Source organism: Neoarius graeffei, chromosome 7 (assembly GCF_027579695.1).
Source record: "Neoarius graeffei isolate fNeoGra1 chromosome 7, fNeoGra1.pri, whole genome shotgun sequence".
NCBI classification, from domain to species: Eukaryota; Metazoa; Chordata; class Actinopteri; order Siluriformes; family Ariidae; genus Neoarius; species Neoarius graeffei.
Genome location: NC_083575.1, coordinates 83,548,838 through 83,825,409, shown reverse-complemented (window position 1 = coordinate 83,825,409; position 276,572 = coordinate 83,548,838). Strand labels below are relative to the sequence as shown.

Genomic DNA, 276,572 nt, shown 5'->3' with positions numbered 1-276,572 from the left:
AGTAACGCGAGTAATGTAATTCGTTACTTTCCACCTCTGGCGTAGAGTACCGCACTTTTCCACCCCAAGTCAATCTTTGTACATACGAATGTTTGCGCAGAAAGTGACGTACGTAGCTTTTTTGTGCGTATGCAAGCTTTGTACATGAGGCCCCAGGTCCTGTGTGTCTTCTAAGTTTGTAAACATCGATGACTGATGATGACTACCATCCTGTGAGATTCATATCTTGGAATGTTAAGGGGCTTAATGGTCCTGTTAAAAGGCCCAAAGTTTTTTCTCATTTAAAGCAGTTCAAACCTGACATATTATTTTTATAAGAAACGGATCTCAGAATGGGGGACCATAACAGACTCTGTAGGAATTGGATTAGCCAGATCTTTCACTCTACATTCACAAATAGGTCCAGAGGTGTGGCTATATTAGTTGCAAAAAGCACTCAGTTCACTTCCTCTAGTGTAATCAGTGACCCCAATGGCCGTTTTCTCATAGTTTGTGGTTCCCTTTATCAGAAACCTGTTATACTGGTAAATGTATACGCCCCCAATTGGGACGATGTCGACTTTGCAAACAAGGTATTGTCCTTAATACCCAATTTAAATACTCACCAACTAATTTTTTCAGGAGACTTGAATTGTGTTATTGACCCATTATTAGACAGGTCCAATCCCAAACAACTATCCTTGGGTATGGCCAAATCCTTTTCACTTTTCATGCAGCAAAATGGTTTTGTGGATCCCTGGAGGGTTGTGAACCCACACAGTAAACAATTTTCTTTTTTTTCCCATGTCCATCGTTCCTTTTCCAGAATAGACTATTTCTTTATTGATAGTTCTTTTATTCCTATGATTAGACGGATTGAATATGCTGCTATCATTATATCTGATCACTCACCGGTAATAGTAGACCTGGGCTTCCCTCTAAATATTAGAGAAGGACCCCCATGGAGGCTTGACCCACTTCTACTCTCAAGTGAGGAATTCTGTAGATTAGATCTAATATAGATTTATTTTTGGCGATGAATGAAACTGAGTCTATGTCATATTCTGTGCTGTGGGAGACCTTAGAAGCATATTTGAGAGGCATGATAATATCATATAGTTCATTTGTTCGTAAGGAATGCAAGAAAGAAACACAAGCACAGTCTATTTCAGTACTAGATAAAAAATACTCAGAGAAGCCTTCTGCTGAACTATATAAGGAACGGGTTAATTTACAAGCAAAATTTAATTATCTCACTACCAAACAATCAGAACAACTCATTCTTAAGACACGTGGTCTCTACTATGAATATGGTGACAAATCAAGTCGCTTGATGGCCCACCAATTGAGGCGTCAAGCTGCATCCAGGCATATTCCCCTGATAAAGGATACTAATCAATGCTCCACAAATAAGCCAAGAGAAATTAATAGTATTTTTAAAGAGTTTTACTCCTCTCTTTATACCTCTGAATTCCCCTCTGATACCACAGATATGGAATACTTTTTGGATAGTTTAGAAATACCTAGTCTTAGTTCTGAGGAATCAAAAAAATTAGACCAAAATTTCACAACAGAGGAGTTAACCAATGCCATCATCACAATGCAGAGTAATAAATCCCCAGGCCTGGACGGATACCCAGTAGAATTCTATAAGAAATTTAAGAAAGAGCTCACTCCAGTTCTTATGAAAACGTTTCAGGAATCCTTGGAATGTGGCTGTCTACCTCCCACCCTCTCACAGGCTTCCATATCTCTTCTTCTTAAAAAAGACAAAGATCCTACTCAGTGTGGTTCTTACCGCCCTGTTTCACTTTTGAATGTGGATGCCAAAATTCTGGCTAAAATATTAGCTCGTCGGCTGGAAAATCTCCTTCCTCAAATAATATCAGACGACCAAACAGGTTTTATTAAAAATCGCCATTCTTTCTCTAATATTCGACGACTGACAGCTATAGTTTATTCACCTAGTGCCTCTCCGTCTCCTGAGGTAGTTGTATCCCTGGACGTGGAGAAGGCGTTTGATCGTGTGGAATGGCCTTACCTATTTGAAGTTTTGAAGAGATTTGGATTTGGGAGTACATTTGTGAAATGGGTATAGCTATTATATAATTGACCTGTAGCATACATACAAACAAACTACTATAGGTCTGATTACTTTCCATTAAAACGTGGCACCCGTCAGGGTTGCCCTCTGTCTCCCCTCCTTTTCGCCATTGCAATTGAGCCACTGTCTGTTGCACTTAAATCATTGCCTGTATTTCAGGGTGTTGAAAGGGGGGGCATGGAGCATCGAGTGTCTTTATATGCAGATGACCTTCTGCTCTATATCAATGATCCTATGAGTAGTGTTCCCAGAATTGTGTCACTTTTAAAAAGGTTTGGGACTTTCTCTGGGTATAAATTAAATTTTCAAAAAAGTTCATGCTTTCCCATCAATAATCTAGCTCTACACATTCAGTCTGGATCATTTCCCTTTCCCGTATCTCCAGATGGCTTCAAGTATCTAGGTATACATATTACTCATTCCTTCTCCTCTTTGTTTCAAGCTAATTATGGCCCTCAGGTCAAACAAATGAAGGCTGATTTTGAAAGATGGCACAGTTTACCACTTACTATGATAGGGAAAGTATGTTCAGTGAAGATGACAATACTTCCCAGATTTCTCTACTTATTTCAATGTCTACCAGTTTTTATACCCAAGTCTTTTTTTAAGACAATAGATCAATCTATAACTTCATTCATCTGGGGGAATAGGGTCCCAAGGGTTAATAAGAACACTCTCCAAAAACATCACAAGGATGGCGGATTGGGTCTTCCAAGCTTTATCCACTACTACTGGGCTTCAAACATTCAAAAGATATTATTCTGGCTCCATCAACCAGATATAAGCTGGTGTCTATTTGAAGCGCCGTTCTGCCGTTCCACATCGTTTCAAGCCTTAGTATATTCCTCCTTACCAGTACAGCTCTCTATATATCTAATCCAGTAGTACTATCCACTCTCCAAATTTTCAATCAATTTCGGCGTCACTATAAGCTGACATCAGCATCAGTTAATGGTCCTATTTATAAGAACCACCTTTTCCCTCCCTCCATAGTCAACTCAGCATTTAGACAATGGACTTTGAAGGGTCTCATATACATAAAGGATTTATATACAGATGACATATTTGATAGTTTTGACAATCTGTGTGGTCGACATGACCTCCCCCGCCGTTGTTTTTTTGAATATCTACAGATTCGCCACTTTGTTAAGAGTAAATTTCCTTTCCCTGACCTCCCAGCTGACACAGTATTGGAGAAACTCATGCAAAACTTTGTGAATAAAGGACTCATCTCATTGTTATATTCCCAACTGATGTCTCTTCAAAATCAAAGTCCAAATAAATCTAAAAGCAGGTGGGAGGATGAACTGGGTATAGACCTACCTGAGGAATATTGGGAAAAGGCACTGATGAGAGTCAATTTCTCATCTTCATGTGCTAGATTGGGACTTATACAATTCAAAGTTCTACATAGAGTTCACTTAAGCAAGGCGAGACTTGCAAACATATACCCTGGGACAGACGATAGTTGTAATAAGTGCTCTCTCTCTCCAGCCAACTTAACACATTCTTACTGGTCCTGTCCGCAACTTTCGCACTACTGGGGAATCGTTTTCAAAACACTTAGTGAGGTGCTTGGACTGAGGTTGGAACCCTCTGCTCTTGTAGCAATATTTGGTGAGGCAGATAAGGCTTTGAGTTTAAATACAAACCAGTCTGACATCATAGCTTTCACATCCCTTCTGGCCCGTAGGAGAATTTTGTTAGGTTGGAAATCCCCCTTTCCCCGTCAGCTTCTGCTTGGCTAGAAGATGTAATGTATTTCTTAAAGCTGGAAAAGATTAAATTTACATTGAGAGGGTCTGTGGAAAAGTTCTATTCCAAATGGGAACCATTTTTGTCATATTTTGACAATCTGAAAGAATTGCCCATGGACTGAGTATCCCTCATACCTGTTTATCTTTTCTTTACTCTTCTCTTTAAAACCCTTTGGTGACTGACCCCTTGAAAATGGTTCCTCCAGGAACTATGACTTTTCACTTGTCAAGACAACAGAAGAACTAAAATACAAAAACAGAAAGATACGTCACAATGCTCTTGTGCACAAAACAAAATGCTCTTGTATTTTAGTTTTTCCGTTGTCTTGACGACTGAAACGTCATCGTTCCTGGAGGAACCATGTTCAAGGGGTCAGTCACCAAAGGGTTAATGTTTATTCTCATCTGGTTTTCTAATTCCTCAGTACATATGTATGTATGTGTAGATATACTATCTATATATCTTTGAATGCCTCATGGGATGGCAATGACTGTCATTATACTACCTAGTTGGTTATGGACAAATATGGACCCATGCTTAAAATGAATATTGACACACGACTGTGAAAAAAATATATCTACATTTGGGAGATAGAACTGTACACAGTAATGTATACTGTACATTGTTTTACTTTTTTATTTAATTTTTTTTTTGTATATATGTTGTATTTATTTTTGCTTCTATTACTATATTTGCTGCAAAAGGTGAATGGGGAGGGTGGGTGAGGGTTGTGTTCGTGTTTTGTCTGTTGTTTTAAAAGAAAAACCTGGAGGAAAAATATTTTCTGATATTACCTGTATTGTTTAAATCCTTCAATAAAAAATATAAATTAAAAAAAAGAATAGTGAAAAACAAGTTCCGCTGGGAATGGTTGGAGAAAGAGGTTGCTACAGACATAGGCGGTCTTTCCATTGGGCAAAGTCGGGCAATTGCCCTGAGCCTCGTCCAATCAGGGGCCTCGTCGTCGTGTTACGGTATTCCTGTTTTCCTGCATGCTATACATCATTTACTATGTAATAATTCAGTGTGATTATACATATTTTCCACTCGACATGAACCACATTGCTACGAAAATAATAAAAGCAATAAAGCATGATTCACGTGTAATCCTACAGCTAGATTCACAAGCAAAACCACCAGTATGTGACGTGATGCACTCTAAAAAATAATGGGGCCAGTACCAGTTCTTCAGGGCGATGCCATAGAAGAACCTTTTTCAGGGCTTCAAAGAACCATTCATGCAACAGTTCTTTAAAGAACCATTTAAACCATTTGTTTGAGCAGTGAAGACAGATTTGTGTAAACATAGCCTATGTGCATTGACCAGCAAATGGTAAGAGAATGCCAGGCTCTGAAGAACCATTTCCAATGTGAAGAACCTTTCGCATAATGTAATGGTTCATCACAGAGTTTTGACTCTCCATGGAACCATCCAGAGATTTGAAGAACCACTGAAGCACCTTTATTTTTTAGAGTGTGTCACGCACAGCTATCTGGCTTCGCTCTTTCTCAGAGCCGTAGTGTCTGAAGTAGCCTAGGCAACGATGCGAGCGGGCTGAATACATGCACCAGCACCATCTAGCTCTAGCTGCAGAGCCCTCGTAAAATGTTTTGTTAAAGTAAAATCAGAATGAAACGATTTCTAAGTGGCAGTGAGAAAAGGAAGAGGAAAAAGGATAGCGAACAGTTTGTTGAAAAGCTACCGAAATTAACAACCTTCTTCCACACAAGATAACGGCTGCAGTTAAAGGCTTCCCTGATTGCATTTCCTCTCCAACAGACATGCTTAACTATATATTCAGAGAAAACCTGCTGGACTGTTACCCAAATCTATTCTAAGTATTGCACTTGGAGTACTCCTCACACTTCCTGTCACAGTGGCTTCTGGGGAAAGGAGTTTTTCTGCCTTGAAATTAATCAAGACATATCTCAGGTCCACCATGTGTCAGGAGAGACTGTCAGATCTGGCGGTAATATCCATTGAGCAAGCCGTGAGAAGGAAACTGGACATGGAAGATGTCATCACTGCATTTGCCAATGCTAAAGCAAGAAAAATCAAGTTTTAAAGGTCAACTAAGTTAAAAAAATTAACTTTCATAATATGTTTATTCTTACCTAAAAACACAAAACCCGACTTGGAAGTAAAGCAAGAAAGTTGTTCTTCTCAAAATCGTATATTTTTAGTGAAGTTACAAAATATCCCTTTCTGATTGGACAACAGGTGATGACGTATGTTTCAGAATACAATGCAGAAAGTACCAGTCCCTGCAGTTTTTGTGGAAATGATCGATAAGGATCGAAATAAAAGGGACACATTGTGTTGTGCATTGTTTTCCATTGTGTCTCGAAAGGTGTAGGCTTGTGTAGCAAATAAGATGTTATTTCAACGCCCTGATTTGTAGGTTGACTATTTTCATTCTGTGACACAGGTGCAATGCCGACTGCCATCGAATCAGTGTGCTGCAGAGAGATCCCCGAAGTGGCTGCAAAAATACAAGCCTACAATGAGCAACAGAATGCACAACTAGAGTGCATCACGTCTCACCCAGGCTTTCAAACAGTCTGCCTGGATAGATGGGTACTGGAGACAGCACACTACCAGTATGTGCAGCGTTCGAACTATGCCGATATTTTCGGGGGGTCCCTTTTTTTCCCTTGGGGGAGGGTGCGCTTGCGCTTGTCTCAGAGCGCGGATCTCCAAACGCATGAGAAGCCTATCTTACGCACATATCACGCGGACTCCACACCTCCACACACGCATCGCGTCTGAAGTCATAACTCATCAGGGGAAATCGTGTCCGCATTGGCATGTTCAAAAAACAACCTCGCGTCAACAATGATACCACACGCAAGAAAAAAAAACAGTCAGGCTACTCAACACATCTGATCCACAGCAGCACCAAAGCATCACTGGAAATCATGTCAACAACCAATCTTCCACAACACTTCGGATATGCAAATGCTTCCCGTTACACACGATTGCTATGTCAATAAACATCATTTTGCCAATATTTTAGAGACCCCCCAACATTTCCCAAATCATGTTTTCAAGGGATCTCATGTCTGTTTCAGGGGATCTCGGATCCCCCGAGTACCCCCGTAGTTTGAACGGTGATGGTGGGCATGCAAGGCAGGATCCATCTGAAAATGAGTGAGTTGTCCCCCTAGAATTCTGATTGGTAACAAAAGTGCCGAGATTTCATGTATTGCTGCAGCTAAAGTCATCACTACTGTAGTAAAATAATAATAATAAAACCACACACAAAGTAAATTCACAAAGTACATTGCATTTACAGGAAATTCAGACATACTGCATATCGGCAGCTGGCCAGATGGTGCTGGGAGTACCTAGGCCGTCATGTTCGCGTTCCACTGCCATCCTGTGCAGTCACAAAAATCCGGGAGACATTCCCATCCACTGAATATACAGGTTTCCAGGATGTGGTGTAATGTGGCAAATAAAGACGTTTGAATGTATACTTGAATCAGATTTATTTGTTCTAATGCATTTGTTAACCCTACAACAAAGACAAACCAGAGGTCCAAAGACCTGGGAAAAGGATTCACACAGCAATCCTTCCCAATCCAGTGTGGATACATTATATGTCCATAATCAACACTAACACTTGCCTGAAATAACCTCAGCAATGATAACAAAAAATAATAATAATAATAATAATAAATATGTATGGTGTTGAAATAGAACTGAAAAAGTTTTCAAAAGACCCAAAAAGGCACAAGATCATACATGACACACATTTGCCCATCAAAAGTTTCTCTGATGTGTACATACAGCACAATACAATCATTTTTTGGAAAATCGGCTGTGATGGCATCGGATTATCTCCTCTTTGGGGGGGTACACATGGCCGCTGCTCAAAGGTGGTGGTGATGGCTGCCTCTCTGGTGGTGAAGTGTCAAAGTCTTGCTCCGATACATCAGCCATGAGTTCCTCAGCATAGGCTACACACATTAAAAAAACGTGTCAAACATTCAAAAGAAGATTTCTGCTTTTAGTTTTGGTGGGCTGTCTGTTTTGTAACACTAGGTAAAGCGTTTTACAAATCAGTGCAAAGCCAATATGTGACAGATGTATGGGGGAAATCACAACCTACATAACGTGACATTTTCCACCTTTGACTTACAGTAGTTGCATGGTTCTTTGACTGGCTTAGCTGAAGCACTTCCTGGCTTGTACTTTGGTTTTCGAATACTATAGCGTAGGTCCCCTTTACTTGTCATTGCCTGCTCTCTGTCACTGTTTGCGTTGTAGTGTAGTGCTGCCAAATGAATCCTGAGATAGAAATGATAGGAAAGAAACAATGATTTTGTTGATGCTGTTAATATTGATACTGAATGTGATGTTATCTATTATCAGCATGAAAACAGCAACATTCTGAGTTATCAAGATTAGCGAGAGGTATGAACTTACCTGCTGAGGATGCCATGACATCTGTACGACTTCATTTTTGGCGCAAATTTTTTGATGGTCTCATCATTGGGGAAGCGATGAAAGCTTACCTCGTCTTTATATGTATTGCCACAACCTGCGATTATACACCGAGTAGGCATGGCTGGGGACTGTAGGCGAAAACTCTGGACTCAGTCTTTGTAAGTAACTAAATCAACTCAAATTACTTTCCGCACTTCAGTCCAGGTGCAACGACTATGCCACCGTGTTATTCTGAAACATACGTCACGAGGTCGCGTGACCTATCTCATGCTCGTAAGTTTATTTTTTGAAGGGTGGAGCTTTGGGTCCTGAAAAACAGATGAAATACCGCTTTCCAGCAATTAGTGCACATTCACAAAATCACGCTCAGAAATATAAGGTATCTCTCTGGATAGTACATGAAAACACATTTGGATCACCGTGGAATTTTGTTTTTTTTTTTTTTTAACTTAGTTGACCTTTAAGCACACAGTAAGTAAAATTATAATAATTAATAACTAATAATTTCATTTATTTAAATCTTACACTGTATATTAATCCACGTTTGGTTTTTCTCTCTCCCTGTCTTTCTGTGCAGGTCTCATCCACTGTAGCCACCACCACCCATGAGACTGATAGATGGGCACACCGACAGCAGCGCACATAGACAGACACACACTCTCCTCTACTGACACACACACACACACACACACACACACACAGCTTATATTCAGATATTCAGTGATCTTTATTGGGTTTTTTTCAATCATTTCCACGTGTTCACAATAAATATTGTTCGTCAGTACGTATGATTCATCATCTCATTATTATTACAGATGTATGGGTTGGGGTTGAGGGGGGCCTCCAAATTGTCCTTTGCCCAGAGCCTCAGATTTCCTAAAACCGCCCCGGCTACAGACGTTGGACATAAGACTGTGAGACATTTGTTCAGTGATTTCGTTCTTTGGGGGGAGGGCAGAGGTCTCTGGCTGTCAAGTTTGGGGATGTTGGGACCTCCCCTGCCCGAGCTACGAGCGTGCAAAGTCGGGCTGGAGCCCGGGATAGAAACGAAACCTATGCGGAGCGCCGTGGCTCGCCTCGGGGCGAATTACGTCCCGAGGCGCGGGGCTAGCGCGCCCAGCCCACACTGGTTCTTTCGGGGGAGGGCAGAGGACTCTGGCTGTCAAGTTTGGGGATGCTGGGACCTCCCCTGCCCGAGCTACGGGCGTCCAAAGTCGTGCTGGAGCCACCGATGGGAAAGCGAAACTGAAGCCGAGCAACATGGCTCTTCGCCCCGAGGCGCGGGGCTGGCGCGCCCTGCCCATGCTGGTTCTTTGGGGAGAGGGCAGAGGACCCTGGCTGTCAAGTTTGGGCAGGCTGGGACCTCCCCTGCCCGAGCTACGAGCGTGCAAAGTCGGGCTGGAGCCCGGGATAGAAACGAAACCTAAGTGAGTGAACACAGTAGTTTTGAATATCCTTAAGTGAGTGAACACTGGGGTTCTGAATATCCTTAGTGAACACTGTGGAGTTATGATTATCCTTTGGTGAGTGAACACTATAGAGTTATGTATATGAAGTTGACATTGCTAGAGTAGAAGCTGCAGAAAAAAAGTGACTGATATGCTGGAACTGGACATGGATGCTAGCATCTTTTTTCTTTGAGAGTTCCTGAAGACTTGTGGATGAATTCTTATGTTGCATCATGTTTGTTTGAAAAGGCACATTTAGGTATGTTCAACTTCGACAGTAATTGAAAGTATAAATTTTGGTTTTCCTTATACAATTTTCTATTTATTCTAATGCAGATGATTTAATTTAGAATGACATTTTTAGGTTTCATGTTTTGGCTTTTTGTCAGTTAAGAATCATTGAATTTACTATAGGGGCTCAGAGTTGCATGTTGACCATTAAATTGGCTTGAATTTGTTAATCATGACAAGTTTTTTCTTGTGTGTTTGCTTGCCATTTTAGTACAATTTTTAAGTCAGAAAACCCCAGACCCCCGGCTAAAATTTTCAGATAATTTCACCAGCGCCAAATCACACCCCTGAACATTGTCTTGCAAAAGTATTCATCCCCCTTAGTGTTTGTCCTGTTTTGTCGCATTACAAGCTGGAATTAAAATGGATTTTTGGGGGGTTAGCACCATTTGATTTACACAACATGCCTACCACTTTAAAGGTGAAAATTGTTGTTTTATTGTGACAATAATTAAGATGAAAAAAACAGAAACCTGGAGTGTTTATAGGTATTCCCCCAAAGTCAATATTTTGTAGAGCCACCTTTTTCTGCAATTACAGCTGCAAGTCTCTTGGGGTATGTCTCTATTAGCTTAGCCTAATCATCTAGCCACTGGGATTTTTGCCCATTCCTCAAGGCAAAACTGCTCCAACTCCTTCAAGTTAGATGGGTTGCTTTGATGTACAGCAATCTTCAAGTTATGCCACAGATTCTCAATTGGATTGAGGTCTGGGCTTTGATTAGGCCACGCCAAGACATTTAAATGTTTCCCTTTAAACCACTCCACTGTAGCTTTAGCAGCACATCTAGGGTCATTGTCCTGCTGCAATGTGAACCTTTGTCCCAACTCAAAGCTCTGGCCAAATCAAACAGGCTTTCCTCCAGAATTGCTCTGTATTTACTGCCATCCATCTTTCCTTCAATCCTGACTAGCTTTCCTGTCTCTGCAGATGAAAAATATCCCCACAGCATGATGCTGCCACCACCATGCTTCACTGTAGGAATGGTGCTCTCAGGGTGATGGGAAGTAGGGCTGCACGATTATGGAAAAAATGATAATCACGATTATCTTGATCAAAATTGTAATCGCGATTATTAATCACGATTATTCTTGATGTTAGGGAAATCACTTAAATTTTATTTCACTATATTCAAACTAGGGGTGTGCGATCTGACGATATAAAATCGTTAAGAATAAGAACGAGTAGAAGAAGATCGCAGACGATCTGCCAAAGTGGAGAAATCGTATAGATCGCCTTGGCCAATGAGCGCAATAACTTTTTTTTTTCCCTTTGGGTACAATAACTTGACGTTCTATGCTGGTTCCCGCCGACGCAGCAGATGTAAGACGTCCTTAACCTGTAGAGGGACTGAAAATCCGCGATCGCGGAAAACGGGCGGAAATTGCGGAATTATGCATCTGAAACGGAATTTGTCAGAAATGGAATCTACACATTCTAAGCTTGGGGAGGCTGGAGCCGCCGATGGGAAAACGAAACTAAAGCCGAGCACCATGGCTCTTCGTCGGGCTGGAGCCCGGGATAGAAACGAAACCTAAGCGGAGCCCCACGGCGCGCCTCCGCGCCGCGGGGCTCCGCTTAGGTTTCGTTTCTATCCCAAGGTGGTGCGCCGTGCCCGCGCTGGTTCTTTGGGCAGAGTTTGGGGAAGGCTTCTTTAAATATAAACTACATTTCGAGCACAAGAGGCTGGTGCTAGCAACATTCAAACAGCCACAATAAAGCTATGCAGAAGCCTCCCCACCACCAGTCTGGACCATTTTCAAAAAGCTATTTGGTGTTTTGATACTTAAATCATTTCAAAATAACCGAAGACTGTGTGTTATTCAACATTTCATATTTTACTTTCTTTTTTATATTCTAAGAATGCACTTTATCAGAGTGATGTTTACTTTATCAGAGTGATGTTTACTTAGTGTTGTTGTCTTCACAACCAATTGTGCACTTTATCAGTGTTATCAGTGTGTTTACAATGTTTGCACATGCAAAATTGCTACTATTAATTAAAATCTGTTCAGAAAGGTTTGTAGCCCCAAAATGCCTGTTTTTTTTTTTGGTTTTTTTCGATGGAAGATCGTGATAAAAAATTGAAATCGAGATTTTATGTTAAAAAATCGTGATATGACATTTTTGCCATATCGCCCACCCCTAATTCAAACAAACGATATGAACAGCTTTCAGTGCAGAATGAAATTTAAAAGAGAAATTCTGATTTCCAAATGACAAATAAATGAAATTTATCCAAGAAATTACCAAAGGATGAAGGAACTGAAAACTCAGTTGCAACAATTACATAGCATTATACTGAGGCCTACAAGTTTTTAGCTAGAAAGAGCAGCCTATCAACATGCTCTGGCTTTAAACATGAGTGAAGGCAGGTCACAGCATTGCCTCCAGTGCTAAATAGTCTGTTGTTCCGGCATAGCTTTTCTCTCTCACCTCAATCTGTTACCTACTCTCACGCCATTAGGGGGCGAACCGACACATGTAAGGTTTCATTACTCCGCCTAAGGCTTGCTTGCTTATTAAGGCGGAGTAATGAAATCTTACATGCGTCGGTTTGCTCCCTAATGGTTTGGTGGAGTGCTGGTCAAAAAGTGCTTGATCAGATATGCAGCAGAGCTCGGATTTTAAATGGAAATAAATCGCGATTTTCATTTAATTTAATTGTGGCAGCCAAAATCGCGATTTTCGATTAAATTCGATTAATTGTGCAGCCCTAATGGGAAGTGTTGGGTTTGCACCATACATAGCATTTCCCATGATGCCCAAAAAGTTCAATTTTCATCTCATCTGACCAGAGAATCTTCTTCCATGTTTTTGGGAAGTCTGCCACATGCTGTTGGCAAACTCCAAACGTGTTTTCTTTTTCTTTTCCTTTAAGCAATGGCTTTTTTCTGGCCACTCTTCCATAAAGCCCTGCTCTGTGGAGTGTACGGCTTAAAGTGATCCTTTGGACAGATACTCCCCATCTCTGCTGTGGATCTTTGCAGCTCCTTCAGTGTTATCTTTGGTGTCTTTGTTATATCTCTGATTAATGCCCTCCTTGCCCGGTCTGAGAGTTTTGGTGGGCGGCCTTCTCTTGTCAGGTTTGTAGTGGTGCCATAATGGATTTAATGGTGCTCCCTGGGATATTCAAAGTTTGGGATATTTATCATCACCCAACTGTGATCTACACTTCTTCACAACTTTGTCTCTGACCTGTTTGGAGGCTCCTTGATTTTCATGTTGCTTGCTTATTCATGTTGCAGAGTCAGGGTCCTTCCAGAACAGGTTCATTTATACAGACATCATGTGACAGATCATTTGACACTTTGATTGCACACAGGTGGCTCTTAATCAACTAATTATGTGACTTATGAAGTGAATTGGTTGGACCAGCTCTTATTTAGAGGTTTCATACGAAAGGGGGTAAATACCTATGCACACTCCGGATTTCTGTTTTTCATCTTATTGTTTGCGCCACAATAACACAATAATTTGCACCTTTAAAGTGGGAGACGTGTAAATCAAATGGTGCTAACCCTCCAAAAATCCATTTTAATTCCAGCTTGTAATGCGACAAAACAGACAAACACCAAGGGGTTGAATACTTTTGCAAGACACTGTATAGTTTATTTAACTTTAAATTAGTTCATGAATTTATTTATTTATTTATTTATTTAAACTATTTCTTAATTAAATCATATACAGTTGTGATAGGAAGTTTTCATTTATGCATCATTGATATGAATGTCATGGCAATATTGTGCTTTCATCAATTCATTTGAACTGTTCTTTTTCTGGGGGTGGAGGACATACAGGCGGCACGGTGGTGTAGTGGTTAGCGCTGTCGCCTCACAGCAAGAAGGTCCGGGTTCGAGCCCCGTGGCCGGCGAGGGCCTTTCTGTGCGGAGTTTGCATGTTCTCCCCGTGTCCGCGTGGGTTTCCTCCGGGTGCTCCGGTTTCCCCCACAGTCCAAAGACTTGCAGGTTAGGTTAACTGGTGACTCTAAATTGACCGTAGGTGTGAATGTGAGTGTGAATGGTTGTCTGTGTCTATGTGTCAGCCCTGTGATGACCTGGCGACTTGTCCAGGGTGTACCCCGCCTTTCGCCCGTAGTCAGCTGGGATAGGCTCCAGCTTGCCTGCGACCCTGTAGAACAGGATAAAGCGGCTAGAGATAATGAGATGAGATGAGGACATCTTTCAGAGAAAAAAAAAAGAACGTTCTACAGGTAAACAGGTAATTGGAGAGGCTCAGTCATTCACAAGCAAGGAAGGGGTAAGGTTCAGTGTTTTGTGGAAAAACTGCATGGACAAATAGTCCAGCAGTTTAAGAATATGACTCAACATACAACTGCAAGGCATTTATAGGTGCATCTCAAAAAATTAGAATATTGTGAAAAAGTTCAATATTTTCCATCAGTTATTTAAGAAAGTTAAAATTTAATATATTCTAGACTCATTACACGTAAACTAAAATGTTTCAAGCATTTTTCTATTTTAATTTTGATGGTTATGGCCTACAGCGCAAACATTTTTTAAAAATCTCAAAATATTTCATTTTGAGTAAATTACTATTCAAAGAGTAGAAGTACACAGTGCATCTCTCTGTCTAGTTCAGTACACACAACCACAATCATGGGGAAGACTTCTGACATGACAGTTGTCCAGAAGACAATCATCAACACCCTCCACAAGGACGATAAGCCACAGAAGATCATTGCTTAAAAGGCTGGCTGGAAAAGGTGCACAAGCAACAGGGATGACCTCAGCCTTGAGAGAACTGTCAAGAAAAATCGATTCAAGAATTTGGGAGAGCTTCACAAGGAGTGGACTGAGGCTTTTGTCAGCACATCAAGAGCCACCATGCACAGATGCCTTCAGGAAAGGGGCTACAAATGTCACATTCCTAATATTAAGCCACTACTGAACCAGAGACATCATCAGAAGCATCTTACCTGGGTTAAGGAGAGAAAGAACTGGATTACTGCCCAGTGGTCCAAAGTCCTCTTTTGAGATGAAAGTACATTTTGCATTTTATTTAGAAATCAATGTCCGAAAGTCTGGAGGAAGAGTGGAGAGGCATAGAATCCAAGGTGTTTGAAGTCCAATGTGAAGTTTCCGCAGTCTGTGATGATTTGGGGAGCCGTGTCATCTGCTGAAGTTGGTCCACTGTTGATCCATCAAGTCCAAAGTCAACGCAGCCATCTACCAGGAGATTTTAGAGCACTTCATGCTTCCATCTGCTAACAAGCTTTATGAAGATGCTGATTTCCTTTCCCAGCAGGATTTAGCACCTGCCCACAGTGTCAAAACTACGACCAAATGATTTGTTGACTGATATTACTGTGCTTGATTGGCCAGCCAACTCGCCTGACCTGAACCCCATAGAGAATCGATGGGGTACTGTCAAGATGAAGATGACAAACACCTGACCCAAAAGTACAGACAAGCTGAAGGCTGCTATCAAATCAACCTGGGCTTCAATAACACCTCAGCAGTGCCACAGGCTGATCGCCTTCATGCCACGCCATACTTATGCAGTAATTCATGGTAAAGGTACCCCAACCAAGTATTGAGTGTATAAATAAACGTATTTTTCAGAAGTTGGACATTTCTGTATTTTTAATTCCTTTTTTGATTGATCTTATGAAATATTCTAATAATTTGAGATACTGGATTTCTGATTTTCATGAGCTATAAATCCATACCCATCAAAATTAAAATAAAAAAGGCTTGAAATATTTCACTTTATGTGTCATGAATATGGAAGATATGAAAAGTTTACCTTTTTGAATTAAATTATGAAAAAACTTTCATGATATTACCTGTATAGTTTTGTAGCGCACACACATACCCAGAGCAGTGGGCAGCTCTGCTACAGTGCCTGGAGAGCAGTTGGGGGTTAGGTGCCTTGCTCAAGGGCACCTCAGCCTAAGTTTGCCCCATGTTAACCTAACTGCGTGTCTTTGGACTGTGGGGGAAACCCACACAGACATGGGGAGAACATGCAAACTCCGCACACAAAGGCCCCGTCGGCTGCTGGGCTCAAACCCCAAACCTTCTTGCTGTGAGGCAACAGTGCTAACCACGACACATATCAAGCAAGAATGTGAAATAATTTCACTTTCAAAACTTCAACATTTAGTGTCCTCAGTTCCCAAATGAGTGTTAAAAATTTTTAAATTAATTAATTAAATAAATAAAGGAAGGCAATGTAACACGGTGGTAAACATGCCTCCAACTCCCCCAATTTTAGAATGAGTGTATATTTACAAAAACAATCAAGTTCATCAGTTTGAACATTAAATATCTTGTTTTTGTGTTGTATTCAATTGAATTTAGGTTGATAAGTATTTGCAAATCATTGCATTCTGTTTTTACTTATTGTGGTGGTGGGGGCGTGGCCAAGCAGCAGTTTGTGAATGGAGAGTGGGGTCAGGGAAGGTGAGTGGCCAAGTCGTTACACCTGTTGTCAACGTGGGAGTGTGTGTTTGTTGCAGTGATGGGGGAAGCTTAAAAGGAGTAGGAGAGCAGAGAAGAGTGCCTGGGATCAGCAGCTCATCGCGCAACTTCCAGGAGGAACGGCCAGTGGGTCCAGTGTCATCACCCAGCGTCGCTGGAATAAGCCATTGAACTGGCGGAGGACCACCTGGCAGCAGTTCCAATGGCAGGCAGACATGTCACCTCTTCTTTTTTCTCTCCTTCCCCCTCCCACTATCCTTCCCTTCACCACCCTGTTCCCCCACCGCGGAGACATGCCGGGGTGTCCTCCTGTTTTTCCCTTCCGTGTCTGTCTCGTCTCCCCCTCAGGTGAGTAACACCCATAACACCAGTGCAGAGGGAAGGCCTGGGCTGGTGTGCTGGCGCTGCGGGGAGCCGGGGCATCTTCAGAGTCAGTGCTCCGTGATGGAGGTGGGAGCGGTGGTCCAGATCCCTGATGCGCCAGAGACCGCACTCAATCAAGCCAAAGTGTATTGTATACCTGTAAGTGTACAAGGGGATACGTATCACGCATTGGTGGATTCCGGCTGTAATCAGACCTCAATCCACCAAAGCCTGGTGTAAGGTGAGGCAGTGGGGAGAGCACAAGTGGTGAAGGTCCTGTGTGTGCATGGGGATGTTCACAACTACCCATTAGTATCTGTCCACATACTATTTCGGGGGGGGGAAGCATAGAATAAAGGCGGCAGTTAATTCTCGTCTCACCACTTGCTGATTTTGGGGACTGATTGGCCAGGGTTTAAAGAACTCATGGAACACATAGTAAGAGGTGGGTCTTGCATTAGTATGTCACGGGAAGATCCCGGTGTGGCATTGACTGGGGAAGTTGTCACAGGGCCATCTACGTCAGCACCGCGTCAGGGCGATACAAGGAGTGAAGAGCGGCTCGCCCCTCCTCCCTCTCTCGGGGATTCCCTTGAGGATTTCCCATTAAAGCAGTCACAAGTAGGCCTGTAATGATAATCAATAAATCAATTAATCGCACGATAACTTTTAATGAGCTCGAGAACTTTTCCGGCCGCGATAATTTCTATTTGCATGCTTGTTTGTTTTCCTCCTCTCTCTCTCTCTCTCTCTCTCTCTCCCCCAAAGAGACTGAATGTCAAAAGGCTTCTATTGGTCTCTACTGACTCCTCTCGTTTCCAGGTCTCCAACCTTTTTTCCTCTGAGAGCTACTTTTACAAAATAAAAATGGCCGAGAGCTACTCATGTTTTGTAACATTTATTCTCATCGCTCATTTCGAACAAACAAACTCAATAAGCTTTCTTTTCCTGAACATTTACAATATGTTACTGTCCACATCTCACATTCTGTATTAAAACATCACAAAAATATTATCGTTGTTATTAATATTACTACAAATACAGATGTTGTTACTTATTCACTTATCATTGTTGTATATGTCCATGTATCACACTTCACAAAACTATTTACATGCACCAAGACATCTGAAAATGAAATGTTATCATGGATCACTTACAATTTCTACAAACCAAGAATCAAAAACTTTACCCAACAAAAAACTTTGGAAAGTCCGGGTCCGCTTTGCAGTGTGCAATAAATCCGGAGTGACGACCTGTCATTGCAGGTGCTCCGTCAGTTGTAACAGACACCGGCTTTTCAATAGGAATCTTTTTTCCACAAAGTAATCCTTTACTGCGTTATAAATATCAACTCCCCTGGTTGTAGTTTTCAATGGGAGTAAGGTCAAAAACTCCTCTTTGGAGGAAAAGTCATCAAACACCATCCGAATGAAAACAGCCAGCTGGGCTGTATCACTGCGGTCCACAGACTCATCGCACTGAATAGAGAACCATTTGCACCTGTTCATGTCCGATTCCAGCTGTTTTACCACATCCGCAGACAGCACAGACACTCTCCTTGCCATGGTATTGGCACCAAGCTGTACATCGGCAATAGCAGACAAAATTTCCTCCTTATTTTTATGGTCCCTGAACAACGTTTCAGCCACCGTGGTCATGGCCTCCTTTACGATCCCGCCATCGGTGAACAGCTTTTTCCGCTTCGTTAAAACGTGCGCCACTTTAAACAAAGCCTCAGTTGCTGAATTGGCCTTCTTCGCCGGTTTGGTGAACAGAGACTGTTGCCATTGAAGCGTTGTCTTCAGCTCCGTTATCTTGTCTTTTCGTAGACTGCTACCCGCAGGACTGTCCCGCGAAAAGTTGCCGTGGACTTTGGTGAAATGGCGCTCCACATTACATCTTTTACTGACGGACACGCTGGCACCGCAGATCAGACACACACACTTGTCGTTAACATTTGTAAAACAAAATTCTGTCTCCCATTCTTGGTGAAAATGGTACATTTTAATCCGCTTGTTGGTTTGGACACTTGTCACCATCATAAACTCCTGCTCATCTCACATCACCACTGACTCATCAAGGTTGACAGCACCGCAACGTTTTGATTGACAGCTAATTGGCTAATAATCATTTTGTGTTGGAAGGGGGCGGGACAACTGTGAATTTTGATTGGACATAAATTTAAGTAGATTTGCCAAGGGACCAATTAAGTTTTCAGATTTATGTATGATTCATTGGCCCTTTGCCGAGCTACTTGGAAAGGGGCGGTACGAGCGACACGTTGGAGATGCTTGAACGAACGTGTCAATTAGGCTACTTGCCAGTCGCATGGTCTCGTACCACCACTGAGTAGAGAGCACCGCAAGGAGTAGAAAGTCACAAAACGCTAGTTGAGATTTGAAAACAGAAATGGAATTGGTTTCAAAGCCGAACATGAAAGCTGCAGTGTGGGAACACTTTGGCTTCAAACCGAATGATCGTGGTGAACCACTTAACCTGTGTGAGCCGGTATGTCGCATTTGTGGTAAAACGGTATCATCTAAACATGGCAATACAACGAACATGCAACTGCACTTAAAACAATCACCCACTGCAGTTTTCCCAGCTGGGGAAAAAAAACTACAACAGATGGGCCGTCACCTTCTGCCCGACAGTCCACAATCATTGGGGCGTTTAATCGACAAACCAAATACAAACAGGGCAGTGCAAAATGGTGCGAACTTACAGACAGTGTAGTTCGCTTACTCACTAAAGAGATGCTGCCGTTCAATCTTGTTGAAAAGCCAGCCTTTCGAAAAATGCTGCAAACATTTGACAGCCAGTATGAATTGCCCTTGAGAACATACGTGTCACAAACGGCAATTCCACAACTGTACAACAGCATAAAAGACGACATACTTAAGGAGATTAAAGACATCGCATTTTACTCTTCAACTACGGATATGTGGTCAGGTTCAAACATGACACCTTATATGAGCTTGACCATACAGTACATATAACTGCTGACTGGACCCTGCATTCCAAGTGTTTAGAGACCAGATATGTCCCAGAAAACCATACTGCTGACACCCTTGGAGAAAACCTGAAGTCTGCTTTAGCAGACTGGGGACTGGATGAGCACAAACTAGGCTGCATCACTACAGACAATGGTGCTATTCATTGTTGCTGCAATAAGGAATCTTGGCTGGCAATGGCTCAATTGCTTTGGCCACAACTTCCATCTTGCTGTGTCCCATGGTCTGGACAGCGACAAAGAACAGACAGCGCGTGCCATAGGACTCTGTAAAAGTTTGGTCAGGGTATTTAACCTGAGCTGGCTTAAGAGGAGAGACCTGAGGACGGCACAGAGTGAGGCTAATCTCCCCCAACACAGTCTAATACTGGTGAGTGATGTTTAATTAATTTAATAAGCTTTAATTTGCAATGCAAAATATTTAAAGATGTTTAAAGTTTTTATTTCAAAGTAGCCTGCAGACCCATAGAATAACATGTAGAATCTAATTGAAACTGTAGTCTCTTTGTATGCACTGGCCTATAAAAGTAACATACAAACATACAAATTAATAATGATAAATAATAGAAATGTAAAGTAGTATTTGTTTAAGAATGTTGATATAGACTAACTATTGAACAAGAACAATATTAGCTTTCCCACAGGATGTTGTCACACGATGGGGCAGTAAGCAGAAGATGGTAGAGAGGGTGCTGGAGCAACTCCCAGCCATAAGACGTGTCCTGGTTGAAGACAGAAAACATGGCCACCTCAACCCAACCTGGCAGGATGTTTCTGTGTTGGAGTCCATCAACGCAGCAATGAAACCACTGGTTGACTTTACAGACATCCTCTCAGGGGAAAAATGTGTCACAGTGTCGTCAGTTAAGCCTGTGCTGGAACTGATTAAAGGCGATCTTCTCTCTCCAGGCCCCAGTGACACTGCACTGACAGCCAGTATTAAACGACACATGTGCAGGGTACTGACTGAAAAATACAGCTCACCTGCAATCCAAGACCTCCTGAGAAAGGCCACCATCTTGGATCCAAGGTATCGTGGCAGCATGGAGGAGGCAGAGGCATTGGATGATGTCAAACATCAGCTTGTGCAAGAGCTACTGGACTTAAAAGGGCCAGAAGGAAGTGGAGAAGGTGCTAGTGGTGAGTGCTGCAGCAATACTGATGGAGGAAACGAGGATGAACCTACTGCTGCTGCACCCACCAAGAAGAAGAGGCTGAGTGACCTTCTTCAAAACAGAAGAGCTCATCTCACAGGTCAGGCCCAGGCTGCATTATCAAAAAGAGTACAGGCTGATGCAGAGCTGACCAAGTTCCTCCAAGAAGATGCACTTGATGCATCTTGTGATCCCTTGATGTGGTGGCGTGACAATCAAAAAAGATATCCTTTGTTGGCCAACTTGGCTCAAAAATACATGTGCATTTGTGCAACAAGCTCCAGCTCAGAGAGAATGTTTAGCACAGCTGGCAACATTGCTATACCTGAGAGATCCTGCCTTAAGCCACACAAAGTCAACATGTTGGTATTTCTTGCTCGGAATCTGCCAGACTAAAGTAGCTACGGATTTACATATGACCTGATGAGGCATCTGCTTTTATTAATGTGGAGTGTTTTTGTTGTTAGTTTGCACTTTTTGTTTACAAAGGTCCTAACTGGCAGTTTGTTTTCCCTGTCTAAGCCTAATGTTTAATATCTTTTAAGGGCAATTTTGTTACAGAGACTTAATAATCCATTTTATTTATTGTTTTGGTTGTGTTTGATTTTTATTCAAGTGCAGTTTTTTGTTAAGTCCTTGCCGTAAGCCAGACTACATTAGGCTATTCTTATGTTAACAAGTCCATTTTATTTAGGCCTATTGTTTTTGGTTGTCTTGCAGTTCCTGTGTTAAATGTTCTTTAGAAAGTAAAGTTTATTGATCTTTGAAAGGGTGTATTTGCATTATTATTCCATTATCATTATATTAGTTGAAAATGGTCTTAAAATGTCAATATTATCGTTTATCGCAATAATTTCTTGGTCAATTAATCGTCCAGCAAAATCTGTTATCATTACAGGCCTAGTCACAAGATGAGACTCTGCGTCATGTGTTTGACCAAGTGAGAGTAATTGATGGTCAAACTCGTCAGCCAAGTGCAACACCAGCCTTCCCATATTTCACCATTATTAAGGACAGGTTGTACAGAGTGACGCAGGACACTCAAACTGGAGAACAAATAACCCAGTTGTTAATCCCAAAGAGCCGTAGGGAACTCGTATTCCATGCGGCTCACTTTAATCCCATGGCCAGACACTTAGGGCAGGAAAAAATACTACCCCGTATAATGGCCTGGTTATATTGGCCAGGGGATGTCCGTCGGTGGTGTGCGGTGTGCCGCGAATGCTAATTAGTAAATCCCGCAGCCACTCCAAAAGTGCCTTTGCGCCCTCTCCCTCTAATCAAGACTGCTTTTGAGAGAATTGGTATGGATCTCATCAGGTCATTAGATCGATCAGCACAGGAATATTGCTTTATTTTAGTTCTGGTGGACTATGCAACACAGTATCCAGAAGCAGTGCCTCTCCACAATATCTCAGCATGCAGTATTGTGGAAGCGCTCTTCCACATTATCTCCCAGGTCGGGATTCTGAAAGAAATCCTGACAGACCAAGGCACTACATTTATGTCATGCACACTACGCGAACTGTATGGGTTATTGGGAATTAAGTCTATCCGCACCAGTGTCCATCACCCACAAACGGATGGCTGAGTGGAACGGTTTAATCAAACACTCAAACTTAATTGGGAAATTTGTAAGTGAGGATGCATGTAATTTGGATAAATGGCTCGAGCTCCTGTTAGTTGCAGTATGAGAGATCCCGCAAGCCTCCACAGGTTTTTCACCGTTTGTTATTATATGGGCATAAGCCACGTGGCATTTTGAACGTGCTATGAGAAAATTGGGAGGAGGGACCTTTTCCTAGCAAGAACGAAATTCAATACGTTCTTGAACCTGCATGCAAAACTCCACACCCTCCCCCAATTAACCCAGGAGAATTTATGGCAGGCACAAGAATGTCAAGTCTGGGTGTACAACAGGGGCATGCCCCTGAGAGAATTCACACTGGGAGACAAAGTGCTCGTATTATTGCCCATGTCGAGCTCCAAATTAATTGCCAAGTGGCAAGGACCCTTCGAGGTCACACGGTGAGTTGGGGACGTCGGCTATGAGGTGAGGCAAATAGATAGGGACAGGGCATTGCAAATTTACCACCTCAACCTGTTAAAGCATTGGAATGAGGAGGTCCCCATGATGTTGGCATCAGTAGTTCCAGAGAAGGCAGAGCCAGAGGTTTAAAAAAAAATTTTAAAAAAACCTCAAGCCACTCCGGTCCCTTGTGGAGACCACCTCTCACCAGCCCAACTCACGGAGGTGGCCAAGCTGCAGAAGGAATTTTCCGAAATGTCACCCCTGCACCCACCTCATAGAACACCACACTGAAACACCCCTGGGGGTGGTAGTGTGTAGCTGCCCTCACCGCTTGCCTGAACACACACACACAAAAAAAGGTGGTTTGGGATGAACTCAAGGCCATGCTCAAAATGGGCATAATCGAGGAGTCCCACAGTGACTGGAGCAGCCCGGTGGTCTTGGTTCCCAAGACCGATGGGTCAGTTCTGTGTGGACTACAGAAAGGTCAATGTGGTGTCTAAATTTGATGCATACCCAATGCCTCGCATTGATGAGTTGCTTGATCAGTTAGGCACTGCTCACTTTTATTTGACACGGGATCTAACGAAGATCCCCTTGACTCCTCTATCCTGAGAAAAAAATGGCCTTTTCCACACCATTTGGGTTACACCAATTTGTCATGCTTCCTTTTGGGTTATTTGGGGCTCCCGCGACATTCCAGCAGCTCATGGACAAACTCCTCTGCCCTCACACCACCTACGCGGCAGCGTACCTCAATAATATTATTTATAGCAACGATTGGTCATGACACCTGGAACACCTTAAGGCCATCCTAAAGTCGCTGAGGCATTCGGGTCTCACACCTAACCCAAAAAAGTGTGCAATTGGGTGGGTGGAAGTACGGTATCTAGGTTTCCACTTGGGGCATAGGCAGGTGCATCCCCAAATTAACAAGACTGCTGCAATTGCAGCCTGCCCGAGGCCCAAGACCAAAAAGGGGGTGAGACAGTTCCTAGGGCTGCCTGGCTCCTATCGTAGGTTCATGCCTAATTATTCAGACATCACCAGCCCACTGACTGATCTCACTAAAAAGGGAGCCCCAGATCTGGCCCAGTGGACGGAGCAGTGCCAACAGGCTTTCACTAAAGTAAAGGCTGCACTGTGTAGATGGCCACTTTTACGATCCCCTGACTTCTCTCTCCCCTTTGTTTTACAGATAGACGCATCAGACGAGGGGCTGGGGACCGTTCTGTCCCAGAAGGTGGAGGGCGAGGAATGTCCCATGCTGTACATCAGCCACAAGCTCTCAATGCGTGAAAGCAAGTACAGCACGATCGAAAAGGAGTGTCTGGCCATCAAGTGGGCGGTCCTGACCCTCCGATACTACCTGTTGGGATGCCCTTTTACCCTCTGTTTGGACCACGTGCCCCTCCAGTGGCTCCACCGCACGAAGGATGTTAACACGTGGATCACCCGTTGGTATCTTGCCCTCCAGCCATTTAAATTTGAGGTGGTCCACAGGCCAGGGGCAAAGATGGTGGTGGCGGACTTCCTGTCCCATTGGGGGGTGGAAGTCCACTGCAGGCCAGACGGCTCCTTGGCCTGATTCGGGCAGTGTGGGTATGTGGCAGCAGGGGTGTAGGCAGGGTCGGGGAAGATGAGTGGCCAAGTCATTATACCTGTTGTCAATTAATATTGTATTTATTATACACACACACACACACACAGTGTGTATAATATATATATATATATATATATATATATATATATATATATATATATATATATATATATATATTTATTTATTGTGTGTGGGGGGGGGGTATATGCGCGCATGTGTGCACGTGTTTGTTGCAATATAAAACTCACTTGACTATAAACAGTGACACTGGCATTCCAGCAGCTGTAAGCAACTGGCATTCATGTAAGGCCTGTGTCTTGGTGGTTCCTGGGTTGTTCCTGACTATCTGAACCAATTTCCTCTTTGCTGAAGGTGATAGTTTGGATCTTCTTCCAGACCTCGGCAAAGTGACTATACTTCCCAATAATTTGTACTTGTCAAATAAACCATTTTTATTTTGGCACAGAGAAGCTACCAGCTGTAGACAATCTTGACCATGAAAAGAAAGTTAAGAGACTTTTGCAAGTTAAAAACCATTTTGGAACTTTCACTATCACTAAATTAAAGTGGGTATGTGTGCAGTGTTTGACGCTGTATTTGTAATTTTGGGCCTGTGTTGATTTCAGCAAATCCAAAATGAATTAAAACTGTGCTGCAATTCTGTTCTGCATGTGAAAGTTTCTTGGAGAAGAACACTACCAGGTGGAATTTGGGCCTCTCTCCGAAGCATTGTGACAATAGAGCTCCCACACCTGACTCTGTAGTGTCAACCTCAATTATGAAGGACTTGGATGGGTCCGAGTGCTTGAGAATGGGAGATGTGGTGAACGCTGTCTTGAGCTTGGTGAAGGCATTATTGGCTGCTCAGTTCCAAAATGGTCATTTGGGGACCCTTTTTAGGAGGGTTGTGAGAGGGGCAGCAATGGAGCTGAATCCACAAATAAACCTCCTGTAAAAGTTAGTGAAGCTGAGGAAGCGCTGAAGTTCCTTAAATGTTCTTGGAGTTTGCCATTCAGTTATGGCAGCAACCTTGGCCTCATCCATAGCTACACGCTCCTGACTAATGATATAACCCAGAAATGAGACAGAAGAAACATGAAACTCACACTTCTCACCTGTCACAAAAAGTTGGTTTTCAAGGAGTCAGGACAAATCTTGTCTGACATGAGTAACATGGCTGTCAAGGTAACGTGAGGAGATCAGGATATCAGCAATATAGGCAATGATGAATTTGTCGGACATCTTCAGCAAATCATTAATGAGACACTGAAATTCCGAGGAGGTGCAAGAGAGCCTTCATGGCATGATGCAGTACTCTTGGTGGCCAGAGGTGGTACTAATGAGCCTTCTTCCACTCATTTGCCCTGCCTGATGCGTATGAAATTGGAGGCACTGCATAGGTCTAGGTGTGTGATTACTTTGGGTGAGTGGAGCAGTTCCAGTGCTGAGGGAATCACTGGGAGATGTTAAGGATACTTTGTTGTGATTTGGTTAAATTCTCCATAGTTTATGTAGGGGCAGACCCCTCCTCCTTTTTTCTCCACACAAAAAGAAGCCTGCTGAAGCAGGAGAGGTTGATGGGCAGATATACCCCTGCTGGAGTGCTTCCCAGACATAGTCTTCCATGGCTTGTTTTTTTTTTTATTGAAGGACAGTGGATAAATCTGATTGCATGGGGTGTTGTACCAGGATGAAGGTTGACAGTGCACTCATAGGAGCTGTGGGGTGATGGTCCTCTGGCCTTGGTTTTGCTGAAAACCTCCAGAAGATCATGATACACTTTGGAGATCTGGGTCACAAAAGCAACATTGGGGATCTTTATGGTAGTGGATGTAACAACAATTTGTGGGAGGTGGAGACAGTGGTGAAAACATAATTTGGACAATTTTGTGATTTCCTTGCTTTGCCAACACATTTCAGGATCATGGAGATGTCTCTAGGGGAGTCCAAGTATTACTGGGTGCTTACTGGTGACTGTGACAAGTCAGGAGATGGATTTCTGGTGTAGGGCACTGACATGGAGCAGGAGAGGTATGGGTCAGAGAATAATGTTGCCATTTCCGATCAGTCTTAAGTTAATGGCATTGATTCTGAAAGAGTGCGGTAGTGGTGTTGTGGGGAGGTGGAGCTTCATGACAATGTCATAGTCAGTCAACGGAGTTTCCAGCTGCTTCGGAGTCAGGCGAGAGAACAGAAATATTTCCTGAGTGCTTAAAGCACAACTTTATTCATTGCACACTTGTGAAATTTCCTCTCTGTATTTAACCCAGCTGAAGCAGTGAACACACATATACCCAGAGCAGTGGGCAGCCATGCTAACAGCGCCTGGGGAGCAGTTGGGAATTAGATGCCTCGTTCAAGGGCACCTCAGCCCAAGGCTGTCCCATATTAACCTAACTGCATGTCTTTGAACTGTGGGGGAAACTGGAGCACCCGGAGGAAACCCACACAGACACGGGGAGAACATGCAAACTCCGCACAGAAAGGCCTCAGCTGGCTGCTGGGCTCGAACCCAGAACCTTCTTGCTGTGAGGCGACCGTGCTAACCACTTACACCACCGTGCCGCCCACGGTGGTGTAAGTGGTTAGCACGGTTTATCTGACCTTTCACAGTGAAAATGCCTGGTGAGATAAAAACTGAGACCAATTCAAACAAGGAAATGGAAATCGAATTCAACAACAACAGGAACTATTCGAACATCAATAATACTTTATTGAGGTCTTCCCAGAAATTTCTGATTTCTCAGCCATTTCTAGTTCAATATAGATTCCAAATTTCAGTGGTAATATTGCAGTCCAAAGTTCATACGCAAATAAGATTCTCAAAACAGTCCAAGATCATACACAAAAAGCATGAAAAAAATCAAAAAGTCAATAAAAAAATATCTCCAACCTACATCACACAAAATCTCCAGTCTCACACCATCTACATAGCCCCTAACTGGTTTTCATTTCTACCCCTAGGTTATGAAACTTAACCTTACACTAATGCATGAAATTCTGGGAAATATGGGAAATTCTGGGAACCCAAACTAAGGTTCACTTCAAAAGGACAAATCTATTACAATATCCGATACAGCATTGAGCATTTGAAAAAAAAAATTGGGGGGATTGTGAACATTTTGCTTAGGGTTTGCAACCTGGCAGTCAGATCCAACAGAGTCAGCACAGCTACATCTTTCAATACAAGCTTTGTAAATCTAAGCTTTTCAAACACTGTTACCACCCCTTCTCTTTCTGGATTCAGATGTTTGCTGTGGTGCATAGAATGAGTTTGTAGATGAACAACTGAGTCCGGTTTATCCTCGGTTAGCCAGGTTTCTGTAAAATTTAAGGAACAGCAGTCTTTATATTCCCTTTGAGTGGCAATGTTGGTCTGTAGCTCATCCATTTTGTTTATGATCAAATTTACATTAACCAGCAACAAGCTGGGCAGAGGCGGTCTGGTAGCCCAAGCCTTTAGAGCTTTGGATGCAGGCTTCACCTCTGGGGCAGGATGACATTATTGGTGACATAACCTCCAACAAAATGAAATCGGAAGCATTTGAGATTTTAACACCAAACACAGTCTACCTGTTTTGATTAGTTTTCGAGATATTGTATCTTTGAGTCTTGTGTACGAGATGGGAAAGGTGCAAAACACAAGATTTCAAGTTTAGGGTTCAGCAAATCACGAACAAGGCCAAGTTTTTGTAGTAATTATATTGTATTTCTGACCTTTAGATTGCAGTAATTATCCTGTAATTATTCTGACCTTTAAGATATTTACAGGTCATAGTAAGGGAATTGAACTGGAAATAGATCATTTTATTCCAACTTGATTAAACTAGACATCCAACTTAACATAGCAAGTACAACCCCAATTCCAAAAAAGTTGGGACAAAGTACAAATTGTAAATAAAAACAGAATGCAATCATGTGGAAGTTTCAAAATTCCATACTTTATTCAGAATAGAACATAGATGACATATCAAATGTTTAAACTGAGAAAATGTATCATTTAAAGAGAAAAATTAGGTGATTTTAAATTTCATGACAGCAACACATCTCAAAAAAGTTGGGAAAAGGCCATGTTTACCACTGTGAGACATCCCCTTTTCTCTTTACAACAGTCTGTAAACGTCTGGGGACTGAGGAGACAAGTTGCTCAAGTTTAGGGATAGGAATGTTAACCCATTCTTGTCTAATGTAGGATTCTAGTTGCTCAACTGTCTTAGGTCTTTTTTTGTCGTATCTTCCGTTTTATGATGCGCCAAAGGTTTTCTATGGGTGAAAGATCTGGACTGCAGGCTGGCCAGTTCAGTACCCGGACCCTTCTTCTACGCAGCCATGATGCTGTAATTGATGCAATATGTGGTTTGGCATTGTCATATTGGAAAATGCAAGGTCTTCCCTGAAAGAGACATCGTCTGGATAGGAGCATATGTCACTCTAGAACCTGGATATACCTTTCAGCATTGATGGTGTCTTTCCAGATGTGTAAGCTGCCCATGCCTTCAAATTTTGATTCGTCTGACCACAGAACAGTTTTCCACTTTGCCAGAGTCCATTTTAAATGAGCCTTGGCCCAGAGAAGACGTCTGCGCTTCTGGATCATGTTTAGATACGGCTTCTTCTTTGAACTATAGAGTTTTAGCTGGCAATGGTGGATGGCACGGTGAATTGTGTTCACAGATAATGTTCTCTGGAAATATTCCTGAGCCCATTTTGTGATTTCCAATACAGAAGCATGCCTGTATGTGATGCAGTGCCGTCTAAGGGCCCGAAGATCATGGGCGCTCAGTATGGTTTTCCGGCCTTGACCCTTACGCACAGAGATTCTTCCAGATTCTCTGAATCTTTTGATGATATTATGCACTGTAGATGATGATATGTTCAAACTCTTTGCAATTTTACACTGTCGAACTCCTTTCTGATATTGCTCCACTATTTGTCGGCACAGAATTTGGGGGATTGGTGATCCTCTTCCCATCTTTACTTCTGAGAGCCGCTGCCACTCCAAGATGCTCTTTTTATACCCAGTCATGTTAATGACCTATTGCCAATTGACCTAATGAGTTGCAATTTGGTCCTCCAGCTGTTCTTTTTTTGTACCTTTAACTTTTCCAGCCTCTTATTGCCCCTGTCCCAACTTTGAGATGTGTTGCTGTCATGAAATTTCAAATGAGCCAATATTTGGCATGAAATTTCAAAATGTCTCACTTTCGACATTTGATATGTTGTCTATGTTCTATTGTGAATACAATATCACTTTTTGAGATTTGTAAATTATTGCATTCCGTTTTTATTTACAATTTGTACTTTGTCCCAACTTTTTTGGAATCGGGGTTGTAAATTACCTGGGTGTGGGTATGTGGGTGTTTTTCTGCTGGTGTGTTTACCTGCATGTCCTGTTCTCTAAGTACAGATGTACATTCAGATATTGCATTGTAAATTACACACATGGAAAGACTAAGATATTCACAGTGTCACTAATGCCATTTATGTACTAATGCCAAATGTAGTGGTATTTGCTTTCTCAACAAATGCGATGATTTTTCACACAGTGAATGTCAAGTTTTGATCAACTTGTTGGATAGCGACGCATCATAGCAAAACAGCCTCGACACAAGCCTAATCTATTTAGATCTGGCATATCAAATGTCTGCCAAGTTCATGTCCTGTCATGTCATTACACCAGATAAGAGAAGAGCACTTACACACTTTGTAAAGACAACTATCCATCCATCCATTATCCGCAACCACTTATCCTGTGCAGGGTTGTGGGCAAGCCACTGGTCCTGGGTCCCTGTCAGCCACTGGGCTCGAACCCAGAACCTTCTTGCTGTGAGGCAACAGTGAGTGAATATGTCAGTAATTATTTCTCCACAGATGTCAGTGTGAACAGATATCACTGGAATAAAGAGATCATAATGAGGTTCATGTTAAATGACAGTGACACTTAGCAGAGATAATGAAACTGTGTGGTGGTGAACCCCTCCTCATCTTTACTTCTGAGATACTCCACCTCTCTGAGATGCTCTTTTAATACCCAGTCATGTTACTGACTTGTTACCAATTAACCCAATACATATTTTTTAACTTGTAGCAAATTTTCCCAGTCTGTTGTTGCCCGTCTCAACTTTCTTGAAACGTGTTGCTGGCATCAAATTCAAAATGAACATATTTTTTTTTCCAAAAAGCAATAACATTTCTCAGTTTCAACATTTGATATGGTGTCTTTGTACCATTTTTAATAAAATATAGGGTTTCCAAGATTTGCAATTCATTGTATTGTGTTTTTATTTGTTTTCCCCAGCATCCCAACTTCTTTTGGAATCGGGGGTGTAGGTTTTATTATTAACAGGTCCTTATTATAATTGTAATGTAGTATTCCTTGCACATTAAAATGAATTGCAAATTAAATTGATACATTTTAGTTGCTTCAATTTGTACCTTTTTGTTTTGGGGTAAAATAGAAGATTTTAAAATGCTATGTTCAAGCCCCAGTATCTATGATGAGCCCTTAACCTACTCTGCTCCAGGGGTGTCATACCATAGCTGACCCTGCACTCCAACTCCATCCGTTTTCTACCACTTATCCGGGTCCAGGTCGCAGGGGTAGCGGCCTAAGCAGAGCTGCCTAGACCCCCCTCTCCCCGGCCACCTCCACCAACTCTCCCGGGGGAATACCAAGGCATTCACAGGTTAGCCAAGAGATGTAATCTCTCCAGCATGTCCTGAGTCTGCCCTGGGGTCTCCTCCCAGTGGGGCATGCCCAGAGAGCCTCCCTTGGGAGACATCCAGGGAGCATCCTAACAAGGTGCCCGAACCACCTGAACTGACTCCTTTCAACGTGGAGGAGCAGCAGTTCTACTCTGAGCCTCTCCTGAATGCCCAAGCTTCTCACCCTATCTCTCAGGGAGAGCCCAGCCACCCTGTATAGGACTCTAACTCCAAATTTATAAAAGACTGGAATATGTGAAAAGAACTTCACTATGCTCTAATTAATAAATATATATATGACAAATAAAGCCTTATTATTACTATTACTAATACAAAATGGGTACAAGAAACTAAGTCCAGTGATGTATGAGTTGGAGACAGTGGCATGGACAAAAAGACAGGAGCCTGAACTGGAGGTAGCAGAGCTGAAGATGTGGAGATTCTCACTGGGAATGACCAAGTTGGACAGGATTAGAAATGAGAATATTAGAGGGACAAGACATATTGGATGGCTCGGAGACAAAGTGAGAGAGGCGAGACACGCACAGAGGAGAGATTCAGGGTATGCTGGGAAAAGAATGCTGGAGATGGAGTTGCCAGGTAGAAGGAAACAAACAAGGTAGACAAAAGATGATATTCTTTTGCAGAGAAAGTAAGTCCACCCTTGGCTTCAGAAGCTAGTATTTCCCCCTTAAACAGAAAAGCATCTTGCATAATTGTCCACCAGTCTCCGACATCAGCTTGCTGAAAGTTTTGTCCATACTTCTCTGTAAAAATTCTTTCAGGTGCAAGATGTCTGAAGGTTTTCTTGCATGTACTGCCATTTTCAAATCTCCCCACAACATTTCAATGGGGCTCAAATCTGGACTTTGACTAGGCCATTCCATAACCCTCCATTTCTTCTTTTCAAGCCATTCATTGGAGTATTTGCTAGCATCATTGTTGTTGTTGAAAGGTCTACCTCCGGTTCACCTTCAACTTTTGAACAGATGGCCTCGCATTATCTTCAAACACTCTTTGATATGATTCAAAATTCATAGTTGAATCAATGAACGCAAACCTACCAGTCCCTGAGACAGCAAAGCAACCCTAAACCATAACATTTCTACCACTATGCTTCACAGTTGGTATGAGGTTCTTCTCCAGAAAAGCCATCTTTGGTCTGCATTACACATGTCCTCTTACTGTAGCCAAGCAACTCTACATTTGATTCATCTGTCCAGAGCACATTATTCCAAAAGGCCTGGGCTTTGTCTAGATGTTCACTGGCCAACTGTACACCACTTGTAGATGATTTATTTCTAATAATTTAGAGATATTTTAAAATCCTTTGCCAGTTTCATCGGCATCCACCACCTTTTTTTTCCTGAGCACCTTAGAGAGCTCTTTAGATCTTGGCATGTTGGCCAGGGCCGTAGCCAGCATTTTAAAATCACCGAGGTCCGTGATGTTCGACATATTTAAATGAGAGGGGTGAATTACACGTCACACAAGTGATCTATTCCTGAAATTATTTTTAATGGTGTTTGAACTGAATATCATCAGTTTTGAAAAAAAAAAATCATGTATGTGGCAAGAGAGAGAATAATTTAAGCTTGTTTAATGGTTTGATCTGGCCCAAGCAATGAGGACAAAAGATACCCTAACCATGTAGCCTATGGAACTAAGATACATTCACAATCTGGCATCCGTTACACCTACACAAAAAAAAAAAAAATTCTGGGAAAAAAAAAAATCAGCATACACCACCATGTTTGAATAAAGAGCAGGGGTAACTTTAAACTTGAACAGTTTGCCTTATCGTGTGTGTGTGTGTGTGTGTGTGTGTGTGTCAGATTCCCAGTTTCTTCAGCTCAGCATACTGAAATTACAAAATAAAAAGAATATTTAGGCAGAAACAAGTGATTATTAGTGCAAATGGCACCACAGAAAATTGGTTTACAAATCTCAACAACAATCTCTTTCATCAAAGGCTAGCTGAATCCTCCTGTGACCAGAGGCATCCCACTGTCTAAGGACTTTCTCCTAGTCCACTTCCACTTTCTGATGCACATGCATCATTGCTAGGCCTGTCAATCTGTCATTGGACATGGTGGACCTAAGCCATGTCTTTAGCCTTTGCATGGCTGAGAACGATCTTTCACAGGCACAAGTTGTCACTGGCAAAGTCAGGAAAATCTTCAACATGCATTGTATGTTTGGGAAGAAAGGCATGTTCTGCATTTGAAGAGCTTCCAGTGCAGAAGTAGGAAAGGGCCCATCTTCAGCACCTTGAAATCTGTCTCCACCATTCTATTCCCTGCCCAGCACTCTCTGGGTCAGGGAGGTCTTCGTGGTACCATTGAATCAGCCCATCCTCTCTTTCCGGTGTGAGTTTTTTCAAGGAGGATGGCACCAAGAAAGATGCAAACATAGGGGGCTCATTACTTTTGGAAAATCTCTCATCCAACCGAGTCGTGATGTAATCTACAAAGGGGTAGAAGAGATTTATCCTATAATGGTCCTCAACTGATTGGGTGGTTATGTTTGATCTGTAGGTTTGTTTCACAGCTATTCTGCACTTAGATGAGACAACACCTATTGACTCAGCCAGTGCGGTGGCTTTGTCAAAGCACAGCCTGAAGCCTTCATCACATCTTTGGTTGGCTATGACCTGCCGCAGATTTCTTGCTTCCTCATATGCTGTGAGGATATCCACATTGGTAGCCTGCAGCTGTTTGGTAAGAGGATGTATGTAACCAAGGATTCTATTTACCATCACAGCTGTAATAATGGTCTCAAATGATTCCATACTATGCCGGAGAGTGCTGGCCTTTCCAGATGTGGAAGATATTTCTGTCTCCATGGTTTCTAACACAGAATGTACTGCAGCGAACTTATCCACAAATGTGCTCAGTGTGGTTGACCTACTATTCCATCTAGTATCACTCATGAGTGGGATCCCTGATGTTCTTGCTTGTCCTTCTGTCCTGGTTTGTGCCTCCAAAGCATCTTTTCTGACACTTGAACCTGAAAAGAACACTGCAATTTCCTCAAAGATAGACATTGTGTTCCTCACTATTGGTAGATCTGAACAGCCATGCACTACCACTAAATTAAGTGCATGGCTCCTACAGTGGGTGTACATTGCCCTGGGATGAACATCGCAGACTCTCTTTTGGACTCCACTCACATGGCCACTCATGGTAGAAGCACCATCATAGCCTTGTCCCCTTAAAAATTTGGTGTGAAGGCCCCACTCTGCCAGCTGCTGAAGAATGACAGAAGCTATTGTTTTTGCATCTTGACGGGGAAAAGGGCAGAATCCAAGGAAATCCTCTCTTATTTCAGAACTCTCTCCCTCCTCACTCAAATATCGGACGCAAAGTGACATCTGCTCTGTCCCACTGATATCCATGGACTCCTCAGCTAACATGGTGAAGAATTGTGCTGTTTTGATTTTATTAATGAGGGTCCCTCTAATATCCTCTTCACAACATGCTATGAGCTCATTTTGAATTTGAGGGGACAGGTATTTTGCATGTTTGGCAGCAGTCTCCAGATGTTGCTTGAGTGTACTTTCAGACCATGCTTTCCAGTTAATAAAATGGTTAAAATCTCCATTTTCACTGACTCCCTCCCAGTTCCTCTGAAAGGGCACATTTCTTTGACCAAGACACACAATAACATCTATGATGGACAGCAGAGCATTGCAGTTAGCCATGACCTTCTCATTGTACTGCTCGTCAATAACAGAGCCAATATCTTTTTTTTGGCCTTGTACAATTGATATGAAATGTTCTGCCAATTCTGTGGCCCTCTTGGAAGACGCTCTGGACTCTTACAGTAATGCTTTTATGACTGAGGACTACAGCTGACTTGCTAACTTCAGGACTGCAGTTGTCATGAACAGTTTTGCACTCAAGTTCCCATCAATAAAGAGTTTATAACATCAACAAAACTGACTTCTTGTTAAAACTTAATATTATAGTCATGCTGTCTGTTGTTGCCCAAATGAGGATGGGTTCCCTTTTGAGTCTGGTTCCTCTCGAGGTTTCTTCCTCATGTCGTCTGAGGGAGTTTTTCCTTGCTACCGTCACCACAGGCTTGCTCATTGGGGATAGATTAGGGATAAAATTAGCTCATGTTCTAAGTCGTTCAAATTGTGTAAAGTTGTTTTGCGACAATGTTTATTGTTAAAAGTGCTATACAGATAAACTTGACTTGGCTATATCTTTATTAATAACCAATCGAAATTCTCCTTTGAAATGTTTGGACACTATTTTTAATGACCATATAATAATCTTTAATTCAGTCAGTGCTGTCTGACATTGTGTAGGCTAGCTTTGTAAAACACGAGTTATCCAAATCGAGGCCTATAGCCTATTTAAATAAAAACCTCAACCTTTACTACAAGGCCAGAGCCATGTCCAGATCATTTCTACATGTCACTGTCAGCCTTTTATCTTTACACCACAGCAAAATCAAGTCAGAACCCTTCTTACAAAATTGCTTTGACTTACCGAATGATTTATTAAAGTTCACAAACAAAGCTGTATTGCTTTGAAAACCTGTAATTTTTAACAGCTTTATGGAAGTGCGCTGATGGTTACCATGCACATGCTCTAGAATGAGCGCTCACAGTGTCTAGAACTGCATTCTTTTGGGGGTCACACTTGCACCAGTGTTGGGAGTAATGCATTAAAAAAGTAACAAATTACTGTAATGCATTGCTTTTTGCAGTAACGCGGTAATGTAAGGCATTACAGAAAAAAATTTGGTAATATTTTACTTGGTACAAATGTCAGTAATGTGCGTTACAATGCATTTTTAACCTGGAATGAAGTGGTGGGCTTTAATTTCCTTCGTACAAATTCGCCAAAATCACGCGAGATCAGCAGAGGTGAAACGTCCGTGCAAAATGTTTCACTTCCTTTTCCTTTAGGCTAGTCAGACAGGAGAGAGAGAGATGAGTGAACCTGCAGCTGAGCTAACGTCGGATAGCACATTCTCCAGATGGGCACACGCCCATTACTTTAAGTTTGTGAAAAATAAGGATGTGAAGAACATCGTAGTCAAATGCAGTTTGTGTGTTAAACCTAAAGAACTGTCCACTCCCCGAAATAGCACCAGTAATTTAACTAAACATTTCCAGAGGTGCCATAGTAACATGAAGTTAGCAAGGAAGCAAGCGGAGGATGAGAGTGGCGATAAAATCACAAAGCAGCCAAAATTAACGTTCTGCCGCTCTGAGATGCTGCTTCAGCCTCAAGAGGTTAGGAGACTTGTGGCAGAGTATGTTGTTGAAGATATGCTGACAGTTTGTTTACATTTTTGTCCTGTATAACTGAGTTTTTTTTCTGGTCGGAAGTCAGACTAAAGTGATTGAGCTGCCTTTCCTTCGAGGGCTAATATGCCTAAGCACTTCAGTATCATTAAAAGCACTTTGATTTTATTTCTAATTCTGTTTTTCGAAATGTGACTGGGTAGCCTCATCTCATCTCATTATCTCTAGCCGCTTTATCCTGTTCTACAGGGTCGCAGGCAAGCTGGAGCCTATCCCAGCTGACTACGGGCGAAAGGCGGGGTACACCCTGGACAAGTCGCCAGGTCATCACAGGGCTGACACATAGACACAGACAACCATTCACACTCACATTCACACCTACGGTCAATTTAGAGTCACCAGTTAACCTAACCTGCATGTCTTTGGACTGTGGGGGAAACCGGAGCACCCGGAGGAAACCCACGCGGACACGGGGAGAACATGCAAACTCCACACAGAAAGGCCCTCGTCGGCCACGGGGCTCGAACCCGGACCTTCTTGCTGTGAGGCGACAGCGCTAACCACTATACCACCGTGCTGCCCACTGGGTAGCCTTATATAGCTAATGGTCATTGTCTAGCTGTGATTTAAAAGGCTTGTGTTTTTTTTTTCAGGCCAGTTTTATTGTAGGTTACGATTTGCCATAATATGTTCATTTTTGTTAAATTTCTGAAATGGAGTCATATCCCTTAGGGCTAATCTTTTTTTTTTTATGAAGCATAAACTATGCTTAATGCTGTAAACTTGAAAACAATAAAGGCATAGAAATGCTAATTTTGTATCCTGTCATATATTTAGACATTACAATACAATACAGTTCAATTAATGTTAATATGAATAGGCCTAAAGTTACAGTATTTCTATCACAATTTGCCAGACTTTCACCTTTTGTCTGTTCTTGCGATGATTGTTCCTTGTATTGTGCCATGAGCCATCACTGTGACTATTATATTCTACTGTTTTTAACCATAAGCCTAGCTCAGTCAGATACCACAGCACCTTCCACTGGTTGTGTGATGAGCTCATTGAGCATCTTGAGCTACATTTAGATTGCCAAATCCATACTTCCAGTTATTTTGGTGAGAGTAACTTAAAAGTAATGCAATAGTAATGCCTTACATTTTAAATACAGTAATATTGTAATGTAACTCATTACTTTAAAATGACAGTAACAAGTAATAAATAATGCAAAACAGTTTTGAAGTAACTTGCCCAACACTGACTCGCACACACACAGCCTGCCACATCTCGTTTTTTTTTTTCTGTTCTTGCTCTCCCACGCACGCAAGATACAGACACAGAGGACCCAATCCCACCAAGATCCTCTTACTCTCTCCAATATCACAAGGCAAATAGAAGTTGAAACTTTCCACTCTATTGCTTTGGCTTATCAAATGATTTATTTTTAAAAATCACAAAACAAGGTAGGCTACAACTGCACTGCTTCGAAAATGTAAATTTAACAGCTTCATGAAAATGCGCTGATGGTTACCACGAAAAAAAAACGTGTCTACTACACTGCGTTCCTCCCCCGAGTCGCGCACTCATTCATTTTTGTGTTCTTGGTCTCAGAGCCGTACGCACACAACAGACACAGAAGACAGAATCAACGTTTAACATAATTAATAATGCACTTTTTACAGAGACGCTTTAACGTTATTCTTTATTTTTTTTATCCAGTTGAATATTTAGCGTACAAATGTATTTTCAGCTCTTAAAAATGACCGAGGTCCGGACCTCGGTGGCCTCATAGCTGGCTACAGCCATGATGTTGGCACCACACACTTCAACAGCAGAGAGAACACCAGACCGGAGAGGTCAGGTTTAAATGAGACGGGTTCCACCTACAGGAGATTCTATTCAATGACACCTCATCTGGAACACCGGATTCTAATTTTATGGACTAAAAAGTGTGATAAATGTCAGGGTCACCTTAGTTTTATGGACTTTTTAAAAATATAAATTATGAAAATGATTACACACTCAATTTTGTATGGTCATTTGTTGGAGTACATCACCTTTGTCTGGAGGCATTGTATCAAGGACAGTGAAATGTTTGCTTGTTTAAATATGTTGAGAAACATCTACAATTTCAATGGGATGTACCATTTTTCCACATGACAATATCTGTAAAATGGCAACTTTTTAAAAATTATTAGCATTCCAAAACTAGAACTGTGAGTAAACTCACTATAGAATACCCCCCTACACACACACGTGCAACAAAATTTGTCAACTGGAACTGTGTGAGAACTTAAAAAACAATACCCCCTGCAACACCATGATTCAAATTCCTATTAGTCATTCATCTCAATAATATATAGGGTCTGAATCAATTTGGTACAATTTCATGGAGTGGAACAGCAAAGTCCAGAAAGGACACATTAAGAAACAGCACAAACACAGGCATTTCAAATTGATTTATAAATCCTGTGCTCTATCATCTCCCTTTTTGAAACCAAAATTAGTTGATTAAAGATTTTTGAAAACACAAATATTCTTAATTTTTTGAAAACCATTCAATAAGAAATGCTCACATATGTGTATTTTATAGATAATCTATAAATCAACTGATGTGGCCAAGAATATTTGTAATATTACTTATATACACTCACCATTTTAAAAACTCAACATAATTTACTGCAAAAAAACTTGAATGGTATGGCTGCAGACAACAGTTGGTGATCACTGTAGTACATGGGTATTGTTGACAGAATGACATCTTTGAATCTTCTGGTGGCACAGTGGTGTAGTGGTTAGCACTGTCGCCTCACAGCAAGAAGGCTCTGGGTTCGATCCCAGTGGCTGACGGGGGTCCTTTCTGTTTGGAGTTTGTGTGTCTATGTGGGTTTCCCCCACAGTCCAAAGACATGTTAGGTTAACAGCCTTGGACTGAAGTGCCCTTGAGCAAGGTATCTAACCCCCAACTGCTCCCCGGATGCTGTAATATGGCTGCCCACTGCTCTGGGTGTCAGGTCAGTCAAGTTTATTTGTATAGCGCTTTTAACAATAAACATTGTCGCAAAGCAGCTTTACAGAATTTGAACAACTTAAAATATTAGCTAATTGTATCCCTAATCTATCCCCAATGAGCAAGCCTGTGGCAAGGAAAAACTCCCTCAGACAACATGAGAGAGAAACCTCGAGAGGAACCAGACTCAAAAGGGAACCCATCCCCATCCGGGCAACAACAGACATGACTATAACATTAACAGTCCTAACAAAGTCAGCTTCGTTGACGCTATAAACCCCCCACCAACGGAAACCCGAGCGCAAAACCGTTCATGACAACCGCAGTCCCAAAGTCAGCAAGTCAACTGCAGTCCCCAGCCACAAAAGCACCACTGCAAGAGTCCAGAGCGTCCTCCAGGCGCGACCCCGAACTGTCCACATGGGGCCGCCCTCCACAGGAGCGATGCGATGAGACTCCAACCAGACACAAGGCACCAGGATGGATCAGGCAGGTCCGAGGAACAGAAGAGATCAGCACCTCCATCTCAGGACCGACATGTAACTGAGAGGGACAGATTTTTTTTTTTTTGGGGGGGGGGGGGGGGGGGGGGGGGGTTTCACTGCTTCAGATAAGTTAAATGCAGAGGATGAATTTCACTGTGTGCATGTGACAAAGACTTCTTGTTGTTCTTCTGGTCTTCAAAATGAATGAATGTATAGAAGTGGTCCATAAGGCCTCCTCTTCTATGTGTGGGAAACTTACACAACTGGCGAAATCCATAATAATATTTGCACAGATCCAAGAGTTTCTTTGCATTACTGTTTTTAATGAAAATGTCTACGTTCAAGTCTCCCATAACTACAGCTTTAACACTATCTGGAATCTGGGATAAAAATCTCTCCATTCCATGAAGAAAATTCTGAATGCTGGTTTTTGGATTGTATAGTGTGAGAACCACAAAACACACTGCTCTATCCTCAGCTGGTAACACAATAATCATCTCATAAATCAATCGGCACATCTCTCACATTCACTTGCTTCACGAAATATATGTCCTGATGAATATATAGAAGCAATCCACCATTTCTTCGGCAACTCACGTGATCAAGACACAAGCTCTTAAAGTTTTGTATTTCCGGATGGATGTCAGAATGAATTAGCCAGGTCTCTGCTAAACTGGTGATATGGCTCTGACGGACAATTTCATCTTTCATCAGAGAACAAAAATGAGGAATAAGTGAACTGATCTTCAAGAAATTCACTTTCAAATATCCGGTAGCTGACTTGTCTAATGACGGTGGAACAGATGGTGAGACTTGAGCATCTTTTTTCATCCTTTGTATTTGACAGGGAGTTTTGATTTCTCAATATCTTCTAAGATGAAGAGCTCTTTGAGTGTTTTTGTTCTACTGATGGCTGTGTCAAACTGTCCAGCACAGAAACTGCCTTTCATTGACAACACTGGTGTTTCTTCAGTTTTGCCTCGCTCTTTGTGGATTGTCAAGGCCCAGGATAGAGTGAGTGGATACTGTGTTCTCTTTCCAGTCATTTCTGATGATTTTCCTAGAGCAACAAGTACTTCAAGCTGGACCTTGAAGACAGACCTTGGTTCGGGATTGCATTTCTTCATGCACATTTTCAGGTGCAACTGTGTAAAGTTATCAAAATTTATCAAACCGTTTAGAAGGAATTGCGCTTACAAAACATCTGGACAGATAGACGGGGTGATTCCTATATACCCCCCAAACCTTTCTTTGCAGGGGTTATAATAAGCAAGTATTTCATCAGAATGTAAAATGTATGAAGTTGTGCAAAATTGAACATGCAGGATCAGCAACATGCCCTTTGTTAGCTCCATGTTAAATTTAGAAGATAAGTGTTGCCAGGCAAAACAAACCTCGCCTGGCAGCACTTATTTTATACCTAGATACTGATATTTCTCAAATCAGCTGTCAGGTTATAGTCCGATGAAAATCCATGACCCCGAGTTTGACATCGAGTCATTCAAGGTCATGCTGCCACATGAAAGCCCATAAGGCACTTCCTGTAAGTTGACAGTGGTAAATATCTGTCTACCATCAACCATTTTCAAGTTACAGCCCTCCGAAAATCCCTGACCTTGACCTTTCAAGGTCACTGCAGGTCAAAGATCGTGGTGCCAAATGAAAGGCCATATGGGGGTTACTATATGCTCATAATAGTAAACATTTGTCTATCAGCAACCGTTTTTGAGTTAGAATGGAAACTGTTTTGACCAAAAGGTTGACCTTTCCCAGTGACCGTGACCCAATTACCCCCAAAATTTAATCATGTAATCTACGAACCATTGCCTGCCTACTCTGAAAATTTGAAGTCAGTCAATCGGTGCAACCGTCTAGACGCTGATTGTAAACAGACACACAAACAAACAAGGTCAAAAATCATGGTGCCAAATGAAAGCCCATAGATGACTTCCTATATATTGATAAACATATCTGATTTCAAGTTATAATGGAAAATATGCAAATTTTCACAATGACCTTGACCCCCCCTGACATTTGACCCCCAACCACTAAGAAAACTATGGGAAACACCCCATCATGTAGCACATCAATGGCAGCAGAAATGAAAGATGAACATTTTGGAATTGGTTTGAAGTAAATATGAAGGAAGATATTGTGGAAAAAACAAAACAAAACTATTTTGACCTTTTTGGTGACCTTGACCAGATGACCCTCAAAATTGTTGGTGTTTCTATTTGAGACCAATGCCCATCCATCCTGAAAGTCTTATGAATATTGGTCCAGCCATTTTCCTGTAATGTTGCTAACAAAACAAACCAACCCACCCTCCCAGAAGCAATACCTCGCCCCCTGGTGGACTCAGTCCCGGGCGAGGTAAAAATAATAAATGGAAGAAAACCATAATAAACGTGTGACTAAATTCTGAGTCAGTGCTGTTATAATGAATGTCTGTTTTTAATGGTGTTTATTTTAAAATGTACATTTCTTTCTGATTCTTTTTAAAAAAAAAAAAAAAAAGATATAAAGCATGAAGAAAATGAGGTTTATCTGGCCACATAATGCACCTTAAAAACAAGGCTGAACAGAAAGCAGACAGTAAAGATGGAGAGTTGAATTAAAAAAGGAAGTTTGTGCACGTATATACAGCAAAAGCCACTGACGGTGTCTATGTCCATGTCTCCTTGGCCTAAGAAATTGGGAGTTAGTAAAAGTATTTGTTACACGCATGATAAAAGTTTATATAGTCTAACTTTGATACTGAAATTACACATCCGGTCATATGTACAACATTCACACAGTAAAGTCTGTAATAAGGCAGTTAGTCTCCGGAAATCCATCTGAAATAAATTATCAAAGTGGCAATAAAATATATCAAAGGACCAGTCACAAAAGGAATGCAGGATCAATATACAACTTCGGAAACATCCTGACTGGCTTTTCTTTCCCCATACAAGGCATCATATACAGCAAAAAAAGCTGATCAGAACATTGATCACAGGTTGCTCAAATTGCAGTACGATAATGAGTGAACTGCAAGACCAAACTCATCATGTGTAAGTAAAGAAAAAATATATATATAGAAATAATTTAGGAAGGAACTGCTGTGTTAATCATTTTGGTGAGTACCTGACTTCTGCTCTTTAGTTTTGTTACCTTGCACTGAAACAAAAACCATGAACACAGATCCTGCTTTCGGAGGGTGCAGACTTCTATCCGGCAGAGGCCACACCAAAGCCTTTACATCCCACACATTCAATGCAAAGGACACTTTTAATTAATATACACAACGATTTACATGGTCAGTTTAGCAGTTCAAATTGACACTCTGATGCTTTTCTTCTTTGTTTTTTTTTTTTAATTCCCCTCTCTTCTGTGCCACTCAATACCTTGTAAATAATCTAGTGGATAACACCCTACCCACCCCAAAAAATAAAAAAATTAAGAGAAATGGGGAGTGGGGACCAGGAGGTACCAAAGCTTTAGATCATCATGGAACTGGATAAATGTGAATGCGTCCTGCAAAACAAAAAGCTTTCCTGTAACCCGACAATGGCGGTTGTGTGAACCGGAAAAGCAGAGTTGTTTGGTGGTGAACTCAGAAATGTTGACCAAACTCAAAGAGAACATTCCACTCCAGAAACGTGAACGAACACACAGATGGAATTAAAACCCAGGCTGAGAATCTATCCCCCCCCCAAAAAAAAAAAAACCCAAAGTGAAGCAGCAAGTGTCCACTTGATACAAATGAAAGTCTATTTGCTGCTGTTAGCATCGTATTCATAGGGCACTAAATCAGTGATGGTTAGCAGTTCCTTCAGCCCCAACACACAGTAGAGTAGAAATCGTCTCTCAGCTTATAGACGGCGCTCTGGAAGCCCAGCTCTCCTCCACATAGTTGCCTTTCCCTCAGCCAGGTGGCAGTGTAAACCAGCTGATGTGGGAACTGAACGGGCTTCTCTCTCACAGTATAATCTAGATTTATAGTCAGGGCAGATGGAGGCGCGTCATCTACTCCTGCACCGCACCCTGTCTCCAGCCCAGAAGAGGGATCAGAGGGAAGGGCAGAGTGCTCACTTTGGCCCTTTGGAGGGGGTGTCGTTTTCGGTGGACTGCCGGCCATCGCTCCAGGCCTCCCGGGTGCTTTTTAGGGCCCGAGTGCGCTCCTGGTCCACCACCACGTAATCAACCCGCTCGTCTGACACTGCCACGCCTGCCCCGTTGCTCTGCAAAGCAAGGAGGAGGACACATGCTTCATATAATCATTACTATTCATCACAGAATCCACAGTTTAATAAGAAAATCACTCACTGACCACGAGTGATTAAAGGAATTATCCCAAATGTCTATAATGCTAACACACTCTAAACAGATCCATCAGCTACAGCAATGACGCCACAGATACGTACAGAGTTTAAAAAAAAAAAAAAAAGTGAGCACAAACCTGAACGCTTACTTCGTTCTAACAGGTTTCTGAATTGACTTTTTTTTTTTTTTTTTAAATATTCCATCCATATTTCACTGGATATGAGCAATCATGTGCTCTGATTGGCTACTTTCCGACCAGCATATCAGCTCATATACCGTGAGTAGAGAAAAACAAAATGGCAGAGCGTGTTGCTGAACCAACCGAGGACGAAATAAAAACTCTACTCGAAAACAAAACCTCAGAAGGGGCAACAAAATATGGAGTGAAAGTATTGGTCAGAATGTACATTTTTATTTTCCAGTAATTATAGTATTTCACACAAATTGCTCCTGTCATTTCGCCAGTTTGTTTACATTCTTCATCTTTAAAGGAACAGTCCACCGTATTTCCATAATGAAATATGCTCTTATCTGAATTGAGACGAGCTGCTCCGTACCTCTCCGAGCTTTGCGCGACCTCCCAGTCAGTCAGACGCAGTCCGACGCGCTGTCACTCCTGTTAGCAATGTAGCTAGGCTCAGTATGGCCAATGGTATTTTTTGGGGCTGTAGTTAGATGCAACCAAACTCTTCCGCGTTTTTCCTGTTTACATAGGTTTATATGGCCAGTGATATGAAACAAGTTCAGTTGCACAAATTGAAACGTAGCGATTTTCTATGCTATGGAAAGTGCGCACTATAATGACAGGCGTACTAACACCTTCTGCGCGCTTCGGCAGCGCATTGATATCTGAGCTCCGTATCAATGCGCTGCCGAAGCGCGCAGAAGGTGTTAGTACGCCTGTCATTATAGTGCGCACTTTCCATAGCATAGAAAATCGCTACGTTTCAATTTGTGTAACTGAACTTGTTTCATATCACTGGTCATATAAACCTATGTAAACAGGAAAAACGCGGAAGAGTTTAGTCGCATCTAACTACAGCCCCAAAAAATACCATTGGCCATACTGAGCCTAGCTACATTGCTAACAGGAGTGACAGCGCGTCTGACTGCGTCTGACTGACTGGGAGGTCGCGCAAAGCTCGGATAGGTACGGAGCAGCTCGTCTCAATTCAGATAAGAGCATATTTCATTATGGAAATATGGTGGACTGTTCCTTTAAGCATTAAAATTTATTGAATTTTTGTTTTAGACTGGTTCAAAAGCTCAAAGAAGTTTGAAAAGTACAGAACTGAAATGTCCAAGGGAGAATTAAATAAACGTCTAAAGCTGGTCTCTACCTCGGCACGACAGCAAGACCGAGCTTTCTACAAAAAAAAAAAAAACCTCAAGTCAATTCATGCAGCCACTGAGGTTTTGAAGAAGTCAGCCAAAATGGAAATGGTTTTGTCAGACGTTTTGTACAAAGTTTTTATTTACTGAATTTGCAAAAAAATAAAAATGCTCTGTTTTTCAATCCAGTGAATGTGGATAGAATAAAATCGTTATTCCACTCAATCTCATCGCACATGGCTTCGAGCCGACTTGGTGCTACACGCCTCATCAGCTATCAACTCATGTACGACTCGATTTCGTGGAATAACAAATACACGTTCTGTAAAGCTGCTTTGTGATTATGTCTATTGTTAAAAGTGCTGCACATAAAACTGAATTGAACTTATACTCGCACCTTTCGAGGGGATTTGCCAGAGTCCAGATCCAAGTCCAGATACTCGACCTTGGCATTCATGGGTTGTCCTAACTTCTGAAATGTCCCAAAAGATGTCGGTTAGTGAACACTCAACAGCTAAAGGCCATTTTATATAGTCAGTGGAACTGGATCTCAAAGCTCCAATCGAAAGAGCAACTAAAGCAGCAGGATTAAGTCAGAGGGGCCGCTTGCTGCAGAAATTTCAAACTGGGGCTTTAAGGAATACTCCAGTTTGTACACGTGTAATTATCACAAACAATTTCAACATGCTTTTTATTGTACTGAGGAAAGAAGGACGTAATTTTTTTTATTTCAAACTCACTCACTGTATAATGGATGTCTGAAGCCTTAAGGTGAAATTTAGCTTTGTACGATAATCAGGAATTAAGCTCCAATGACATGAGTTATTCTTGTTCAAGTTAAACTTTTAGAGATATTTCTTGTTGAGCAAGTCTGCATGAATACCAAAAAACCTTCACCGCTCTCAGGTTCCAAGGTTGAACTTTCAGATATCCATTTTATCCTAAAAAAACCCTTACAGACAGTTTGGAGTTCATAGTTTGGTATCACATAAGTAGGTAGGTAGGTAGGTTTATTGCCATTTGAGCAGCTAAGGCTACGTCATGGCCAGAAGATGTCTTGGAAATGATACCAACGAAGGATGAGAGAATAAATAAATAAAATTGTGGGGGTAAGCAGATTGATCGATAAGACTTGGTGGTTCTACTTGTGGTTGGGTAATACCAACGACCATCAAAAATGGTATCTACTGCCATCTGGCAAGGCACCACAATGCAGATGTGAGCAGGGAGCCAAGCTCTCATGGTTACCAGAGGACCAATCCCCCCCACCCCACCGTAACCTGAGCTATGCAATAGGCGAAAGGCCGAGGGCTATCGAAACGGACATCAGCGCCACCTGATGTGCCTTCAGGGTCTTGTTAGTACTGGGACGCGACACTGCCTGGAAATACCAGGTCCTGGCAAGGGAGGGACTTTGACTATGATGTATAAAGGGTCGAAATACTGTAGATATTATTCCTTTGATAAATAAATGGCTCAATGAAGTGCTTCCGATGCATATGGAAAACAAAACATAACGATGGTTATAAAGGAAGACATGGCAGCGGGTTGAAGTTACACACGGTTGATTTAAATAAATAAAATGGGTAGATGACGCTACAAGATGTTTCAAGTACACGTACAATACAAATTGTAGAACGTTTGGTGGCGGCACCTTGTTGAAGACGTTGCTCGACGTGCTTAGGGAGTAGAGTTGTTGCCTTGTAGCATTAAAAGCAGGGCAGAGGAGTAAATGGGTTTGATTGACAAAGGAGCTTTTCACAGCTGGCAGGTTGGTGGGTTTATATCTTCTAGAAAGAGCCCACGGGTGAGTAAGGAATAAAAAACACTTGAGACTTGCATGAAAATCCATGACAAGGTTGTGTGATGTGCTCAGACGGTGTCTTTCGATAAACGTTAAACCTCTGATTGCAGAAACCTTTGCTAAATAAGTGCTCAGACATTTGCGAAATAAAGTTGTTTTTTTTTTCCCCCCCCATTCATTTCATTTATTCATCTTCAATAACTGAGAGGCAGGATTATATGCTGGATGGGACACAGGTCCATCACAGTAACATTTTTTAAATCCTTCTCTTATTGGCCTTGAATTATACAGAGCATCCACCATACAGTGTTATAGCTGGCACGATATTCAGAGCTGCCATGAGGTGGTACATTTTTGTATTAAAAATATTTACACACAATTCAACAGCATCCCTTAGCGTTCTATTATAAGCAACTTTGAAACATTGCTTTCAGTTCTTTTCTCAGTACAGAACAAATGACATTTCTGTTTGTGGTAATGACATGTACTGTACAGATGAAGTGGATTAAAATTAAGTTTAAAAAAAAAAAACACTGGAGAATTCCTTTTAAACTGACATCAAAATGACAAAAATACGACGATGATGAATATGGACTAAACACTAGAAGACAGTGAACATTTAGGTGAGGATTCATCTATAAAATGAACCTTAAAAAAAAAACACACATAAAATGACCTCTTCATTAAAAGGTTGTGTGACGACATTCACGAGGCCTTGAATGAACTTTTAGCTACAGTGTTAATGTGGGAGGAAAAAAATAAAATAAATAATCAAACCAAATGGGTCCAAGTTCAGACGACTTACACATAAGAGCTAACCACCCTGCTCACCTCCTCAAGGTGCTCTAGACCCATCACCTCCCTCTTAACCGGGGTGATGGGCACGGTGCAGTAGAAGGACTCCTCTCTACAGAGTGGAGGAAGAGGAGACGGGAACAGCAAAAAGATGGAAAGGACAGGGAGGGGGGGGGACAATGACAACAAAGAAAAGTTGAGAGAAACTGAAGAAAGGCTAATATCATGAACAGCAGTAAAGGAGGACAGAAATTAGAAAAGATGTCAAAATGATGAGCTGGCAAGCAAAGAATCAAATAAATGAAAATACAGTGAACTTGTTGAGCCACACGAAGACGATATGAAGCAGGGTTCGAACTAGACCAAAATATCAGCGTAGTGGCACCAGTCATAATAGCCGGAGGTTCGGGGGCCACCTTAGGCAGCTGGGCCATAGAAGGTTCACGCTGCACGCTACACGTTCACGTGAAGAACCGGACCCTGGGCCATTAAACTTCAACTTTTCTCGGTAGTCGTCCATTTTATCTCCCTAGACCCGTTCTGATTGGCTGGCGCGGCGGTGACCTTGGGGTCGTGCATGCATTGACTGGAATTTCCATCTTCACGCCTAGAAAAAAGTGTGCATGTTCATTTCTCGCTTCACGCGTTAAGTGTGCAGTGTGCAGCGTGAACGCCGTTCTATGGCCCAGAGCAAGTCATGCTACGTTTGTCCACTTTTCTTTACACGCGTGTAGCGTGCAGCATGCAGCGTGAACCTTCTATGGCCCAGCTGCCTTAGGTTCCTGAAAGCTCATGGGTTCTACGTGCTCGGCTCAGAGATGCATTCCAGTGCGTTTCCAGGCACTTGCAGGCCTCCCTGAAAGTCACTCTTTTTTGGTAATATTAAATGTTTTTTTTTTGCCAAAAGTTGCTGATTGTTTTTGACTGATGACTTGTAATCGTTAATATTCAACTATATTAGTGACATTTATGGAATAAGAATAAAACGACCAGTTGATGTTCAAGCGGCAGCTTTATTTTCAGCTTCAGCCATTCAATTACAATACATGACTATCCATCCATCCATCCATCTTCTGCCGCTTATCTGGGTCCAAGTTGAGGGGGTAGCAGCCTAAGCAGAGCAGCCCAGACTTCCCTACAGGATGATCCAGATCTAACTCATATCATACCTTCCTCGACTGACCATTACTCTGACGATTTCAATGCACCGTATTGCATCATAAAAAACAAGATCAACTGTGGGTCGTTTACGCATCTCCCCGCTCTCGCTTATATCAGAACGCAAGCAATCGGCGGAATCTCATCTCATTATCTCTAGCCGCTTTATCCTTCTACAGGGTCGCAGGCAAGCTGGAGCCTATCCCAGCTGACTACGGGCGAAAGGCGGGGTACACCCTGGACAAGTCGCCAGGTCATCACAGGGCTGACACATAGAAACAGACAACCATTCACACTCACATTCACACCTATGGTCAATTTAGAGTCACCAGTTAACCTAACCTGCATGTCTTTGGACTGTGGGGGAAACCGGAGCACCCGGAGGAAACCCACGCGGACACGGGGAGAACATGCAAACTCCGCACAGAAAGACCCTTGCCGGCCCCGGGGCTCGAACCCAGGACCTTCTTGCTGTGAGGCGACAGCGCTAACCACTACACCACCGTGCCGCCCAATCGGCAGAATAGGACACTTATTATGAATGTTGACTTCAACAAATAATAAACCCTGAAACAAGGAAGTAAAAAGCAGTGTCTCTCCCCAGGGATTTCACATAGCATCCTGGTAAACTCATTTTGAAATAGCATTTTGCTTCTTGAAATAGCGTCAAAATCCACCCTGTGCGTTTCGTAAATACATTCAGTCAGTAAACAGGAAGACGATGTGTGACAGACCTGAAAACAGTATACACGGTATAGAACCCCAAGCTGAAGCTCGGTGCCAAATATCAAGCAGTTGTGATTTGTAGTTGCTGAGAAGTATTATGAAAAGTTTGTAAATCCACCCTGCGTGTTTCATAAATACATTGTCGGTAAACAGGAAGTCGATGTGCGACAGACCTGAAAACAGTATACATGGTACAGAACCCCAAGCTGAAGTTTGGTACCAAGCGGCTATGATGTGTGGTTGCTGAGAAAAAGGGTGTTTCGGATGGACAAAGGTAAAAAACCAGTATACGCCCCCCCGCTTTGGAACGGGCGTATAAAAATTGGAGTACATGTATTATTTACATGGCGCATAAGCACCTCTTAACACGGATGGCACTTTACTGTGAACACAGCAAAAGGAAGAAAGTAACGCGGACTCACACGATCAGTGACGATCTCCACATGGAACTACTTGGGCAGCTACGCACTGGGCGCTTACATGGCCTGGGAGTGGAGCATGTCCGAATGTGGAACATTCGCACGGCGGCGCACCGTCGTGTCGGGATAACGAGAAAATTAAACCCAAGACCATGTTTTCAAGATTGACAAGTCTTTCTATTAGTGAAGCAGCAACTTTTACAGCCGTCTGAGCAATATCACGGGCGTAGCAGTAAGGAAACATTGCGTATCGGCTAGATATGCTGAAAAGGCCGAGTTAGAACCCTGATGAAGTAGTTCCGATCTAATCCCTAAAAATATGTAATGACATCCCAATCATCAATTACACTAACAAGCTGTTATAAAATATTTTGATGAGGTGCATATATTTTGAGAAAGAACATTAACGCTTCCTATGACCTCAAAAAAAAAACCAAAACACACCCAGGTCCAAGGAAACAAATTAGATTCAGCGCAAAAAAAACAAACCAAAAAAAACAACATGCAACAGCAACCGTTATGAAAAGCAAAAGCCTGTGGTGGAGCAGGAGTGTGAAGATGGAAACTGTTCAGTATGAAAAGAGCTGAAAGAATGAAGGGATGATGAGAAAAGATAAGAGGAGTCCTTCTGCCCTGAACACTGACTCCCTGAGTAGAGAATTAATTAAATCGGAGGTTGTCGCAGTATAAAAGTGATCAATTCCATCATCTGTATAATAATCCATCAATTTAAATAGTGTATTTTAAATCAAGGAGGTAAAGGACACCCGAGGGAAAGATTTTACAATTTCGAAAATCTCACCTTAAAGGAACAGTCCACCGTACTTCCATAATGAAATATGCTCTTATCTGAATTGAGACGAGCTGCTCCGTACCTCTCCGAGCTTTGCGCGACCTCCCAGTCAGTCAGACGCGCTGTCACGCCTGTTAGCAATGTAGCTAGGCTCAGCATGGCCAATGGTATTTTTTGGGGCTGTAGTTAGATGCGACCAAACTCTTCCACGTTTTTCCTGTTTACATAGGTTTATATGACCAGTGATATGAAACAAGTTCAGCTACACAAATTGAAATGTAGCGATTTTCTATGCTATGGAAAGTCCGCACTATAATGACAGGCGTACTAACACCTTCTGCGCGCTTCGGCAACGCATTGATATCTGAGCTCCGTATCAATGCGCTGCCGAAGCGCGCAGAAGGTGTTACTACGCCTGTCATTATAGTGCGGACTTTCCATAGCATAGAAAATCGCCACGTTTCAATTTGTGTAACTGAACTTGTTTCATATCACTGGTCATATAAACCTATGTAAACAGGAAAAACGCGGAAGAGTTTGGTTGCATCTAACTACAGCCCCAAAAAATACCGTTGGCCATACTGAGCCTAGCTACATTGCTAACAGGAGTGACAGCGCGTCTGACTGACTGGGAGGTCACGCAAAGCTCGGAGAGGTACGGAGCAGCTCGTCTCAATTCAGATAAGAGCATATTTCATTATGGAAGTACGGTGGACTGTTCCTTTAAACTGTGCTACAGCACCAGTGAATAATCTTGACTTTAAAATGGTTTGGTATTGGATGGAAAATTCTTAGAAATATTTGAAGGTGAAAAGGTGGTTATTATTTTTTTTTATAAGAAGGATGGAGAAACGCTGTGGTTACATACTGGTTCATCAGCAGCCATATTAGAATACTGCATGGGGACATAATGCTCATCACCCTCCTCGGAGTCGGTGCTGGAGGCGGTGCTATGCACCGAAGGTGGCCTGGGAACCGTATGGAACCTGGAGGGACTGAGGACCACAACAACCTTTACACTGCTGCTTTCATTTGGTACACACAAACAGGTGTAGCCATGAACACACTTTCTCTCTCTCTCTCACACACACACACACACACACACACACAGATGTAAAATCCATTCACATTCCAAGGACATATTAATCTGTCTGGGTGACCATCTTCTGTTAAACCGCAGCAGTTTTAAATCAAAGCAGACAGAGAGACAGAAAAAGAAACCATTTACCATAAATCACCTACTCGTTTGAAGCTCTATTGAGAGTTAGGACAGCACTACCATACTGGATGAGTGGTTAGTTCTTGGGCCATGCAGAACCCTGCTGTGTGCCATTCAGCAGCAGCCAGTTCAGTGACCATCCACACGTCACCAGTATTAACTCGCTGGCTGATGCTGAAACGGGACGGCAGACTTTCTAACCAGAACAGCATGAACGAGTGTCACTTACTCCCGAGTGAAGGACTTTGTGATGGGCGAGCGCACCGGTGTAATGAATTCCTCACACTCAGGGACTGGTTTGATGTCCAAAGGGGCGGGCTTGGCTGGAACACAGGCACCAAAACAATGTTACATTGAAAAATGAATACAAAAACAATTAAAAAGTTTATACACTGGTTCAGATATTTCTCTTTGTTCACCCATGAATTAGGTTTAAATCGTTTTAGAAGCAGGTACCCCAGAGATTCATCATGTTTGTGGTAAACTTAACAGAAGTTCGCCAGACCAAAAAAAAAAAGTCGCATTTTTCATTTATTTCCTAATACGTGACGTGAAGGCTCCCTTTGCTGTAATTACTGCACAAATACAAGTAGTTCCTGTCAATATTAGTCCACTCTTCCACTGACTGGATGCTAGAGTTGAGTGATATGACAAAAATATCATCACGATACCAAGAGGAAATTTCTGCGATCCACAATATGCATCGTGTTATATAGGTTTGTTCACAAACTTTATAAAGCTGTTATGAATGAATATGATGATTCTATTCACATTCACTGGATATGAGCAATCGCACATGCCGATTGGCTACTCCACTACTAGGCTATCAGCTCGTATACCGTGAGTAGAGAAAAACAAGATGGCGGAGAGTGTTGCTGAACCAACCGAGGATGAAATAAAAATTCTACTCGAAAACAAAACCCTTAAAATCAATTAGGTAAAAGAAACCGAAACGGCTAAAAGAATATAGCGCCCCCCCCCCCCCCCCCCCCCAACCAATATCTCCTGTTCCACACTCCAGCCCAATCGGTGGCGGTAACACACCTTTAGGTTGGTTTGCCAACCACCAAAAAACCCTAAAAAAAAGAAGAAAACCCCCAAAAAATACCAAAAAAAAGCAATAAAATATGGAACAAAAGTATTTGATGGTAATAACTTTTTTTCACGAATTATCGCATTTCTCACAAATTGCTACAGTCACTTCGCTGGTTTGTTTACATTCTAAGTGGAAATGATTGTCAGATGTTTTGTATAAAGATTTTATTTTTCAAATTTGCAAATAAATAAATAAAATAAACTCTCAAAATCCAGTGAATGTGGATAGAATAAAACAGTTATTCCACTCAATCTCGTTGTAAATGAGTTATAGCTGACTCAGTGCTATGCTCCTCGTCATACATCAGCTCATGTACGACTCGATTTCGTGGAATAACTTGGCTAAAAGTTTTTGATTTGATTTTATCATCTTGAAATTAGTTTTAAATGTTTTTGTATTAGTGGCGGCACGGTGGTGTAGTGGTTAGCGCTGTCGCCTCACAGCAAGAAGGTCCTGGGTTCGAGCCCCGTGGCCGGCGAGGGCCTTTCTGTGCGGAGTTTGCATGTTCTCCCCGTGTCCGCGTGGGTTTCCTCCGGGTGCTCCGGTTTCCCCCACAGTCCAAAGACATGCAGGTTAGGTTAACTGGTGACTCTAAATTGACCGTAGGTGTGAATGTGAGTGTGAATGGTTGTCTGTGTCTATGTGTCAGCCCTGTGATGACCTGGCGACTTGTCCAGGGTGTACCCCGCCTTTCACCCGTAGTCAGCTGGGATAGGCTCCAGCTCGCCTGCGACCCTGTAGAACAGGATAAAGCGGCTAGAGATAACGAGATGAGATGTTTTTGTATTATATGTCATTGATATGTTCAAAAATATTTAACACTTGAAGAAACATCTGTTACAAGAAATTGCATTTTTTCCTCAATCTGAGTATTGTGTACTTCCATGTATTATTCATCTACTATAATGTCCAATTTGTATTGCTTTATTGATATTACATTACCACACTAAACTCAATCACATCATCTGCTTTCAGTTAGTAATTTTCAAAAAATTTAATGGTCACAAATCGCACAGTGTGTCACGTTCATCTCATCTCATTATCTCTAGCCGCTTTATCCTGTTCTACAGGGTTGCAGGCATGCTGGAGCCTATCCCAGCTGACTACGGGCGAAAGGCGGGGTACACCCTGGACAAGTCGCCAGGTCATCACAGGGCTGACACATAGACACAGACAACCATTCACACTCACATTCACACCTACGGTCAATTTAGAGTCACCAGTTAACCTAACCTGCATGTCTTTGGACTGTGGGGGAAACCGGAGCACCCGGAGGAAACCCACGCAGACACGGGGAGAACATGCAAACTCCACACAGAAAGGCCCTCGCCGGCCACGGGGTTCGACCCCGGACCTTCTTGCTGTGAGGCGACAGCGCTAACCACTACACTACCGTGCCGCCCATGTGTCACGTTCATAATATAGATATTATCTCGTCATATCACCCAGCCCTAGTGGATACAGTTAAGCCTGATTTTGCTGTTCCAAATAATCCCACAGGCTTTCTAAGGAACTGTGGTTTGTTGATTTTGCAAGGCAAACACCACAGTCGTCATGCTGTAACGTGGGAGTGTCACTGTTGTGTTCTGCTTGGACATTATGTTTTTATAAAAAAAAAAAACCTCTGGGTCTGCCCAAGCACGTGCTTTTATGATTAATTACATTCATGGTGCACAAATTACTGTGAAAGAAAGAAGGTAAAACGTGACTAATAATTTTGTCAGGGGAGCTCAGTGAATAGTACGTTACATAGAGCACATTCACTTCTGGGATTTCTCAGTTCCATGACACTCCATGTTCAAGTGTTTCACCAATCTAAACAGATTCAAACACAAAGGAAGTGCAGTAGGAAATGTGAGAAGTACTGCACTTCGAAACAGTGTGATGTGACTTGTTTTTGCCTGTAGAGGGAGCTGTTGGCTGAAGAACAAGCTTGAATCAGGCTGACTTGGTACAATATAATACATGTAGCAATTTACAAAAATTCATTATCCATATTCATCTGAGCTGACCGTATTTTAATAGCGTTTTAAGATTAAAAAAAAAAACCCTACAGTGATGACCAGTGAAACCAGCACAAATTCTCAGTCACTGGAAACACAGAAAACCAAACAGTCTTCATCGCACACTTTCAAATCATGAAAAATACACGATACAGCAATATCATCCTCCTGAAAAGTTTAATTCCCAAATCTGATTTCAGCGGTGAAAGAAATCGTATCCACAATTAAATCCACAGCATTCACGCTCTCTCTCTCTCACAACTGGTTCTCCTAAGCTGAGAATCAAACAATCTGGCAACCGTAGTGGAGCCCACAATTCCCACGGCTAAGCAGCATCGTCTGGAAGCTACACCATCTGGTGCCAACGTGCGAAGATACGGATAGCACACACTACTTATCAGCATTTCAAAGCTCTTAGCTGAGCTCATTAGGAACTTAACACCTTAACTTTTCACACGCAGTCACACTAACGTCAACAATCTCACAGAGACACTCGGAGACGCTGTTAGAACTGCTGAGCGGCTGATCCTAGAGTTAAAATGGATGGCGTTTGCATGGTAGTTTGTCAGTGATTACACAATGACCATGTATACAGTGGCTTGCACATGTATTGACCCCCTTGAACTCATCACATTTTGGAACTGAATGAAAATGACTGGGTTCTCTGACTGACCCCCTCTCTTTACCTCGACATGGATAATATTGGATTTAATAGATTGGGATGATTTTTCTTACCAAACTGGCCCGAGTTTCCCAAAAGCATCGCAAAATGGTAGCGCGAGCAGCACAATGAACACACTCGTTAAGATGCTCTTGACGTTAAGAGGCTTTGGGAAACCCACCAGTGGTCAATACTTTCCAAGAACTTTCTCCTGGACATGTTTTGATAGCACCGTGGTCTTCATGGTGCTGTTATGTTTAGGTATGTTCCCCAACAAGCTCTGGAGTCTTCCAAGAACAGGTCTATTTCTAACTACTCTATCCACATTCACTGGACATGAACAATTGTGCGCTCTGATTGGTGACTCTACTACTAGTCTATCAGCTCGTATACCACGAGTAGAGAAAAACAAAAATGGTGGCGCGTGTTGCTGACGCAACCGAGGACGAAATAAAAACTACTCGAAAACAACCCCCCGCCCCCCAAAAATAAAAAAGCAACAAAACATGGAATAAAAGTATGATAGAGGGGCGGCACGGTGGTGTAGTGGTTAGCGCTGTCGCCTCACAGCAAGAAAGTCCGGGTTCGAGCCCTGTGGCCGGCGAGGGCCTTTCTATGCGGAGTTTGCATGTTCTCCCCGTGTCCGCGTGGGTTTCCTCCGGGTGCTCCGGTTTCCCCCACAGTCCAAAGACATGCAGGTTAGGTTAACTGGTGACTCTAAATTGACCGTAGGTGTGAATGTGAGTGTGAATGGTTGTCTATGTGTCAGCCCTGTGATGACCTGGCGACTTGTCCAGGGTGTACCCCGCCTTTCGCCCGTAGTCAGCTGGGATAGGCTCCAGCTTGCCTGCGACCCTGTAGAACAGGATAAAGCGGCTACAGATAATGAGATGACAAGTATGATAGAAATTTTTCTTCAAGAATTACTAGAGCATTTCACAAATTTGTTTACATTCTAAGTTTGTTTACATTCTAAGCGGAAATTATTTTGTCGGGCGTTTCGTATAAAGATCTTATTTATTGAATTTGCCAAAAATAACACTAAAAATACTGCGCTTCTCAAAATCCAGTGAATGTGGATAGAATAAAAGTTATTCCAACTCAATCAGTAACGGTTAATGAGATCACGTCACAAACCGTACATGGGTTCACTCCATTCAGCTTGTTGCACATCACAGCAATGGGGGTGAATACTTGTGAAATCACAACTTTGACCTTTATTACGGTTAAAATTTTGCAACTTCAATATTAATTGGTTTTTTTTTTTTCTTTGTCAGTTCGGGATTGGAACACGAATGTGAGAACGCTCCAAGGGGGTGAATACTTATGCAAGACAGTGTATGGTTGCTGTGTTAGTATTTGTGAGCGTTTTTGTAATTTATTAGTATTATCCTTCACTTCACCCAAACCAACTTTAAATCCTGCTGATTTATTTTTGCGTTTTATTTATAATAACTTGCAGAAAAAAAACTCCATTCATTAGGTATAAAAGTAACAACATTCCCTCTTCTGATGCTTCTTAACCTGAAACCCTCGACTAGGTTAAGTGTTGAGAAAAGTTCAGATGACAGACAGACAAGACAGAACAAGAATGTAAAACAGTGGCGGTCTGTGCAGGTACCTACCCTTACGACGTCTTGAGAAATCACCTATGGTTTGAGAGTCGGTTCGCTCAAGACCGACAGGCCGATTAGCTCTGATTATTTTAGGACTCTGACCTGATTGGTGAAAGAAAACTTGTTTGTTACATGCCTCTCTTGCAAAAAAAAAAAAAAAAAAAACCCTCACCCCCATGCAGCATAGCAAAAGCATGGCTGCCACCTCCTCCTCCCCTCAACACTTTCTTAAACTTTCACCGCACAGATATGTATCACACTGCTGCCATGGCAACAACTCATCATGCATTGAAGTCATGCAACAGGCAGGGCTTCCCCTGAAGTTTGGGGCACAACACAGCATGCACAGAGTTAAACACACTTTGGAAGTACAAAACGCACAACGACGGCGCGCGGCGACGTGGACTCCGACGCAGAGCAGCGTTTCAAGATGTTCAACGCCCACTCGTGGTCATGCCCCAATACAGAACAGCAACACTGAACGCTACAGCAATTGATACAGCAAGAGCAGGTGGAAAAAGACACACAAATCTACCACAACCTGTGAGGAACTACACACCGACCCGAAGACAGACAGACAGAACTTCAGATACACGCTGGACGTCTCGTCCAAGACAGTAAGAAAGACGTGTCACAGAGACAGGTGTGAGATGGAAGACTACAAAGTTGGATGAAGAAAAAAAAAAAGTGCTAAAAGATACTCCAAAATCCTTGGCATACACTGTACGGCCCTTTTTCCCCCAAAAAAAACAAACAAGCAATCAAATAAATAAATCAACTAAATCAACCAAATCGATTTGAAACGCAGTATTAGGGGTGCTGTACAATCAATGGCCCAATTAATCTCCAACTGAACTGTCAGATGATTGAATTTTTATCCTGCAACCTGAGCAGGTTCACTCATCAATTTCTCAAGATTTTTTTTTTTTTTTTTTTTTAAAGTTCATGCATTGCGGCTGGTAAAAGCAACATCGGCCGTGTCCGAAATCGCTCCCTACTCACTACATAGTGGACTATATAGTGAGTTCACTATTTTGTCGTGCTGTCTGAATGTATCGTGAGAATTATTATACTCTATATACATAATGCACTCAAAGTATCCCACAATGCATCACGAAAAGCAGTGTACAACCGATCATAGATGTACATAGAAGACTAGATGCCTCACCGCGTATTCCAGAACGTCCGCACAGGGCGGCCATCTTACCACAGGCAAGCTTTTCCACAGAATCTGCGGTACACTGAGGTAAGACCATTGAGATGCTTAAATGTTTATACTCTTATCTCGCTGAAATTTTGATGTATATACAAATTAGGGCTGTAACGATACACCCAACTCATGATTCGATTCGTATCGCGATTTTTGACCCACGATTCGATACGCCCGCGATTTTTTTTAAAATGTTTTTTTAAAGTAGTAAATTTGACTTATTAACATTTACTTACTTACATTAACTATTTAATAACAAATAATTCAGACCACTGCAGAGAATGAGTAATATGTATGCAAAAATGAACAAATGTATATCCAAAGATTGTTTTATTTCTCAAAATAATACTGTTGAGCCGGAAGCTCTGTTTTTTTCGGTTCTGAAAAAGTCATTTTTCCAAATCGTGTAAATCCGTTAAGATTTTTTTTGGGGGTGGGGGTGGGGGGGGGGGTGGCTCTCTCACTGTCTCACTCTCATAGGGCCAATGATTTTCTGTGATCGCGGAAAACAGATGGAAATTACGGAATTTTTATGGTGAAACATTGCTCGCGTGTCAAAATGTAACTGCCGCAGAAGGCTTCCGCCCAAGCAGACATGCCTTCAGTGTTGCCAGATATTGCTAACGTTTTCCACCCCAAAATATGTTCAAAACCAGCCAAAAAGCACCTAAACCCGCCCAATCTGGCAACACTGCATGCCTTTCCGGTCAAGTGATTGTGATTGGCTTGTGGCACACCTAGCCAGCCAATGAGCTGCTTGTTTACAGATTCGCTCCCCGCGTCGCAACCAGAATGGCGACCGCTTAAAAGAAATGAATGCTCTGCCAGTGGCGAGTGTGGACGTTGCGTGACTCGCAGAAGATTGTCGCAGGTCGGCGAAAAAACGACTTACTAATAGATATAAAAAAATAAAAGTAATTTAAGCAAGTTTAAAATGTAATTTAAATAAAAAGTAAAGTATTCATAAATTGAAGCGCCTCTGTTTTTGGGCTGAGGAGAAGTTTGAAAGGGTGTACCGCGATTCTGCCTTCTTGTATCGCGACACAGATTGTGGCTCTGCGTATCGCGATTTTGATTTGCATATCGTTACAGCCCTAATACAAATGGTTTGATTTCTTAAAACATTATTAATGTGGTTGTAATTCTGGGTGCTTGAACATGCTAAAATCGTACCTTTTCTCTTCAAAAACGACTTACTGCAGCTTTGTCAAAGTTGTGTTTCATGCTAGGCTAGCTCGTAGCACCAAGTAATTTTACATGGAAGGTCATGAGATAATATTTTCAATAACTGAAGTTGCACTTGCACATGGTTTTCATTTTCAGGTTGGTTAATTTAAAACAACTTACATTATGATTTCAAGAGGAAATTAAATTACTGACTGTGACGAGATGCCAGACTTCTGCGCGGCTTTCGGTTGCTTGAACCGGCGATGTCTGGAAAGTAGGGCACGCGGGATCACCTTTCACCAGTAAGATAATACATCATTTTTTTAAGGATAATCGGTAGCGTTATTTACTTAGTGAAATGTCCAATACAGTTCCTGATACGAGCAGCCGGGCTAGGACAACAGTATCATACTGTATTGTTACATTTGGGTGTGAGGTTGTGAGTAAGCTGTTTATTTAACTTTAGCTTCCCCTACGGCCCTATCACATGTAAAAACATTTTCACTAAAAATTGGAAATAAATTGTATGATTATTTGTCCTAAGGCTGCAGTTATCCATAAGTATGCAGTGTTAGGCTTCTGACAGCATAGGAATTTCAGCATGTATTTTTTTTTAAACATAAAATGATTATTCATCATTAATATCATAAATACATACTTCCGCTTGTTTTTTTTATATAACAAACCAAACCGTTTGAATATCGATTGAAATTTGAGGAAGTTACGGTCATCTGAAAAGTACATATCGCTACCAACACAATGTACTGGGTAAGCCAGCTGTCTGAGGTAAGATGGCCGCCATGTGCGGACGTTCGACTTCATTGACGGGCAACGGGGACGAGGCATCTAGTCTTCTATGTATATCTATGCAACCGATAGTCACTAACCAAGCAATATATCCCATCATGCATTGCAGTCGCGCTGAAAGAAATCAAATCAAAAGCCTCAAATTTGATTTAATAAAAGGCAGCGGCAAAGAAGAAAGTATTCAGCCTTGATTTAAAAGAACTGAAGAGATGCAGCAGACACAAAGTACTTTGTATTTATTAACGTGGGAAATACAGCGCACTCGGTATAATATGGATTTATCACAAATGCATGCATGCATTTTATTTTGAAAACCCACCAGCCGACTGATCTGGCACGTTTTAATTGTGCAACAGTAATGATGTAAATAACGGCACGACGGAGCAGTGTCCGAAAGTAGTGTGTGTTTTTTTTCCTCCATTTCATCAATGAGCTCCTCGATATAGTAATCCCCTAGATAGTGAGTGGTGAACAAGTGAGTGATTTCCAACACAGGGCAGGAGCGTGGTATAAAAACCCTTCCATGTATGCGTTTTGATTGGCTGGCAAATTCTTTATATAATCAGAACACCTCTAAAGTTACAAGGCCTTTGTTTTCATTATAAATGAGCACCATGTTATTTGGAATGGGACGCTGGTAAAAATAAAAATATGCTAATTTATCTCACCATCAATCATCAACTATGAAAAGCTAAATTCACTTTCGGTAGTTACCTAGCACAAGTGCCCTGGTTATATTTTGTATCACCCGATTATTATGGGAACATTTATCTGCAACTGACCAATGACTTATTCATACAGAAACGAATTTTGTTTACAACAGACATCATTTCCGGTAGCGATCCGCCTTATTACGTATTCAGATTTCCAGCTGACGGGCAGGCATCGTATTTGTTTCCAGTCGCTTTGTAGTAGTTTTGCCTCCAAATACGCCAGATTGTTGCTCTGTATTTGGATGTTCGAACCGATCAAATTGAGAAAAAGGCAAAAGGTATTCCAGGATACCAAAAGTTGTCGTGCACAAGGGTAACAGAACGAAAAATCTCAAAAAGACGCCGTGAAAAACAGCTCGCAAACCTTTCACTGTGTGTTTGAAAGGAATTGAGAGTCCACATGCTCATGTTTGCAGCGATCATTTTGTTAAAGTGCCATTCCACCATTGGATGTATTCTTTGGCATAAAATACAATATATTTTATGACATGACTAGATAGAGAAATCTTTTAGCTTCAAAATGATGTATCAAACATAATTTTTTGACGACGACAAGTATATTAATTTTGCGACCAAAGTCACCTACCCTTTTAATTTCCGCGCGGTAGTGAAACGTGATGTCATCGGCAGGTTCCCCTTCTTGTGTACCACGTGTCGGTCTATTTTTAGACCAGGAAACCCCCAAAGTGAGAGAGTCATTTCTCCTCGTATATGGGGGCCAAAAAAATTGCGAAAAATTTTGAGTTAATCTTTCAGTTAGCTAGATTTATTGGTATTAGCTAGATTTATTGGTATTATTTTTATCGCGTTCTATCCGCCATTGCTGATAATATGTGCCACATCACACGTCACGTGGTACACAAGAAGGGGAACCTGCCGATGACATCACACGTGGAAATTAAAAGGGTAGGTGACTTTGGTCGCAAAATTAATATACTTGTCGTTGTCAAAAAATTATGTTTGATATATCATTTTGAAGCTAAAAGATTTCTCTATCTAGTGATACCATTTATACATGTTGTCAAAATATACTGTATTTTATGCCAAAGAACACATCCAATGGTGGAATGGCACTTTAAAGGCACGTACAGCAACTTTATGGATCTAAAATCAAAACTTGAGTTTTCCTACATTTTGGATGTCGGAAAACAAACCATTGATGAAACTAGTTGGTAAGTCGAGATTGAAACTCGACTGTTTACGTTTCATTTTTTTCAGGTTGTCCAATGATGTCAATTCATAAATCTGAGCTACGTTTGAAATGTCATGAAATATAAAATTTAAGTTATCGTTGGAGAAATGCTGACAGCAGCTCTGAATTGAATCACATCCGACACTTCGGCTTACGTTACATTACTCACCCTCGCAAAAATAAGACCATTATTGCACTTTACAAGTCTTATTCCAACTTCATGAACCCAGCCACAAATGAAAAGCTTACAGGTTTCAAGACTTTCGAAAGATTCTTTGTGTAAAACGATGGTTGGATGACCAGATAATTGGAAATGTCCAGAAACAGTGTGTTTGGGAAATTGTTAAAATTGCTTGAAAAGTCTGTCTTTAAGCCGTAGGGGTCCAAATCCATCGCACAAATATCTATTTTCTTGATATCTTGATTTTGCTTTTGGTTCTAGTCCATTAATATGCTCAGATGGACTGGAGAATGTTTTCCACAAGAGGACCTATGGACGCGAACTTGGCTTGGACGCCATCTTTGATTGGTGCCCGTTGCTTGGAAACCGGAAGAGAACCAAGAGGCAAAAAGTCACATGACTGCAAACATGGAATATACATGTTATAGGCTACAGTGTGTTGGGGTAACCATAGCAACCTTCGTATGTAGTGATTGAGGATTAGAAAGTTAGCGACCTAAAAACAATGCTTTTGAGAGGCTGGAACCCACTCAGACATGAGGAGAAACGAAATTGGACATTTTTGAACATGGTTAGTCTCCATGGTAGAAGTAAACTAACTAACAATGTCTTGTTATAACAACAACAAAAAAAAATTAAAGACACCAGTTTGTCTCACGGTGTATATGTTGACCTTGAATGTTATTTGGTTTGTGTGAGAATGTACTTTGCTCTCATCACGGCCAACAGGAAGAGGAGAACCTTCACACACAAACACGTTCATGTACAGTCTTGAGCAGATACATCGTAGGCTTTGATGGTTTACGACGAGCGTTTCGGACAAACGTGCATTGTGACGCGCCAAAGAGCAAAATTCCTCAACTCGACAGTGTATGCCTGATTTAAGGAAATGAAAACGAACACCCAGACATGAACAAATAGGTGGTGTGAAAGAAAAAGAGAAACGGCAAATGAGACACACAAAAACCTGTGATGATCCGGTGAAAATGCTACATCTCTCCTAGCACAGCTCACCCAAGCTACTGCATATGCACCAAAAATATCAGCGACACCCTTCAGTGAATTAGTAAGCAATGTGGCAAAGCAACAGAAAGAGATTTGTAATGAGAATATCGCTGTGCCTGGCCCATGATTACACCAATAAATATCACATTTCATCAGCATCTCGGCAGAGTATACATCGAAATGTGACTGCATGAAAAAAGGGCAGAATTTATCATTTTTGCAGCAGATTTTTGTTTTTTTTTAAATAAAAAACACATCCTATTGATTGATAGTAGGCTCTTCCTATTCTGGCCATGAAAGAAAGCTTTGAGAAAGAGACAATGGGGACAGAGGTGACCGCTCCAGGCTAACAGCACGGTCAGGCTGCCTCATACTCAGATCTAAGACACAGCACAATAGCCCTCTTTCATGAGTCAGGTCAGATGCTAAGAGCTAACAAAGGCAAGAGCCACTGCAATATGAGCAGGATGGGAATGCTGCACTGGCTGAAAGCTTTCTTTCTCTTGTGCAGGTGTCCTAGGTTAAACTGTCGAGAGACGCTGGAAGTAGTATTACTGATAAACTCCTGCGAGAGAGGAGAGGACAGGTTTATAAACATGGGCCAGCACATGTTAGTAGGAAACGTGTGGAAAAACAATGGAGCATGAGAGTTATAAGAGCGGTGAAGATGAACAGATGCAAGGAGTTTAACTACTTTTGATTTGAACACAAAAACCAGCCAATTTCACAGCATAGCTACACACACACCGAGAGCCACCCCCTCACACAAACTGCTTACCTTTGCGGTCAGGTTTGAGGTTTCGGTCAACAGGTGGCGGCTGGCAGTCAGTGATGAGCATTGGTCTTCGTGGAGGTGTTTTGGGACTGGACCTGAAACCCATATGGGCTGGAGGAGGCACCTGCTTCCCCAAGGAAGGAAACTCCACTGTGCCCGGGGTCATAGGCACATAGTTGGGCTCCTGGATAAGCTCGGACAGGCTCCCTGAATGCTGATGCGATGGCGAATTTGCACTCATAGGCACGTAGTTTTCGTCCATCTCCTCAGTCGAAGTGCTCGCTACAGGCAGCATGCCTTTATTTTTCTGCAGAAGACAGACACTTTCATGCTCTCCAGCTGGAGACAGGAAGATTGTATAGGATAGTACTTACAATTCTTGGGTTTCAGTCACGTGACTTTTCGGAGCGATTTCACTTCCGGTCGAGCAAACAGAATCGGCTGCCGTCGTGCAAACAACTAGCGATAAATTCGAGTACGCTCGTAATCTAGAAACCACTGCTGGCTTTAGATATATTCAGAAGATTGCTATGTGCAATGGAATTGACCCCTACAGTCTGGGAAAGAAGGATTTGTCATACGATCTCGAAAACTACCCTTCAGTCGAGTTCCCCGACATCTCGAACTATCTGGTGTTGCAGACGTCCTTCTACACCGCAAAACAGATGAAAGCGTGGAAGAGTATGGAGGCTTACAACTGTTTTGTATGTGGCTGGGTAAAGGACCTCGGGATCAAGTCACTGCTGAACGAATTCTGGATTGTTTTTGCCCGTGTAAGTATGTTTTTAAGCTTTTTGTTCACGTCTTTACAACGAAGCACTGCAAGTTGAAGCGTAAACAAACAGTTGGCTTGATTCTCACTCGTGTTGGCTCTTATCTCTCAGCTAAATCATTCACAAAGATCATCAGAAACCCCTTTAAAGACGTGGACCTTAGTTAAACAAGACGGAGAAGTGATCATGGCGCATTGTAACTGTACGGCTGGGGAAGAATTTTGTCGTGACCTTCATGCATATGGACTTCGTGAGGAGTAAACAAAGAAACAGCTGGGGACTTTAGCGCTTTGTGACTTAAAAAAAAAAGTACCGTAAAATAACGACACATAGCAAGAAAAGTACTTGGAAAACACTAAGGCCGTAGCTGAGAGGGAAATACAAACCTTTCACCAAGTGATCACTGCAAACTCGAGCGTGCTTCGATTCGGCTCCCTTCGATTTCAGTGAGAGGTTCGAAAGCCACCTTTCTCGATGTCTTTTTTTGAAATCCTGTGTTTATTCACCCTTTTTTATTCGTTCACGGGGAACCCTGAAGAAACTTTTATCAGTTTCATGGTTTGACCGATTCGAACAACCTAAAACAACGCAAGCGTACGGCATTTTTCATGCGAGCAATGCACCTTCTCCATACAAACGCTTTGTCAACTGAGCTTTGGTAGAGCACCAGCTAAAGTTTTGAATAACTAAATGAGGCGGATGTGACGTCACGTGAAACCCAAGAACATCAAAAGCAATCATGAATTATACAATACAATTATTTTAGGTATCGTTTGCATAAACACTTCTATCCACATTCACTGGATATGAGCAATCATGCGCTCTGATTGGCTACTCTACTACTAGGATATCAGCTCATATACCATGAGTAGAGAAAAACTAAATGACTGTGTTGCTGAACCAACCGAGGATGAAATAACTCGAAAACAAAACCCCAAAAAACAGGGGGGGCGGGGCAAAAAAAAAAAAAGTATTTGATGGTAAGAACTCCCCCCAAGAATAATTATCGCGTTTTTCACAAACTGAGACTGGCATTTTGCCAGTTTGTTTACCTTCTAAGCAGAAATGATTTTGTTAGACGTTTTGCATAAAGTTCTTATTTATAGAATTTGTTAAAAATAAAAATGCTCCATTTTTCAAAGTCCAGTGAATGTGGATAGAAAAGAGTTATTCCACTCAGTCTTGTACATGGCTTACAGCCGACTCTCAGCTCATGTACGACTCGATTTCATGGAATGACTCAACTATTCTTCATGCAAGTCCATCCATTGATTACAAGTCACAGACTTCATTCTTACCAAATAGTTGCTGAAAGGTTCGTTGAACTCGAATGAACAGTTTCTGTCGGAAGGGAAAGATCTGGGTATATCATAACAGTCTTGCGATCCATAATCTGCAAAAATGAGGAAAACCCATGAAATAAATAAGAAAACTTTGACACCAGCACACACTCGCAGAACACTCACTGCATGTGTCCATCCAAACACCTTAGTGGGGATCAGGAAATTATACGCATCTATCTATAGCTATGGAAAGCACAGAAATGAACTTTCAACTGTTTTGTTCCATTTATGCTGTGTTTTTTTTCCCCCCCCACTTATCTTTCTTCTATATATCTATGAAAATAAAAATGAGTCATCAGGAGATGACATATCCCCCTGGCTCCCACTCCAACTTTTTCCGAAGTTGAATTGGTTGCCATGGAAATACGGAAAAAAAAATATGTATACATATATAAAAATGACAGAAATCCCAAAATGTCAAAAGGAACAACTCCTCTAGTCACTTAACTGTCAGGTTTTGTGAAAAAAAAAAAAAATCGGAATAGTTTGAGTTATGCTCCGGAAACTAAAATGTTTACAGACGGACAGACAGACAAAGCAATAGCTATATATATTTTTTAAATTAAAAATAAAAAGGTAAACAAAGCTTAATATTCAAAGTATGGCGAGAATCACTTTCACTAAATCATCGGATTGACAATTGCAGTACTGCGAACAAGAGTGCTCTGAGAGCACAATATCCCCCGCTGGCAACTCTGCCATAACTCTGGTAAAATGCAACTGAATCGAACGAATTTGCAAGCTGTGTATTACCGTCATATAACAAAGAATCCTGTCAAGTTTCATGAAATTCCTCTGAAAATTGTGAGAGGAGCTGATTTCAGAAGGTGTCCCCCCCCCCCTCCTGGGACGGACGAACAGACATCGCCGCGACATAATCCCCCTTCGGGCCTTTCGGTCAGCGGGGAATAATAAAAATTGCGAGGGAAGTTGATTTCAGAAAGCAAGCACAGCTTGGTGAAATCACCAAAGTACAAGTTTGTTAATAATCGAGGCCATAACTCTGGGGAAAATCTGCCCAAATTAAACGAAATTTCAATCTGCGTATATCTGTCATATAACAAAGCCTTTTGCCAAGTTTGGTGAAATTCCTCCCCAAATTGTGAGAGGAGTTGATTTCAGAAGAACGTCCACCCTCGTGAAATTGTCAAAGTTATTTAATCAAGGGTCAAAACTCTGGGAAAATTTCCCCAAATGAAATTAAAATCGCGATACGCGTATTACCGTCATAAAACAAGGCCTTTTGCCAAGCTTCAAGAAATTCGTCCAAAAATTGTGAGATAAGTTGATGTCAGAAGGAGCACACACCTTCATGAAATTGTTAAAGTACAAAAGTACAAGTTTGTTAATCAAGGGCTGTAACACTGGTAAAATACGACTGAATTGAACGAAATACAATATGCGTACTACCGATATGTAACAATGTCTTTTGCCAAGTTTGGTGAAATTCCTCCAAAAATTGTGAGAGGAGTTGGTTTCAGAAGGCGAGTACCCTTCCCGGGACGGATGGATGGATGGATGGACATCGCCATGACACAATCCCTCTTCAGGCCTTTTGGCCAGCAGGGGATACAAATGGATTGTGTTTGTGATAGCTGATCTATGATTACATGAACTGACCTGTACGGGCGTATATAAGGGTAGTTCTTCGGTAACAATTACATTCACAGCAAAACAGAACTTTTTTTGTTGCCGTACTTAAGATAATTAGCCTGGTAAACTAGACCCACCCGCCTAGCGGCCAAAAATATTTTTGCCTAGCGAGTGGGTCTAGCCTCGCACCATATAAACAAAAACACCCCGGGCATCAAATCGTGCCCGCCAATCACAACGCAAGGTTTTTGTTTGGATTCTTTGGGCGGGCTTTTGCAGGAGTGACGACAAAGCTGCACGACGCTGGAGAAAGCACAGCAGGAAAGATGGCTACGGCTATTGAACAGCGCACGTTTGACTCTGCTTTGGAATCAGTTTTAGAAGAATTCAACTTGGAGTTTTCGTTGAAACATGAGCAGGAAGAGGCTCTCCGCTCATTCCTTTTCAAGAAGGACGTTTTCGCTGTTTTGCCGACCGGCTATGGCAAAAGTCTGATCCACCAGCTGGCTCCGCTCGTAGCCAAAAGGATGGGACTAGTTTGTGCAGTACGAAGAATTAATAAACAGCTTTGAAACATTACTTTTTGATTGTTTCTTATTTTCCCGTTATTTTAAATTTAAGGGAAATTATTTCACCAAACACCACTAAATAAAAACTCTCAAAAACAGTTTAAGCAAACCCTTGAAAAACACTTGGAAAAAAAATGTGTATGTGGTACAGACTCCAAACTTGTGGTCATTATCTCCAAACTTCTTAATATCTAGAACCTGTTTATTAATTAATATGCATTTTGAAAAATTATTTATTTCAAGGCCTCCCCCACTGCTTTCTGTCGCTCTGACTACGTCACAGTTGCGCTGATTGGTCAGAGCGTTGGCCTGTACGCACAGAGACAGTTTGAAAGACAGCGGTTTGTTCCTCCCACCCCCCTTCGGAAATGTCTACGGATCGAGGCCAGACTAAATATTCACATTTAGTCTGGCTTGCCAGGCTATAAGATAATGGTCTTCGCTATGTTTCACTCCGAACACAAGGTCTTTAATGAGGAAAGAAAAGTCAGTAACAGAATGATGTCAGAAAAAACAACTTTCATTTCTTAAAATTCAAACCAGAGGTCTGCGCGGGACAGAATTTTCAGTCCCGCTCCCACCTGCTCCCGCATTGTGCAGTCCCGCTCCCGCAAAGAATTATGATTTTCAGTCCCGCTCCCGCCTGCCATACGGTATTTTGTCCCGCTCCCGCCCGCAAATCCCGCATGATGCAGATGTTTGCGTTATTTCTCACGAAAGTTCTTGTCATTGGCTTGGGGAATTAAACATGCTGAGCTTAGCTGAGCTCTCCACTGACCGATCCTTCACCTAGCGCACGTAGCGAGGGTGCGCGTTGCCAGGCGGCATACGCAGCTGAGGCTTTACAGAGATTCCCAACACGCCTACCAAAATCTACAGTGGATATTAAGAATATTGTACATTGCACATAGCTTGTGTCACTCCTCACATTTACATTCTAGGAAATACAAGTAGGCCTATAAGAAGTTAATATAATGTAAAGACACAGCGTGATGGTGCCCCGCCCCCTACTTTGAGTGGATTTGAGCATAAATATCTACAGCTCACGTTCAGTGCAGTAATTTATAATTTTTATTTTAAACACGTTTCTAGTTAGCGGGACTGCAGCTTATCACCTCTCTCGCCCGCTCCCGCATTGCGCACTCCCGCCCACGCCCGCAATGAGCTTTCAAAATTTGTCCCGCGCTGCACTGCTTTGCGTCGGGTCCCGCGGGACCCCCGCGGGAGTGCAGGGCTCTAATTCAAACCGAGATTTCTCTGAAGCGATACTGCTATAGTCGGGGTGATTTTTAAATATGGTTTTCAGTACATTTTGCCTTGGATTCCATATCACGGAGCTGACAAGTTAAGGCAATCTTACTAATTTCATAGTTTTGGCACCTCTGCTGAAGAATTGCCCATAAGTGACCAACTGTTTTGTTCCATTATGCTATGGTCCCCCCACCATCTTGTTCTATGTATCTATGAAAATAAAAACTAAGTTAAGGGGGGGGATAAATAAATGTTATTTACTTTTCAATCTCGTCTGTCTTCCTGCAAAGATCACGTTGTGGAAGTAGTCAGTCTGTCTAAAGACATCTCAAACCTTGGTAGTGAAATGTCATGTCCTTATAGTGGGAATGATTTTTTTTTTTTTAAGTTGTTGGATAGCTTTGTGCTGTAGAGAAATGGACAAACCCAATAAGTGCAGTTTATCGGATACGAACTGCCAGGCTTGTAGTACTCGAGTCCAACTCGTGCCCAAATTTTAATGGCTCGTGACTGGACTCAGACTCGTGCATTAACTGCATTCGGACTCGTAAATTGAAGACGAGGACTCAGATTTTTTTTTTCTTTATTTTTTGTAACATGACATCATAATTTGGCCTAAGACATTTATATCTACATTAATTTTTGTACTAATTTCATGCAAGTGTGCCACACCTGTGCGCCTTGGCGCATGCATCAGATAGACTCTCAGGCGCGCGTGCGTCCGCCGTAAACAACTTGAACCTGCATAGGATTAACGCGCAATCAGTGCACCTATATAAAAACTGTGAAAAACACACTTACTTTGCGAAATATTCAGTTGTGTTGCTGACACATTACCGAGCCTTATTTCCTTGTTTGGTTTCCTGTTTCTCATCTTTGATTCTGAAGAGTTCACGATAGCCTGTTTGTGCCTCGCTCGACCCATCGCCTGTTTCACGATTCTGCCTGTCATTCAGGATTGTTTACCTGTCTTCACTCGTATAAACAAACACACCTTACATCCGTCTCCCAACCATCTCTGACAGAATACTTCACACTTCCTGATAAAGAGAAGCACATTCACCTGTTCATACGTCATGTTCAGGAACAAACTAATGTTAATGGCGCTGAAACAGCCACCGTCAAATGGCGCGGTTGGAGTCTTGTCCTTGGACTTCACTCGGACCAGTCGTGGACTTGGCTTGAATTTTTTTTTAAGGACGTGGAATAAAAAATAAATAAATTAACAATTCTCCCGGGGGCGGCACGGTGGTGTAGTGGTTAGCGCTGTCGCCTCACAGCAAGAAGGTCCGGGTTCGAGCCCCGTGGCCGGCGAGGGCCTTTCTGTGCGGAGTTTGCATGTTCTCCCCGTGTCCGCGTGGGTTTCCTCCGGGTGCTCCGGTTTCCCCCACAGTCCAAAGACATGCAGGTTAGGTTAACTGGTGACTCTAAATTGACCGTAGGTGTGAATGTGAGTGTGAATGGTTGTCTGTGTCTATGTGTCGGCCCTGTGATGACCTGGCGACTTGTCCAGGGTGTACCCCGCCTTTCGCCCGTAGTCAGCTGGGATAGGCTCCAGCTTGCCTGCGACCCTGTAGAACAGGACAAAGCGGCTAGAGATAATGAGAATAAGCAATTCTCCCCTTTTTCACTTTGAACCAGATTTTAAAAAAGGTTAGAACTTTACTTCTGGGACATGCAAAACAGAACCATATTTCAACTTTGACCTCTCTTCCTCTGAGAGTGTTTTTAAATCATTACCTTTGCGCAGGCGTGAGGAATCGACAGGGCCAATGGTGTTGCTCCGTAGAGTTTTGCCTCCTCCCGGCCCTGAAGGCACACAGTAGTTCGAGTCCGTTTCTGACACTGACCTAGGTACGACGTAAGTGTCCGTGGGCGAGCGATCAGCTGCTGGCCCCGTTAAGGGCTTGGGCGGCCGAGGCGGCGGCACTACGTCTGACGCCGAGGCCTCCGCGCCGCCGGCCGTACGGGGCACCTGATAGGTGCAGTTGCTGCCAGGCGTGGGCGGGATGTCGTAGCTGACAGACATGTTCCTGAGCTGAGCCTCAAACGAAGGCTTTCGCGCGGGCGTGTTGAAGACGTAGACGTCGGCAGCGTCCGAGTCGGTGCCTGACAAGGATGCGCTTTTGGGAAGCAGCACCGTGTCCTGAGACCGGCTGCGGGGAAGCTGGTACAGAGCCTGTGCCTCGACTGACACACTGGCCCCACGCGCTGGAGGCGAGTCATACAGCGGGGCATGTTGGGAAGAGAAGAAGCCGTTGACCGATGCATGCTTGGCTGTGGAGGTCGAGGACGTGGGTGTGCGGTGAGACGGGAGGTTATCGTTGCAGTCTGGCTCCGAGGAGGTAGACTTGGAGCAGTCGTGTCTGAGGAAAGAACGGGACTGGGTGTTACTCCAGCTGTCTGTCAAAGACTTTTCAGATCCAGTATTAACACAACACAGGAAGGGTAAAAATTAACATCGAGGTTAGAATCACACCAATATTTTATGAACGGTTTTCAAAATCAACACTACGCACACAGTGACACCAAATGTTCTTATTTTTGTTATGCACTAATGTTTTAGTCTAGGATTCCTCATTGGCCAGGACTGGCAGAGTTAGTAATTAACCATGCAGACAGGTGCCTCATTGCATCTCTCAAGTTTACTACATTCGTACATCTGGAAAGTTATTCCATGGGCCAAGAGGCCCAAAACAGGCATTGTTGTACCATGGACCCCCCCCATTACAATAGTTCAAGTTTATTTTAAAGGTAGGATAGCAAACCTCTATAAGTAGCTTTTGTGTTGTAATCATGTGATCAAATGACATCATTACGACCAGTTCAAGCCATGAAACTTAAAGTTGTAATTATTATAGCTAAATACCTTATTTAACCTCCTAAGGCCCAAGCTGTTTTTTTTTTACATGCATTTTTTATTTCTCTTTGCTATTTGGGCTTATTAGAACCTGATTAGAATAAAAACTAAGCATCATCTTTTGATAAAATGTACTTTTAGAGAAAAAGTATGTCCACATATGTGGATTCTTGTTCCGAATTTCCATAAAATGCTGTCCACGCATGTGACCGCTAGGCCCTAGGAAGTTAAAAAAAAAATTTATTCACACAATCCATGGAAACCGTCAACGGGTCCAAATGCGCAATAATGAAAACGTTGAAAATGTTTTTTCTTGTTACTATGGCAACAGAAATGCCCCATAAGTCCGCTTCCGCAGACCGTTAACGAATTATCAAGCTGAGTTCTATAAAGGGGTCGTTTGAATCATGTGACAAACGATCACGCTCGTCACCCTCCTGTAACCAGTACTGTTTTGATCAGTACCAGGTCACACTGGAAACTTGTTCTTGACACAGCAATCCAACTTACTCAACTATCATTTTCACTCAAATGGAAATTCAAGATACAGGGCACATTTTAGACAAAAATATCATTTGACTTGCACTTAAAATATTTCCAACTGAGTCTTTTTAATAACTTTTAACGAGGAGCCTCAATTTTATACAGAAGTGAATTTTGGCGATGCTATAGTCTAAAAAAAAAACAAAAAAGTACAAGAAAGCTACTCTTTCGGGATTGCTCTCATAACTTGTTTTTTTTTTCCAAACATCCCAGGCAAATCAAATCTGCATCATGGTCAGCTGGTCCCTCTGAGTGGGACATCTCGGCAGGTCTGGCCCATGGACAAAGCGTGTATGTGCAGGTATGAGAAGGAAACAAGATCAACTGTAAGCTACTGCTCACTTACGTATCCCCCCCACTCGCGTCAGAATGCAAGCAATTGAAGGAATAGGACACTTATTATGAACGCTGACTTCAACAAATAATTAACCCTGAAACAAATAAAGAGCAGCGTTCTCCCCAGGTATTTCACATAGCATCCTGGTAAACGGTTAGTCTAGTTAACACCAGACCATATCACAAGTGAAATATGGTCTGGAATCCGCCTATTGAATTTCTCGTAGGGGAGGTGTGGTTTACGATTGTCAATGGCCGTTTATTGGACGTTGCGAATGTCTATCATTTGGCGTATACGTAGCCCATGGCCAATCATGGCAGTTGTACCCGGTGAAGTAGTTAGAGCAACGAAGAAGAGAAGGAAAGAGAAGGCAAAACAAAAATAGGAAAACAATGGCACCGAACGATTACTGCCGTTTGTGCAAGACAAAGCTTGATCGAAAGTTTGGTTCGTATCGCTTGCCGCCATGTTAAATGTGATCCGTAAACAGTCCCAAATAAACTACAAGCTTCCGTTTGTCGAGTAGTACGCGTCACCGTCTTTCCACCCCTCCCCACTCTCTGATTGGCTCCCTAACTCAGGCGAGCCTTTAGACCATAGTTTCCATGCTGTCTTTTCAGATCGGAACGATTGTGCAAAGCAGCATGGGATTTCCCAGGCTAGTAAACGGTCATTTTTTAAATAGCTTTTTGCTTCTTGAAAATCCACGCTATATGTTTCATAAATACATTGTCGGTAAACAGAAAGTCGATGTGCGACAGACCTGAAAATGGTATACACGGTATAGAACCCCAAGCTGAAGCTCGGTACCAAATATCAAGCTGTTGTGATTTATAGTTGCTGAGAAAAGTGTTACGAAAATTTTGTAAATCCACCAAAATGGTATACACTGTGTCAGGGGTGGGCAATTATTTTTCCCATGGGGCCACATGAGAGAAAGAAAATTTTGTGGAGGGCCGGATCAAAAGGCTGAACTAAATTCTGCATAATATTAATTGTATTTCTTTATATAAAGCAGTAAATAACATTGTTTTTACAAACTGGTAAAAGTATGGGAAAAACGAGGTTGCCTTACAAAAAATGTCATTTATTCAATCAAATTTCCCAAAACAATGGTTAACAAAACATGAACGTTTGTACCTTTTTTTTTTTCAGGTCACATTCACCCCAAAACACAATAAAGACATCACAATATTGTCTTTCTACTCCAAATATCAAGCAAGATACATCATATTATAATAATGATGCCCACATTTGTCATCTAATCACCTCATTTGGTGTTTTTCAGTTTTTTATTTGTTCAGTGAGAGAACTCTAGTCTCTGTTGGTCTTTAACGAGTGCATCAGATTCAGGTTGAATGTCTAAGATGGAGATGCGAAGCACAGCTGACAGATGATTATCGGTGAGAGAGGATCTATAGACCCTTTTCAGTCACGTGACCTTCGTAAACGCGACCACCATTTTGGACATGTAGCGGACTTCGGCTCGAATTGGTTTGAATGCGAGGAAGGCGACAAACGGAGAACATGCAAGAAAAAGGAGCGAGATACAGAAACACCTTCGCTATCCAGCGACGTAGGGCATTTACAGGGCGAGCAGAGGGAGAAATAACAGTAACGACACATTAGCAACGCCGTACAGAAATAACGGTTTATGGCACAGACCCTTTCGGTTCTCGCTCATCTAGCTGCTACAATGACTGCTTAGACTGCAACAATAATACCTAACACACATTTAAGTATCCGTCGTAAAGACGTGAAACTCATCGAGTGACGAGTGTGTTAATTGATAAGCTAACACAATCTAAAAGTAGACATACCATCACACTGCCCTGGCGCTGTGTACAGTTTACCTTCTATGGTTTGTGCACTCACTATTTGCCATTACTTTCTCCAACCGTTGTTACAGATTACAGGGAACGGCCTGGATTTAAGAGACAAATACATGTTCCTCTTGTTTTGAACATTTATTTGTAGGCAGTGCTTAATTTGTAAAGTGGGAGGTCCCGGAGCGCAGAGGATGAGCGGCTCCGGTGCGGGAAAAAAGAGGAGAGGAGAGGGGAGGGGGGCGCTGCATGTTGCATGTTTTGTAATAACACTGCAAATTAAGTTCATCTGCAGATATTTTGTGGATGTCGTTTCATGAGAGAAATCACCAACAAGACAGATATCAAAATCAGACATTAACACTAAATAAACTTGCATTTTTTTTATTTAATTATTATTATTATTTTTTTTTTTGTTACATAGTCAAGAGAGGTGTCGGATCACCGGATCCAGTGTAAATAGCTGCCGGAGCCAACGCCCGAGGTTCCGGAGCGCGCTCCGGCTTGCTCCCCCTCAAATTAAGCGCTGTTTGTAGGACACTGCCTCTGATCTGTCCTACAGTCTACCAACAGCAAAGGAACACAACGCTAACTAATAGCTACTACAGAAGAACAGAGGTTACAATGGGTTATTTTAGCCTATTTGGTTACACACTCGCCGCCACAGAATGTTAACAGCAATGTAATGCCTTTTCTGGCTAACTATTCGTCTTACCTCCAACAAAGTGGTCACTACACAAGCACTGGTATGCCGCTATCCATCTTCTCCGTCGGTCAGCATCTACCGGGATCCGATAAAATGATAACCCTTGCCTTGTTTGTTGATGGTTACTACATCCAGGTGCACAACAATATAGTGGCATGATGGAAGTCTTGCTGAAAATAAACACTTTCTTTGCTGCCGTTCCTCAATGTTGGCTGTGGTAAACTACTGGTAGTACACGTCCAAAATGGCGGCTGCGTTTGTCGTGACGTCACGTGAAAAGGGTCCATACCTGGATTTGTTAAACTTCATCACTGAAAACGTCGATTCGGTGTAGGTATCAGATCTACAGATCGGCTCGGGCTCCGGCGCCTGCTGGTGACGTCACACTATGTGATTGGCTGGATCGTTTGAAGGATGACGTACAAGTTTGTGGTTGGTCTGGACAAATTACGGAAGTAGTCATCGCGGGATTAGGTTTCGTGGAATTTCATGTCGCGCGCATTGCGTTTTTGTTGAACACAACTTCAAAATAAAAGCAATGCACATTCAGTCCATGCATGAGGTAAAATTAGAAAATGCGTTTATTTTGTAATTTCTAATTAACCTTACGCGGGCCGGTCAGAATGAACCCAAGGGCCGGATGCGGCCCACGGGCTGTAAAACGCCCAGGTCTGCACTGTGTGGAACCCCAAGCTGAAGTTAGGTACCAAGTGGCTATGATTTGTGGTTGCGAAGAAAAAAGGTGTTTCGGACAGACGGAGATACGGACGGAGGTAAACCCAATATACCCCCCCTCCTTCGGAACAGGGGTATAACAACAAGCCAACAGGAAACATGAGAAAGGTATTTTGAAAGACTATATGTGCCTGAGAATATCAACGACCTTGTTTTTTGTAACAGAGATGAAAGCCATGATACGACAATCCACATCGTAGATGCTTTATTTTCAGTCTGCCATTTCTGACTCAACTTCGTGGCTGTTCCAAAGCTGTGACCGTCTATGGATGATCGAATTTCAACATGGAGGTTTTCTTGTTTTACTAAACGTGGCATGGCATTGCACCCTGGAACAGCAACAGAAAGTGGCGTACCGTGAACAAAAATTTGACCCGAGTGTAGAAACGTGCTTGGTGTCCTTGGTTAAAGGTTAATCAATCAATCAATCCATGCAGAGAAATGGGTCTACGTCTCCAACACAACACACCACACCACACACACTGATGCTGTGCACTCACAGACTGTCAGGAGGAGCAGTCTTGCTCTCGCACTCCTCCAAGAGCAGGTACTCCTGCTCCAGCCCGCTTTGAGACACAGCCACATTAACACTATTGCACACATACACAGCAGTGGACAGACAGGTCATGGATGAACGCACGTACCGTCACATTAGTTTAAAAACAGCCGATATGCTTATCTGACACGACAGCACTAACACTGTAGTGGAAACACTAACACGAGGACACAAGAAGGTGAGGTTACTCATTACTGACCAATTTAATCATTACATCTGAAGGCCTGAGTGCACTTTATCATTCATCTGACTTGGTGTTTAATGTTTGGATCCGACTGGCGTTATTACTTGGACATGATTACGGAGCGTTTTATTGGTCTGTTATAGCGGACCATCTCAAAATACAGCCTGAAATGTATTTACTAGGGCTGTAACGATACACCCAACTCACGATTCGATTCGCGATTTTTGACCCACGATTCGATACGTCCACGATTTTTTTTTTTAAATGTTTTTTTAAAGTAGTAAATTTGACTTATTAACATTTATTTACTTACATTAACTATTTAATAACAAATAATTCAGACCACTGCAGAGAATGAGTAATATGTATGCAAAAATGAACAAATGTATATCCAAAGATTGTTTTATTTCTCAAAATAATACTGTTGAGCCGGAAGCTCTGTTTTTTTCGATTCTGAAAAAGTCATTTTTCCAAATCGTGTAAATCCGTTAAGATTTTTTTTTGGGGGGGTGGCTCTCTCACTGTCTCACTCTCATAGGGCCAATGATTTTCTGTGATCGCGGAAAACAGATGGAAATTACGGAATTTTTATGGTGAAACATTGCTCGCATGTCAAAATGTAACTGCCGCAGAAGGCTTCCGCCCAAGCAGACATGCCTTCAGTGTTGCCAGATATTGCTAACGTTTTCCACCCCAAAATATGTTCAAAACCAGCCAAAAAGCACCTAAACCCGCCCAATCTGGCAACACTGCATGCCTTTCCGGTCAAGTGATTGTGATTGGCTTGTGGCACACCTAGCCAGCCAATGAGCTGCTTGTTTACAGATTCGCTCCCCGCGTCGCAACCAGAATGGCGACCGCTTAAAAGAAATCAATGCTCTGCCAGTGGCGAGTGTGGACGTTGCGTGACTCGCAGAAGATTGTCGCAGGTCGGCGAAAAAACGACTTACTAATAGATATAAAAAAATAAAAGTAATTTAAGTAAGTTTAAAATGTAATTTAAATAAAAAGTAAAGTATTCATAAATTGAAGTTTGGAAGCGCCTCTGTTTTTGGGCTGAGGAGAAGTTTGAAAGGGTGTACCGCGATTCTGCCTTCTTGTATCGCGATACGGATCGTGGCTCTGCGTATCGCGATTTCGATACGCATATCGTTACAGCCCTAGTATTTACATACACTTTTTTTTTTTGACCTGATCAAATTCTCCACTTCAGTGGTTCTCATCCCTTTGGTGTCTGGCGGTGACACCCCACCCCCCCAAAAAAAATTTCTAAACCTCCTTTTTATACTAAACCAACTTCTGTTGCTCAGCATAGAGGATGAGTGAGGGATTTTTTTTTTTGGTCATGGCAAGGGCATTTCTAAAAAGGCATCAATAAAAAATTAAAACAAATAACTAAATGAGACGCTTCAGATACACGTGGTAATTCTCAAATTTTTGGGTGGCACCTTGTTAAAAACATCACGCAAAGTCTTTTGAGAAGAAAATCGTTCTTCTGGCATTTAAACCAGGACAACAAAGAAAAATATTCTTGATTATTCTATCCACATTCACTGGATATGAGCAATCGCGCACTCTGGCTACTCTACAACTAGAATATATCAGCTCATATACTGTGAGTAGAGAAAAACACAATGGTGGAGCACATCCAGTCTGGCTAACGCGACTGCAAAGCTCTACGAGCTATTGGTCTGGCCAAGATATTAAGCCCAACCATTTCCCAGAGCCCGTGGTTGACCCGCCTCCCTGAAATGCCTCAGTTTGCTACTGGTCGAAGCCAGAAAAGGCTGTGACGAAGCTTAAACCAATCACATCACTCTTTCCTCTGACGTATGCGACGTGACGGGGCTAACTTGTAGATTAAACTCTTACCGAAGCCGGTCGGGAGCAAGGCGAAAACGTCCTTCCTTTCAATAAATACCTCCAGGGCTGCTCTTTGCTCCGTTTTCAATGAGAACTTGCTCCATGTTCGTAATGTTTCTAGTGAATGAAGCGCTTCCGGCATAGATTCCGTAAACAATCTATGGCTTCCAGTCGCAGTTCTACTACGTCACTGCCTTGAACACGCCTCTACCCAGGGCCGTTGGAGATGCTCAAAGTTGATTGGTTCCCGATTTTTCGGGAGCTTGGAAGAGCTGTAGATAGCTTGCCTGGCCAGACTAAGCTCGCAACAGGCCCTCATGTTGCGTCACGCTTAGGATGGGCGGGCCCAGGCTAGAGCACATCAAGTCAGATGTATCACTGTCAAAGTATTGAAAAGAAACAGAAATGGCTAAAAGAATATAGTTGTCTTCCCCCCCACAAAAAAAAAAAATCTCTGGTTCCACACTCCAGCCCAGTCAGTGGCTGTAATGCACCTTTAAGTTGGTTTGCCAACTGCCAAAAAAAAAAAAAACCCTAAAGAAGAAGAAATAAAAACTACTCAAAAACAAAACCCCAACAAATATACACACACAAAAGCAGCAAAATATGGAATAAAAGTATTTGATGGCAAGAACTTTTTTTCTCCAAGACTCATTATCGCATTTTTCACAAATTGCTACTGTCATTTCGCTAGTTTTACATTCGAAGCGGAACTGATTTTGTCAGACGTTTTGTACCAAGTTTTCATCAGATTCACAAAAAAATTAAAATGCTCAGTTTCTTAAAATCCAGTGAATGTGGTTTGAATAAAACAGTTATTCCACTTAATCTCGTCCTACATGGCTTGTACGAGATGAGACAGCCTACAGAAATGGCAGGATGGTTCTTCACCCCTTAATAAAAACCCACGGGTGGGCCTTGAATGCCCAATCCGACACCCGGGACACACCACTTGATCATGCCTGGTTTGAAATGAGAAATGTTTATTAAATCGCAGGGTTGATTTCATGCAATTTGTTTTCAAGGCATTCGTCCCATTCAGCCTGCCACGTCCTTATAACACAAGATGCCAGCGCAGGTCCGAGTTCTGAGCGCAGGGGACGTGACCACTTGGCTGTTGTAAACGTGTTACACTCAGTGCGTTTACATGCACATCCAAATCGAGCTACTGTCTATAATCGAGCTAAGGGTCCCAGCAGGGGTGCCAGAGAAATCCAATCCTACATGCACACAAGGAAATCGAGCTATTGTGTGAGGCACATTGCGCACCCGAGCCACAGGTGGCGCTACACGCCCCATCGTGTTGGTACACTTCCGGTTGTCGTCATGAAGAGCTATTCAAGAGTATAAACAAAGTTATCAGTGCCGTGTTCAGAACAACATCGAGAGAGAGAAGATGGACAACAACATTGTCATGCCGACCGAGGCTGTTGTGTTTCCCGCTTGTGGTCTCGTCACTCCCGGAAGGGGCAGTGCTGAAGTAAGTAGCTCGACTACGTAGCTCGATAGGGTTTACATGCACTAAGTAGCTCGGCTACAATCGCATAATCTAGGTCGCGTAGCTCGATTACGAGAAATCCAGTTCGGTTCGATTTCAGCCGAGCTAAGGTGTTTCCATGGCATTTAGAACTTCGATTTTCTCTATGTGCATGTAAACGCACTGACTGGTGCTACTCCACCAAAGCTCCTATCGTACATTTAAACACAGCCCAATGTGGCATTGCTGACGAGAACTAAATCAAAAACAAATAACACACACGACAAACACTGACAACGTATCATATTTAACGGAAAGGTCTTGTTGGATGTTTGAAAACAGCTGATTTATACTGCCAAGCTCTGAAACTGATATTTATAGACCAGGCAATCGTACTAGAAAAATTTCAAACTAACATGACTAGAGCTGGGTTAGAGTCGTTTATTAGATTTTCAATAGTGCCTGCTTGCTTCTTTCATGATCATCCATCATCGGCATTTCAAATGCTCGCGCGAACATCTATCTGACAGATTTTAAATACGAGATGGAAAAGATACAATGATGTGATATCTACCATGACACTGCACTCCAAGCTCTTTTTATAACTTGCTTTGATATCCAAGATCTGTTACTTCAAACATTTACCCATCCATTAATCTCGCAATAAAAATCTATCCATCAAGTCCATTTATAGCATCCCATCCGTCCTTCCTGTTCTTACCTGCTGGGCTCGGGTTTCTTGCTCTCACAGTGGAGCAGCAGTAGGTAGTCCTGTGTGTCATCGAGGCTGGAGGAGGAGTCCAGGTGTCCAACGTTGACCGGCTGGTACGGAGGGGGCACGTTGGGCAGTGTGGAGGATCCCATCAGCCCAGATCGAGGAGGTACATCCACCACCAAACCTCCAGCCACCGTAGCCTGCTGAGACGCCTTCGCCGAGTCTACGCACACAGATTGGTTTGGGTTCAGCAAACTAAACACAGTCTGAGAATAAAATACTGTCAATTCCTTCTATATTTTAATGAATGCCCAATTATGCTATTCGAGTAATTCCCAGACTAACAATAAAACTTGGACAATAAGAGGTTCATCTTAAAAGGGGTCGCTCTCTCTCTCTCTCATGCATTCAACCACCAGGACAAGGATCAACATGAACCACTGGATCTTGGGGTTTTTGATCATTGTTCAGTCATTTGAAAGACAAACGTGAGAGTAACTAAAGTAAAATCAGCTATATTACTCATTATACACATGGGCCACTTTTTCCATGGAATAAAAACGTCTTCTATTCCCTTCTAGCGGGTTTATTGACATACAATATCATATCGCTTATCCTCCATGTATTACGCCACTCTCCCCAATGGAGAATGAGCATGCAATATTGTTATAATATTGCATGTTGTCAAGACAATATGACCTCATACACAAAGATCCAATGACAAAACTTTTCTGTTGCGCATGTGCACAATCATTTCTTTGTTGGCCAGGAGAGAAAGAAGACTGGGTTAATCCAGTGCTCGGGTTAAGCACTAAATAAATAAACTAGGGCTGTCAAAGTTAACATAACGCGTTAACGCGATCTCAATTTATTGTGATTAAAAAAAAAAAAATAGTGCCGTTAACGCAAATTCTAATTTGGCCCTGCGAGTCACCCGTAGTTCCTGTTGAGGCTTGTCGCGCGCTGCTTCAATAAGAGTGAGAGTGATGGAGAAAGGCATAGACATATAAACAGCCGCTGCCTTCTGCGTAGAATCATACGTCATCCTCGCCGCCACATTGGATGGGGCAAAGTCTAGACAGTAGCGGAGAATAAAGATGCCTCATTCATGTGCTGCGTTTAACTGTACCAACAGGTTTATCGTCCAAACGAGATCACATGGGATTACCTTTCACAGGTGAGACTGGAAAAATACTTTTCAATACTGTTCCTTCAGTTTCCCAGCTCATCTCCACCGGGGAGGTGTAGAGTTATAAGCAGTGAGAATTAGATAACACAGTGCCACACTATGATGAACGTTTTTGAACGTATGATGAATGTTTTTAACCTTTCTGAATGTGAAGGAATCAGTGATGTATTTTGTTTTGGTATGATGTTAGAACCTGGCCGAACTCAGTTTGGCGGTCATTCATTGAGAGTAGGTCTGTGTGGTGACTCAATAAATAAAACAGTACATTTTTATTTTCATTCACTATTTCCAGTTTTTCCACTATTTCCATCATTTATCATATTCAGTCTTGTAGGTTGGTTATTGTGGCCTCAGGTTTTGGTAGCTTGCTACGGTATGCTGACTGATTAGCTTACCTGAGCTATCGATCGCGTATCTGTCGCTAGTTTGCAGTGTACAGGGTATTTCACACACTATTTATAACCATCACATTAAAAGTTGTGTGTTGTTTTGATGCCTGTTTGTTTCCCAAATATATACGTGTGTGTGTCTTAATGGGTGAATAAAAGGCATCGAGTTAAATATTGTAGAAAGGGGCTTTATGAAGTTCAGTCCATTTACTTGCATTGGTTTACGGGGAAGATTTGCCACATCCAATATGGCGGACACTCTGACATATCCCAGCAACGGGGCCACCAGCTCAATGCGGCGTCTATGTAACATTTCACTTTAAAAGCCTTATTCATTTACATAGATTTAAAAAAAAAAAAAAAAAGATTAATCGCGATTAACTATATGAAATCCTGAGATTAATCACGATTAAATTTTTTTAATCGTTTGACAGCCCTAAAATAAACTGAAAGTAAAGACGCAGTGAACATTTGAAAGGCTACCTAAACTTCATTATACATTCTTCAGACATATTTACAAGAGAAAAACATACCAACGGACATCGAAAAACTGGAAAAGAGACACGTTGGAGATGTAAAACTTCCACACTAGCGAGCGACTGACATTTTGTTCACAAACACGCCCGCGAGGTTTGCTTCATTAAAAGCGGAAGATTTAAAGAGAGAGGTGTGCTGAACACCCAAAAGGCTACAAAAACTTCACTGGATATTCTTCATGCATATTTACAAGAGAAGAAAAAAAAAAAAAAACAGACCAGTGGACATCGAAAAACTAGAAAAGAAAACAATAGCAGAAATATTGTCAAAGCTCTACTTGGAAGTGAGGGAAAGTGACAGAGACTTTTACAAGAGGACGTCACTCATGGACTTCACTCAAAGCCCTTTTGTTTTCAACAACTGCAATGGAACAATTAACTCCGACCAAAAGTAACTGAACTTGAACTGTCTACCTGGATATAGCTTGGATACAAGTCGGGTTGTTGTTCAGGCTTTTTAGACTTGTACCATTTTTATCATTAGAACTTAGTGCAGTACATTGACTTGAGAATATTAAATTACATTCGATCAGAATCGGCATTCAATATTGCCAAGTCCCCCCCGCTCTTAACTTTTTGTAAAATCTATAATTGTTCCATCGAATGTGTATATATAATAAGAATAATGGCTTTTTTCGTGGTCTATCAGATATATTCCATTCAGCTACTCGTCTTCAACTCATTCAGCATCATGCTAGCTGAAGGGAATATATCTGATATACCACTCAACGCCAGCCAATATTATTTCAGTGTTACACATTTAACATGGAAGTGCAACAACTTTATTTTCTCAACACTACCCAGGTGCTGCAGTCTGCCAACAGTTGAAGAGGGATGGGGCACCATGTGCGAATATGACTTTGTTTCATCATTAAAAACGAGCAGAAAATCATAAATTCACCCCAATATCCGAAGACCTTTCTACGATACATGACGCAAATCATGATCCATTTGCTGTTCAGCTTTCCAGGAGTTTTATTTGTGATCCCAGAGAAAATCAGCAGCGTTTCTGCATAGAACTGATGAATGACTTCCTCTTTGCAGAATACAGTTTCAGGTTGCATTTCTGGATGCAGCAGTGGACCGCGTTAAGTGACTACGGTTTTCTGAAGTACTCCCAAGCCCATGTGGCTATATTTGTCATATTAGCATGATAGTTACGCCTCTTCAATGGTGATTTCCGACCTCGCCCTTTATGCACTGAGAGGTCTAAATTTCCTGAACCTTTTCACAATATTATGTCCTGTAGGTTTTTGAAAGACCTAAAATCTGGCGCTGAGAAAATGTTTTTTGAATTGACGAACAATCCTCTCAGGAATTTTGGCATAAAGGGAGTGAGCCACGACCCATCTTTATTTGGAAAAATTGACCCTTTGGTGCTGCTCCTTTTATACACAATCATGTTACCAATTAACCTGCTTATTGTGGAGTCTTCCAAAATGGCGTTACTTGAATATCCTATAAACTTTTTCGGTTTTATTTTGCTTCTGTCCCAACTTTTTTTTTTTTGAGTGTGAAGCAAATTCTATCTTCGTTTATACTTACAAATCAAGTTAATCAGTAAAATTACTGAAAATCTGTCAATTAAATAAAAAAGGTTCACACAAATTAACAAATCACAGATTTTTTTTTATTGCATTTTAGAAAGCATCCCAACTTTTCTGGAGATGGGGTTTGTTGGGTGTGTGTGTCATTTAACACTAAAAAGCAGGAAAGCTAAAAAAAAAATTCAAATTTGTCATCACTCAATTTTACGGAAGCCACAAGAGGCCCTTCATATAATCTTTTTTTATTCACCTTGTTATCCCGAGATAATGACATAATTAATTCAGGATCTCGAGAAAACACCACAACTAATTTGAGATCTCGAGAAAACAAAACCGTGATTCCGCGATAACGACATAATTCAGGATCTTGAGAAGAAAACAACTAATTCGAGATCTCGAGAAAACAAAACAATTATTCCGTGATCTCGAGAAAACAAAATTATTTCGTGATCGAGAAAACATCTGAGATTTCTAGCAGAGCTGCGCCCCCTGTGGGTCAGACAACCAAGACTTAAATTGGCGGACATGTAACAGAGCAGAAATGGCTTTTTACGATGCCTTGAGAGAGAGAGAGAGGGGGGTCCCAGAGGAGATTATTCCAGACATTCTAATGACCAAAGTTGCGTCTATACAGAATGAGAAATAGCCCCAAAGTCTCAAGTCTCTTGGCGCACCTGAATGAATCATTTCTCAGCTGTTTACTCGAGATCATGAAATAATTGTTTTGTTTTCTCGAGATCACGAATTAGTTGTGTTGTTTTCTCGAGATCCTGAATTAATTATGTCATTATCTCGGGATAACAAGGTGAATAAAAAAAAAAGGATTATATGAAGGGCCTCTCTCGGCTTCTGTACAATTTTAAAGATTCAGTACAAAATTTTAACTTACAAAATCATCCAGGCTTTTAAAAAGTTGTTTTAAAAATGCTATTAAAAATAGCATGATCCCATATCAAAACTATTCAGTCAGATTGCCCAGTCCTGATCATCACTAACCCAAATGCATAAATGTGTCATACACTTGTACATTACATTTTCTGTGGCGTGGTACAAATGAAGGTTAAAGGCCCCGTCTACAGGGTGACAGAGATCATAACAGTCACTTTTTAACTTCTCAAAGATGGAGAAACGTTAAAAATCCTGATTTTTCCAAATAAATTTGAGTATGTGCGCTGTGATTTTGAATGTTTTATAAATAGACCATCACGCCCAATGACCACTTTGTTACACTGCAGTCGTAATTTCTTATTTGACGTTTACAATTTATTTTCCCTATTTCACCATTATGTTCACAATTTATGACGGCACCCTCATGCTCGGTCCACCGACTGAACTGTCGTGCTTATAAGACCGTTTTCACATCTTTTCTGCATTATTGTGTGCACAGACACATTTTCCAAAATGCTGCTGTGGATGGTATTCGTTATCCATGTCCATGCGTCCAAGACCAAAGTCATTTCAATAAACTATTTTAGTCTAGCCACATTCACTGGATATGAGCAATTGTGCGCTCCGTTTGGCTACTCTACGACTAGGCTATCAGCTCATATACCGTGAGTCGAGAAAAACAAAATGGTGAAGTGCATCAAATCAGATACATCACTATCAAGTATTTAAAAGAAACCGAGCTAAAAGAATATCGTGTCTCTCTCCCAGATACTGTATCTCCTGTTCCAGACTCCAGCCCAGTCGGTGGCAGTAATGTACCTTTTAAGTTGGTTTGCCAACCACCAAGAAGAAAATGGCGGAGTGTGTTGCTGAACCAACCGAGGATGAAATAAAAACTACTCAAAAACAAAACCCCAAAAATACGAAAAAAACAAAAACAAAATATGGAATAAAAGTATTTGATGGTAAGAACATCTCTTATTTTTCACGAATTATAGCATTTTTCACAAATTGCTCCTGTCATTTCGCCGGTTTTACATTCTAAGCGGAAATGATTTTGTCGGACGCTTTGTATAAAAGTTATTTATTTATCGAATTTGCAAAAAAATAAAAGTTTAAAAAGTGCTCCGTTTCGCAAAATCCAATGAATGAGTGGAATAACTTATTCTATCCACAATCTCATCGTACATAGCTTATAGCCAACTCGGTGCTACGCGCCTCATCGGCCATCAGCTCATGTACGACTCGATTTCATGGAATAACTTAAACATATTTAAAATATTTAAATAATATTGGCTGGTGTTGAGTGATGCATCAGATATATTCCATTCAGCGAGCATAATATTGAACGAGTCGAAGACAAGTAGCTGAATGAAATGAAATATCTGATACACCATAAAAAAGCCAGTATTATTATTATACATACACATTTGGGGCGGCACGGTGGTGTAGTGGTTAGCGCTGTCGCCTCACAGCAAGAAGGCCCGGGTTCGAGCCCCGTGGCCGGCGAGGGCCTTTCTGTGTGGAGTTTGCATGTTCTCCCCGTGTCCGCGTGGGTTTCCTCCGGGTGCTCCGGTTTCCCCCACAGTCCAAAGACATGCAGGTTAGGTTAACTGGTGACTCTAAATTGAGCGTAGGTGTGAATGTGAGTGTGAATGGTTGTCTGTGTCTATGTGTCAGCCCTGTGATGACCTGGCGACTTGTCCAGGGTGTACCCCGCCTTTCGCCCGTAGTCAGCTGGGATAGGCTCCAGCTTGCCTGCGACCCTGTAGAACAGGATAAAGCGGCTAGAGATAATGAGATGAGACATACACATTCCTTTCAGGTCTTCAGCGCGTCTTTCTCTTTCAAAATTCCCTCAAAACCTTTCATATTTAACGAAGCAAACCTGGTGGCCATGTTTGTTTACAAATTGTTACAGTCGCTCACTTGCTAGCGCAGAAGTTTCACATCTCTGACGTGACATCATGTCTTGACAACCATTCAATATCAAACAATATTCAAGACTCATTCTCCACCGGGTCGAGTGACGTTATACACATAGGATAAGCAATATGCGAACAATATTGCATGCTATCAAGCCGAATGAATGAAACCCACTCGAAGGGAATAGAACACGTTTTTATTCCATGGAAAAAGCGTCCTGCATGTACAATAATGCAGAATAACGAATGTCTGGAGGAGCCTGTTGGACTGGATTAAGGTGGTGTTTACATTAGACCGTATCAGCGGATCATCAGATTAACGTTTTTAAAACGATTCGCGTGCACACAGCAACGCCAATACACGGATACGCTAATCACATGACTAATTAGACGGCACGTCACATGATCCCAGTGCATATCGGGCATGCGCAAGTCACTCACCACTTGCAAGTGGAAGGATGGCAAGCGAACACCTTCTCCAGCAGATAAACACACCTGGCTGTGATGTTCATGTTCTCACTGAGTTTAAGCGCCTGAAGGAGGTAAATAAGTTGAAATGTGTAAATAAACCTCAGTGCGGCTCAGCGCTTCCTCCTGCGCTCCAAATCACTCCGCCCTGAACAGCGAGTGCCCTCTGGAGGGTGCGCACTCCGGCCCTGCGCAGCTCACAGAGCGCGAGTGAAGCGCACGAGTAGTGATTCGGGACTGAGCCGCTGTGTGTGTGATCCCAACGCCAGCGAATCAGGAAGGTGGATGTCACAGTGACGTTGGCCCAATCCCAATTCTAATTTCTACCCCTCCCCCTCCCCCTCCGCCTTCCCCTTGGCCCTTCCCCTTGAAACTGAGCTACAAGGGATAGGGCTTGAAATTCAACCCCTACGTATTGGGATAGCCCTTCAACGATCGCATACGTCATCGCGTACCTCCGTCAGCGTTTACGTTAGCAAAACGCGACCAAATGCGTCATTGGCTGCGACCAGCCGCTACAGTCAGAGCCAGAAATCTCTGCTGGCAGGGTGTGATTTGTTAACTAACACCACTGAATGGGATATCTTTGGCGCTTCGTGCACCACATCCGACAGAATGAGGTGTCAGAACACTCATGTAAACAATAAAAGCGAGAATAACAGAACAAAACGTACGCAGTAAAGCAACCGAAAACAATACTCACTCCCAAAGCTTTTTAGCAGCAGCTTGGATTTCAGAAATCGCTGCTCATTCTCAGCTCGAAAGCGAATCAAGCGGCGTTTCCTCTGGATAACAACTAAAACACGTAAATAATGGAGAAAATACATTTATGACAATCTTTCGCCGCGGGAACCGCCATCTTTCTGAAATCCGCATGAAATCTCGCTGAAATCCGCATGGCATTGTGGGAAATCACTCAAACCCCTTCGTTCGGAGTCAGCTCCAGGAAAATCTCCGTTTGGAGGGGTACAGAAGCCCTACCCCTTCCCCTACCCCTCCGCGTTAACTGGGATTGGGATACCCCTACCCCTTCACGTGAACGCGCAAAATGGAGGGGAAGGGCCAAGGGGTTGGTCCAAGGGGTGAAATGGGATTCGGCCGTTTTCCAATGACGTCAGCTAGAGCTCAGCACAGCGTTTCCTCGTTCCTCAATGTTTACACAGCACCGGATCAGATACGTACTGGGTTGAATACGTGGGCCCTGGCGGATTCAAGTCGTTCCGCCTGTGGAGTCGTTTCCCGGCGTTTTAATGTGCACGGACAGTGCATCCGCGATGAAAACGAGACGGATACGGTCTAATGTAAACACCACCTATGAGACTGGCTTAAATCACAGGCAGTACACAGTCATGTTTATGGCGAATACGCTGTATGTAGATGACACACAGGACTGTGGCTCGGACTCGTTTCTCATGAAGCTGCCATGAGTCATTTTTCTGAAGGGCAGCACGTGTCTATGTACCTGAGAGAATGTCACGCGCGCACAGCTCTGAGTCAAAGCCAATGTCAGTGCATCATCCATCGCCGTGCACAAAAAAAAAAAAAAAAAAAAAATTCAGTGAAATTGAAAGTTTGTGCAAGATGTAAATAAAATGTTCGCGACTGCATCTTTTCCAGGTGAATAGAACAGCTCCTGTTTATCTCTGGCCTTTTATTATATATTAAATATAACTTCAAAGGAGCCTTTTCTCAAGGTCTCTGAATGGCATCTCTGTGCGGACTCACTATTCAAAACTCCGCAGCTTTTCGCCAACACACACCCCCACTCACTCAGTCTTTTACATGATCCTACAAAGTGCAGGCTTTTCAAGGCTGACTGAGTCAGAAGGATTGCACTCTGTTTCTCTCTTGACCCTCCATTCCCTCTTCCTCTCTCAATCCCCCCGACTCTGTCCGTTTTATCAGGCAGAGCTGCTGATTCATTCCCACACTTGGAAAATCCCCTCTTCTCGCTTGTTTTCCCACCACTCGCTCCACTATGCCAACAACGCTACAACTACGCGACAAGCTGCAGGTCCGGGGATCAGTGCGGCTGATGTGCTTCTGAGCAGTGAGCTCGCTCCTTGCGCCTGAGACCGGGGGTCAGGAAGGTCACGAGACGGCCTTGTCCCAATCAGTCTCCTCAAACCAGTGAAGAAATCAGCGCATCGAGGAAGAGACCTGGCACAATTAAAAACTGTGGGTGGAGTGCGATTTGGGAGAGAGAGAGAGAGAGAGAGAAAACACTTTGCTTGTTCATAAGCTGGGGTCAACAGAGTTCAGGATCAGTCACGATGCAGCACCCTGGAGCAGCTGAGGTTCAACCTCAACACACACACACACACACCATCACTGTTCAGACCAGAATCGTAGCTTCTAATAACCGAGATAGCAACACTGACAAACAAAAAAGAGCAGCATCTCCGAGCACAGCGAGATGAAGACGAGTGAAGCGAGACTTCCGATTAAGCTGGTGGTCTGGGGGCCGCCGAGGGCCCCAGAATCCAAAATTCAGGGAAGCTCAGAGATGCAATCTAAGCCATTTTGAGCTACTTTTTGAGGAAAAGAAATGCAGGGCTGTAGTACTCGAGTCTAACTCATGCCCTAATTTTAATGACTTGTGCACTGATGACTCTTTTTTTCTTGAATTTTCTTAACATGCCATAATAATCTGCCAAAAGACATTTATATCTACGTTAATTTTTATACTAATTTCATGCAAGAAAACACACATTCACCTGTTCATACGCCACGTTCAGGAACAAACTAACGTCAAATGGCGCTAAAATGCCTGGAGAGAACGCCTCTCGGATTGTCCGCTTTGCTTATACAGACTTCTCGTGCAGTGGGGGGAAAAAAATAAAAAATAAAAATGTGCTGCTGTGTGTTCGATATGTTGAAGAACTATCGAGGAGACGACCTCGAACTTCAACCATTTGGTAAGACTCCACCCAGAGAAGGAAGTGACACGCTATGTTATTTGCCCTGTTGATAGTGGGCGGGGCTTGCTGAGCGATGAACTAGCTAGTGTGAACCCTCTCATGTTATTTGCCCTGTTGATAGTGGGCGGGGCTTGCTGAGCGATGAGCAAGCTTTTTATCTGTAGCCTATTAACTAAAAGGGGCAATCGAGCAGTAACGTTAATCCGATGCAGTAGCAGAGACGGTTTCACATAAAAGCAGCAACAGCCACCGTCAAATGGTGCAGTTGGAATCTTGTTCTTGGACTCGACCCAAAAATTTTTTAAATGACTAGGACTTAAACACTCGTGACTGGACTCGGACTCGAGGTTTAGTGACTTGACTACAACACTGCTGTACAGTACAAGCTCAACTGTCCAAAAACTCTGGGGGGGGGGGGTATCTAAAGCTTCGGTCACAACCAGCCGTACGTGTTCCTACGGCCGGTCTAAGTGCAAAAAACGCAAGAAATGCACGGAGGGCGTGCGTGTGACGTGCTGATTTTCTAGCCGTAGACTGGCCGCAGAGGTTCTTTGTCATGTCAAACAAACTCTACGGGCGCTTACGGTTTTTTCAGGTTGCAAGACAAACTTACGGCCAATGTGCGTCTTTCTCCACGAACCAAAAAAAAAAAAAAAAAGCAGCGATTTGGGAAACGCCAAAAATCGCACGGCCGGTTGTGACTTAGGCTTAACTAATGGCCCTTTTCCACTACCCTTTTTCAGCTCACTTCAGCTCGCTTCAGCTCACTTCAGCCCGACACGGCTCGCGTTTCGACTACCAAAAACCAGCACGACTCAGCTCGCTTCAGCCCTGCTTAGCCCCTAAAACTCTCACCGTTTTGGAGTAGGGCTGAAGCGAGCCAAAGCGAGCCGAGTGAGGCTGGGGGCGTGAGCAGACACTCCCCTGTGCACTGATTGGTGAGGAGGAGTGTCCTCACATGCCCACACGCCCCGCGAGCACACTGGGATCTGTAAACACCGTAAACCCGGAAGAAGAAGAATTACGAATTACGAGAATTTCTGAAGCCTTATGCGCCTCGCCTCATCTATACGCTCTTGCCAGTATCAGTTGGCGTTGTCGGTGACAACAAGCCACAGAACCAAGACCAGCAACACTAACGACTCCATGTCCATGTTTATTGTTTACTATCCGGGTCGTGAGACTACCGCTTAAAAGATCACTGTCACTGTTTGCGCTGCTTAACGACATCACGTGACGTCCACCCACTTTCGCTAACTCCACCCAATGTGTCCACCCACTTCCAGCCAGCACGGTTCAGCGCGGTTGTAGTCGAAATGCAACTCCAACAGCCCCACTCAGCCACGTTTGTAGTGGAAAAGCGGCATTAGAGGATGTTCAGATAATCGAGCTTGTCCTGTAAAACCCATGTTTCAGCAGTTTCATCATGATCAATGACAAAAGCCGGCGTAAAAGACAAAAGATTTATGTTTAGGCCTTCTAATAAAATTAATACTGGAGTTACTTCCTGAACTGTGCACCAGTCTAATCAAGTCAAGACTGAAAGCTACCCATCCATACAACCTTTAGTTCAACTGAACATGCTGAAGTTACGGAGATCATTTGTTATATGTAGCTGACTTTGTTTTCTCCAGCGTACTTCTGTTGTATGACTTCATATCCGACACTAATTTGTGAGAGAATTCGAAAGTTACAGTTCTGGAACACGACCGACGAAGACCGTTTACTTCCGGGAAGACAACTACGCATCACTCAGCACTGCATTGAACATGCGCCGTGATTGGCCGAGACCATGAATTCATGCGGTCACCTCTTGGCCAATCACAGTGCAGCCAACATAAGGATACGGAAATCCCCAATGACGCGTTGAACAGTCCGAACGCCGAAAAAAAAAGTTGATTCAATCGATCCACGGGCAAAACCGGTTGAAAAACGCATCATTTTCAGGTCTACGTGTAGCACCGTAATTGTGCTTCAAATCTGCAGCTGTGATGCCCGAATCTTTCATGTTGGCATCTCTGCAATAACTTTTCCAACTGCTATTATTCAGAAGACACAATACACCCTCTAGATTCAGCATTCAACTTTATTTCCTCTTTTGTTGTATCCATTTACACAACCACAGCTTGCTGGAAACCCGGTCTGAAGAAACCATGCTGTCTGAACACGCCTCATGCTCAGTGTGAATTCCCTCCACTAGCCTGGTGGTCTGGTTCATCTACATGGTCATTGCTATAATCTCCTGGACATGGCGACATCCTTTTTTTTTTTTTTTTTCAGGATTTCTCTGTGCTCTGGGAGAGTGTAGTAACCTGTAAGGTCTTAAACTTGTACAAATATGTATGGCGCTGAGCACCTCACATGCAGTGCCTTCCATGATTACTGGCGCCCATGGAAGTGATTATTAACACAATGTACCTGAAACATGTTTCCCGTTTAAATTGTCCAGTATTTTTGAGTTGATTGGAGCGTGCAGGAACTTTCACACTGTAATCCATGACTTCCTGATGAACTGGGGAACAAATATGAGGTGACACAGAGGCCCAGTTCCCTTAGTCATCCATCAACATGGGAAAGATCAGACACGCAAACCAAACAAGGGAGAAGTGTGTTGACCTTCCTAAGTCTGGGAATGGTTATAAACATAACTAGCCTGAAAATGGCCAATAAAAGTGGACACCAACTGGAACTGTTACAAACTTGCCTGGAAGAGGACGCAAGTTTATTCTGCCCACACGTACAGTGAGGAGGAGGGTAAGAGAGGCAAAAAAAAAAATCCCCAAGGATGACTGTTGCTGAATTACAAGAAAAAGTAAAATCTTGGGGTTTCCAAGTCTCCAAAACCACCATCAGACTCCACCTCTAGACCAACAGGTTATTTGGACGCTATGTCAGGGGGGACCAAAAAAAAAAAAAAAAGGCTGTGTGTGTCAGTTAACCACAAACTTAAGCATCTGAAGTTTGCGAAACACTCCTACAACTGTGTCTGGAACTGTATTCTCTGGTCTGAGGGAACAAACATGGAGCTTTTTTGGCAATAAACACTCAAGGTGGGTTTGGTGTAAAAAGACGGATAGCTATAATGAAAAGAACCCGATCCCAACTGTAAAACATGGTGGAAGTTCTGTGATGTTCTGGGGCTGTTTTTCTTCCAAAGACCCTGGAAACCTGGTTAGGGTCCATGGCATCACGGACTCCATGAAATACCAGGACACTTTAAATCAAAATCTGGCTGCTTCTGCCAGGAAATTAAAACTGGGTCGTCAGTGGATCTTCCAGCAGGACAGTGATCTGAAGCATATGTCCAAATCAACACAGAAATGGTTCAGTGAGCACAGAATCAAGCTTCTGCCCTGCCCATCTCAGTCCCCTGACCTGAACCCCAGTGAAAACCTGTGGGGTGAGCTGAAGAGGAGAGCGCGCAAGAGAGGGTTGAGGACCCTGGATGATCTGGAGAGATTGTGTAAAGAGGAACGGTCTCGGATGCCCTGCTCTGGATCTCCAACCTTATAAAATGTTATAGGAGAGACTCAGGGCTGTTTTACTGGCAAAGAGAGATTAATGCAAAGTATTAATGTGGGGGGGCGAGAAGAGTGACGCATTTTTGTAGAAAATAATGTTCTTGATTGGGGATTTGTTTTCTCTGAATATATTTGTCAATTAAAAGTTGGATTTTTCTCCTCCCCCCCAGTGTGAGATCAAGTGACTTGACCAAAAGGTGGATTTTTTCTCAACTTTCCAAGGGGTGCCAATAATCATGGCGGGTGCTGTCTGTTCTGCCTTCCAGAAAAAACTTATTACACGCTCACCTGCACACAATGCTGTGATTATCGTGGTCAGGAGTAACCACAAATGTGGCAGATCACAGAATCCAGGGACACATGTCCGCCCGGGGGCATTTTGAGTTATTCACAGATTCAGAAAGTACAGTTTCTAAGCTTTCCAATGATGCCTTCCATGTGGAGATCTGACAATATTTGAAGAATGTGTGGCCTTTTGAAAGTGTATACCTCTTAAAACAGAAAAGGGAGAAAATCGCCCTCAAAGTTTTCCATCTCAGCTACTCTGGGTGCAGGGCGGGCACATAATGCTGCTCATCTGCATGACATTAATGAAAGCCCTACCCCCTACGAGCTAGATACTACTTTCATGTAAACAAAGATCACCACGTCAATTTTCCTTCCATGCAAAGTATGCCCAACACAATTACGAAGTACAAATAAGTCCTAAAGTATACTTTAACGTTTTGTGGTTGAAAAATTACTCACACCGTAAGAAAGAAAGATAGCACGATGATGACACAACTAATACAACGCTAGTTTCATGTAAAGCCTCGGTCACAACCGGCCGTACAGTACGCGCTCCTACGGCCGGTCTACATGCAAAAAACGCAAGAAACACACGGAGGGCGAGCATGAAATGTCCGAGAGCGCGCGTGTGATGTGCTGATTTTCGAGCCGCAGACCGGCCGCAGAGGTTCTTTGTCATGTCAAACAAACTCTACGGGCGCTTACGTTTTTTTCAGGTTGCAAGACAAACTTACGGCCAACGCACGTCTTTCTCCACGAAAAAAAAAACAAAAACCACGCAGCGATTTGGGAAACGCCAAAAATCGCACGGCCAAAAAAATCGTACGTCCGGTTGTGACCTCGGCTTAACCAAACCACAACACTCTCCGTTACATGCAAAAATAACCACACAGCCTTAGATTAATAAACTTACCCCATCAGAAAGAGAAACGGCGCCTTGCACACACCGATGCCTCCGATGGAATGTAATCCTAGAACGGTCCGTGTATCATCCGATCATTCAAGTATTCCATTCAATCTGGAAAACGAGGTTGCAGGGGTTTTTTTTGCTAGAAATGGTGATCTCCGATGTAAATACCGTGTCTGTCTGCTTCGCGGTGTTTCAGCTCCTCTGCACTCTGTTTAGCTTGCTCATTCCATAGTGAAATCACACGCCTGTATGCAGCTAAGTAGCCACGAGCTCAGCTCGTATCATACAGCTGATTCACGAAAAAAAAAAAAGACTTAAATCATGTGAATGGCCCATACGGTAATTTCCCCACACCCCCCAGCAGGCTACAGTCCTGACAAAAACGAGACAATTTGCAACAAAAAATGTCTGCTTTTCCAACAAAACAATCTATTATCTGAAATACTGATTGCATTCAAGATCTCAACTTGCACATAATGGAAAAAAACAAAAATCACAAATTTCAAAAAAAAAAAAAATGCTTCCGATTATCTCGGATTCGTTTCGGCCGACATGTGTCCCTGGATTCGATGAGGGGTCACAAATCAGTTCTGCTCTGGTTAAATCTAAACGCTATTTTTCCTGACAAGAAAGCATCAAAGAGCAACAGCTCAGCCAGAAAGTGGTAGACCATGCAAACTCACCGAGTGAGGCTGGCAAGTGATAAAGCGTTTAAAAATCGCCTGTTACATCACTCACAACAGAGCTCCAAACTGCCTTTGAAAGCAACATTAGCACAGGAACCATCTACGAGGAGCTTCATGAAATGGGTTTTCCTGGCCGAGCAGCCACACGCAAGCCTAAGATCGCCATGCGCAATGCCAAGTGTCGGCTCGAGTGGCGTAAAGCACGCCGCCACTGGACTCTGGAGCAGTGGAAATATGTTCTCTGGAGTGATGAATCACACTTCACTATCTAGCAGTCTGACAGACGAATCTGGGTTTGGTGGACGCCAGGGAATGCTACCTACCAGGCTGCACAGAGGAAAGTGTAGCATTTCGTGAAGGAGGGATTATGCTCTCGGGCTGTTTGCAGGGTTTGGGCCCCTTAGTTCCAGAGGAATCAGGACACTTCATCCGGTAGTTGAGACATTTCATCCAAAACCTTTCACATACACTATTTTATATGTGGTGACAATATGTGCAACAAGATCGAGGGGGGAACTAACTAAAAACGGGAAACAGGTCGGAAACCCAGAGAATCTCCATGGAAGAATAAAGCTCGGTAATGCACACTGACAGTGTGATACTTCGCAGTGAACGTGTGATTTCTCAGTCTTTATATAGGCACACTGATTACTCTTGATCATGTGCAGGTGAGCCTCGTTAACAGCACGCGTGCAAGAGTTTGGCGCGTGCACCTGAAGGACTCTCGGGCATGCTCCGGACTGACACCCACATAATAGCTTGGGCATCAAAAAAGGATATCTGGCAAACGCGAGTGTAGATTTTCTATGCAATTTGGTCTAATAAAAACGATCCCTCCCCACAAGCGGCCCTGGCCGAACGCGCCCGAAGTCGACACTCCCATCATTTCCGGTTTTGTTTTGCAACCGCGGCCCCCAACACACACGAGGAAGGAGTGTTTGTCAAATATTTCTTGGATTTTCCATGAATATGATGTAGGAACCCATCGTTTTGACCACACTCGCCGAGAAAGGGAGTCTGGAGCGATCTTTACTCACCATTAGATTTCACAACGGGCATTTGGCGAGTGGTGGGTGGTTATGTCTTTACACGATAGGATATACCACAGCCACCGCACCTGGCAGGCATTAAGGCCTGCTCCTTCTGTGTGGTGGCTAGCATAGAAGTCGTCGCTCCTCTCAGACGTCTTCAACTGAAAGCAGAGCTGCACGACGAAGACCTGTAGACTTCACAGGGTTTTCAAGTGGGCACCCCACCTCACCGGTGTTTCGCCAACAAGCCCACGACACCTCAGTGGGGCTTGACAGCAGAACCAGCGTCCTGGAACTGCTCCCTCCCTTCTTAATTCAGGAACCTGCCGTGCAACTCTGTCCCCCCTCTTCTCTGCCAGCCTGGCTTAGCCACCGGTCACTTCTCTTTAGCCACAGCCACCTGGATGCCTGTTCCGCCTGCTTTGAGATGCTGTTCACCAAGTTCTTACGGGTTGCACCCCTAACCCCAAGCCGTCCTAGTGCTCTCCAAAGGGACTGCCCTGGGAACCCCCTGCAACCCATCTCCACTGGTAGGTTCCAGGTTCTCCACCCCCTCTGCTGACTCTCTACAACTACATGCCGCAAAAATGCGTTTTGCTTCGGTCAAAATCCGTTGAGAATTCCTCCTTTTTTCAAACACACACGGGAAATATAAAATAATTGATAGTGCGTATGAAAAAGGCTTTGAACGAAAAACGTCTTAACTATTCAACGAAAAGGCACTGGACGAAATAACCTATATCTGTTCCAGTCGAGGCTTCTTTCTATGGTAAGGGGTTACTACTTTGTAACATGCTACTCAAAATTTAAAACTGCAAGGAGAGCTTTAACTATTAAATTATAACGCATATTTAAAAGTACCCTGATATAGACAAGCCACTCAGAGCAGAGAACTCTCCTACTGTGCAGATCACCACACTGAAAACCGTGAAAATCTGGACGCTAATTTTTGAGCCAAAAGATTTACAAAAATAGCCAGTCATGATTTCTCATCAGGAAATAATAATATAGGAACTCTTCTTAATAGAGAAAGAAAATAATTTCAAATATCATGCAGAAAAGAAAAAAAAAAAAATTTATGCATAAATTAGCTCCAACCATTTTGACAAAATTTCATGTTGATTTTACCCAGGAAAAAAAAAAAAAAACTACTGGAGCCAGAGTAGTGATAACACACTAAAGTGGACCTCGTAAGGTTGTTATTTAACCTGAGAAATAGAAATATAAAAAAAAAAAGCTTTACTCTGTTCATAAAATATTTATGAATTGAAACTACAGCAGTCACTGGTGCATAACGCGTGTAACACGGTCGTAATTTTGTCGAACAGATTACGACTTTCACCGACCTTGCCGCCATTACATGCATCCCAGATGTCTCACTCGGTGACTTCACATCACGTGTGTGTCTGGAGATCCCCATGACCAAGTTAGCTCAGTCTCAACACTTCCGAGTAGGAATTAGCGGGCACCTGTTTCACGCGCAACAGTTGGACGGAGGGTTACGAATGGACATTTAAATCCAAAGAAAAGAAACTTATCAGAATTTGCCAAAACAACTCTGTAGCAGTCAGATTTGCATCTATTTAACACACATACGCCTGGCTTTTATTTAATTTTAAAAATAGCCTTTTAAACAAACACTATCTGAATGATCGTAACTTAGATGGACGGAGGATGTTACACACATGACGCAAATTTTGATCGGCGCTCACGTGGATTTGGGAAGAGTTACAATGAAAATATTTTTCAGTGTTTAACTTCGAGTTTGAGCCTTTCCTTCAGGACATGAGTAAAATTTTAATTAAAAGGTTATTAGAGAGTGACAATGGATTGGAATACCCGCACCAATCGTGTCACAAAACGGGTCTCCAAAACAGCATGTTTGACAGACTTTTTTTTTTTTTTTTAAAATCAAACACAATCGTGCTCTGAGAGCACAGTATCCCCCGCTGGCAACTCTGCCATAACTCTGGTAAAATGCAACTGAATTGAACGAAATTGCAATATGCGTATTATCAACATAGGCTACGTTCACACTGCAGGCTGAAGTGACTCAAAGCCGATCTTTTCGCCCATATGTGACCTGTATCCGATCTTTTATTGACAATATGAACGACACAGATCCGATTTTTTCAAATCCGACCCAAGCCGTTTGGATATGTGGTCCTAATTCCGATCCCTATCCGCGCTTTTCATATGCGACTTCAGTCTGAACCGCCAGGTCGCATTCATCTGACTTACACGTCATCAACAAGCCACAAACATCACTATTCTGCGCTGAAGTAGGCGGCGGGTCTCTCAAAAAAAGTTACAACAACATGGCGCATGACCACAGGTGCAGATAGAGGGTGGGACTCGTCCCACCCAGATTTAAATTCACCTCGTTCGGTCCCCCCCCACTTATAGGGAGGAAAAAATGTCTATGCTGTCTTTCTTTGCATAAGGCAAACCTCACGGAAAAATCAAAAGACTAATTACCATTCGGTTTATTGAGGTGCACAGCAGTGTATACATAGTTGCAACAACTCACATAAAACAAAACAAAGACTGATATTCGGTTGGTTGAGCTGCGCAGACTGCACAGGTTGCGAGCTCGAGCTTGGTTGCTATGGTTACTAACAACAAGTTTGACAGGCATATCGGGGTTGGTTTGCTGGCAGCTTTGTCCCCCCCAGTTTTTTGTCCCTCCCAGTTCAAAAAACGTATCTGCGCCCCTGCGCATGACATCAATGCGAGGGACGCTTCGGGCTGTGAAGGTTCTGAATCTTCTCAATGGAAGGACGCAGAGGTTAGGGAGCTGATTTCCATTTGGGGGGATACAGCTATTCAAGCTAGATTGGATGGGTCATACCGCAACCGGGCGGTTTTACTTCCGTAAACACTGGCCATGCTCACTGCGTGTGACGTCGTCGTATCCTGCAATGCGCATGCGGAACACTTTTAGGTCGCTTTTCGTTCATACTGAGGATCACATACAAGTCGCATATATTTGATAATGTGAACGACCTCACAAAAAAATCGGAATTGAGCATTAAGCCTTGCAGTGTGAACGTAGCGATAATGCCTCATCAAGTTTCGTGAAATTCCTCCAAAAATTGAGAGAGGAGTTGATTCCAGAAAGTGAGTACCCTTCCTGGGATGAACATCGCCACGACATAACCCCCCTTCGGGCCTTTTGGTCAGTGGGGAGGAGAGGGAAAAAAAAAATTGAGGGAAGATGAGATGAAGTTGATTTCAGAAAGCAAGCACACCTTAATGAAATTACCAAAAGCGCAAGTTTGTTAATAATCAAGGGCATAACTCTGGTAAAATCTACCCAAACTAAAAGTTTCAATATGCATATCACGGTCATATAACAAAGCCTTTTGCCAAGTTCGGTGAAATTCATCCAAAAATTGTGAGAGGAGTTGATTTCAGAAGGAAAACACACTCATGAAATTGTTAAGGTATAATTTTGTTAATCAAGGGCTGGAACTCTGGTAAAACGTGACCCAATTGAACAAAGTTACAATATGTGTATTACCGACATATAACAAAGAATCCTTAGCCTGGCAAGCCAGACTAAATGTGAATATTTAGTCTGGTCTCGGTCGTAGACATTCCCGAAGGGTGTGGGTAGGAACGACCCGTTGTCTTTCAAACTGTCTCTGTGCGTATAGGCCAACGCTCTGACCAATCAGCGCAACAGTGACTGTGACAGTCAGAGCGACAGAAAGCAGTGGGGGAGTAGCCTGGCAAGCCAGACTAAATGTGACAGCAAAACGTCCTTCTTGAAAAGGAATGAGCGGAGAGCCTCTTCCTGCTCATGTTTCAACGAAAACTCCAAGTCTAATTCTTCTAAAACTGATTCCAAAGCGGAGTCAAACACGTGCTGTTCAATAGCCGTAGCCATCTTTCCTGCTGTGCTTTCTCCAGCGTCGTGCAGCTTTGTCGTCACTCCTGCAAAAGCCCGCCCAAAGAATCCAAACAAAAACCTTGCGTTGTGATTGGCGGGCACGATTTGATGCCCGGGGTGTGTTGTTGATATGGTCCAAGGCTAGACCCACTCGTAGGCAAAAATATTTTTGGCCGCTAGGCGGGTGGGTCTAGTTTACTAGGCTAAAGAATCCTGCCAAGTTTCGGGAAATTCGTCCAAAAATTGTGAGAGGAATTGATTTCAGAAGGCGAGCACCCCTCCCAGGACGGACAGACAGACAGAAATCGCCACGACATAATCCCCTTTTGGGCCTTTCGGCCAGCGGGTGTTACAACAGATCGTCAAGTGTCCTTTTTTTTTGGGGGGGGTGGGGGTGGGGGGGGGGGGGTGTGCCTGTTCATGTTTGTTAATTATTATGTACACAGGTGTGCGTGTTGAAATCAGTTCCAGATTGGGGGGATTGCTCTCCAGCTCCGTCCGTGATTGGCTGCTGTGCTGGGAGGGTCCTAGAAAAGAGGCCAAGATGGCAATGTGGACCAGCTGACATCTCATCCTCCTCTTCTCCCAACCAGCAGTACTGTGTTTCAGATTCTTGGTTATGATCTTTGCCTCTGTTAAGTTCGTAGGGTTGGACTGCTATTTTTGTTAATCCTGTTTTCTCCTCTTTTATTAGTTAGGGAGGCAAGTCTTGTCTTGTTTGTGTTAACTTAAGGAGTACTGCTTACGGCAGATTCTACCGTAACTGGATCCATTAACCACTTGCCCACAAAATAAGAAATTTTTCTTGTCCTTTTTTCAGTGAAGTAATATTTTCAAGATTGAAAATATGGTATTTGGTCTTCTAAAACAGCACAGCATTTAAAAATACACTGAGTACATCAATAAAAGATTTTTAAAGAATAAAGTTCTATTTCTTTGACATATCTGACAGACATAACTCCCATTTTAAAAATCCCTTTCATTCTCCCTGTTGCTATCGTCAGTGAATTTCTGTCAGATGACCTGACGATAGACTCGGCCGTTATGGATCTTTGGTAGTTATCGTGTGGAAGCAGGCTTTATCATTTTTGGGTGTCAACAGATAGAGTTGAAATAGATTAACAGCGAAAAAACTATATCGTTCACGAGAGAAGCCCACAGTTATTTTTAAAAAATGCTATCGTCAGTCTGTCGGTCAAATGCACCTGACGATAGCAAAATTCAAGCCCTCGCCACGCACATGTTGACTGACGCAAAGAGGAAATTCTACTGCGCGTGATTTTTGTGACAGCGGACGTTTACTTCCGGGCAAGACTTGGAGTTCTGACGGCTCGATTTCATCAAATAAATCAAGGTAAGATTTTCAGTCAGCTATCCTGACGATAGAAATTTTTGATGATAGAAACATTGAGAATATATTTGTGCATTCATATCTCAATTTTACTGGAGGAAAACTATCGTAAGTTGAGATAAATCAGAGCCGCTTGTGACCCTTTCAGCCGACAGGCCGTTTCAATGTGTTATTTCCCCGCGAAAGTGACACAGTCGTGTCTTTCGTCACTGTTCTGACAATTATTGTTGATATTTCAATTTTGAAAATAAATTCTCTTTTTTATTTCAATATTTTATTTGATTATTTGGTTCTAGTGATGAGGTATTTAATATTACTACTAAATTTGTCAGATTAATAATGTAAGAAACAGTTTTGTTGCTATTGTCATCTAGAGTGTCTGTCAGAATATGATGGTAGACGTTAGTTTTGGCCCTTTTCCGCTACCCTTTTTCAGCTCACTTCAGCCCGACACGGCTCGCATTTTGACTACCTCATAGCAGCACGACTCAGCTCGCTTCAGCCCTGCTTAGCACCCAAAACTCGCACAGTTTTGGAGTAGGGCTGAAGCGAGCCAAACCGAGCCGAGTGGGGCTAGGGGCGCGAGGAGACACTCCCCTGTGCACTGACTGGTGAGGAGGAGTGTCCTCACACGCCCCGCAAGCACGCTGGGATCTGTAAACACCGTAAACCCAGAAGAATAATAATTACGAATTACGAGAATTTCTGAAGCCTTATGCGCCTCGCCTCATCTATACGCTCTTGCCAGTATCTGTTGGCGTTGTCGGTGACAACAAGCCACAGCACCAAGACCAGCAACACTAACGACTCCATGTTTATTGTTTACTATCCGGGGCGTGAGACTACCGCTTAAAAGGTCACTGAGGTCACTGCTTGTGCCGCCGAACGACATTACGTGACGTCCACCCACTTCCAGCCAGCACGGTTCAGAGTGGATGTAGTCGAAATGCAACTCCAACAGCCCCACTCAGCTCGACTCAGCCCAACTCAGCATGGCACGGCTCAGCTCGACTCAGCCGCGTTGGTAGTGGAAAAGCGGCATTAGTCGGTCAGATTTTGATGATAGAAACCGATGTGTTTCTATTGTCATTTAGCATGTCTGTCATGTCAGGCTTTTATTAATTAGTTACCAGGACTACTGTCCTAAAATTTACTGTGAATGTCCAAGACCCCAAATGCTACTAGAAAAACTTAATAGAATGATCAAAATAATCAATTCAGCAATTTAAGGAGATGGGACTTAACTGGCCTCTGTTATGGTAGAATCTGCCTTACCTAAGTTAGGCTGACTTGTTCATTGTTTTGGCCTTGGTCCACCCTGAAGTCATTCTTTTGTTTAGCTCAAGTTCTCCAACAGTAAAAATAAATATTCATTCATAAATCAGAGTTCGTTGTGATATAATATGGGGAGGATGGGTGCTCTTCATGTTGTCTCTCCGGTCCCCTAGACCTGACAGCTGGAAATAAAAATTCAACAAGATACCTTACTCATTTTATCAATACGACGTAACAGACATACAATGACCCCAAAAATATATTTGGTTTTATTTCTATTTATTCCCACTCATGCTACACAGCCACGAGCGTGGCACATGGCATTTATAACCACTTATCATAGAAAGAGCCGTAGCTTTAATGCCAAGAGTTTAAGGAAGAGCCTTTCCCGTTCTAGCACGACACTGCCCCTGTGCACAAAGCGACGTCCATAAAAACACAGAGTTTAACGAGTTTGGTTTGGAGGAACTCCACTGACCTGCACAGAGCCCTGACGTCAACCTGAACGAACGCCACTGGAATTGCGAGCCAGGCGTTCTCTTTCACCATCAGCGTCTGATCTCACAAACGCTCTTTAGACTGAACGTGCACAAAGTCCCACAGACGCACTCCAATAAACTCCATGGTTTTAAAACAGGATGCGTTTATTAAAAATAAAAAATAAAAAGCTCATCTAGGTGTCATGGCGAGGCATCCAGACATGTTTAGCCAGATACTGGAGCTTTAAAACGCACCCTATTTTGAATACCGTATTTTCTGGACTATAAGCCGCTACTTTTTTCCTAGGTTTTGAACCATGCGGCTTATACAAAGGTGCGGCTATTCTGTGGATTTTTCTTCCACCGCTAGGGGCGCTCTAACCGGAAGTAGAATCAAAAATAAGATAGACGAAAAATCAATGCAAAGAAGAATTAGCAGATCTTTAGCAGATAGAACACGCACGACAAATTACTAACTGGTAATTATTTTCAAATCCAGCGAAGATGATTAAAGTGACTTGTGGTTTCAAACACAGGAGAAATGAAGGTAAATAAATACCGGTTATTTTCTCTTGGTTCTGTTCCGTTTTAATCAGCAAAGTTGCTGCCGTGTTAAAAGGCACTGTTCGGAAAGAATCTGTTCAGGTACATACATGTACATTTACAGTACAAAATCGTTCTGTACATGCGGTAAATATCTAATTTTTCAACATAGATATCTGCGGCTTATATATCTTTTTTTTAAATTTTTTTTAAAAATAGAGCGGATGCGGCTTATATACAGGTGCGCTCTATAGTCCAGAAAATACGGTAGTATTTGTTCAACACGTTTGTGTACGTGTTCTCCTTACCATCTGTGTCGGTGGGGTTGAAGCCACAGATGTCGCAGATGCAGCGCACCCACTTGTTCATCTCCTCCTCAGTGTCAGCCACCAGGTAGAAGACTCGGTCGATGGTCTTGATGTCGAAGATGAAGCTGTGCTCGAGCTCCTTCTTGTTGAAGCTGAGCCCAGCGTCCACCTGCTCGCACAGGTTCAGGTCAATCACTCGGATGGGCTTCTTCACGTGGTCATTTTTGTAGTACTCCAGCACGTCCGGGTCTCCCGTCAGTCGTCCACTGCGCAGAACGAACCACCGCTTCTTCCATGCCTAAGGTGTATGAGAGACACACACACACAAGAAAAATTACTTTCATTTTCACATTTTCTCACGATTGTAGTGGGACGTCATCCATGATCAGGGACTTTCTCGAAATATCCTACTAAGAACAAAACCACTATTCCGGGACAGCTCCGTTTACGTCATTAAAATAAGAGATCAATCATAGAGGAAATGGAGTCATGTGGACAGAGCGTTTATATGAAACTGGACAATAATAAATCCATCTACATCAAATTTAACTCCATTAGCCGATAAACAGCACTGGTATTGTTTAGCGACCAGACAAAGGAAGCTTCATGATCGAGACAGACTGAACTAAACAAGCAGCTGCTATTTAACAGTGAGCTCGAAAATTCTGCTCATTTAACACTCGCGTTAAAACTACAGCCAGTGTATTGTGAGACGATTCAGTTCCAGACAGGTCATTACATTTCAGGTCAGAGCAGGACGTTTCACCGCAGTCTCGCCGCTGTGAAAAACAGACACACAGCTGTGACGGAAGACAGACAGACACGGAGTGAACCCGGTGATGGAATGTGAAGGCTGGCAGAGGGTAAAAAGTCAGTGCGGTTCCTCTGATGAGGTCCGGTTAAACGCTAAGTGGTAGTTATGCACAGACCCAAAGCAGCTCACCCTGTTCTGGCTCTTCTGAAGATGATGACTGGAAACACTGCTCTTCTTCCCACTTATTCTCTGCTTCAACTCACCACACACACACACACACACACACACACACACACACACCTCACCAAACCGAGAGCTACTTCCTCAGAGTTACAAAAGCAGAGACCGAAACCTCAAAAGCTGACAGGTCAAACATCCAGGAATTCAAAGAGAAGAGGATTGTTTAATGTAGAGGCAACCCTGTTTCACTACCACAATAGAAAACAAAAAGACCGTCATCTATACGTATCCCCCGCCCGATATACCAACTTTCAAGATATTATTTGTCACATTTTTCAAGTTCTGCTGCAGGAAACCAACCCTACACCTCTTTACACAGACCTCAGCAGCCCATAGCATAAGCCCACCAGACCTTTGATCCAGGTCAGCTAAAAATTAAAATCTCATTTCTTCGCATCAAAAGGCACATATACTGTACATTACGCCGTGTTCACACTTATACCGGTACGATAGTGGTATAACTGTATCGGTACAAAGTATACCGGTACAGTTTAGTGCATCTGTCCACACTAGCGAGAAATGTTTGCGGTTTTCTTTCACGGAAGTTGAAATGCGCGTGCGCGAAATGTTTCCGTGGTTACCGAGTAACTTCCTTCCGAGAATATGGCGGATGAAACAAAGTGTGTGCGCTTTTTGTCGTCAATGTACAGTCTGTATTTCTGGTGGCCATTTATTCAGTCGAATCGTATAAAACGCACGAGGCAGTTGAGAAAGAAAAAGAAAACGAATCTCCCTTTCTCCCCCCTCACTTTCTCCCTCTTTCCTTCCCCTCACTTTCTCCCTCTTCCCTTCCCCTCACTTTCTCCCTCTTCCCTTCCCTTCCCCTCACTTTCTCCCTCTTCCCTTCTCTTCCCCTCACTTTCTCCCTCTTCCCTTCTCTTCCCCTCACTTTCTCCCTCTTCTCTTCCCCTCACTTTCTCCCTCTTTCCTTCCCCTCACTTTCTCCCTCTTCCCTTCTCTTCCCCTCACTTTCTCCCTCTTCCCTTCTCTTCCCCTCCCTTTCTCCCTCTTCCCTTCCCTTTCCCCCTCCTCCCTTCCCCTCCCTTTCTCCCTCCCCCCCTCCCTTTCTCCCTCCTCCCTTACCCTCCCTTCCCTTTCTCCCTCCCTTCCCTTTCTCCCTCCCCCTCCCTTACCCTCCCTTCCCTTTCTCCCTCCCCCTTCTCCCTCCCCCTCCCTTCCCTTCCTTTCTCCCCCTCCCTTTCTCCCCCTCCCTTTCTCCCCCTCCCTTTCTCCCTCTCCCTCCCTTTCTCCCTCCTCCCTTCCTCCCTCCTCCCTTCCCTTTCTCCCTCCTCCCTTCCCCTCCCTTTCTCCCCCTCCCTTTCTCCCTCCTCCCTTCCCCTCACTTTCTCCCTCTTCCCTTCTCTTCCCTCACTTTCTCCCTCTTCCCTTCTCTTCCCTCACTTTCTCCCTCTTCCCTTCTCTTCCCTCACTTTCTCCCTCCTCCCTTCTCTTCCCCTCACTTTCTCCCTCTTTCCTTCTCTTCCCCTCACTTTCTCCCTCTTTCCTTCTCTTCCCCTCACTTTCTCCCTCTTTCCTTCTCTTCCCCTCACTTTCTCTCCCTCTTTCCTTCTCTTCCCCTCACTTTCTCTCCCTCTTTCCTTCTCTTCCCCTCACTTTCTCTCCCTCTTTCCTTCTCTTCCCCTCACTTTCTCTCCCTCTTTCCTTCTCTTCCCCTCACTTTCTCTCCCTCTTTCCTTCTCTTCCCCTCACTTTCTCTCCCTCTTTCCTTCTCTTCCCCTCACTTTCTCTCCCTCTTTCCTTCTCTTCCCCTCCCTTTCTCTCCCTCTTTCCTTCTCTTCCCCTCCCTTTCTCTCCCTCTTTCCTTCTCTTCCCCTCCCTTTCTCTCCCTCTTTCCTTCTCTTCCCCTCCCTTTCTCTCCCTCTTTCCTTCTCTTCCCCTCCCTTTCTCTCCCTCTTTCCTTCTCTTCCCCTCCCTTTCTCTCCCTCTTTCCTTCTCTTCCCCTCCCTTTCTCTCCCTCTTTCCTTCTCTTCCCCTCCCTTTCTCTCCCTCTTTCCTTCTCTTCCCCTCCCTTTCTCTCCCTCTTTCCTTCTCTTCCCCTCCCTTTCTCTCCCTCTTTCCTTCTCTTCCCCTCCCTTTCTCTCCCTCTTTCCTTCTCTTCCCCTCCCTTTCTCTCCCTTTTCCCCCTCTTCCTCCTTTCTTCCTCCCTCTTTCCCCCTCCCTCCCTCTTTGTAGCTCCACGGTCGTTTCGTTTTCGCATGCGCATTATATTTGCATCGATACAGAGCCGCTTCATCTGTCCACACTACAGCGAAGCGCTACAGTACCGATACAGTTATACCGCTACAGTACCGGTATAGTTGCTAGTGTGGACAGGTGTTGCGGTACGAAAGTAGTATCGTATCGGTACAAAATCCCTAGTGTGGACAGGGTATTACTTAAATCAACATGTATACCAACTTTCAAGACCAGACCACTCAGTTTTCAAGTTCTGCTCTGGAAACAAAACCCAAGACTAACCTGAAAGACTAAGCCTAAAATTTTTTCCATGAAAGCAAGAAAAATTGAAATTTCTTAGTATGAAAAGGCACATCTGCATCACCTTGTTAACATGTATACCAAGTTTCAAATCCGTATCATGAACAGTTTCGGATATATGCTCCGGAAAGGAACATGGCTCTTAGAAACCAAGTCAAATTGTATTTTTTACGTAAAAATTTGAAAAGTTATTTTTCAAAAATCCGAAATAGCAAAAGGCACCAGTTCACATGTTGCTTGATACGTCTACCCAAGTTTCATGAAGATATCTTCAGTAGTTTTAAAGAAAGATATGGCCCGGAAATGAAAATGTGACCGAACGCCCCCACCCACCTTTGTTTGGGGGGCAATTAACAAGCAACACTGAGACGGGGGAAGCTTTCTGGACACGTGTCTGGAAAATAATGCTGAGGCAGTTGGAACTGATTCACAGTAAATAAAGCGCTCCATGCACAGACCACAGAGTATTATGATTATCATATTTTGATCTGATTAAATGGGATTTAAATGCTCTCTTGTTCTTTCGAAAGTCAACCTGACTCATACGGTTTCATGCAAATTAAGTGGTTTTCCTTTTACGATCATGAATTCCTGGAGGGCTTGTGTTTGCACTTCGCCTCATCAGCAGCCAATGACGTGTTAATGAGGTTACACTTCGATTATTTATCTCAAACCCAAAAAAGCAGCACTTCTCTGACAGATTCTGATTGACTGAAAAACAGTACCTTCCTGGAGAGAGAGAAAGGAAAACACAATTACACAAAAGAATTCCCCCCCACACAAGATACAACTGAATCTTTAGCAGCATGGACAGTATATATATTAACCAGAACGTCAAGGCCGTAGTCGCTCGTCTGGCCTGCCATCAAAACAACCATGACAACCACATCATCAAACAGAATTGAAATGTGACTATGTGAGAGAGGACCAACCTCCACGACAAACTGTTTAAGACAGGAAAATCAACAAAGGACTAAATTTTGTTCCCCGAGGGAAAGATCGACCCAAAACATCGATCGGCACCGAATTCGCACGATAAATGAGAGGGGAGATACAATGGCAAACGTGTTAGCAAACAAGAGTGCTCTGAGAGCACAGTATCCTCCGCTGGCAAGTCTGCCGTAACTTTGGTAAAATGCAACTGAATCGAGCGAAATTGCAATATGCGTATTACCAACACAAAGAATCCTGTCAAGTTTTGTGAAATTCCTCCAAAAATTGTGAAACGAGTTGATTTCAGAAGGTGAGCACCCTTCACGGGACAGATGGACATCGCCACGACATAATCCCCCTTCGGCCAGCAGGAGATAAAAATCGGGAGGGAAGTTGATTTCGGAAAGCAAGCACACCTTAATGATAGTGTGAAAGTACAGGTTTGTTAATAATCAAGGCCATAACTCTGGGAAAATTTGCCCAAATTTAACGAAATTTCAATCTGCGTAGAACTGTCAAACCCTTTTGCCAAGTTTGGTGAAATTCCTCCACAAACTGTGAGAGGAGTTGGTTTCAGAAGAACGTCCACCCTCATGAAATTGTCAAAGTACAAGTTATTTAATCAAGGGTCAAAACGCTGGGAAAATTTTCACAAACGAAATTAAATCGCAATATGCGTATTATAACAAGGCCTTTTACCAAGCTTCGAGAAATTCATCCAAAAATTGAGAGAGGAGTTGATTTCAGAAGGTGAGCACCCTTTCCAGTATGGCTGTAACAATATGCGTATCGAAATCGCGATACGCAGAGCCACGATTCGTGTCGCGATATAAGAAGGCAGAATCGCGGTACACCCTTTCAAACTTCTCCTCAGCCCAAAAACAGAGGCGCTTCCAAACTTCAATTTATGAATACTTTACTTTTTATTTAAATTACATTTTAAACTTACTTAAATTACTTTTATTTTTTATATCTATTAGTAAGTCGTTTTTTCGCCGGCCTGCGACAATCTTCTGCGAGTCACGCAACGTCCACACTCGCCACTGGCAGAGCATTCATTTCTTTTAAGCGGTCGCCATTCTGGTTGCGACGCGGGGAGTGAATCTGTAAACAAGCAGCTCATTGGCTGGCTAGGTGTGCCACAAGCCAATCACAATCACTTGACCGGAAAGGCATGCAGTGTTGCCAGATTGGGCGGGTTTAGGTACTTTTTGGCTGGTTTTGAACATATTTTGGGGTGGAAAACGTTAGCAATATCTGGCAACACTGAAGGCATGTCTGCTTGGGCGGAAGCCTTCTGCGGCAGTTACATTTTGACACGCGAGCAATGTTTCACCATAAAAATTCCGTAATTTCCATCTGTTTTCCGCGATCACAGAATATCATTGGCCCTATGAGAGTGAGACAGTGAGAGAGCCACCCCCCCAAAAAAAAATCTTCATGGATTTACACGATTTGGAAAAATGACTTTCAGAACCGAAAAAAACAGAGCTTCCGGCTCAACAGTATTATTTTGAGAAATAAAACAGTCTTTGGATATACATTTGTTCATTTTTGCATACATATTACTCATTCTCTGCAGTGGTCTGAATTATTTGTTATTAAATAGTTAAAGTAAGTAAGTAAATGTTAATAAGTCAAATTTACTACTTTAAAAATAAATTTAAAATAAAATCGTGGGTGTATCGAATCGTGGGTCAAAAATCGCAATACGAATCGAATCGTGAGTTGGGTGTATCGTTACAGACCTACTTTCCAGGATGAACGTATGGACATGCGGATGGAGACTGCCATGACATAATCCCCCTTCGGGCCTTTTGGCCAGCGGGGGATTACTGGGGGGGGGGACCCCACCCTTCCTTGATTGTTCTGTATACAGCAAAATGATGAACGAACTTCTCCACCCTCAGTAGATAACGGTTCAGCTCTCAGACTGTTCCAGAATCAGCCATTTATTAAACTCTTCTCTCGTTTCCTGAATGTGAAGCTGACCTTGTGGGGGGAAAAAAAAAAAGTGTCCTAATGACCCAGGAACCATGTCCCAAAATGGTCTTCTCTGGGAACGGAGTTCTGGAATGTTCTCGTGGCTATGAAATAACATCATTAATGTTATTTGTCTGCTGAGGCTGGCTGAAAACAAACCTCTCATATCTTCCAGCTCCAGGATAACGCAGCCTGAGACACAAAAATCCCTCTCCAGAGTTCTCTCTGCTTCGGGCAATGAAGAAACGAACTATGCGTCTTTCTGATCTTGTAATGTTGGATCTTACTGTCCCAGGTGGAAAAGCAAAAACAAATCAAGAGAAATAATTTTCCGCAGGCCACTTTAATGATGCAACGTTTTACGGGAACCAAGTTTAAGAATTTAAAGGGCGTATTCACACCTACGTTGTTTGGTCCGGACCAAACGACCCAAATTTCCCTTGGTCCGGACCTTTTGGGTTGGTCTGAATACAAACCACCGAACTCTGGTCCGGACCAAACAAGCGGACCGAGACCGAGCTGCAAGGTCGGACTCGGTCCGGACCAAAGGAACCCTGGTGCGGATCTTTTGGAGGTGTGAAAGCAGACCGGACCTAATCCGACAGTTTTGCTTTTTTGTACCTCGGGAGCTTCCGTTGTTTGTCGAGCATTATGGGAAACAGAGTCTTGACACTCCACCGCAAAGTGCAAACACTGTTTCGGTTGTCAAGGGAACCTTACAACAGTCGTTCGGTCATTCAGAGCAGTGGTAGGCTAGACTACAGAGTACAAAAAATGAGTAGGGGACAAACGTGGGCCGAGGAAGAAACGCGTCCCCTTGTGGATATATGGGCAGATGTCCACATATCTGAGCTTTTGGAGAGAACACACAAAAATGCCGACGTGTTTGCTGTATTCAGTGAGAAAATGAAGGAGAAGGGGTTCACGCGCTCTCCAGAACAATGTCGGCTAAAAGTGAAGAAACTCCGTCAGACCTACATTAAAATCAGGGACATTCTTTCAAAAAGTGGCGGTACTAGCGACGCAAAAAAGAAATTCATCTATTGCGTGAAGAGCCAGAACTGTCACAACATGATGTGCGCTCATCAGCGCTATCCTCCGTAGCCGCCTTGCCCTTTGTCGTCGTCGTTGATAAATTACTTGTACAACAGCATAGTAATCGCACAATTGTGAAAACAGTAAAAACTGGAAAAAACATATAGCTTTGATGACATTAAAAAGAATAACAGCACGGAAAGCCTCCGTGACTACTTTTGAACTTGACGCTTTGTGCGCGTGTCGTCTCTGACCAATAGCTGAACGGCCTCAGGGCGCGTGGCTTTGTTGACAGATTTTGGTCCGCTTACTAAAATGTAGAGTGTGAAAGCGAACCGCACCAAAATGAAAAAATAAAAAAAAACATTTGGTTCGGACCAAAGCAAGTGAACTATCGAACTATCCTGGTCTGAATACACCCAAAGACACCCCACACACACACACCGACAGGCCAAGTTAAAGTCTTGCGCTGTAAGGAACGTCACATCTTTGTTGGTCTCTTTTTTTTTTTTTGCCTTCCGGTTTGAAAAAGATGAACACCCCGGGACGATTTCGCCCATCCACAGATTTCTCTCTGCTCCAGAGCCAATCTCAGACCCTCCATGCAGTCAGACTCAGGCTGAGCAATGTGGTGATGCTGCTGCTATTGCGATATATTAGAACTTTTGTGAGTAATGTCAGAACATGAGTACTTTCATTGACACTGACTACACCGTTATTCAGAAGGGATCTATTTTTCTCCCACTTGTAGAAAAAAAAATCCTTGTTAAAAAAGTAGTTCTTGTAAGGGCTGTGGAAAATGTGGCACTGCTGTGCACATCACAAAGTATGAAGCTGTCTAGGTATTTCTGGAGGACACTTTCGTCCTCTTCATCGAAAGCTCTCTGCTGCTGATAGTCGCGCTAAAATGACGAGCAGCTCACTTGGTAGAAGATTTCAGGCATCTCAAAATTAACGGCATTAGATATGCATGTATTGTGGTCTGACCAAAACAGAGATGTCTCTGACTCACTCGAGCGTCTCCACAATGCACCTCGAGATCTGATACACACACACACGAGACAGAGAGAGAGAAAAAAGAAATACACAGACATTGGAGAGAAACAGTGTGACAGACAGTAGACGAGAGACATTGAGAGAGAGAGAGGCACACAGAGCGAGCAACACTGAGTGAGAGGCAGAGACCATGAAAGAGAGACAGGAAGACAGAGAGAGACAGACACTGAGAGAAACAGAGTGTGACAGACAGGAAGAGAGACAAACAATGTCAGACACAGCAAGAGAGACACATGGAGAGAAAAACAGTGTGTGAGAGAGAGAGAGAGAGAGACAGCGCACGAGAGAGCGTAACAGTGACCGTGTGAAAAGAAACACAGCAAGAGAGAAAGTGTGAGACGGTGCAAGAGAGAGACAGACAGTATGATAAAGACAGACATAGTAAGAGAGAAAGACATGGAGGGAGAGACCATGTGAAAGACAGAGATAGTAAGAAAGACACTGCGATAAGACACAGACATGGAGGGAGGGAGTGAGAGAGAGAGACCGTGCGAGAGAGAGATAGACAGACAGAGCTGTGTTTGACGGAATGTGTCAGTGAGAGAGATATCTAGAGAGAGACAGGAAAGAAGGGAGGGGTTAAAAAAAGAGAGAGAGAAACAGAGAGGGAGACAGACAGTAAGAGAGACAAAACACTGAGAAACAGAGTGACAGTGTGATAGACACCGTGAGAGAGACAGACAGACAGACATGAGAGAAAGAGAGAAAGTGTGACGAAGACCATGTGTGTGTGAGAAAGACAGACAGAGGGACAGTGTGATAAAGACAAAGACAGTGTGAGAGAGAGAGAGAGAGAGAGAGAGAGAGAGAGAGAGAGAGAGAGAGAGAGAAAGAAACAGGGACAGTGTGATAAAAGACACAGTAAGAGGGAGAGAGAAACAGTGTGATAAGACAGACAGTAAGAGAGAGACAGACAGTCAGTGAGAAAGAGAAACAGTAACCGTGTGCTAAAGGCAGACAGTAAGAGAGAGACCGACCAAGACAGACAGAGAGAGCTGTGTTCGAGGGAATGTGAGAGAGAGAGAGAGAGAGAGAGAGAGATAAAGCCTATCAGTATGCACAAGGGTACGCGAGAAGAGGCAAACACCCACAAACCCCTTCCCTTCCGCCCCACACACCCAGTCCTGCTGGACACTAAAAGCAAGGACGTCTCTACAACCCCAAGTTGTTCTCTCGCTCTCCAACACACAAAGTTAACAGCTGAGACCAGCGTCACACGAACCGATAACTCAAGACAAGACACAAACTCAACGGCCTTGTCTCAGCGTTCGGCGTGACTCTCAGACAGAAAAATCATGGGGACCAGAGCGGCTGATTTTTTTTTTTTTCTCCCTGCTTCAAGTGTGTTGTACAAGTGGGCGGAATGTGGAGTATTTTAGCTGTGTCACAGAAACACTAGCTCATGCGGAGGAGGAAAGAAAAAAAAAAAAAAAACACCAAGCCTGACAAGAAGAGAAGAGTGAGCCATGATCTCTCTTCTGCCATCTGTGCAATCTCTCAGATACATGCGCGCACGCACACGCTCCTTTTTACATAATTAATACCAGACTCACTCACTCACTCTCCATACGCACACAAGTGTAAAGAGAGAGTACTCCAGTTCAGCTCAGCCTGTATTCACTACTCTAATATCCACACACACACACACACACACACACACACCCTACCTCAAGCTCCGGATTGTGAACAAAGCACAAGCACACAGCGAGCGCGCAGTGTGGAGCCACCTGTTGCTGCTCACTCGTCCACTCTTTAGTGCACTCCAGCAGTCGTCCATAGAGAAACCGAAACGGACGGCTCGGAGCTCAAGGCCAGCTCAGCACTGGTGCGTTCTCACAGGGACAGCAGCTCGTAACCCTGAAAACCGCAAAGCGCTCCAGTGATCCGGGCACAAATTTAACCCTGAAATAAACCTCACGGTCGGGAAACCGAGGACGCGGTGAATCGGGACACTCCAGGGCCGTCAGCGGACGCTCCATTCCAGTCCAAGCCTGGAGAAGGAGGAGTGCACTTCTCAAACGTCAAGCCTTACAAACTCCAAGTGAAGTGCGGTCTCAAGTGTGGAAGGAGTGGGAGAGGGGATGGGGTGGGACGGAGCTCAAGAGGCCCTCCCAAACGCCGCAACAGCTGTCTGCTCTCCGTGCGCGCACACATGCATACATACACACAGAGCCATGTGTGTGATACACAGCGGAAGCTGAGGGCTGTAGTGTTACAGGCTGGAAGCGAACAGAGATGCCATTGAGGTCCAGTGCAGGGGAATGCCATCTGAACTCGATCACACCGCCATGAGGCACTTTACATGAGTGATCAGAAGGGGGGGAGCAAAAAATAAATAAATAAATAAATAAATCCAAGAGGGAGTTTCACTCTGTAGGGCCTCTCAAAAATGTCTGGGTTAGGGAGTGGGGGCGATATGACAAATGTATCATGATACTTAAAGACATGTGTACAGTGATCTAGGTCTGCTAACGAACTGACAGGAGAGAGAGAGGGAAGAAAAAAAACCTTGAACAATAAGGGCTGTCAATCGATTAAAATATTTAACACATTCATTGCATTGTCCATAGTTAACTCATGATTAAAATCACACTTTTTTTTTTTTTTTTTTTTTTTTAAATCTGCTCTCAAACGTACCTTCAAGGGATATTTTTCGAGTTTTGGGGGGAGTGGAAGTGAACGTGAACAAATCTGCTTGCTTGATGCACATGTACGTATGTGGCCAGGTCAGAAAGGATGAGGCTGAACACAGCAAAAATTACTTTTGGGGGTATTTTTCTCATCTCATCTCATTATCTCTAGCCGCTTTATCCTTCTACAGGGTCGCAGGCAAGCTGGAGCCTATCCCAGCTGACTACGGGCAAAAGGCGGGGTACACCCTGGACAAGTCGCCAGGTCATCACAGGGCTGACACATAGACACAGACAACCATTCACACTCACATTCACACCTACGGTCAATTTAGAGTCACCAGTTAACCTAACCTGCATGTCTTTGGACTGTGGGGGAAACCGGAGCACCCGGAGGAAACCCACACGGACACGGGGAGAACATGCAAACTCCACACAGAAAGGCCCTCGCCGGCCACGGGGCTCGAACCCGGACCTTCTTGCTGTGAGGCGACAGCGCTAACCACTACACCACCGTGCCGCCGGGGGTATTTTTTCCCCATTTTAAAAAAAAAAAAAAAAAAAAAAAAAAAAGCAGTGTTAACTTTATAATTGAGGGTTTTGGAGAATTCAGCGTGAACCACATGATATTTTCCTCGAGTTCGGTCCTTACCTTCCAGCCTCAAATTATACAATAAAATAAACTAAAAACACACTCTGATGTGGACTCCGGACAAAACCCAAATTATTACACAGTTGTGAAAGCACACAGCTCAAAGACGTTTTCCAGTAGAATGCAAAAACTCACTGGCAACTATAACAGTGCATTCATAAAACATGTACATCACTTGCAAATTTCTCAAAATAAAAAAAAAAAAAAAACTCTCATTCTCACGCCAGCGTGCAGCCTGTGCGCTTAGACACACACACACGGACCTTAACCCAGCTTTTCTCCACCCAGGACCATTAAAAGCATATTTAAAAAAAAAAAAAAAACCACCCACACATTTTATGCAGTCAGAAAGCAACAATACAAAGTTAATTCTGTACAAGTGCACTTTATCAAGACTTACACCAACCATTCCATCACTTGCTCTCACTACGTCACTTCCTCATTTCCCAAACTACAGGGGAGGGGGCACAGAATGTGCACGCATTAATCACACATCAAAATAGTGGCGTTCGTTAAAGAAAATTTGCATCATCACGTTAACTGACAGCCCTAATAATAATAATAATAATAATAATAATAATGTGTTTAAAGGAGAACTGAAGGCAAATTTTTTATTATTAAAACTCTATTTCTCATTTTATTAAATATCGGAATGCATTTTTGATCGCTATTTTGTCGCTGCTGTAGCAAGTTATGAGTGTTTGAAATATGCTGTCGCTGCTGTAGCAAGTTATGAGTGTTTGAAATATGCTCTGTAATACATCAATCCACATGTCAAAGCAACGGGCGTAAACGAGATTCGTCGAGACCTGGACGAGACATCGTAGGATGGAAGTAAAACGTACAGCGGAAATCAAAGTGACCAACATCTGCCAACGTTGTCAAAAGACAAACGCGCCCTCTTTCAAATGCTGACGTGATCAAGCCGGAAGTTGTGTTTGTTTTGATAGCGATCAGGAAAGTTCGAAAAAAGTCGGCAGTAATCGTCATTTAAACTCTGTTTTGTACAATATTTCGTTTGGAAAACAGTTTTCAAAATGGCGGCGGTGACACCTGGCTGATGCTTCACGTTTCGAAGTCTCGCACAAGTCTCGTGAAGATCGCGCGGATAAGCGACGCCTGCCGTGGACCAAACAAACTAAATTCAACACGGCTAAAAACCGAATAGGCCGATACGTAGAATATTTAATTGCAATTAGTTCCCAATACAAGTCACGATATAAGGTTACTAACACTGAAAACGGAATTGAATAACACGTTAAGTTTAAAAATGACTTCAGTTCTCCTTTCATTGGACAGCACGGTGGTGTAGTGGTTAGCACTGTAACCTCCCAGCAAGAAGGTTCTGGGTTCGAGCCCCGTGGCCGGCGAGGGCCTTTCTGTGCGGAGTTTGCATGTTCTCCCTGTGTCCGCGTGGGTTTCCTCCGGGTGCTCCGGTTTCCCCCACAGTCCAAAGACATGCAGGTTAGGTTAACTGGTGACTCTAAATTGACCGTAGGTGTGAATGTGAGTGTGAATGGTTGTCTGTGTCTATGTGTCAGCCCTGTGATGACCTGGCGACTTGTCCAGGGTGTACCCCGCCTTTCGCCTGTAGTCAGCTGGGATAGGCTCCAGCTTGCCCGTGACCCTGTACAGGATAAGCGGCTACAGATAATGGATGGATGTTTAATTGATATAGTGCCTTTCACAAACAAGGACACTTTACAGAATAGGGAATTAAAAAAAAAAAAAAAAAAAAGACAGCACGCAAAAAAATGAGTTTGATGGGGTCGGATACTGAAACCCCATACAAACATAACACCGGTTCCTATCCAACCGGTATCTACTGAACCGAATCGGAATGCACATTTTGGTGCTTCATTTCATTCCCACCTTTATATACACTATGGTAAAGCTGGTTTTAAACTGCAGCATTTACTCTACATTCAAGAATCTTGCTTCTATTTCTCAAAAAATAGACACAAAAGGACAAAGTGTGTGTGTATTTTCTTACTCTGGAGTGGACAGAGAACCAAGTACAAATGAATATATTTGTACATTTGCTCCTGTTTAAGCCTGCTCAAGATAATCCCTTAGACACTCATGTAAACACCACTTGATTGTAATGGTGAAAGTAAGGGACCGTCTGCAAAGTGCATGACTGGGGCAGCTACGTAAAATATTACCAAGACTGCATAACCTCGGTCGACTTCTCAGGATCTCTAATATTTCTGCAGTGTTAGGAAACAGTTTGGATTCAGTCCAGTGGGATGCAAGACTCACTACAAGTAAAATATGACAAAAGTCTTACAGAAGTAATATAAAGTATATAATACACTCCTCCCACGCAGAGTTACATGCACAAATGCCAGTTAAAACTTGACTGCACAAAAAGGAAGCCTGATGTTAACTGCGTCCAGAAGCACTGTCGACTTCTCTGGGCTCGGAGGCACCTGGGATGGACCATCACACAGTGGAAATGTGTATTGTGGTCAGATGAATCAGTATTCCAGGTCTTTTTTTTTTTTGGGGGGGGGGGGGGGGGGTAGATGGACGCCGTGTGCTCTGAACGAAAGAGACCATCCAGACTATGACCAGCAGCAAGTCCAAAAGCCAGGGTGCGTCATGGTATGGGATGGGATTCTGTCAGCACCCTTGGCAAAGCTCACTTGCACTTCTGTGATGGAGCATTCATGCGGAAAAGTAGTCTGGCTAACGCAACTTCAAAGCTCTGCAAGCATTTGGTCTGGCATAGATATTAAGCCCAACCGGTTCCCAAAGCGCGTGGTTGACCCGCCTCCCTGAAATGCCTCAGTTTGCTACTGGTTGAAGCCAGAAAAGGCTGTGACGAAGCTTAAACCAATCACATCGCTCTTTCCTCTGACATATGTGACGCGACGGAAACTCCTTGAGTAACAGGAAGAAGGAGGAGCTGAAAAGGAAGATAATAGCGCGATCAAAGGCGAGACGAACACAACGATAGGATTCTCGCCGAGCCCCATTGATTTGGCTACCAGCGGGGCTAACTGGTAGATTAAACTTTTACCGAAGCTGGTCGGGAGCAAGGCGAAAACGTCCTTCCTTTCAATAAACACCTCCAGGGCTGCTCTTTGCTCCGTTTTCAATGAGAACTTCCCGTTGAATGCTTTCAATACAGCATCTACCGCTGTGTTAAAGGCTTGCCGCTGCTCCATGTTCGTAATGTTTCTAGCGAATGAAGCGCTTCCGGCATAGATTCTGTAAACAATCTATGGCTTCCGGTCGCAGTTCTACTACGTCACTGCCTTGAACACGCCTCTACCCAGGGCCGTTGGAGATGCTCAAAGTTGATTGGCTCCCGATTTTTCGGGAGCGTGGAAGAGCTGGAGATAGGTTGCCTTGCCAGACTAAGTTCGCAACAGCCCCCCGTGTTGCGTCACACTTAAGATGGGCGGGCCCAGGCTAGCGGAAAAGTACAGTGAGATTTTGGAGCAACACGTGCTGCCTTCAAGACGACATCTTTTCCAGAGAGATTTCAACAAGACAATGTAAAACCACATTCTGCACACGTTACAAAGGCGTGGCTGTGGAAGAAGCCACGTCCCCTTTGACCCCGTACCGTTTCATACCTGAAGACCTGTTTGCAAGAAGAATGGGACAAAACACCTGAAAACACTTCACTTGGTGTCTTCAGTCCCTGAACATCTTTTAAGTGTTGCGAGAAGGGATGGGAACATTATAAAGTGGTCCGTCCCAACTTCGTTTTGAAATGTGTTCCAAGAATCAACATTGAAATGTCTGTTCAAAAATAAATAAATAAATAAATAAAAATAATGAGGTCAAACATCAAATGTACTGCTGTATTGTTTTGAGTGCAATGCCGGTCAAAGATGACTTACAAATCCAAAAAAGAAAAAAGAACCAATAAAAACCCAGAAACAGACATTGACATTCAGAAAACCGTATTAGTGGGGTCGAAGACTCACTAGTGTCATTACATTACAGTACATAATTTTTATATATCATTTATTAATGAAGATTATGCTTTTTAAAATGAGTCAGTCATTGTACGTATTCAGGGACGGTGTTAACGGCTGCAAAATGATTTTCCATGTGTTTTTACTGCAAAAACTTTCTTTGCAAAGAAACAAGTGAAACTCAGCCAGTTCAAGTTTTTTTTTTTTGCACGATATTGCAGTCTTTATGAGAAAGAACAGACAACTCAGTCTAATAAAATATAAATTTTATAAAACAATTCGCCTTCTGGTGCTCCAAGACAGACAACAGAAACATCACTGCACCTCACATGCCATCGCAAGTTTACATTACACTTGCTCTGATGGCAGCAGATGCCAAACACTGGCTAGTAGCGACCTTAAAAATATTTTTTTTTTTAGAGATTAGAAAAAAAAATTTAACTACTAAGTCTACACAAAAAAAAGGAAACACTGAAAAAGGAAAAATAATTTACACTATTTTAAAGACTCTGTACCAAATATATAATTAGACTTCGCAACTATAAACCGACAAAGTTCAGAAAAGGGCATGATCCTCACAATGTCTCGAACGTGTATTATGGAATAATTTAATCACAATATCAACATCACCCAACCCCACGTCAGTGTGCCTCATGTATCCTGCTCGCCAAGTGAGCACTTTCATTCCTTTTTTGCGCACTTCCAGCACTAATGACCGTAGTGGTCAGAAGTTTACATACAGTGACATGAATGTCATCTTGGATATGAATCTCATTGCAATATTTGGGCTTTCAGTGATTTCTCTGAACAGTTCTTTTTCTGTGGCGAAATGACTGTACAGCATATTTCTTGAATAGAAAAAAATCCCACGAATTTGGTACAGAAGTTTTCATTTATTTTTGGTTTTCTGAAATCACAGGGTCAAAATAATACATACACTCATTCAGATTATTAATTCAGAGGTGCTGAGACTTCCAAAATGTCTCTTATTTTGCCAAGGCCGAGGTCTCTTAACTTCCCGTTAGTGATCATGATTGACTACAGCTGGTAGCTTCTCTGTGCCTTCATAAAAAGGGTTTATTTACAGCACTCACTGGATTGACCAAGACACAATACAAATGGGAAAGTCCAAGGAGCTCAGTGCAGATCTGAGAAAGAGGGTCGCAGATATACACAACTCCGGAACGTCCCTTGGAGCCATTTCTAAACTGCAAATTCCAAGATCAATTCAAACAACTGTATGCAAGTTATTGTGAGGTGCAGTCGCTTTGCCAAGCCACTTTGCTTCAAGAAAACCCAAACCGTCGCCCTCAGCTGAAAGGAAATTGGTTTGGATGGTCAGGAACAACCCGGGAACCACCATGGCAGAGCCCTGTCATGAACTGGAAGATGATGGATCACTGCCTACAGTTCAGTGAGTTTTACATCACCATGGACCAAGAGGCTGCTTTCCAAGAAATAACCCCCTGCTCCAAAAGTGACACCTTCAAGCTTAACCTAAAGTTTGAAGCTGACCACACAGACAAAGAAAAAGCCTTGTGGAGGAAAGCAAAAAGATTGAGTTACTTGGCCACAATGACCACCCTGTACAGAGGGACACTGTACCAGCTGGTGGTGGTGGTAGGATCATCATGCTCTGGGGCGGTTTTGCTGCCAGTAGAACTGGTTCATTGCACAAAGTGGATGGAATAATGAAGGAGGAGGACGACCTCAGAATTCTTCAGCATAACCTCAAACCATTGGAAACTTGAACATGATTGGGAGTTACAACAGGACAATGAAACCAAACACACATCGGAGCTGGTTGTGGAGGATAAAGCAAGCCAACATTAAGTTTAAAACAAGCCCTGACTTCAACACTATTGAAAATGGACCGTGCTTTTAAGTCAAGTCCATGCCGGGGGGGGGGGGGGGGGGGGGGGGGGGGGGGGAATTGAACTCCACCAATTCTACCATGAAGAACCGTGAAATATCCAATCAGAATTCTGCCAGAAGCTTGTTCATGGTAAACAAAAATGTTTGATCAAGGTGAATCTTGCAGAGACATATTTTACCCAAATATTAGGTGTGTTGTATGTGTATTTTTTGATCCTGTGTTGATTTCAGAAAGCCCAAAGAAAACTGCGCACCTAGTGTTCCAGTGTTTTGTTTTTTTTAACTGAAGATGTATGCTGTACAATCATTCTGCCACAGAAAATGAACAGTTCAGGGAAATCACTGAAAGCCCAAATATTGCCATGACATTCATATCCAAGATGACATTCATGTCACTGGATGCAAACTTCTGCCACAACTGTCCACCCAGTCCTTCATCCAAACCATCTCGTCCCCCAGCTCCTCGATTCCAGTGAGACAAACAGATGGAAGAGCAGCTCTGCTCCATGCTCAGAGGCTTTACCACATCCTGCTCGTGTTTGGGCTTGATCAGGCAGCACTGAAGGCCCAGGTCCCGTCTCTGATGAGCGCTCGGATACTCCAGAGCAGCACGGGCTCCTGCTCCACATCCTCCCAAACTTTACACAACCACAGTGCCAATGCACAATCTTACTTCACATATCCAAACTACAGCAGCCACCACTCAACTACGGACATCTGAATTAGCACAGACATCACAGCACACTGACATCTCATTCCTTGAAACAAGACTGTCGCTCGAATTACTTCATAAGGGAAATAAATCATCACACACCATGACTTTCTTCAGGAAGCAGTACAGAGAGCTGGAAAATCACAATCTAGATCAAGTAGCTGCGTCTCGAATCATGTCCTATTCATCAATCATCCTGAAAGAGTCTCCGATTTTTGAGTATGAAAAATTCAGCACATGATTTGTACCACAAGTGCAATAAATGCTATATAAAAATCTCATTATTATATCAAGTAAACGTACAATACTTCATCTCCAGGGTATTGTCTAGAAATTGACAGAACAAAGAATTGCTAGGAGGGTCAGAGGGCATGCTCACCCGGGAATATTTGAAATACTGAAGCAAATTTGGGTCCCGGGCGGCACGGTGGTGGAGTGGTTAGCCTTGTCGCCTCACAGCAAGAAGGTCCGGGTTCGAGCCCCGTGGCCGGCGAGGGCCTTTGTGCGGAGTTTGCATGTTCTCCCCGTGTCCGCGTGGGTTTCCTCCGGGTGCTCCGGTTTCCCCCACAGTCCAAAGACATGCAGGTTAGGTTAACTGGTGACTCTAAATTGACCGTAGGTGTGAATGGTTGTCTGTGTCAGCCCTGTGATGACCTGGCGACTTGTCCAGGGTGTACCCCGCCTTTCGCCCGTAGTCAGCTGGGATAGGCTCCAGCTTGCCTGCGACCCTGTAGAACAGGATAAAGCGGCTACAGATAATGAGATGAGATGAAATTTGGGTCCCTCTGGTGCAATCTTGGCATGAAAAAGCAGTTGGGAGCAGCTCTTAAGATGACGTGTTTCAGGTAGTGAATTTCTGAAAACACAACCCGTCAACTCCGATCATCTCAAGAAAATTATTTTATAGCGCACGTATTAGGCCTTTGTGCCTAATTTTGCAGTGCTCAGTCCTGATTAGCATGTGTGGTAAATTGGTAATGGCTGTCCCAACCACAGAAGCTAACCGCTACATGTACACACAACAGCTAGCTTGAAGTAGCTTAGACGAACAAGGCGGTCCAATGTACAGATGCCAAGTTGGTTGTGGAGGTCCATCTTTCTTCTGTTGCAACAGCTGAACCTGGCTGGAGTATGAAACAAGGACTATGGTTGGTTGCCGTGCAGCATGCTGGCCAATGGGAGCACACTATTGGTTCTGAGTAGCAAACCACATCCTGCTTCAGAAATAAGAGAGAGCAAGCACCGTACCAGAAAAACATGCATGTGGGATGCAGATTTATTGTTGTTTGGGGTCCCTACTCGTCCACTGGCAGCGCGTTGCTCGTTTGCGTTATAATTTTCTCGGATAGGAATTTTGAAGCCGGTCGTTGCAGAAAATGACCCGCTGACTTCTAGTATTCTTGGGTTTCACGTGACGTCACATCCACCTCATTAGTTATTCAAAACTTTAGCTGGTGGTCTACCAAAGCTCAGTTGACAAAGCGTTTGTACGGAGAAGGTGCATTGCTCGCATTAAAAATGCCTTACGCTTGCGTTGTTTTAGGTTGTTCAAATCGATCAAACCATGAAACTGATAAAAGTTTCTTCAGGGTTCCCTGTGAACCAATAAAAAAGGGTGAACGAACACAGGACTTCACAAAAAAAGCATTGAGAAAGGTGGCTTTTGAACCTCTCACTGAAATCGAAGGGAGCCGAGTCGAAGCACGCTCGAGTTTGCAGTGATCACTTGGTGAAAGGTTTGTATTTCCCTCTCAGCTACGGACTTAGTGTTTTCCGAGTACTTTTCTTGCTGCGTCTCGTTATTTTACGGTACTTTAAGTCATGAAGCACTAAAGTCCCCAGCTGTTTCTTTGTTTACTCCTCAAAGTCCATATGTATGAAAGTCACAACAAAATTCTTCCCCAGCCGTACAGTTACAATGCCTCGTGATCACTTCTCCGTCTTGTTTAACTAAGATCCAGGTCTTTAAAGGGGTTTCTGATGATCTTTGTGAATGATTTACCTGAGAGATAAGAGCCAACAAGTGAGAATCAAGCCAACTGTCGTTTGTTTACACTTCAACTTGTGAGAATGTCTTTGTTGTAAAAACACAGGAATGAAAAGCTTTTATTAAAAAAGTTAAATTAAAAAAAAAAAAAAAGACCACACATACTCACACGGGCAAAAACAAGACAGGATTCATTGGGCAGCGACTTGATCCTGAGGTCCTTTACCCAGCCACATACAAAAAGGTTCTAAGTCTCCATACTCTTCCACGCTTTCATCTGTTTTGCGGTGTAGAAGGACGTCTGCAACACCAGATAGTTCGAGATGTCGGGGAACTCGACTGAAGGGTAGTTTTCGAGATCGTACATGTTATTTACCAGCTGGGAGGTCCATATCGTGAAATACCGTGACCGAGGTCAGTATTCAAGGCCGAGGTCACGGTATTTCACCATACGGACCGACCTTAAACTGGTAAATAATATGTATTTATTTTTTTCTTTACCAAATTCTAACAGAAAACGAGAGCGCCCGAAAGGGAAAACCGAGCCGAGCCGCCATTTTGAATCCTTATTCATGGCTGTAATGCAAATTGCTTCCTCCTCGGTATACAAGTGCACTTCCATGGCAGGAAAAAAACCCCTACATTTTGCCCCCTATGTAGTCCCCTATTTATACAAAATTGAGTCATTCAGGATTCAGCCATGTTTTTGCTCGGTGTTAGCAACAGTTACAGGTTTTTAGCTTTCTCTTGAAATGTTTTATTTTATTTTTCCTCTTCCTCAGGGTAGTAAAACTCGCTTTCGCTGTGAACGCTGTCATTATCGCTATCCATGCTGTAAAATGAATGCTATTCTCCTGAGAAATGCTGGCAAAAATGTATAAGATTTTTGATAATCTTATTAATAAATCTTATAAAAAAGATAAATGTTGACAAAAATTGCTACTACGTTGTTTGTTGTTGTGAACGGACCCGCTTGCCAGCCAATCAGAGCACAGGATTTTACGGAAACCGGACCACGGAAAAAATAAAAATCCTTCTTTCCCAGACCGTAGGGGTCGATTCCATTGCACATAGCAATCTTCTGAATATATCTAAACTGAGCAGTGGCTTCTAGATTACAAGCATACTCTGCTAAGTTATTACTAGTTGACTGCACTACGGCAGCTGATTTGGTTTGCTTGACCACCAGCTGTTTTACCGCAAGTGAAATCACCAAGAAGAGTCACGTGACTGAAACCCAAGAATTGGCTATTGAAAAGACGGGTCTCTCGCTAACACAGAGTTCATCTCCCGTAAAAAAAAAAAAAAAAAATCTCTGCAGTGTCAAGACTGCTTTCAAACATTTTTTTTTGTTGGGGGGGGGGGGGGGGGGGGGGGGCGCGCAAATGCATGACACGGATTGGTTAATCAGGTTTCTCACCACCTGGTAACCAGTAAAACGTAAAACATGATTACACAACAATAAACGTGTTCACTTGCTAATTTGAGGTTAGAAGTGCTTAAACATTCAATTTTAAATATGATGACTCCGTCAACCGTTCGAGCGTTCCAGAGCAACAGCTGCAAAAACGTTATCTGACCTTGAAGAACATTGTTTCTCATGAGACCACTGGAGCACAACTTCCCAGAACCCAGCTCAATGTTTATTTCAAACCACATGACCCGTACGCCGCGAGCTCTGTGTTCGTGAGTCTTTCACAATCCACCTTGAACTTTTTCCTTCATATTACACCTCATACGTGGAAGTTTTGACTCAAACATGCCTGAAATTTTTCTTCTTGCGTGGCCGCCTGAGACCAGTTCTGGTCCATTACACTGGAATAAGTATACAAATAACTACTTGGACAAAATATCTTCAAATTTCATGTTACAATTTACGATCTATGGCTTTGGATGCCACCGGATTGTTTTCCAGATGCAAAAATCTTGACTCGCTACTTGGTGCAAAGGCTTCTAGGAAGGTCGAGCCAGCCATTTTAAATCAAGTCCCGGAGGTATTCCACGAAGCGAGGTAATAAAAGCAGGGCTCATTTGAAATAGCCTCACTTGACTGAGCAGAACAGGTCAATCCAGGCTCAGCGAGTTCCAGCAACAAGGTGACTTATTTCTGCTAACTCCAGCCAGAATTGAATAATTGATGCTCATGCGTGCGCACACGATACATAATCAGCCCGAGCAATCGATCCAGCGGTGAATCCAAGAGATGTTTTTCACTCCAGCTGAACAACTTGGAAGGAAATTATACAACGAGTCTCAAAACATGATCGGAAATAAAAGCAACAGCTTAGTAATTAAAGCTCGAGACGCAGCATGGCAGAGAATTTCCAACATAATTAAAAACGAACAAATAAGATGAAAAGATCTTTTAAAACAAGTTCCACAATCAAAAGTAACAAGCTTCAGACGTACTTAAGTGCAAACGGCGGATTATAACAGTCACATCACTGAGGATTTGTTTTGAGAATATTTCTCAGCACTATATGTACTGATGAAGATTAATACAAGTGGGATTACTTTAAACCATGAGCCATTGTGTTCTTAGAGCAGATGTTAAACCTTCATGTGAGGCAAGTTTGCTAAATAAACCAACGGTGCTTGCGCATGATATATTCTTCCTAATGCCGCTTTTCCACTACCAACGCGGCTGAGTCGGGCTGAGCCGTGCCGTGCTGAGTCGGGCTGAGTCGAGCTGAGTGGGGCTGTTGGAGTTGCATTTCGACTACAACCGCGCTGAACCGTGCTGGCTGGAAGTGTTTGGACACATTGGGTGGAGTTAGCGAAAGTGGGTGGACGTCATGTGATGTCGTTAGGCGGCGCAAACAGTGACATCAGTGATCTTTTAAGCGGTAGTCTCACGACCCGGATAGTAAACAATAAACATGGAGTCGTTAGTGTTGCTGGTCTTGGTGCTGTGGCTTGTTGTCACCGACAACGCCAACTGATACTGGCAAGAGCGTATAGATGAGGCGAGGCGCATAAGGCTTCATAATTCTCGTAATTCGTAATTATTCTTCTTCCGGGTTTACGGTGTTTACAGATCCCAGCGTGCTTGCGGGGCGTGTATGGGCATGTGAGGACACTCCTCCTCACCAATCAGTGCACAGGGGAGTGTCTGCTCACGCCCCTAGCCCCACTCGGCTCGGTTTGGCTCGCTTCAGCCCCACTCTAAAACCGTGCGAGTTTTGGGTGCTAAGCAGGGCTGAAGCGAGCTGAGTCGTGCTGCTCTGAGGCAGTCGAAACGCGAGCCATGTCGGGCTGAAGTGAGCTGAAAAAGGGTAGTGGAAAAGGGCCATAAGAGTTACAGGTTTTAAAACAAGTGTTGCCAGGCAGCACTCATTTTATACCTACATGCTGATAATGGTACCTGGGGTACCATCATCAACATATATAATGTGAATTCACTATGTGAATTCAAGTACCTGGGGTCAACTGTGCAGGAAAATGGGGGCTGTGATAGTGAGGTGAGGAAGAGAGTGCAGGCAGGGTGGAGCAGTTGGAGGAGGATTTCGGGAGTCATTTGTGATCAGAAAGTCCCAGCAAAAGTGAAAGGTAAGATGTATAAGACAGTAGTGAGACCAGCTGTGATGTATGCATTGGAGACCGTACCCTTAACGAAGAGACAGGAGGCAAAGTTGGAGGTAGCAGAGTTGAGGATGTTAAGGTTGGACAGGATAAGGAACGAGCACATCAGAGGGACAGCACATGCGGAGAGCTTGGGAATTAAGCGGAGAGAGATGAAACTGAGATGGTACGGGCACATCCTGAGAAGAGCTGCAGAGCATATGGGAAGGAGAATGTTGAGGATGGAGCTGCCAGGCAAACAAAAACGAGGAAGGCCAAAGAGGAGATACATGGATGTGGTGAGAGAGGACATGAAGGTGGCACGTGTGGTAAAGAAGGATGCGGAAGACAGGGAGCAATGGAGACGAAAGATCCGCTGTGGCGACCCCTAATCGGGAGCAGCCAAAAGACGATGTTGATAATGGTAATCTCGCTCAATCATCGGCTGTCAGGTTCCTAGGCCTCTGAAAATCTGTGACCTTGAGTTTGATCTTTCAGGGTCGCTCGAGCTCAAAGATCATGGCGCCAAATGAAAGGCCATATGGGAGTTCCTATATGCTCATAATAGCAAACGTGTCTATCGGCAACAGTTTGAGTTATAATGGAAAATGTGTTTTGACCAAAAGGGTGCCCTTTCTGGTGACCTTGACCTTCACCTTGACCCGATTATCCCCAAAATTTAATCAGGTAATCTACGTACCATTGCCCACCTACCCTGAAAAATCTAAGTCAATCAGTGCAACTGTCTAGACGCTAGATTGTGAACAGACGCACACAAACAAACAAAAAGTTTGAAAGAAAACTATGAGAGATACCCCCATCATGTAGCATATCACTGGAAGCAGAATTGAAAGATACACATTTTGGAATTGGTTTGATGTAAATACGATGAACCTGAAGGGTAGATATCGTGAAAAAAACGATTTTGACCTTTTTGGTGACCTTGACTGGATGATCCTCAAAATGGAAGCTCTATTTGAGACCAACGTCCATCTATCCTGAAAGTTTCATAAAGATTGGTCCAGCCGTTTTCCCGGAATGATGCTAACAATAAAAATTTTTTTAAAAAAACCCACACCAAAAACAATACGTCGCCCCCTGGTGGACTCCGTCCCAGGCAAAGTAACAAAATAAAGTGGCGCAACAAATGAAGTCTCTTCCACAGTCAGTTTGATCCGGTCATAATTCATACTTGAGGTGCGCGTTTTCGAGGTGTTTTCGTTTCTTCGACAGTTCCACATGTCACCGGGCAACATCGCTCAGAGCACCGCGCCATGAGTCCACAAAGTGAGCAACAAGCTCACTGCAGTCCATAGTGAACAGAACAGGTATCAGCCATGGTGGACCAAAGCCAGAAGGAAACCAACGGCCAAAACTTTGTCGAGAGCTATGCCACAACCGGCAGACAAAAACAGAGAACAAACATCAAACCATACAAACACACAAAAAAGGATCCATCCTGCCTTGTGTCAACAGTTCAGGCTTATGGTGGTGGATGTAATGGTGTAGGGGATATTTACTTGCCCCATTTTGGGCTCCTTAGCACCAACTGAGCATCGTTTAAAGGCTGCAGCCTTCCTGAGTACTGTTGCTGGCCATGTCCATCCCTTTATGACCACAGCGTACCCATCTTCTGAAGGCTCCTTCCAGCAGGCTCACACGCCATGTCACAAATCTCAAAATCATCTCAAACTGGTTTCTTGAACATAATGAGTTGACTGTACTTAGGTGGGGTTTACATTAGACCGTATCAGCGGATCATCAGATTAACGTTTTTAAAATGATTAGTGTGCACACAGCAACGCCAATACACGATTCGCGTGCACACAGCAACACCAATACACGGATACGCTCGGCTCCGCAGGCATCCTGCGCTCCAAATCACTCCGCCCTGAACAGCGAGTGCCCTCTGGAGGGTGCGCACTCCGGCCCTGCGCAGCTCACAGAGCGCGCGAGTGAAGCACACAAGCAGTGATTCGGGACTGAGCCGCTGTGTGTGAGATCCCAGCGCATATCACTTACCACTTGCAAGTGGAAGGATGGCAAGCCTAAAGACCATCATAACTACACAATGGGCAGTATTTGCATCAGTATTTGCAGTATTTTCATACTTTTATACTCTTTAATGAAAGGTGATACAAGGCAGAAGTCCGCGCCGTTTTTCAGCAGTCACGTCACATGACCAACGCCAGCGAATCAGGAAGGTGGATGTCACAGTGACGTTGTCCAATGACGACGCCAGCTAGAGCTCAGCACAGCGTATCCGCGTATTCTCAATGTTTACACAGCACCGGACCAGACATGATCTGGACTGAATACGTGGACCCTGGCGGATTCCCGTTTCCAGGCGTTTTAATGTAAACGGACAGTGCATCCGCGAAGAAAACGAGACAGATACGGTCTAATGTAAACTTGGCCTTAAAGGGCCTCCACAGTCACCTGATCTCGAGCACCTTTGGGATGTGGTGGAATGGGAGATTGGCATCATGGATGTGCAGCTGACAAATCTGCAGCACCTGCGTGATGCTATTATGTCAATATGGACCAAAATTTCTGAGGAACGTTTCCAGCACCTTGTTGAATGTTGGCAGATCTGAAGGCAAAAGATGATCCAAAGCAGTACCTAAAAAAAGTGGTGTGTATTGATGGATACCCCCCCCACACACACACACGACTATTGGCACCCCTTGTAAACATTCATAAAAAGGGTTTGGCAGGGGGGAAATCCAACTTTTGGTGAAGTTGCTTCACCTCACACTGAGGGGGAGGGATGGATGGAAAAGAAAAATCCAACCTTTAAATGAAAAAAATTATTCAGAGAAAAACTAATCCCTCAAGGAATAATTATTTTCCACAAAAACCTTCACAAGTCAGCGAATGGTTATTTCAGTTATTCACCGAAGGAGAAGTGAATATTGGTAAATAATAACTGAGATGAAGTCGAGGTTATTCTTCAATGATGTTCCCTGAGCCTGAGGTGCAATCAGAATAAAACACACAAGTAATTTTCAAAAAGTTTCAAACTTCAAAAACGGCATGCAAATGTTATGTCGCAGCACAGACTTGTCTCACTTATCTACGCCAAGTCACATGAAATAGCTGGTTTAGAGATCAATAAAATAAAATCACAACTCCACCTTACCTTTGAATAGTTTTCGACCAAACTTCATAACATCTTTAGTGCTTTTAAGGGTGTATTCAGACCAGGATAGTTCGATAGTTCACTTGCTTTGGTCCGGACCAAATTTTTTTTTTTTCATTTTGGTGCGGTTCGCTTTCACACTGTACATTTTAGTAAGCGGACCAAAATCTGTCAACAAAGCCACGCGCCCTGAGGTCGTTCAGCTATTGGTCAGAGACGACACGCGCACAAAGCGTTAAGTTCAAAAGTAGTCATGGAGGCTTTCTGTGCTGTTATTCTTTTTAATGTCATCAAAGCTATATGTTTTTTCCAGTTTTTACTGTTTTCACAACTGTGCGATTACTATGCTGTTGTGCAAGTAATTTATCAACGACGACAAAGGGCAAGGCGGCTACGGAGGATAGCGCTGATGAGCGCACATCATGTTGTGACAGTTCTGGCTCTTCACGCAATAGATGAATTTCTTTTTTGCGTCGCTAGTACCGCCACTTTTTGAAAGAATGTCCCTGATTTTAATGTAGGTCTGACGGAGTTTCTTCACTTTTAGCCGACATTGTTCTGGGGAGCGCGTGAACCCCTTCTCCTTCATTTTCTCACTGAATACAGCAAACACGTCGGCATTTTTGTGTGTTCTCTCCAAAAGCTCAGATATGTGGACATCTGCCCATATATCCACAAGGGGACGCGTTTCTTCCTCGGCCCACGTTTGTCCCCTACTCATTTTTTGTACTCTGTAGTCTAGCCTACCACTGGTCTGAATGACCGAACGACTGTTGTAAGGTTCCCTTGACAACCAAAACAGTGTTTGCACTTTGCGGTGGAGTGTCAAGACTCTGTTTCCCATAATGCTCGACAAACAACGGAAGCTCCCGAGGTACAAAAAAGCAAAACTGTCGGATTAGGTCCGGTCTGCTTTCACACCTCCAAAAGATCCGCACCAGGGTTCCTTTGGTCCGGACCGAGTCCGACCTTGCAGCTCGGTCTCGGTCCGCTTGTTTGGTCCGGACCAGAGTTCGGTGGTTTGTATTCAGACCAACCCAAAAGGTCCGGATCAAGGGAAATTTGGTTCGTTTGGTCCGGACCAAACAACGTAGGTGTGAATACGCCATAAGAACAGCATTTTTTATCATTACAGGGCTCTACATTAACTTTTGAAACCACTTGTCCTGTCGGGCAAGTTGAAAGGAAATTTACTCGTCCGAATGTGAAGTTGGACTTGTCTGAAGAAATATTTGAGAAAAACCCCACAAACTATTTGTAACCCAACAATCTTTATTGCATTTGTTTCCGAATTCACAACATATGCATAATATCTATGAATCAAAAGTAATCAATACTTGATATACTGAGGCAAAAGTTCAAAAATACCTCACTCCCTGTCAATCCACACGCATGCAGGCGCACATTCCAAGCCCAGCACACCCCTCCACACACACTCGGCTATATAATGAACACCATCAACAACAATTCAAAGATTTGGAAATTGCCACACACTCAATGTAAATATCCAGTTGAATAATGATCCCGCCAACAGAAATGTCAACAAACCCACGTGTATGACACGATTAAAACCAATCATAAACGACCGTTTACTTTTCAGCTCAAATACACGAAGCGGTATTGGCCGGTTTCGCAAGTGGAATATTGCACATGCGCACATCGCTCTTTCCGAATAGAAACATCCGGCGATTCATCAAAACAATATGTCGAGTGAGATGCTTCGGAAATCATGTGAATAAACTGATACGGTAAATTTGATACGTAACCCGAATATCGGCGTATTTTGGCACTTGCCCGATCGGACAAGTAACTGAGACGATAAACTTGTCCAACCATAAAGTATCACTTGTCGCGGACAACCGTTAATGTCGAGCCCTGATAACGTCTTTTCTTCTCGCTTTCCATTACTGTGGTCGGTCTTTCACGTTTCATTCGCACACTCACATCCTCCATTTTTCTCTCCTGTTAGAAATTTGTCCCACAATGCCTTCAAACGGGGCATTTTTGTACCCCACTCCGTCATGCATGACATCGTATTTTGAATTGGGTCGTGGTGAAGCTGGAAAAAATAGCAGAGAATTTAGGGCCACCTGCCTCTAAATTCATTAATTGTTCTGTTTAAAAAAAAAAAAACGAATAAAATTGTAAGTCTGTGATTCGAATTTAGTAGCTTTCGTTCCATACAGTTAAATATACAGTTGAATAATGATCCCGCCAACAGAAAGGTCAACAAATCCACGTGTATGCAGGGGTGATAGCGTTCCGGCGCCGCGCCGAATTTCCGGCGTACCGTGGCTGGGGAAAAAAAACAAAAAAAATCTAGTTCGCCCATTGTCCTGTGTCATTCTGAGATGCACAGATAGACAGTAAAGGGAATTCGGAATTCCCTTTACTGTCTATCTGCGCATCTCAGAATGACACAGGACAATGGGCGAACTAGATTTTTTTTTTCCCCCAGCCACAGTACGCCGGAAATCCGGCGCGGCGCCGGAACGCTATCACCCCTGTTAATGTAAGTAAGTAAATGTTAATAAGTCAAATTTACTACTTTAAAAAAACATTTAAAAAAAAAAATCGTGGGCGTATCGAATCGTGGGTCAAAAATCGCGATACGAATCGAATCGTGAGTTGGGTGTATCGTTACAGGCCTAATTTCTACTGTTCCATCAGTTAACCACAAACATAAGTAGCTAAAAAGTTTGCCAAATGCTACAACATGGTCTGATGAAACAAAAATGGAGTTTTTTTGGCAATAAACAATCATTTTTTCAATGACATATAAAGCAAATTCACCAAATTGTGGATTCCCCCCCCCCCGAACCCTTTTTAGCAATCTTTACAAAGGGCACCAATACTTGTGGAGGGCACTGTAACTACATTCATACACATTCAGGCACAGTATCTTGCGAGCATGTCCACTGGCTCCTCTCCAACATAAAGCAGCCTCTGCCATCTGTACGAACACTTCCACCTGCTGTTCTGCGAGACCGTTTTTACCTTGAGTTAATTATTAACCCATCCGGAGTAAAACCCTGTACGTTTGTGGATATTAAGGTCATATTTTACTCGCGATTGTGCCGACAACTCAATTGCTTTCACGTTGAGTGCGCTCAAGGACAGATGAAGCCCATGGTTCAGGTTTGTGGTCTCTAGGATACCAGAGCTGGCGAGTGTGTGAGCAAACTGATGGTTGAATCATTAAGTGTGAGCTCCGTTAGGGACTGCTGGACGGACGGATGGGCTCTGTTCGTTTCCCAAATTCAAATACAGAGCTAAAAACACCAACAAGCAGTTTGAGACCATTTCTGGAGCATTTTGGCAAAAACACAACTCTCAAATGATGGGAAGCTGTGAGCTGCCTTTTTTTTTTTTTTTTTTAGATCCAAAACTCCTAAAAACTTCCTGTGTTCGAGTTTGTTTTCGGTCATAAACCATCACACAGACGTGTGTATCCATGAAACTGCAAAGAGCCAATCAGATTGCAGGCTTCATGACTCAAAAGATGCGCGATTGAGATGTATGGAGGGATGTTTCAAGCTACTTATAACATGCCTCTAAATAAGCAGTGTGAGTGAAACATGAGGGGTGTTCACATGGCAACTTTTACTCCGGTGTAGCACCGGGGCTGCCCCGGTAGAGCGTTCACACGGTACAAAGTTATACCGTGTCGCCCCTGAAAGCTGCTTAAACCGGTGCAAATCTAACCCTGCTCGGGAGGTGGTTTAAGAAATTTATTCCGGAGTAAATGCTAGTTTGCGGGGCAGCACCGATATAAAATGGGACGTCTGAATGCTACAGGGGTAGACTCGCTACGCGTGAGGAGAGTTGATTACATAATTTGCATCCTGGTATTTTGCGCTTCCAAAATGGCGAATATCAACAACAGAATTGCGTGTCTTCCAGTGTTGCCAGATTGGGCGGTTTTAAGTGCATTTTGGCAGATTTGAACATATTTTGGGCTGGAAAACGTCCGCAGTATCTGGCAACACTGGTGTCTTCATCCGCGTTGTTTTCCCGGCGCTTGGTGATGCCATGACAACCGGGAAAAGGAAGTACATTTTCACGCATGCGCATATTTCATTTCCGCATTATTACTATCGTATAGCACGGTCGCAAAAACTGCCATGTGAACGCAAGTGGGGCTGCACCGGTGCTAACACGCTTCTCTCTAGTAAGCAGGTTTGTGACGTGTGAACGCTCCACAAAATTTACACCGGTGTAAGATATATCGCAACAAAATACATCGGTGCAGCATCGATGCAAATATGTGCCGTGTGAACACCCCTAAACTTTCCATGTATTCACATCTGACTTCAAGCATTTTGGAGGCTCCCAAGCTGTCAAGCTGTGCAAGGGTTTCCTCATTCTTTAAAACACTCACAATTTCGAATAATCCCAAATACAAATCTTATCAGGTACCAAAGGTACTCGGATTACACAAGAACCACAACATTTTGGCTGACTGAGAAAAATCAGGCGATACTGAAATTCTGTGGATTTAATGGCATCAACGGGGACGCCATGGCCAAATGGCCTCGGTGAGTTGATTATAATCCAAATTAAAATCTAGACTAAATTAGGGTAAATGCATACACAGAAGCAGGAACTGTACTTTTTTTTATTTTTTTGAAAACCTAGTCCCAAGTCAAACAAAAACAGTTTTAGAAAACATGTCCAGCCACATGAAAAACGATTTGAAACGTGACTTCAATACTATTTGTCTTGTACAAGTCAGACATGATTGTCAATTATGATACACAGGCCACTTTTTCCATGGAATAAAAACATTTATTTTTTCGCTGTGCAGTTTCCATCAAATCCTGTGCTCTGATTGGCTGGCGAGCGGGTCCGTATCCTACGGGACAGACCCCAGTTACGGACCCTGGTTATGGACCTCTGGCGACTCGCTCGTTCACAACAAACATAGTAGCATTTTTTGTCAACATTTATCTTTTTTTTTTTTTTTTTTTAGAAGATTTATTTATAAGATTATCAAAAATCATATAAATTTTTGCCAGCATTTCTCAGCATAATATCATTAATTTTACAGCATGGATAGTGATAATGACAGTCTTCACAGCGAAAGCGAGTTTTACTACCCTGAGGAAGAAGAAATAAAAGAAAACATTTCAGGAGAAAGCTAAAAACCTCTAACTTGCTAACAGTTTGGTCTCATTAGTTAATGAGGCCCATTTTGGACCATGTTATCCAAATACATCATATTACATTAGGTAAAAACTTTAAACCAGTACAATCTCTTCTTCAAAGTTCCACCAAATGGCTTTATTTAAATCAATATAAAAGGTCCTAATACTGTATAACTTTGGTCGATCAAAAACATGGCTGAATCCTGAATGACTCCTATTTGTATAAATAGGGGACTACATAGGCGGCAAAACGTAGTTTTTTCCCTGCCATGGAAGTGCACTTGTATACCGAGGAGGAAGTCATTTGCATTACAGCCGTGAATGAGGATTCAAAATGGCGGCTCGGCTCGGTTTTCCCTTTCGGGCGCTCTCGTTTTCTGTTAGAATTTGGTAAAGAAAAAAATAAATATATATTATTTACCAGCTTAAGGTCGGTCCGTATGGTGAAATACCGTGACCTCGGCCTTGAATACTGACCTCGGCCCAGAGGGCCTCGCTCAGTACTTTCAAGACCTCGGTCACGGTATTTCACCATACGGACCTCCCAGCTGGTAAATAACATGTATTCTATTCCTTTCTAGTGGGTTTATTGATGCCATGCAATATTATCATAATCGCTTATCCTCCATGTATTACGCCACGCTCCCCAGTGGAGGAGTGTGCAATACTGTTATAATATTGCATGTTGTCAAGACAACACGACGTCACACATCAGCGCTCACGCGACGATCCAATGACAAAACTTCTGTTGCGCATGCACAGAATTATTTATTTGTCGGCCGGGAGAGAGAGAAAACGGGATCAATTCAGTGCTCGGATTAAGCACTAAATAAAAAAAAAACCCTGAAAACTGAAATTAAAGACGCAGTGAACACCCAAAAGGCTACCTAAACGTGATTACATATTCTTCACGCATATTTACAGAGAAAAACATACCAACGCACGTCAAAAAACTGGAAGACGCGCACACATCGGAGATGTAAAACTTTCGCACTTGCGAGTGACTGACAGTTTGTCAACAAAAATGGCGGCGAGGTTTGCTACATTAAAAGCGGAAGATTTAAAGAGACAGACGCGGTGAACACCCAAAAGGCTACCAAAACTTCACTGGATATTCTTCACGCATATTTACAAGAGAAAAACATACCAATGGACATCGAAAAACTGGGAGAGAGAGCAATCGCGGAAATATCGTCAAAGTTCTATTTGGAGGTGAGGGAAAGCGACGGGGACTTTTACAAGAGGACGTCACTGGTGGACTTCACTCAGCAAAGCCCTTTTGTTTTAAACAACTGCAATGGAACAATTAACTACGACCAAAAGTAACTTTGAACTTGAACTGTCTACCTGGATATAGCTTGGATACAAGTTGGGTTGTTCAGGTTTTTTGGACTTGTACCATTTTTATCGTTAGAACTTTGACTTTGTACATTTTGTACATTGGCTTGACAGAACACTGAATTACATTCAATCAGAATCAGCATTCAATATTGCCAAGTTACCACCCTGTTCTTAACTTTTGGTAAAATCTATAATTGCTCCATCAAATGTGTATGTATAATAATAATAATAATAATAATAATAATAATAGGCTTTTTTCATGGTAGATCAGATATATTCCATTCAGCTACCGTACTCATCTTCGACTCGTTCAAGATCATGCTAGCTGACAGGAATATATCTGATATGCCACTCAACGCCAGCTAATATGTGACCCCTCACCGAATCCAGGGACTCGTCGGCCGAAACGAATCCGAGATAATCGCACAAGCAGCATTTTTTTCGAAATTTGAGATTTGTTTTTTTCCATCATGTGCAAGTTGAGATCTTGAAGAATGCAATCAGTATTTCAGATAATAGATTGTTTTGTTGGAAAAGCATACATTTTTTGTTGCAAATTGTCTCGTTTTTGTCAGGACTGTAGCCTGCTGGGGGGTGTGGGGAAATTACCATATGGGCCATTCACATGATGACTTAAGTTTTTTTTTTTGCGAATCAGCTGTATGATCCGAGCTGAGCTCGTGGCTACTTAGCTGCATACAGGCGTGTGATTTCACTATGGAATGAGGAAGCTAAACAGAGTGCAGAGGAGCTGAAACACCGCGAAGCAAACAGACACACCGTATTTACATCGGAGATCACCATTTCTAGCAAACAAACTGCAACCTCGTTTTCCAGATTGAATGGAATACTTGAATGATCGGATGATACACGGACCGTTCTAGGACTACATTCCATCAGAGGCACTGGTGTGTGCAAGGCGCCGTTTCTCTTTCTGATGGGGTAAGTTTATTAATCTAAGGTACTGTACGGCCGGTTGTGACCGAGGCTTTACATGAAACTAACGTTGTGTTAGTTGTGTCATCATCGTGCTATCTTTCTTACGGTGTGAGTAATTTTTCAACCACAAAACGTTAAAGTATACTTTAGGACTTATTTTTGTACTTCATAATTGTGTTGGGCATACTTTGCATGGAAGGAAAATTGACGTGGTGATTTGTTTACATGAAAGTAATATCATGCTAGCTCGTAGGGGGTAGGGCTTTCATTAATATCATGCAAGATGAGCAGCATTATGTGCCCGCCCTGCACCCAGAGTAGCGGAGATGGAAAACTTTGAGGGCGATTTTCTCCCTTTTCTGTTTTAAGTATACACTTTCAAAAGGCCACACATTCTTCAAATATTGTCAGATCTCCACATGGAAGGCATCATTGGAAAGCTTAGAAACTGTACTTTCTGAATCTGTCAATAACTCAAAATGCCCCCGGGCGGACATGTGTCCCTGGATTCTGTGATCTGACACATATTTAAATATCTGACCAGGTGAGACAGGGAAGCCATGGCCTGGGGTTGGGCTGAAGTGCCCTTGAGCAAACGGCACCTAACCCACAACTGCCCTCCGGGCGCCGTAGCATATCTGCCCACTGCTCTGTGTACGCGTGTATGCTCGTTGCTCACGTGTGTGTTCACTGCTTCAGATGGGTGAAACAGAGGTTAAATTTCACTGTGTGCTCAAGTCTGTGGTTGACTGTACGTGTGACAAAGGCTTCTTGGCTTGGCTTCCAGTAATGGTGAAAAGCAACCGCTTTGGGACCAAAAGGTCACTGGTTCGATTCCCTGGACCATCAGGAATGGCTGAAGTATGATTGAGCAAGACACCTAACCCCCAACTGCTCCGGGTACGCTGTACATCACTCTGGATTTGAGCAATTCCAGCGTTATGGACGTGACACTTGAACTCAAAATGGCAACAAATGACCCAGTGCATGTTTTATTGTCTCCCAGTATTTAAACAGGTGTTGCATATTTTAAGGCTGTACCATACTGGAGAAGTGATAGAACAAGAACAATTCCCATAGTACATCTAGGGCATGCCAGAAAATGCCAATAAAAGATGCGTTATGGATGTGACAGAAAAAGTATCACTTTTCTTGGGTGACTGTACATTTTTATCAAACTCTGTGAAATTGTAAACCTAATGTCGAAATGGAGATATCCATTTGATAGAGGGGTCCAAGGTGAATATTAAAAAATCTTTGTTTAAAATATTTTGTATTTCATGCAGAGTTTCGGAAGGAAAAGTCAGCGTTATGGATGTGACGAAATTCCGTTATGGATGTGACGCGTCTGAAATAGACATGGCATATGTTTAGAAAAATCAGCAATTTAACCACCATAACCCTTTGAAAAACTCTCTAAATATCAGCTAAAACTATCAAAGTTCTTAAATAATATTTAGGATGGCTATTGTTTTGCTGTTTTGTGGATTTTAGCATACATTTCTGTGGCTTGTGGCAATAATATAGAATTGTACATGATCAAAGTTATTCGTGTCATTAGCTAAAGTAGTGAAGGCGAAGGGAACAATTCTTGTGACAAATTGGTTCAACTTATTCACATCTGTAAAATACAGGCCTAGGTGATATCTCTGGGAGTGGTTTTGATGTATTACATGTTGCTTTATTTTTGCATGGTGAGGTTGACATTTACATGGAATTGCCCATAAGAGCGTCTGCTAAACGCCATTAATATACCGTATTTTCTGGACTATAAGCCGCTACTTTTTTCCTAGGTTTTGAACCATGCGGCTTATACAAAGGTGCGGCTATTCTGTGGATTTTTCTTCCACCGCTAGGGGCGCTCTAACCGGAAGTAGAATCAAAAATAAGATAGACGAAAAATCAATGCAAAGAAGAATTAGCAGATCTTTAGCAGATAGAACACGCACGACAAATTACTAACTGGTAATTATTTTCAAATCCAGCCAAGATGATTAAAGTGACTTGTGGTTTCAAACACAGGAGAAATGAAGGTAAATAAATACCGGTTATTTTCTCTTGGTTCTGTTCCGTTTTAATCAGCAAAGTTGCTGCCGTGTTAAAAGGCACTGTTCGGAAAGAATCTGTTCAGGTACATACATGTACATTTACAGTACAAAATCGTTCTGTACATGCAGTAAATATCTAATTTTTCAACATAGATATCTGCGGCTTATAGCCCGGTGCGGCTTGTATATCTTTTTTTTTATTTTTTATTTTTTTAAATAGAGCGGATGCGGCTTATATACAGGTGCGCTCTATAGTCCAGAAAATACGGTAATCAAGTGAAATCATGCTGATAAGTACAACTGCGTCTTTCGACAAAAATAAGTGCACCCTATTTCTCAACAGTGTATGTGGTGGTCATCTGAAGTACATCACATTTCCACTGTGTCATGAATGTAAAGTGGATCATCAGTGTGATTTCTCCACAAGCTGTCAAGTCCATGAGAAACAGCGAGTATGGGAAGCTCTTAAATGCTAATATACAGCTTTTTTAGCTGTGGAAAAGTGAGGAATCACTTTGTTTAAAAAAAAAAAAAGAACAAAGGGAGGAGAGAGAGAAAAAAAAAGACAAGAGCACATTACTACTTGGCATGGCATTTATTGCATTATGTAAGTGTTTGAAGTGTAAAAAGCGGCTCATTATCTGTAGAAGCTGCTGATTACTGTGGATAAAAGAGGAGCACAGCTACAGGGGTCAACAACCAGCAGCAGATTCCTAACAGAACTAGTCTGGCAGGGCATTAACACACACACACACACACACCCTTGCTCGTGCATTCCCAGAGTACATGACCTCATCCCTTCTCTCTCAGCTCGATCGATCGCTCTATTCCACGCACCTGCTGCACTCGGCTCTGTACGATCCGCACACACATTAAGATCCAAGTTAACTCCCGTGCGCGCACACCCTATACTCGCTTAGGGAGCGCCTCTGAGGGGTGCGCTGAGCATAACCAATCCACCGTGACAGCACAAACTCTGCATATCTCTATAATATGAAGCGTTAGTTTAAGACACAGAAATACGCTTTTCTGATCTGAAAAAAAAAATAATAATAAGTAAAGGAAAGTATGTGCACCAGATCTGGAAGAAGGTGCCCAAAAAAAACCCCACCCCTTACAACCATCAGTAGGTGTGAGGAAACATTACAAACAGGATCAAGTTTCAGAAATGAAATTGGAACAAGGAATTACGTTAGGCACCTCAGATTTGGCCCTGAGCTCGCTCGCTCACTCACTCTCTCACACACACACACACACACACGGTAGTGTGTAAGGAGGGTGTGTCGGGATGCCTTTTGTGTGGCGAGTGTGTGCGCCGTGTGTGACATGCCAGGGCAAAGTCCTGGGCTTGGTCACACCTGCCACTCGTTCATCCTTCTCTCACACACACGCACTTCTGCATGTAAAGACTTCTGGAAACATGCTTTGCTTCAAATCAGCCAGTCAGACTTGGAGGAAAAACGAGTCGGAAAACGCAACAAGGGCAAACTGCCTAAAATAAATAAGCTACGCTGCAGGAGTTGCAGCGTCGCCGAGTCTGCACAACTTCAAGTCTGCTGAGGTGGCTGACGTTAAGGTGATGCAACAAGCCAAACCAAAACATGGGATTATTTTGTGCAAGCCAGGGATTCAGGATTCTGAGATCTGTCAAAGAAAATAATGGACAACATTCACACCATACAGCACTGTAAAACATGAGCACTCATTTCCTTCAAATTACCACCACAAGACAGGAAGATGGTGGGGTTTTGTTTTGTTTTTTTTTGGGGGGGGGGGGGGGGGGGGGGGGTCAGGATTTTTGACACAATGCCATTCATCTCAGCGCATATATATTTATTCTATCCACATTCACTGGATATTAGAGCTGTAACGATACACCCAACTCACGATTCGAATCGCAATTTTTGACCCACGATTCGATACACCCACGATTTTTTTTAAAATGTTTTTTTAAAGTAGTAAATTTGACTTATTAACATTTACTTACATTAACTATTTAATAACAAATAATTCAGACCACTGCAGAGAATGAGTAATATGTATGCAAAAATGAACAAATGTATATCCAAAGATTTTTATTTCTCAAAATAATACTGTTGAGCCGGAAGCTCTGTTTTTTTCGGTTCTGAAAAAGTCATTTTTCCAAATCGTGTAAATCCGTTAAGATTTTTTGGGGGGGTGGCTCTCTCACTGTCTCACTCTCATAGGGCCAATGATTTTGTGTGATCGCGGAAAACAGATGGAAATTACGGAATTTTTATGGTGAAACATTGCTCACGTGTCAAAATGTAACTGCCGCAGAAGGCTTCCGCCCAAGCAGACATGCCTTCAGTGTTGCCAGATATTGCTAACGTTTTCCACCCCAAAATATGTTCAAAACCAGCCAAAAAGCACCTAAACCCGCCCAATCTGGCAACACTGCATGCCTTTCCGGTCAAGTGATTGTGATTGGCTTGTGGCACACCTAGCCAGCCAATGAGCTGCTTGTTTACAGATTCGCTCCCCGCGTGGCAACCAGAATGGCGACCGCTTAAAAGAAATGAATGCTCTGCCAGTGGCGAGTGTGGACGTTGCGTGACTCGCAGAAGATTGTCGCAGGTCGGCGAAAAAACGACTTACTAATAGATATAAAAAATAAAAGTAATTTAAGTAAGTTTAAAATGGAATTTAAATAAAAAGTAAAGTATTCATAAATTCAAGTTTGGAAGCGCCTCTGTTTTTGGGCTGAGGAGAAGTTTGAAAGGGTGTACCGCGATTCTGCCTTCTTGTATCGCGATACGGATCGTGGCTCTGCATATCGCGATTTCGATACGCATATCGTTACAGTCCTACTGGATATGAGCAATCACGTGTTCTGATTGGCTACTCCACTACGAGAATATCAGCCCATGGACCGTCAGTCAAGAAAAACAATGGCGGAGCGCATCAAGTCAGATATATCTCACTTTGTTGTCGAGTATTTAAAAGAAACCAAAACGGCCAAAAGAATAGAGTCAGTCCCCCTCCCCCAATATCTCCTGTTCCACACTCCAGTCCAGTTGGTGGCAGTAATGCACCTTTAAAGTTGGTTTGCCAACCGCCCAAAAAAAAAAAAAAAAAAAAAAAAGGCCGTGCGCGTTACTGAACCAACGGAGGACGAAAAACTCTACTTGAAAAACAATCCCCCCCCCCAAAAAAAGTTTATTTTTCACAAATTGCTCCCGTCATTTCACCGGTTTGTTTACAATTAAGCGGAAATTATTTCAGATGTTTTGTATAAAGTCATTTATTGAATTTGCAAAAAATAAAAATGCCCCGTTTCTCAAAACCCAGTGAACGTGGACAGAATAAAACAGTTATTCCACTCCATCTCGTTACACATCAGCTCATGTACGACTCGATTTCGTGGAACACGCTCAGTAATTTTTCAGGCGAGTACTTATGTCCTGTCACATGACTAAGGCCAGTGATGGTAAAGCTGTGTGATGGGATGATATACATCCTGTACACCAGAGCCCTGCTGAATTCTTGAATCGGTCATCAGAAGGCGTCGATTTCATTTACAGCAGCTCCGACACGAGTTTCATCCACAAGGCAAATCATGGACCTATTATAGTACATTCACGTTTCTAAAGCGGCAATTTTTGGAAGGAGTCTCCGATAATCAGCCCCCTGCAACAGTCAGATGTAAAGCTGTAACTAAGGGTGTATTCAGACCAGGATAGTTCGATAGTTCACTTGCTTTGGTCCGAACCAAATTTTTTTTTTTCTTCATTTTGGTGCGGTTCGCTTTCACACTGTACATTTTAGTAAGCGGACCAAAATCTGTCAACAAAGCCACGCGCCCTGAGGCCGTTCAGCTATTGGTCAGAGACGACACGCGCACAAAGCGTTAAGTTCAAAAGTAGTCATGGAGGCTTTCCGTGCTGTTATTCTTTTTAATGTCATCAAAGCTATATGTTTTTTCCAGTTTTTACTGTTTTCACAATTGTGCGATTACTATGCTGTTGTACAAGTAATTTATCAACAACGACGACGACGAAGGGCAAGGCGGCTACGGAGGATAGCGCTGATGAGCGCACATCATGTTGTGACAGTCTTGGCTCTTCACGCAATAGATGAATTTCTTTTTTGCGTCGCTAGTACCGCCACTTTTTGAAAGAATGTCCCTGATTTTAATGTAGGTCTGACGGAGTTTCTTCACTTTTAGCCGACATGGTTCTGGGGAGCGCGTGAACCCCTTCTTCATTTTCTCACTGAATACAGCAAACACGTCGGCATTTTTGTGTGTTCTCTCCAAAAGCTCAGATATGTGGACATCTGCCCATATATCCACAAGGGGACGCGTTTCTTCCTCGGCCCACGTTTGCCCCCTACTCATTTTTTGTACTCTGTAGTCTAGCCTACCACTGGTCTGAATGACCGAACGACTGTTGTAAGGTTCCCTTGACAACCGAAACAGTGTTTGCACTTTGCGGTGGAGTGTCAAGACTCTGTTTCCCATAATGCTCGATGAACGATGGAAGCTCTCGAGATACAAAAAAGCAAAACTGTCGGATTAGGTCCGGTCTGCTTTCACACCTCCAAAAGATCCGCACCAGGGTTCCTTTGGTCCGGACCGAGTCCGACCTTGCAGCTCGGTCTCGGTCCGCTTGTTTGGTCCGGACCAGAGTTCGGTGGTTTGTATTCAGACCAACCCAAAAGGTCCGGACCAAGGGAAATTTGGTTCGTTTGGTCCGGACCAAACAACGTAGGTGTGAATACGCCATAAGTTTTCCAACACTGGGAAGTCTTAAGGTTCTGATAAAAAGATCACCCGTGGTCCAATTCTTTTTCGCTCTGGCTCAGGGAAATGGTGCCCCTGCAAGACCTGCAGTCTTTTTTTTTTTTTGGGGGGGGGGGGGGGGGGGGATCACATAATGGCTTGAAAAATGTTGGATGTCAGGGCAGGAAAATTGTGTCTCTAGTGCCACATAGCATTTCGATGTGAAAGGCTGTCAGACTTTATAAAAAGACTCGGAAAAGACTAGTCTTCAAGTACGATGAGCGCACGTACCGCGACGAGCTGCATTTTTTCACCCTCAACCTCAAGCAAAACAAACAAACAAAAAGGTTGGCGACGGAACGATTTACTATATCATTGCTGATTGAGAGATGCGCCACACCATGAAACGTACCTGTCTGAACAGCACGGCATGCTCTTGAAATAAAAATTGTAATCGCAGGCCAACCTCTGAAGTATGAGGAAGTCATATAACTGGAAAATAAACTTCAAGGGAAGAACAGGAGCTTTGCATAGCTTCAGGTTACATGACATGACCTGTCAATTATTTTACAACATCACCACGCCCAAATGCTTTATTCCTCACTCACAATACACATTTCTGAGACGTTACAGTTAGTTCTCTCAGGAGCGGTTTCATTTCAGTGAAAAGACGCTGTTCTGTACAGAGCTGATTGGACATGCATTTTATTGGTGTAGAATTTCTGTAGACATCCAGTAAAAAGTAGAATCCCATAGCTTTCTGCACCTTCCTTCCTATTTTGCTGGCACTGTTCGCAAAACTAAAAATATTACGCCATGATGCGTCAGTGCTGGTCGCAGATTGTCCAGAACTTTCCAATCGCCAGCAAATTCCGCTTTAAGTTTTCCTTGTTTAGTGACTTTTGTACATCGTCGTCTATTAGCCTCGGCAGTAATGGCTTCGCTAATGTAAAGCGGATATCAACCACACGGCTCCACTTAGTACCACTCAGAGCTGCAAAGCAAACGCAACACTCAACAAGAATGAAAGATCAGGTAAACGTTAAGACCTTTCTGTACATCAGGCATTCGCTCATTCCTTTCCTCGAGCTCATCAGAAAGTAAAACGAACCCATGCAAGATTAGTTTAATAGCTCCGACTCAGACCGAACGCCTGAACTGCAGAGAAGGACGATGCGTCTCGAAACCTCAGCCCACTTAGGACAGGATAACACACTTTCTCCTCCCACACACAGCCAAAAACAAGTTTCACTTCAGTTCTGCGTTTAAAACGAGCCAAACTTACGCACAGTGAGAGAAGGAAGAAAAAGACAAACAGTCCTACTTCTCCATTCTCCTCTAGCACTCAGCTGATCAAACGCTTCTGTTCACGGAGAAAAGAAAAACCAACCAAAGCTCAAGAAACAAACCCGACAAGTCCATACACAACTCGGTACAACACGCTAAAAGGATTAGATCCACTGACTGCACACAGGCTTGAGTGATCATCAGGAAAGAATTTCTCTACATCACTTTTCCTTCAAGTGCTGATCCTTGGAGTGCAGGTGAGACGAGTCCTGCTGTACGACTCATAACGCTACTCATGACCAAACCTCACTGCTCTCTCAGTCACTAGTGACTTCCTGTTCTCACTTGCATTACACCGGATCGAAAGAGAGTCCTTCCTTTCCTCTTCCTAAACTTTTTTTTTTTTCTTATGGAGAAACTGAGATGCTCTCGGTCCTCAAGGCTTCAGAAAATGTCAAACACAGGGGTGTCAAACTCAAATACACAGTGGGCCAAAAGTTAAAACTTGAACAAAGTCACGAGCCAACATTGAACAAACGAATCTTTTAATATGGACCCAAACAAGTTTTGCTTTAACATTAATTATGGAACAAGCAACGCTTATTACTATACAATATATAACAACAGTGCAAACATCTCATATCATCTCTAGCCGCTTTATCCTTCTACAGGGTCGCAGGCAAGCTGGAGCCTATCCCAGCTGACTACGGGCGAAAGGCGGGGTACACCCTGGACAAGTCGCCAGGTCATCACAGGGCTGGCACATAGACACAGACAACCATTCACACTCACATTCACACCTACGGTCAATTTAGAGTCACCAGTTAACCTAACCTGCATGTCTTTGGACTGTGGGGGAAACCGGAGCACCCGGAGGAAACCCACGCGGACACGGGGAGAACATGCAAACTCCGCACAGAAAGGCCCTCGCCGGCCACGGGGCTTGAACCTGGACCTTCTTGCTGTGAGGCGACAGCACTAACCACTACACCACCGTGCCGCCACCAGTGCAGACATGCTAAATCGAATTTCAAATTTAAAAAAAAAAAAACCCACACATCAATGGCATATGTAAACAGATATTCTTCCTCCCACCTGTCCAGAAAGCTCCAGTTTTCTGCCTCTCTTTTCACCATTTTTGGGAAGGGGTAGCACGGTGAAAGTTGTAGCGTGAAGTCGCTATGGCAACTGTCCGTTTGTTGTTGAACATTTGGACATCCTACTGCGTTTCTGGGTCCTGTCCTGATTGACGTGCCAAAAACAGCAGAGCATTATGGGATTTGTAGTATTAGCGGTGAATGCGCTGTATACACAAATCCGACAAGTAGTCATTTGGGATTGCCTCGCGGGCCAAATATAATTACACTGCGGGCCAAATTTGGCCTGCGGGCCAGAGTTTGACACCCATGGTCTAACAGAAGGAGTCATATCAGTGACGTTAATTAAAAAAAAAAAAAAAAAAAAGCCATTCGGCTGCATCTGAATTCTCAGTATGTACCAGCAATGGTCAAGTCCCTCCAACCTCAAGTACATTCAAAATGCTATGAGAGTGAGTACTAAGGACACAATTTGGACACACTCCAGCACCAACTTGGCTGTAAATTTTTTATATATATTTGAAACAATTACTCTACGAAATCGAGTTGGACATGAGCGGATGGTCGATGGGGAGCATCGTGCCGAGTTGACTCTAAGCCACATTCACTGGATTTGGAGAAACAGCCTTTTTTTTTTTTTGCAAATTTGATAAACAAGATCAACTACTGCTCACTTACGTATCCCCCTGCTCTCACTCACATCAGAACGCAAGCAATCGGAGGAATAGGACACTCATTATGAATGTTGACTTCAACAAATAATAAACCCTGAAACAAGTAAGTAAAGAGCAGTGTCTCTCCCCAGGGATTTCACATAGCATCCTGGTCAACTCATTTTGAAATAACATTTTGCTTCTTGAAATAGCGTCAAAATCCACCGTGTGTGTTTCGTAAACACGTTCAGTCGGTAAACAAGAAGTCGATGTGCGACAGACCTGAAAACTGTATACACGGTATAGAACCCCAAGCTGAAGCTCGGTACCAAATATCAAGCAGTTGTGATTTGGAGTTGCTGAGAAAAGTGTTACGAAAATTTTGTAAATCCACGCTACATGTTCCGTAAATACATTGTCGGTAAACAGCAAGTCGATGTGCGACAGACCTGGAAACTCTACACACCGTATAGAACCCCGAGCTGAAGATTGGTACCAAATACCAAGTGGCTATGATTCGCGGTTGCTGCGAAAAAGGGTGTTATGGACGAACGGACAGAAATAAACCAGTATCCCCCCCCCCAATTTTGTTTTGAGTGGGGGTACAAAAACTTTAGACAAATCATTTCCACACAGAACGTAACAAACTGGTAACATAATTTGTGAAAAATGCTAATAATAAATCAAATAAAAAAAATGAGATCAAATCAAATAATTTTATTCCATATTTTGTTGCTTTTTTGTATCTTTTTGGGGTTTTGTTTTGGAGTCGACTTTTTATTTTGTCCTTGATTGGTTCAGCAACATGCTCCGCCATTGTGTTTTTCTTGACTCAGGGTATATGAGCTGATATTCTTGTACTAGAGTAGCCAATCAGAGTGTGCGATTGCTCATATCCGGTGCATGTGGATAGAATTTTATTTATTTATATATATATATATATATATATATATATATATATATATATATATATATATATTATATTATATATATATATATATATATATATATATATATTTTAGATAATCAGTTATTCACAGGCTCTTGCTGAATTATGGGATAATGTAGCGTGATGCGTTTGCGTACTACAGATGTACAGTAAGTAGATCATCCAGGGACGGTTTAACTCCTATCAAATGCCTCCCGAGTCTTGAGACACGCTACATTCGGCAAACTAATAGTACGGATGTCCAAGTATTCGAATGCAGCCCATGTGAAAACTTACTCAAGAAAGTATTCAAACATTCACATTTCATACTCCAGGACGTTATCCATGGCATACAGGTGCGGCTCATGTAACACACAAGCAGCTGTCGCACCACAGTAGTGATTTGTGCCAGCGTGTCATGGTGCCTCAGGACAGAGGAAAAAAGTTCCATACGCAGGGGTCTCCAGAAAATCTCAAGTAGCCGGCTTAAATTAAAGTCCGTCATCGGGAGCTCTGCAATCTGGGGTGGCGAAGCCAAAGACGTGCAAATGCTCGAGGGTTCATACCCCCCCCCAGAAAATTTTGCAATTTAAATGCCTCCTGGTGCATTCTCAGCTAATAAATTACAAACCATTTCCCTGTAAAATCCTTGCGAAATGTGTCTGAAATTTCTCTCCAGATGTGCGTGCTTGGCTTTCTCAGTTCCCCTCTGTAGTACGCTGCCTGGCTCTGTAACCTAACTACATGTGCCCCTTTTCCACCAAATCAGTCCCAGGGCTGGTTCGGGGCCAGTGCTTAGTTTGGAACCGGGTTTTCTGTTTCCACTGACAAAGAACTGGCTCTGGGGCCAGAAAAACCGGTTCCAGGCTAGCACCAACTCTCTGCTGGGCCAGTAGAAAGAACCGCTTACGCCAGCGGGGGGGCGGAGTTGTTAAGACCAACAACAATAACAAGACCGCGAAAGATCGCCATTTTTAAGCGATGAGAAGCAGCAACTGTACAAACGCGAAGTCAGCCATTATTATTGTTGCTGCTGCTGCTTCTGCGTTGTTTTTGCTTCGATATTCGCGCCAAGGTTTATGCAAACGTAGCGACGTAACTAACGTATACAGCGACGTAATGACGTGGCTTCCCTTAGCACCGCGAGCTATGGAAAAGCAAACTGCTTCTCAGCTGGCTCGCAAGTTGAACGAGTTGTGAACCAGCACCGGCCCCGAACCAGCCCTGGAACTGATTTGGTGGAAAAGGGGTAATGGTGAGCTTGTGTGGTGCATGTGTAATGTACTTCTTGTGTGGTATTGTGTCCTGTATAGTTTTAATTTCAGCATAAATATTTGCACACCAGTCGTTATTTGCACTTTAGAAGTATGACGCTTTAGCGAAGGGACCAGACAGCTCGACGAGAACTTCGGCACTCTGGGTGGCTTCTGGATATGAAGATCTTAATTACGATTTATACGTACAACCGTACAGAGGGGGAGAAAAAAAAAAAAAAAAAGTATATATTGACAATATTTATTTGGTCCACGGAAGATTTTAGTTTCTTCTTCAGTGCCATTTTGTGAAGACCGAGTGAAAATCATCTGCAACAACCACCAACTGCGTCTTTACCACCGTCTGCTACGGCGTGGTCATGTGGTCCGGCTCAGCCAATCAGTGCATGAGAATCGATCAACAAATATGGCGTCACTTTCGGTCATGCTGGATCCGACTCGAAGACGATTTCATGGTGAGCAGCAAAGACGATATAAATCACTTCAACATTCAAAGGCAAGCTGTTTTTTTTTTCCTCTTCCCCTGGGATCGAGTAGCCGGCGCAGATCGCCCGTGTAGGCGGAGAAAACCGCCGGTTGCCGGCGTTTGTGTACATCTCTGCAGATGTCAATCCAATTTTACACCGCGCATCATGTGAAACCTCGAAAAAGGCCCAAGAGTTGCTTTTCAACCCATCATTTGGCTTTTCAAGTGGAATCAAAGCATCAGTATCAAAAGCAGTAAAATCCACCGACAGCCCTGACAACTTGAGCAAAGGCGGGAAAATAATTGCCCCCTTTGATGCATCACGGGTCTCTCAAATGAAACGCTGTTCATGACAAAAATGCCACCCTCATATACAGTACGAAGAGGAGTTTTCCAAGATGCTTTAAATAATAGAAAATGTTTTCCGCTAGCAAGTAAAAGCACTTAAATCATAACGTACGCTCCAGAAATCAAATGCCTCATGATGAACGCGTCATGGTTTTATAATCTGATCGTGATTTGGGGGGATTTTTTATTTTTTAAATTCCCATGAATCATAATCCAACCGTGTGTGGCCTTGAGATTCCCACCATGATCGTCAAGCTTCATAACAATGCTAGGATGTCAGCATCATCGTCGTCATCACCACCACCACCACCATCGTCATGCATAGTGCATCGGGCTGAAAGCCTCCCCGATAGCACCATCACTAAAATCCCCCATGTGCAGCCAGCGGGGCAGAAAGCCCCCGAGCTGGAGGAGGAACAATGATGCTCTTAAAAGAATCTCACTCCACAGCGTCAGAGTTTTTGGCCACCGAGGCCGGGTTGACGAGGTGCATGGCGAAAGGGTGAACGGATAAGGAGGGGCCACAAAAGCGCCTGTGTTCTTTCAATCGCCAGAATAATCAGCCTTTGTTTTCTGTTAAAAAGTATTGACGGGGGGACAGGGGGGGGAAAAAAAAAAAAAAAAAAAAGGCAGGGATTTTTACATCTGGGTCTATTTTTATGTCTGCTTTTCACACGTCTTAAGACTGCGATAGGAACAGCGTGACGAGGCAGATGCGCAAATGGATCAGCCTCGGAAAGGTTATGGTGGTGGAACGTCTCTCTCTCTCTCTCTCTCTCTCTCTATATAATCAGTGCTCTGTTCAGGCATTTCTCTCTCTCGCTCGTGTATTTTCACGTCAAAAAAAAAAGTTTACTTTCACAGAGCCACTACTGACCTTGAGCTCTGAATGGCCAAGCAGCACTGTAGATATCAAAAGAGCACATGGCACTGATGAAGTGCCGAGGACAGACTGCTGGGTTTACCTTCACATATTACAAACGAAGCAGAGGCACAAGGTCAGAGAAAGAGAGCAGAAAGACAGAGAAACAGAAAAACAAACCGAGAGCCAGGCAAAGTCAAAGAGAGAGAGAGAGAGAGAGAGAGAGAGAGAGAGAGAGAGAGAAAGTAGTCACCTGGTCCCCCTCCCCAGGATATTTATGTTCAGTGTGATGTGAAAAAGCTGTTCGACCTTGGACATGTTTTGAAAAAGAAAACTACGAGTTCAGTGCGACAGTTGGCCTCGTCCTCGTCTCAGCCTGTTCTCGTCATGGAACATGCATACATAAAACACCCTTCGTCACTTCGAGGTCCTTCGAATGTCACCATGGCCTCAACATCCGATCACAAACCTGTTCCTTTCCAAACGCCACAGCAGGAAAGACAGATTTTACGTCAAAGCCAACACAAAGTGCTGGGAATCAAACGCTGAGCTGTTAAATTAAACCATCACTGATAAGCAGTTCGTTCTGCATCGTCAGAGATTTCAGCAAAACACCGAGAAGAATTTGGGCCCCCCCCTCTCTCTCCTGGTCAGTCAGACTGCAAAAACACATTTCCTCATAGGCAAGCCTCACAAAACCTCTGCAACCACACATGTGGCCAAGCAGTGTGGAAGTGAAAACTGCTGAATGCCTCTTCATGTTTCTCATAAACATGTTACATCAATCCTGTATGAAAATCACACACTGACGATTAAAGTCATTATAGAAATATAACGCGGTGAGAGGAGACATTAACAGTTACTCCATGAAATCAAGTCGTACATGAGCCGATCGGCTATAATCCGTGTACGACGAGATTGAGTGGAATAAGGGTTTTATTCTATCCACATTCACTGGATTTTGACAAAACGGAGCGTTTTTATTTTTTGCAAATTCGATAAAGAAAAACTTTATACGAAACGTCCGACAAAATCATTTCCGCTTAGAATGTAAACAAACCGGTGAAATGACAGGAGCAATTTGTGAAAAATGTGATAATTCTTGGAAAAAAGTGTCCATATTTTGTTGCTTTTTTGGGTGGGTTTTTTTTTCCCCTCCAAGTAGAGTTTTATTTCCATGGATGAAAACGGTGCGCCTTTTGGCGGATGCCGCCTTTTTCACGGCTGTCTGGGGGACTTGTGTGAATCGTGCAGAATAGATGAGGGTTTTTTTTTTTTTTTTTTGGGGGGGGGGGGGGGGCGTTGGAGTGTCTGATTATAATTTCATCAAAGTAAATTCTGTATTAAAATTACTAAATAAGCAAATGCCGTTACAGTCCACGAAACATAGGAAGTATAAGTATGAGAAGAAAACAGTAAATCTGAAAGCTGCGCACGTAAAGCCCAGGGTTTTTTCGAGAAAAATTTAGTATGAGGGCGCTCACCATGGCGAGGGAGCAAAGCACGGGGTGGGGGTCGTGCCAGTTGTTCCCCCCCGCCATGCAAAGCCTTTGAAAAATGCTCCAATGGGACATTCTGAGGCTATCTGAGAGGGAAATTGTAACAAATTGTCTGTCAACATTGAAAAAGAAGTAATCTTCTGCCCCGGACAGTCTTTGGCTTTCTTCCGCTTCGTGCCGTGGGATGACATCTTTAAATGCCCAAGTGTCAACAAAAACAGCTCGCGAACTACTTCCGTCAAAAGCTCCCGCGCCGGTGGGTGAAAGGTCATTCAGTCTCGCTCTACAAGTCAGCTGACCTTGCATGTAACCCATGTCAAATCTCGTGAGAGCAGCCACGACAAGTAAACAACTAAACAACATGGCGCCTCAGTCTGGAAAACGCCAATTCGGATTGTTTTTGCACCGTCTGGCGGTGTATCTACTATGATTGGAATATTTTTGGAGCAATTATAATGTATTTGACGATCAGACACATTGTCACGTAGTGTTGCTGGCATGTTTTCATGGAGTCGGTAAGGGGGCGCACGCCGAGAGTAAGAGGGCGCAGCGCCCCTGTTCCCCCGTTTAGACGAAAGCCTGAAGCCAATTACGTAACTTACGTTGGACTGATAGAAATCCTTGCACGTGCAGTGAAGTGCAGCCAGCAGCAGATAATGGCGCGCAGCCAATTGGCTTTTTTTTTTGTAATTAAATATTTATATAGATATTTAGGAAGTATATATATATATATATATATATATATATATATATATATATGGTGTGTAGTATATATTTATTTATTTATGTAATTATAAAGATATTCATGAAGTGTATATATGGTATATATTTTTATAGGTGTATTAATCAAGTTTGGATTTCGGGGTAGTTAAAAAGGGGTGGGAAATTAAAAAAAAACAAGTATTGTACTTCTTCCCACTCCTTTTTCGAACAATGTGCGGTGTATTGTAATGTCTTAGCTCTTTATGTATTTTATTTATTCTTCATTTTTTGTCACTTTCTCGTGTTTTCTTTTGTATGTACAAATAGTTACATACATTTTTTTATACGTTTGAAATAAATAAATAAATAAATTCAAATTCAATTCAAATTTCAAACTTTGATGAAATTATAATCAGACACTCCAACGCCCCCCCCCCAAAAAAAACCTCATCGGATCTGCACGATTCACACAAGTCCCCCAGACAGCCGTGAAAAAGGTGGCATCCGCCAAAAGGCGCGCCGTTTGCATCCATGTGTTTCATCCTCGGTTGATTCAGCAACACGCTTCGCCATTTTGTTTCTCTCTACTCACGGTACGTGAGCCTATATCCTAGTAGCCAATCCGAGCACGCGACTGCTCATATCCAGTGAACGTGGATAGAATAAAATCTTTTGAACGAGTTCAGATTTCTAAAAATTTACCAAGAAATAAAGATTAAAATTTGATCCCAAATACTTGCCAGTCTCATCGTTCACCGATATTACTAAATTATAGACAAAATGTCAATAAGTAACAAAAACAACCTCTCCTGAGGCAAAGTCAGCGCGCGTGCACACATTTGCTGTTATATAACTGCTTTGCACAGTTACGCTTCATTTATACTGTTTGCCTTTATTGTTCAGGTCATGCTTATAACTACACACTGTTCATTCTTATTCAGGAGAATACCAAGAGCAATTCTGCCTGTAAGACTAATCACGGGTTTACATTAAACGCACCGTCACTTGTCCTCAAAGTGCTGTGCTAAGAACAAATCAGTTGAAATGAATGAACTGGGTCATGTTTTTAATATGTGATGCATCTTTGTGAGATGCATTCTGTAATATATGTCTGAAGATTCTCAGTCATCCAGGTACATAGTAATCTGTGGTTGGTTGAAGAGAGCAACTGGACTTGCTTGAAGATTCTTGAAAACGTTTCACCTCTCATCCGAAAGGCTTCCTCAGTTCTGTCTGACTAATAGGGAGTATCCAGTATTTATCCTCTCATGGATCATCATAGAATCCGAATCAGAATGCTGATGGCTGCATTGTAGGTGGCTGATAAAACATGTCTTACGCTACGTTCACACTGCAAGGCTTAATGCTCAATTCCGATTTTTTTGTGAAATCTGATTTTTTTGTGAAATCTGATTTTTTTGTGAGGTCGTTCACATTAACAAATATATGCGACTTGTATGTGATCCTCAGTATGAACGAAAAGCAACCTAAAAGTGTTCCGCATGCGCATTGCAGGATACGACACGTCACACGCAGTGAGCATGGCCAGTGTTTACGGAAGTAAAACCGCCCGGTTGCGGTATGACTCATCCAATCTAGCTTGAATAGCTGTATCCCCCCAAATGGAAATCAGCTCCCTAACCTCTGCGTCCTTTCGTTGAGAAGATTCAGAACCTTCACAGCCCGAAGCGTCCCTCGCATTGATGTCATGCGCAGGGGCGCAGATACGTTTTTTGAACTGGGAGGGACAAAAAACTGGGGGGGGGGGGGGGGGGGGGGAGCTGCCAGCAAACCAACCCCAACATGCCTGTCAAACTTGGTCGTAACCATAGCAACCAAGCTCAAGCTCGCAACCTGTGCAGTCTGCGCAGCTCAACCAACCGAATATCAGTCTTTGTTTTATGTGAGTTGTTGCAACTATGTATGCACTGCTGTGCACCTCAATAAACCGAATGGTAATTAGTCTTTTGATTTTTCCGTGAGGTTTGCCTTATGCAAAGAAAGACAGCATAGACGTTTTTTCCTCCCTATAAGTGGGGGGGACCGAACGAGGTGAATTTAAATCTGGGTGGGACGAATCCCACCCGTCCCACCCTCTATCTGCGCCCGTGATTATGCACCATGTTGTTGTAACTTTTTTGAGAGACCCGCCGCCTACTTCAGCGCAGAATAGTGACGTTTGTGGCTTGTTGATGACGTGCAAGTCGGATGAATGCGACCTGGCGGTTCAGACTGAAGTCGCATATGAAAAGACGGGATAGGAATCGGAATTAGGACCACATATCCAAACGGCCTGGGTCGGATTTGAAAAAATCGGATCTGTGTCGTTCATATCGTCAATAAAAGATCGGATACAGGTCACATATGGGTGAAAAGATCGGATTTGAGTCACTTCAGCCTGCAGTGTGAATGTAGCCTTTGACACCCACCTCTGTTCAGTGATGGTCGTTCCAGGTTGACAAAAATGAACGATCCACTCTGGCTAAGATGTCTGCCAGTTTTCTAGAAGTCCTCTCATACTCCCGCACCAGTCGAAGGGAACTCATCCCAAAGTGCATAGAAACATGTCTGAATTCTGACCCCTACCCCCTGAAATTTTCTCAACAGATTTACACGTTTCACAAAAATGACATTTTCAGCGGGAAAAACTCGGAATTCCGCGGATAATTCTCATCCCTGTATTATTTTTATTTCTTAAGGTACTGCAAAGGTGGTAAACAATTTTTATATCAAGATATAGTACTTATGGGGGCGCCGTGGCTCAGTCGACTAAGGCGCCATACCATAAATCCAGGGACCCGGGTTAGATTCCGACCCGAGGTCATTTCCCGATCCCTCCCCATCTCTCTCTCCAGCTCATTTCCTGTCTCTACATGGTCCTATCCAATAAAGGTGAAAAAAGCCCCCCAAAAAATATATTAGTACTTATATAGCCGAAGAAATTATCACAAATGCGCAGAAAGTAGTTTTGAATGCAATTTACTGAAGGCACTTCCAAGGATGGTCAAATGTGAACAATCTTCTGCCCCTTTTCCACCAAAGCAGTTCCAGGGCTGGTTCGGGGCCAGTGCTTAGTTTGGAACCGGGTTTTCTGTTTCCACTGACAAAGAACTGGCTCTGGGGCCAGAAAAAACGGTTCCAGGCTAGCACCAAAGGAAAGAACCGCTTACGTGAGCGGGGGGGCGCGGAGTTGTTAAGACCAACAACAATAAGACCGCGAAAGATCGCCATTTTTAAGCGACGAGAAGCAGCAGCTGTACAAACGCGAAGTCATCCATTATTATTGTTGTTATTGCTGCTGCTTCTTGCGCGTTGTTTTTGCTTCGATATTTGCGCCAAGGTTTATGCAAACGTAGCGATGTATACAGCGACGTAATGACGTCTTCCCTTAGCACCGCGAGTGATGGAAAAGCAAACTGGTTCTCAGCTGGCTCGCAAGTTGAACGAGTTGTGAACCAGCACCAGCCCCGAACCAGCCCTGGAACTGATTTGGTGGAAAAGGGGTAACAGACATGTTTCTACGCACTTTGGGATGAGATCCCTTCGAGTGGTGCGGGAGTATGAGAGGACTTCCAGAAAACTGACAGACATCTTAGCCAGAGAGGATCGTTCATTTTTGTCAACCTGGAACGCCCATCACTGAACAGAGGTGGGTGTCTAAAACATCTTTTATCAGCCACCGACAATGCAATCAGAATTCTGATTCGGATTCTACGATGATCCATGAGAGGAGAAATACTTGATACTCCCTATTAGCCAGACAGGAACCGAGGAAGCCTTTCGGATGAGAGGTGAAACGTTTTCAAGAATCTTCAAGCAAGTCCAGTTGCTCTCTTCAACCAACTACAGATTGCATTCTGTAATGTATTCTATTCTATCCACTTCATTGCATATGAGTAATCACGCACTGACTACTCTACTACTAGGATATCAGCTCATATATCATGAGGAGAGAAAAGCAAAGTGGCAGAGGGATTTGCTGAACTAACCGAGGATGAAGTAACTACTTGAAAACAAAACCCCAAAAAAATACAGGCAACAAAACATGGAATAAAAGTATTTGAATGGTAAGAACATGTCTTGTTTTTCACGAATAATTCTCATTTTCCACAACGTTCTGTCATTTCGCCAGTTTGTTTACGTTCTTCATCTTTAACCTTCATCCTACCAAGTGGGGTCCATCTGGACCCTGCACCTATATGTTTGTTTGCCATTTTAAAAATGTGACATACTGGAGCGTCGTGGCTCGGGTGCTGTGCCATGGGTCCGGGGACCTGGGTTTGATTCCGACCCGGGGTCATTTCCCGAGCCCTCCCCGTCTCTCTCTCTCCCAATCATTTCCTGTCCTGTCTCTGCACTGTCCTATCCAATAAAGGTGAAAAAAGCCCAAAAAAAATCTTTAAAAAAAAAAAAAAAAAAGTGACATACTGCCTCACCGTTTTATGAATTTGTCGGAATTTGTGTCTTAATTAAAACACTAAAGCACCGGAAGATCAGCTTTTTGCATTGTGAAGGTATAATTAATTTGTTACTGGGGTCCAACCGGACCCCAGAGTAAAGTTTATCTGTCTTTCATTTTATAATTGAATAGCACACTGAAAGTTAACTTCTTTTATTTCTTTTATGTTCCATAATGAAACTACCAAGGCATTCCTTCTTGGGGTCCGTGTGGACCCCACTGCTGCAATAAGCACAGGCTGCAAAACAAAAGCCCTAAATTATTTTACAATTACTTTTTTGTTTTAAATTCTGTAAGAAAAGACCTAAGTTGTAATCCAGAATGTTTTACAGCTGCATGAGCTGCAAAAATCATGGATATAATGCCAATTTTTTTTGGTGGCGCTATAATTTGCTACATGTATGCTAGTTATTGCAATGTTATTGCATTTATAATACATCATTGATATTCAGCCATAGTGGATTTTGTTCTTCAATAAAGTTATGTCTGTTTGCTGCATTGAATTGGTTCTTACTGCATTGATTTCAAGGTATTCCCTCCTGGGGTCCATACGGACCCCGCCTGGTAGTTTGTGTATGTAAAATTGGCTGGTAGGATGAAGGTTAAGGCCCAATCCCAATTCTAATTTCTACCCCTACCCCTCCCCCTTCCCCTTGAAACTGAGCTACAAGGGATAGGGCTTGAAATTCAACCCCTACGTATTGGGATAGCCCTTCAACGATCGCATACGTCATCGCGTACCTCCGTCAGCGTTTACGTTAGCAAAACGCGACCAAATGTGTCATTGGCTGCGACCAGCCGCTACAGTCAGAGCCAGAGGCAGAACCAGAAATCTCTGCTGGCAGGGTGTGATTTGTTAACTAACACCACTGAATGGGATATCTTTGGCGCTTCGTGCACCACATCCGACAGAATGAGGTGTCAGAACACTCATATAAACAATAAAAGCGAGAATAACAGAACAAAACGTACGCAGTCAAGCAACCGAAAACAATACTCACTCCCAAAGCTTTTTAGCAGCAGCTTGGATTTCAGAAATCGCTGCTCATTCTCAGCTCGAAAGCGAATCAAGCGGCGTGTTTCCTCTGGATAACAACTTAAAACACGTAAATAATGGAGAAAAGACATTTATGACAATCTTTCGCCGCGGGAACCGCCATCTTTCTGAAATCCGCATGAAATCTCGCTGAAATCCGCATGGCATTGTGGGAAATCACTCAAACCCCTTCGTTCGGAGTCAGCTCCAGGAAAATCTCCGTTTGGAGGGGTACAGAAGCCCTACCCCTTCCCCTACCCCTCCGCGTTAACTGGGATTGGGATACCCCTACCCCTTCACGAGAACGCGCAAAATGGAGGGGAAGGGCCAAGGGGTTGGTCCAAGGGGTGAAATGGGATTCGGCCAGGTTAAGTGTGTTCTTTATGCCTTGGGCCCTTTAGTGTATTGCTGTTATTAATACAAGATGTTCTGAACAAAATTTATCTGGTGATTTTGTCTTTATAAGCTTTAATTTTCAAGAAAAGTATTGGGGTCCAAATGGACCCCACATGGTAAGATTAAGGTGTAAAATAGCATGGTAGGATGAGGGTTAAGCATTAAAATTGGTTGATTTTTTTAGACTGGTTCAAAAGCTCAAAGGAAGTTTGAAAATTACAGAACTGAAATGTCCGGGGGGGAGTCTAAAGCTATTCTATACCTCGGCACGACAGCACTTTCTACAAAAGCAACACTAAAGATGATCCGTGCAGCCTTCAGTAGGTTAAGTCGTCTGCCCGAGCGGAAATGATTGTCGGATGCTTTGTATTCAAGATTTTAGTTACTGAATTTGTAAAAAATAACGCTCCGTTTCCCAAAATCCAGTAAATGTGGATCAGTTATTCCACTCAGCCTCGTCGTACATGGCTTATACAGCTCACGTACGACTCCGTTTTGTGGAATAATTTAAATATCCTGCTTGAACTGTCACGATTTAAAGGTTTCTCCATTATACAGTTTGTTGCTGTTTGAGCATCGACAATAAAACTCCAGGACACTTTATAGCTACCATCAAGTTTGATGACTAAGCCCTACTTTTCTCTTATTTCTGCTTCGTTTGTCTGAACGCTCTGCAACTCTGAGTCCTGTTCTCAGGTCACCAGGCGTCTGTCGTGGGCCCCACACACACAGTGTACAAGTGCACCGCTTTGACCTGCTGGAAGCTGCATATAAACAGTGACGAAGCATGAGGTATTGACATGCCGGCTCACCCTGCTCCTCAGAGGTTATTAAATTAGAGCAGTAACTCAGCTGAGAGAACACCCGACCCAGCCTGCTCCCAATACGCCTTGGCAGCCGTGCAACACTTTCACACATCCGCCACCGTCCAAGAACGAGTGGGCGAGAGAAAAGAACAACAAAATATCTAAAATCAATCATTCTGGAACCATGGACGAGAAAAGTTGAAGGGAAAACTGCTTGGGTTTTATTTATTTAACCCTTGCAATGGCGAGAGAAGCTGGAAAGATGGGTAGTGTTTAGCAGACCTCTGAACCAGGCTTGTAGGACTCCAGTTAGGGCTGTGCGATATGGGAAAAAATGAATATCCCGATACATTTTCTCCATTTCACGATATATGATATACATCTCGATATATTTAAATCTCCTCTAAAGGACCCCATGAAATCTAACTTTTACTCTTTACTGTTTTCACTACAATCCCTGCAGATTAAAAAACATTCTTGGTTAACTTTACACGTGGTTTTCAACACATTTTAAATTTTCATGTTAGTGATTAATCACCATTGAATTGAAATAAGACTATTTTTATTCAACAAAGATGTGGCACAAACTGCAAAAACAATCTTGAAAATTGCAACAAAGGGGCAAAACAATACAGAGCTGCTCAGAGCTCAAACCAATAAAGTGCAAGCTCAACACTGAGAAAGACATTTAGCCTAAATAAGAAAAGTGCTCTTTCATTAAATTACTTTAAAAAAATAGATCTCCAAGTGGGCAGCACGGTGGTGTAGTGGTTAGCGCTGTTGCCTCACAGCAAGAAGGTCCGGGTTCGAGCCCCGTGGCCGGCGAGGGCCTTTCTGTGCAGAGTTTGCATGTTCTCCCCGTGTCCGCGTGGGTTTCCTCCGGGTGCTCCGGTTTCCCCCACAGTCCAAAGACATGCAGGTTAGGTTAACTGGTGACTCTAAATTGACCGTAGGTGTGAATGTGAATGGTTGTCTGGTGTCTATGCCCATGTTTACATTAGACCGTATCAGCGGATCATCAGATTAACGTTTTTAAAACGATTAGTGTGCACAGCAACGCCAATACACGACTTGCGTGCACACAGCAACACCAATACACGGATACGCTCGGCTCCGCAGTCATCCTGCGCTCCAAATCACTCCGCCCTGAACAGCGAGTGCCCTCTGGAGGGTGCGCACTCCGGCCTTGCGCAGCTCACAGAGCGCGCGAGTGAAGCGCACGAGCAGTGATTCGGGACTGAGCCGCTGTGTGTGTGATCCCAGCGCGTATCACTTACCACTTGCAAGTGGAAGGATGGCAAGCCTAAAGACAATCATAACTACACAATGGGCAGTATTTGCATCAGTATTTTCATACTTTTATACTCTTTAATGAAAGGTGATACAAGGCGGAAGTCCGCGCCGTTTTTCAGCAGTCGCGTCACATGACCAACGCCAGCGAATCAGGAAGGTGGATGTCACAGTGACGTTGTCCAATGATGACGCCAGCTAGAGCTCAGCACAGCGTATCCGCGTATCTCAATGTTTATACAGCACCGGAGCTGACACGATCTGGATTGAATACGTGGACCCTGGCGGATTCCCGTTTCCCGGCGTTTTAATGTAAATGGACAGTGCATCCGCGAAGAAAACGAGACAGATACGGTCTAATGTAAACTTGGCCTATGTGTCAGCCCTGTGATGACCTGGCGACTTGTCCAGGGTGTACCCCGCCTTTCACCCGTAGTCAGCTGGGATAGGCTCCAGCTCGCCTGTGACCCTGTAGAACAGGATAAAGCGGCTAGAGATAATGAGATGAGATCTCCAAGCTATTAACCTGACTACTGAGAACCACTGGAACATCCACAATAGAGAGAGAGATTGAGGGAGAGAAGAGAGAGATCTGCAAAACATCATTTTTCTCTTTGCACACTTTTGAACTGAATGTTTTCTGGCGCTGCCTCTCAGATGTGTAGAATTCCGGTATTGCCTTCTCTGTAAAATGCCTGCGACCAGGCAACTCATGTTTGGGATCGAGTGTGTTTAGTAATTTTTGGAAGCCTGGTTTTTCCACTATACTAATCGGGATCATGTCTTCGGCAATGACGTTAGTGATTGCATCCGTTATAGCTCTCCATCTCTGACTCGTTTTCTCATATGGGGTGGCTTTGGAGAGCGAGGCCACTATGGTCATTTGTTTAGCTTGTGGAGGGTTTTAGCTCGTGGGCAAGTAGCTCGGAGTTTAAGAGTCTCTTCATACTGTACCGGGTGAGTTTCAGGTGATGGAACACATTTGTAGTGCTGCTGCCTTTCGTGATGACAGGGTTTTTTTTGCACACTTTACAAACTGGCATTTGCTGTTCCACGTCCTCCTCGCGATATCCAAAAAAGGCCAGATGACTGACCCCTTACTAGTTCTTTTAGGAACCAATTCTTCCACTTCCATTTTTAATGTGTCGCTGAAATGGCCAGAGCTTACACGGTAGCCTACGCAACACCAGCGATTGCACGAACTGAGTCAGCGCTGGAAACTGGAACTAGGAAATCTTCCTGCCGGCAGTGTTGCCAGATACTGCTGACATTTTCCAGCACAAAATATGTTCAAAACCCGCCAAAATGCACTTAAAACCGCCCAATTTGGCAACACAACTGAAACTAGAAAATCTTCCCGGAAGTTCCTTTCAGCACCGAGATGTCGCCTGGGATTGGTTGGCGAGTGCGTGACGTTATTGTTTTCTTTACCCTTAGGCAGCCTCTCACATTACTGCCTGAGGGACAGGGAGAAAACCACCGGGAAAGGTTTTAAACAAACGCAACAAACACAAGTCGGAAGATGACCATAAAATACTCGATAGTTACGATATAATAATTTTATGTATCGCACACAGAATTTTCGGCGATATATCGAGTATATTCGATATATCGCACAGCCCTAACTCCAGTGCCCTAATTTTGAAGGCTCATGACTTGACTTGAGCCCCGATGCCTTGGACTCCTGCATCGACTGCATTCGGACTCGTGATTTTTTTTTCCTTTATTTTTTTCGAACATGCCATAATAATTTGGCAGAAGATATTTATACCTACATTCATTATTATAACAGTTTTGTGCAAGAGAAAGGACATTCACCTGTTCAGGAACAAACTGACATTTGTTTGTTTTGAACAAACAAAACGACAGCCATCAATATACGTTATATAGAACGTGTGAGACAGCTGGGTCATTTGTCTCGGACTCTACTCAGCTCGGCTCAATAGCGGACTCGACTAAGACTCGACTCAATTCTCTTTAAATGACTTGGACTTGAACACTGGGAACTCGAGACTGGACTCAACTCCAACACTGCCTCTTAAAGTCCAACAGAAGCTCCAATACGAAGATGTCCGTTAGGTTCAGGGAGCTGCAGTTTCATTATATACTGTACACTCGAGGTGAAAGGTTCTCGCTGTAACGGCTTTGTGTGAAGGGTAATCATGACCTCTCAGTTCCTCATTAATGGGAAAACATGTGCGTCATGGTCATGTTAAAATAGTTGCGGTGTTTCGCAACTCTGGGGCTGATTCATTATTCCTTTGAAAGGTTAGCGATTTAAATTTAACAAAATAATCACACTTTAGGTTAAACCCAAAGCGCAAGAGCTTCTTTTCTCATTCACCATTTTCCAGTGACGCTCAAGGTCATATTAATGAATCAGAGCATCGGTGACGCAGTAACTCACATAGCCGTATCATGAGAAACCAGACTCGTTTATAATTAGCCAAGTTGTTCATGATAATTTCGAAGAATTTGATCTTCAAAAAACAAAATCAGAATCCATTGAAAACTCAGGGAGAAGTAGCGATTTTTGTCAACTGTGGACGCACAACATATGGACGGACGACAGGTGATGGCAACAGCTCATCAGCACGCGCATATTATATACATCTCTCCACATCCACTGGAGAAATAAGTCATGGAGATGTTGGTACAAGTGCCAGACTCAAATATCCAGCATGAAGTTGAGCATGAAGACTGACATTTCGGACATTGCGTGAGCAGAGTGGACAGACGAGGAGGTGAAACAGCTGGACAGACTGAAGGACAAAAGCTATGCTGCAGAGATAGAGATGGTGGGAGGACTAAATCCTACACCATTAATCAGTAGATTGAACAAGCATTGTGGGTAAATGTAGGAAACGTACACTATGTTCACACTGCAAGGCTTAATGCTCAATTCCGATTTTTTTGTGAAATCCGATTTTTTTGTGAGGTCGTTCACATTAACAAATATATGCGACTTGTATGTGATCCTCAGTATGAACGAAAAGCGACCCAAAAGTGTTCCGCATGCGCATTGCAAGATACGACGACGTCACACGCAGTGAGCATGGCCAGTGTTTACGGAAGTAACCTAAAGTTTCCTGTGTATGACAGTAGCCAGCATGGAGTACCTGGCGATGATGCAGTTGTTGTTGCGACGGAGCCAGAACATGCACAATAGCCTGATGTTAAGGAGGAGGTTGAGAAGGAAGAGGGCAAGGGGTTTGGCTCAGGCGTTCTGCGGGGTAGTGACCGCAACCTCCGTTCAAAGGAACATCAAAGCCATGTTGTTGTAACTTTTTTTTGAGAGACCCGCCGCCTACTTCAGCGCAGAATAGTGACGTTTGCGGCTTGCTGATGACGTGTAAGTCGGATGAATGAGACCTGGCGGTTCAGACTGAAGTCGCATATGAAAAGATCGGATAGGAATCGGAATTAGGACCACATATCCAAACGGCCTGGGTCGGATTTGAAAAAAATCGGATCTGGGTCGTTCATATTGTCAATAAAAGATCGGATACAGGTCACATATGGGCGAAAAGATCGGATTTGAGTCACTTCAGCCTGCAGTGTGAACGTAGTGATAACGTGTCAGATTCTCAACAAAGCCAACCCCCCCAAAAAATGACATTTGTCTGAGAAGTTCAACATGAAGTTGTTGACCCATCAATTGCAAAACAAAATAGACAAGTTAAAAATAAAGATTGATTAAAAGATTAGGATTCAGAGGATCAAGAGTTCGTAAAACTGGGTGGGCAACTGCACGCACGCACGCACATACATGACTCTTTTTTGATGGAATAAAAACAACGTTCTATTTCCTTCTAGCGGGTTTCATTCATCTGGTTTGATAACATGCGATCCCGTGAGCGTGCTGCTCATCCCATGTGCATTACCTCACTCTACCCAATGGAGAATGAGCGTTGAATATGGTTTAGGATATTGCATAGTGGTCAAGACGAAATGATGACGCTTCGGAGACGTAAAATTTCCGCGCTAGCGAGTGAGCGGCTGACAATTTGGAAACAAAGCGCGGCCGCCGAGTTTTCGTCGTTAAAAACAGAAGATTGAGTGAATTTTGAAAGAGAAAGACGCGTTGAACACCAGAAAGGAATGTATTATTATAATTATTAAAAATAAATGGCTTTATGGTACATCGGATATATTCCATTCAGCTACTCGTCTTTGACTCATTCAATATCATGCGAGCTGAATGGAATATATCTGATCGACCACTCAATGCCAGCCAATAGAGATCTTGCAGTCACGTGACCAGAAAGTACACAGACACCATCTTGTCGGTAAAAAACACCGCTGAATCCTGCTGCACTCGTGTACAGAATGGATCAATTTCAACTGACGGACTACACGGCTCATTTTTCTAATGAACAGATAACTAGATATATGTCTAAAATAAACGATCTACAGATTAGTGATCCTTATGGCTTACCGGATGGAGTTTTCACGACCGTGTCGGTGGATATGGAACTGCCAGAGATGGAATACCCAGACGTGTATAATTACCTCATTAACTTTCCCCTCGCTGTTCAGTGGTGAAGCACTGCGTGCTTATAAATCTCTGCACAGTTATCTTTACAGAAATTCAGGATGTGTCAGCGACTCAGATGTGGCATCTTGTAAACAAGAAAATAATCCTCATTGGACGGGTAAGTCACTTAAGTATTACTAGTACTGCACTGACCAGCCGATTATAGAATAGAATAAGGTAATTCCAGCTGTAATTCCAAATCGTCCATTTTGTTTACATGGATCTGGCGTTGGAGAGATAGAGGCTTAGCAGCGGAGGTTTGAGTAGCTGTTTTCTGAGCTTAGTCAACAGGCCGGCTCTACAGCCTCGCTTTTGCTTCCGCTCCCGGCGCCGCCTCCTTCGCTTTGCTTCCGATAACAATCCACGGAGACCCCGCTGGTCTCGCTATCTCGTCCGGAATGTTGTGCATGCGATGGAAATCGCTACAAACCATCATTTTCTGCTGGAAACCAATGTCCAGTAAGTCCATACGGTTGTAGTGGATATTGAAGTCCGGTACAGATGAACAACACGCAAAAATACACACAAAAAACAAACGTGCACAGGTAGGGAGAGCTTGTAGCCGCAGCCGTTGTAGTAGAATTGTATATAGTAGGGTTTTCCAGAAGAAAAGGTAGAAGCAGAAGTAGAAGGCGGAAATATGGCGTTTGACCGACAAGATGGCGTCTGTCACAATCTGGATCGGCTGTGACGTCACATGCAAGTGCTCCATAGTATTTAAATATTAATACGCAAGTGATTGAGGGTGGACGCACTGCTTTGACATGCATATGCACGAACTTGTACACTTCTTGGAAATAATTTCACACTACTACACAGAGCTGGGCGATAAATCGATTTTATCAATTAATTCAAATTTACAGTTCAGGACAATGTGTTTTTATGAAAAGTGGTTCTCTCAGTTTTAACTTGAGCCACCGACGCTCCCCTCTGCGCATGTGCAGAACGGATCGGGCAGCAGGGACGGATCGGGCACTGACACTATAGCCCTCCTCCTGCGCGCTTGCCATAGACACACACACACACACACGGCAGCGATTGGGGGAAAGCCGCAACTTGTGCCCAAGAAAGGAGTAACTTCCTACGTGATCTGGAATTGGTTCGGTTTTGCGGCATCTGACGCAGACCGAACAAGTCCTCGTTGTAAGGTGTGTTTGAAAACGGTCGCTTCCAAAGGAAGCAGCACGACGAATTTATTCCAACCCCTTAAACAGAAGCGCGCAGCGGAGCGGGAGAAGTGCTGCTCCCAGCGGAATGAACACAGCCGCAGCACGAGCGCACCATCCACAGTAAAGCAAGCAACCGTCCCGGACACATTTTCGAACTGTCTGCCTAATGATAAGAATGGGGTGCGGTGGAAGGCAATCACAGATGCTATCGCGATGTTCTCATCGACAAGCTTGTTTTTTGGTTTCTGGTTGCACTTGAACCCCAAAGGGGAAACAAAAAGGTAAAACTTGTTTTGAACCATTTCTTTGTCATCTGTAGTTTGATTTTTAGTAGGGGAAAAAATTTAAATTGAAAATCGGATTTTTTGTGAAAAAAAAAAAATCGGAGGTTTTTTTAGGCCATATCGCCCAGCTCTACTACACAGAGTAACTACAGCTTTGTTTTGAAGAACAAAAAAAATTTTCATCTCGTCACTCCAATCTCTAAAGACTGCTGTTAGTTGATATTCCTCCATTCCAACAAAAACATTCAATCAATTGCTTTTTCTGCAGATTGTTTCTTACCAGAACTGACCCAGTTGCATCCAAGTTGCCATTTTTTTTTGACCTACCAGGAAGGAGGGTATACAGAGTTCAGACGGCTTTTTGGGAAACGGGGCCTTATCCTGTAATCACAGCACTACACACACACAAGCCAGGATTTACAACTGCATTGTTATTTATTTGTGCACATTATTTTCCAGCCAGGCCTTTAGACCAAACCACCGTGCCAAAAACCCAAAGAATCCGGATAGATCTTGAAAATTCTTGCAAGCATCTGGAGTTTTTTTTTTTTTTTTTGACTATGATTGCAGGGTACCTTATGTGGATTTCATCATGTACGGATTATCGTTTAAATTAGCCAGAGGTGGTTTTGGCGGGATATTTCACACATGTACAAGACGTTCTGTTGAGCTTCCTAAAACCCTCAGAACATCAGGAACATAGACACCTCAAAACTTGTTTGACCTGAAAGAGTCCATTCTCCTCCTCCAATGCATCGCTCTCCCTCTGTCTGGTCATTACTTATTAAATTACAATTCCTAAAAAAGAGACAGAAAAGCACCGAAGTCTCAGTGGACTCGACACTGAAGGTGCACTAATGTAATTCTCAACACGTTCGAAAGTGGAAGAGGAGTGAGTGAGGTCCTGATGTTGCCAAGCAGCTCGGAGCTGGGTCGCATATGAGTAAAGCCTAGGTCACGACCGCATACATGTCAACCTATATGGAATGTCCGTATTTTATACGGATTTGATTCAATAAACGTAGTATACGGGCGTACAAATAGTTATACGGATTCTTTCAAAAAAACTTCAATATTTATTTAGAGCTATAATCAATTCCCACGATAAAAGAGCGCATAACATTTACAAACGTACTGTACACCACAGAAAGCACAGACGGCCAGTAAAGAGTCTTATGAAATCGCGCGTTATCTTGTGGTAGCGAGACTTCGTTCCGCTTCTGATCATGCGCACACCGCATTGCGAGAATCCCGCCAACCGGGAAGTAACATTTTGTTTGAAAAGCGTATTTCCACCTGAGCGACTGAAAAGATTCTGAATGGGCACTCCGGCAAGATCAACACAGACACTTGCTGTGACATGCAGCCTCGTGAGGTATTGGTGCAGAGTGCTAAAAAAAAAAAAAAAAAAAAAAAAAAAGCTGTCATGGAGTACAATTCAGAACATTAGAGTGACACTGTGTTTTTGTCAAACATTGGAGCTTTGTATTCATTCTGAAGGTTTATTGTTATTAATATTGAATAAAAAGTAACTTGGATATATCATTGTTAATTATCATTCAAATTTTAGGTAAACTATTTTAATTTGCATCTTATACGGATTTTATAAGGGAAATACGGATTTTGGAGGTCGGTTATACAGGTTTGATTGACCAAAGGTTGACATGTATGCAACCGGACGTAGGATTTTTTGGCCGTGTGATTTTTGGCGTTTCCCAAATCGCTGCATTTTTTTTGTTCATGGAGAAAGATGCACGTTGGCCGCAAGTTTGTCTTGCAACCTGAAAAAAACGTAAGCGCCCGTAGAGTTTGTTTGACATGACAAAGAACCTCTGCGGCCGGTCTGCGGCCAGTCTACGGCTCGAAAACCAGCACGTCGCACGCGCGCCCTCCGTGTTTCTTGCCTTTTTTGCACGTAGACCGGCTGTAGGAGCACGTACGGCCGGTTGTGACCAAAGCATTAGCAGACTGTCTCGGTGAATATTGACTTACAATGACCTGCCAAAGGTCTGTGACTTTCAGTACCTTACAATGGCCCTGAGATGGGCTTATATCCCCTTCCTGTTTTTTTTTTTTTTTTAATCTAGAAACATGGATGAAATGGATTGGAGTCCTTGGATAAAAACAAAAGCAAGGCTGTGTGAGTCAAGAGGAATATTGCCATTGGCATAGTTTGGGAAACATGATCAGATCATCATGGCCTCCAGTCTCAGGATTTTTTTATGATAATTAAAAAGTGAATACGACTTAGAAGTGAGCAGCTTTAACATTTTGGGTTTGCATTAGTAATCAGATTTCTTATTTGACTTGCGACAAGTTGCGAAGGTGTTAGTTTTACGACATCTTCCGTAGCGAGGACAGAGCATCACTACTTTCTCAACAAAGCAAGCTTGGAAGTAGCTTTATCAAAACAAGCAGTGGAGTTTGGTGAAGAAAATGAATTGCTCGAATCTGATTAAATCAGGTGGTTTCATTAATTTCCTAAAACAGCAGCTCTGCCAGAAGTACGAGCTGCCAAGTTCATATTAATATATGTGCTCTTTCTAATACATGAACGTCACCGAGACTTGCATTGCAAATACTCCAGTTAAATGAATTCATGAAACTTATGATGGTTGATATGAAGCTTTGTCAAGAGGCTTTCGGGGAACATTTTTGGAAGGAGTCTCCAGTGGCGGTGCTACATTTTCTGACAAAACCAGAACGTCAAGGCCGTAGCAGCTCATCTGGCCTGCCATCAAAACAACCGTAACGACCAAACCATCAAACAGAACTGAAAATGTGAGAGAGGACCAATCTCCACGACAAATTGTTTACAACAGGAAACTCAACAAGGACTAAATGTTGTTCCCCGAGGCAAGATCGACCCAAAACGTCAATCAGAACTTAATTCGCATGATAAACGAGATACAATTCTAGTCAGTCAGAGGAAAAATGTCTCAAGTTGACCTAATTACCAATTTATTCGCAAAAAACTGACGACCAAGTTTTGTGCAGAAGGTCTAGCTCTTTCAAACAAAACAACCATTGAGAACTGAAGAGATGTTCGACTGAAAAAGCTGGAAACAAACTGTTTACAGCAGGAAAAACAAACAAACGACCAAGGTTTGCTCCCCAAGGGAAGAGCGACCCAAAACATCCATCAGAACTGAAATCTGATGAGAAATCAGAGAGGAGATACAATTCTATTGAGAGGCCTGGAAAATTCAGCCTAACTAGCAACTCGTTAGCAAAAAATATGACAAAACCAAGTTGTGTGCGGAGTGATGAGTCCTTTCAAACAAAACAATCGGAACGGAAATCTGTGGAGAACTGACGGAGGAGATACGATTTAACTGAATCGTGGACGACAGAAGACGGACACCATGGCAATAACTCATCGGCCTGATGGACAGAAGAGCTAAAGAGTCTTCAGGACACAGAGCTTTGCATCTTGTGGTTTTTTTTGGTAACAAGTTGTTGGTTTTTTTTTTTTCAAGTTATCTTCAAGAGAAAAAGAGATTGGTAAGGAAATGACTGGATACATGATCAATATGGTGCTGTTACTTCAGCTTAAAACATTCTCTTTTTTATTCGTTTCATAGAAACAAGAGTCAGATTAGGGCTGGGCGATTTTACGATTACGATGTTATTTACGATATAAAATCTCTACGATTAGAAATTAGACACGTACGATATGCCTACGATAAGCCTACGCCTTCAATAAAATTACTTCATCCGAAGTTTTGACAGACACACGAATAGCCAATCATAACTAAACAGTACCGCACATAACCAATCAGTTGGAAGAGAGCCACGTCAAGTTAGGTTGCGTGCGCGCACACACACACACGTAGCATGGCTGTGGTGAAGTTTGCAGGAGCACGGCATTTCTCCAACAAAGCGTGAAACAAAGCGATTATAAAAATGAGCGAGAAGCCGACTGACCGGAGTTCTGAACAGGAAAGTCAGAGCACTGCCCTGGAGGACATCGTTGAAAAGAAGGGCCAGAGATCTTCGGTTGTGTGGAGGTATTTTGGATATTTAAAATCGGACATACAACAAAGTGTTACACTAAGCAAATTATGCCAAAAGCACGTCCCTACTAAGACTGGAAACACCACCAATTGTTTCCAGCATTTAAAACAGTATAGACTTGTCTTCCTCGCTCGTAACCTGTCAAACCTTAAACACACTGACGTACAGGATTGCACTTTTGTTCTCCTTGCAGCATAAGGTTTACATGTCAATATGTCTTTTATATGTTTATTTGAAAGCTGCTAGAATTTGCACAAATGATTAACAATGGTATATAGTTTTTATTTTTCAGTTTCAGTTTATTCATTTGAACAAAAAGAAAAGAATGTGCATCCAGTTTGTTTTGGTTCTGTGAAACTTGAAGGCTTGTTAAGCTATTTGTGTTAATTAGGAAGGAACTACTAATTTGTAATGTTCATATTTTGAGCAGAAAATTCAAGAAAATACAAAAATGGTGATTTGATTTATATCGTGATATATATCGTTATCGAAAATTTTGAAAAAATATATCGTGATATAATTTTTTCTCATATCGCCCAGCCCTAAGTCAGATTATAATGTATCCCCCGGCCCCCACAGGAAACCCCGCTCCAAATGGTGTAATAACCATATCTGCATTTGCCACGAGTAAAACAACAAAAGTGCATGCGCTATTTTTGTGGTATGGACGAAGAATGCGTAGCCTGGAGGTTAACACCACGTTGATCTGAGAATAAACTTTTGGATAAGGCAAATTGCTGACTTAATTCTCACACACTTGTTCGTATGCTCCCATGTAGTGCTACTGCGCACACTATGTACTTGCATTGTGCGTGAATTTCAACAGGGGTAGCGTTTCTTCAAAATCAACACAAGAAGTTGTGCACGTATAAGAAACTACGATCAGAACATTTATCGCAATTACACGCCAAAAAATATCTGCCGATGACTCCCCCACACACACACCTCTTAGGTGGTGTTTACATTAGACCGTATCCGTCTCGTTTTCGTCGCGGATGCACTGTCCGTTCACATTAAAACGTCGGGAAACGACTCCACAGGTGGAACAACTTGAATCCGCCAGGGCCCACGTATTCAACCCAGTTCGTATCTGATCCGGTGCTGTGTAAACATTGAGATACAAGGAAACGCAGTGCTGAGCTCTAGCTGACGTCGTCATTGGACAACGTCACTGTGACATCCACCTTCCTGATTCGCTGGCGTTGTTCATGCCACGTTGGTCATGTGAAGCAACTGCTGAAAAACGGCACGGACTTCACTTCCTGCTATTGTTTCTGCCTTGTATCACCTTTTTGTTTTTCATTAAAGAGTATAAAAGTATGAATATAATGCTTTGCCATTCTTAATGTTGTTCATGGTAAGATGCAAATACTGCCCATTGTGTAGTTATGATTGTCTTTAGGCTTGCCATCCTTCCACTTGCAAGTGGTGAGTGACTTGCGCATGCCCGATATGCACTGGGATCACACACACAGCGGCTCAGTCCCGAATGACTGCTCGTGCGCTTCACTCGCGCACTCTGAGCTTCACAGGGCCGGAGTGCGCACCCTCCAGAGGGCACTCGCTGTTCAGGGCGGAGTGATTTGGAGCGCAGCCGCTGAGGAGGAAGCGCTGAGCCGCACTGACACATTTCAACTTACGTGCCGTCTAATTAGTCATGTGATTAGCGTATCCATGTATTGGCGTTGCTGTGTGCACGCTAATATAGTTTTAAAAACGTTAATCTGATTATCCGCTGATACGGTCTAATGTAAACACCACCTTAAACACACACGTATGCACAGACATTTCTTACAATATTGAAATTACGTCGATTACGCCCTCCTCCAACCGGCTTTAAAATAGGTTGGTGGTCCCTCCCCTTCCACGACGTAGCCAAGATGGCAGCCATTGAGGGTGAGACGTGCACAGCGTTGCACACTCAACATTTGTTTTGAGTACACCATCCTGGTTCTCATAGTGCACTCGAAGTACCAAATGTAAGAACAAACGCATGTGAATTGAGACAGCGCATCACTCCACTCCTTCACAGACTGAAATTCTCCAGCTATCCCTGTGCAACGATACCAGCAGCATGATTTGTTTGCTTTTTCGAGAACTAAAAACTCATCCCATCGAGACAGAAAATACAAGAAAGGCAAAGCATGATATTGTGTGTGTGTGTGAGAGAGAGAGAGAGAGAGAGAGAGAGAGGAGGGATGGGCTCCGTGTCAAACCTGACCACAAACAGGATGACCTCGGGAGCAGCTTGAGCAGCTGCACGGTCCATCCCTGTCGGACACCCAGCATCAATCCTTTTATTCATTAGGCAGGCCAAGCCCATGACGGCTTAGCCAGGAGGCCAAAGGCTGACCTAGCCCATGAAACTGGAGAACAATTATCACACCAATCTCTCTCAAGTGCATGTTTGGCAGCGTTCATGATCTTCGCCACCAAGATTTAGTTCTAGTTCAAATGGTTAAGGTCATGAGCCTCACTATTACACCATTATAAAGTATCAACAGCCATCAGAAAATCATAACATCTTCATCCAGCACCTGAGCAGAGGAAGAAGCACAGGGGGCATATATTAGGGAGTGGTGGTGCTGTTAAACATCTGCTGTTCGACACAAGCGAACGGTCTCGACAGTCTACAAAGAATCTCCAGCTGGATAAATAGAACATGCTTTCGGAAAGGTCACCTGCTCAAGCTAGGAAAAAGTCGTGGGACTTCAGAGGTCAGAATGAGGTGTGGAAGCACATGGGGGTTTGCACCAATCCGAAATGTTCCGCACTGCTTTGCGCAGAACGCCATAAATTACACAGACGAGCGAGAAGTGCATGAATTCTATTAGCATGATTCAGCAATAAGCAGACAGATATCCGATATCCAGATACTTTCTTTCTCACCCGACTCAGATTCCACATATAAAACGCAATGACATGCAAGGTTATCCAAAAGCAACTCGGACTTGCGACTTGCTCCATTTTCCACTCATCTACTCTCTCGATTTGCCACCAATACGCCGTTTTGACCAACAGGGAATGAGTTCGGGATTCTTTGAATCTTGGTGCGCCCACTTTTTCACCAGTTTTCAGCGGAACCGTTATACTCAAGGATGCGTCATGAACAAAGGGTGTTGCACAATTCACAAGGGGAGTACACAGTCGGAGCAAGACGGCGGTGCACATTGATTACTTGTGAACGTTTGTTCCGTTATTGCAGATTTGTTTTTGGCCCATTTTTCTGAAAATGTATCCTTTTCTGTTGTGCTCTCCATTCCTGCGCTCTGCTTCTACTCCAAACTAATGCCACGCCCACCGATGTCGTGGTTCCTGCGGGAAAAACAACTTTTCCGATTCCGGACCAATTTTTTTTTGGTCGAAATGCTCTGAATGGTTCAAAGTTTGAAGCACAAATCCGAACTGAACCCGTTCCATGTTGGTCAAAAATGGGATAAACATGCTGCCATTTGTCATCCAGCAACAATCAAGTTTGTGTTCCAAGAGACTTTCCAGCAAAATATTCTCAATAACGGTCATTTTTCTGAGGAAATTTAATAACTTGTTCAGGCTTTATGGTTACTCTTAACTATAGGAAACTAAGTGCCATTCCACCATTGGATGTATTCTTTGGCATAAAATACAATATATTTTATGACAACATGACTAGACAGAGAAATCTTTTAGCTTCAAAATGATGTAATCAAACAATTTTTTGACAACGACAAGTATATTAATTTTGCGACCAAAGTCACCTACCCTTTTAATTTCCGCGTGGTAGTGAAACGTGATGTCATCGGCAGGTTCCCCTTCTTGTGTACCACGTGTCGGTCTATTTTTAGACCAGGAAACCCCCAAAGTGAGAGTCATTTTTCCTTGTATATGGGGGCCAAAAAAAAAAAAATGCGAAAAATTGAGTTAATCTTTCAGTTAGCTAGATTTATTGGTATTAGCTAGATTTATTGGTATTATTTTTATCGCGTTCTATCCGCCATTGCTGATATGTGCCATGTCACGTGGTACACAAGGGGAACCTGCCAATGACATCATGCGCGGAAATTAAAAGGGTAGGTGACTTTGGTCGCAAAATTAATATACTTGTCGCTGTCAAAAAATCATCATTTTGAAGCTAAAAGATTTCTCTATCTAGTGATACCATTTATACATGTTGTCAAAATATATTGTATTTTATGCCCAAGAATACATCCAAATGGTGGAATGGCACTTTAAGGTGGAGTAATATGTAGCCTGGGCCCGCCCATCCCAAGTGTGACGCAACACGAGGGCCTGTTGCGAGCTTAGTCTGGCAAGGCAAGCTATCTCCAGCTCTTCCAAGCTCCTGAAAAATCGGGAGCCAATCAACTTTGAGCATCTCCAACGGCCCTGGGTAAAGGCGTGTTCAAGGCAGTGACGTAGTAGAACTGCGACCGGAAGCCATAGATTGTTTACAGAATCTATGTGGGAAGCGCTTCATTCACTAGAAACATTACGAACATGGAGCAGCGGCAAGCCTTTGACACAGCGGTAGATGCTGTATTGAAAGCATTCAACGGGAAGTTCTCATTGAAAACGGAGCAAAGAGCAGCCCTGGAGGTATTTATCTTCTTCCTGTTACTCAAGCAGTTTCCGTCGCGTCACATACGTCAGAGGAAAGAGTGATGTGATTGGTTTAAGCTTCGTCACAGCCTTTTCTGGCTTCGACCAGTAGCAAACTGAGGCATTTCAGCGAGGCGGGTCAACCACGCCTTTGGGAAACGGTTGGGCTGAATATCTTTGCCAGACCAAATGCTCGCAGAGCTTTGAAGTCGCGTTAGCCAGACTAAGCAATATGAGGAGTTATAATATGGTATGAGCTATTTCCGGTAAAATTGTACACTGACTGGTTCCTTGGCGAGCAGAATTTTACGGTAATGCCCGTGGGCGATTACAGACTCTCCCCCCAGGTGCCGGCTTTCAATGTTGCAAAAAAACAAACAAACAAGAGATTAACTGGAAATCAAAAACAGCCGAAACACAAACAAATCACAGAATTATTCAAGAAATGAGCAACAACGAGCATTCAGAAACCGCTCGCCATTTATTCTGCATGCGTAACTCAACTACATTACAAATATGACGTGACTGAAGACAGCGCCACGCCTCGTTATAATGACAGTCTGTTTTAATCTTACAAAAAAAAAGCCATTATAATAAAATCCTTATTAACCTCGTCGACGGCTCGGTCTGTACCGTCAAGACCTCGGTCTGATATTTTCCCGTAAAGACCTCACCCTCAGCTAATAAGTAGCTAATAATTGCAATATCATGAGAAATTGTGTCACCGTACACTTTTCTGATTCATTATCGCTATCCAGGTTATATTTTTAAACTAACTCATGACAAACTGCCAGGAAGCAGCGGACATCACAAGTCTCAACTGAACCTTTAAAATAATTCAATGTGAATTTTTTTTTTTAAACAGATTTGGTTCGTTCTTTTCAGTGTTTGGTAAACAAGAATTAAATCGGAGCTTTGAGAATTCTTTTAAACTCGATACTTTTTTTCTTGTTGGTAGTTTCTTAATAAACCTACATGCTATAATAGCCGTTGTATACTTAGATTTCAAAGACGCTCATCCAAGTGCAAGATGACAATCGTTAGCAAATTGCCCAAACCTACTGGAGATGAGCGTTTATATCATTTTCAACAACATGTACTATTAGTTAGCAGACCCTACTGGAGGTATCGATGAGAAATGATAAAACCAGTGTACAAATGTAATAAAATAAAATCTTGCCATTTCTGCATTAGGGGTCGACCGATAATCGGCCTGGCCGATATATCGGGCCGATATTCTGCATTTTTAGGGTTATCGGTATCGGCCATAATTTCCACCGATATGCCGATAACATGCCTTTTTGCAGCCATTTCGTTCCTAACGCGACTGTCACTGCACGGCCTTTCCTGCACTCGCCTCCGAGTTCAAGAACACGGTCCCGCCCACCACAACATCTGATTTGTTTGGCACAAGAGATATAGCCAATCGACACGCGCAGCTAAACACTCTGAACTGTTTCAAGGTGCCCGTATCAAGGTAAGGACACGCTGCTTTTCCCACAATAAGTCACAAACACACAAGTTGCAAAAGCACATCATTATATGTTTACATTCTTCATCTACTACTCGTTAAAATTGTCCATTTGCATCTGTGTAGCCAGACAAACTTAGCTTCCGGAAGGAAGCACTTGAATTAGCCTACAACCAACTAGTCTCGCTGAAACAGCATAACGTAGGCTGCAGTCATTTTTAAATCCCCGTCTGGAAACGTTGTGAATGCGTCAGTAGTTCTACTCGAACAGTAGAATGACAGCCATACAGAGAGGTGGTCAAGGGAAGACGAAATAAAACGTAGTGTTTGTGTTCTGTAGGCTAGCGCAAGCCTACTAGCTATTTGTTATGGTGATGAGTAAACTTCATGACGTGACTTGTGCTCAAAAAGCGCATTGCACTTGTATATGTTAGGTAACTTTATAAAGCGCTATTTGAACATTTAAACAAGCCAGGTGTGACAAGTATTTATAATTCTTGCGCAAGTGATTCCCCTCGCTAGCGCTTCTGATACTCTTAAAGGAGCAGCCGCTCATAATAGGGAGTGATAGCCGACTTTACTGTAGGTTTGATTTTACTTTTTAAAAAATGCTGCAGGCAGCTCCCTACACTTGATTTGTTATTTAAAAGCTACTTGAAGTTGGTAAGTCTTACTTAGTTCTTAGTGTAAAAGAATCCAGAGTGTATTTTCATTTATTTTCCACTGAAAATGGTGAGCTGTAATATAGTAGGGAGTGATTTATTTTTTTATTGGTGAATATTTTATTATTTTATTTCTCATTTTATTCTCACTAATGTTTGACTTTATTGTACAAATGCTGCTGGCATCTCCCTGCACAAAATTTCATGATCAATTTTACAATTAAACATACATTTCATGGATATGAAGGTCTGTGTCAGTGTGTGCTAGGTTTAATTTCATGTGAATTATAATGTTTACATTTATCGGTTGCACATATCGGTTATCGGCATCCCAATTCCATAATAAATCGGTATCGGTATCGGCCCTGAAAAAAAAAAAAACATATCGGTCGATCCCTATTCTGCATGGCAGCAGACCACGCATCGGTACATGATCATGCTTTCCAAGCAGTTCCGGCTCTACACAAGGAATTTATTGAGTTCCAGCTGGGGATGTTGTCACGCCATCTGTGTCGGGGTCGACTGTGGCTTCTCATTCCTTCTCCACACTTTTGAGTGTCCTTCGTTGTTCCGTTTGGTCTGGCCAAACCCTTTCAGGGTTTTGCGGCCAATGTGAATTTCCATCGGTAGGAGATTTTAGTTTTCCGAGGTCATGAATGCTCTTGGGGTCTGTTAGTTTGAAGCCCGTCATGAGACGCGTAGGAAAACTTCCAGATGTGTGTTTTACTAAGGAATTTGTCCATGCGATACAGCCCATGCCGTAGCATACCACAGCAAGTATATAGGTGTTAAAAATATTTGTTTTAACTTTCATTGTTGATTTCAAGCTGCGCTTTTTTTTTTTTTTTTTTTTAGAAAATAACCATTAAATGATAACAGGATTATTCCGGGTCGACATCAGTAATCGGATTTCTGACCACCATCTTGCTTCCATTTACAAACTACAGGGTGTTTAAAAAAATTTTTATATCATTTCACAATCTAATAACTTTGCCAATTCTTGTTCAATTGACCTCAAATTTTAAAGAACTGAAGGCAAATTTATAAAAATTCTATTTCTCATTTTATTAAATGTATTTTTGATCGCTATTTTGTCGCTGCTATAGCAAGTCATGAGTGTTTAAAATATGCTATGTAATATATACAAATCGGTCCATGTGTCAAAGCAACGGCCGTAAACGAGATTCGTTGAGACCTGTGCGACAAATCGTAGGACGGAAGTAAAACGTACAGTGGAAATCAAAGTGACCATCTGCCAACTTTGTCAAAAGACGTGCGCGCCCTCTTTCGAATGCTGACGTCATCAAGCCGGAAGTTGTGTTTGTTTTGATAGCGATCAGGAAAGTTTGAAAAAAGTACGCAGGAATCGTCATTTAAACTCGTTTTTGTGCAATATTTCGTTTGGAAAACAGTTTTCAAAATGGCGGCGCTGACACCTGGCTGACACTTCTTCACGTTTCGAAGTCTCGCACAAGCCTCGTGAAGATCGCGCGGATAAGCGACGCCTGCCGTGGACCAAACGAACTAAATTCAACATGGCTGAAAACCGAATAGGCCGACAAGTATAATATTTAATTGCAATTAGTTGCCAATACGAGTCACGATACAAGGTTACTAAAACCGAAAACGTAACTGAATAACACGTTAATTAAGAAATAAAGCAAGTTTAAAAATCACTTCAGTTCTCCTTTAACAGCATGTATGGAAACAGGTCAAAATTTTATACATGTTTAATGTTTTTTGGTTATCTTTTTAGGTATAGAAATGCCATTCACTGGAAAAGAAAAGGCGTGGTGTGTGTTCGAGTGCACTCGAACAAGACTGTGCAGCGTGCATTTATGAGAGGATTCTCTAAAAATACATCAACTGCAATGCAGATTTGGACACGGCACAAAAAGTTCAAAGAAGGCTGTCCGTGCAGCAGGGCAAAAGGATCTGGACGGCCATCAGCATCGGAAGAGACGGCCGAGCGGGTTCGCGAATATGGAAAGTTTGTGAAATCGTTCATGGAATCCACATACCTTTGAATTTCTCATTCAAATTTTGAGCAATATAAGATTTCTCTCTCAACATTAAGCCTGTTCGGTTTCACGTGCCTAGACTATGTCGTTTCTGGGATATTTACATCTCAAATTATATCAATTTTTTTGAAACACCCTGTACATCTTCCAACAGTGAGGTTTTCAACTATTTATAAAAAAAAAAAGTCACTTGTATGGGGTTAAACTTTTAAACTATTGATTGGAGGAGATTTGATGGTAAATTTCACACTGGCAGCTTTACTCTACTCTAAGAATGGTACAAAAAAGTATTAGCACCGCCCACTGTGTCATGATTGGTTGTACGATTACAAAAAAGATGGTTACTTTACGCTGAGACCTTAACCATTTCATTCATGCCCGTGCAAGGTGTCAGACTGCAGTCCTACTTACCACTTTTACGAGTTATGAACGCAAGACGGATGCCAATAATTAGCTCAGAGTGCCAAAGCCCACCGTGTTGGAGTCTAATGAGCCAGTAAAAGACGACCGTAGAGCAAAGCCAGCAGTTTAAATCCAGTTCTTCCCAAACGCCAGTCTGCTGTTTCCAAAAGCGAGAAACCTGAAAGATGACTCAAGTTCAAACCACAAGAGGAGCGAGAAAGCTGGTTAATCCAGCATGACTGTCCAATTCAAGCATGAGCGAAGGACAGCAAGTGAACAAAAGCAACATCTGATGGCGATCGATAATCCAAAAAAAGATCAGCGGCAGCCCGAGATGTTTTATTAGCAGTCTCCTCTTGGGTCAGTTTCGTCCTGCCCCTCTTTCGCGCTCTCCTTGAGAAGGACATGCGTCAAAGCTGAGTGCGCGAGTGCGGTGCCAGTGCGCTTCAAACAAAACCAAGTGAGGCATTAACCAGACAGCTGGGGAGAGGAAGAAACAGCTCAACATGAGCCAGAGGAAGAAAGAGACATGGGTTTAAACATTAACATCGTCTCCTGGTGAGCATTTCAGAAAGGAGACTCGGGGAGGGGGGAACACACACGTGCAGGCTGCATTAGGAGATTGCAGTTCATTTCCTGTAATTCCCGAAGCAGTGTCCAGTGATGCACCTCCGATACAGGAAAACAGTCTTTTTTAAACACACACACGGGGCAGGCTGGAAAGTTTCCACTTTGTTGGCTTTTTTTTTTTTTTTATCTTCCTGATCATCTGTTCCCAACACACACACTGAGAAAAAGACTTCCTGTTTTGCCTCCATTGTCACACTTGTGTGCTGCATGGCTGGACACATCTAACTTTAGACCTGTTTGTGTGTGTAGGGGCCGTTTCCTTCATCAAGCAGAGCCTCCTCAGCTCTTTGGTCTCAGATTAAACACTTCTCTCAAACACTGGAGCAACGAAATTAAAATTCGCTCCCAACTCCAAACAACTGCACGTCATATTCTCTTCTTCAAAACGCATGCAACAAAACCCCGCTTGCTTACCTCAGTCTCTCAGTTCAGGAGCGAGTGTAAACATCAGTGAGAGAGCGAGCGAGCAGGAGAGCGTTTGGACAGGCCGGAAAGCTGCATTGGAGTGGAATAACTGTGGCCCTGCTCCCCCTCTGCTCCAGCAACGTAAATGTAATTTAGCCTGAACCGCACTGACCGACGCAGGAGGAGGTTTCCTCTCTCCATAAACACGGCTCAAACATGGCTGCTCTCAGGAAAGAAAGACCTCTGCATTACATAAGAAGGATGTTAAGACAATCACGACCTGTCCTGCTCTCGCCTGGATCCAGAGCCTCCAAACTCAGAAGTGTAAAGCAACATCGCTAGCCCAGCTGCACAAAAACAGGATAGCGCCTGGCAGACAAAGTGCCGCGGCACAAAAGAAACTTCGAGCGGATGCAGCAAACAATTCCAGTGCAACATGCAGGCGGGTATTTACCTGTTGAGATTAATTGTTGACTGGAGGAGGGGGGGAAAAAAAAAAAAAAAAAGTGGCGGCGGCAAGCTGTTGCCGTTCTTCTATTGAAGTTCTCGGTCCTCTCTCTCTCAAGCCAAGCTACAACTCCCTGCTCCAATAACCCCTGACCCACAGGAAGTAGACACAATGGACTGAAAATAACGAGAGAGAGAGAGACACAGACTCAGGCCACCTCCTCTCCCCTGCCATGTTCTTCTCCTCCACCCACCCCAGCACAACAACACACTCTTCCATGTGGAGCTCGAGCACAGTTGTGGTCATCCCCAAAAATACTTTCCATCCGATAACTCTGCCTCATTCTTCACATTCCCTCTGTGATCTCCAGGCTCCACCCCGGCCAAAAAAAAAAAACCCACCCCACACGAGCTGTGTGGGCCCCCTTACATGAACACAGTGCAAACTGTCCAGAGAGACGGACAGGAAGAAGGGAAAATAAATAAATAAATAAATAAATTCCCTTATTACGTCCAGCAATGGTCAGATATCAAGTCTGAATTTTAGATGAATCATTTCAGTCCAACAAAAGTGCCATACTATCAGCTGTGAATCTCATAACTCCACAGATAATCTTGATCAAGAACACACTTTTGGACCGGAGGAACCTTTTTTCATAGTTTTTTTTTTTTTAGAAGAAGCCGCCGCCTTTCACATGTGCACTGAAGCACAGCGGAATTCCTATTCTGCATTTAACCATCTGAACCAGTGAGCAACAAGCACATGTACATACCCCGAGCAGCTATGTTGGGGGCGAGAAGTCTTGCTCAAGGCACTTCAGCCAAGACACAGAGGGGACGGGAAAGTGCTGTTCATTCACTCAGCTCCCCTCGCATTATTCCTGCTGGTACCGGGACTCGAACCAGCAGCCTTTTGGGCCCAAGGGTGCTTTGAACTGCTGGAGAAAGTTACTACTTTTTTTTTTTGCGCCAACACTGCAGGAACTGAGAAAGATCGTCATTCTTAGAATGCCATTTCGAGGAACTTTTTTTGAGCTCCTACTTCAGGGTAGGTACTCTGACCACACAAGAGGAACCAGGAGTGGTGATTGGTTGAATGCAAGCACAGCAACCAACATTTTTACAAATCCGTGTCAAATGCTTGCCATGGAAACAGCAGCACTTCATGTTCGCATAAAAATATTAGAACACGGACGAATGGGCTGACGGAAGTCCAGGCTTCATTGAGCATCTCCGCGATGAAGGAAACCGTGCGGTTTTGACGTGCTGAAGCAAAATACAACAATCTTCACAAGCATTTCCTGTTAACCAGCTTACATCAGTTCACTTCAGCATTCCTACTGGCATGGATACCTGAAGGGATGTAGTTCTCGGGGGGGGATAGACTGACAGAAGAAGCCAAGGCTTTACTGAGCATTTAAACCACTCACGATAAACTAGCAGGAGAGATCAGGATCTCTGTCTCATCACCCTCGACCCTGCTGAGAAACCGAACCCCTGAATCACATCAGTGACACTTGTTCTAGAGGTGTGACGATTCAGTTTTCACAATCTGATTCAATATGAATCATGATTCACTTTTTTTTGTCATCCATTTTCTGATGCAAATCAACGTCCATATTCTGTTAACTGTCAGCCTAGAAATGTAGATCAATTTAAAAAAAAAAAAAAAAAAAATTGTGTTGCCTTTGTAGTCTTTATTCAGACTCCAGTCACTACATTGACTTTGAATGCAACTATGAACGCACCATAGTTCAGTAATTTTTGGCACATGTTAATTTTCAAACCGCAAAACACGAACAAAAATAAAATATAATAAAAACCCAATGAAAACTTCACGGCTTAATCTTTTAAAAACAAAAATACAGTCACTTGTGTTCAAGTGAAAACCACTTCTTGAGAGACAACATTCGACGTCCAGAGAGTACAGAAGGAACTGAGATCAGAAGAAATGCCACCAGGGGGCATCGTGGCTCAGGTGGATAAGGCGCCACACCATAAATCCGGGGACCCGGGTTCGATTCCGACCCGAGGTAATTTCCCGATCCCTCCCCGTCTCTCTCCTGCTCATTTCCTGTCTCTACACTGTCCTATCCAATTAAGGTGAAAAAAGCCCAAAAATATCTTTAAAGAAAAAAAAAAAAAAAAATGCCACCAAACTGGGCTTTTAAAAGCCGGTGGCTTCAGGAATTCCGAGTCGTCCGCCATGTTGTTCACAAAGCGACGCATGACGTTGTGAGATTGCTATAGCCACTACAAACGTGGCTGCGCTCACGTACAGCTCCAGATACCGGATCGAATTTTTCATATCGAAATTATACACATTCACATTCACACATCACATTATCTCTAGCCGCTTTATCCTTCTACAGGGTCGCAGGCAAGCTGGAGCCTATCCCAGCTGACTACGGGCGAAAGGCGGGGTACACCCTGGACAAGTCGCCAGGTCATCACAGGGCTGACACATAGACACAGACAACCATTCACACTCACATTCACACCTACGCTCAATTTAGAGTCACCAGTTAACCTAACCTGCATGTCTTTGGACTGTGGGGGAAACCGGAGCACCCGGAGGAAACCCACGCGGACACGGGGAGAACATGCAAACTCCGCACAGAAAGGCCCTCGCCGGCCCCGGGGCTCGAACCCAGGACCTTCTTGCTGTGAGGCGACAGTGCTAACCACTACACCACCGTGCCGCCCCTCCTATAATAATAATGCTTGAAAAATAAAAATTATACAGTTTGTCGAAATTTGTTATGCATCTAGAGTTATCAGATGAAATTGGGTATCGTTAATGAATTGGTGAATCATGATTCGTTAAATTTTAATCAATTTTTGAATCACTGATTGAAATGGATCAATTAATCGTCACGCCTCTAATTTATTCATTACTTTCACATTCATTGGTCAGGAGACAACAGGGCTGCACGTATCCTTATTGACCTGTGAAGGATTTTTGGCTTCCGGACTTAATGAAAGGTAAGCTAGCTAATTAGCAAACGAGATATTGAGCTTTATTGACACTCAAATGGCCTGTTCACATGGTGTAACTGTGCTTACTGTGGTGTTTTACTTGATTAAAACGGTTGGTTTACTGATCGATTGAGTTTAGAATCATTTAAAAGGTTAATAATTCAAGTCATATGACCAATTTTTATATACACAAATGTGCCAAAAGTAGAAATGTCGATTTAAAGTTGCAAACATTTTGCTCTGGGGGGGACTGAATCGATCATAGATTAAAAAAAAAAAATCCAACAGATAATAGACAAGACACTCAGTGACTGAAGCAATGCAGGATGCAAGTTCACACCCCTGTACTAAACAGCCATATTAGCACTTTTCAACCAGATGGTGCAGCTCTCCACTGCACATCATTGCCATTTCCACACTCACGATGCGCATTATAGATTAACAACGAAAGACAAAGGCCCTGTCCACACGGCAACGGATTCAGGCGAATCCGATAAAATTGTTTATCGTTTCGGCCTGGCGTCCACACGGCACCGGCGCTTTGGGTGCCCCAAAACGAAATCTTTTGAGAACGGGTTCCAGAGTGGAAAAACCTGGCAACGGCGCCGTTGCGAAGTCGTCTGGATGAGTAGAACGGATTTGTTTACGATGACATCACAACCACATGACTGTCAGTGCTTTACGCCGGGTAGAAGTGTAACGAACTCGATGCGAGTTGTCAACAAATCCTATAACTTGGTTCATGAAACGCGCTTACAAAATATTTTCACTGTGAATATTGTGTAATGGTGCAAAGTGAGAGAGCGAGCAAAAGAGAGAGAGAGAGAGAGAGAGAGAGAGAGAGAGAATAGCCCTTAGGGTAGAGTCTTTAGTCCAAAACACTGCAGAAGCAGTATAACCAAACCGCGCACCGCCCATGCGCTTTCCAAAAACAAAAACAATCCCGCCAGCAAAAATAGGAAAAAAAAAAAAGGAGCGATCTCACCTCTTCAGATGTTGGTTTAAGTCCGACAATACATTCCTCAAAAAGGGCGTAGAAGAACAAAGTAATCCATCAACATGTAGCATTCAATTTATTCCGGACCATTAAAGAATTCTGGAAGATATCAGAATGTTGGCGTACCGGCTTCCATCTACCCCCATTCATTCCTCTTTCCGCGTCTTTCGTTTTACGCTACTGATTAATAATCAAAACTTTATATGTGGCTGATGCTACAGAAGAAGGGGTTTATGAGCATGCGTCTACTTCTATTGTTCTGGTGTCTCCGATGGGACCGTCTTACAGCGCACGTAGAGGTGTGGCATGCGTATTGCATCGTTTTCAGCAAGCGTTGTGTTGCCATATGGACCTGATATTTTACTGATCCGTTGCCCATGTGGATGCGATATTTAAAAAAAATTAAATAAATCTCGTTGCCGTTGTCGTGTGGATGTAGCCGAAGTCACGAAACGTTCTTCTGCGAGTAGCTTGGAAAAGCACTTTTCCTTCCAGACGTTTCCGAAACCTGATATCCAGCAGCTAAATTCACATTTCTTACCCATAATCCAAGTAAAAGTTTGATTAAAAGTAGTGACAGTTTCATCTGTGCACTGCTTTTAAAGCACACCCTTACTGTGGTTCACGCTGAAGCGGTCATCCTGTGTGGGAGAAATAATTCGTATAGAACTCCTGAATGCCCTTTATTAGGGATAAGTGTTTTCCTGGGGAATACGCCACTCGTATTTTTCATACGAACTCCATCCGTGACGCTTTCAATGCGTCACTCGTGAGGAACTCGATGAATTGTGCTGATAAATTTGGTACTTTGTCAATGTGCAGGCCTCAATGTTAACTTTCGACACCTTAAATAGCCTCAAATTTTTTGCCCCACTTGAATTTCCTTTTGCCCTAAAATTCTGCGGTATTTCGGCAAGTTTTCAAGTACACGGTTCAAGGCAATACTGATGCATGTTTTCCTTGGGGTATAATTGAGTTCTTGAGACAAAAGTACACTTAAAAAATAAAATTCTTTCTGCAACAGAACAAGACAAGCCCTGAAAACATGAAACAAAATCAATATCTAAGACTTCCATACGGTACAAGTACATAATACGTCCTTTTATATGGAGTTTAGGACACAAAATACACTTTTTTTGCCTTTAACAACGACTAGCAATATTGCAAAGATGAATTATAAAACTAAAAACATTATAAAACCAGAGTCTGTACTGCAGTACTGTCTTATTCAGTTCACCATTGCATTTAGAAGGAAATTAAACAGTGTGGTTTACTATTTGAGCCACAAAAGCACGTCTTTCCATTCACTGAATGTACTTACCACTAGCTTTTTTTACATGTAAATGCGGACATCCTGAAGTCAACCCGGGAAAACGTAGAGGGCACCAGCGACCACTTGTGATGAAAAGGACAAATCTGCGCATGCGCCTGAAGCAAACCAACCAGAATCGCCGTCACAAATCGGGAAGAAAAAAAAAAAAAAAACTGCGATCACAGAGGAGGCGAGGATGCTGGTTAACACGTCTTGTTTTTTGTAATATAATGTACTCACTCAAAAGTCATTTTTGTACTTGAAGAACAACAGGTGTCCCCGAACAGGTCTAACTCGCTAAAATATTTCTGCCCGAGCGTCTTGGTTGGGAAAATCAGGCATTCGGGCAACGCCTGATGTTGAGGCTTAAAGGAACAGTCCACCGTACTTCCATAATGAAATATGCTCTTATCTGAATTGAGACGAGCTGCTCCGTACCTGTCCGAGCTTTGCGCGACCTCCCAGTCAGTCAGACGCGCTGTCACTCCTGTTAGCAATGTAGCTAGGCTCAGTATGGCCAACGGTATTTTTTGGGGCTGTAGTTAGATGCGACCAAACTCTTCCGCGTTTTTCCTGTTTACATAGGTTTATATGACCAGTGATATGAAACAAGTTCAGTTACACAAATTGAAACGTGGTGATTTTCTTTGCTATGGAAAGTCTGCACTATAATGACAGGCGTACTAACACCTTCTGCGCACTTCGGCAGCGCATTGATACGGAGCTCAGATATCAATGCGCTGCCGAAGCGCGCAGAAGGTGTTAGTACGCCTGTCATTATAGTGCGCACTTTCCATAGCATAGAAAATCGCTACGTTTCTATTTGTGTAACTGAACTTGTTTCATATCACTGGTCATATAAACCTATGTAAACAGGAAAAACGCGGAAGAGTTTGGTCGCATCTAACTACAGCCCCAAAAAATACCATTGGCCATGCTGAGCCTAGCTACATTGCTAACAGGAGTGACAGCGCGTCTGACTGCGTCTGACTGACTGGGAGGTCGCGCAAAGCTCGGAGAGGTACGGAGCAGCTCGTCTCAATTCAGATAAGAGCATATTTCATTATGGAAGTACGGTGGACTGCTCCTTTAATGTGTCGATATAATAAAAAGAAAGTCACACACTGGCTTGAAGATACGAAGTTTATCTTCGTGTTGAAAAACTCGCATTTTTCATATGAAAGGCATTGCTGATCTGAGTGACATATTTAAATAATATTGGCTGGCTTTTCTCATGGTACATCAGATGTATTCCATTCAGCTAGCATGATGTTGAAGGAGTCGAAAACGAGTAGCTGAATGGAATATATCTGATATACCACGATAAAAAGCCAGCCAATATTATTCTTCATTCATACGCATTCCTTTCAGGTCTTCAACATTTCTTTTTCAAAATCTTCCATATTTAACGAAGAAAACCTGGCGGCCATGTTAGTTTACAAATTGTCTCCGTCGCTCGCGAGCATGGAAGAAGTTTTACGTCTCTGGTGTATGACATGTTGTCTTGACGACCACGCAATATCGCAAACCATATTCAACGCTCATTCTCCATTGGGTAGAGTGATGCAATATGCACAGGATAAGCGATATGCTAACAATATTGCATGCTATCAAACCAAATGAATGAAACCTGCCAGAAAGGAACAGAACACGTTTTTATTCCATCGAAAAAGTGTCCTGTATGGATAATTATTTCCGATATTTCACTCTGTCACTGCCAATCGTTTCCCTACTCATTTGACGCATGTCAAAATGACAAACCGGTTCAAAATTAAAATTCTTCTAATTACCTTGCTTTTTTTGTGGAACACTGTTGAAAAATTTCACTTCTTCACTTGTGAAATGTATTCACCATTCAAAGATAAACCTCATATCTGAACAGAACTGTGTAATATCCTCTATATATCACAACCAGACAAGGAAGTCCCCTCGTGCTTCAGGGGTAGCGTTAACAGAAAACGGACACACATTCAGCTATAACGAGAACATTTTCGGTAAGAGGAAAAAGGGGAAGAGAAAGTGAGGAGAGAGGGGGGGAAAAAAAATTCTACTTGAATCGTGCTGTGCATGTGAGAGACGACAGCACAAACCCAGCCTAATCCAATCTCAGACCCATACTAATCATACCAAATCACATTGAGCACACAACCCAGGACTGATGTGGGACAAATCCAATTGTGCCTTTGTGACTAAGGAAGAGAGAGGAGCACTCAGGAAACGGACTGCCATGCCAAGGAGAGATAAGCAAACGCGCATCACGAAGCATCCTTGACACACTTCTGCTGCTCTGATTAGATAAGTGCTGAACAATACCAGCTGCAATGGCCGACGTTCAGTAATTTACGACTGTCATATAACGCCAGCCGAAGGAAACCTTTAGAAACGGTTCGCGCCTTTTTTTTTTTTTTTTGGGAGGTGCATGAGGACAGAAAGTGAGCGGATGTGGACACAGAGCAGAGCAGCAGTGTGTCGTTGGGGGAGTGGGAAATTTCCAAACCAATAACATTGAGCTTACTTCTCAAGTATTCAAAATGTCCCAATTTGAGCAAGCTCCATGTTGTTTATACAGGTGGCAACTAGAGCTGTAACGATACACCCACTCACGATTCGTATCGCGATTTTTGACCCACGATTCGATACGCCCACGATTTTTTTTTAAATGTTTTTTTAAAGTAGTAAATTTGACTTATTAACATTTACTTACTTACATTAACTATTTAATAACAAATAATTCAGACCACTGCAGAGAATGAGTAATATGTATGCAAAAATGAACAAATGTATATCCAAAGATTTGTTTTATTTCTCAAAATAATACTGTTGAGCTGGAAGCTCTGTTTTTTTCGGTTCTGAAAAAGTCATTTTTCCAAATCGTGTAAATCCGTTAAGATTTTTTTTTTTGGGGGGGGGGGGGGGGGCGGCTCTCTCACTGTCTCACTCTCATAGGGCCAATGATATTCTGTGATCGCGGAAAACAGATGGAAATTACGGAATTTTTATGGTGAAACATTGCTCGCGTGTCAAAATGTAACTGCCGCAGAAGGCTTCCGCCCAAGCAGACATGCCTTCAGTGTTGCCAGATATTGCTAACGTTTTCCACCCCAAAATATGTTCAAAACCAGCCAAAAAGCACCTAAACCCGCCCAATCTGGCAACACTGCATGCCTTTCCGGTCAAGTGATTGTGATTGGCTTGTGGCACACCTAGCCAGCCAATGAGCTGCTTGTTTACAGATTCGCTCCCCGCGTCGCAACCAGAATGGCGACCGCTTAAAAGAAATGAATGCTCTGCCAGTGGCGAGTGTGGACGTTGCGTGACTCGCAGAAGATTGTCGCAGGTCGGCGAAAAAATGACTTACTAATAGATATAAAAAAATAAAAGTAATTTAAGTAAGTTTAAAATGTAATTTAAATAAAAAGTAAAGTATTCATAAATTGAAGTTTGGAAGCGCCTCTGTTTTTGGGCTGAGGAGAAGTTTGAAAGGGTGTACCGCGATTCTGCCTTCTTGTATCGCGATACGGATCGTGGCTTTGCGCATCGTGATTTCGATTTCGATACGCATATCGTTACAGCCCTAGTGGCAACAGATGAACGAAACAATTAAACGTAGGAACAAAATAAGGGCCCGGGGTCCAACAACAACAATGACTATACCTCTGTCTGGAGCAAATCACACCACAACTATAATATCGCTTGGTCCTGACACTCGGAGAAATAAATGCATGCAGCTTAGGAAGTCAGTCATGGAAGTCCCCCCCCAAATAGTAGCACATTATTCTGGGTCATCCTGTACAGTTCGGACTTCAAAAGAACCCACGCACACACTCCGTTGGTTGACAAAAGACAGGTCACGGATTACGGAAACACAAAAGGATACAAAATATGGAGTCGTTACAGATTTTAATATGGACGCATCACATCTGTAAGTTATTAGCATCTTGGTCACGGATGTTTCAAGGTTGACTGCTTTTCAAATTTCTCAAGTGTAGGTCATAAAAAGAATTCCCACCCCACACACACACACCATTTTTGTTTAGTGGAATGAAAGCTACTGAACTCGAATCACAGACTTAATTTTATTTGTTTTTTTTTAACAGAACAATTAATGAATTGAGAGGCAGGTGGCCCGAAATTCTCTGCTATTTTTTTTCCAGCTTCACCATGACCCAATTCAAAATACGATGTCATGCATGACGGAGTGGGGTACAAAAATGCCCCGTTTGAAGGCATTGTGGGACAAATTTCTAACAGGAGAGAAAAATGGAGGATGCGAGTGTGTGAATGAAACGTGAAAGACCGACCACAGTAATGGAAAGCGAGAAGAAAAGACGTCATCAGGGCTCAACATTAACGGTTGTCCGCGACAAGTGATACTTTGTGGTTGGACAAGTTCATAGTCTCAGTTCCTTGTCCGATCGGACAAGTGCCAAAATACGCCGATATTCGGGTTACGTATCAAATTTACCGTATCAGTTTATTCACATGATTTCCGAAGCACCTCACTCGACATATTGTTTTGATGAATCGCCGGATGTTTCTATTCGGAAAGCGCGATGTGCGCATGCGCAATATTCCACTTGCGAAACCGGCCAATACCGCTTCGTGTATTTGAGCTGAAAAGTAAACGGTCGTTTATGATTGGTTTTAATCGTGTCATACACGTGGATTTGTTGACATTTCTGTTGGCGGGATCATTATTCAACTGGATATTTACGTTGAGTGTGTGGCAATTTCCAAATCTTTGAATTGTTGATGGTGTTCATTATATAGCCGAGCGTGTGTGGCGGGGTGTGCTGGGCTTGGAATGTGCGCCTGCATGCGTGTGGATTGACGGAGTGAGGTAGGAGTGGGGAAAGTTATCTATCAAATACCAAGCTGTCAAATGGCTGCTAATTAGGTTACCAGCTGTATTAATTAACTAATTAGTAATGGGAGTTTAGGGATTTGAAACATAGAGCTCTAGAATTTAGATATAATTATGGATCACTTAAAATTAATTATCTTTTTTTTGACCATTAAATACCATACAGGAGCCACACTGACTAATTAGAGAACAAATTATTAAATCAGTGGAGGATATATATACAAAGTTAATAATTTAAAAATGAAAATATATATAATTTTAATTTTCTGGTTTTCAATTTCTCATAAATAAATTAATGACTGATGGACTGCAGAGTGCTGATCTGTGTATATATAATGGTTAGTGTTTCTGGGTCTCATAGTATAGTTATTGTTTTCTTAATTTCATGTTCATAATTTCTACTCTATTGGAATATATTGCTTCTGAACTTCAGCATAATTGGTGAATTATGGTATCAGTCAGTCTGTTTTACTATATTTTTGAACTTTTGCCTCAGTATATCAAGTATTGATTACTTTTGATTCATAGATATTATGCATATTAGGGGTGTGCAAAAATATCGATACGGCCATATATCGCGATACTTTGTCTTCCAATTCAATATCGATACTCAAAATTTGAATATCGATATTTTTTCAAATAATAAAATCATGTTTCAGACGGGTTGTAAATCCAGTATGACTTCCGCACCTCCGCTCCGCGAGGTGTCGCTGTGCCGCTACCTCACTGCAAGGCACTCTTCCTCTTCTCTTTTTCCCCCCAGCGGTTGCAGTGAGGAAAAAAAACAGGCAAGCATGGCTGTTAATATAAACCTAGAGACGCCGCCGAACTTTAAGGCAGATGTTTGGAGGCACTTTGGATTCCAAAGGAAAGGAGAAAAAAAAAAAAAAAGTGAGCCGGACAAAGAGAATGCACTTTGCAAAACCTGTTTCGCTCCAATTAAATTAAGATGCTCCAATTAAGATGCCCACTGCACTTTTCAATGCGTTTCAGACAGTGTGTTGTTCCTGCAAAATAAGCACAAGTTAAATGTTCTCAGGTATATGTTCTCAAGTTTACAAAGAACAAATTGATAGTGTTAGCACTGAAATGTATGTGCAGTCTGCAGTGCAAGTTTTAAGTTTTCATAAAACAGTTTGATTCTGCTTGTTAAGCAGCACTGATGTGTCCATGCTTACAGAAAAGTCGAGAATACTAGCACAGAAATGGGAATTTTCTGTATGTTGTAGTGAAGCAACTCTTGGTTTTGCCAGCAGTGGAATAGAGACAAATATATGTCTGGCAAGAATGTGTAGTTATGTATGTGAAATGTAATTTTACAGTGGTCAATAAATTGTGGTTGAAATTTCTTGCAATATATCGATTACCGCAGAATCGTTGTACCGTGATATTATCGTTATCGTGGGCAAAATATCGCCATAGTATCGTATCGTGAGGTATCTGGTGATACCCAGCCCTAATGCACATGTTGTGAATTCGGAAACAAATACAATAAAGATTGTTGGGTTACAAAGGTTTTTTTTTTTCTCTCTCAAATATTTCTTCAGACAAGTCAACTTCACATTCAGACAAGTAAATTTCCTTTCAACTTGCCCGACAGGACAAGTGGTTTCAAAAGTTAAATGTAGAGCCCTGGTTATGTTTCTACGAAGGAAAGGAAACGCAGGACCAAACTAATAAATATCGGCAGTCAGCGAGCACCTCGGTGTGATCAGCGGTTCTTTTAGCGACAGAATGATGGAACCGTCAGTGCACGCTCAAAGAGAAACCTGCGCATGCGCGCACACGGACTTCCTCTGTCTGCCTGACATGCACGACTGTATTTGCTCGAGAATCCCCTCGAATTAAAATCATTTCCCAGTGACAGAATGGCCAGAGATGAAGATATTACAGAAATAAACATACAAATCACAAAACACATTTCAGAGGGAACTAAATTTCACCGATCTTATGAAATCGAAAGGCCGTCAGGTTTCAGTACATTACAGATTAGTTACGGATTTCATCACGGATGAGAAAACAAAAACAAGTGTTCAGACTGCTGAAGTTCATCATTAAAACATATTGCCTGCATTTATCAGTTTACTTTTGATATTTCACAGAAAGCATCACATATCCGTGAATCCGTATTCCATGACTTCATGATGCAACAACAGTCTCCACGGGCGCTTTTAAAGCGGCGCACCGCCACATTATAATTCTGGCCCACCACCCTTCCCTTGGCCAAAAAAAAAAAACCTCAGCAGTATACACCAAGTAAATTGTCAAGTATTCACTTTCTTATAATTTTGTAGCTATTTAACATGCAGAAGACCATTAAACGAACACATACGGGGCTACCTGAAGTGGCCACGCGATTGCAATAGAAAACCATCCGGCCGGCTGCGTACAGATTGTGACAGAGCTCTGCAGATTGAGGTCTATCCCTGCGTTACACTACACCGCACCACATTACACTACACTGACACACAGTAACGCTGGAAGCTACAAGCTGCAGCTAGCCAGCAGCTAAATAACTTTGTGGGTGCACACGCAGGTTGCCTGTAGTGTTATTGTGCAATGGTTACGCTCATCTATCGTCTTGTCTGACCATACACAGTTACAGTAAAAATAAAACAGCACGCGCACGCACGTTAAGTTTCACTGTCAAAAAAAGCCCAAAGTCCGTCGGCTTCAGGGAGACTTCGTCACCCTGGACCTCGTTAAAGTGCTGATGACACGAACATGACTCTATGCAATTTCTTAAATAAACTATACAACACGGCAAACATGTTAGATTTCTGTTATAATTACGTGAAAAGAAGCTGTTGTTACGCAAATATCCAACTTTTAATTGCACAGCGCAAGAAAACTGGGTCTGTGGCTCGCGGCCATGTTGTGACGTCAGCGGGAGAACACGCTGCGGTTCACTGGCTGTTCTACTCTGGTTCTACTCAATGGAAATGGCGCATGAAAACGCCGGTGAACTCTCTAGTGCTAGCTCTTCCTCTTTTGGGAGTCTAGAATTGTGTTGATCTCTTCCGAATAGAATCTATGATAGCCTACCCTCTTTACCCTTTGCCTCTCGTTGCTAGGCGGCAGTTACATGAAAGCCGCAAGCTTTCACAAGCAAATACATGACTGATATCACGCCGACTTTATGATTACATTTATGATTATCAAGTAGAATCTATAGCTCTACGTACCTTTATCTTATGTCGTTTCACAACACATGTTCTGACAGGAGAACTGTCTTTGGATCCGGCATAGCTACTAGTAGACCCCCTCCGGAATACTGGCAGTGTTGCCAGATTGGGAGGTTTCCCGCCCAGTTGGGCGGTTTTAAGTGCATTTTGGTGGGTTTTGAACATATTTTGGGCTGGAAAACGTCAGCAGTACCTGTTGCCAGATACTGCTGACGTTTTCCAGCCCAAAATATGTTCAAAACCCACCAAAATGCACTTGAAACCGCCCAACTGGGCGGGAAACCTCCCAATCTGGCAACACTGTGTAGGCACTGCTGATGGTAGTAACACACGTTTGTGCTGAACTGAACACCCAAGAGATTCTTTTAAGCTGGGAAGGGTGTCAAAACAATCCAAATCGAAGTGTTCAGAGCACAGGACGGATGTTGGTGAGGGCTCCCACTTGTCACGAGTGCGCCTGACTTGCTTCACCCACTTTGCATGCAGCTCGGGATCTCTGGGAAACTTGAATAAACTTACCCCATCCTTGTGGGTTTTGGAGCAAAAGCCGGCAACACAACGCGAAGGCATAATAACTATCTATCTATCTATCTATCTATCTATCTATATATATATATATATATATATATATATATATATAAAATGTATAATAATGTCTAATAAAAATACTAATAATGATAAACTGAACACCTGTCGCATCAACAACAAACTGGTAAGTTAGGAGGAAGGTTCTTTCGCTGACGTCATATAGCTCCTCCTCCTCCTTCGTCTCCTGGGTACTGCAGCCCCGTCAAATTTGCCCAAATAGCCGCGTTTATCATCATAACTTGTAAAATAGGCGCCTTCGTGAATTAATATATGGATCATCGGGAATTACTTTATATGTTATAAAACATCGCCAAAGATGTCAAAAACGTGTCATCAGCACTTTAAGGGCCTAGGCAGCCCCCAAACCCCCACCACCTTTTATTTTTGAAAAGTGGAGAACCCTGAAGATGCCCAAGGGAAAAAAAATAGCACGTGCTCAGACAAATTACGTCACTAATAATTACCTGATTGGTCGGATGTTTCATCGGATCAGGGCCAGGCCTGGAAAAAAGGCTCTCGAAGCAATCTCAGCGATACGGATAAACCCAGGCCTGGACTATAGGTATCGTTATCAGTCTGGTGTGAGCACCAACCACGTAAACTGCAGGGGAACGATTTATTTATAGATACTGGTGTTGTCAGACCGGGCCTTAAATCGCCTTTCTTTAAAACCTTGTCCTCCATTTTAAAGTAGTTGTAGTTTCCAAACAAACTCTAGTCGTTCATGAAAACATCTCCATGCTAAGAACATTCGCGCTATACATAGCCTTCTTCCTTTCCAACAGACGGACCATTATACCACTGCCTGGCATGTCACAGCTGCTTTTTCCATACCCTGGCACTCCCGGAATGCATATCCATCTCTCACACAGTTTCCTACTACGATGAGAGAAACAAACATTCTTCTAATGCCACGCTTTTACGGGATTCAAACTTTACAGCCTTCCCTTTAGTATATACGCGTTTATTTCATCCGAAATATTTCAAGCAGTATCGAAGACGACTTGCACGCGCACACAATCATACAGACCCCTGAGCAGCGGTCCTGCTGTTAATTCTCAGCTATTCATGGAGCATCAATCAGCCGTGAGATCTTCCGTGTCGTGTTGTTGCAGAAACAAGGTCACTGATCAATAGCTCTTAAACCAAAAAAAAAAAAAAAGTCTATCTGGGCTTCACTCAGCCCCTCACATGGCTCTGAACTCAGCTGCTCTCTCTGCCAATGTTTACAGTCTGCAGCTCTTACGTAGAAACCAAGTCTCAAAATAACCGCTGCGTGGCACAGATTTTCAGTGCACGGGTTCGTTAAAAAGGCCGTCCAAAGGTCAAGAACCGCGTCCAGTGAGGGTTTAGTCATCTGACCAGGATAGAATCATGCCATTTGAAAAATGTGTGAAATCTGAGACGTGGCAAAGTGTTGACATGTGCATCTCCACACAAACAGGGAACACACTCATCTTTCTTGCCATCCTTTTCATTTTCCTTCTCTACTTTTTTTGTGGTAGAAGGTCAGCAGTGTTCAGTGTTGCACACTTCCCGAATGAGAAGTCCCCCCCCCCCCCCCCTTTATTCTGTTGCTCACAAAGTCACATGCCTTCGTCAAAGCTATGGCATTCGCATTCAACACATTCCTCTGGCCTGACTTCTGTCTGTTCACACACACACACACACACACACACACACAGTGGAGCTCTGCCTTGCTGAAACTGCAGCCGGACCAAACAATTTCACTTCGTTTAGAGCGCTATGGATCCTGTAGGTACCGTCAAACCCGGCCCAGGCTCTTGGTACCGGTACCGTGGCTCAAATGAGACCTGGCTCTCTTTTCATTTGGAGGAACAGACAGAAGATACTCAAACAACTTTGCCACAAAACTATTCCAACACTCACATATAATAAAGCAAATAAATCCTGAGCTCAACAGGTTATTAACCCCCCTGATGGCTTCGTTTTCTGTATACACCCCTTGTCCTGCGGGTCAAAAATGACCCGTCCTCACTAAAGATCTGAAATAAACCAATTTAATTTCATTTTAATTGCCAAATCTATTTTGCAGGAAGAAACAACTGGTCATTCGTCAGAAACTGTGTGAATATCAGAGTTTTCCCTTTTTACAGTGCAGAAACACTGCATTCATTCAGTGGACAGCACTCATTTTTATTACAACACAGCTGTAATATACGTTTTCTTTACTAAAGCAGGCAGATTTTTATTATTTTTATTTCTTAAGGTACTGCAAAGGTGGTAAGCAATATTTTATCAAGATATAGTACTTATGGGGGCGCCGTGGCTCAGTCGACTAAGGCGCCATACCATACACCCGGGGACCCGGGTTCGATTCCGACCCGAGGTCATTTCCCAATCCCTCCCCGTCTCTCTCTCCAGCTCATTTCCTGTCTCAACACTGTCCTATCCAATAAAGGTGAAAAAAGCCCCCCAAAAAATATAGTACTTATATAGCCAAAGAAATTATCACAAATGCGCAGAAAGTAGTTTTGAATGCAATTTACTGAAGGCACTTCCAAGGATGGTCAAATGTGAACAATCTTCTGCCCCTTTTCCACCAAATCAGTTCCAGGGCTGGTTCGGGGCCAGTCCTTAGTTTGGAACCGGGTTTTCTGTTTCCACTGACAAAGAACTGGCTCTGGGGCCAGAAAAAACGGTTCCAGGCTAGCACCAACTCTCTGCTGGGCCAGAGGAAAGAGCCGCTTACGTCAGCGGGGGGGCGGAGTTGTTAAGGCAAGGCAAGTTTATTTATATAGCACATTTCATACACAGTAGCAGTTCAATGTGCTTTACAGAAGTAAAAGCAGAACAATAAACAATAGAAAATAAAATTACATAAAATAATTGGGGAAGAAAAATAAGAATTAGACAATAGAAGTAAAATAATAAAATGAAAAAGTTAATCAGCCTCGAGATTAATTATTATTATGGGTTTAACTCAAAGCGCGCTCTTCCCGTGGCTCTTCCACGAGGATCACCAAATAAAATCGTCCCGCAGACAAAATCTACGAGGATCACAGTAACAAAGAATTAAAGTAAAAGTAAAATCATTAAAATCCAAGTTTAAAAAGAAATTAAAAGTAAGTAAAATCATTAAAATCAAAATTAAAAGAAATTATGTTAAAGGAAATTAATTACTTAGGTAAAAATTAATCAAGTGAAAGCAGCTTTGTCTTGAGCCTGGATTTAAAACTAACAACAGTAGGAGCATTTTTAATCAATCATTTTTAATCAATCAGCAGTGTGTGTGTGTGTGTGTGTGTGTTTTTTGTTGTCTGTAACTGACTGTTTTAGGTGCCGGGTCAAAAATGACCCGAAGGCAATCTTTGTACCCAAGTTGTATACAGCCTCTATGGAAATATGAATAAACAAAATATTTCCCTTTTTCTAATATTAGGGTCATTTTACGAAAAAACAAAGTTTCAAGTTGAAAAAAAAAAAAAAAAAACATTAAAGGGGTTTTCTCGGCTGTTAAACACCGTTTCGGGTCATTTTTGACCCAAAGACATCAGGAGGGTTAATTATAAAACCAAATCCGACAAATTCAATAGGCAGGTCAGTTATGATGTCGTATCGAGTCCACTGATACCCTTCGCCTGAGTCAAAGATGTAAAAATGGCCATCCAGGGACGTGCTCGTGTCCTGAAATCAGATCTAGGACTAGGGCTGTGCGATATGGGGAAAAAAATGAATATCCCGATACATTTTCTCCATTTCACGATATACACTAAGTAACTTCAAAAACGCACATTGATAAAACTTGCTGAATTCGTGCTGAGTTTATCTCAAGAAAAAAAGAAATATATCACAATGGAAAAATAACTTTGTTCCGCCCGAATAAGTTCCAAATCTGTGCTCAAATCAGAATTTAAGGGAGTTATACTCAATAACGTACAACATGACTCGGGTAGTCAATGACATGGACAGGCTTTAATTTTCAAACAAATTTTGCATACACTGTACACACACAATCTTGCCTATAAATACCCGAAATGGGAAAATTGTCATTATTGAAGATGCCACGCCTAAGCCAAAATCAACGTGAACAGGCCATCGGGATGTTGCGTGCCGGAAGTACACAGACAGAGGTCGCCCGGCACTTCGGTGTTCATCATTCGACCATTTCCCGTTTGAGTCAGCGTTACAGACAGACAGGGAGCACCAGGGATCGTCCACGCCCTGGTCAGCCTCGAGTCACGACGCCAGTTCAGGATCAGCACATCAGGCTAGCTCACCTCCGTGACAGATTCCTGACCCCCTCAGTCACTGCTGCTGAGACCCCTGGACGACACAGACCCAGAATCTCCAGCATGACGGTCCGAACATGGACCAACTGTCACTGTGAATTTTTTTTTATTGTGAATTAATTCTTGAGTTTGACAATAAATGTCCTTTATCGATGTTTCAAGATGTATGTGCATTACATACAATATCATAAATTTCAAATATATGCATGGATCTAAAGTGATATCGTGTTGAATTCCATTGTGCGTTTTTAAAGTTACTTAGTATACATCTCGATATATTTAAATCTCTAAAGGACCTCATGAAATCTAACTTTTACTCTTTACTGTTTTCACTACAATCCCTGCAGATTAAATAACATTCTTGGTTAACTTTACAGGTGGTTTTCAACAACACATTTTAAATGTTCATGTTAGTGATTAATCACAATTGAGTTGAAATAAGACTATTTTTATTCAAAGATGTGGCACAAACTGCAAAAGCAATCTTGAAAATTGCAACAAAGGGGCAAAACAATACAGAGCTGCTCAGAGCTCAAACCAGTAAAGTGCAAGCTCAACACTGAGAGAGACATTTAGCCTAAATAAGAAAAAGTGCTCTTTCATTAAATTACTTTAAAAAATAGATCTCCAAGCTATTAACCTGACTACTGAGAACCACTGGAACATTCACAATAGAGAGAGAGATTGAGGGAGACAAGAGAGAGATCTGCAAAACATCATTTTTCTCTTTGCACACTTTTGAACTGAATGTTTTCTGGCTCTGCCTCTCAGATGTGTAGAATTCCGGTATTGCCTTCTCTGTAAAATGCCTGCGACCAGGCAACTCATGTTTGGGATTGAGTGTGTTTAGTAATTTTTGGAAGCCTGGTTTTTCCACTATACTAATCGGGATCATGTCTTCGGCAATGACGTTAATGATTGCATCCGTTATAGCTCTCCATCTCTGACTCGTTTTCTCATATGGGGGGCTTTGGAGAACGAGGCCGCTATGGTCATTTGTTTAACTTGTGGGGGGTTTTAGCTCGTGGGCAAGTAGCTCGGAGTTTAAGAGTCTCTTCATACTGTACCAGGTGAGTTTTCAGGTGATGGAGCACATTTGTAGTGCTGCTGCCTTTTGTGATGACAGGGTTTTGTTTTTTTTTTGCACACTTTACAAACTGGCATTTGCTGTTCCACGTCCTCCTCACGATATCCAAAAAAAAATGCCAGTTGACTGACCCCTTACTAGTTCTTTTAGGAAGTAATTTGTTGCTGAAATTGCCACGGTAGCCTATGCAACACCAGCGATTGCACGAACTGAGTCAGCGCTGGAAACCGGAACCAGGAAATCTTCCCGCCGGCAGTGTTGCCAGATACTGCTAACGTTTTCCAGCTCAAAATATGTTCAAAACACGCCAAAATGCACTTCAAACCGCCCAATCTGGCAACGCAACCGAAACTAGAAAATCTTCCCGGAAGTTCCTTTCAGCACCGAGATGTCGCCCAGGATTGGTTGGCGAGTGCGTGACGTTATTGTTTTCTTTACCCTTAGGCAGCCTCTCGCGTTACTGCCTGAGGGACAGGGAGAAAACCACCGGGAAAGGTTTTAAACAAACGCAAGTCGGAAGATGACCATAAAATACTCGATAGTTACGATATAATAATTTTATGTATCGCACACAGAGTTTTCGCGATTATATCGAATATACTCGATATATCGCACAGCCCTATCTAGGATATAAACCGAGTGATCGAACATCTGCAGCCAGCACCTGCTCACCAGAACCCCTCACACACGCGTGCAGCACAGAGGAAAAGCACAAGCCTGGACAAAGTAAACTTCGGGACGCGTACTGACCTTGCTTCCTGCCTGGAAGTGGAACAGTAGCTTCTCAGCTGAGTGAGCCGAGCTGAACGGGTCGGATACGAAGGAAGAATCCGGAACAGATACAGGTGTCAAGGAGAGTCTGAGCCAGCCACGCCTCTCAAAGTTGCACAAACATGCAGACAAAAGGTCTTCCCTAGAAGCGTGCTTGCTTCTCCTTCGATGCAATCATACACATGCAGATGGTATCTGTGTTGGCACGGCGCCAGGCTGAGGCGATCGAGTAATGCTGTGCAAAAGTACTGTAATGCAATTAGGGCGAGTGCAGCTCTGTCACAACGGACAACTGCTAAGAGTGCACTCTCTCTCTCACACACACACACACACACTCTCTGGTTAGAGGGAGCAGGAGGGACCCAAAATAAATACACAGCCTCATGTTAACCTGAGGAATTACACGGGGCATTTCACAGTTTGCCTCTAGTCGGTGTCGTCCTACACACTCCGACCCCGCTGGAACTCAGAGTCCTTTTCCATCCAACTGGGAAAATAAAACCTCAGAGCCCATAAACAAACAAACGTGCCGTCATTTTGGACACGCCAGCATTTCTGAAACTCCGATTCATATTTACAGAACAGACTGTCTGATGCTTTCATGTACTGCAGAATGACTTGCAGAAATGCTTTAGAGTTTCTAACTAGAATTAAAAAGTGTAATATCAAGTCAAAACCATGTTCAAGAAAAAAAAAAAAAAAAAGTTACTCGTTTTGGGGCTTTTTTTGTGAGAAATTTATTGGATATTTTTTTGTAATTAAATTTTTCAAACTGGGCTGCTTGAAACATTTATTTTCTTACATATTTCTTTGGTTTCACTGAGTTCTTTTTAAAAAAACAAACAAAAAAAACCCCAGAGGCAACACACAGTTCATGTGCTTTCCAAGGGACAGACATGATTTATTATTATTATTATTATTATTATTATTATTATACATCCAGGACACTTTCAATGGAACAACGTGTGCTATTCCCTTCTAGGAGGTTTCATTCATTTGGTTTGATAACATGCAATAATTGTTCGCGTATCACTTATCCTACGTGCATTACATCACTCTACCCAATGGAGAATGAGTGTTGAATATGGTTTACGATATTGCATGTTTGTCAGGACAACGTGATGGCTCACATCAGAGATGTAAAACTCCCACGCTAGTGAGCGACTGGGACAATCTGTAAACAAACATGGCCGCCAGGTTTGCTTCTTTAAATATGGAACTAGAGAGAATTTTGAAAGAGAAAGACACGTTGAACACCCAAAAGGAATGTATAATAATAAATGGCTTTTTTTTCCCCCATGGTATATCAGATATATTCCTTTTTTTTCCTGATATACCATGAAAAAGCCAGCCAATATTAGGCCATCTTAAAAAAAAGAATCCGTTTCCTGTCCACCAGGTGAGCAAAAAAATTTCAGTCGGGAGGGAGGGATTTTTTTTTTTTAATATATGGATGGAAAAGCAGACATTTAATAAAATGACAGTTTAATCAACTGAAACTTGTACAAAAACTAAGTTAGCATTTTAAATGCTGACTGCAACATTTGCAAAACTTTTACAAAGGTACGTAAAATGTCCGACACACGGACTTTTGTAGTTCTAAATCAAGCGTTAGGCCTAGTTCGGATGAAATTACACTATTAAAATGATCACTGAATAATGTGTTTTTCTGAATCTTTACTATTTTGTTGTTCGCTAGAATACCATTTTGCGATTTCACACTTAAGCAAATGTTTGAAAACTCCGGATCTCCTTCCTTCATGGTGGCTGCCATTTTTTTGTGCCGCTACTTTAATGACTATTTTTGTAGCCCACAGGCTCTAAATATTAATTTTCGATTTTAATAAAATGAAAATGTTTATCTAACGGACTGACAATGTCAAACTGAACCGCACTCATTTAAGTTGTGATTCGCGCTGTTTGTACCAATAATAACCACAAATTCCCCGCCGACTTCGTTGATCAAGGGAGAGTAACTCATCCGCGGCCCCGACATGCAGTGCGTGCACGCGCACACGCTCGGCGGAGGCAGTCAGAGGTGGCATCGGAGGGAACAGAAGCAGAGATAACGCTTACTTTGTCTCCAGTAAACCAGTCTTCTCTCGTTCAATTACGTGCCGGCATCAAAAGACACCGTTGGTTGTAAATGAACCCAAACTGAGTGGTTGGAGTGTATTTTCTACACAAATGGAGAAATGTTCGCTGAGTGTGTAATTGTGTCGCCCCACTGCAGACCGTTGTCGTTGTTAATTCATAGCATGCTCAGCTGCGTGAATGTGTCATGCACCGAAAATAAGAGATTTACAAGCCAGGAATGCCTCATGATGCAATACGCAAGAAAAGAAAGATTTACGGCCATTTTACTTTGTATTTGAGTAAAGTGAATAAATAAATGGTCTGTGGAAAATACATTTAATCCTGGGAACTGCATGCACAGGAGTTTATTTTGTGTTTACTCCCCCCCCCGGCTGGCTACTTATTTGTCATGGCTGGCTAGTATGAGCTTTAGTGGAAAGCCCTGGGAATGCGGAAATGTCAAGTTCGATTTTAGATTTACGAACCTGAAAAAAAAAAAAAACCGGCATTTAAAAAAAAAAAATTCACCTGCACAAACGGCACTCACCCGGCCGGTGGACCGGAAACAGAACATTTTTTAATAATGGCCTTACTGAAATCAAGTTTGACTGATGTTCTCTCTCCTCCTCTCCAACAAGATCAATAGGTGTGCGCATACGACGATCTTAGAGAGAAACGTCTTCATTGCCAGAGACTAATTTGTCATTTCAAGTGTACAGAATTATCTATTGAGAGAAATCTGTTAAAGCTGGAGGAAAACAAGTTAAAACCAAAGAAAAAAGTTTCCTGGTCTCAGAATAGTTTTGAACGAGCTGTGATTTGAGAAACCTCACAAACCTGCACTTGCTGTTTGAATCTTCGGGGCGTGTTGGTCGAGAATCCAGTTTTTACCTGATAAAATACTGCACATGGAGACGCCCCATCCGTCCATTACCCATAACCGCTTATCCTGTGCAGGGGTGCGGGCAAGCTGGAGCCTATCCCAGCTGACTATGGGCAAGAGGCAGGGTACACCCTGGACAAATCGCCAGATCGTCGCAGGGCTGACACATACAGAAAATCATTCACACTGATAGTCCATTGAGAGCCACCAATTAGCTTAACCTGCATGTCTTTGGACTGTGGGGGAAACCGGAGCACCTGGAGGAAACCCACACAGACACGGGGAGAACATGCAAACTCCACACAGAAAGGCCCCCGTCGGCCACTGGCCTTGAACCCAGAACCTCCTTGCTGTGAAATGACCGTGCTAACCACTACACCACCGTGCCACCTCACATGCAGAATCTAAAGAAGCAATATTCTTGCGCTTGCAGACGGAGAACGTACGTGTCCGTTATAAATCCCACGAGAGAGTTCACAGTGCACAGAAAACCAAATCTTCATGGCTGAAGACAAATTGAGGTCCATGATCCCGGTTTTATCCTGACTAAAAGCAGTGCACACGTTGAATCAGACCTGCGTGAGACTTTACACCAGGGTTTCACCTGCTGTTTCAAACCATCCCACGAGTTTACTCAGTTCTTTTGACTTCGGTTGAACGTACAGATTTGTCTCTCTGCACCATGCAGTCGTCATCCTGGAACATGGAAAAGTGTCCAGACATGAAGGATAAAAGAAAAACCTTAGAGTCCAACAAGAAATTAAATTCATCCTGGTGAACAAACTATTGGCACTGTTCCTGGTGGACGTGACTCATTATTACATTACTGAATCTTACAGGAGACTCAAAACGAGTGCAACCTTCACATCATCTGATCTGGGAGCATCAAGTCAGACTCATTCAAAATAAAAATGGCAACATTTTATCCTGTACTTCTAATCAAAATACTGCAGAAAGTCACGTCAGTATTACAGCCCCATAAACCCACACGCAGTTCCAGAAAAAGTTTGTGCACCCCACTCACTCATAGGCTGTTTTCTGCAATACTGAAGACAACAAAACTATGGGATGGAGAGAAAAAAAAAATTCATATTTTCCAAAGCAGCCATCTTGATTATGCTTCACACACTACTGGCATTATCCAGGGAAGCCATGGCCTAGCGCTTACAGCAGTAGTTTTGGGACCGAAAGGTTGCCGGTTTGATTCCCTGAACCAGCAGGAATGGCTCAAATGCCTGTGAGCAAGGCACCCAACCCCCAACTGCTCTCCAGGCTGCTCTGGATATGTTGTACGCCGAGTGTGTGCTAAACGCGTGTAATGTAATTATCTTAACCCGCTTCATGAGGTCGCCACCTGGAATGCTTCTCAATTAACAGGTGTGCCTCGTCAAAAGTTAATTAGTGGATGAGTTTCTTGCCTTCTCAATGCGTTTGAGATCAAGGCCAAGTTTACATTAGACCGTATCTGTCTCGTTTTCTTCGCGGATGCACTGTCCGTTTACATTAAAACGCCGGGAAACGGGAATCCGCCAGGGTCCACATATTCAATCCAGATCGTGTCTGGTCCGGTGCTGTGTAAACATTGAGAATACGCGGATACGCTGTGCTGAGCTCTAGCTGGCGTCGTCATTGGACAACGTCACTGTGACATCCACCTTCCCGATTCGCTGGCATTGGTCATGTGACGCGACTGCTGAAAAACGGCACGGACTTCCGCCTTGTATCACCTTTCATTAAAGAGTATAAAAGTATGAAAATACTGCAAATACTGATGCAAATACTGCCCATTGTGTAGTTATGATTGTCTTTAGGCTTGCCATCCTTCCACTTGCAAGTGACGCGCATGCCCGACATGCACTGAGATCACACGCACAGCGGCTCAGTCCCGAATCACTGCTTGTGTGCTTCACTCGCGCGCTCTGTGAGCTGCGCAGGGCCGGAGTGCGCACCCTCCAGAGGGCACTCGCTGTTCAGGGCGGAGTGATTTGGAGCGCAGGATGCCTGCGGAGCCGAGCATATCCGTGTATTGGCGTTGCTGTGTGCACGCGAATCGTGTATTGGTGTTGCTGTGTGCACGCTAATCGTTTTAAAAACGTTAATCTGATGATCCGCTGATACGGTCTAATGTAAACCCCACCCAAGTCACCCTCTTCCACACCACAACTGTCGTAATCCATGCAGTATTGCGTCAAGAACCGCTCAACTAAGTAAAGAGAAACGGCATCCATCATTACTTTAAAGCTCATAGGCAATGGTTTTAAATTTTATGCACATTTGAAACTTTATATGTTAAAAAACCTCTGTAATTTTCTTCTGGTCCCAAGAAGTATTGTTAATAAGTAATAATTAAAATAAGTTAGCGCGGACCGTGGCGAATTTCTGTTCAGCTATTTTCATGACCACGCTGCGCGTGACGTCATTTAAGACAAACAAACCGCTTGAGTTGAGTCCACTTCCGTTTACTTACATTGCCGTTCGACTTGAGTGCAGATGTGAGTTCAGGAATTTCCAAAGAAAAGCCATGCCTTATTGTTGTGCAGTGAATTGTAACAACGGGACCGGTTCAGGAAGAAGTTTTTACCTTTTTCCGAGAGAGAAGAGGCACAGAGAGTGGATTGGCTTTTTCTGGAAGAGAAGAGGCGGGCGAGAGGGTTGGCTTTTCCGAAAAAGGAGACGAGGCAGAGAGAGTGGATTGTGCGCGTGAAGCAAAATCAAGCAGTCAAAGAAGAAACGGAGCAGCAATGCTCAAACAAAAAGAAGATTGGAGGTAAGCAAACATTTTTACTTTTGCTTGCAATTGACAAGTCAAGAATCCTGAGGGATCCTGGACAATCATTGTGGAAATGAAAAAGGGATATTTCCTCGCTTAGAGTCGGCTATAAATAGTATAATGCCGCGGATGGCAGGCTAATGTGGCCTACCGGTGCACTGTCAAGTAATCGTTATCTATATCCACTAGGGAGGGCGGTTTAATTATTCTTCAAAAGGGCTCTTATTTAGTATTACGACGAAAGTAGGAATTTATCATAACTACCAGGATAAATTGTTTGGGTGCAAGTCTTGTTGAGGTCCGGGGTCACCGCGATCAGAGTCGGCCGAGTCGTTGTCCGATTCCAAGGCCGCACGGTCAAACCAGTGAGCCACGTTCACAGATTGCTTCGCGACAGCCATAGGTTCATACATATATGGTTTCACCTCTCGATATTCAATTTGGAGAGTTCCTACTTCAAAATCGCTATCAGACATTTTACACAACCTCTCACGACCAAAGTCCGTACACGTGTGCTCGGTTCGCAAGTAAACACAGAACTGCTTCCAGTCTGTTTGGCTTAAATGACGTCACACTCAGTACGTTTACATGCACATCCAAATCGAGCTGCTGTCGGTAATCGAGCTAAGGGTCCCAGCAGGGGTGCCAGAGAAATCCAATCCTACATGCACACAAGGAAATCGAGCTATTGTGTGAGGTACATTGTGCACCCGAGCCACAGGTGGCGCTACACGCCCCATCGTGTTGGTACACTTCCGGTTGTCGTCATGAAGAAGAGCTATTCAAGAGTGTAAACAAAGTTATCAGTTCCGTGTTCTCCATTGCACGTTTTTCTCCCGTCCATGAATTTTAATATATTCAACTCCTTAAGCTGAATGAGCATGAACTCTGGCTCCTCATTGCTCCAGAAGTGCACGTTTCTGCTCGCCATTTTCTCTTCTTCGTTTGTTCCTCCTGACCTCTTCTGCTGCTCGCTACTACTGTTGTCATGGCGACCGAGGCTGTCGTGTTTCCCGCTTGTGGTCTCGTCACTTCCGGAAGGGGCAGTGCTGAAGTAAGTAGCTCAATAGGGTTTACATGCACTAAGCAGCTCGGCAAAAATCGCATAATCTAGGTCGCGTAGCTCGATTACGAGAAATCCAGTTCGGTTCAATTTCAGCTGAGCTAAGGTGTTTCCATGGCATTTAGAACTTCGATTTCAGTCGAGCAACGACAGAAATTCGATTTTCTCTATGTGCATGTAAACGCACTGACTGACGGCCCCCTGGCGGTGAAAGTGCGCATAAGTGAGATGTAAACCAACCTTCAGAAATTGGGCAAAACGGTATATTTTAACCATTTTATTCAACTTTAGGGTGCAAATTAGACACCAGGAAAACTGAATTCGCTTTCTGGGTCGTTGTTCTAGACAATTACCTTGATATCCTACGTTTCACCTCCAACCATTGCCTATGACTTAAAACACATGACGTGACTTCATTAATGAAAACAAATAACTATTGAATTCAAAAGGTGTCCAAACTTCGGACTGGTTCTGGACGCCTCTCTTAAGCAATTAAACACATTAAAGCAACAACTGTGTAGAAACAGGTGAAGAAAGGAACAATTAAACACAATCCTCCCGTTTTACTTTTTAATGAGGAAACTGTCTGGACGATTAAGTCGTAGCCTTCCCACGACTCCTGGTCATCATTATACATGTCAGAAGTCTATCCGGTACTGTAGGCTCAAGTGAAATATTTACTTTAAAATTTCAAAGTGGAATTTATTTGCATCTCATTAATCCATGGTCGTTATACTTTATCCATCACAGGACAACTGCTTTCTCAGGCTACATCCACACGACAACGGCAACGAGATGTTATTTAAAAAAAATATCGCGTCCAAATGGGCAACGATCAGTAAAATATCAGGTCCATATGGCAACGCAACGCTTGCTGAAAACGATACAATACACATGCCACACCTCTAGGGGCGCTGTAAGACGGTCCCATCGGAGACACCAGGACAATAGTAGTAAGGACGCATGCGCATAAACTATTATGCGCGAGACTTCATATTAGCCACAAAGTCAGAAAAATCTGTTCGTAAAATTACGTTATAATGACCAAATACAATGAAAAGTATTTTTCCAGTCTCACCTGTGAAAGGTAATCCCATGTGATCTCGTTTGGACGGTAAACCTGTTGGTACAGTTAAACGCAGCACATGAATGAGGCATCTTTAGTCTCCGCTTTGACCTATCCAATATGGCAGCGAGGATGACGTATGATTCTACGCGGAAGGCGGCGTCTTTAACGGTCCGGAATAAATTGAATGCTACACGTTGATGGATTAATTTGTTCTTCTACGCCCTTTTTGAGGAATGTATTGTAGGACTTAAACCAACATCTGAAGAGGTGAGATCGCTCCTTTTTTTTCCCCCTATTTTTGCTGGCGGGATTGACTCTGCCCTAAGGGTTATTCTCTCTCTCTCTCTCTCTCTCTCTCTCACTTTGCACCATTACACAATAAATATTCACAGTGAAAATATTTTGTAAGCGCGTTTCATGAACCAAGTTATAGGATTTGTTGACAACTCGCATCGAGTTCGTTACACTTCTACCCGGCGTGAAGCACTCACAGTCATGTGGTTGTGACATCATCGTAAACAAATCCGTTCTACTCATCCAGACGACTTCGCAACGGCAACGTTGCCAGATCTTTCCACTCTGGAACCCGTTCTCAAAAGATTGCGTTTTGGGGCACCCAAAACACCGGTGCCGTGTGGACGCCAGGCCTAAACGATAAACAATTGTATCGGATTCACCTGAATCCGTTGCCGTGTGGACAGGGCCTCAGTTTCTATTCCGCACATCGTTTCAGGGGATACTGTGTCAATTATGGTGCATCAGTGCAGTGCAGCACAGCACCATCATGGCATGAGATCTGCAGTCCGAGTGCCTGTTCGGGACCGGCTTGGACGTTTGAGCTTTGGAAATCTGACCCTCGACTTGCATGAATGCACATCTGGCTCATATTTTCACAGCGTGATGCAATGCTTGGGTATATGCATACCCTGTGCTCAAAACGGCCCTTGTTCCAAACAAAAGAAAGGAAGCAAGCGAAGCGTGAAGAGAGCGCAAGAGAGAGATCTGTAGCCATCTGGTAGCCATCAGTAAAAGCCGAGGAAATGATCCCCACGCTGCTCTCGGACACCAGAGAGCATCGGCTTTCTGCTGCATGGTGATACAAGAGATAAAACGGGAATGTCAGGAACAAAGAGAGAGTACGAGAGCACATGCGCGAGCACCCTGGTAGGTTCACATTCCTGCCCGCTCCAAGCATGCTGGGAAATGCTGCGGAAAAATACGTGGGACCGCAAGGTGGAGATTTAGAAAACTGAATTAATCTCACATACAGAGCTGTAAAACTGCTAATGCGTTCAACAGGAAGTGTGCAACCGAACAAGATTACGATCTAAAAGTAGAACTGAAAGTTTTACTCTATTCCAAAAACAAAGAATTTCTTCAGAAAAAAGAAATTACAGAAAGAGTGACGGACAGTAATTACTGTTCTGACGCCACACTGAGCCAGATTTTTCTAACAGGCTATTACTAACCATATACTCTACAGCTTCCAGAAAACAAAGACTGGCAAAGAGTTAAAAAGATTAAGGAACATCAGCAATGTTGTATAACGCAAGTATAATCACAATCTACTCGAAACAAGGACTCCAAAAAAAAAAAAAAAGGCTGGCGATACTGATCCGTTTTTGTTTCTGACCTGGCAGTGTTACATTATGTGACGAGTTAAGACAATTACACATCATTGCAGCAAGTTTCTTGTCAACAAAACATAAAACCCAAGCATGATATCAATGAGCCACGTTCCTCAGTTTATTCCTCCTGAAGGACAGATCAGAAAACTGAAGTCACGTTTTTCTTTTTAACAAAAAGGTGACAGCTTTTCTCGATTCCGTGTGTGAGATTCAGAAGAAACCATTCAGATTCAAGTTGCCAACGTTATAGAATAAACTTTTAAATTTTATATATATTTTTATTTATTTTTTATATATATATATATATATATATATATATATATATATATATATATATATATATATATATATATATATATAAAAAGTGATATTTACTGTGCCCACTCCCCCCACAAAACAATTTGTTTTTTTAAATTACCACCAGCCTCAACTCCTGCACATTTCTTCATTCAAGCACGAGTTTCACACTGGAGCTGAACAAGATAAACTTGTTTTGTTATGACATGAAATGTTTTTGTACCAACAATTTATTAGATTGTAACAAGATAAATAGTATATTAAGTTTCTTGAAAGCAGAAGGAGGAGCAGAAGGAGGAGGACTTTCAGGAGGAGCAGGAGGAGGAGGAGGAGCAGAAGGAGGAGGAAGAGCAGAAGGAGGACTTTCAGGAGGAGCAGAAGGAGGACTTCCAGGGGAGCAGAAGGAGGACTTTCAGGAGGAGCAGAAGGAGGAGGAGCAGAAGAAGGACTTTCAGGAGGAGCAGCAGCAGAAGGACTTTCAGGAGGAGCAGCAGCAGCAGAAGGATTTCCAGGAGGAGCAGCAGCAGCAGAAGGACTTCCAGGAGGAGGAGGACGACAAGCAGGAGAATCCATCATCCCCCTTCTTTCCAGGTTCACAGTTCTCCTTTTGACTATCTTATCACGGTTTGAGAACGAGCATGGCTGAGTACATCTCCCAGCACATAAAACACCACATCTGTTTACAAACTGCAGCGGCTCGACCTTTTAACCAGATCACAGTGTACCAACAGATTCGGTGTATTCAGGGAGGAACTGCCTTTTCCTCTGAGATACCAGGGATCTGCTTTCATAAGCGATACGCTGCAGGTGCAAAGCTCAGTTCAGGTGACCACACTTCGGGAAGTGTGTGTGTGTGTGTGTGTGTGTGTGGGGGGGGGGGGGGGGGGGGGGGGCCTCGAAATTAACTTTTTTTCTTTGTGTCCCCCAGTGGTCCTGAATTCTGTGTTGTATTGTCCCGAATGGAAGCAATAGTGTCCCCATTTTTTTCCTTTCTCTAAAATAACCAGTGGTTAATATTATCATATGAAGTTACTATTATATTTGTAACTATGCGATTTTGAACCCTTTATATCATTTTTACAATAAGTCACAAAACACAAGTGACACATGTCCAATACATCATCTACTTCAAAATTACAGTTATTGCATTTTCAGTTTATTAAACTTTGGCGATCTCACTGTATGAATAGATACCTGTTTATTTAAAGGGGCCAACTAGCTCATTCAGAAAATGTTTCAACTCCCTACATCTGCAGTACACTTTAGTTGAAAATAAGACCCCTTTTATGTTCATTTCATCTACTTATACCTTGAATATCTGTTGGCACTTATAAGGCCAACTTATAATTTTCACCATTACCGTTATCCATTTTTATGAACTTTCCGTTATCCATTACCGTTATCCATTTTTATGAACTTTCCGTTATCCATTTTATGAACTTTCGCTGCCGAAACGTGGGTGGAACATCAGCATAGTGCCAGGTCCGAGCCTAGTTGTGCTGCTGACTGACTAAACTTTCTGAACTAGAAAGACACCAAGAAAACTCACTTATTCTGTTGAACGGTATCTTCCGTCAATATCATCCACATCATTCCTGTTGTATTTTATAACGTGTCTAACAGTGTTCATTCAGTTCATTCAGTTGCTAGCGTTGCCTGCAGACCAGGCGATGACACTTTGGATCCTGAAGGTCCCGGAGACGTTATGTCTGGGCTTTCAGTTTCTTCCCCGCGGTCGGTCCGCTTCAACCACTTCAGCATTTTTGTTCTGGCAAGAGTCGGCGCAGCGTGTGCGGTAGCAATTCCATTCCAAGTCCATATAATGCGGACACCGGCCGAAGATTCTAGAACAGAATGCGCTGCTCTGTAGCCTACAGATGCAGGTGCATCGAAAGTGTAGCTACTATGTATTTTTCGCTGTTAACATTTTAAAATTGACAAATTAGGTGAATGTCTACGTATGTGTTACGGCTTTGTAAATAATATTAATGTAGAACATTTTTTCTAGATCTATTTTTTTCCATTGTCCCGGGATTGTCCCAGATATAATTTTGTGTCCTGATGACATTTTTTATGGTCCCCGGGACGTCGGGACACCGTTAGTTTCGAGCGCTGGGGGGGGGGGGGGGGGGGGGGGGATGAGGGGTGCACCGATACCAATACCTTCACAGAGTATTGGTCTGATCGTACTTTTACTTGTTAATACCATGCGATACTGCACGACACACCTACTGCGCGTTACTGTATTAACCAACACATGATGCAAAATGACGGACCTGATCAATAACCGAAGCCACGCAGACTCCAAACCGCTCCGTCCAGGGAAAATATCCATCATGAGGAGGAACGACAGCCTCTTCCAACAGTACAAGCAGCTTTTATGTGGACAGCAGTATCGTTATAAACGAGTCCAAGATGAGAGTATGAAAGGGGGCGTGGCCACACAGCTGGTTATGACTCCACTGTAGCCATCACCACCATCATTATCATTTCGTACTTTTTTTTGCCATAATTACTCACAAACAAGATTTGCTGCAAATCAAGAAAACTCAAGTCTGGACTGTCAATAAACCAAACATATTTGGAACCACGTGCAAAATAAAATCAATAACACGCGCTTAGGCCAAGTTTACATTAGACCGTATCTGTCTCGTTTTCTTCGCGGATGCACTGTCCGTTTACATTAAAACGCCTGGAAACGCCGGGAAATGGGAATCCGCCAGCGTCCACGTATTCAATCCAGATCGTGTCTGGTCCGGTGCTGTGTAAACATTGAGAATACGCGGATACGCTGTGCTGAGCTCTAGCTGACGTCGTCACTGGACAACGTCACTGTGACATCCACCTTCCTGATTTGCTGGCGTTGGTCATGTGACGCGACTGCTGAAAAATGGCGTGGACTTCCGCCTTGTATCACCTTTCATTAAAGAGTATAAAAGTATGAAAATACTGCAAATACTGATGCAAATACTGCCCATTGTGTAGTTATGATTGTCTTTAGGCTTGCCATCCTTCCACTTGCAAGTGGTAAGTGATATGCGCTGGGATCACACACACAGCGGCTCAGTCCCGAATCACTGCTCATGTGCTTCACTTGCACGCTCTGTGAGCTGCGCAGGGCCGGAGTGCGCACCCTCCAGAGGGCACTCGCTGTTCAGGGCGGAGTGATTTGGAGCGCAGGATGCCTGCGGAGCCGAGCGTATCCATGTATTGGTGTTGCTGTGTGCACGCTAATCGTTTTAAAAACGTTAATCTGATGATCCGCTGATACGGTCTAATGTAAACCCCACCTTACTTTCAGTGCACATCACTCACGTTAAGGCAAGCTGATGTGCTGTACAGTTATTAGACATGCTGTTGAGCCATTCTTCAGATTGAGGATCAGACATGACGCTGGAGACATGACCGCAGACGTGAAATTAAAAACTAGGAAGTCTTTTAAAAATAATGGATAACCAAAACACCACCAAGACTTTTTCATTTCCTGTCAGAGTCCATCAAAGCTCTTTATTTCAGGATTTTTTTTTTAAGGCAGGTTGATTTAGAATTTGGAAACTCAAAGCTTTAACTGCCCAAGTAAATAATAAGCAATTACTCTGGAACTTTACAACAAACAAATATGGAGGAGTGGAGATCAGTAACGAGTGTGTGTGAGTGCGCCCGTACATGTGCATGTGTGAGAGAGAGAGAACAGACGTTGCATTTGGAGGCCCTCTAGAGAGCAGTGTGTTTGAGCGAGTTATGGCCTCTGAGGCCTGTTCCCTCACAAATGCAATCCAAATGCACAGCCCACTCACCCAATAAAACCAAATCAGCCGCAGAAGCAAAAGCCGAACTAAAGCCAATCCATCAGAAAGCTGAGCAAGACTTCCAGCGTGCATGTGCACACGCACAGCTTCCTACAGTGGCGAAGCTATTTACATGACGCCTCCAAAAAAATGCCAGCAGCAGCAGCACCACCATGGCCGCTCCTCCTGCGGGCTCGGCCATGACTGACTCGGTCAGCACTGTGGTTATGGCATTGTTTATCAGGAGCGAGATCACTTTCCCAGCTCAGACTGCTTATGTAAACAAAACAAAGCGGCAAAGGGGGGGGTCTGCAAACGTTCAACCTTGGGCAGGTGGAAACCAGGGCGAATTCAGGTCAGACTGAAAAGGAGCTTAGGTTCACGTACACAGCAAAGGACTTCGAATACTTTAACTGTTCAGAAACTGGACAAATCAGCGGTCCGGGCATGTGGGACAGCACCGGAGAGATCGAGCCCATGTCCTCGCGCATGCGTTTATGTGGATAAATTTAACACGAGTCACAGTGATGTGATGGATCTCAGTGCTGTAGGTGTAGTGGGAGCTGACTCGGTCTCACCTGCTCCATCACGCACAATAACTGAGGCGCATCACACGGACGGGAGAACGGGTTCACCGAGTGGGTTAATACACAAGGATGATGGAAAATTGAGAACCTTGTGGTGGGTGGGTGGGTGAGGGAGAGCACACTAGACAGACAGCTCGGCAGACAGACAGACAGGTGTTTATTCCAGAATCAGAAACGCAGGCGTGTGGAAAATCTAGAACCTTGTGGTGGGTGGGTAGGTGTGAGTGAGAGAAACGGACAGAGCACGTGCACACACGCTAGGCAGACAGCTGGGCAGAGAGAGAAAGAAAGAAAGACAGGCAAAGAGGCAGAAAGATGGACAGAAAGACAGGTGCTTGGAAAATCTAGAACCTTGTGGTGTGACAGTGAGAGAAAGCTAGGCAGCTAGGCAGATGGACAGAAAGACAGGCAGGCAAAGAAAGAAGAGACAGAAAAAGACAGTTAGGCAGACGGACAGAACAGAACAGGCAGGCAGAAAGGGAAAAAAAAAAAAAAAGACAGTTGGGCAGAAAGACAGACAGGCAGGTAAAGAAGTTAGACAGACAGACAGTTGGGCAGAGAGACAGAGAAAGGAAACAAAAAAGTGAGCCTGACCCGAATTATCCCATCACCCAGCCACTTGTTGACTTGTCAAGAGCACAATATCAGACATTTAAAAATGAAAAACCCTGTTGAAGAGGACAGCGATTATGAACCTGGTCTGTGTTAAAGTGCATATCCTGGACCAAATTCGTTTAATATAAAAGTCTATCCCTTGACACACTCATCCAGAAGGGCAATTTTGCACAAGGCCATCTGTCTACAACAGAAAAAAAAAAAAAACGTCTGGAAAAAGGGCAGCATGGTGGTTTAGTGGTTAGCGCTGTCGCCTCATCGCAAGAAGGCCCTGGGTTCGAGCCCCGTGGCCGGCGAGGGCCTTTCTGTGCAGAGTTAGCATGTTCTCCCCGTGTCCACATGGGTTTCCTCCGGGTGCTCCGGTTTCCCCCACAGTCCAAAGACATGCAGGTTAGGGTAACTGGTGACTAAATTGACCGTAGGTGTGAATGTGAGTGTGAATGGTTGTCTGTGTCTATCGCTACGTTCACACTGCAAGGCTTAATGCTCAATTCCGATTTTTTTGTGAAATCCGATTTTTTTGTGAGGTCGTTCACATTAACAAATATATGCGACTTGTATGTGATCCTCAGTATGAACGAAAAGCGACCTAAAAGTGTTCCGCATGCGCATTGCAGGATACGACGACGTGACACGCAGTGAGCATGGCCAGTGTTTACGGAAGTAAAACCGCCCACTTGTGGTATGACCCATCCAATCTAGCTTGAATAGCTGCATCCCCCCAAATGGAAATCAGCTCCCTAACCTCTGCGTCCTTCCATTGAGAAGATTCAGAACCTTCACAGCCCGAAGCGTCCCTCGCATTGTCGTCATGCGCAGGGGCGCAGATACGTTTTTTGAACTGGGGGAGACAAAAAACTGGGGGGGGACAAAGCTGCCAGCAAACCAACCCCAACCCCGATATGCCTGTCAAACTTGTTGTTAGTAACCATAGCAACCAAGCTCGAGCTCGCAACCTGTGCAGTCTGTGCAGCTCAACCAACCGAATATCAGTCTTTGTTTTGTTTTATGTGAGTTGTTGCAACTATGTATACACTGCCGTGCACCTCAATAAACCGAATGGTAATTAGTCTTTTGATTTTTCCATGAGGTTTGCCTTATGCAAAGAAAGACAGCATAGACGTTTTTTCCTCCCTATAAGTGGGGGGGACCAAACGAGGTGAATTTAAATATGACTCGTCCCACCCTCTATCTGCGCCCGTGATTATGCGCCATGTTGTTGTAACTTTTTTGAGAGACCCGCCGCCTACTTCAGCGCAGAATAGTGACGTTTGTGGCTTGTTGATGACGTGTAAGTCGGATGAATGCGACCTGGCGGTTCAGACTGAAGTCGCATATGAAAAGAGCGGATAGGAATCGGAATTAGCACCACATATCCAAACGGCCTGGGTCGGATTTGAAAAAAATCGGATCTGTGTCGTTCATATTGTCAATAAAAGATCGGATACAGGTCACATATGGGCGAAAAGATCGGATTTGAGTCACTTCAGCCTGCAGTGTGAACGTAGCCTATGTGTCAGCCCTGTGATGACCTGGCGACTTGTCCAGGGTGTACCCCGCCTTTCGCCCGTAGTCAGCTGGGATAGGCTCCAGCTTGCCTGCGACCCTGTAGAACAGGATAAAGTGGCTACAGATAATGAGATGAGATGAGATGGGTGTCTGGAAAAACCCCAAGGGAGTCTGGAGCCAGATTCGTGACGTCACCTGCGGAAGCGCCAGCAGGCTGCGAGAGCTTGCATGGTTTCAGTGCACAACCTGTGTAGACCAAGTTTAGCAGCTAGCGATTCTGCATTGAAATATGGAATCGTCACCTGAGCGCAATGTTACTTCACCTTTGGAGGAAGAATGTAATGTTGCGACACCCTCCTACGATACATCTGTTAACCATTTTAATAATTACGTGATAACGTTGAAGAAACTTGCAGAAAACCACCAGGTTGTTTTCTCAAACAAACCAGCGCTGATGTAGGATTCAGAAGGAGGCGTCCTGCACGCGACGTCATGAAAATCAGTGTTTCCAGGGAAATCCAAATTCCAAGTTTTTTCAGAAGCGGACCAATTCGCCTCAAATGGCTCGATTTCAACTGAATTTTTCTGGTATTGCGCAAGGTAAAAAAAAAAAGGCACAAAATGCAAAATGTTACAGATATTTGACCAAAGTTTAATATAAAATAGGAGAATTACATTGATCTTGCTCCTGAATTTACCCGTGATATGCACTTTAATACACTTACTCACGACCTCATGTTGCCTTATTCCAGTACTGCATGTTTGCTCCCACCTTCTCACAGAGTCATTTAGGTTTCAGGGCAGAACACAGGACTGAGAAGCAGACTGGAGGTTTTACTTACTCAGTTGACAAGGAGGAGAAAAGAAAAAAAAAAAAAACCTTTAAGAGAACAAACCCCTTGATTCCCAGGAATCACCACCTAAACATGAAATAAACCCCTGACTGTAACCTGACCAAAACATCTGAATTCAGTCACTTAAAGGAGTACGCCACCCCCAGGTGAAATTGAGTCAGTCCCTGCAGTCCCTAGAGTTGGATGAGTGAGCCAAAGCGTTTTGTAGCCGACCCAGCCATTGCCCTGATCTAGAAACGCCCCGGTTAGCTTTAGCTTAGCGTAGTCGCTGTAATCCGGCGTGTCCAGCTAGCATGTCGTTGCAAAAGTGAATCAAATAACTCGAGATTTTTTATAATTATTTCTCATGACCTGTACATTCACATCGAGTACACATATCAATGCAAATTAACACGAAGGGATTTACTAGACCAATTTATATCTGGAACTATTTTCGGCCACAGCACAGGCAAAGCACCGCTGCAGGCGCAAAGACACCGCACAGCGCCTGAAAACCCTCAACTTCCGTCAATACACCAGCGTGACTACTAAGTTGTGGTGCTGCGATGGAGAAATAATTATAAAAAATCTCGAGTTATTTGATTCACTTTTGCAACGACATGCTAGCTGGACACGCCGGATTACAGCGACTACGCTAAGCTAAAGCTAACCGGGGCGTTTCTAGATCAGGGCAATGGCTGGGTCGGCTACAAAACGCTTTGGCTCACTCATCCAATTCTAGGGACTGCAGGGACTGACTCAATTTCACCTGGGGGTGGCGTACTCCTTTAACTGAACTTACTTTATCTGCCTGCGATAAGTGACAAAACAAATAAAACCGATCTGATCAATGAAAGGGTCATTTCTTCTTTCATGAATACTCTTTCCTGAACTCATCACTTTCATCAGTTAATCCACGCCAGATTAATTCTTCACAAACTCAGCACTTCGGTTTTATACTTGGGTGTTAATAATGGGTTTTAAAAAAAAAAAAAAAAAGTTCTCAATCCATCACGAGTTCTTCAGACAATCAAGTCACTTTACAAGGAAGTGAAAACATTTGGAACACTGGTGCGTGCTTTAAACGAGCGCTCGTCCTTTGACATGTTGCACAACTAAAGCATGAGACAAATCAAACGCGAGGATTTATTACAAAGGCTAAATCATGGAGTAACAAGGTCAGAATGAGCTTCATCTCGAAAGATAGAGCTTGATGGATGGATCAGAATGATGCCGAGCCGAGCATTGTGATTCAAACCCCACCCCTATAATCTCTCTGTCTCGGTTAGAGCAGAGAAAATATATTTACTGCCAATTTGTGGGGGGAAAATCATGATGCGCCATCAAACTGATTACCGTATTTTCTGGACTATAAGCCGCTACTTTTTTCCTAGGTTTTGAACCATGCGGCTTATACAAAGGTGCGGCTATTCTGTGGATTTTTCTTCCACCGCTAGGGGCGCTCTAACCGGAAGTAGAATCAAAAATAAGATAGACGAAAAATCAATGCAAAGAAGAATTAGCAGATCTTTAGCAGATAGAACACGCACGACAAATTACTAACTGGTAATTATTTTCAAATCCAGCCAAGATGATTAAAGTGACTTGTGGTTTCAAACACAGGAGAAATGAAGGTAAATAAATACCGGTTATTTTCTCTTGGTTCTGTTCCGTTTTAATCCGCAAAGTTGCTGCCATGTTAAAAGGCACTGTTCGGAAAGAATCTGTTCAGGTACATACATGTACATTTACAGTACAAAATCATTCTGTACATGCAGTAAATATCTAATTTTTCAACAGATATCTGCGGCTTATAGCCCGGTGTGGCTTGTATATCTTTTTTTTTAATTTTTTTAACAAAATAGAGCGGATGCGGCTTATATACAGGTGCGCTCTATAGTCCAGAAAATACGGTATGTATTTTAAAGCGCATCAGCCAGAGAGCACAAAATGAATGGGTTTATTCTAAATCGCTCATTGTGCCTGATTTATACCCTGTCCACACTAGGGATTTTGTACCGATACGATACTACTTTTGTACCGCAACACCTGTCCACACTAGCAACTATACCGGTACTGTAGCGGTATAACTGTATCGGTACGAAACCCACAAATGTATGGGTTTCGTACCGGTACAGTATCGGTACTGTAGCGCTTCGCTGTAGTGTGGACAGATGAAGCGGTTCTGTATCGATACAAATATAACGCGCAAGCGCAATGAACCATTCCTACTTCTTCCGGGTTATTCATACAATACAATACGCACGTGCTTTCCAGCTGTAAATAAAACGTCAAAATGGCTCAAAACGGCCATGGAGCTACATGGAGCAAAGACGAAGTTGTGTTTGTTGGGCTTTGGGGAGACGAGCGATGCCACGAACAGTTAGTGAAGAATGGAGATTTGTTTTCTTTGTTTCTTTCTCAACTGCCTCATGCGTTTTATACGATTCGACTGAATAAATGGCCACCAGAAATACGACTGTACATGGACAACAAAAAGCACATGCACGTTGTTTCATCCGTCATATTCTCGGAAGGAAGTTACTCGGTAACCATGGAAACATTTCGCGCACGCGCATTTCAACTACCGTGAAAGAAAACCGCAAACATTTCTCGCTAGTGTGGACAGATGCACTAAACTGTACCGATACAGTTATACCACTATCGTACCGGTGTAAGTGTGAACACAGCTTTAGTAAAGGAAAACCAGCATTTCAATTCACACCCAACATCATGGGCAATCTTTACTTTCACCACATGAAATATTGCATTACATCGTCATCGTGTGCATTTTTTCGTTCCTTATGTAACTTACAGTATTTCTATTGTTATTCTATTCGGCACTGTTTTTGAAGCATTTATTTTACGTACAGTACAGTTTATTTTTAGCTTGTATTGTTATGGAGTGATTTCTGGCACAAGAACTTTCTTCGGGATGAATCCAGTTCTCTCCCATCTTGTACCACTGACCTCCCAGTCAGTACGTTTACATGCACGTCCAAATCGAGCTGCTGTCGGTAATCGAGCAAAGGGTCCCAGCAGGGGTGCCAGAGAAATCCAATCCTACATGCACAAGTGAAATCGGGCTATTGTGCAAGGTGCATTGTGCACCCGAGCCACACGTGGCGCTACACGCCCCATCGTGTTGGTACACTTCCGGTTGTCGTCATGAAGAAGAGCTATAGCGTTGCCAGATACTGCTGACATATTCCATCCCAAAACATGTTCAAATCCGCTAAAATGCACTTAAAAAACCCCAATCTGGCAACACTGGCAGTTCCGTGTTCAAGCTGTTCGGCTTGCTCTAACAGACTGTATGGCTACAAACTGTCCGGCGCAGACCACTGTTTTGTAAGACAACTTATTTTGCACAATAATATTTTTCTAAAGTCCATTTTTTGCTTACAAAAAAATATTTATTTTTTTTTGCTTACAATTTAACTTATGTCTTAATAAACACACAAAGTTCAATTGTTTTGTTTTTATTGACATTCTTCAGATGTTGGACATATATATATATACACACACACACACACACACAATGACTTATGTACACAATTCACAGCTATACAACAGCTGTACAGATGTATTTGGTGATACAGTAAGTGAGCTAAATTTTAACAGCGCAAACAATGCCACAAAAAGAAAAGATTCATGCCGTTGTCATGATTCGTTGTCATGCCGACCGAGGCTGTTGTGTTTCCCTTGTGGTCTCGTCACTTCCGGAAGGGGCAGTGCTGAAGTAAGGAGCTCGAATACGTAGCTCAATAGGGTATACATGCACTAAGTAGCTCGGCAGAAATCACATAATCTAGGTCGTGTAGCTCGATTCCGAGAAATCAAGTTCGGTTCAATTTCAGCCGAATTAAGGTGTATACATGGCATTTTGAACTTCGATTTCAGTCGAGCAACGGCAGAAATTCGATTCTCTCTATGTGCATGTAAACGCACCGAGTGAAATCATGATTTAATTTTGGTGCAAACAAAAATATTTTAACATCTACCTGGTTTGCGCCTGCCTCAGTAAATCAGGAGGGGAGGTTTATTTCTATCACAAAACTGAGGATTTAAACTTGACGATAGATCAAACGTTGCTGTTCTCAGTTCTCCGTGTCTCCCCCTGTACATTTAACGGAGAATCTTTCATGCTGAGGAAAAATAAATCAATCAAAGCATTATTCATATTGTAATGACTAGAGGAAACGTTTGCCGATTTGTCATCACATCCTGGCTGTTAGAATCCTAATTTTCCGCACTGCATTTGAAGCAGTCCAAGTTTAGGTGAATTACACAGCCAAAGTTCAGAGACTTCAAAGAATTCATGACGTTTTCCTCCCATTAGGTTATAATAGCTTGGGTTAGGAGCCAAAACTGATCCAAATTAGTACCGAATCGAATCCAAAATGCCAAGTAGCAGGTACTCATGATACATTTATTTAAAAAAAAAAAAAACTACATATCTGCAAAAGTGTACAGTAGGTCACCATCTCCCAGGACCGGTCTATCATCTACGTGATGACATCATGCATCAACAGCATGTCTATTTGTCTAGATATAAGCTAGCATGCACGGCTAATGTCACAACAGTGTGATGGATGCAGTCTTGTAGTCAAATCACGAAACCTCGAGTCCCCAGTATTCAAGTCCGAGTCATTAAAGAGAATTTTGGGTCGAGTCCACTCTTGATCCGAGTAGAGTCCGAGAACAAGACTCCAGCTGCACCATTTGACGGTGGCTATAGAGATCTTGCAGTCACGTGACCGGAAAGTACACAGCCACCATCTTGTCGGTAAAAAACACCGCTGAATACTGCTGCACTCGTGTACAGAATGGATCAATTTCAACCGACGGACTACACGGCTCATTTTTCTAATGAACAGATAACTAGATATATGTCTAAAATAAACGACCTACAGATTAGTGACCCTTATGGCTTTCCGGACGGAGTTTTCACGACCGTGTCAGTGGATGTTGAACTGCCAGCGGAATACCCAGACGTGTATAATTACCTCATCAACTTTCCCTCGCTGTTCAGTGGTGAAGCACTGCGTGCTTATAAATCTCTGCACAGTTATCTTTACAGAAATTCAGGATTTGTCAGCGACTCAGATGTGGCATCTTGTAAACAAGAAAATAATCCTCATTGGACGGGTAAGTCACTTAAATATTGAGTATAGGACTGACCATCTGATTATAGAATAGAATAAGGTAATTCCAGCTGTAATTCCAAATCGTCCGTCTTGTTTACATGGATCTGGCGTTGGACAGATAGAGGCTTGGCAGTGGAGATTTGAGTAGCTGTTTTCTGAGCTTAGTCAGTCAACAGGCCGGCTCTGCAGCCTCGCTTTTGCTTCCGCCCCCGACGCCGCCTCCTTCGCTTTGCTTCCGATAACAATCCACGGAGACCCCGCTGGTCTCGCTATCTCGTCTGGAATGTTGTGCACACGATGGAAATCGCTACAAACCGTCATTTTCTGCTGGAAACCAATGTCCAGTAAGTCCATATGGTTGTAGTGGATATTGAAGTCCGGTACAGACGAACAACACGCAAAAATACACAAAAAAAAAAAAACACAAAAAACGTGCACAGGTAGGGAGACCTTGTAGCCGCAGCCGTTGTAGCAGAATTGTATATAGTAGGGTTTTCCAGAAGAAAAGGTAGAAGGCGGAAATATGGCGTTTGACCGACAAGATGGCGTCGGTCACAATCTGGATCGGCTGTGACGTCACATGCAAGTGCTTCATTGCTGCCTTTAATGTGAAAGCGTCTCTGCTACTGCGTTGGACTAACGTTCCTGCTCGACCGCCCCATTTTAGTCAATAGGCTACAGATAAAAAGCTTGTTCATGCCTCAGCAAGCCCCGCCCACTATCAACAGGGCAAACAACAAGAGGGCTCACACTAGCTAGTTCATCGCTCAGCAAGTCAGTCCTGCTATCAACAGAGCAATGAACATGGCGTGTCACTTCCTTCTCTGGGTGGAGTTTTACCAAACAATTGAAGTTCGAGGTTGTCCCCGTCGTCTCCTCAATAGTTCTTCTACATATGGAACACAGCAGTGTATTTTTTCCCCACTGCACGAGAAGTCTGTATAAGCAAAGCGGACAATCCTAGGGACTTCTCTCCAGGCATTTTAACGCCATTAACATTAGTTTGTTCCTGAACATGCTGTATGTATGTGTATTCTCTTGCATGAAATTAGAAGAAAATATTATGTAGATATAAATATCTTGCACCAAAATTATGGCATGTTACAAAAAAAGTCAGTCCGAGTCATCAGTGCTCAAGTCCAAGTCAAGTCACGCTCGAGTACTACAACCCTGCATTCAATTTCCTCAAAAAGTAACTCAAAATGTCTGAGCTTCCCTAAATTTTGGATTCTGGGGCCCTCGTCGGACCCCAGACCCCCGGCCTAATAGGAAGCCTAATTATTATGGCATATTACAAAAAATAAAGAGGAAAAAAAAATTTAAAAAAGGGAGAGTCCCCTCGTCTCCAATTTAAGAGTCCGAATGCAGTTAAATGAACGAGTCCAAGTCATCAGTGCTCAAGTCCAAGTCAAGTCACGAGTCCTGGACTCGAGTACTACCATCGTGGTTAGACAGACTGTGGTAAACAGTCAAAAGTTCTTTGTTATCTAAACACTTGAACTTTTACCATTTTGGATTTGAAACAAGGAAATCAAGAACAGAAAAATCACAAGGTCAGAATTAGGGCTGCACGATTATGGAAAAAATGATAATCACGATTATCTTGATCAAAATTGTAATCACGATTATTAAAATCACGATTATTCTTGATGTTAGGGAAATCACTTAAATTTTACTTCACTATATTCAAACAATATAAACTTCAGTGCAGAATGAAATTTAAAAGAGAAATTCTGATTTCCAAATGACAAATAAATGAAATTTATCCAAGAAATTACCAAACGATGAAGGAACTGAAAACTCAATTGCAACAATTACATAGCATTGAGGCCTACAAGTTTTTAGCTAGAAAGACCAGCCTATCAACATGCTCTGGCTTTAAACATGAGGCAGGTCACAACATTGCCTCCAGTGCTAAATACGCCCAATCTGTTACCTACTCTCACGCTATCACCCCTTGAAGATACCGCCAGTGTTGCCAGACACTGCTGACGTTTTCCAGCCCAAAATATGTTCAAATCCGCCAAAATGCACTTAAAACCGCCCAATCTGGCAACACTGGATACCGCTGCACTGAAGCTCTGCGCACTTGGCTTGCTTGCTTATTTAGGCGGAGTAATGAAACCTTACATGTGTCGGTTCGCCCCCTAATGGTTTGGCGGAGTACTGGTCAAAAAGTGCTTGATCAGATATGCAGCAGAGCTCGCATTTTAAATGGAAATAAATTGCGATTTTCATTTAATTTAATCGTGGCAGCCAAAAATCGCGATTTTCGATTAAATTCGGTTAATTGTGCAGCCCTAGTCAGAATGGAAATCTATAAAACTCAAACCTAATAATTTCCATCAAAGACAAATAGTGTGACGATAAATCTAAATTAAAGAACAAAATGTTTCCAATTACACTTTTGAGAACACAGAACTCCACACTTCAAAAATATGTACATTAAAAGAGAAAGAAAAATACAAAAGGAAAAAAAAAACGTAAAGGGCCTCGATCTAATGCAGCAAGTTTTGTGCATGAATACTTTATGCTCTTCTATTTGTAAGAGACAGTTAATAATTTATTAAGAGGAGAATCCATTTCAAAAAGGACTGCTCATCATTTCAGACACAACACAACTTAGTGAAATGGAGAGGGGCAGGAGGAGGGGGAAGGCGGCGAGGGGGCAAGAGAGACCCGTTAAGAGAAGAGGAAAAGAAAAAAAAAAACAGCATGAACATGAACTAAAAGGAAATGAAAGCAATATGGAGAAGAAAGAAGGAACGAACAAGTGCATGTTTGTCTCTGTAGTTAGCTAATCAACTTGAGCACAAACGTCAGCTTGGGGTTTTTTTGTTTGTTTGTTTTTTGCTTGCCTTATTTGTTTAAGCTGCACATGAAGGAATATGTGAACCTATTTCCAACAGATTTAATTAAATCCAACTAAAGTAAATAAACACTGATGCGGAAGAATGAAAATCAGTCTGTGTGAGAGAGAGAGAAGTGGCAAAGCGGCAGCTGCACACACTGCAGAATGTGAGTAATGGCCGTGTGAGTAGCGGAGGATGTGAGTGGTTAAGAGCAGCCGGTAGCTCGCCGAGAGACATTAAGGGGAAAGAGGAATTCTCCATGAGGACGGCTCCAGCTGCAGCCTGTTGTCGGTTTACACACGTGGAGAAATTTCCCTCCTTTCTCTCACCACGACCATCTCGTCTTTCCCTGGCGCATCATGGGAAAGCTGAACAGTCAAGCTTTAAATCAAGGTCCCTTACGGTGCAAAAACATGGCACACAATTTTTTTTTTTGCTTTAAAAAAAAAAAACACACACACCACCAAATGACCCTGAGGCGATGACGTACATGTGGTTTTGATGATGTACAGAGAGTTGTAGCGAAGAGCGAGCTAAATTGATCACATCTTCAGGTCAGCGGGACTCCTGCTCCGTTTACTGGCCAGGTCATGCCTTTAGCTTTGTGGTTTAACCTCCTCTATCTTGCGTTTATGTTTGAGATGAACCAGTATCAGGATGAACAAATCAAATTCATTAGTTAGCCCACCAGACAAGGAAAACACACTAATGTACTGCTCATTCCCATGTTTCGATGCCCTGAATCCTTTATGAGCAGCTTAAAAAGTGGCCGCCAACGTAATAAGACAAGCTACACTAGTTAACGTCAACGCCTAACTACAAACTAAAAAGAAAAACATGAGCTCAAACAAACTTGGCAACATTTGGGACTTCAACAAAATGTCAGCAAAGGTTTAGCTACAACTTGTGTTCCATCCTCACACTGTACATAAAACTAGAGATCAGGGGTCACCAAACTTTTCTCTCTGGGGGCCACATTGTCGTTCCTGACCGTGATTGATGGGGGGGGGGGGGGGGGGGGGGGGGCAGGGCAGGGTCGGGTCAGCTAGAAACAGAATTGTATGACTCAGACAAATATGACCACCAGCAGGTCTCATTGTGTAGTAGAGATTACTAGCCTGGCACAGCCTCCCCCACTACTATATCCCCCACACTACTATATCCCCCACACTACTATATCCCCCACACTACTATATCCCCCACACTACTATATCCCCCACACTACTATATCCCCCACACTACTATATCCCCCACACTACTATATCCCCCACACTACTATATCCCCCACACTACTATATCCCCCACACTACTATATCCCCCACACTTGATTCCTGGCACATATTTGTTTATCTTTACTAGTGGTTTGCAAAAGTAGTAATCGAGTCTTCACACTTTGTTTTAATTTGAAATACCACAGATATTCCATTTATTTTCTTTCTAATGAAAATAACATCAAAGCTGTCAAGGTAAGAAACATCTGCCTAGTTGAGGTGATTGGCAAAGGTGAGTGGAAAATTATAAATTGTAGGTAAGCCTGTTGATATTAATAATTGTGTGCAGCACTTAATAAAGGTCAAATAAAATAGGCCTATAAAATACATACATTTAAAAAAAAAAAAAGTGAAATAACATGAGCAATAGATCACAGCAGTTGTGCTGTGTCCTGCACGTCATTGCTCTCATCCATGGCCAAAGCAAAAAACTCGAATTCTGACGTTCTCTCATTCAGCTGGTCATACATGTTGTCCCTCAAATCTTCGGTTCGCCTGGTCATAGTAGGTGCGGAGAGACTCACTGCGTTGAGCGCATCCTTGTCGGGACACACCTCCTCAGCCACAGCAAGCATGCACACTTTAACAAAGTCCCCATCAGTAAACGGCTTTCCATGGGTAGCTAGTAGGTGAGCTACCTTATAGCTAGCTCGGACAGCAGCCTGGTTGATCTGGGTTTGGCGAAGGAATACATTCTGTTGTGCAGCCAGTCCGCATTTCATCCTCCGAATCCTGTCTTCTCTTGCTTGCCCTCGCAAACTAGCATACTCTTTGTGGCGGGTTTCGTAGTGACGACGCAGATTATATTCTTTGAAAACCGGCACACTTTCTTTACATACAAGACAAACTGCACGGTCCTTACACTGAACGAAAAAATAATCGGTGGTCCACTGTTCTTTAAAAACTCTGCACTCTGTCAGCTTTTCGCTGACCGCTAGCCATTTTGCTGTCCTGAACACTGAGTTCTCTGCACATGCGCTGCCTGTGACTGCTTGATCGCGAGCATATGACAAAAAATTTGCAAAATATGAACATTTCATTTTATAACTAAAAGATCAATTTTAATTGATAAAACCAACAAAATACAAGATGCAGACATGTTATTACCGTATTGGCCCGAATGTAAGACGACCCCCCCTTTTCCAAGTTCATCTTTGGGGAAAAAGTTTTTTGAAGACCAAATGTTCATTCATATAAAGCGTATTTATTTCAAAACTCTGTTTAAAATTAGAGGCTTTTGTTTTTCACATTTAAACAGAGGTCATTTCCGTCTCATTTCCGTGTACACTTTTCATAGAAGTAAAAAAAAAAAAAAAAAAAAAAAAGGCTAAACTGCAGGCTACTAGACAAGCCAAATTAAAACATTTAAATTGCATTAATTCAACAAATTTGTCAGGTTTAGATTGAAAGTTCATAAACTTCAGAATGTCAATGCATAACTTCCCATAGCCTACGGGTATATGGAATAAATTTGCAGAACAGTGCAAATGCTTTAAACAATGCATTAAACAATACATTAAGGTTTACAATAATAAACAACTGAAACAATGGAAAGGGTAGTTTGCTAAATTACAGCTCCTCAGCACAGAGATCCTCAGCCTCGCTTTGCTCACTCTTGGGTGGGGTTTACATTAGACCGTATCAGCGGATCATCAGATTAACGTTTTTAAAAACGATTAGCGTGCACACAGCAACGCCAATACACGATTCGCGTGCACACAGCAACGCCAATACACGGATACGCTAATCACATGACTAATCCGGCACGCAAGTTGAGAAGTGCGTCAGTGCGGCTCAGCGCTTCCTCCTCAGCGGCTGCGCTCCAAATCACTCCGCCCTGAACAGCGAGTGCCCTCTGGAGGGTGCGCACTCCGGCCCTGCGCAGCTCACAGAGCGCACGAGTGAAGCGCACGAGCAGTGATTCGGGACTGAGCCGCTGTGCGCAAGTCACTTACCACTTGCAAGTGGAAGGATGGCAAGCCTAAAGACAAATCATAACTACACAATGGGCAGTATTTGCATCAGTATTTTCATACTTTTATACTCTTTAATGAAAGGTGATACAAGGCGGAAGTCAGCGCCATTTTTCAGCAGTCGCATCACATGACCAACGCCAGCGAATCAGGAAGGTGGATGTCACAGTGACGTTGTCCAATGACGCCAGCTAGAGCTCAGCACAGCGTATCCGCATATCTCAAAGTTTACACAGCACCGGATCAGACACGATCTGGATTGAATACGTGGACCCTGGCGGATTCCCGTTTCCCGGTGTTTTAATGTAAACGGACAGTGTATCCGCGAAGAAAATGAGACAGATACGGTCTAATGTAAACTTGGCCTCTGTCCTCACTTTCATGTTCCACCAGTCCCTCCCACACAACGTCATCCTCGCTTCCATGCAGTGCGTTTGATATACAGCATTTTTTAAACCCATGACTGATGCTCTCTGGTGAAATTGAATCCCATGCTTGGAGGATCCATTCACATAGCAGACGCACCGCAAGCTTTTGAATTTTCCCAGTCAGTGTTAAGGCCAATTTATGCTGACAACCCAGTCCTCGCAGATAGCGTCGCAGACAGTGTCTGCATAGCCCCCCCACCTTCGCAGACGCTCTGCGTGCACCTCCCAAAAATTGTGACCACCGCAGAAGCCTCACAGACAGCGTCGCAGACAAGAGGGCTCCGATTGGTCCACTCTACATCCGCTGTACACGCACTTCCGCTTCCCTACTTTCCCGGTTTGGTTTGTTTTCACGACCGCCATTTTTAAAAACACGAGCGAAGATGGAGCAGCATGAAGAGCGGTTGATTGAGGAAGTACATACATCTATACATCTCCAGTTCTAGTCATTATAAGTAACCGGAGGATAAACACTCCACTAACCACACCCACCAACTACTCCTAGCAACTTCGCGCCCCCTTGCGTTGTGCCGGTGAATAACATCGCGCACACCTATTACTCCCTGCGCAACGATAAATTACAACTGTCTGCGAAAAGCTATCTGTGAAAGCCTTGTCGCAAGAGCATGCAGAGGCCTTAAGTGCGTGGTTACCTGACAGGAGCCACTCTGTGTACCTCTTGCGAAGATTGTCCTTGAATGGCTTGTTGACGACAACATCCAAAACCTGCAGCTGGCTCGTCATCCCCCCCCGGAATGATCACGAGATCGCCATTCATTTTGCCCACTTCAGTTTTTACTGGCTCCGTCAGATGGCCACGGAAGGCATCCAGAACGAGCATGTTCCTCTTTTTCAAAAGCGCACCAGGTCGCCTGCCCTGTGAGGGACGGTGGCCGATTCAGTAATTTAAGTGTAAACACTCGTTGTAAAATAAGGCCTATTGTTTTTGGCGGCATTTTGTCTAGTCCGCGAATTTAAGATGACCCCCCTTTTTAAGAGCTATTTTTTACAACAAAAACACCGTCTTATATTCGAGCCAATGCGGTATTTGCCAAAAAGCAATTTAAAAAAAAATAGGCCATGACCACTTTTGGGGATTGCCTCATAGGGCCGGTTCAAGTGGTGGGGGGCAGAGGGGCGGCGGGCCGGAGTCGGCCTGCGGGCTGTAGTTTGATGACCCCTGCTATAGATGATCAAAACGTGCTACGTCATGAGCATCCACCATGGTGGTGGTTATACGAAGCAACTCGGACAGCAGCCGCTGAAAGCCTGTCTGTAAACAATGCTGAATTCTCTCAGTATTACCACGATTTGAACGATTGAGCAAAGATTCGATACAAAGAGAAGATAGATGCGTGGTTTTGACCCGTATTATTTAAAAAAAAAAAAAGTCAGACTTTTCTGAAGATAAGATGCTTCTACCAGCCATCGAGTACCCAGATATCGCATTCTAATCTGGTTCGGTTGCTGCAGAATCAAGTCCGACCTTGGACGAAACATAGCCCCTTTTCTGACTGGGTGCCCAGTCTGGATTGTTTCTACTGTATAATTGTGCTGGCACTCCTCAAAGTGAAATGGTAATACACGTGTTAAAATTATAACAGCGACCGAGTGAACCACGACAAGAGAACGCCCATTTTATAGCAAAATTCTAACACGAAATAAAATTCTTCCATGATACTATCGAGAAAGCTTTTGAATCTCACAGGAGATAAAATGATTACTGCAAACACGAGCTGTTTTGGTTTTTGCCTCGGTTAGATCAGCCTTGCCGATGTTCAGCCTTGCTCGTCTCCTCTCCGTAATAAACCTCGGAGTTTCCTCGCCCTCTTTCCGAATCACGGACTGAATCCTAAAAAATCAGAACGCGCCACGGACGAGTACTGTTGTGACCATAGAGATGAAAGTGGAGCAAAGAAAAAAAAAAATCCTGACATTTTTTTTTGGGGCATCCCCCAAAAAAAATTTTAATAACATGCAAAACCCTGCATTCTAGTGCATTTTAGTACTTATTTTCACTAAAACAAGGTATAACTTTTAAGCCTTTTTCTTTCCTGTACATTAATGATTAACATGTCAAAAATATCAAATTTAATTCCCCTAGTTAACGAGTAATTTTCAGGAGTGCATTTAGAAAACACGGTGATTTTCCTGGCTACACAGTTCATTACTTTGGGAAGAAGAAGAAAAAAAAAAAAAAAAAAGTTGAAGGTAAACTCAACAAAATCCCAAAACAGTACTGTTAAAAAATAAAAGGTCTGTTAGGCTACATTCACACTACAGGCTGAAGTGACTCAAATCCGATCTTTTCGCCCATATGTGACCTGTATCCGATCTTTTATTGACAATATGAACGACACAGATCCGATTTTTTCAAATCCGACCCAGGCCGTTTGGATATGTGGTCCTAATTCCGATTCCTATCCGCTCTTTTCATATGCGACTTCAGTCTGAACCGCCAGGTCGCATTCATCCGACTTACACGTCATCAACAAGCCACAAACGTCACTATTCTGCGCTGAAGTAGGCGGCGGGTCTCTCAAAAAAGTTACAACAACATGGCGCATAATCACGGGCGCAGATAGAAGGGGGGACTCGTCCCACCCAGATTTAAATTCACCTCGCTCGGTCCCCCCCACTTATAGGGAGGAAAAAACGCCTATGCTGTCTTTCTTTGCATAAGGCAAACCTCACGGAAAAATCAAAAGACTAATTACCATTCGGTTTATTGAGGTGCACAGCAGTGTATACATAGTTGCAACAACTCACATAAAACAAAACAAAGACTGATATTCGGTTGGTTGAGCTGCGCAGACTGCACAGGTTGCGAGCTCGAGCTTGGTTGCTATGGTTACTAACAACAAGTTTGACAGGCATATCGGGGTTTGGGGTTGGTTTGCTGGCAGCTTTGTCCCCCCCCCCAGTTTTTTGTCCCTCCCAGTTCAAAAAACGTATCTGCGCCCCTGCGCATGACATCAATGCGAGGGGCGCTTCGGGCTGTGAAGGTTCTGAATCTTCTCAATGGAAGGACGCAGAGGTTAGGGAGCTGATTTCCATTTGGGGGGATGCAGCTATTCAAGCTAGATTGGATGAGTCATACCGCAACCGGGCGGTTTTACTTCCGTAAACACTGGCCATGCTCACTGCGTGTGACGTCGTCGTATCCTGCAATGCGCATGCGGAACACTTTTAGGTCGCTTTTTGTTCATACTGAGGATCACATACAAGTCGCATATATTTGTTAATGTGAACGACCTCACAAAAAAATCGGATTTCACAAAAAAATCGGAATTGAGCATTAAGCCTTGCAGTGTGAACGTAGCGTTAGAGTTTCTAAAGCTTTCAGGTTTCAATGTCGGGGACGTTGAGCCTCGTTTATCAATCTTTTAGTAGAGTCATGCGTTTGCATAAGCTAAAGTGAACTAAACATTTCCAATTCATATTTATGCGAGTCGAAGCCAATTGTTTACATTAGCTCGTATTGTCTGTAAATTTAAACACACCAATGAAGACCAAACTTCTCATGTAAATCAGGGGCGTAGCTCGGATTTTTCAGGGGTGGGTGTGTGTGTATATATATATATATATATATATATCTCAATCACACACTGACTGGCAGCCTGAGTACATTACGTAACAAAAAATAAATTAACATTGCTAGTTTTAAGTAGCTTAGAAACCGGCTCTTCCATTATTGCTGTTTCTTCCACGTTTTCTTGATGTGTTCTAGAAACGGCACTAAAACTTAGCTTTGAAGCCACAAAATGCAACTTTGATGGAAAAAACATATAATAAATTGCTTCCCTCTCTTCACATCGAAAGAAGGAGGAAAGTTTTGCTTGTTTTGACATGGTGAATTAACATGAGGAAATACTTCGCAACTTAATTCGCAACTTAAAAGACTGCAGCTACACTGGCAGCTTGAACATGCTTTCTAGTGCGATTGTGTTGCGCAGAACGGTGTCAGTCCTGCACGCCTTCGGCGCGCGCGCCTAACAAGCTCCGGCACGCGCACCGTTAAAGAACACCCGTCTTTAATCAATGAACTATGTTCGGGCGATTTAAGGACCACGCCCATGCAAGGACGATGCGAAGTATTATGCTGCGTCTAGGAACGCGAAAAATCCAAAAAATAAAAATTTCTCCGTTCGGAAAACCGGAGATTTTCAAGAGTTTTGTCAAATATCTGGATTTCCAGGTAAATCCGGAAGACCACAATATGACCACAACCATATACAGCAAAGATATGGCAGAGCTAAAAGAACGCTAAAAGCAGTGAAAAAACAAAGCGAGTTGCACACGCATGACTGTTTTGTATGGAAAGTCACTTGACCCCGCATTTGTACGTATATCCATCAACATGGCCGACATCCTGGTTTCTATATTGCTTTGACGTCACTTGCAAGTCAAGGGTAAAGCTATGGTCACACTGCAGCTCACAATGGGTTTGTGAATACCTGGCGATTGGGGGGGGGGGGGGGGGGGGGGACTGGTCGCATCACCACCAATCGTGCAATGCACAGCGAATGTTCTCCAAGCTTCACAAGTTGTTTTTTGGTGCATCTCTGCCTCGTGAGTGGCCAAAAACACCATGAAAAAAAAAGTTTCAATGCATGCACTGAAATTTGGTGGCAAAGTTTTCATCAGCAAACACTCAGGAGATGGGTTTGGGAATAGTTGCCGAAGTTCGGGGAAGCATCCCCCCCACACACACCCACACCCCTGAGCTCAGCCTTTGTCTGATTGAGAGACAGAAGCTACGGTAATTAAACAGAAAAAATATCCCACTTAGAAATACATCTGTGCCAGGATTTGAACCGACATTGCAAAATGTGTTCCTTTCCTGGACAGTGCTCTAAACTGCTCAGCCATGGAGGATTACAGCACAAACTGAGGTTATCATCTTGCATGGCATTCATATAGTCAGTACACAGTGGCGCCACACCGCCATTATGGAAGAGCTTCCTGAGGCTGGCACGCCAATTACATTCTTTTTTTTTTTTTTTAAAGATTTTTTTTGGGCTTTTTGCACCTTTATTGGATAGGACAGTGTAGAGACAGGAAATGAGCGGGAGAGAGAGACGGGAAGGGATCGCGAAATGACCTCGGGCCGGAATCGAACCCGGGTCGCCCGCATTCATGGTATGGCGCCTTAACCACCTGAGCCACGACGCCCCCTCCAATTACATTCTTAAACGCGCTCGAACACAGACCGGTGCCTCGATAGGCTTCAGCCAACGGCCGAGCCAAGAAGCACCTCATTTTTCATTCATAACCCACTGCAAAGCATCACGAGCTCTAGTGTGACCGTCAGCCCAGAAATTAAACTTGGGGTCGCCTTCTCAGCAATGAGCTCCTTCCCTTGCAGGGCTCGACATTAACGGTTGTCGGCTTGTCCGGGACAAGTGATCCTTTATGTCGGACAAGTTCATCGTCTCGGTTACTTGTCCGATTGGACAAGTGCCAAAATACGCTGATATTCGGGTTACGTATCAAATTTATCAGTTTATTCACATGATTTCCGAAGCATCTCACTCGACATATTTTGATGAATCGCCGGATGTTTCTCTTCGGAAAGAGTGATGTGCGCATGCGCAATATTCCGCTTGCGAAACTGGCCAATACCGCTTCGTGTATTTGAGCTGAAAAGTAAACGGTCGTTTACCAGACCCTCCAGGATTTCGCGATGTTGCGATTTGCAGCTTCAACACAAATCCAACCAATCCCCGTGAAATCAGGGCGGTGTTGCAATTATATCCAGTCACCGCAACTTTCCCGCAAATTTGGCCAATCGTTGGCGTTGTCTTGGTGACGTTGACAAACTACCTTCCGCCTTACTTCCGTGTTTCCGTTCAAGAGAAGCAGCATGTGCAAGTCAGTGTTTATGTAGGCTTAAATTTTGTTACTGAAAGTGTGTTATGTTTACAGTGAAGGACTGTGTGCACTTTACATTTTTTTTTTTTACTTAATACAAGAAATTAATGGATGCCAACATTTTTGCCAAAATGGTATTTTATTTTCCATTGTTTAGGCAGCTTCAGCATCATACTGTGAGTTTCTGTTCAAATTGTTTTTTTTCTTCTATGAAGCCTGAGCCATTTATTTTATTAGTTTATAATTATTGTTTAATTTAGTCTTCAGGAGAGACTGCCTGCACACAGTATTAGTATTAATAGTTTTGTTTCTTACATGAAAGCTGAGGCATTTATATTATATTTTAAGGTAACGTCATGTTGTGCTGTGAGGTTCTCTGCACTTTAACTTTTGAACCAACAGGTGCATTTGGATAAGTAAAGCCTATTTTTCTGCATTTTTGTAGTCCTGGTAATCTTTTATATTGGTAAAGTTGTTTATAGGACCATTTCTCAGTGTCTTTGTTTTAATCAAGTTTTTCAGTAATAACTTAATATTTAACATATCAATTTTAATCGCAAAAAGAGAAAATCGCAACTTTCACTTCCTCCCACAATGTAATCGCAACAAAAACCTAAAAAACACCGCAACTTTCATCGCAACCATTAAAATACCATACAGGAGCCACACTGAATAATTAAACAATTAATCAGTGGAGGATATATATTCAAAGTTAATAATTTAAAAATGAAAATATATATAATTTTAATTTTCTGGTTTTCAATTTCTCATAAATAAATTCATGATTGATGGAGTCCAATTTTTTCTGCAGTGAACAGATTTTTGTGTTAAAGTAATTCTGGTGAAATTAGTTTATTACAAATAGTTTATTTGTGGGTTTTTTCCTCAAGTTTTTCTTCGGACAAGTCAACTTCACATTCGGACAAGTAAATTTCCCTTCAACTTGCCCGACAGGACAAGTGGTTTCAAAAGTTAATGTAGAGCCCTGCCTTGTTCACCATAAACCACATAACGCCTCGATCAACATGGGCAGTGCAGCATCAAGTTTAAACAGCACTGCGGACACAAAAAAAAAAAAAAATCCCTTATCGAAGCCGACTTCCCAACCTGGCCACTGTGAATGAAAACTCAGTCTGGACGCAACCCCTGCTTGTCCCAGGAGTCCTGGCGGCTGAAACGTCCACCTCCGAGTCCAAAAGATAGAAACGAGAATGGATTGAAAAACAGACACCGCCAACCTTAGGGACCTTCTTGATGGAAACGAGTGTAAACGAGACCGTCAATGATGGCGTAACTCACTCCGGTTCCGTCTAGTCCAGAAGGAACGCTCTAAAGTGGGCCACCTTGTGCAATAAATGTTGCAAGCTACATACAGAAGCGATATCCACCCTAGGAATACCGACCCATTTGCCAGAAAGAATCCAAAACAGCGAGGAATTGACCAAGAAGAAGCGATTTTTGTTGAACTGCTCACTCATTAAGGTTTAATTAGTCCATAACTTCATTAATAACTGTAATTAAGCAAATCTGGGTAGAAGTTCTATGCACCCTAGGTACCCCTACCTTGATGGCAGGAAGAATCAAAATCAGTGAAGAACTGAGGGAGAAGTGATGTGTGGAAACTGCTCGTTAGGAATTGATTAAATTACTCCATATCTTCATTATTAATTGCAATTATGCAAATTTGGATAGAAGCCATCAATATGCACCCCAGGCAGACCTATCTTCCTGACAAAAAGAAAAAAAAAATCAGCGAAGCACAGAGAGAAGCAGCGATTTTCACAAAATGTGGAGGAAGCCGGACAAGACATGCTGGGATAAACTCATCGCCTGTCAGCTAGAAGTGCTCATAAGAAATTACGTGAACGGGACAGCAAGATTATCTTTCAAAATAAGCTGATTAGTATTTCTGGATCTTGAATATGTTTAAAAACGTTCCCTCCTGTCCTGCTGATAGGAGCATGTGCTGGAATCCACTGTAGTCTTGGATATACAGCTATCAAGGGTTAATAACTGGACTCGAGCTAAATAAAAGTGGAAATCGACGCTGCTGAAGTGTCGGAGAGCCTGATCACTTCTGACCACATACAAACCTGCATGTCAGCTCATCAGGTTTCACTGCCTCTCCCCGTGCTTCGAGGACAGCGGTATGAAAAAGAGGAAGTTGCAAAGCAAAGATGAGCGAATGTCGGACGGAGAAAACGAACGAGATGAGAAGAGTGACGACTCGAAAGCTACGGCTGAAACATTCCACACTTCAGCACGCTGTAAAAAGTAAAGTGAGCGGCCTTCGACATCACTGACAAAGCACGAGTTGCCATGGCTGCATGCTGTCCGTGTGTGTGAGACAGAGAGAGAAAGTCAGTCCATATGGAAGCAGCAAGCACGCACTTTGAGCCCTGTGCAGAACACTGAACGCTGAGCTCTTCCACTGAACAGCACGCAGTCAGCTGAACAGCCGCGCTCTTGATTTGCCGCCAAACAGCCAGGAACAGAGCAGACTTTTGACCCTCAGTGCTCAAAGCTCAGCTCTGCACTGCACAGCTTGAGGCAGCAGGGCTGGGAATTTGGGCTCCGTGCCCAAACTAAAACATTCTCATGTCAGGCCTGGATATTATATTTCTGTCGAGAGGAGGAAGCTATGGGTTTGGAAGAAAAGAAAAATAAAGTTCGTCCGTTTGGGAACGGTCATATGCTACGGTTACAATTTATTACAAAACCTCCAACGGTGATAAAGCTTGTGGAAAAAGTGCGGTTTGCTATCGTCGCTTTGCGCCTCATTTCTCGAAAACCTCTTCCTGAACTACAATAAATTCAGCGCGAATGAAAATGTCTTGCCATGCTTCTACAGATCCACATCTTTTTCTGTCGGGCTGAATGAGATTACGACATATAATTGAATCTAAAACTGAAAACAATGGAGGAGTTGGAAATAATCCGACCTGTACTGCACTCAAAACAATACCGCAGCACATTATTTCATGTTGTACTTCACTTTTTTTTTTCCAAAATCACTTCAATTTTTGCAACACGTTTTAAAAAAAAAAAAAAAAAAGTTGGGACGGTAACGCATTTACCACTTTATAACGTTCCTGTTCCTTCTCACAACACTTAAGATATTTCGAGACCGAAGACACCAAGTGATGAAGTGTTTCAGGTGTTATTTTGTTCCATTTTTCCTGCAAACAGGTCTTAAGGTGTGCAACAGTATGGGGTCGTCACTGTTGTGGGCATTTTCCGTTTCAAAATTCACCACACATTCACTATAGAGATCTTGCAGTCACGTGACCGGAAAGTACACAGACGCCATCTTGTCGGGCAACACCACCACTGAATACTGCTGCACTCGTGTACAGAATGGATCAATTTCAACCGACGGACTACACGGCTCATTTTTCTAATGAACAGATAACTAGATATATGTCTAAAATAAACGACCTACAGATTAGTGACCCTTATGGCTTTCCGGACGGAGTTTTCACGACCGTGTCAGTGGATATGGAACTGCCAGCGGAATACCCAGACGTGTATAATTACCTCATCAACTTTCCCCTCGCTGTCCAGTGGTGAAGCACTGCGTGCTTATAAATCTCTGGACAGTTATCTTTACAGAAATTCAGGATTTGTCAGCGACTCAGATGTGGCATCTTGTAAACAAGAAAATCCTCATTGGACGGGTAAGTCACTTAAATATTACTAGTACTGCACTGACCAGCCGATTATAGAATAGAATAAGGTAATTCCAGCTGTAATTCCAAATCGTCCATTTTGTTTACCATGGATCTGGCGTTGGAGAGATAGAGGCATAGCAGTGGAGGTTTGAGTGGCTGTTTTCTGAGCTTAGTCAACAGGCCGGTTCTGCCTGCAGCCTCGCTTTTGCTTCCGCTCCCGACGCCGCCTCCTTCGCTTTGCTTCCGATAACAATCCACGGAGATCCCGCTGGTCTCGCTATCTCGTCCGGAACGTTGTGCATGCGATGGAAATCGCTACAAACCGTTATTTTCTGCTGGAAACCCATGTCCAGTAAGTCCATACGGTTGTAGTGGATATTGAAGTCCGGTACAGACGAACAACACGCAAAAATAGACACAAAAAACAAAAAACGTGCACAGGTAGGGAGAGCTTGTAGCCGCAGCCGTTGTAGTAGAATTGTATATTAGTAGGGTTTTCCAGAAGAAAAGGCAGAAGCAGAAGGCGGAAATATGGCGTTTGACCGACAAGATGGCGTCTGTCACAATCTGGATCGGCTGTGACGTCACATGCAAGTGCTCCATTGGGGACACACCCTCTTCTTCCACAGCTACGCCTTTGTAACGTGTGCAGAATGTGGTTTTGCACTGTCTAGTTGAAATCTCCCTGGAAAAGATGTCGTCTTGAAGGCAGCATGTGCTGCTCCAAAATCTCTGTACTTTTCTGCACTAATGCGCCATCACAAAGTGTAAGTTACCTTTGCCAAGGGCGCTGACAACACCATACCAGGACACACCCTGGCTTTTGGACTTGGTCCTGGTAACAGTCTGGATGGTGCTTTTATTTGGTCCGGAACACATGCAGTTCATTTCTTACAAAAAAAGACCTGGAATACTGATTCATCTGACCACAATACACGTTTCCACGATGTGATGGTCCATCCCAGACGCCTCTGAGCGCAGAGAAGTCGACGGCGCTTCTGGACAATTAACAATGCTTCCTTTTTGCCCATTCAAGTTTTAACTGCCATTTGTGCACATAACTCTGTATCGTACAGCTTGACAAAGATTTGCCAAAGTAATCCCGAGCCCATGTGGCGATATCAACTGGAGATGAACGACTGGTCTTGATGCAGTGCCGTCTGAGGGATTTAACATTAAGGGTGTTCAGCTTAGGCCTGCGCCCTTTGCCTTTACGTTCTGAAACTCCTCCCGATTTCTTAAATCGTTTAATGATGCTCAACGTAGAGGGTGAAATATCCAAATCCCTTCCAATCCTTCTCTGAAGAACACTGTTTTTAAACATTTCAATAATTTTCTTACGCATTCATTGACGAACCGGAGAGCCTCGGTCCGTCTTTGCTCCTCAAAGACTAGAACTGTCCCCGAACTCGCTCACATTCACGACCCCCTACTCACTACCTAAGGAATTCTATATCGAGGACTATATAGTGAACTCATTGGTAAAAATGACAACACTTTCAGACACTACTCCGCCGCGTTTACGTTATTACTGTCGCACAATTAAAACGTGCCAGATCAGTGGGCTGGTGGGTTTTCAAAAATAATAAATACACGTGTATTTGTGTGATAAATCCATATTATACTGAGCGTATTTCCCACATTAATAAATACAAAGTACTTTGTGTCCGCTGCAGCTTTCAGTTCTTTTAAATCAACGTTGAATACTCTTTGCTACTGCTTTTGATTCATTCCTCGCTCTGTACTGTAACTTTTATTCTTGTATTGTATCTGTCTTGTTCCATTTTAGCTTTTCTATTTTTAATTGTACCTGAACGTCTGTTTATAACGCGTTTCTTCCTCCGTCCATTCACTCCAACACACTTTCTTTCAGCGTGACCACAATGCATGATGGTATACATTGCCTGGTTAGTGACCGTTGGATGTACACGACTTTTCACGATGAATTGTGGGATACTATAAGTGCACTATATAGGGTATAATAATTCTCACTATACATTTGGACAGCACTCACTATCTACAGCGGTCTCAAAAGTAGCCGGTCACCGGCGGCAAATCACCGGCTATGGCTTGTTATGCCGCCGGCTATTGTCAGTCGAGTCACAAAATTTAATATTAAATATTTCTGACAGCAAAAAAAGTTGTGAACGTAAATTACATCCACTATGTCATGTATGTCCGTTGCCGCGTCAACTGTGTTTACATCCTCGACACGAGTGCAGCCATTACTGCCCTGTGTTGCCAGATTGCGCGTTTTCCCGCCCAATTTGGGTGGTTTTAAGTGCATTTTGGCAGGTTTTGAACATATTTTGGGCTGTAAAACGTCAGCAGTATCTGGCAACATATATTTTTTTTTTACTTAATACAAGAAATTAATGGATGCCAACGTTTTTGCCAAAATGGTATTTTATTTTCCATTGTTTAGGCAGCTTCAGCATCATACTGTGAGATTCTGTTCAAATTGTTTTTTTCTTCTATGAAGCCTGAGCCATTTATTTTATTAGTTTATAATTATTGTTTAATTTAGTCTTCAGGAGAGACTGCCTGCACACAGTACTAGTATTAGGTTTTTTTTTCTTACATGAAAGCTGAGGCATTTATATTATATTTTAAGGTAACTTCATGTTGTGCTGTGAGGTTCTCTGCACTTTAACTTTTGAACCCACAGGTGCATTTGGATAAGTAAAGCCGATTTTTCTGCATTTTTGTAGTCCTGGTAATCTTTTATATTGGTAAAGTTGTTTATAGGACCATTTCTCAGTGTCTGTTTTTTTAATCAATAGTTTTTCAGTAATAACTTAATATTTAACATATCACTCAATTTTAAAACAACCCCTGCGCCTCCCCCATAGTCTCCAAAATTTCTGTGGGAAACACTGGCATGCGTAACAACGCTAATCAAGCTTAAGCTAGACGACCCGCCTCAAATACCCGTCCCGGGTAAATGTTATCCCAATTTTAGATGGCCTGTTCCAAACCATCCTGCCCCATGAAAAATTCGTACTTGCATACCCTGCTATTCTCCCAAACTTTGAAGCCCCTGTAACTAGTTGAGGGATTTCGGACAGCGCACAGGCCTTTCCTGGATACAGATTTTATACCAAATCACGATTACAATCAGCTGTTGGCATCACCCGTTTCAATTCGCATCATTATTTTACCTCATTACTAACCCCAAATTGCCTCGTCCCAACTTTTTTTCAGAACGTTTTGCAGGTCTGAAATGCAGGAATTGATTTATATTAACAAATGAAATGAAGTTGACCAACAAAACATGAAAGATCATGCGTTCATTTTGTCTGTAATGAAATACAAGTCCATTTACGAATCACTGTTTTTTTATTTGCATTTTCCATACCATCCCAACTTTTATATCATAAACTGCTCCAACTCTAGAAGAGACACACTCACACTCTCGTCTGACTCATCTGAAGACCTTTACCAGTCCAGCCTAATGGCTGTTATTTTCAATATATAATGTACAGTCATGCATTTTAAATGTTACTGACAAACTGATGATTGTCCTTAGACTGCCAATATAAATGCATTTCTCACAACCAAGTTTTTTTTTTTTTAAACAGCAGAGGGACACAAAGAAATCCTCTTTCCTGCATTGTTTTTAATCATCAGCCACTTTCAGAGACGGAATAACCAACAATCAGGTGGTGCAGTGCGGCATGATACAGCAAGCTGTTCGTCATTTTGAATGTTGTCCAATAAAAGCATGCTTGAAAATCTACTCCTCTGTTGTTTAATTTTTTTAGTAGTTGATCTCTGAAACAAGCTACAGGTAGTTCCTGTTATCACTTACTTTAAACTGAAACCGCAAATTCTTCTATCCTGAAGATTTCGTTACACTCATCTTTGACTGTTCAAAAGTCTCCACCGACACTGGAAACTCCTCCGAAAAATATTCAACAATCATCTCCTCACAGAAAACTTCATTCCCATCTCATTATCTCTAGCCGCTTTATCCTGTTCTACAGGGTCGCAGGCAAGCTGGAGCCTATCCCAGCTGACTACGGGCGAAAGGCGGGGTACACCCTGGACAAGTCGCCAGGTCATCACAGGGCTGACACATAGACACAGACAACCATTCACACTCACATTCACACCTACGCTCAATTTAGAGTCACCAGTTAACCTAACCTGCATGTCTTTGGACTGTGGGGGAAACCGGAGCACCCGGAGGAAACCCACGCGGACACGGGGAGAACATGCAAACTCCGCACAGAAAGGCCCTCACCGGCCACGGGGCTCGAACCCGGACCTTCTTGCTGTGAGGTGACAGCGCTAACCACTACACCACCGTGCCGCCACAGAAAACTTCACATTAACAATTGCACGTGGTGTTGAATTTGTTCGTGTAGCGCAGCCGATGGGTGTTGCTACAGAAACAATAAGGAACAATGCACTAGCCCTTATATAAACCTGTGGCGTTCGGTCCGCGCGGCCGTCGCAGAAAACCGACGTTACAGAAAATTAAATCAACGCCTCATGACCAATCGGAATCGAGAACAGGACCGAGCTGAAAACGGCGGGGTCGTAATCAGAAGGGTTCAAATCGAGTTCGAGCAACAGGGTCAAGGCACAGTGGAAGGGAAAACGTCCAGATTTGCGATGCCTGCTGGCATCAGTCATGTGAACTGGTCCACACAAACAGCAAACAACCAACAATAAACAACCAACAAGCACCACTTGCAGGAAATCTCTACCCAAAGCTCGAGCTCATGTAAACAAGACGCGTCCAGATAGCACTGCTGGAAATGTATTCAGAGTATAAACGTATCCGGATACTTTGGGTGGACAAAAATATTTCATCATGAGACTTGACACGACACACGGCTGTGTTGTGAAAAACTGATTTCAATAATATCCACATCAATAAATCATAACACTGAGAAGGAGAAAGACTGCAATGTGTGTCATTACGCTTCAATATTTCATCTCAAATCATTTAAAACGCTAATCAACTGCAATCTCTCAGGAAAGGGAGATCAAATTGATCAGTTTCAATTCTTACAGTCATGTTTCCCAAATCTGCAGTATACTTAAACATTTTTCATGATACCACTCGAGGATTTAATTTTCCTTTACAAACACCACATTTCAAAAAGAGGTAATAAAAAAGTACTCTATACACATACTCTATTACTAGGCTATCAGCTCATATACCGTGAGTAGAGAAAAACCAAATGGCAGCGCGTGTTGCTGAACCAACCGAGGATGAAATAAAAACTCGACTCGAAAACAAAACCCCAAAAAATACACACAAATAAAAAAAAATATATATATATATAAAGTGATTCCACGCTTATGGGTACTGAAATGGGGACATGAACTTATTCACCTAAAACCATTTCTTTTTTCACCATCAGGTCACAAAACATGTAATCTTTAATGAATGATATGTTAAAAGATAACTAATTTTCTGAGATGTAATAAAAACATATTTATATGCCAAAGTCAAGCCTATGAGTTCCAAAATGATGTCTGTTACATTACTTCTGTTACGATTGTCCATCTCGCGTCTGTTACAAATTAATTACAATCTAGCTATATACCATGTTCATCTTATTGAAAGAATGTGTATGTTTATTCTACTACACATGTTTATTAATTATATTTGCTAAAACATCACCTTCCTATGTTTCAAAAAGTAATTCTACATTGTTAAAATTGAGAATATATATGTCCACAACACTTCTGTTTCATTCTGACTTTGGCATATAAATATGTTTTTATTACATCTCAGAAAATTAAAGTTATCTTTTAACATATCATTCATTAAAGATTACATGTTTTGTGACCTGATGGTAAAAAAAGAAATGTTTTTAGGTGAATTTTTAAAAATAAAGTTCATGTCCCCATTTCAGTACCCATAAGCGTGGAATCACTCACATACACACACACACACATATATATACATATATATATATATATATATATATATATATATATATACATATATATATATATATATATATATATATATATATATATATATATATATATATAGAATAAAAGTATTTAGTCAGAACATTTTTTTTTTATTATTACCATTTTTCACAAATTGCTCCCGTCATTTCACCAGTTTGTTTACATTCTTCATCTTTAAGCATTAAAATTTGTTCAATTTTTTTTTTAGACTGCTTCAAAAGCTCAAAGAAGTTTGTAAAGTTCCAAAACTGAAATGTCAAAGGAATAATTAAATGTCTAAAGCTATTCTATACCTTGGCATGGCAGCAAGATGGCACTTTCTACAAAAAAGAGACACTAACGTCAATTTGCGCAGCCATCGATAGGTTTTTAAAGTCGTCCGCCTAAGCGGAAATGATTTTGTCGGACATTTCGTGTCAAGTTTGTATTTATCAAATTGGCAAAAAATCAAAGTACAAATGATCCGTTTCTTAAAATCCAGTTAACGTGGATAGAATAAAACAGTTATTCCACTCAATCTCATCGTACATGGCTTATAGCGGACTCAGTGCTACGTGCCTCGTCGGCTATCAGCTCATGTACGACTCGATTTCGTGGAATAACTTCGATACTGTGCGCTAGCTGTTACAAACTGGGACGTCTGGTCACCATATCCTATAGATCTGAAACAGTAAGAGATAGAGAATGACACTTGGTAAGGACAAGTTGCACCCGGACACCCTGAACGAACAAAAAAAAAAAAAAAAAAAAAACCCCGCCCTGTTTTTCATGAACCATTCCGGATCAGTGATCCAGATCAGCACCAAAAGTCATAGCAACGTAATTCAGCCCAGAGGTATTCTTCATGTGAAATTTGGTTGAAATGATTGGTTGAAAACTGATGGAGAAATAGCATCCTAAAAAATGTTCGAACAATAAGAATAAGTAGAAAGATCCTGCGGGAGAGTAACAATTTGCGCCAGTGCTGCTAGCACAAATTAATTATTTAGCAAAGATAGCGAGTATTACTGCATATAAATGCAATCCAAATTCAAGAGTCCTACCAGTGACATTCACGTTCATTGTGATGCATTTAATCATAATCTCCGTATCACATCATAACAGCACTAAAGCCTGAATCAGAATAAAAAAAAAGACACTAATATTACACTTCTCACGCTCTCTTCAACCCAAAGACAGGCACGTTATTACTACTACGGAAACTATTCCTCCTCAACAATGACTAAAAAGGCAACTAAATACTTCTTTATTCCAGGACACCAGTACAGTTCTCAACAAAGCAGAAGACTCGAGCAGTTAACGCAGACAAAACGAAAGGAATCTGGTAAGAAAGCTTGAGCTTGTCGACCAGCATCTTTGATATCAACGTCAGTGAGGATTGATTTCATTACATGTTCAAGAAGGTGCATTGGGGGGGGAGAAAAGAAGGAGGTGATGAACATCAGATGAAGCAAATTGCTCATAACGTGATATGAACGATTCGTGATTCTCTGAAGAAGCTCGGCCACAGCTTAGGCACTTCCTGCAAAAGGGTTTTCACAATTATTTAGGCATGAAGAGCGCTGACGTTGCAGTTCCCCCCCATTTCTGCTGATGCTCATGTTGCATCACATTTGTGAGTCTTGTTGTGGTTGAGGATGGAAAAAGAGAAGATCTGACTTGAGCACTTTGGGGATAAAAGCTCCAGCTTTGGGATACATTAGCGTCGAAATAAATAAATAAAGAAATAAATAAAGCAGCATTTAGTCCTTAATATTGATATTTCTACTCATCCGTATGCGTTCTGCTTGCATAGGAGAATCACAACGATGAGGGGTTGTTTTGTTTTTTTAATTGAAGATGATTCAGAAAGAAAAATATGTGCTGGTTCAACATGGAGGATTTGATTTGAGCTCAGCACTTTGGGATTCATGGGATAAGTCTGATCTGAATCAGCTTTTAAAAAATAAATAAAATCACTAAAAAAGCCTAAATGGTGATATTTCTGCCGATTTGTACATATTCTGCTTGCATAAGAGAATCACAACTGAGAGTTTTGTTGAGTTTGAGGATGAATAAGCGAGGGAGAAAACGTGCTGGCTCAACACCAGAGTTCAAGATTTAATCTCATCTAAACTATAATCTGAGCACTTGAAAATCAATTTGTATATTTATCATATTTCAATAAATTGGCCCCAGTATAGATATTTCTTCGATATTTCAACACCAGGGAGATTTAATCTAATCCAAGCACTTGGAAATAAAAATTATAATCATCATCATATGATAAATTTGCCCGAATATAGATATTCCTGCCAATTTGTACGCACTCTGCTTGCATAAGAGAATCACAACTGTGAGTTTTGTTGAGGTTGATGAATAAGTGAGGTACAAAAAGGACTGGTTCAACACCAGGGTTCACGATTTAATCATCTGAGCTGAGCACTTGGAAATAAACTGGCATATTTAGCATAATTTCAAGACATTTGCGCCAATGAGATGCTTTTGCTGATTTGTACAGATTCCGCTTGCATAAGAGAATCGCAGTTGCGAGTATTGTTGAGGACGAGGATGAATAAAAGTAAAACGTGCATCGGGTTTCAGGATTTGAATTCAGCACTCTGGGATCCACGGGATACGTCTGACCTAAATCAGCTTTTAAAAAAAGAAAAGCCTAAATGGAGATATTTCTGCTGATTTGTATGCATTCTGCTTGTGTAAAAGAATCATAATTACAAGGGTTTTTTTTTTTAGGAGGTCGAGGACGAATAAGTGAGGGAGAAAAAGTGCCGGTTCAATACGAGGGCTCGAGATTTAACCTAATCTCACCTGAGCCGAGCACTTGGAAATAAATTTGCATATTTATTATAATAATTCAATAAATTAGCCCAAATACAGATTTCTCTGCCCATCTGTATGCATTCTGCTTGCCTCAGAGAATCACAATGATGGGTCAGGGTGGGGTTTTTTTTGCTGGAGTTGAGGATGAATAAGAAAGAAAAATGTGCTGGTTCAACATCAGGTTGGAGGATTTGATTCGAGCTCAGCACTTTAGGATCCACAGAATAAGTCTGATCTAAATCAGCTTCAAGGAGAACTGAAGGCAAATTTTATCATCAAAATTCTATTTCTCTCTTATTAAATATCGGAATGCATTTTTGATCGCTATTTTGTCACTGCTATAGCAAGTTATGAGTGTTTGAAATATGCTCCAATATACCAGTCCATATGTCAAAGCAACGGCTGTAAACGAGATTCGTCGAGACCTGTGCGAGACATCGTAGGACGGAAGTAAAGCGTACAGCGGAAATCAAAGCGACCGACATCTGCCAACTTTGTCAAAAGACGTGTGCGCCCTCTTTCGAATGCTGATGTAAATCAAGCCGGAAGTTCTGTTAGTTCTGATACCAATCAATAAAGTTTGAAAAAAAGTAGACAGCATTTAAACTCGTTTTTGTGCAATATTTTGTTTGGAAAACAGTTTTCAAAAAGGTCAGCACTGACACCTGGCTGACGCTTCTTCACGTTTCGAAGTCTCGTACGAGCCTCGTGAAGATCGCACGGATAAGCGACGCCTGCCGTGGCCCAAACAAACTAAATTCAACATGGCTAAAAACCGAACAGGCCGAGAAGTATGAAATTTAATTGCAAATACGAGTCACGATACAAGGTTACTAAAACGTCATTGAATAACACGTTAAGAAATAAAGCAAGTTTAAAAATGACTTCAGCTCTCCTTTAATAAAAGAGTAAATTTAAAAAAAAGGTCTAAACGGAGCTCTTTGATGATTTGTACGCATTCTGCTTGCGTTACAGAATCACAGTTGCGAGTTTTGTTGAGGACGAGGAATTTAGACTACGTTCAGACTGCACCCTGAAACTACCCATATCCGATTTTTTTGCCCATATGCGACCTGTATCCGATTTGTTATTGACAATCTGAACGACACAGATCCGATTTTTTTCACATGCGACCCAGGCTGCTTGGATATGTGGTCCTAATTCCGATGCATATCCGTTATTTTCACATGCGACTGCAGTCTGACCGGACAGGTCGCATTCATGCGACCTACACGTCATCAACGAGACAAACGTCACTATTCTGCGTTGGCTAATCCCGCCTCTTTGGTGGAAAACAGCAACGTTTGTACAGTTTTCAGAATTTAAATAGACTTTTATAGAATTGATCAAGCTAATGGTGGATTTGGTAGGGACCTGGATGTTAAATCATCCTGGATTACAAGATAAGATTGTTCTGGAAATTTCCAGTAATTTGACACCTTCGGTCTCATTAGTCTGCTGCCCACATTAATCAGATTATTGTGCGAGTTCCGCCGCCGCCACAAAAACCACATCGCCAGGTCTCGCCTCATCTCCATGCTTTACTTGCAAACTTGAGTGCGCTTTTTTTTTGTTTTACGTATTACGTAGATGTGCTTATTACGTGTCAATTTGCGCATACGGGACACTTTTGGGTCGTTTTCCGTTCATATTGGAGATCGCATACAAGTCTCATAATTGGCAACGTGAACGGCCTAACAAAAAAATCGGATTTCACAACAAATCGGATATGGGTCGTTTCAGGTTGCAGTCTGAACGTAGTGCAAGTGCAGCAGGTTTGAGGATCTGGGCTCAGAAGCGTGATGATTAGGATGAGTTTATTTTGTAAACAAATGTACAAAATACAAGTATAGTGCACATTAAAATACATGGATAGCACAATAAAGTGGAAACACTTATCTCCATTGTGGTCCAAGTACATCAAGTGGCACCAAAAAAAAAAGGGGAGGGGGGTAAATAAGAAAAAAGAAAGAACAACTTTATTCATCACATACTTGTGAAATTCCTCTCTGCAGTTAATCCATCTGAAGCAGTGAACACACACACACACACACACACACACACACACACACAGCAGTGGGCAGCCATGCTCACAGCGCCCAGGGAGCAGTTGGGCTTTAGGTGCCTCGCTCAAGGCCGTCCCATATTAACCTAACCGCATGTCTTTGGACTGAGAGGGAAACCGGCGCAAACCCACACAGTACATGCAAACTCCACACAGAAAGGGCCCCGAACCCAAAACCTTCTTGCTCTAAGGTGACCGTGCTAACCACAAACAAAGTAGTGGGAGGAAATAAATAAAATGAATGAATAAAAATGAAGTACATGACATGGGATAAAGTCTGGCTCAAATTAGCTTCCCAAAAATAAATAAATAAAATCAGAAACACTTTAATTGCCAGGTATGTGGACACGCACGAGGAATCTGACTCCGGTTCACTTAGCTCTCATAGTACAAAACAGAGGAAAAAAAAAAAAAAAAAGTGTATACACAAAACAAACAAACAACAAAAATAGGTGCATAGTGCAAATCAATCCAGCTAAGTCAAGTATGGAATAGTTAAATAAATATAAAGTATACAGTGTGCACAGAATGACGGTATAAGTGTTCAGATATTTTACAAGTGATATTACTGATACATGAATCTGGATTTTAGCTGTTCATCACAGAAAAGGATTTCCCTTTTGGTGCAATATGGTGCATAGTGCAAAGATGAATAGTAAATTTAAATAAATATAAGTATACAGTGAGCACAATGACAGTATGAGTGTGCAGATATTTTGCAAGTGATATTACTGATATACGAATCTGGATTTTAGCTGTTCATCACATGACATGGGATAAAGTCTGGCTCAAATCAGCTTCTCATCTCAAGCCGCTTTATCCTGTTCTACAGGGTCGCAGGCAAGCTGGAGCCTATCCCAGCTGACTACGGGCGAAAGGCGGGGTACACCCTGGACAAGTCGCCAGGTCATCACAGGGCTGACACAGACAACCATTCACACTCACGGTCAATTTAGAGTCACCAGTTAACCTAACCTGCATGTCTTTGGACTGTCGGGGAAACCGGAGCACCCGGAGGAAACCCACGCAGACACCATGCAAACTCCAAACAGAAAGGCCCTCGCCGGCCACGGGGCTCGAACCCGGACCTTCTTGCTGTGAGGCGACAGCGCTAACCACTACACCACCCTGCCGCCCTCAAATTAGCTTCCCAAAAATAAACAAACAGACAGACAGACAGATTAAATAGATAGGATATAAAAAACTTGGGTTGGTTTTGTTTGGGGGTTTTTTTTTTGGTAGCCCATCCCACAAATAAAGCTGAAGGTAGGTTTTTGGGGGGTTTTTTTCAGGGTGCAACACCAACACTGAAGAATGCAAGTCTAACACTAATGATGTGTTTGGGTGGAAAAGACAGACAGACAAAAACAGAAATGTCCCAAAGTTGTCTCAAAATAGCACAGCACTTCTGTTGACAAGTAAACAAGACTAAACACACCCAAGGCAGGTTTGAGGTAATGAATGTCACAGCTATGTCGGATTTGAGCAGAATTTTCTCGAAACACAGTCTTGTTGTTGCTGCTGCTATTATTATTATTATTAGAAAGCAGCCATTTGCATTTGTGCGGTTTGTATCCAGAAACCCAAACGCATTTGATTAAAACTGAGATTTTTTTTTTTCCTTTTCCTCCCTTGTACTTACATAACGGCGCAACTTTTTTTCCGGTGGAGACTTTCTGAGCCAGCCCGAGCACACCACATCCCCTCCACTCATCTTCCAGCCGCCTTTCTGCTCCTTTTCTCTGGAGGAAATAAACAGAAAGCCGTCTGTAAGGACGCGCTCAGCACTGCAACACTGTAACACTGGCATTAACATGAGGAGGTAAATGTTACACTGAAGCGACATGAAAGGGAGCCTCACACTCTCTCTCTCTCTCTCCACCAAACTCAGCCTAGAAATCCTTTTCTTTCTCTCAAAACGAGGGGGGGGGACCCTTATTTCAGTCAAAATGCAGCCACAAAGCGTCTAAACAAACATAAATGAATGTTATCCGTGTATACTGGAGCTTGGTTGAAGTTTACACACTTGAAAAGTGGATATAATCCGGTGTGGTTTTTCTCCTCAGAGTCGTCCTTCCTTTCCCAGGCTTTGGACTTGTCACACGCCAAGTTCTTCGACGCAAACACACTCGTTCGTGGTGTTTGTTTGTTTGCTTGTTTTAAACCAAAACCAAATATCTCCAACGCATTTTTCCCCACATGGTGTCTTGTCTTGTCTTTTCTTTTCCCTCCGGAGCTTTCCGAGCTCCACGACGCTCTTTTCCGACGAATTGTCCCACTTTGCTTTCCTCCAGTTTCTCTCAGTGACTGACGACGCGCAAACGACGAGACTTTTCCCTCAAAAACTCAACCTCCCTCCTTCTGCCTACCCTGTGGTGGAGGAGGACAGGGAGACGCCGAGCAAGAAAAAAAAAAGCCCAAGGCGAAAAGGATTCTGGGAAATCGAGTCAACAGGTGCCGCCCTGACGGATTGAGTTTGTCTGTCCAATCCTGTTGAAGATCCCGGTCAACAAATCCCGCCCACTTTGAACCAAAAGCACCCCACATCATTTTCATTCAAACTGGGATATGAAACCAGAGTCTGGTGCATTCCTGAACTTCTTGACAGCCAAGCTCAGGATTAAAGACTACAATTCCCAGAATGCACTTAGATGGGCATCCCTACTATTAAATCCTGATTGTTTTTATCAGCCCACTGAAGGCAGCAAAGATCTACAAGAAAGCACCTACAGTCAGATAGAGAGAGGTTTCGTGTATAGATTTTTACACACATGCATATGAGGGGTGACTAAGTTTCAAGCCTCCAGGAAATGACTGCCAGTATAATATCATTTCCAAGTTCCTTTCCGTTTCATTTTTGCACCCGGTCACTTCATGAAAATGTAGAACTCGAATACCGATCCGTGTGTTGAAAGGCACGACTCCGTCTGAGATCCATGAGGATATGGTGAACGCACAAGGGGAAGATGCGCCTTCATGGTCAAACGTTTGGTCAGAGGATTCAAGCGGAGCAGGGACAGCCTCGATGACGATTCAACGTGACCACACCAGAGAACCTTGACCTTGGGATGGTTATAGAGGATCGACGAGTCATCTCATCTAATAGCAGACGGTTTGAGCACGTTTCAGGAGCGAGCCGACGACATTCTGAATTGGCTTGTCGAAGGTGTGCGTTCGCTGGGTTCCATGTCGCCTGACCCAAGAACAGAAGTGCACACGGTGCACCCTGTCCACCAAGAATTTGGAACTCTTTGAAACTGATCCGGAAAATTTCCTCGCTCAAGTCGTTACCATGGACGAGTCCTGGGTTCATCGTTATCAGCCTGTGAACAAATAGCAGTCGAAGCAGTGGAAGCACCCTTCTTTTCCCACCCCAAAAGAAGGCCAAGGTCACAGTCTCAGCCGGAATGGTCATGGCATCTGTTTTCTGTGATGTATCCGGTGTGTTGCTGGTGGATTATCTCCAAAAGGGCCACACTGTCACTGGACAATTTGACGCCGACCTGCTGACACACTTGTGCGAGACCAGCAAGAAGAAGAGGCCAGGAATGCTGGCCAAAGGTGTCTTGTTCCATCAAAGCAATGCTCCAGCCCACACCTCAATGGTGGCGATGGCAAAAACTGACGCACTTGAATACACTTTTAATGCCATTATGTTGAAAAATAACTCCCTTCAAGTCAACACACCTCTTCCACCAGTGGTGGTGTGCCTGGATCCTGCTGGAGTAGAAGTCCTTAGGCCCTGAGGTAGGCATCCACCACAGCCTCCATGACCTCCTCATCGGTGGCATAGCAATGTCCTATCAGATCCTTTTTCAGGCTCGGGAACAGGTGGAAGTCAAAGGGTGTGAGGTCTGGTGAGTATGGCGGGTGAGGGACGAATTCGAAGCCGCAATCACGGATTTTTGCCATTGCCACCAGTGAGGTGTGAGCCAGAGCATTGTCTTGATGGAACAAGACCCCTCTGGCCAGCATTCCTGGCATCATCATCTTGATGTTCTCGCACAAATGTGTCAACAGGTCAGCATCGTATTGTCCAGTGACGGTGTGGCCCTTTTGGAGATAATCCACCAGCGACACACCTGATACATCCCAGAAAACAGACGCCATGAACTTTCCGGCCAAGACCGTGACCTTGGCTGCCTTTGGGGTGGAAGAAGAAGGGTGCTTCCACTGCTTCAACTGCTGTTTGGTCTCAGGCTGATAGTGATGACCCCAGTTGAATTTTCTGACACAATGTTTGACCATGGCATACAAAGGAGCATCTTCCCCTAGTGTGTTGTATGTAATATCTTAACTACATATAATGTTTCAAAGAATTTAAGTCAATATTTAAACACTATTGGTATTACCGCTACGACTGACAATAAGAAGACGACCAGTGTATTATGACCAATTATTACCTCAATAAGATACTGAAAGATGACACCAACCTGATGTACAGGATATACAACAAGAGACAATAAACCACCTCATCTCTGGCTGCTCAGAACTGGCCGAGACAAAATACCGACAAAGCTACAACAAAGTAGCTGCCTACAGGCATTGGGCAATCTGCAGGTACTACAACATAGAAACCAATGACAAATATGATTAACATGATCCATCACCTGTAACAGAAAATGAAGAAGCTACGATACTCTGGGAAAAGCCAATCCAAACTGATAAAGAAATTAAGGCCAATAGACCAGATATAGTTGTGAAGGACAAAAAGTAGAGAATTTGCATGCTTATTGACATGTCCATCCTCTCTGAAAGAAACACCTCCCTAAAACAACAGGAAAGCTCTCCAAATATAAAAGATCTGGAAATAGAAATTGAAAGAATGTGGGGTATGAAGACCACAATCATACCAGTGGTTATGGAAGCTCTCGGTCTGGTCAAAAAAGGGATGGAGAAATACACCAATAAAATCTCTGGTCACATCAAGATACAAGAAGTGCAGATAATCATCGTCCTTGGAAGTGCTCACAGATGAAGAAGAACCTTATTGATCAAATAAATCCATCACACCCTCATGATAGCCCCAAGTCCAAGGGATGGACTCGGATTCAAGAGTGAATAGAGCAGGAAACTAATGAAATATAGAAATAATAATAATAATAATAATAATAATAATAATAACAACTAGAAGGGCACTCAGTAGAGTGGATACCTCTGCCAAGCCACATATCTGGATTTGGATCAAAATCTAATCAGTTGTTCTTTGGTCCACAGCCCACCTTTCCTCCAAACTTCATCAAAATCTGTTCACTACTTTTTGAGTTATATTGGGAGCAAACAAACAAACAAACAGAGATGAAAACATAACCTCCTCCAACGAAGTTGGCATAGTCAATAATAAGCCATGAGTAGCAATGCTCAAGATCCAAGCCATTGGGAAACCATGGCCTAATGGTTAGAGAAGCAGCTTTGGGACCAAAAGGTCACCAGTTTGACTCCCTGGACTAGCAGGAATGGCTAAAGAGCCCTTGAGCATGGCACCTAACCCCCAACTGCTCTGGATAAGAGCATCTGCTAAATGATTAGATTAGATAGAACTTTATTGATCCCTTTGGGAGGGTTCCCTCATCTCATCTCATTATCTCTAGCCGCTTTATCCTTCTACAGGGTCGCAGGCAAGCTGGAGCCTATCCCAGCTGACTACGGGCGAAAGGCGGGGTACACCCTGGACAAGTCGCCAGGTCATCACAGGGGTGACACATAGACACAGACAACGATTCACACCTACGGTCAATTTAGAGTCACCAGTTAACCTAACCTGCATGTCTTTGGACTGTGGGGGAAACCGGAGCACCCGGAGGAAACCCACGCAGACACGGGGAGAACATGCAAACTCCGCACAGAAAGGCCCTCGCTGGCCACGGGGCTCGAACCCAGGACCTTCTTGCTGTGAGGCGACAGCGCTAACCACTACACCACCGTGCCGCCGGGGTTCCCTCAGGGAAATTAAAAATTCCAGCAGCATCATTACAGGATGAATAGAAAATAGAGAAAACTTCTAGATAAATTAAGTATTTACATATACAAATATTTTTAAAAAATTATGTTACATAATGTCCAAGCAAATGGAGACCTTGCATATTGATGGTTGAATTGAGGAACTGAAGTCGTTGTATTCTTTATGATAATCTGTAATGATAAAAGCAAGTCCCTTCGTCAGACCTTTGAGAAGTCAGAGTCAAAGTTTGATGCAAGATGCACCCTGGCAGAAGTGGGGTTCAATCTTCGCAAACACCTTCTGGTTTGTGATGGGGTTTGTTTACAATTATGGCATGCAAGTCTCACGCTGTAGCAAGCAAAATTTACTGTTGATGTTCATTGCCTCATGACAATTTTATCTGAGGAAATAAATAAAATGGACTGATATATCAAGGTTCCTTCATGTCAGATTTATTAAGTATGGTCTGTAGATGCTTTATATTGAATTTCACTAAAATCTGAGTTCCAGTCTCGGACATGCTACTGCATCATGTGGACTCTTGTTCACATGATGCAGATTGTTGACAATCTGCCTACCTGCATGTTTTTGGATGGTGGGAGAAAACCAGAGAACCCTGAGGAAACTCCACACAGGCAGTAGCCTGAGTGCAGGATCAAATCCCGGACACCATGCTTCCCAATGATGATGATGATTAGTTGTCATTTTAGTAGTAGTAGTCATGATGGTGGTATTGTTTGCTTGTCTTTAGAGAAAAATAACTCATTAAAACAAGCCTCAGATAATGTGCATCCATTTCAATGAAGATGTCCCAAAAATAAAAGCTACAAAATCCCACATTTTTATATATACATTATATATATATATATATATATATATATATATATATATATATATATATATATACACACACACACATATATATATCAGGGGCGATTTCTCAGAGACAACAAGGGAAGCCGAGCTTCCCCTAAAATTCTCCCCAAACTGCGGCGTCTACGATGTTGAATTCTCATTAAAACAATAACTTGCATAACATAATATATGCCCAAGATTGTATTTATGTTCATAACTATCCTGTAACTTATTTGAGTGATGTCTGACGAACTTGCAGTTCGCTACGAGAATCACCTTTGCTGCCAGGCTGTAACCTTTCTTATTTCAATGGGCTCTATGGACTGGCAGCAGTGTTGCCAGATTGGGCGGTTTTAAGTGCATTTTGGCGGGTTTTGAACATATTTTGGAATGGAAAACGTCAGCAATATCTGGCAACACTGACTGGCAGCCGGGTATCCGTTGCAGTCTATGAGACGGCTCTGAACAGCCAATTTTGGCTAGTTGTTATTGGTTAAAATCAACAAAATCATCACTTCCAGGGAAGCCGGGCTTCTCTGGGACTAAACGAGACAGTGGGAGGGACAAGAAGCCGGGCTGATGAAGGATTATTGGAGGTAGTGTTTGAAAGACATGAGGAGGGCAGTACTTCGGCGAGGAACACAGAAGTATGATCAGTCAGTCCCTAGTGGATGTCAAGAAAGTGTAGTCGTGTGCCAAAGTGCTGTCCGAACTTCTTTTCATATAAACGTTTCTTCTCATTGATGTCTCTGTACATTACTCTGTAAATAAATGTAAATATTACTCGTTGTGCTCTGTTAACTTTCATCGATTCTATCAGTTTGAACATTCGTGAATTCACTTGTTTATTTCATTTGTAGTTCAATTTGGTTGGAGGCTAGCTTGAGCCTTATTGGGATCTGCAGTGCTAGCTGCTAACAGAAATTGGTGAAGTCTCTGGAAAGCACAACCAGCTGGTATGACAGGGTCACAGACCATTTTCTGGAAAAGGAGCGGAGGGCAGAATTTGTGTGTAAATAGTGTTCATGTTCATGAATCTGAAGTGTGTATATTGTTCAGTAAAGTTAAAGGAACAGTCCACCGTACTTCCATAATGAAATATGCTCTTATCTGAATTGAGACGAGCTGCTCCGTACCTCTCCGAGCTTTGCGCGACCTCCCCGTCAGTCAGACGCAGTCAGACGCACTGTCACTCCTGTTAGCAATGTAGCTAGGCTCAGCATGGCCAATGGTATTTTTTGGGGCTGTAGTTAGATGCGACCAAACTCTTCCGCGTTTTTCCTGTTTACATAGGTTTATATGACCAGTGATATGAAACAAGTTCAGTTACACAAATTGAAACGTAGCGATTTTCTATGCTATGGAAAGTCCGCACTATAATGACAGGCGTACTAACACCTTCTGCGCGCTTCGGCAGCGCATTGATATCTGAGCTCCGCATCATGAGTATGAGTACACCCCCTTTGAAAAGTAACATTTTAAACAATATCTCAATGAACACAAACAATTTCCAAAATGTTGACAAGACAAAGTTTAATATAACATCTGTTTAACTTATAACGTGAAAGTAAGGTTAATAATATAACTTAAATTACACATTTTTCAGTTTTACTCAAATTAGGGTGGTGCAAAAATGAGTACACCCCACAAAAAAACTACTACATCTAGTACTTTGTATGGCCTCCATGATTTTTAATGACAGCACCAAGTCTTCTAGGCATGGAATGAACAAGTTGGTGACATTTTGCAACATCAATCTTTTTCCATTCTACTACAATGACCTCTTTTAGTGACTGGATGCTGGATGGAGAGTGATGCTCAACTTGTCTCTTCAGAATTCCCCAAAGAAAATAATTTCTTTACACCACAAAGGTGAAGGCTACAAGAAGATCAGCAAAGCTTTACTTATCAGTCAGAATACTGTCGCAAAAGTAGTACAAAAATTTATGAAAGATGGAACTGCAACCATCTCACAGAGACGTCCAGGTCGTCCACGGAAGTTAACACCTCGACAGGAGCATCTTCTGATGAGAAGGGTTGAAGAAAATCGGCATGCAAGTTCACTGCAGTTATCTAAAGAAGTAGAAAGCCAAACTGGGGTGACTATTTCCTGTGACACAATACAGCGTACGCTGCAAAGGAATGGCATGCATGGATACCGTCCACGAAAGAAGCCTCTCCTAAAGCCCAGGCACAAAAAAGCCCACCTAGAGTTTGCCAGGGCCCATGCTGACAAAGATGAAGACTACTGGGACTCTATACTCTGGAGTGATGAGACCAAGATAAATGTTTTTGGAACTGATGGCTTCAAAACTGTATGGCGTCGCAAAGGTGAGGAATACAAAGAAAAATGCATGGTGCCTACAGTGAAACATGGTGGTGGCAGTGTCCTTATGTGGGGCTGCATGAGTGCTGCTGGTGTCGGGGAGCTGCATTTCATTGATGGCATCATGAATTCACAGATGTATTGCTCTATACTGAAAGAGAAGATGCTACCATCACTCCGTGCCCTTGGTCATCATGCACTTTTCCAATATAACTAAAGACACATCTAAGGCCACTGTTGGATTTCTGAAGAAGAACAGGGTGAAAGTGATTCAGTGGCCAAGTATGTCTCCTGATCTGAACCCAATCGAACACCTATGGGGAATTCTGAAGAGACAAGTTGAGCATCACTCTCCATCCAGCCACTAAAAGAGGTCATTGTTGAAGAATGGAAAAAGATTGATGTTGCAAAATGTCACCAACTTGTTCATTCCATGCCTAGAAGACTTGGTGTTGTCATTAAAAAATCATGGAGGCCATACAAAGTACTAGATGTAGTAGTTTTTTTGTGGGGTGTACTCATTTTTGCACCACCCTAATTTGAGTAAAACTGAAAAATGTGTAATTTAAGTTATATTATTAACCTTACTTTCACGTTATAAGTTAAACAGATGTTATATTAAACTTTGTCTTTTCAACATTTTGGAAATTATATACACACACACATATATATCTCATCTCATTATCTCTAGCCGCTTTATCCTGTCCTACAGGGTCACAGGCAAGCTGGAGCCTATCCCAGCTGACTACGGGCGAAAGGCGGGGTACACCCTGGACAAGTCGCCAGGTCATCACAGGGCTGACACATAGACACAGACAACCATTCACACTCACATTCACACCTACGGTCAATTTAGAGTCACCAGTTAACCTAACCTGCATGCCTTTGGGGGAAACCGGAGCAAACCCACGCAGAAAGGCCCTCGTCGGCCACGGGGCTCGAACCCGGACCTTCTTGCTGTGAGGCGACAGCGCTAACCACTACACCATCGTGCCGCCCCATATACACTCTCTCTCTCCCTCCCTCTCCTTTATGAATAACTTGTTCTTGATTCTAAGGTTCCTGTTCTTGGCTGCAGGAGTGGAACCCAATGTGGTGTTCTACTGTTGCATGCAGAGATGCTTTTCTGCTCACCACGGTTGTAAAGAGTTGCTATAAATTACTGTATCCTTCCTGGCAAAAAAAAGCTTGAACCAATCTATCTATTTTCCTCTGAGCTCTCTTATCAACAAGGCATTTGTTTCCACACACAGAACTGTCGCTCACTCAACTCAATGTTTTTTTTTTTTCGCACCATTCTGTCTGTGTAAACTCTAGAGACTGTTGTGTGTGAAAACCCCAGGAGATCAGCAGTTTCTGAAATACTCAAACCAGCCCATCTGGCTCAAACCAACACCCATGCCACAGTGAAAGAAAGTCACACTTTGAGATCACGATTTTTCCCATTCTGATGTTTGAAGTGAACATTAAGCTCACTGAAGCTCTTGATTTGTATCTGCATGATTTGATGCACTGTGCTGCTGTCAAGGGATTGATTGACGAGAGAACTGCATAAAACAGCAGCAGGTGGACATGGGGTGTTCCTAATAAAGTGGCTAGAGAGTGTATATCAGTAAATTCGTTGTCCCAAATTCATGTTGCCATTTGTTTCAGTACAAACTGTAAACCCAACTGAACTGTGTTGCCAAAAAAAAAAGGAGAAAAAGCATGTGTGTGGTTTTTTTTTTATTTAATATAATTTTAATGACATCCTGTACAGGCTATTTATTGAAGAACCTTTAAAATATATACATCAATTCAAATATCAATGATCTCGATATACGGATCACAAGAAATGAACTGATGTAAATAAAATCCAAACAAACACACACACACACAAAAAAAATCTCCCTTCTATCAGAAGTATTTCAAGAATCTACTCTGATACTGTGCCTGTTTCTATTTACACAAGACAAAGCTGATGATTCTATACACATTCACTAGATATGAACAATCGCATGCTCTGATTGGCTACTCTGCGACTAAGATATCAACTTGTATACCATCCATCCATTATCTGTAGCCGCTTATCCTGTCCTACAGGGTTGCGGGCAAGCTGGAGCCTATCCCAGCTGACTAGGGGCGAAAGGCGGGGTACACCCTGGACAAGTCGCCAGGTCATCACAGGGCTGACACATAGACACAGACAACCATTCACACTCACATTCACACCTACGGTCAATTTAGAGTCACCAGTTAACCTAACCTGCATGTCTTTGGACTGTGGGGGAAACCGGAGCACCCGGAGGAAACCCATGCGGACACGGGGAGAACATGCAAACTCTGCACAGAAAGGCCCTCGCCGGCCACGGAGCTCGAACCCAGACCTTCTTGCTGTGAGGTGACAGCGCTAACCACTATGCCACCATGCCGCCACTACTCGCAAACAAACCCCAAAAAAGACAGCAAAAAAAAAAAAGCACAGCAAAATCTCATCTCATCTCATCATCTCTAGCCGCTTTATCCTGTTCTACAGGGTCGCAGGCAAGCTGGAGCCTATCCCAGCTGACTACGGGCGAAAGGCGGGGTACACCCTGGACAAGTCGCCAGGTCATCACAGGGCTGACACATAGACACAGACAACCATTCACACCTACGGTCAATTTAGAGTCACCAGTTAACCTAACCTGCATGTCTTTGGACTGTGGGGGAAACCGGAGCACCCGGAGGAAACCCACGCGGACACGGGGAGAACATGCAAACTCCGCACAGAAAGGCCCTCGCCGGCCACGGAGCTCGAACCCGGACCTTCTTGCTCTGAGGCGACAGCGCTAACCACTACATGACTGTGCCGCCGCGCACAACAAAATATGAAATCACAGTGTTTAATGGTAAGAATATATCTTTTTAAATTTTTCAAGAATTATTATTCGAGCATTTTTCAGAAATTGCTAATCATTTCGCTGATTTGTTTGCATTCTTAGGAAATTATTTGGTTGGACGTTTGTGTAAAAAGTTATTCATTGAATTTGCAAAAAATAAAATTAAAAATGTTCCGTTTCTCAAAATCCAGTGAACGTAGAAAGAATAAAAGTGTTATTCCACTCAATCTCATCGTACATGACTTAGAGCCAACTCGGTGCTACGCACCTCATCAGTTATCAGCTCATGTACGACTCGATTTTGTGGAATAACTTAATTATTTTCATCGAATTATGATATTAGCCTTTAGGACAGCATGATAATGAGCTAATCGTCGAACAAATCCCAAAATGTTGGCTATGCACTGTGAGTATCCTCACCCACCTCCACCTTAGTTTGAAATAATGCAGGGCAATCATGAACAATGTAACACAGATACTTTAGGACATGACACACGAATACAATCATGTCAAACATATTGTGCAGTTCTGTTACTTTCCCTGCAGGACACAATGCCTACTGTGTTCGTCTTTGCCGAGAAGCGAGGAGCAGCGGTTGAATGTGCTGGAGCCAGTGATGCATGCAGGGATTTGTGCCCATGTGAAACCGGAATGCACGGAATGCTGTTGTACTGGAAAACGCCTTCTCCAATTAAACCTGCTCACAAAGTTTCCTCACTGCTTACTCAGGACTTTTTGAAACACAATGTGCTCTAAACCGCCTCAGGACGATGTCTTTGCATGTATGATTTGTTCAGTCAGCACATTGTCCACCCATCATCTGTTTGGCATGGATGATAGACTTTTAGTTGTTGGATTGATGCATTTATTTGCTTGTTGTGGTTTTTAATTGTTGGGAAAAAAAATTGCGGTACACCCACTCACCGGTCACTTTATTCGGAACACCCATACATCCACCTGCTGTTTTATGCAGTTCTCTAATCAGCCAATCCCTTGACAGCAGCACAATGCATCAAACAAAAAAAAAACAAATCATGCAGATACAAATCAAGAGCTTCAGTGAGCTTAATGTTCACGTCAAACATCAGAATGGGAAAAACTGATCTCAAAGTGTGACTTACTTTCACTGTAACATGGGTGTTGGTTTGATCCAGATGGACTGGTTTGAGTTTTTCAGAACCTGCTTATCTCCTGGGGTTTTCACACACAACAGTCTCTCGAGTTTACACAGATAGAATGGTGCGAAAAACAAACAAAAAAAAACCCCATTGAGTTGAGTGGGCGACAGTTCCGTGGGTGGAAACAAACGCTTTGTTGATAAGAGAGCTCAGTGGGAAATGGCCAGATTGGTTCGAGCTTTTTGCCAGGAAGGATATAGTAATTTAGAGCAACTCTTTACAACCGTGGTGAACAGAAAAGCATCTCAGCATGCAACAGTAGAAGACCACATTGGGTTCCACTCCTGCAGCCAAGAACAGGAATCTTAGAATCAAGAACAAGTTCCTATTAAAGTGGCCGGTGGGTGTATATTTAAGAGTTATTCCATGAAATAGAGTCGTACATGAGCTGATAGCCGACGCAGCGCATAGCACTGAGTCGGCTATAAGCCGTGTACGACGAGATTGAATGGAATAACTTTTATTCTATCCACATTCACTGGATTTTGAGAAACAGAGCATTTTTATTTGTATTTTTTGCAAATTCAATAAATAAAAACTTTATACAAAACATCCGACAAAACAATTTCTGCTTCAAATGTAAACAAAACTGGCGAAATGACAGGAGCAATTTGTGAAAAATCCTATAATAATCTCATCTCATTATCTCTAGCCGCTTTATCCTTCTACAGGGTCGCAGGCAAGCTGGAGCCTATCCCAGCTGACTACGGGCAAAAGGCGGGGTACACCCTGGACAAGTCGCCAGGTCATCACAGGGCTGACACATAGACACAGACAACCATTCACACCTACGGTCAATTTAGAGTCACCAGTTAACCTAACCTGCATGTCTTTGGACTGTGGGGGAAACCGGAGCACCCGGAGGAAACCCACGCGGACACGGGGAGAACATGCAAACTCCGCACAGAAAGGCCCTCGCCGGCCCCGGGGCTCGAACCCGGACCTTCTTGCTGTGAGGCGACAGCGCTAACCACTACACCACCGTGCCGCCCCTCCTATAATAATAATGCTTGAAAAATAAAAAACATGCATTCTTATCATCAAATATTTTTATTCCAGATTTTATTGCTTTTTTGAATTGGGGGGGGGGGGGGGGGGGGGTAATTCTGTGCCAAATCACCAGAAGGCTCCCGATTTACCATCTCAGATTTGCTTCATAATTTTTTATTTTAATGCCCTTGTAACTAATAATTACTGTGCAAAATTTTAGGCCAATGTCTCCACTAGTTTTGGAGATATTAATCCTTCAAAAAGGGGGCGTGGCCCCATATTTCACATAAAAACAAGTGTTACAATCAAACATCCATAGTTTGATGGCTAATAACTTTTGAACTGTTCACACGAAATGGTCCAAATTTGCACACATGATTCTTTGATATAATAAGGCTCTGTACACAGAAGGACAGGTTTGTATGTGACATATTTGCAGATTTATGGCGTGCCAAATATGGCTTCCTGGAATGCGCATTTGTCCATGGTAGCACTTTTGGCCCTCTATATTTCCAGATTTAATGACACCGGATGTCTGATTTCTTTTTAATATATGAGAGATGTTATAGTACGATCAAGAAAACATGTCATATCCGTGACAAAAATTATACTTGTCTCATATATAGGCCCCTAAAAATGGAAAAAAGCTTGTCGCGTCTGTATTTTGAATGCTTATAGCAAAATTCTGACAAGGTCTACCAGAAAACAAATTAGATCAGTGAAAAGCGCAAGGTCTAACTGATAGATGTACCAAATATGAAGTTGGTGCTGTGAAGAAAACTATTTCATTCAAGCTGTGGAATAGAGAAGGTTTTAAGACTTGCGAAAATGCCATTCACAAGGTTACATCACATGCTACATCATTGTATTTTGCCTTCTAAAAGGCAAAATACATTGTAATTGCACGGTTTCTTATTCGTGTGCTTCAGCTGCTGTGTGAAGCACACTATTCTTCTTCTTCTTAAGTTTACTTATTCTGCCTTATTCCGACATGTTTTTTGGATCCACTACTCCTCCTAGGGCATTCGAGATAGAGACACCGTTCCAACTCTGAGACGTCTGACCCGAAGTGGTGTAGTGTGCTTGTATACAGCTTTTGGATCAACGCGCCCGTTCTCTTGTTTTTGTCATTTTTCTTTTGTTTTTTTTCCCATAGAGAATGAATAGGGCTCATGAATCGAATCGTCCTACTCGGACACGCTCCATCACAGATGCACCAAACCTCATGTGATACTTCAGGCCAACTCACCCGACACATACATGCAATCGGTTCTGACCCGCACTCATATTTTTCCTTTCTTTTTGCTCATCCCTTTTTCCTCCATAGGCTTGCATTGATTTTTGGCCCCATTGAAAATGAATGGTGTTTCAGGAGAAAAACTTTCACTCTCCATCAATTTTTTTAACCAAGTGACCAAACTTCAAGAAACTTCACTTGATGCCTCAGGCCAAGTCCCCGCACAGATCCATCCCCTCATCCGAGACCTGCACTCGTCTTTTCCTTGGTTTTCACGCGTCTCTTTTTACCTCCATAGGCTTCCATTGATTTTTGGCCCCATTCAAATGAATGGAGTTTTGCTCAGTAACACTTCACCACACATCCACCAAACTTCATACGGCACCTCAGGCCAAATCACCATCACACACATGATATCGGTTCTGACCTGCACTCGTCTTTGTCTTGCCTTTCATCCGTCCATTTTTTCTCCATTTTGCCGCTAATCAATGGAAGCTTGACGGAGTAATTCCTCCCTTCCCCCATAGGTGGTGATGCATTTGCCAAGGATCTGCTCATTTGAGACTTTGACAGCAAATCAACTTCAACTCAATGGCCACTTTATTAGGAATACTTACATGCACACACGATAGCAATTAGCATATAAGCATTCACGTGTTACCATGCTAGCTGTTAGCTTGCGAGTTGTTAACATGTTCACCATTAGCATGTTATCATGAGAACTGTTAACATGTTAGGATTAACATGGTAGCATGCAGAGTTTGCATGTTTGCTGTTAGCTAGTTCACCTGAGCATGTTAGCATGCCACCCTCAGTGTGTTAGCATGCTAAAAGTTAACATACTAGCCGTTAGCCTGTTAGCTGTCAGCATATTAGCCTTAAAGTGTTAGAATTTTAACAAATAGCATGTTAATCATTAACATGTTAGAATACTAGCTATTAGCATATTATCTATTAGCATGTTAGCATTAACATGTTAGCATGTTAGTATGCGAACTGTTAGCATGCTAGTTGTTAGCATGCTAGATTTTAACATGCTAGCTGCTGTTCTGCAGCTCAACAAGCACACTTTGCATTTTCTCTGCGGAAATGCAGTCGAGTTATTCTTTTCATTCTTCCGCTCTTTCCTTTGGCATAAAACTCCTCCGAGGTTTACTTTGAGCAATAAAGTTCAGTGTACACTTTCACTAACCATATGATAGGGTAGCTCAGGCCGGGGAATGAGAAAAGCCTAATGTACTAATTAAAAGGTTACACCCTGTCAGACATGATCCCAGGAAAATATGTTGCATGTTTGTATGACCAGCAACGATGGATTGGTAATATCTGTGCAATATCGGAGGAGGAACAGGATGTGCAAGTACAATTTATGCACCCTCATGGTCCTGCAAAGTCTTCCAGTTGGCCCAGAAGAGAAGATATCTGTTGGGTTCCACTGATACACATCATAAAGGTCATAGATGCACCAATCACATCAACTGGTAGTCAATATGTAGCTCTGTCTGGTGTGGTGAAAGAAATTGACCAGTTATTCAAACGCTTCAAATAGACATGCCAAGTCTACATAAATAGAATTACATTTGTGTAATTGACTTTTGTGAGATTTGTAAATCATTTATCATATTTACAAATATACTACATATATGTATAGTCAAGAGAATTTGAATTAATAATGATGTAACATGGCGGCACGGTGGTGTAGTGGTTAGTGCTGTCGCCTCACAGCAAGAAGGTCCTGGGTTCGAGCCCCGGGGCCGGCGAGGGCCTTTCTGTGCGGAGTTTGCATGTTCTCCCCGTGTCCGCGTGGGTTTCCTCCGGGTGCTCCGGTTTCCCCCACAGTCCAAAGACATGCAGGTTAGGTTAACTGGTGACTCTAAATTGACCGTAGGTGTGAGTGTGAATGGTTGTCTGTGTCTATGTGTCAGCCCTGTGATGACCTGGCGACTTGTCCAGGGTGTACCCCGCCTTTCGCCCGTAGTCAGCTGGGATGGGCTCCAGCTTGCCTGCGACCCTGTAGAACAGGATAAAGCGGCTAGAGATAATGAGAGATGAGATGATGTAGCATGTGATGTAACCTTGTGAATGGCATTTTCGCATGTCTTAAAACCTTCTCTATTCCACAGCTTGAATGAAATAGTTTTCTTCACAGCACCAACTTCATATTTGGTACATCTATCAGGTAGACCTTGCGCTTATCACTGATCTAATTTGTTTTCTGGTAGACCTTGTCAGATTTTTGCTGTAAGCATTCAAAATACAGACGCGACAAGCTTTTTTCCATTTTTAGGGGCCTATATATGAGACAAGTATAATTTTTGTCACAGATATGACGTTTTCCTGATCGTACTATAACATCTCATATATTAAAAAGAAAATCAGACATCCAGTGTCATTAAATCTGGAGATATATGTAGAGAGCCAAAAGTGCTACCATGGACAAATGCGCATTCCAGGAAGCCATATTTGGCACGCCATAAATCTGCAAATATGTCACATACAAAGCTGTCCTTCTGTGTACAGAGCCTTATTATATCAAAGAATCATGTGTGCAAATTTGGACCATTTAGTGTAAACAGTTCAAAAGTTATTAGCCATCAAACTATGGATGTTTGATTGTAACACTTGTTTTTATGCGAAATATGGGGCCACGCCCCCTTTTTGAAGGCTTAATATCTCCAAAACTAGTGGAGACATTGGCCTAAAATTTTGCACAGCAGTTATTAGTAACAACGACATTAAAATAAGAAAAAAATATGAACAAAATCTGAGATGGTCAGTCAGGAACTTTCTCTAAAATCTGGTGATTTGGCACGGAATTACTCCTTTAGGGGTTTTTTTTGGTGGTTGGCAAACCAACTTAGAAGGTGCATTACTGCCACTGACTGGGCTGAAGTGTGGAACAGGAGATCTCATCTCATCATCTCTAGCCGCTTTATCCTGTTCTACAGGGTCGCAGGCAAGCTGGAGCCTATCCCAGCTGACTACGGGCGAAAGGCGGGGTACACCCTGGACAAGTCGCCAGGTCATCACAGGGCTGACACATAGACACAGACAGCCATTCACACCTACGGTCAATTTAGAGTGGAACAGGAGATGTTGGGTGGAAAAAAACAACAACTATATTCCCTCAGCTATTTCTGTTTTTTTTTTTAAATACTTGATAAAAAAATTTGCAGAGGGGGGGTTTGGTTTCAAATAGTGTGTTTATTTCATCCTCAGTTGGTTCAGCAACACGCTCCACCATTTTGTTTTTCTCTACTTACGGTATATGAGCTGATAGCCTAGGAGTACAGTAGCCAATCAGAGCACGCGATTGCGCCTATCCAGTGAATGTGGATAGAATAAAAACGATTGTACATGTGGTGAAAGCCAAGCAAGCTTTGACCCTATATTGTATTTAAATAAATTAATCAAGAAATACAGTGTCTTGCAAAAAAATTGCAGGGCGCTAATCAGAGATGCAACAAAGACACCAAAGATAACACTGAAGGAGCTGCAAAGATCCACAGCGGAGATGGGAATATCTGTCCATAGGACCACTTTAAGCCATACACTCCACAAGGTGGGGCTTTATGGAAAAGTGGCCAGGAAAAAAAAGTCACTGCAAAGAAAAAAGAAAACATGTTTGGAGTTTGCCCAACAGCATGTGGCAGACTCCCCAAACACATGGAAGAAGATTCTCTGGTCAGATGAGACTAAAATTGATCTTTTTGACCATCATGGGAAATGCCGTGTGTGGCACAAACCCAACACCCTGAGAACACCATTCCTACAGTGAAGCATGGTGGTGGCAGCATCATGCTGTGGGGATATTTTTCATCTGCAGGGAGAGGAAAGCTGGTCAGGACTGAAGGAAAGATGGATCGCACTAAATACAGGGCAATTCTGGAGGAAAACCTATTTGAGTCAACCAGAGGTTTGGGACAAAGGTTCACATTCCAGCAGGACAATGAACCGAAACATACTGCTAAAGCTACACTGGAGTGGTTTAAAGGGAAACATTTGAATGTCTTGGAATGGCCTCGTCAAAGCCCAGACCTCAATCCAATTGAGAATCTGTGGCATAATTTGAAGATTGCTGTACACCAACGCAACTCATCGAACTTGGAGTTGGAGCAGTTTTGCCTTGAGGAATTGGCAAAAATCCCAGTGGCTAGATGTGCTAAGCTAATAGACATACCTCAAGAGATTTGCAGCTGTAATTGCAGCAAAAGGTGACTCTACAAAGGATTGATTTTGGGGGGTGAATACCTACGCACACTCCAGATTTCTGTTTTTTTTTTTATCTTAATTATTGTTTGTGCCACAATAAAAACAACAATTTGCACCTTTAAAGTGGTAGGCATGTTGTATAAATCAAATAGCGCTAACCCCCCAAAATCCATTTTAATTCTAGACTGTAAAGCGACAAAACAGGAAAAACACTAAGGGGGAGGAATACTTTTGCAGGACACTGTATATAATGATAAAATCAACCATAACTGTATGATATAGTTCATTTTTTTTTAAACCACCTTCACTTACCAAAATTAACAGCCAGCAAAAAAAAAAAAAAAAGTCTCAAAGACTGTGCTACAAATAAAGATCTGTTCCTTTATTTACTTCTTCAAGCAAGACATTTTAGGGATCAAGTTTTCCAAAATGATGAAATCATCTCTGAAAAGTGCACCAAAACCAGTGGTACATTACGAGGCATGTGCGAACGTGCAGAAAAGAAAAAAAAAAGAAAAACAAGTGCGACCTGCTGCTGCTACTGCCCACTCAGAGTGCTGAAGCATGAGCTGGATATTGTGCATGTGATTTTGTGGTCATTTGTCTTGCAGAGTTCCAACAAACCAAGATTTCGAATCCCTGCTCATATTTTATGCACAACAACCTCCTGAGTGCTCTGCGGGACTTTTTCCTATGATGGAAAAGAACGAGTGCAGAGTTGCAGAGATCAGAGATTTCTTTTCACCTCCTACTTTCATTCTGAGACGATGAGAATGTTGGCGATTAGTGCCAGAGGAGAGTGAGCCCAAGTGTCGATGTGTCCTTGTGAAATGGCCGCGAGAGAAAGAGAGAGAACACGAGAGAGAACGAGAACTGGTGCTTGGCTTTTGAATAATTGAGAGCCATTGATTTTACCAAATGGTCTTGGAAGCAGCACGAGTGGCACTACTCCACAGCACATGCCGTGTTGTAAAGCTAATGGGTTAAAGGGAGATTTAAAAGCTTAAAACGCAGCCCTCTTCTCTCCTCTCTCTTTAAAAACCACAAGGCTGATTGTGGCACATTATCCACAGGAGCATCTCCATCCAAAAAAAAAAAAAAAAATGCACCACTCAGTTTCTATTTCAAGAGAACGAGCAGATTTGAGGGTAGAAAGCTCGAAACTAGTGCCACTGCACAGCTTTATGATCTGGATGATGGGTTCATCTGGGTGTTGGGTTCGTCTCAGGACACAGGAGCAGCGGCTCAATCAAAAGAGGGCGCTGCCAGAGCTTGATGGATTGCTGGTCTCGCGGTGACTGTGAAAGCACTCCTAATTCAGCGATAAAAGCCAGGACGACCCTGATAACATTTGTCTCCGATAATCTGTTTTGCGCTGTGTCTAATGCTCTCTAATACATTAGTGAGCCGTCTTTGGGCTCCAATAGCAGCCAGTTGCCAAGGAGGACAATTGTGAAAACATCTTTAAAAGTGGGAAGGAGGAAAAAATAGTGCATGTCTAGTTTATTTTGTAACTGTAAAAACCATTCTTATGTAACTGGGCATCTTGCCTTTGGGTTACAGTACTGAATTACTGAAAATGCTGCAATAACAGAGGAAGAGAGAAAGAAAAAAAAAAGACTTCCTCCAGAGAATTACAATGAAAACAAAGCATTACAACAGCATTCAATCTGCAGACGTGTGTTTGGTGTTACTGGACCTCAGCGCAGCTTTTGATGCTGTTGATCACAACATACTGCTATATCGACTTGAACACTTGGTTGGGTTGACTGGTAAAGTTATCAATTGGTTAAAATTATACTTAAAAGATAGAAGCTTCTTTGTTACCATGGGAAATTGTACCTCAACATCAATGTCCTTGACCTGTGGTGTCCCCCAGGGGTCGATCCTTGGACCATTACTATTCAACCTTTATATGCTCCCACTTGGACAAATTATCAAGAACAACTCAATTTTGTATCACTGCTATGCAGATGACACCCAAATTTATTTTGCTCCATCACCTAATGATTATGCCCCCCTTGAATGTCTCTACCAGTGTATCGATCAAATCAACAACTGGATGTCACAAAATTTTCTTCAGCTGAACACAGAAAAAACAGAAGAAGTAATTCTATTTGGGAAAAAAGATGAAAGACTCAGGATTACCACTATTCTTGACACAAAGGGGATTAAAACAAAAGATATGGTTAAAAATCTTGGTGTTTTCATTGACAGCGAGCTAAACTTTGACAGTCACATGAAAGCAAATCACTAAATCGGCATTTTAT

General features: G+C 42.8%; 1 protein-coding gene across 3 annotated transcripts; it reads right to left on the bottom strand.

Annotated features, from left to right (window-relative positions):
• Positions 1-42,543: 42,543 nt before the first annotated feature.
• On the bottom strand, positions 42,544-257,086 carry gab1 (GRB2-associated binding protein 1). 3 transcript variants are annotated; one of them, XM_060926526.1, is made up of 12 exons: positions 256,564-257,085; positions 256,345-256,444; positions 106,569-106,866; positions 82,425-82,641; positions 72,357-72,982; positions 67,159-67,253; positions 65,091-65,394; positions 58,047-58,139; positions 52,891-52,984; positions 52,311-52,437; positions 46,145-46,219; positions 42,544-44,333 (listed from the first exon to the last, which is right to left on the bottom strand). In XM_060926526.1, the coding sequence occupies exons 2-12, from the start codon at positions 256,414-256,416 to the stop codon at positions 44,181-44,183; spliced, it is 2,154 nt and encodes a 717-aa protein (XP_060782509.1). In that variant the 5' UTR covers positions 256,417-256,444; positions 256,564-257,085; the 3' UTR covers positions 42,544-44,180. The 3 variants fall into 3 exon arrangements, with proteins under 3 accessions (XP_060782509.1, XP_060782508.1, XP_060782510.1); XM_060926525.1 differs by having other exon boundaries at positions 256,729-257,085; XM_060926527.1 differs by lacking the exon at positions 58,047-58,139 and having other exon boundaries at positions 256,729-257,086.
• Between the last annotated feature and the right edge of the window lie 19,486 nt (positions 257,087-276,572).

Bases quoted from the DNA above. Each gene is read 5' to 3' on its own strand.
- gab1 (XM_060926526.1), bottom strand. From the start codon at position 256,416: ATGAGTGGAGGGGATGTGGTGTGCTCGGGCTGGCTCAGAAAGTCTCCA. The intron at 82,642-106,568 runs GTAAGGAGAACA...CTGTGTGCGTAG, and splicing joins CAACCCCACCGACACAGATG to ACTCGGCGAAGGCGTCTCAG. The intron at 52,985-58,046 runs GTAGGTACCTGC...CCTGTGTTCCAG, and splicing joins TTTCTCAAGACGTCGTAAGG to CCAAGCCCGCCCCTTTGGAC.